This window comes from Ptychodera flava, chromosome 16, assembly GCF_041260155.1.
Source record: "Ptychodera flava strain L36383 chromosome 16, AS_Pfla_20210202, whole genome shotgun sequence".
NCBI lineage: Eukaryota > Metazoa > Hemichordata > Enteropneusta > Ptychoderidae > Ptychodera > Ptychodera flava.
Genome location: NC_091943.1, coordinates 41051 through 329408, shown reverse-complemented (window position 1 = coordinate 329408; position 288358 = coordinate 41051). Strand labels below are relative to the sequence as shown.

Genomic DNA, 288358 nt, shown 5'->3' with positions numbered 1-288358 from the left:
ATGTTCCATTACATCGGAAGGCTATTTCACAAATAAAAGTTTTAATCCATATCCTAAACATGTTATATTGACAGAGGGGACGGTTGACGTAAACACATTGAAAACGAAAATATATCAGTAAGGGGCGATAGTTTTTAAGTCGGATAAACCCTCGTACTCGGGCTCTTCTGGTATATTAAGTCCAACCCTACGATAAAATGTCTCGGCCTGCGGCCTCGACATTTTATCGTTGGGTTGGACTTTATATACTAGAAGAGCCCTCGTAGTCGGGCTTTATCCTATACAAAAACACCAACCACAATTGTAATAAATGGCAACCATAAATGTAATAAAAAAATCACCCATAAATGTAATACTTGTCAACCATAAATGTAATATATCTATTTTGTAGTTGATTTTGAGGAATTAGCCCTTCAATATTTATCTCTGTAATAAGGAAAGCAACTCCACACATTATTCATATCTTAATTGTTTGCGTTTAGTGTGTTTTGTATATTTGAAAGTGTATTTTACGTTTCCCTATTTTGTGTACAAAACTGATCGGCCATGGCGAGACACAGCTGTAATCTGAGTGTCAGTGCAGTCTCTACTCCAGAGTGGAGGAGACTGTATAACACTACGATCCTTTAATGCTGTTTTTTCAAAATTTTGCGCACTTTCATAATCAGTCGCCTTGAATTCAGCGGATAAATTGTGTGGAAAAATCGATAGATTTTCGGTATTCCTATGTTGTCCCTTTTGAAGTTTGTTCCTTTGCTGGGATGTTAGGATGTCTAATTTTGTTCTACTGTGTCCAATATAGATATATGTTCTCGTCAACATGTTTTGTGTCGTAAATTTCTGTTATAAGGTTGTATATTTCTCTGTTATTTGTTCTGACTCATCTGTCATAAACTTTGTGTGGTATCACTGGTTGACAAGTTCTTTTGACGCTTCCTTATAATGTAATTATCAGTGTCTAGAACTGCTATTCCCCTTCCATTATCTAACGGTTTGATCGGTACCTCGCCGTTTTCTGACAGTGTTCTCAAAGTACTCTATTCTGTGTTTCAGAAAGGAAACCTAGTTTCAGGAAAGTATGTTATAACTTTACACTAGTCTTAATACATTTATTATTTACTCAGGGCATTGATAAACAAATGGTCACATATGCAAGTTCAAGTTTATTACATTTATGGTTGAGTTTTATTACATTTATGGTTAATTTGTTTTGGTTGCGGGTTGTTACATTAATGGTTGACTGTTTATTACATTTGTGGTTGATTTTATTACAATTGTGGTTGATATTACATTTGTGGAGATTATTACATTTGTGGAGGTTACAGACCACTGGGAATCTATCTGCCCATTCTATTCGTCTTTAGACTTCTATTGTTGTGTAATATATGCCTCCGGGTGAATTGTGACGTATCCCAGTTTATTTCAAAATAGTTGCCCTACCGTGTGTCCACTCTCTGTTGAATGTCACATGTTTTCACAAAACCACAACGGTGAAAAGTGTATTTTCTCAACAGGCTTCAAACTGAGTTCAAACAAGAAGCAGAGCAGAAACTTAAATAAGTAAAATTTCGTATGTCCAAAAAATGTCCCGATGCGTTTTTTACCTAAAGATATCGTGATATATATATATATAGTGCGTACTGTTAAAATGGTTTATTTGCACTCCCAGTGCTAGAATTACCCGTGTTGTCTACAATATTGCTGTTAAATCTAGTTTTCTTTATTCAATTGGACCTTGAAAGACACAAACGCCCCAATCGATTGATCAAGCAAGGACTACGGATTTCGTGTATGTAAAGATACCGAAACGTAGGCCTACTGTAAATTCACGGGGAAATCTGACTGCTGGGGGAGTAGAACAAATTACGCTGTCAACATTGGAGCCTAGAACATCTAGCACAGAAACATCCACTAAAGCTTCGCCAACAACGAGCACGTCACCGACTTTGCAATCTCCAAGTGTTGAGCTACCTGTTACCAGGACAACATCATCCAACGCTTCATCCGTAACTAGCTCTCCAGTTCGGACGCATTCTTCACTGCAGACTGTAAGAATAACTGTGAACGGTTCAACCACGCGAGCAAATCAAACTCAGAGAACGACACGATTGGTGAGTTGTTCTCAAAGCTGACGCAGAGTGTATTTTTGTCAACCAAAGAGCCCCTTTACATAGTTAGTACTAACCATCATGATAATGATAACAGTTGATGTTGCCGTAGGCGAACATCGCTGCATCATTGTTGTGGAAAATATTGACGTCTCGTAAATAAACATTGATATCCTTATTATTGGTAATATATAGCTTATTACAAATATTGTTTTCTAATTACTTTATGTAAATAATCTTAGTATAATATTCTCCAAATTTTAAAGCACGCCTAAATTGCATGTCTAAACGCCGGGGTCACGTCGACCTTGGGACCTATTTGTGCCCTGACAACTATAGGCCTGCATCGAGGTCGATGTGTGAACAAGAGGCGGGACATTCAAATACAGGGTGCACGCGTACCACAATTGTCATCACAATCTTGCGCCAGAGGCGGCCCTGGACCGAAGTGCACAGTGCCTATGGTTTATTTTGCACTGCCAGTGCTGGTGTTGTCCACAATATTGCTGTTAAATCTAGTTTTCTTTATTCAATTTGAAAGACACAAACGCCCACGCCACTTGATCCAACAACGTCCACGGAGGTAAGACAGAACAGTACTGTAAATTCACATAGAAATATATCTGCTGAGGGAACAGAGCAAACTACACTGTCGACATTGGAACCTAGTACATCCGAAGAAACATCGACTGAAGCTTCACCAACAGTGAGAACGTCACCGACACGAATGGTGAGTTGTCTCAAAGCTGCCGCTGTTTTTTGTACACTATAAATGAACATTGTTAGTACTAAATTGAAATGATACTATTGTGGTAGTGATAACAGTATATAGCTGTTACCGACGGCGAACATTGCTGCACCATTGTTGTAGAAAATATTGAAATCTCGTACATACTCAAGAGTATTCTTTTTACCACTGGTAATACAGCTTATTGCTGCCGTTGTCTTTCTTGTACTTTATTTAAACTATGTTAGTGTAATATTCTACAAATTTTAGACTAGACCCAAATTGCACGTGTGAAGGGGTCAGGTTGGCCTTGGGCCGTATCTCTGCCCCAGCAATTAGACCTGTAGCAAGGTCGGTATGTGATAGAGAGGCGGGAGATTTAAATTTAGTGTGCACTCGTAGCAAAGTTGTTATCAATATCACAATCTTTAGCCAGAGGCGGCCATGCAGGGTGGAGTTTGAACCTAGCATCTTTCATGCAATAAATTTTCGACGCACAGGCATTTGTGAATGTAATCGCCTTTTGATCATCCGTCAACATTGATGCTTCTCTGTACTAGCAACCAATTATGGTTTATTTTTACTCGGATGGCAACGCAATAAAATAAAACAAAAAAACAAACGAGCTGCTAGAGTAAGTGTAGTGCAACTGTCGTAACGGTTCATGAGCAAAAAGTAGCCGATATGCCTCTTCTATGTATTCATACATGCACATTTGACCAACAACTTTAGACTCCGTCAGCAATGTACTGCAAAGTCCATGCACTCACCTATACAAGCAGATATTCCTGCTACGTCTCTCTACTAATCTTCACTGCTGTCCCTACTAATGTAGAGAGTTATCTGTTACAGGTCCGGGAAATTATTTCAATCACTCCCTCTGTTGGCCCTGTATCAGGGGGCACCGAGATCATTATTGAAGGGCCAAATGTAAATGTGGATGTCCTGTCTGTCTTCATTGCAGGCCGTCCATGTAACATCAGGTAAGAATTCTTCTTGTTTTGAAAGTTGATTTCTTCAGGTAAACTTTGACTTGGCAACCATTAACGATGCATTGTTATAATCCGGGTATTGCTAACCATTTTATCTCGGTATTGTCCTGACATAATATTTTCTACAGTAATTGGGAACTCACGCACGGTAAGAATTGTTTTGTTGTGTAGCACGTATTGGCGCCCTCAGCGGCCACTCTGGAGGACAGCATTAATTCGTGAACAGACAAGAAATTAGCCTTGCCATAAACTATTGTTTAGTTTGCTCATGATGGGCCCTTGATTTAAAGAATCTAAATACCTTTTAGACACTTTCAGATTTTTATTTTTTTCTAAATTGAACACGTCCCAAACCCCAATAAAGTATACATTTTCTGAAAGCCCTGATATAGAGCTATCCGACCAAGCACAGTACACGGTCATTATTTGCATAAGAGTCACGTGACAAGCGTTTTGCTGAACCTTCCAAAAACCGGTTTTTCCCGCCTTATGCGAACACGCTGCAAGATTTCCGGTTGGAATTTCTTCATTGACAAGCCTTGACAATATCCTTCAAAACCGTGTCTGGGATTTTCTTTATATGCCTTTGTTTTTTAATGCGCTCTTAAAGGTGTTAGATGAAGGTGCTTTTCAAGGAATTTTCATTATCACGCCATATAATTTGAATGGAGCCTCCGGGAAAAAATCGCAGACACGGTTTTGAAGGATATTGTCAAGCTTTTCAATGAAGAACTTCTAATCACATTAATTTATCTTTTAATGCCATTAATTTTGTCACAGCTGATTGTTGTTAATATGCAAGAACCGTGCTCAAGATAGGCGGACAGTTGAATTTTGAAGTCAACTAATACGTTAAATATTAAGGGGGCCCTGCATCCAACACAGCGTTTTTTTTCTCCAAAATCACTTTTTTTTTGAAATATCCATTCAATTATAATTAATTTGTTGACCCAAGATTAAAATATTGTTTTTGAGTTCACCTTTTAGCTTGTAAAGCAGTCTTAAGTTACGTGATAAAGAAGTGTTAATTTATGCAAATGTATGCAAATCACCTGATTTTTTCCCAGCTCTTTCCTCCCAATTTCAAGATTTCCAAAGAATTCAACTCCACTCTGGCTGGGTCATATTTTCTGAAATTTTCACATTATGTTCTTTAAATGCTATATAAGGAAACGACTATGTTTTTGGCAATAAAGTTCCTACATTTTGAACAAGAGGCATGTAAATTTTGCTAATCATGTTTTTAATAACTTAATCTATGCCATTTTAGAATTAGAATAGATAATGGAAAACAAAATAGTCGTTTTTTCTACATATACTCTTCTTTCAAGTGAAATATAACATTTCAGAAAATACTGTCAAGTTTTTGACTTAAATTAATTTTCAGTAATACCAAAATTGAGGTTTTTACCCCAAATGTACACCCACTTCATTCTTCAAGTAAACTATTACTACCATACTAAACTTTAGATTCTACGCTTTTTGAAAATATATACTATGGGGTTTCCCTGTCATCTTAGATGAGAAATATTCCTTTGAAAAAACTGTGTTGGTAACATGCCGTTGGCTTACTTCGTGCGACCTCCTACTGCTTTCAGTGTGATATAAAGATAATCTATCTTAGATATTCATCAATGCAGAGTGTATAGATGAATATTATTGAGGCCAGCAAATTCGATAATGGTGATGCCATATTTTACCAAAGTCAGGTTCAAAGGGTCAATCAGTAAATTGTTGCAATGTTTTAAATACCCCTTTATTTGGGATTTTTAAAAGTAAAACGATATCGTACAATGGGTTATATTAGAGAAAAATCAACCAGACAACACCCTCTTATTTGTAAAATCTAGAAGTTGCTGAGATAAATGTAATTGCAAACAGAGTTACATGCTTGTCAATGCTGTAGAAAGCATTGGGACTGTCTCTACACATTGCAGTCTATTGTTGGTGTCTATACCAGGTCACGTGACCTCAATGACAGTCTGAAGCAACATGATAAGGCCAAAAAAATAAATTGCTGTTCCCCATAACATGGTTTTCAAAAATAGGGTAGGTATGTCTGCAGGAATTTTTTCCCCAAATATTTTTATTTATATTTTATTTACATTTTTTTATTTATACTTTTATTCTCAAGTATGCATTTTTAGGGGTTCAGGGCGATCAAACACTGGCTACAAAATTTAACGGAAAATGTACCATACATATAAAAGGAAAAAAAACCATAAATGACATTCTCGTTCAAGCAAAAATTAGATGCCAAGTAACGAACGTGTGACTTTACGGGTTTTTTCTTTCTTTCTTTTTTACTTCCGTGTTTACGTAGCTCTAAAACGTTTAGGGTCGGCAGGTAAAAAGTAGGGTAGGTCGGGTTATCGGAACAGCACAATTTTTTTTGTTCGGCCTAACGTTTGGGAAAAGAGTGTGCATGATGACGTCAGCACTTACATGGCTGTGCATTATTTACCAGTTTTCAAAGGCTTATTCTGAACATTTAACGGATTGGCTTTTGCAAAACATTACCCCGTTTTGGTGTTAGCAAGGCAATATCAGTCAGTGTGCCCGGGGCACTTGCTCTGGTTCTTTCGATCATTACATGAAACTAGAACATAGTTTTAGTAGCGACGTTATAATTAGCATTCAAGTGCAGTTGGGTACTTTTTTGCAAGTATACCATAATGACAGAAATATTAAAATTTTATCAACAATATTCATAATCATAAATTTGTCAATAAGAGGGTTCATACTACAAAAGCGGGAATTTGGCGTGAATATTTATCATCATGCAAGTGTCCAGTACAGTTTGGTACATCTTAAAATATACAATAATGACAGAAATATTAAATTGTATCAATAAATTTCATAATCATAATTTATTAATACTTTTTTACACTTTTGTTAGCTCCCCTATCAGCAACGCGGAGCTTATCAAATAGATTGATTTTCCATCATCATCATCGTCGTCCGTCCGTCCGTCGTCCATCGTCCGTCAACAATTGCCTTCTCCTCTGAAACCGCAAGTCCAATTGCTTTTAGTTTTGATATGCAGTTTACCTAGGGTAACTTCAGTTAAATTTGTTCAAATCGTAGTGAGATTTGCATATTTTTATTTCTAAGGCAATTTTTGTCGTTTTTGGTCAAAAAATCTTAAAAAATCTTCTTCTTCAAAACCACTGGTCAGATAGCTTTGATATTTGGTAGATAGGTCCCCGGGGATTATATATTTCAGATTTGTTCAAATTGTGCAGAAATATGCAAATTTGCATTTTAAAGGCAATTTTTGCCATTTTTGGTCCAAAAATGTGTGTTTCTCAAAATGTACTGGTCGGATAGCTTTGAAATTCGGTATACAGGTTTCTACAGATGAACTTAGTAATATGTATTGAATTTCTGATGAAATCTGTAATTTTGTATTTTTGGGGCAATTTTTGCCAATTTTTGGTCAAAAAATGTGTGTTACCAAAAGTACTTATCTGATAGTTTTGAAATTTGGTATACAGGTTCCTCCAGATGAACTAAATGATATTTATTGAAATTATGATGAAATCTGCAATTTTGAATTTTTGTGGCAATTTTTGCCATTTTTGGTCAAAACATTAAATTTTGTTTCTCAAAAACTGCAAGTCTGATAACTTTGATATGTGGTAAACAAGTTCTAAGGGATTACTTTAATATGTGATTGAAATTATGCTCAAATCTGCAATTTTTATTGTTTTATTTATTTGGGGGCAATTTTTGCCATTTTTGTTCAGAAAATTTCATTCTCAAAAAACTACTTGTAAGATACCTTTGGTTGACATGTTCTTAGGGGTGATCCAATGTTATACATTCAAATTATGATGCGACTGGCGAAGTTCCAACGCAAGACTGTTCCACAAATCGGGAGCACATCTTGAGAAGGAGCGTTATAACAGTCGATAGTCGAAATATCATAGATTTGTAATCATGAATATTAATTAACAATATTCTAGCAGGTTCGGATATACAACCAATTGCGTTTATTCTCCTTTAATTGTTGTCATTAGTGGATCTTCACGTAGGGACTTTTAAAGTGGAAAGTCAGAAAAAAGCATGCTGTATTTTTTCAGAGATAACGAAACGAAGAACTGGACTATATGTTACACATCTAGAGTAGACGAGCCAATTGAATCAGCTATTACGATGGTATATAAGAATAGAAACTTGACGAGTGACAGAGTGTTTTCTTATAAGCCAGATCCAGAGATATCTGCTATTACACCTCTCAAGCAATTTCAGACGTAAGTACACTCTTTGCTATCTGTTCATACCCATAGTAAGCCAGAGAGGAGTCAGTAATTACGCATGCGTCTAATGTAGAAGGTAGCGCTGTTAGCAAAAGCATTACACATTATAATCTGCACTGTGAAATGTATAAGTAGCTTATGTTATATATTGTTTTCAGGGGCGGCCAAAAGCAGACGATCAGAGGAGAGAACTTAAACATTATCGGACGTCCTGTGTTTGTTGTTACGGCGATAAAAAATGCAACCTCTTTGGAGTTCAATTCGGTAAAGTTCAAATGCACGGACATTCTTTTGCAACATTATTTTCTATGAGATTTTTAATAATAGTAATTTTTTTATTCTCATGTCAACTGAATACAAATTATTGCGAAGGATACACTGCCATTATAATACAAAATTTCACGTGAGAAAAAGACTGAAAAATAGTTGCCATAGGCACTAACGGAGTTCAGCCTCATACTCAGAAATATATATTAATTTACAGTCAGTATATGAAATGGCGACTATTCAATGATATCACAATAAATGACATTACACAATGAGAAATAGCTGAAAATTATAGCTACGAACAGCAAAATTACAAATCTAACAGGTCATTTTTCAATTCTCTTTTAAATCTGTGTCTCGGGGAAATGTTTTTATGTCTTCTGGAATATTGTTCCATACCGAAGTACCAGTGAATTTAATACATGTTTGCCCTAAACTTGTTCTGCATTTCAGTGGAAGGAAAATATTTTATCTCTTGATCGAGTACCATAGGTATGATCAATTTGGGAAAAGTATGATTTGAAGTGCGTGGGAAGATTACCATGAAGTACATCATAAACGAAAATGGCGACCTGGAGCTTACATTTTTTATATACATCAAGAATTAAGTTTTTACGCTCCCATATATGCATATGTATATATGCAAATGGGAGGTATTCGTATAAGGTGGCAAAATGGCGTCTGTGTGTATGTATGTAAGTATGTATGTATGTCTGTTAGTCCGTCCACATCAAAAACTCGTAAACCGTAGCACCTACTGTCTTAGTGTTTGGTGTACAGGTGCAACTAGCGATGGAAATGTGAATTTGTTCAAATGAACATGTCAGTGCCAAAAGTATGCAAATGAGGGGGGAAAAGGAAAAATCCTGCAAATGGCTAAAACTCAGTAAGCATTGATCAGATTTCGTTGAAACTTGGTATGCAGATTTCTTTAGGTATTCAATATTGTGTGTGCAAAAATTGGGATGAAATTTGCATGTTTGTATTTTTAGGGTATTTTTGTTTTTAGTCAAAAAATCTTGTTCTCTGAAATCGCTCGTCTGATTGCTATGAAACTTCATATTCATGTTCCTCAGAATGACCTCAGTCATGCTTGTACAAATTGTATTGATATTGTAATATTTGTAATTTTGGGGCAATTTTCCCAATTTTTGATAAAAATTTCTTAATCCAAAAACTGCTGATTTGATAGCTTTGATACATGTATTTGGTATACAGGTATCTAAGATTAATCTCAATATAATGTATTGAAGGTATGTTGAAACTGGCAATTTTTTTATTTTTGGGGCAATTTTTGCCTTTTTGGTCAAAAAATTTTGCTCTTAAACCTTCTGATCTGGTAGCTTTGATATCTAGTGTACAGGTTCCTAGGGTTTATGTTAATTAGATATATTTAAAATTAGGATGAAATCTGCAATTTTGTATTTTGGGGGGCAATTTTTCTCATTTTTGGTCAAAAAATTTGTTTCTCAAATTTTACCTGTCTGATTGCTTTGATATTTAGTAAACCGGTCCTTAGGGTTTTAGTTAATAAGATATATTGAAATTAAGTTGAAATCCGGAATTTTGAATTTTTTGAGCAACTTTGCGAAACTTTCAGTTTTACTGGGATATCTTTCATTTTGTATTTTTAAGATTTTTTGGGGGTAATTTTATACCTACTGGAACTAAGAGTATATAATGTGGTGATTTAGTAAGCATTTGATATGGTAAACTGTATTTGGTGTTGAAATGCGGTAAAAAAATCCTGGCAGATTTTGAAAAAATTCCAAACAAATGCCAATAAAAAATTCAGCCAGAGAAGGTTTGACAAAAGAAAAGGTGGGAGAGTGGGGAAAAAAGAATGTACAATGGATCGGATAAAAAAGATAATGTACCTCATCGATCTTCCAGACACCATCCCTTATCAAATGGTCCACCCCGATATATTTTTGTGCACAATTAACCATGCAGTGTATTTTAGTTTAAGATGTCAAGTTAGGTAAGGATTTGAAAGGAATAGTCAAGTTCACCACAGTTTAACTTTATCTCTTGTGTCATCATCCTTGTGTAATTGGTTAAGTTTGTAAGTTGTTCCAGATGTGGATGTACCAGCTGTTCTGGAAGAAAACAATGTTTACTTTTTCCTGTAGGGTTTCTGAGTTGATGATTGTATGTTGAAATTTCTCCATGTATCTAGTGTATGGGCAAAGTGTAAACATTGGTTGCATGTTATGTATTTCTGTCTATGTCAAATATTGTAAGTGAAAAATCAAGAACAGTTTGCTGTGTGCTTGTAAAAGATAACATATTTGTCAATACATAAACTGCATTGCAGATTGATTATCTTAAAAATTATCACAGAAATAGAAATGGAAAAGAAACTTATCAAATTGCTGTAACATATTCACTCTCAGTGCCTGTATAGGCCTATACTTAACTATTTTATCATTACATTCAGCTGTTTATTATATCTTTATCACTCTCCAAGGGCCAAGGCACACTTGGGGTCAATGTCATCACTCTGTGCCAGTCTGTGTATGTCAGTCTGTCTATATGTATGTCGATGTTTCATACAATTGTTGACTTGTTTTGATAACTATATGGGAGCGAACAGTGATGTTGTCACTATTTTTTAAATGAAGGGGCACTATGAGCATCATACTACTTCCTGATATAATACGCACAATTATTTTTTGAATGACCAGAATATCTGAAAAAGGTGATTTGAACATACTACCCCATACCTCTAGACCAAAAGAAATGTGCGGTAAAATGAAAGCATTATACGGCATAACTAAAATTGTTTGCGGAACTATAAAACTCAATTTATAAAATATACCAGTTAATCTACAGATCTTTTTTTTCACATCAATAACATGCTGTTTCCAACGCAGTTTGTTATCCATTTCGACCCCAACAAAAGATGTACAATCAATTTCATTTAAGGCAATACCCTTCAGATAAAGTGAACCTTCGATTTTTCTTCGATTTTTCTTGCCTCCAATTGTTATATAAACTGTCTTGTCAGCATTTATGGTTAATTTGTTATAGTCACACCACTTTACAACCTTCTGAAATTCTACATTTACATCAGTAAGAGGAATTATTTGAATTGTTGTGGAAAGAATGGAACAGATTGGAATCATGTACAAAAAGTCTAGGTTGAAAAAGAGAGAAGAGTTTTGTGTGTCGTTAATATAAATTAGGACATTTTATGTGTGTATACTTTTAGGGGAAGGAGTTTTCTGTCATTTTTGTATGTATCGATATAGAAAGAAACTTTCGGTACAGTTTCCAACAAGAGGACATGGGGGCAGTGTCTCCTGACTTCTGACCTGTCACTTTGTGTCATCTCAAACGTATCTTAAATGAATTTTGTCTATCCAATAGTCTTGTAAAGCGGAGAATTCGACCACAATGATCTGCCTTTCGCCAAACATCTCCTTTAGTGACCAAAACAATTCCAACGCTGTGAGTGGGGTGAAAGATATGCAGACAAAGAAAGATCGACAAAATACAACTGCGAGGGTGAAGAGGGGTGCTGAAGATGACTGCATAGCCATTACGTCATCATACGTCAGCGGCGAATACGTTGAATTCACAGTCGGGTTTTACCTCGACGGTGTCGAAAAGTGGCGCCCCCAAAATATCGGTCGATACCTGGATAAGAAATACACCACATATGCCGTCATGGAAGACCCCGTGATCAACAAGTTTCCCGGGGAAAATAATATTTACAGTATCGGAGAAGACACTCAGTATCTTGTCATAACGGTAGGTATTACATAAAAATCAAGAACATGCATACAATTTACGGCATGTCAACTCAGAAAGATATGTTTTGTGAATAGTAGGAAAGGGTAATGCGAGAAGGTCGCCACATCATCTAAAGTTGTACAGTGTCAGTTGTGTGTATTCATTGACTTCTTATTTCATTCTCGTTTATTTGAACGCCTAGTATTATATATTATACTCCAAACATGGGACTGTGTGCTCGAGGGTAGGTGACCATTTGCCAAACGTAGGGAGGGCAAATTGTCTCCTGGCCCGAGAGTAATATCTGGTTCCTTGTTTGGGCAATAATGTTTTTATTACATACTTCTCTTACACAGTTTTCACTCAAAATATTAAGGATTATTGGCCAATGATAATCAAATGCTTTATTTCCATCTCAGACGAAAATCTGTAAAAATGGAACGATTTTCATCATCGAATGGCGAAATGATGTATTTATTTAAACTACTGTTATGCGGTTTATCAATTTGTTTTCTGCGAATTTTTCGAAAAACCAGATTTCCTATGCAAAACATGAAATTTCAACATTTTTACTTCAAAAAGTTGTCAAGTTCAAAATAGTTCAGGTTCGCTTTCAGTTCAATGGTGACGACGCGGCCCGCGACGTCATCGACGAGTTACCATTGAATCCTATGGAGCGCGACGTTCAATATACGAGGCATGTAATAATCACAGTTGGTCGAAGCCATGTTGATATAAAACATACGTTGAGCGTGTTGTTGGCTACTGGTGCTCAATTGGGACTTATTCTTGTATCGGGAAAAGGGAATGGCTATATTAAGACAAGAAACAATAAATATCGTCATAAAAAGCAAGAAAAATAAAATATATGATTATCCAAACAAACAGGATTTTGTTCGGTTGGTTTTAACAGCATTTTATGTATAAGGAATTATATTATTGTTTATTTTTTTCAAATTATTACTAAAGAATACAGTTTTACGTTACTTTAGAGTTTGTGTATTTGTGCCTCCGTGTCGCCCCGTAAGTCTGCAAATCCCTTCAAATGTCCCCAACATACCCTTGATATTTTCAAATCCTTCCGTCAATTCTCCCGTCCTCTCCAGATGTGTTCATGACTGCAGTCTAACGTGCCCCTATGATTAAACTAAAAAATTTATTCATTTTCCTGTCAAAATAATTTTCCCTTCAACAGGTTTCATATTATTTTTTCACGGCCCTTTTAACCTAATGGTTTTCACCTATTTTCTTCAACGTCAATGCAGGGGGAACGCCTCAACTGCGGTGCACAAAAGGAGGACTTCACAGTAGAGGTTGGCGTGGATTACTGTCATCCAATTATTTCGTTGCATTCACGTCAGCTGACTTGCAAACCGCCGGGAAAGAAACCGCCATTAAAATTTGACAACGAGGCTAATTATGGCCATCCTCATGTAAGGGTAAGTGTCAAGGCCATTTATGCTTTTTCCAGCAATTTTAATACATCTTTTTTACCCAAATTCACGGAAAAGTCTTTCTTAGAACATCTATAACCCTTGCAAAAAATTTTGTCGTTATGGCAATAAAGAAGCAATATTTTTCGTCCAAATGTTTCTATGACTAGATGTGTCTCGAACGATTCTTATCAATTTCGACACATGTTAGCCGTTAATATCATACATTACAGCCAGATGTCTTCAAGCCTTTCTATAAGCGTGACCGATTTTGGGAAACGTTGTTAATTTGCATCTCACATGGCCCAACAAAATAATGGCAATGAAAAGGAGTAGAGTTTCACCTCCATAAGTTATTGCTTCAGAAAAATACACGCTTTTTATACGTGGGTAACGCGTTCATAATTTTGTTGTGCAATTGTTAAATTAATCTTTTCTTGCCCCGGAAAATTAAATCAAGAGAAGTAATTTGTTGATGGCGAGATGGTTTCTTCGAAGAACTGGTTGATCGTACCGCAAGTACAAAGCTGTCTCTATCATTCTCATTAGCTGCCCTCTTGTGTTCATTTTTCATTATAATGCCATTTTTATGTCAACCGGAAAGAGGTTAAATGTCAATCGATCAAATCTGCTCAAACTTTAAAAATCGTGCTGATATTGTTTTGCTCTCAGGTAAAGATTGGCAATGTAAGGCAAGACATCGGGTATCTTCGGTATGTCGTCGTTCAACCATGGATGCTTGCTCTGGCAGTAATAGCAGCTTTTTTGCTGATTGTTGCAGTAACGTTAACGGTGGTGTACTTGTTCAGGAGAAACTCAAGACACAGAAGCTACAAAACTGAAGAACGGTATATTGGTTTACGGCCAATAGGGGATGAAACAATAGGTTTGTGTACCTGAGTGTTTATATATGGGCCCTTTTTCTTGTCTAGCTATTTGTCTTATTTGTTCATCGATTTAATGACCCATCCATCGATACATCCTTCTATAAATAAACCAATCAATGAATGAATGAATGTATGTATGTACGTACTTGTTTGGGTACAAATAAGTCTGTCTGTCTGTCTGTCTGTCTGTCTGTCTGTCTGTCTGTCTGTCTGTCTGTCTGTCTGTCTGTCTGCCTGTCTGCCTGCCTGCCTGCCTGCCTGCCTGCCTGCATGCATGCATGCATGCATGCATGCATGCATGCATGTATGTATGTATGTATGTATGTATGTATGTATGTATGTATGTATGTATGTATGTATGTATGTATGTATGTATGTATGTATGTATGTATGTATGCATGCATGCATGCATGCATGCATGCATGCATGCATGCATGCATGTATGCATGCATGCATGCATGCATGCATGTATGTATGTATGTATGTATGTGTGTGTGTGTATGTGTGTGTGTATGTATGTATGTATGTATGTATGTATGTATGTATGTATGTATGTATGTATGTATGTATGTATGTATGTATGTATGTGTGTATGTGTGTATGTAAGTATGTATGTATGTATGTATGCTTGCATGCATGCATGCACGCACATGCATACGTACGTTAGGACGAATGGATGGATGGATGGATGTATGTATGTTTATATGGGTGTATCTATATGGTGTATCGTTTTACCAATCTATCTATCTATCTATCTATCTATCTATCTATCTATCTATCTATCTATCTATCTATCTATCTGTCATCCCATACCAACTTACCGACTCTCCTATCAACACCATGATTTGCGATGTAGTTGGCTGGCTAATTAGCTATCCTGCTTATTAGCCAACTAACTTGCTTTCCAGTTGCCCAACTGCTTCCCTTTCCATCAAATGATAACTTTATTTTTAGCACAAAAGTTTACTTTACAAAATCACATTTCAGAAAACTGTCAAAAGGCCACGCCTTGTGTCTATGCAAATGATATATCTGCCCAATGTCCAGTTTATGCTCAATATAATTGAAAGCATCTCGTTGCAGAATCGACAAAGAGGAAGGGAAAGGACACTACCTTTCATACACTGGATCTTGACCTACAATTGAGAGTCAAAGACGTCATAATTGAAAGCGAGAGGTTGTTTCTGCCTAATGATAACATACTTGGAAGAGGTTAGTGGAATGTCAGAAAGGGAACGAGTTGAAGTGCGTTGTTGTAAAAAAGATTGAGAAAGATCGAACTTGTCAGCTTTCTAATTTCTGTGATGAAATCCCAACATAAAGTACATTTCGTTGAAGTCGATACGCACCAAAACTTAAGAAAGTGTGTTTTGGTCTTCACGTGTATCGGTCAGAGTCGTGATTGGCTCCGATATAAGGATCTAATGGTCGACATTATTTTTTATAATGTGGATTGTACCAATGTTTGATAGGGTTCTCCATTATCTGTCTCAAATTAACGAATGAGAACATCACCATCGTTTGTGCTATCCATGTCCTCTCAGGCTACTTCGGAGTCGTCATGTCAGGGAGTCTGCAAACAACACAATCCAGTGAGTGTACACCTGGTTATGAGGGTCTTCGACAAGAGGTTGCAGTCAAACTGCTGAAACGTAAGTCGTACGTTGTGACAGTTGAGGGACCTTACGCCACAGACGAGGCCAAGTATGGAAAAAAACACCGCTAATAACATTATGGATTTTGGCGATAATGTGACTCCCAATTTTTGGATAAGTAGTTTTCTTATATATTGCAGGCCGAGGTAGATCCTAATAAAATTATTCAGGAACAAGAAGCCAATCTCTCGTCAAGCAAAACGAGAAGACATAAGGATGGCAATAGGCAACCGAGACTACCAAGTGTACTCTGATTTTATTCGAAATGCTTTAAGGTAGAACGCGCCCCGGGGACAGATATTCGGATTCTCCAAATTTTACAATTCTATTCTGATATATCACTTATGAGGGTTTCATTTTAAAGCTCTTGTGTGAGAAAACTTTTCATCGGCTTATTTTTTCGAAAATCGAAAACTTTATCTTTTCTCCATAGAGTTAACACAGGGATGGCGGCCATTTTGAATTTCAAATATCTGTAAAAAATCTTTGGTTATTTGTTTCTCTAGTGCCAAAATTTGCACGGTGAGCCGCGATTTTTATTCTTGATTTAGTAAGAGAATGGCTGAAAGTTTCATCGAGGAAAGTTTGAGCAAAAGATTAAGTCTTTCACTCTCGAGGCGCATACTATCTTAAACAGAGAGTGAAATCTGTGACCTGACATAATCGACCTATTCAACTTAAAAATTAATTTATCTATATTTATCATGTCACTGCATTCAACGAACAAGTGTGTCGGCATTTGCGTGTGATAAAGGTCACAGAAATCCTGTTTTTTGTTCGCCAGATAATGCAGACCAAGACGAATTAGTGAATTTCCTTGAGGAAGGGCTGATGATGAAAGACTTGCAACATTCCAATGTGCTGACACTGATCGGCATATGTATCGATGGTCGTGGTGTTTCCGATGATCATCCTTCCTTACATGAAATACGGTAACTTAAAGACCTTCATCCAAGATGAGGACAGGGTGAGCTGAGTCACATATTGAACTATTTTTACTTTTTGACTGGTTACGATAACAATATGTCAAATACTTTGCATGAATAAAGTGAATTAGCGAAGACAGAGTCATTTGAACGGCGATGCGATCCAGCTAGAAGAGAATTATTCATTCATTTTATTTATAGTTATTTAGTGCCTATTCATCTATCCATCTGTCTATCTATCCATATATGCAGCCATATATTCATCTATCTACCTACCTATCTATCTATTATCTATCTATCGAATTATATCTATCTGTTTATCTCTGTATCTTGCTATCAGTCTATATATATCCATCTGTCTATCTGTCTCTTTATCGAGTCTAACGAACTATTTATAAGTTATTGAGATGTAGTTATAAATTATAAGTATTGATAATTACATGTTTCCATATATAACTACTGTCAAGTAAATGTAAATATATCATTTTACATTTTTATATATCGATTGATTATTTATTTCTATGTTGCTTTGCTTCTGTCAAGTATACCCTATGCTGTTTTATTTCATAGTCAGGGAAAAAAACAAGGTATCTGTGCGAAAGTTGGATTAAAAAGGCGAATTATCTACAATGTATACCCTTTGAACTTCCCTTCACTCTTTATTTTCGGTCTTAACACTGCTGGGACAAAAATATAACGTGTCTTTTGTTCCAGCAAAGGCAAGACAACGAATTTACATGAAATATACTCACTGAATGTGAAGTCACAAAGGAATTATGAAAAAAATTGAATACATATCTAAGAAAAGTCCACACATGCCGTGGATAAGATGAAACTGCAAGATTTTTTGAGTCTAAATACTTGTTTCCGGGACCGATTTTATTTTAAGTTTATTTCCCCAAAACACTATCGTTTTAGGTGTTTACAGTGAAGGATTTGGTTATGTTTGGACACCAAGTGGCCAGTGGTATGTGCTACCTGTCAGAGATCCATCGAATGGTCCATCGAGATCTTGCTGCAAGAAACTGCATGTATGTATAAACCCTTTAACAGTTCGTCTTCTGCAAGTGTATGATAACTTAAAAATACCCGAAAAACCTAAGGTTTTGATGTTTTTTGAGTGAAAAAACACACTCTGACAGGAGGTTTGTGTCAATACTGAAGAGTTCTTGCGTGCAATCTCTAAAAATTTGGTTGTATCACATTAGAAGGCAAATGTCTTTGATTGAGCTGAAGGTAGTATGCACCTCGAAATTCAAAGACTTAAACTTTTGCTCAAACTTTCCTCGATAAAACTCTGCAGCCATTCTCTTACTAAATTAAGAATAAAAGTTAGGGGTCACCGTACATATTTTGGTACTAGAGAAACAAATACCCAAGATTTACCGAACGGATATTTGAAATTCAAAATGGCCGCCATATGAGTTAACTCTATATGGAGCAAATAATTCGATTTTCGAAAAACTAAGCCAATGGAAAGTTTTCTTACACCAAGAGCTTTAAAATGAACCTCCACAACTGGTATATCAGAAAAGAATTGTTAAAGGTTGAGAGTCCCAGTGTCTGTCCCTGAGGCGCGTTCTACTTTAACAGAAACCTATGAACTGTCTATCGCGTTCTCGGCTCTATCGTTTCATACATGGCATTAGAAAGAACCGTTAATCGCGACGAAATTAAACGCACGACTTTGACACTTCAATCTATCATCTCAAGGGTTGACGAGACGAAGACTGTAAAAGTTGGAGACTTCGGACTGTCACGTGACGTCTACGAGACAGACTACTACGTAGGAAAAGACAACAACGCCAAATTGCCCGCTAAATGGATGGCGCCAGAATGCTTCATAAAACAACATTACGATACCAAAACTGACGTGGTGAGTACTTTACAGTTTCAAGCATATTTTGCAAAAGTGGATATTGGTCCTTAAAGTCGACGAATACATATTCAGGGACGAGGAAACTTTCAATCGATCAGTATGATATTTTTGTGTAAATCGTGATGCAAACACCATAAAACTCCTCATCGTTCAGTTCTGACCAAAATACTTTGCGATATAGCTATACCAATTTTTTTCTAAATCGAAGTTGTTTCCCAAAGTGTAACTTTAAACGTTAATTTGACACTATCAAGGTTACCATGTTATAGATGGGACAACTAAGTGAGTCTGTCTCTGACTCTGTCTGTCTTTCTATCTGCTTGTCTCCCTCTATCTCTCCCCTTCCTCCCTCCCTCTTCCCCTTTCTCTCTTCTCTATCTTCATCCCTTCCCCTCCCTCTCTCCCCCTCCCTCAGTGGGCATATGGAGTGTTGCTATGGGAATTAATGACAAGAGGACAGACTCCATATCCAGCCATCGACAACTGGGATCTGGTTGATTATCTACAAATGGGAAAACGACTTCAAAAACCGCCTTACACTCCAGATGAACTGTAAGTCTGCGTATTTTGTGACAAAATTTCGTCAGATGGCCTTTAATTACTCTTAAAACCACGTCGACATTGCATAATTTAATCAAGACAATAATGCACAACACAGGGCCGACAGTATACACCTTGACGTATCAAAACCAAAGTTGCAAACACTTAGTTTGTGCCTCAGATTTCTTATTTTGATGAAATAAGCTGTCTGAATATATCGACCTAACAGACACACGTGCTCACGCATAGAAAGGAAGACGGACATCGGTATGACAATAATTTCCATGAGTGAAGAAAGGAGAGGAAAGCGGCTTACAATCTCTAAGTGCGTGCATGCATCCTGATCTGTTGCATTGTAGATGGGTTTTAAAACCAAACGGTGCAGTCTATTAATCAATCAAAATATCATGAAAGTTGCATGTTGTACGGAATTTGGAGATCTGAAGGACTTTCAGCTTCGTGAAAATCTCTCATTGAAGTATAATCTACGTCCGCAAAGTCCAAGTTTTGCTCGATGTTTGGCATGGAAACATTACTTGTGATGAGCTACGGTCTTTGACCAGTAATCGTTACTGTGTGCTATGTTGAGCCATAGAGAGTTCATTTTGTATTATTTCCAAATTGTCGATCCCGTACAATTTGATAAGAAACTGTTCTCTTTTAGATAATGAATATTGAGTCCAAAACTGTTGTCAGTTTATGCAGCCTTTGAGCACGATACATCAGCACAGCACAGAGAAGCCGGGGAACACATCATTCATCCACATGTTTGCCTCTTGAACAGGTTTCAAGGGGTACAGTGATGTAAATATCATGGTGTACACGGGAAAAAAGACAACTTCATGAAAAGGGTGGATCGCCAAATGCAAACCTTATGGCAATATATTATGCTTAAGTAGCATGAAAGATATTCATTCGAGGTCGATTGAGGCATTCAGAACGGTTATATTGAAAATGTTATGCTATCGTTGATATCCATTTTCGCTGTCATAAACACATTTTTCCGAACGATCCTTGCATTTGTACCTCGCACGTGTGTACTTTGTATGTTAATTTTGTATAAACGTAGTGAAATTTAGGATGATAATGGGGGATAGTTAAAATCATCGGTCGGTTTTACCTTTTCTTCAGGTATGACGTCATGCACGCGTGCTGGCGATTGGATCCGGACCTGCGACCAGACTTCAAGGGTATAGTTGCAATGTTGGACGATATCATCAAATCTGCTGCTAAAGAATCGGAATCTGATGATTACATGACACTTATACAGTCTACGTATGACTACGTATACTCACACTGGCAGGGGGCTCCGAGGTGAACGAAGTCATACATACCTATCAGCAGAGGAAGAAGAGATTTTTCAGCTTATACAAGTGGAAGTGCCATGTGGATTAAACATTTTAAAAGTTACCAGCGTAGAATTTAAAGCACATAATGCCGTAATTGCACAACCAGTACCGTTTCACTTTCACACGCCATCCATGATGTTGTTTCCAGGATACCATGCTCATTATCACCTCTCATGGTGGTAGCGCTCTTCATGAAAGACTTGCTCTATTGTCGAAAGTTTTAAAGAAAGTGACACTATTATTGGTGCTTTCTGACATTTCTCGTAGCAAGTCCATGGAATGCACAGGCATACGCTTAGATTAGGTAGTCTACGTGACCTTGAGTTCATGTTATATAGGCTGGCCGAGCATTCAACACCCTGCAAGACTAGAGGATAATTCGCCAACAATTTCACAAATTAAAATGTAAACCTATTGATCAATTCTTTGAATTATTAGAGGCTACTATTCCAAAGAAAAGGAAGGGAAGTGGAGATCTCTGTTTTGCCATTCTTTCCATATGAAGAATGTAGTATTTCTCAATATGCATCAAATCAATTATCATGAAGTATCAGTATATATAATGGATTTAATATTATAGAGACAGAAATTTATATTGAAAATTTGAGTATTTATTTTTAATAGAATATAATATGACTTAACAATAGAATATAATAGAATAGAGTACAGTATAATGCCATACAGTGGAATATTTATGGAATAGACAATAAGTTAGAACCATGACACCATTGAATAGTAGAGATTACTAGCTCAGAAATGGTCTACTTGGTCTTTGCGAATTACACAGTTGGAATACATAAGTATTAAAAAGAGGTTATTCGAATATACATGTGTCAGGACTATTCACAATTCAATTTCTCAGGTTTTAATATTTTATTTGTCAGAAATACTAAAAATCTGTCACATGCTAAATGCTGGGACGTGTTGTTTGTATTGTCATAAGATACTTTTGCAGCTCTCGGGCGAACAGAAAAGCACAATAGTTGTGATATGCAAATTAGACCCACTCTTCACAACTTAAGGTAGTCCCTACCTCGAAATAGAAATAAGACATTAAACTTTTGTTCATACTTTCCTCAGGGAAACTTTAAACCACCTTTCGAATAAAGCAATGAAAATCAGGGGATGCCTCGCAAAATTTTGTACAGCACAAACAAATTACCCAATATTTAATGACGCTTGAAATTCAAAATCTCTGCCATCCCTGTTTTAACTCCGTGGGGTAATTAAATTATCGATTTTGCAAGCCTATACCGATGAAAACTTTATTTAGTTCACGAGTTTCAAAATGAGCTCGCACAAGTGGTAGACCAAGATAGAATAGTAAAAGTATGAGAGTCCAAATATCTATCCGATGCACATCTACTATAATGCATCCTTCTCTTTTGATTTTTAGTCCCCTCGGATGAATCCGGAGACTTAAAGACGTAGGTGTGCATGTGTCCGTCTGTCCATACACACATATATCTAAGACATGCTCTGGCCAGTTTCATTGAAACTTGGTACAAGGCTAATACACTATGGTATACATATGCACATTGATTTGTTTTGTGATACGATCCAATATATATGGCTACCAGGCGGCCATCTTGTTTCCATATTTCTTGCAAAAAGCTATTATGTAGATATGCCTTTACCGATTTCATCCAAAGTTGGTACGAGGACAACACACTGACTGACACATGTATGTCAAATTAAGATGCGATACGATCCAATTTTGCATACGATCCAATATGGCAGCCACGTAGCCATTTTGTTGATTTTTACTTCCACGAGCTGTCGTCAGACATTTCTTGATCGATTTCTTTTCAACTAGGCACAAAGACAACATAATATGACTTACTTATGCACGTGAAATTATTGTATCATACGATCAAATATATCGGAGAATTTCTCGGAATTCGGTGATAAAGCACGAATCAGTTCACGAATCTGAATCCGTTCTTATAAGCCAATGCTATACACAGCGCATGATCACATGTATATCCTTGTGCTCACCGCCTCTTGTTCTGTTTACCAAATTGTCATTATTTATATCACCTCAACAAAACTGAATAAATGTTTTAAATTAATTTCAGTTTCAGCTGACCAAGTGAATTATAGCTTTTATGACATTGCACATTTCCCCCTCAACATATGATATCTACAAGTGTTACTATTTCACCTGTTCCATACAGTCACAAAACAATTCCCACATATAACCTTAATCAGGTGTGTGCATACATGACCTGAATAAAATATGATGTACTTAATTCTCCTAGACAACAGATTCTCCCAATCTACGGCCCTATAACCTTTTTGCCTTTCTGGTGCAACCACTTTTCTAACGCGCAGGGACTGTGCCATCAACGATGGCTTTTTTAATTTACAGCATCCTTCTGAAACTTCGTAATGTGAATTATAATTCTTTTGATAATGCTGGTTTAAATCATTGGTATTACAGCTCTGTTATTGTCTTTGAATTAGATAAACTATTTACTTTTTCCATGAATTAATAAAAAACAGTCAATGAAAATCGAGGCTTTGTTGTGTTTATTCGTTCTAAAGTAAGCAGAAACAAGACAGTGGAATTGCAGCCTGACATTTCTTCAAGTCGTCTTGCTTGGAATTAGTTACGGAGTCATCTACCTGCGATTATCTTATCTCCTGCTTTTACATTGTTATGTAGGTCATTTACCCCACACTCATCATGACCAGAGTTCAATTAGTCTAGAACATTCTCAAGGTCACTGCCCTTAATGACCTCACAACCTTGAATTCAATTAGTCATGTTTGGAATGTTCTGGAAAGTTGATTAGTTGTGTAAGAGAGATAATTTTAGAACAGTAATTAGCATGTCAATAAAAGTTCTAGATTGTTCTTATATGCCTTTATAAAAGGGACGTGCACAGCTTCCAGTCAGACTTTTGGGATCGTGTCTCTTGTGTGTTACTAAACTCCAGCAGTAGTCATTCTCAAGACTTTTCAAGACCTTCACTGTCAACGCTGGATTTATACTGTGGACTTTGTGCAGCTTCAAGCCTGCAAGCCAAAGGACTGTTCATTCATCCGACTGACTGTTACAAACTCTGAGACTGGAGCTTTGCCGTCCCAGCTGAGATAAGTAGTCTGTACACTTTTAAAGCTTGTACTCTGTCCCTAACTTAGCAATTAGTTTTGTTTTCGTAATAATTTTGTTTAAACGGAAACTGCTGAGTTCACCCTTTTGTTCGTTTTCTCTGCACGTAACAAATTGGGGGCTTGTCCGGGATACGAATATTTTGAGCCGTTTGACAACATTTTGACAGCCTTTTCAAAACTACTGTATACTGTGAACTCAGCGAAATTCAATCATGGCGGAATTCAAGCCAGACGAATTTATGGATGACCTTGATCAGGACACATTTAATTCCCTCAGAAAAGACAACCTCATAGCACTGGCAATTTCCTTAAAGTAGATGTCAAAAGATCTATGCGCAAGCGAGAAATACAGTTCAAGATTGCAAAACATTTAGTTAATTCTGGCCATTTTGAGGAGTCTGCCTTAAAAGATTATGAGCCTGAGTCTTCCTCTGAACTCAGAAAATTAGAATTAGAATTGCAGACAAATTTGGAGATTAAGAAACTAGAATTACAAATGGAAGAAAGACAGAAAGAAAAAGAATTACAAATGGAAAAAGAGAGACAGGCATTAGAAAAAGAAAAAATACGAATGCAGTTAGAAATGGAAGAAAGACAGAAAGAAAAAGAAAGGCAGGAAAGATTAGAAATGGAAGAAAGACAGAGAGAAAAAGAATTGCGATTAGAAGAACAGCGATTACAGGTAGAAATAAAACGTTTAGAGCTTGGACAGTCAGGAAAATTCTTCCCTTCAGACAAGTTTGACATCACTAAGCATTTCAGGTTAGTTCCCCCTTTCCAAGAAAAGGATGTTGATAAATATTTCCTTCATTTTGAGAAATTGCTCAGAGTCTGAACTGGCCTAAGGAGTCCTGGTCTATGCTTTTGCAGAGTGCTTTGGTGGGTAAAGCCAGAGAAATTTACATTCAGTTGTCAGTAGAGCAGGCTTCGGATTATGATTCTGTGAAGGAATTAATTCTCAAGGGCTATGAGTTGGTGCCTGAAGCTTACCGTCAGAAATTTAGGGATTCTGAGAAGGTGAAGGATCAAACTTATGTTGAATTTGCTCGAACAAAAGAACAACTGTTTGATCGTTGGTGCTCTTCTGAAAAGGTCAGTCAGAATTATGACAAATTACGACAGCTTGTTTTGATTGAAGAATTTAAGAGGTGCATTCGGAGTGACATCAAGACGTTTATCAATGAACAAAAGGCAGATACATTGGAGGTTGCTGCACGTTTGGCCGATGATTATTCATTGACCCACAAATCTTCATTTCTCAGCAAACCATCCCAGTCCTTTTCATACAGAAACAATGCAGGTAAATTTAACTCCTCCTTTTCATCCAAGAATTTCTCAAAGGAGAGTAGGAAATCAAATGACAACAGTTCACAAAATTCAAGTAACACTCCCACATCATCAGATCCCAAGTCTCAATCTCCTTCTGACAAACAGTTCGGTACACTTTCTTGTAATTATTGTAAGAAAGACGGCCATTTAATGTCAGATTGTTTTAATTGAAAAGAAAACGTGAAGGTCAAAGTGGTCAAAGTGGATCTAAGCCCACCGGCTTTATTTCTTCATCAACTCAATTAGAGTCTAATAATGTGTGTAACACATTTTCTGAGGTTAAAGCCCTCTCATCCCCAATTAATGAGGTCAAGGTCAATTCTTCTCAAGATAGCATTATGGGTATTTTCGAACCATTTATTCATGATGGTTTTATATCACTTTCTAGTGATTTTTCTTCAGCTACCCCTGTCAAAATTTTAAGAGATACCGGGGCTTCCCAGTCTCTTTTGTTGGCAGATACCCTGCCGTTTTCTGAAAAGTCATTTTCAGGTTCTAAAGTTCTTATTAAGGGGGTAGATTGCAATGACTTTATTCCTGTTCCTCTCCATAATGTCTATTTGTCTTCGGACTTTGTTTCTGGACCTGTGACTTTAGGTATTAGGCCTTTTTTGCCTTTTGAAGGGATTCACCTTCTTCTTGGAAACGACCTTGCTGGGGACAAGGTCATTACTAATCCACTTGTGACTGATAATCCTAGTTTAGATCAGGATCCAGAGCCAATTGAACAAGAGATACCCGATTTATTTCCTTCATGTGCTATTACTCGAGCCATGTCAAAGAAAACTTCCGAGAATCAAAATACTCTCAAAATAATGTCACAGATGTTGACTTAAATGACACCTTTCTCAGTCAGGTGTTTGACACGGATCATTCCGTTATCCCTCGTGGATTTGAAACTTCCAGTAAAACTTCTGCTGACCAAAGTCAGACATTTTCTAGATCAAATCTCATTGCAGAACAACACAAGGACCCAGATATTTTGTCTTTGTTTGACAGGGTAGATGATGAAGGTAAAACTTCAGATAGCTCTGTTTCCTATTATACAAAATCTGGTATTCTCATGCGTAAATGGAGACCTCCAGATGTTTTGGTTGATGACGACTGGGCTATAAAACATCAAATTGTGGTTCCAAAGCCCTACCGTGCTGAAATATTGCGCCTGGCCCATGAAACGCCCTGGGCTGGTCATTTGGGAGTAAGGAAAACTTATCACAAAATTCTCAGTCACTTTTATTGGCCTAATCTCAGGCAGGATGTAGCACATTTCTGTAAAACTTGTCACACATGTCAAATGGTAGGAAAGCCAAATCAGACCATTCCAAAGGCCCCTTTACAGCCAATTCCTGCGTTTCAAGAACCATTTAGTAGGATTCTAATAGACTGTGTTGGGCCCCTACCAAAACAAGATCAGAAATGAGTACATGCTGACAATAATGTGTACATCAACTCGGTTCCCCGAAGCCATACCACTGAGAAATATAAAGACAAAGACTATAGTGAGAGCTTTAGTCAGATTTTTCACTTTATTTGGCCTCCCTAAATGTGTCCAGTCCGATCAAGGCTCCAACTTTATGTCTGGTATTTTTCAACAAGTAATGGATCAGCTAGGCATTAAACAGTATAGGTCCTCCGCCTATCATCCAGAAAGTCAGGGTGCTCTTGAGCGATTTCATCAAACTTTGAAAACATGATTAGGACCTACTGTTTTGACACAGAGAAGCAGTGGGATGAAGGAATTCATTTTCTGCTCTTTGCTGTTAGAGAGTCAATTCAAGAGTCTCTTGGTTTTAGCCCATTTGAGCTTGTATTTGGACATACAGTCCGTGGCCCACTCAAGCTCGTAAACAGAAATTCCTATCAGACGATGATGATTGTCTGAATATTTTGCAATATGTGTCAGATTTTCGTACAAAACTCTCTAAAGCATGTGAATTAGCCAGAGAAAATCTTGAGTCATCTCAGCAGTCAATGAAAACCAAATATGATAAAAGCACCTCAAAACGGAAGTTTGAACCAGGTCAAAAAGTTCTTGTTCTACTTCCAATTCCTGGCAAACCACTCCATGCTCGTTACTTTGGGCCATACCTAATTGATAAGAAATTGAGTGATTTAAATTACATCATAATAACACCTGACAGGCGAAAACAAAAACAGCTATGTCACATAAATATGCTTAAGCCATATTTTGATAGGGATAATCCTACTATAACTCAGCCTGTCAGTGCAGTCAGTTCAAACCATTATGAAGATAGTGATACTGAAACTGACTGAGTGAAAATACTCTAAACTCAAAGCTGGGCTCGGTCAAGCTTCAGAACTCAGAAATCCTGGAGAAGCTGGAGTCTACAAAGTTGGCACACCTCCAGCCAGAACAACAACAACAGGTGAAAGAACTGCTCCATGAATATAAACACCTGTTTCAAGATGTTCCAACGAGGACAAACGTCATCTATCACGACGTTGATGTTGGGGACAGTAAGCCTGTAAAACAACATCCATACAGACTGAATCCAACAAAAGCGAAATATCTCCAGGAAGAAGTCAAATACCTGCTGGACAATGACTTTATTGAACCCAGTAAAAGTAACTGGAGTTCGCCGTGCATACTTGTTCCCAAATCAGACCACAGTTATCGTATGTGCACGGACTTTAGGAAGGTCAACACTTTAACAAAGACAGACACTTTCCCAATCCCGAGGATTGATGACTGCATCGACCGAGTGGGAAAAGCCAAGTATGTGACAAAATTTGACCTACTGAAGGGATTTTGGCAAGTCCCTCTGACGGATCGTGCTCGTGAAATATCCGCCTTTGTTACACCAGACGGATTGTTCCAGTACAAGGTGATGCCATTCGAATGAAGAACTCCCCGGCAACGTTCCAACGGATGATCAACGACGTCATATCCGGGCTAGACGGGTGTGCAGCCTATGTTGACGACGTCGTCCTGTATAGTGACACCTGGGAGGAACACATCAAGCTCATGCGGAAGTTCTTTGAGAGACTGAGTAAAGCAATGTTGACTGTCAACCTTGCCAAATCTGAGTTTGGTTGGGCGAGGGTAACTTACCTCGGACATACTGTAGGACAGGGTGAGGTAAAACCTGTTGATGCCAAAATCAGTGCCATTTCAAGTTTTCCCATACCAAACTGCAAACGACAACTGATGCGCTTTCTTGGTATGGCTGGTTACTACAGAAAATTCTGTCCAAATTTCTCCACAATTACTGAGCCTTTGACTAACTTACTTAAAAAGAAAGTAAAGTTTGTTTGGTCAGAGCAATGCCAACAGGCATTTGACACACTTAAAGCCATACTGCAAAGTGCCCCAGTGTTGTCTGCACCAGATTTCACTTTGCCATTCAAATTAGCTGTGGATGCTAGTGATACGGCTGCTGGTGCTGTTTTATTGCAAGAGGATAGTCATGGTGTAGATCATCCTGTTTGCTATTTTTCACGCAATTTAACAAATCCCAGAGAAACTACTCCACAATTGAAAAAGAGTGTTTATCTTTGATATTAGCTTTACAGCATTTTGAAGTTTATGTTACTTCTTCAAATCAGCCAATAGTGGTTTATATTGATCACAACCCTCTTGTTTTTCTGCAGAAATTTAAAGGCAAAAATCAGAGATTGCTAAGGTGGAGTTTAATGTTACAGGAGTTTAATCTTGACATTACACATATCAAAGGCAGAGACAATTTAATTGCAGACTGTCTCTCTCGTATTTAGAGTTTATTGTTGTTCACTTTCAAGAAATTTTATTGTTGTTCACTTTCAAGGAATTTTACTTTAGAGTAAAACAAAATTTGAGTACTTAAATCCTTTTCAAGATTACATTTGTAAAAGAAAGATTTTTCTTTGAAAATTTTCTTTTTTGAAGAGGGGGTGTGTTATGTAGGTCATTTACCCCACACTCATCATGACCAGAGTTCAATTAGTCTAGAACATTCTCAAGGTCACTGCCCTTAATGACCTCACAACCTTGAATTCAATTAGTCATGTTTGGAATGTTCTGGAAAGTTGATTAGTTGTGTAAGAGAGATAATTTTAGAACAGTAATTAGCATGTCAATAAAAGTTCTAGATTGTTCTTATATGCCTTTATAAAAGGGACGTGCACAGCTTCCAGTCAGACTTTTGGGATCGTGTCTCTTGTGTGTTACTAAACTCCAGCAGTAGTCATTCTCAAGACTTTTCAAGACCTTCACTGTCAACGCTGGATTTATACTGTGGACTTTGTGCAGCTTCAAGCCTGCAAGCCAAAGGACTGTTCATTCATCCGACTGACTGTTACAACTCTGAGACTGGAGCTTTGCCGTCCCAGCTGAGATAAGTAGTCTGTACACTTTTAAAGCTTGTACTCTGTCCCTAACTTAGCAATTAGTTTTGTTTTCGTAATAAATTTTGTTTAAACGGAAACTGCTGAGTTCACCCTTTTGTTCGTTTTCTCTGCACTTACATTAACAAAGTCACAGATTATATTACATCCTTGCTGTGTTCGTCTATTATAATGAGCTGCGTACATTACTTGAAGCAATGTCTCTGCCGACAGGGTGTCGCAGGAAGGTCGCATTTCATTGTTGCATGAAATGGCTAAGAATGTTTTAAGATTGTTTTTTTTTCTTCGCTTAGTTTTGTCTACACTTTTCAATATGCCGTTTGTTAGACAGGCCCAATGTTGCAAATTTTGAGACGTGTTTACCCATAAAGTGACCTTACAGGGATCGCACTTTTACTGAGAATGTGAGGGAATATCAGGAACTTCCCCCTGATTTTTTGTTTGTCTTACTTTTTACCAATCGACATTATAAAAAGGCTCGATAAGTGGAAACAGTTGAAATAGACACAATATGACATCAAAACAGGTCCAATGATAAGTATCACTCAGTGTACATAAATGCTAAATCACAAGGTTCAAGAAATAAACAGAAATCACCAATTGGATAGTGTAGTAATGTTGATTCAATCTGCAAATTTAAGCTCATATGATGTTTTATTTGTGCAATACACCTGTTTTTATGGGTAATTTACAATATTGCAACTTTCAGATATAGGGCACCTCACATATTTCCTAAATTTGAAAAATTATGAGATCCAGTTAGCCCAAATTAGTTCCGATCGTGTTAATAACAATAGGGTCATCTCGAACCACTGCTTAGAAGTGGTTCTGGGTATCCGAAATGGGTAAGCGTATATAATCTGATTAAAGCCAGATGGCAAGGATGTAGAGATGACGGCGTCTCCACCTTTGCATGTTCTTTGCCTTTCTAGTTAGTTGATAGTCGCCTCACTAATAGTTGATGGCAACAAGTAGCTATTATATCAAATTGGCAGACGTTTGTCAAATATGCAAATCACCAGTTACCTCATGTAAAAACGCAGATATTGTTCTCTTTTACTATATCACCGTCTCATCACCACCATCATCATCATCATCATAATACATACCGAGTTTCATCAAATTAGGTTGAATCTTTCTGGTAATGCGCCAAATTTGAAAAGTTATACAAATTGGTAATTAGCCGATGTAAAAGCTTATACTAAAAGACCTAAATTCCTATTAAATCATAGTATCTTCAATTAACATTAGCTAATTACTAATACACATTTTAACGAACTTCCCTCATTCGGGATACATACCTGGAATAGTTCTATTGAAAACACGTGTTGCGTACATTAATAATCATACTAGCTTTTCCATATCGGCTTATTACTAATTTACAAGTTGAACACACTTTATCTATTAGGGGAATAAAACCGGAAGGACCTTGCCAAAGCTGATGAAATGTTCTATCTATATTGCTGATATTTAATGATATAACAGTAATAGAACACATTAGAATTATCACGTCAGCTAGTAAGTAATTTGCATGTTCAATATTTTCCCAATTTGGATGGATGGATGGATGGATGGAAGAAATAAATGAATGATGGATGATGGAGAAAGAAAGAAAGAGAAGAAAGAAAGAAAGAAAGAAAGAAGCTGTCAGGTCTTTGACCCCATCACAGTTTTTATTTTTTGGCTCTCGCGATAGGTTAAAGGAGATGAGAGGCAGGTTTCCCCTCTTCTTTTGAGGTTACTTTGACTGGTCCACTTGTCGCCTGGCTTTTCTCAGGCATACGAGGTATAGCTCCTGGCACGTGAGGTTTGCAAACGACATCTAGTATTAAAAGAGGTATGGCAGTTGGTTGAAATATGCATACATGCAATACGCGACAGTCTGCTGAAGTTTATTCCTTCAATTTACTCTATTTTGATATTACATGTAATATGCCCACAGACTTGGGTCAAGTGTTGGGGTCTCTCGTGTTGACTTATCTTGTTGGCTTGCTGAAAGAACTCGGGATCTTTTACAAAATATTGAGTACACGAGACGTTAGATCTTTAGAAGTTAAAAATTCATTTTGGGAGCGCTACACAATCATCTTGACGCATTTCCGCTTTAACGCGTGTGAACGTGTGTCAACGAGCTCATAACCTACCTACAATTTATGACCCGCCTGTGCGGGACGTATGAGCCAAAACTGGCATACGTAGGAAAGTTTTGTGTATACACAAAATACCAGCGTGCCTCAGCGTGCTCTTAACTTATACAAACTTACCCATAACGTATTCGACGTACGCCCAGCGTATTCGCCAAATTTTTCATACGTTGGCAATCGTCAAGATGTGAGAAGGCCGTTATGAATACCCTATGTATACGCCTAAAATTGAAAAATACATAGTTAACCAGCGTTTTAGAGAAATTTTGATACGTCGGCATACCCTGGCTAGATCGTCAAGATGTGACAGGGACCTTACACAGAGACTTTATTTAATTCTAGAATGTCCATAAAGCTTAACTACCTTCATTTTCCTCAATTCAAACACATGTTGTTTTCGCCAGCGTTCTCAAAACAAGCTTGTAAAACACAATAAGGGTCTTTGTGTCTGCTTTGTGCACAGATCGACTTATAATTGAGATCATGTACTCTGATCAATACTATTGGTTTCAATAAACACTCTGATGCATTATCCTGTGTTTGAAATATTGAGAATATCTTGGAGAACTAAGCTACCTTCATAACACTTTCGATTCCGTAATTACACCGGTTAAGAAACATTAGAGACATGAGTGACAGAATGTCCCCCTCTAGTGACCCCACAGCTCATTAAACATCTAGCGATTTCTAATTTTGCCCCAAAATCACTGTCATAACAAGTACCATGCAATAAGTTCGTAGAAATGTTCAGAACAATAAGGGACTGGTCAGTTTCTTCGGCGGGGGGGGGGGACGGTGGATTCATTTGGGGGGTCACCCTGTTTTTGTCTTTGGTGATGGGGGGTTTCAACATGTTTTTGAAATGCCCAATAGGGGGGTCAGTCTGTCAGTGTGTTTATTAATTTCGACATGGCCCATACTTGCGAAAAATGCCTTGCCACAAATTTCATCATTCAGTTGCACTTTTTTCGGCGCGTCCTTCGGGCGCGTAACTTTAATAATGATAAGACATATTTTTCAGAGCCCCGTCCTAGTGCAAAACTTTAATATATCAGACAAATATATATCTAAGATACCTGTATGTTTAAAAGTTTTCAGCGTGCCCTTCGGGCACATTTCTTTAAAATATCAAACAATATTTTTCAGCATGCCTTTCAGCTGCATGACTTTCATATATCAGATATGTATATATATCAGAGATATCTGGATGTTTAATATTTTTCAGCGTGCCCTTCGGGTGCAGTAAATCAATATATCAAAGATATATGCCAGATATATCTTGATGTCTGTAAATTGAAAAGTCTGTTTTGCAAAGTGTACTAATCATTATGAAATCTACAGTTCATATGAAAAGCATTACAAGTTCCTGATACTTTTCTGTTTTCTCTATGAGAATTCAGTAATCAAAATTTAGAATTAACACTTTTAAGTTCCTATCTTACGACTGACATGACAACAATTTCATTAAAACACAGAATGACCAAATGTTTAAATTATACCCCAAAAATTATATATGTATATATATGTATATATATATATATATATATATATATATATATGTGTGTGTGTGTGTGTGTCTGTGTGTGTGTGTATATATATATATATATATATATATATATATATATATATATATATATATATATATATATATATATATATACACACACACACTGAATTATTCAATTTATATTCCACCTTTTGTTTTACCTTTGTCGCGCACGGGGGGGGGGGGTTCACCCTGTTTTCGAAAGTCGGAATAGGGGGTCAGCCATTTTTGACGTCTGCAAAAAATAATCCACCGCCCCCCTCCCCAAGGCCGAAGAAACTGACCAGTCCATAAGGTACTTTTGTTTGCCGCAATGTAAGAGTCTATCACTCTAATGGCTTTTTCTATTTTCTCTTCTCTCCATGGCAACTTCTATTGAATTGTTCATTGGCGTCATAATTCAGTCTGCATCTTGAGACATCGACAAGATTCATAAAGTAGTCTATTGAGTCCTCAAGGGTTTGCCACTGTCAAGGTCACGGTGAAAATAAGGTAATAATATGTGGCATTATTCACTTGAGAAATCGCAAATTCCAGGCAATTTATCAGTTACTTTGTAAACATTTAGACACAATTACATCAGTAAACACAATCTGCAAACGAGTCAAGTTCCATGGCTTTGAGACGTAGGTGCACTGACTGCTACTAGCGCCCTCAAGCACGTGTCAAGCTGTTGTATGTGCAATGACTGCTGTGGACAGGTGCTCCTAGCGCCCTCAAGCTCGTGTCAAGTTGTTGTCGCCTTCGACTCTGAACATATACAGTTAATTTCGCTTCTACTGTCAATGCACTAAATTGTCTCGTTATACGAAAAACTGTAACCGACATAGCTGAGACGGTTATTTACGGCACAGACAAACACAGACAGACTTGTAACGGGTATTGTGTAAGGCGTGAAGCGGTTATGTAACCCATCCATGTTCGCCTCGCCTCAGGTTGCTCTCGCCTCTCTTTTCCGAAGAGTGCCGACCATGCATCCTTCGGTAATTTTCGGATTTTCGCCAATTGTTAAGCAAAAGTATGTTCGGCAAAGTTTGTGTTGTTGTTGTCGTGTGGCGCTGAGCGGAATTGACGTGCTGGCGAAAAGGGGAGTGTTTTTAGCTTCAGGAAAGTGAGTTTTACCGTTTTAAAAATTCCTCTCATATTTTTATGAATATATAATGAGTGTGTTTAAACCAAACTTGAAAGTCTTTTATCGATACTGTCTGGTTTTACTCAATGGTTTGCGGTCAGTCATACCGTCTTTTACACGTGCGTCAAGGAAGGACATGTTTATGAAACTGCTGGTGTGTTATGTTTGATTGGCGTGAAGCAGTGTTTCTGGCCTGAGAGCTCACAAAGTAACTATGGTTGCTACGCGACTGGCAGTACGATGCCATCTCGTCGTATTTTTCGCATAATCTCGTGCAATTATCAACCACAAACAAAGCCTCCAAAAAGTTTAACACCTTTGAAGCTCATTTTAATATGAAAAGCCAATAGTCTACCGAGACGACCATGGAACGAAAGGCATGCCGCGTTACAAGTCTGGCTATATTTGTCTGTGTTTACGGACAGCGCCCTCAGGTACTTTTCACATTGTCCAGTAGCTGTCGATATGTTATCGAGTACATGACATGTAAGTCACGTTTAGAAATTCAACAACTTGTGTAGAGGAAATACGTCCACGATTTCACACTCCTCCTGGAAACAACACTTTTGCCATGAAATCTGTGCACATATATCGTCGCTTGTTTATCACGTCTAATTCATGGACACTGTATATACCCGTTTATTTTCAAAGAAGTCCGTAAGAACATTTCTCGCGATAATCTACAAGCATAACCGAAAGCTTCTAAAGGACTCAGGCAAATTGTTCTTGAAATCATTTAATTCATTCTGGTATTGAATTTACTTTAAATGTGAGACATCTTGGTCTAAAAGACTGACGGTTAGTTTGCATCTGACAAGAAAACATAGCTCATTTGATCTCGACCCTGTAAAATGACCGTGACAATTTCCGCGTTCAATGTTTAATTTTCCCTCATCCTATTCCAGCATCCACGGTTCTGTTGCCAATTCAACATCTATAATCTCTGCATTCGTTGTAAAAAACCAGTCAAAGGAAGCAATAGCGTGATGTCTGCCGGTGCCTCCTTCAAATCAACTTGAAATCTCTTCATAGCGGCTATTCATGCAAAATATGGTGACTAAATACTAAAGGCTAGTGCTCATGGCAAAACATGCGTAGGTACCGTGTACATATAAACGCCTAACCCTTGAATCCATATATTGCGCATCTGCATCTCAGAATAGCAATTAAGCTTACCAATGAGGCTGTTACTTCAAATGATGTTGTCATGACTACAAAGGGACATGCGTGGACAGCTGCGCTCAATCCAATTTGCAGCCAATCTAGGCGAAATCCGACGTTTATTAATTTATCGTTAAACATCTTATCGAAAATTGTCTATTGCAAAGCTCGCATGGGCCAATCAATTCTTTGAATTGCCGGGTCAAGTGTATTATCGGCAGCCGCATAGGTTGTCTCTCAGATATGAGTTCTGTGGGTATAGGGTCTCCTAGGATTGGACGATTGAATGGAAAACTGGCATTCGGTGGTTAGAGTCACTTCAGAGCCATCGCTACGGCTTCTATTACCGATACAGGGACTTTCGAGATTAATTAATCTTGAAGATCAAACTGTGTTGGGTAGATAAAAAAAAGGCACAGTGCATTAATTGAAATCCTCTTGGATATGCATGTGTTATACATTTTTTAACCGTTGAGTGTCATTTAACCAAGGGTGTCAGCGTTTCCTTACACGGTATACATGGTTTCTGAAACTCAAAACGTCGACATCTTTGACCAACGTGAAAAAGAAGGTAACACTATACATTTCAAAATGTAATAGCAATTCTATGGGCGACGGGGCAAAGTTACGTGGCGAAATAGACAGCGTATCAGAAAGGAATACTTTTTACACGCGTGTTGGCTGGGCTTGCACATGCACCAATCTTAGAGATATGTTTACGGAAGAACCCTTTAAGATTTTTGCAACGTAAATGATCATTCTTAAAGGTGAAATGAAAGGAAAAAAAATCCAAAAAATTACCCTGGTCTATGTATTAAGTTTGTACAAGAAGATTTGAGACAAAAAAGTTCAAAGAAAACGTCTAAAAAACAGCATTTCGTTTCGCCAAAACTCTCGATCTCCAAGACTTACCCAGAATTAGTTTGCCAATCGATTTCTCAAATTTGCTACCAGAGGGCGTTTAGTGACGTCATGTGAGTCAAACATTATGTCGCTCAGTGATGCGAGAACGGTTCAGACTATTCAGACCTCGAAGACTTAGCCAGAGAACAACGTTATTCTGGCCTAATACTCTCAATATTTCATTCTTTTCTATTAATTCAATAGCATGAAAGACCAGGTTTGAAAATAAAAAGCGCAAAACTCTGTAAATGACTCTGTACACACGCGCACACGATCAAAATTACAAAATACCATTCGCTATTGTGTCGAGGCTACAACACTCCGCACTAGCGCTACTCCTGGTACATTATGCTGGAAAATCTTTACTACCAGCGATGCCGGCTGATGATCGACACGGCCGAAGTATTCCAACCCCGTTCCCGGTAAGGAGACTGCATTCGCGGATGCAGGAACTTCTTGACTCCCTGAACTAAGACATCAATGTCATTAATCATCCACGGGATGTTGGTGATACTCCCGGGTGATACTTCGCCTGATACTGAAGCAGTATACTGATCATTAGATGATCAAAAACCAAACGGTCCTTTTCAGGGCCACAACATTCAAAAAAAGAGATCATCCGTTTAATAACATTAAGATTATCACTGACACTCACAGAAAACTGTACTTGTTCATTTGTCCTACACACAGTACATGCAAGCGTTCTCAAAAATTGGCGCATTCATGTCACACATTTAGCTACTTTTTGCGGTCAGTGTTCTAAACCGCAGCATGCTGTGCTGCGACGTTGAAGTGGCGACGATGCCAAACGAGCCGAATTTTACACGATTGTGGGGCTCTAAACTTATTAATATTTTCATCACTTTGTGTTTGAAAACATAATGGTCTAAACCACTGAAAATATGAAAAATACAATCATTATTTCTGTCACAGGAAGGACTGTCTTTTCGTACAATTCACTTGACTGTAAACAAACAACTTGCAGTTCTAAATGCTATAAAACATGACTGAGGTAGTATTTTTTTCGCCTACATTTCAATTTTACTTTAAAATTATGACTGATTTTGCCGCCCCCCCCCGGCCGTAAAAGCTGAACGGTCCCTAACAGTTACCATGGATTTTTGAATTCTGGCATATGAGAACAGTCAAATATTAGAGAAAAAAGATGGGGTCACCATTCTTGATCTTATACAAATGTACGCTGAAAAGTCAGTTTTTTTTCTAAAATCACTTAAAATCAATATAAGAAACCATTCATTTCAAGTTCATGCAGTGAATGAAATTTTCACATCTCATTGTACCAATAACACAAAAGTAAAACTTTGAACAGTAAAGACTCTAATTTAAATGAAAAAATGTGTGACTAAATGGAATCATTTATTTATTATCAAATTTGCCATTATTACATCCAAAATTTCTGAGATCAAAACATTTATTTCATGGAATATTTTAACTTTCAATATATGTCAATTTTGTAAAACATTTATAAGTGGCATCTAAGTTATATATGTCGCGTACTTTGAAAAAAAAATTCGGTAGTTCACTGTGCTCATTTTTTAACAATTTGGTTAAACGTAGCTAGGAATACACAATTTTCATACTCTCTCATGATTGCCATTTTGTGTGCTTTTCAGCTTGCGCCATTGAACTGGCCAGAGTCGGCTTACACTGAGAAATCCAAAAAGTCCACTGATGCATTTAAAAATGAACCAATTTAAGAACTTGCCCTAGGTATATGGCTCTACAACCTGCTCATAAGAGGTAGTTTTGAACATCTGCGTGCAGAACGACACATGTTTGTTTTTACTCTGCGTGCATTCCTAATACATATGCGGCTATATGGTAATTTGGAGGGGGGACTTGAAAATTTTTGAGGGTATTGAGGGGGACTTGAAAATTTTGAGGGTAATGAGGGGGATCTGAAAAAAATAAGATTTCAATCGCGATTCCTGCAGCCCCCCCCCGTTTTTTTTGAACGCGGCCTAACGTTCTCGGCCAGTCTTACAACGTATCCAGGAGTATGAAGAAGAGCCAATCAAATTTTTCGCCGTTCAAAATGTTCAACACGTGAGGGCACTAACCGGTGACCCGCCGCTTATTCATTGACGTCACGTGCAAATTCGCATACGATGCATAAATATCATGCATGGCATAGCACGAAAGTTCTTTGCAACCTCATATCTGAAAGCATAGGGTTGATTCTCTCTAGAAAAACAAGTAAACACGTCGTCATAGTTCAGTTATAGGGTTAGCAGACTGTTTCCGATAGACACCTTTCAATTTCTCAAAACTGATATAAACGTTGTCCGATGTTCTAGACTGTCACGTCGACTGCTCTTACGAAAGCTATTTTAAGGGGTAGGTTTGTCGACTAGCCGGCGGCCGTCGAACTACCTATTTCGACCTCGGTCTAATGTGCTTTCGCATGTGCAAAATACGAAGTTTATCAAGGTCCAGTACAAGTAATTCCGAAGGATAATCACTGTCTATACGTCAGTCCCAGGCGGCAGCAGAGCCTTCGCCCGCGAGCTGAGATTTGTACCAAATCAAACAGGCATAGAGTGACGGCCTGAACCACTACACTTGTGCAACAGAGAGAGAGATGAACTACCTGCTACATCAGTTCTCGACTCCTCAGGGCTAGACAGGGAGACGTCTTCAACCCACAAACATGTGCACCATACCCCAGACTTCGCTTGAGGCACAACACAGCGCACATCGCGTGACAGGATGCGGGCAGGGTCGGCGTTTGGTGTAGCGTCTCTGAAACAGTCATTTGCACCGTTAGGCTTCGAGACTGCAACGGAAACACATTCCTACAAACCTTGAGGTGAAACCACACAAATCTCTTTCTGAATATCTCATTAAAGCATTCATTTGTGTGCCTGACCCACCACAGCGTTGTCAGAAATATCCTCTCTGCGCACAACAGGGAAACGATCGATCGACATCAAATGCTTCCCTTTGAGGGCGGACACCTTATTCCTATAACAGATACACTGTGGGTGAAGGAAGATTACGGTTTCATGTAACATTCGCATATTCTCAGCAATTTCTGGCACCTATGGTGATGTAGTCATCCTTCAAACTTTTGGAATCATTGGAGTTGAATTATTTACGCCGAACGAGAACAAGATAACAACAGTTGTCATCTTGAAGATGGAATTATACTTAGGAATTGCCTTATTTATTTCGCTGTGCACGATGTTGCCACATTACGGTAAGATACTATTCTTTCGGTATATTGCTCCGGTACCCAATTTTATTGAATGCGCGACTTAGAATGTATAGTACCATTCGGTTTCGGGTTCAATGACCATGACAGATGCTATAGATGGATAAAACTTAATGGCTGAGAAGGAAACATAGTACACACGACACATTACCCTAAGGAATCACTTGAAGACACAATGTTATCATCGGGTAGACTTTCAAAGGAAAGGAATCATACCGAGACAATTCGAAGAATCTTCAACGGATATTTTCTAAAAAGTATTTTGTTCTAAGATTGATGATCAACTTTGGTTAGGCAACAATCATGTACCAATAAAGCGGCTTCGAATATTCATTTGGTATAAAATTTTGATGGCAGACAAACACATCAGTAAGAATCATTTAGTACCTGCTTGTATGTACGGTGTTTTCCCAATGTATGCACGTACGCGTAAATACGTACACTCGAATACGTCTAGTACATGTACGTACGTATCTGCCTGCTTGCATGCATGCATGCACGCATGCATGCATGTATGCATGCATGTATGTATGTATGTATGTATGTATGTATGTATGTATGTATGTATGTATGTATGTATGTATGTATGTATGTATGTATGTATGTATGTATGTATGTATGTATGTATGTATGTATGTATGTATGTATGTATGTATGTATGTATGTATGTATGTATGTATGTATGTATGTATGTATGTATGTATGTATGTATGTTTTTAACCGAAGAGACTTTGCTTCGAGGTGCTATACAGTCTTTCGACATTGAACCAAATATGTGAAGGATAAAACTGAAAGTAACAAGTAAAGGATAGCGTCCTAAGGGATTTCGCATCCTTTCAAAAAATAATTGACTTGTTTGTACAGAACCTTCCCCCGAGACTTACCCTTATGGCAGTAAATGTGACAGACTTTAAAAAGTCAAAGAATGAACAACATGCACGGTCATGAGCATATGCTGCATTAAACGGAAATGTAAAATGATTCCACTGTTTGCGGTAATGAAGCGGATTTCTTTTGAAATCTTTACAGCCAGCTGAATCATGTTGCACACCATTGTGGTCGATGTCAGTCAGTAATTATGAAATCGCAGATCTGAAAAAGTGGCGAGTCGATTTACAAATGAGGTCATGGATTTATGGCGCCGTCGCTTCACAACGTTTCCTTGGCTTCTACAAATAATCGCAAACACTAGTTTACAAAAACTATGCGCATGACGTCTCGATCAACACTGATTTCACGAAACGTTTTGAAAGGCAGTCTGTACGATGGCGCAAACCTGTGTAGTTCCCCAACCGATGTAGAAAATACCTTTCAAACATTGCGTATGGTACTGGGACATGGAAATCCCCGTTGATATTGATTTTGATTTTCGTAAACTACCTCTCCGTATTTGAATTGATTTCAACTTCGGCGCCTCACGGTGCGCTGCACATTTGCATATCAAAGTTTTGGTACACCATTTCAATTACATAAAGTGTATACCTAATAAACTTATCAACTGGCGGATTTTATCTCGGATATTATCCACTGCGAACAAACTGTGCCCGTAGAATGTCAAGGGTAACAACGTAGTTGGAAGTTAGAAGAACTTTTCGTACACATATGTATGAAATTGATCGAATATTCTTCCGAGAGGAGAGTAAAAGTTTGACTTTTCGGTCACCCCCTCAAATTGTAACTTTCCAATTATTGATCGCTTTCTGGTGATAACAGTAGAAGTGCCTAATCGCTATATAGGCTGCCTGGTCTGATATGAAAATTTGGCGATGCGCCTTTGTATCAGTATCCGAGTCAATCGGTCTTTTTACATTAACGAGAATAGTTATTTAAAAAAGCTGTCTTGGCTTTTCAGATTGATAACTAAAGTAATAAATCTATTAAAACGGAAACAATTTTAAGAATGTATTCTAGGTAACACTAAAATCACTGTCTCCTTCTAGTAAAACCAAAGACACGAATGAAAATGCCGACAGGTTTCGTGTTTCGAGTAAATAACTTGATAATCTCCCTGTCGATGTAAAGAAACTGCGTAAATGGAGATCTGCGGCAACGCTCGTGATGTAAATTAAAATATACCCACTTCATCAATATGTCGCTATTATTAGAAAAAATGACGACAGTTTCAATTCGCATTCTTTCATTGTATATCATGGATGGTGAACTTATACGTAGATGTGTATCTTCGTTACGTGACAAGTACATCAGGATAGAGTAAAGCTCTCTCGGATAGTGTCGTGTTCTAATAGACAGGTAAATCTATGCCTTCTTAACAAAAGACTGCCTCTTTTAATATTTCCTCGAAGATTACTGGGCTCGGTTTTCCGCGGGAAATGCTGTTATCTGCCGACAGCTTATGGGATTTCGATTGCTCTGTAAAGAGACCATTATTGAAAAATATAAATTGACACGAAGCATTGCAAAAGTGTCCAAAAACAGCTTTAATGTAGAAATAGGAACATGGATAAAATCAGTGTTAATCACTTTTCGGGAATTATGATTCATCGCTGAATGGTGCTTGTATCCAATCACTTCTGTAAATTATCAATTAGTAACAAATGGAAGCTTGCAAATACGTTGCTATCAGCAAAATAATTATTGTCTTGTACATTCTATGTTTTTTTCCTAAATATCCATAGACACATGCGACCAAAATGATGCAAAGTGGTTCGATGTGGGTTTACGTATAGGCTGACGTCAAACGCAAAGGTTTGTCTCGATTAGTTTACATAGTACAAACAGCTGGGTTCGCATTTGTTGACAGATTTTATTTTACAGTTCTCCCAACATGAAAACGTTCTTCAGGAATCCGCATATTTGCTTATTGATATGAAACATATTGTAGATAAATCCGTCTTAGCCTTTAGCCTTTATTGAAATGTTTTGTAATAATAAAAGTTACACGCTGCCCTTAATGACAAGATGATAAGATCATACGTCCTCAATAGGCTACAAAATTCTTTCACGTAGCCCTGTACTCCTGCTAATAAACACGGTTCCTACACGCCTCCGACAATCTACAGAAAATTAATGCCATTTATTGACCTTCAAATACCATGCCATCTTGCATAGTTTTCATGTCACTGTCGATAAATCGTGAACACAAAGAAATCTTCACAATTTTCCCTTTGAAAGATGACCGCAAAACTACCCCGGATGTATCTGCGGAAATTAGTTTTTGCAGCCGCGAAACCAATGTTCTCTTCATCACCATTGCTCATGGCTATCTCACTGATGAATTGTACCCATTGATGTATTTTTGATTTTCAAAGGTCTTGGCACATGCCAGATACTATAACTCATATCGTTGAGTAATAAACAATAAAAGAAGTACTGTACAGTTATCGATTAGTATAGCTACCCAAATCAATAGTTGTTTTCATCTATTTGATTCGGTTGATTTAGTCTAAGTTGTGGAAATTTTCGGTGGTAAGTTTTCAAAGATAGTACACAGTGTTGAAAAAATCTTGTCTGCTCGAGTTGACTATGTAAACTAAAGGCACAATTATCACTTAACGGATTTTACTAGCGTGTTTCCAGCCATTTGGTGAGTTTCTAAAGTTGATGCAAAACACTAAATTTGTCAACATTTTCCTCGCAGATTCGACTGCTAATGCACAGCAGACGAAGCAGAACTCGACTGACCAAACCGCAACCATTGCATCTGTCAGACGACAATCTAACGGCACCTCAACCGCGACGCCGATAACGTTTAGCAAAACCACGGAAACGACTTGGAATGCAACATCCGGGTACGCTTCAGCCTCGACCAACCAAATAACCAAGCCAGTGACGCAAGCCAATACGTCTCCAGTAATAGAAGCGTTAACAACAACGCAGTCGCCTGTGGCGGAGATAAATGTTACAGTTCAGAGCCAAACATTGTTGACAGCCGAAATGACCGAAAACATTTCGATAAAGGTCACAGGGTCCCAATTGAATGACTCCACTTATCACACGCAGCCGAGCACAACACAGCATCCATACACTAACAGAAGTACTCTGCCTAGTATAGGTACACACATTATTTCGCTTTATCATTCATTCATTCATTCATTCATTCATTCATTCATTCATTCATTCATTCATTCATTCATTCATTCATTCATTCATTCATTCATTCACTCTCTAACCATGTTATTGGTGAGATCGTTGTAGGGTTTGCTGATTTGTATTTAAAGGATTTTAACATCATTGCTGGACTCTGTGCATAGCACTTACTGGGAAAACTACACGTACCTCTAATTACAAGCTGACCTTGGATAAATCTTTTAAGCACTATGCGTTTGACTTTTTTAATACGTGATTTGTATACAGGGTACCAGAATACGGTAATAGGCACCGCCGCAATTGCCTTGCAACAGTTTTCAAGGTGAATTGTTTGTGAACCCTTTGTCCAACGGAGACTTAAAATATAATTTCGAGTTTAACAAAGATAATACGTCGCAAAAATTTAATTTACTTCAAGAGCTTCAAAATGAGCTCCACAAATTCTAGACCAGAAAGTAACCTTGAGTTGGAAAATCTCTCCCGAGCGCATTCTACATTGAATGCACTGAGGTTTTAAAGGACCATGATTCAATCATAGGGAAAACGTATCAACATATCAACCTTGTTTAATGCTTGAGACCAAGATGCACACTAGAAGGATTGCCAAACAATTTTGTCAAGTCAGTCCATTTCACATAGCGCAAAGTATTAGGAATTTTCACAAGACGCCCTTAGGTCATAATCCTCTTCAGTGTGCAAACATACACATGCTCCTGAAGGGTGCTTTGTCGAGTATATCTTAGCAACAATCGTGCAGCATCCCGTGGCAGTGCTGTCTTAATTCGTAGAGCTTCGGCGAGCAAGGTCCCAGGTGTAAAATACGCATCTAATCCTCTGTATAAAGCATTGCTTCACAAAGAACATGGCCCAGAACAGATAGTATAGGTAGTGCCAATTTAGATAAGTTGTGAAGTTGAAGTGGATACGCATGAGTACTAATCATCTGATAAAGAGATGAATTGAGGCATGAATCTAAAGGAGCCTTATCCTTATATTCTCTTGAAACAGTTTTAGTGTCCTAAAGTTGAACACAATTTCCTAGTGCTCTAAGTAGAGGTAACAGAACTCATGCTGTACCTTTGCGACTTTCATTAAGAACTTGCTTGTACACTAAAATAAAACTTAATCGTATAAAAGAGTTCAAACAGTTTGATACAAATTGTATCAGAACACAATTAGAACTAATTTGGGATAATTTGATCTTAAAATTTTTAAAATTTTTCAAAAGTGTTACAATGTTACTAGAACCTCTTCGACATGCAAAAGTAGCTATATCGATCCATTGATTGATAGTCTGATTGGCAGATAGACAGACGGATAGACAGGCAACTAGAAATAGATAGATAGATAGATAGATAGATAGATAGATAGATAGATAGATAGATAGATAGATAGATAGATAGATGGATTGACAGACAACATATATGATCGATGAAAATATATCTTGAAAGATAGCTAGCTAGTTAGATTACAGACAGGCAGACATGAAGATACATATATAGGAAGACAGATTAATGGGTAGTTTGTTGGATTGCAGGCCAGATGGAAGGACAAACATGCCCATATTGATATTTTCTGACATTTAATATACGTACGAAAAACTGCCTTGGACATGATGTCTTTACTGAACAGCCACGTAATTGAAAATGGAGTACATGCTTGACTCTATGCCAGATTTCCTTCAGAACATCCGCCGAGTGGCTTCACTTCATTATTATTGTCCCTCTCCTGAAAGATTGATCGGCTACCTCGGCGAGCACGGCAGGGTCCCCTTACGCCCCGGAACGTGCCCTCGATGGGAGAGGTATCAAACAGATTTTAGAAAGCATTGTACGAGCAAATAGAGACTGCTCTCTCGCTTTAACGAGAATACATGCTATAGGATTATCAAAATGAGTGTAATTTTCAGCTATGCAATTTCCACAGGGTTTACTACAATTATCCTACGGTGAATAGCTTCGTTTAAGGGCATTCGCCCCGCGAGGGACAAATTAACGGCAAGGGTTCAAATAATAATACTCAAAGTTGCTTTCTGGAAATATCTTTGTACACAAGACATCGCCTTTGGTTTTTCGCTGGTAACTATGCCTTGACGGGAAACCTTAGTAGTCATGACTATTTCGTTGTAATCCTTGACGACCCTGAGAATAACTGGACAACAAAACGATTCATTTATATACACGCAATTTGCAGTGAACTGCAATAGTTCCTGACTTGCCAGGTCTTTACTGATAAACCCTGACGTAATAATACCAATGAGAACGCAGAATAACGCCGCTATATTTATTGCACAGGCCCTTTCCGAGCTAAGAATTTTCGTAACCTCAGATAGATGACGTATAGCCTTTATGGTAATTTTCAGAAGAAGCCATGAGCGTTTATTGAAAGTACTCCATTTGGAGTCTTCAGCTTTAACATTTAATTCATAAACCAACAGATATGCAAGATCTTGGGTGACACAAAATCAATCTATCGATCGATCAATTAATAAATCAATCGCCCTTTCTCCCTATAGCTGTCTGCCTGTCTCTAAGACTTAACTGTCTATCTGTCCGCCTACAGTCCACCTAACCATCTTCTCTCCCTCAAATTCATTTATTCCGCCCACCTACAAACATTCTCTTTTCTCCGTTGTCTTCTCTACTACACAAATTTGCAAGTTGTGCATAAAGGGAACATTTAGAAACTGTCTTCAACGAAAACGTTACTTTTACCGGACCACAAGCGATCAGTATTTAGATGCTATCATTTTGTCACCCATATTCCAAATTCTTAGACTGTAAAGTTAAGTGTTCAAGGATAGAACACCAATTAAACGCCTTTTTGTAACACTTTTTGAACGCCTCCAGACGTTCAGAAATTTAACACTACGTGTTCAACCAACGTTCAATTTTTGAACACACGTGTGCAGATTTTGAACGCTACGTGTTCATCAGACATGATATTGAACACCATGGTGTTCCATATCTGAACACACGTTGCACAGGAAATGTGTTCAAAAAATTGAACGCTTTTACGCGTTCAAAGGGCTGTAACACTTTTTGAACGCATGGACGCCGTTCAACGATAAGTGTGTTAAAGGCTAGAACACATGATGCGCGCTTGTTGAACACCTTTAATTTTGGGCGTTCACGGGATGTTCAAGCCTTGAAATAACATTACGACCATTGATTTCCTGTAAAAATATTTTATTCTAAAAATACACGAAACATTTCTAGAGTAAAATACAATAATTTACTGTGAAATGGGTAAATAAACATTGCAACTTTGTATGTAAAGTTTGTCAGAGGAAAAAACCAACAGTGTTAACACCTTCCTATCAAAAACATAAGCAATAAAAATCACCATATTGTGGATTACGTTTTATGTTCATACTTGTTTAAAACGTACAAAAATCATCTGAAAAAGCTCAAAATTTGGCATACTTCTTGTCTTGAAAAGACGTATATGTATGAAATGCATACTCCATTTTTGTAAGATGGTTTCTTAAAGACATTTCATCCTATATGGACAATAGTAAATTTTGAAGAAAAAAGAAGTTAGTCAAGGCTTCTCTGGTGCACATGGTATATAGTTGTCTACACTAAAGTAAACACAACATGTCAAGTTGTCAAAGTGTCACAGTAAAGCACAACATGCAGAAAGTGGGGAAAGTGGGTCCTTGGCAGGGTAAAACCTATTTCCTTGTCCAACAAAGTCCTTCATAAAAAGGTTTGTTTGTTTGTAATATCTTTAAATAAACCCTGAAATAAATGGGTGACATTTCAAAAATATACTTCTCAGAAATTTAAAACATATTCGTAAAAACTTTTCAAATTCTGGTTTACCCTGCTATTAATTTTTATACAATTTTGTTTTACTAAAAATGGTAAAAATCACCCTTAAAATGAAAAAATGTACATTTCATCATAACTTGAATATATCACATTTTGGTAATTCCCAATGTCTTAAAAATGTCTGAAATGTCTTTAATGTCCTAAAAACACAAAGTTGCAAATTTCTGCATAATTTGAACAATCTGAAAAAGACTACCAGTAGAGAGATCTATGTCCTAAATATCAAAGCTGTTCGATTAGCAGTTTTGAAAAAGATTTATTTAAAGATTGTTTGACCAAAAATGACAAAAATTGCCATGAAATATAAAAATTTGAATATTTCATCACAACTAGCACAAATTTGACGATGGTCATTTTTAGGGACATGTTTACAAAATATTGAAGACGTCAGTAAAAGAGAAGAAGATTTTTTCCAAAAAAATAGCAAAATTAGCATCAAAAATATAAATTTGCATATTTCATCATAATTTGAACATATCTGATTAGGGTAATCCTTTGGGACCTGTAGTCCAAATATTAAAGGATTCGCACAGGCTGTTTTGAAGAAAAACCTTTGGAAGTACAAATTTGAGGACAATGCTACACATCTACCTATTTAGCTGACAGCAAAGCTAAAAACCAGTTGCTAAGTACAAGAGACGTGTTGAGCTACAATACAAAATAATTTACGGTTTGGTAGCAGGCTATGATCAGCTAAATGTTACAAGGGCATAAGCTTTCAAAGAACGTGAAGTCTCCTTCATCAGATGCAGGGGGGATGTAAAATTGAAGCAGAAAGTGACAGAAAATTCAGAGTGAAAATTTCAGAAAAATCAGTAATTCAGAGTGGACATTTTTACCCTGAATGGTCTGTCGCTTTCAGCTTTAATTTAAATAAGGGAGACTACACGTCTGTGAAAGCTTATTCTCCGACAATAGTTGGTTGATCATAGCATGCTACCAAAGCTTAGATTAATTCAGAACAAAATACAGAAATTTATCAAAATTCAGTTACTGACCCTTGGAAGTTTAAATCTACATTAGAGATGAGCTGAGTTTCTCAAGCTTGTTTCCAGACAGCTACATGTACACTCATCTTCTTCGTTATCTGTACCACCAGCTTCTATAACAACTCTTCGATTTTCAGTTAAATCCAACTTTTTACATCCTGAAAAAATGCAACAATAGGTAATATGGCGAGATGAAACTTTAAATGTAAGACAAGGGGCTGATTATTATAAGGAAAAGTGGAGACTTTCATATACAGTGCCTCTCTTCAATACTGTTACAAAATATTTGCTGCTTCTTGTCATCAACTGATTAAAATTAAAAAGCCAAACTCTCATATGCTGAAACAATACATTGTATACTCTACGATGTTAACTGATGTTTTACATGCGATTGTGTTTACTAAAAGACATATGTTAGCTGTGATTACGCAGCGGCACTATGCAAGGCGTATCGATCGCGCTCAGGTCAAAGGTTATCACTACAGTTGTATTGCGATGACCCTTGACCCGAGTGAGATCGATCGATACGCCATGGTCAAAAGTACCACTGCATAGTCACAGCTAGTTGTTGGTATAGCAGCCACTGAAAGAAAAAAGTTTCTTCACGTAGTTAACTATTTAAAGGTACAATACAATTAAATTCAAAGGACGATAATATAGATGCTTCAAAAATCTAATACCTTTTACTATTTTGGAGAGGAAACTTACCCTTTCTGGTCTTGCTTCCACACGATCACGACTTCAGGGTGCGCTTACAAGAAAATGTCGCAACTTCCGTTTTGATGCATCATGGGATAGGAAAGACACCAAACTTGAACACCAAGTGTTTAGAAGTAGAACGCCTCTTGCACGCCGATGTTAAAATTAAAACGTTCATGGTGGTTTTCTGATTTTCTTTTCTAATTTTTAAACTTTCAACCCGTAATAAACGTGTAAAATTATTTTGTATACTTCCTTTTTTAGAAAAAACATGCTTTCAGCAATTGTAGGCCGGATATACTTTTCGCTTATTGTGAAATTCGTTACACCAAAATCCGTGTACTTTTGCCGGACAGTGAAGCAATAGTAAATTTAATATAGCCATTGTAAGAAAAAACACACAAAAGACTGTTAATTGTTTCACAGTATTGTAAAATTTCTGTGATGCTGAGTTTTTGAACACTTGAAGGAGATCGTTGTTAACACATAGTGTTCAGGTTTAGAACATCATTGTTAATATTATGAACGCTAGTGTTAACAATATGAACACTAGCCGTTCAAATTTGAACACCGACATGTACATTTTGAACGCGTAAAGACGCGTCTAGCGTCCGCTATTTTTACAGTGTAGAATTCTCATTAAATGTCATGTTCGAAGTCTCTGACCGATTCTTTTGCGTTTTATGGATTGGGATTTCCCTACTGTATCGGTAATCTAATTTTGTTTTCCCCACACAGTTGACCCATGGGCAAACGTCCAACCAACCGACTGGACCTACATACGCATGGCCGTTATCTTTGCCATGGCGGGAACACCTCTACTGACCTTCTTACTTTTGGCGATCTGTCGTGTGCGAGTTATTTTGGTCACCAAGCATAGATACAATAACATTCGAAAATCTGCTCATTATGGGTGATTATTCATTTGGCACCTTTTGCTATAGGATAAGATTGTAATTCTTAAAATATATCCCAGCGTTTCCTTTCTTATTTCGTTTCTTCAGCCTATTCTTGCTTTCCTTTTGTGCCCGTCAAAGGATATTAGATCGTTAATTTAAACTTGAAAGAAATAAAACCTGTTTACTATGCAGATTTTAGACTATTAATTGTACTTTTCATTGTAATCCATATTTAAGCCAAGCTGTCACCATGCTACTTAATGTTATATAAAGCCGCAAACCTGGAGGATATATTCTAACAAAATACAATATCTCAGCCAAACTTTCCCTTGCGATAGTTTTCCTATAGGCCAACTTATGTAATGATGTTTCTGTCAAAATCAAGCATGAGACCGTTGGATTTTAATTTCCTTTAATATTGATAAAGTTCTGCGCAAAATTTCAAAAATATGACTGATTGATTATCCAAGAATTTCCATTTTAATCCTCTGACAAGAGTCGAAATCGCCGGTTTAGTTGTGAAAGAACTTTCTTGTGACAATACATAAGGATTCAGCCGTAGAATAGCAGTATATAAAGGAGCCTAACCCAACCCTTAGAATTACCTCTTTTTTGCATTTTAAGGCTGTCAACGATAACTCTAGCGTCGGAGGTTTCGTCGGAGGCGAACGGCGGACTGGGTCCTTCCGATCGAAGTGTAGATGTCCACTCGATGGCACATCATTCAGCAAGCGAAGTAAACGACCAAAAGGAGGCACAGGTCAGTGGAAGTAAATGAACAGCATGGAAAATACAAGTCTAGAAAAATTACGTCACTGGCCTTAAAGTCCACCACTAAATGTCTCACTCTAGTAATTGGCTATGCATGCGAAAGGAATTACCTTAAGTTATTCTTATATACTACTAGTATGTTCATTTATGGCATACTGTTCAATCTCAGGGATGCTGATCGTATGTTCACTATGTGGCTCTGCCCGAGTGATTGGGAGTGATCGGCAGTCACGCTGAGACAAAAGCTACGTATTTTTTTAGGCTTGAGTCCTTTCACAGTCAAATGAGCAGTTTAATGGCTTTGACGAATACCTTGTCCACGGCGCTAGACCTAAGTTTTGCGTTATCGTATCCAAACTGAGGAAAGGTTATAAACAAGAAAAATATCACAGTCTGTGCTACAAAGCGCACCAGACTACGTGCATTTACGTCGAAGTAAATACACCGCAGCCGAGCCAGTCAACCTCGGCGAGGAAGATAAACTCGTCTGACGAATTTCCGCTCCTTGAACATGTTCATCCAGGGATGATGACCCATTAGAGCGCTGTTTCAGGTCGATGCATGCCGGTAAATGGAAACACGATCACCATAATCCCATCGCCTTCGTAGAAATTTTCCAATGCTATAACATATATAGAATATAAGGGAGTTACGAAAAGATGCGCGTATCAAATAGTTGTTATAATTAATTGCAAATGATAGACAAATGCAATCGCTTCACATGCGCAAGCCTACTGGACTAAGGGTTGCAAAACTGAACTTGAAGCAATGTGTTAAATCGTTATAACAGTAATATTCTTTACTATCTGGCTTACGTTTTCTTCTTCAAACAGTTTGTCAACCAGATAACAACTCGTGACACACTGTAAAAGTATTAATGACTCTCTCTCTCTCTCTCTCTCTCTCTCTCTCTCTCTCTCTCTCTCTCTCTCTCTCAGGTCGAAGTTGAACCATGCTAAATGTCTTTTCCACGTGCAAAAGGGACGTCACCGTTGAATTCTCCGAACGGATACCCCCAAAAAGGGGGTGATGGTGGAGTGGTACTTCTAACATTTTCCTACGGGGGTGTGCTGCCCAAATTGAAAACATCCACCAATATGTATTTCAAGAAATGACTCATTATGTTGAGAAATTTGGGATTTTTATCCTTGTTCTATTGCATATGAAGGTTTTCCAAAAGTATGGGCACATTTAACGTTTTTTTGGGGATTAGAAGTCGATCCATGTTGTGTGATTTTCGTGAAAAACAGACACCCTTTCGGGCAGCACATGCCTATACACCTTTCAATTGGATTATCCCGGGGGAGAAGGACTGTGGCTTTCCTTTGTTTTCAAAATGTAGTTCCACGAACGTAATAGCCTCAGCAAAAGTAATTTCCTATTCTTGTAATATGACTGATGTATTTCATTTATAAAATTCAAATAGCACTGAGTGGACTGACACCTACGCAGGTAGATAATTTGGTCAATTTTTCTGCCCTCTGGAAGTGAAATCAAACCTCAACTAGTTGACATGCGATGTATCCTTTGAAATCCAATATGGCTGACATTTTTAAGGGAGAAAACTTGAAATTTTCAAACACAAAAAAATCAGTATTTTTACAAACCTGATTAATGAATATGTGAAATACGTGAGTTCCTAATGTAACATAACTTCTTCAAGTTCTTATGACAGACAAACATGTATATAATATATTACTTGATAGTACGAAGGCTAAATGTCTGCTGAGTTTTGACCTTCCCAATTTTTCTTGCATACCAATACAGAAGATAGAGCCCTTCCTAACGCCAAAATCTTCCAACAGCACGTCGAATACAGGCTCATCATTTCCCTTTCAATTTTCACATCCGATTTCTAAATCTTCTACTTAGCTCTTTTTGAATGGAAGGAATTAGTGTTCGCATTGAGGGTATTTGAAGAAATAATTGTTCTTTGAGTTCATAAAGCCTATAGTAAATAACTAACGACACCAATTTCCGTTGCGTCTTTTCAGCGCGTCCATGGTTTACCCTGAAAAATTTAAAGCTGCTGTGTTTTCCTCTGAAAATTTGATCATGGCAAAATCGTTCCCGGATAATCAAGCTTTGGACTAACCCTAGGGCTTCAAGCTGTTGCCATGCAACAGAAATAACTTGAGAAACACAATTATATGTTTACAATCAAATCATTCTCGTTCACTTTCCATGTAGTAATCGCCTTGATGTGAATTCAAAAACTTACTCCGATGTCCACTTTGATTGTGTTCGAGTGCAAAATGTGGAACCTCTCAGTGGCACAGTCAAAAATAGCAACTTACAACGTGTTGGACAGGCTTATAGACGTCACATCCCCTTTGAGAAATATCTCACGAAAGAAAATCACAGTGCGAGCTGCAATGACAAGTTTCAAAGCAAATGGTAAAGTGATTTAGCAATAGTGCAAAATCCATGGCAGAAAAAATATTTTTTTTTTAAAGGAAAGTCATCTTTTACGGCAAACAGCATCGTCTTCCAGTAAAACTTGCATAATCTTTCAACCCCAATCATCCAACACGATAGGTGAACCTGTACTACTTCTTTGATGCAGTGTATACCTTCAATCATTAGGGCCGGCTCGTTTGTTTCAATGCCTGTATTTACTGGATCCTGAAGGAAGAAATGCTTATAATGTCGTCTAATGCCGCAATTGCCGGTCGTTACCTCAAAATCCGGTCATTGACTGGCCACATGAAACGTAATATGATCGATTAATGCAGCACTATCTGGTCGTTACCTATAATCCGGCGGCCATTGACTAGTCCCTTGTAAACGCAGTTTTACACGAACTGGAAAACTACAGACGGATAACCTTGATTGTATTGGGTACGCTATTTATCTGTCGCATGCAGTGACAATGAAGCTGTTAACAGCTTTCTTTGAAAGAATATTTTGTACATGTATTTAAAACAAAGTACTTGCCCGTATAAAAGTTTGTCGAATACATAGACTTGATTCAAGATGGTGAATTTTTACAGATTAAATCATTTATTTTCTGCCGGATTCACCTTGTGATTTCGGGTGAAACTCCCGTGTATCGCGTTCAGCCCACTCACACATTCACAAATCACAGACTTGAACCAAATCTATTGAGTGCATTATATTCCTTGTGAACAAAATGCTCCCGTGTCGAGTACGACTGTGCATGGACATAAAAGGACCGTTCACCTGAATACGGTTCAAAACCGACTCGTATAACACATAACCCACCACCGAATGTTCATGAAAAGTCACGCTAAGAACAAATGCCATTTGTTCAAAAACGCGCCCCCACAAAAGCATGTTTCCCTGAAAATTTTGATCGTATCGTATACTGTTATAATTGTCGTCGACATTCAGCACAATTGAGTCACAAAGTATTTTTACAACACATATCGTTGACATTTCTCTCAGAGAAACAGTGTATTGTTAATCCATAGATGAGTGTCATGGTGTGGAGCCGTGAGGCATATTGGACGACTTCCAAGAAGGACACATATTTTGTCATATGCACCGAATCACATATCGATATTTACAGAGCACACCGTCTTACAGTTGCAGTTTTTATCAAGAAAAGTAGGAGGATCTTCAGGCCAGTGACTTCAATTACGTCACTAGCTAAAATACGATGGCCGAGAGAGTTCTTCACAATTCAGACTTGAAAATACTTGAAAACGAGGCTTAACAAGCGCCATCTATGTCGGATATTTATGATGGCTAGTTTTTCGTAACTGTTTTTAGATATTCATCAAAAATTGCTTGCTAATTTCATAGGAGCATTTGTTTGTGAACTGAGTTGTGAAAGTATTAATCTGACTACCACATAATTACAGCGGCATTGTTATTTTGTAATGTGATAACCAAAACCGCAAGGGCTCTTTTTGGTTGCCTATAATGGGTAAAAACATTCGTTTTAGTCAATATTACGATCTTCTTGGAATACAAGTGCTAGGGATATGGCAAGCCATCGTAACCCTCACAGCGAATCTGGGTGAACTAGTTTAGTTTATATTCTTTGGTTTTGGGGAAAGATATGCAAATGGAATGTGCTGTAAAATTAACTTTCGAACTCTAGGCATTACAGTATTATTGAGCTAAAATTCAATTGCCGACCACTCACAATTTAGCAGAGATTAGAAGAATGCAGGCAGTATAAATAACTTGTGATAATATTACTTGTTAAAAACAGGCTCTATGAAACCTTATTCTCCGGTCATTAGGTTTACATATACAATATTAGGTCGAAACGGTCAAGTGGAAAAATATCCCCTTTTTTCCTTGAGGGTTACGATGGCTTGTCATATCCCTAGCACTTGTATTCCAAGAAGATCGTAATTTTGACTAAAAGGAAGTATTTTACCCATTATAGGCAACGAAAAAAGCCCCTGTGCCTTTTTAACACATGCCGATGTAATTATTTGGTCGCCAAATTAATTAATACTTTTCACAGCCCAGATTACAAACAAATCCTAGAGATCGAAACTATGAAATGAGGAAGCAATCTTTGATGAAGACCTCTGAACAGTTACGAAAACCTAGCCATCATAAATATCCGACCAAAATGGCGCTTGTTAAGCCTCGTTTTTAAGTATGTAATTTTGAATTTTGAAGAACTCTCTCGGCCGTCGTGGGTATTACATAGTTTTACTTTTTCACTCTTTCAATGGAAGTGGATTCTAGTCTGAGCTCTCATTTGAACGGACAACTTCGTATATTTTATGTCAAAATTTACAGGAGATGAAACTGTTCTTAACAAACAAACTCTTTCGAATCAAATAATGTATTGTTTTACTCAGTTTGATGTAAATTCTATTATTCTTCATTTCTATGGTAACATTATTTGTAATAGTCTTATAATGATAAGTAAGACAGCTTTGTTTACTTGATGTACGACAAACTGTAATGTGTCACGTTGTACGACTAAATCTATCACCTGAAGGGCTGTAATGGAAATTACAATTAGTGTATTGTAATCAGATTACCCTCTTTAAATAGAATGCAATGATAAAATAATAAAATTATAATAATGTCCCATACCGCTGTGTCAAACCGAATACCTTTATCAAATCCTGACTACATGGTGCGGCGAGGTTCAGTTTACCTAGTCTTATGTGGTTGTCTTAAAGGTACAAGTTGCTTGAGCAGAACTTTGTATTATGGTTCATGACGGCAAGAATTGCTTTGACTGAATCGTTCTCCTTTTTCGTGATTATTAATTTCTTTTCTCAGCGGTATATCTAGGGTGACCGTCACTGGACTTCGTACGGCCGCGGGGTGTTTGTATTTCTGCTTACACCGCAAAATGACTAACCGTGTCGATGAACGTTAGTAAAAAGACCGACGTTAAACCCTAGCCTTGTCCCAAGTCTGTGGGCATATAAATATCAAAACAGAGTAAACTGAGAGCGAATTGAAGCAATATGCTATTGTCAGGCTGTTGCATAGATCGTGAGGTCAGCACGATGGCCAGCCAGTCTGTCGAGAAAAGCCGACTGGGGCCCAGTCTACCTTAACCCGGTACCAATTTAGCAGTATCTTACATTTTATAAACTTACACTGAAAATGCACATCAGCATCGACGTTGACTGCGTTAAGACAATCCCACAAAGCGCAACGGTACAAGGAATAATCAAACGTGATTCATCGTTATTAAACGTCTCTCTATTACCGTTGAGGCTGAATTTTCATTCTGAATGAGGCAAACGAAATACATCGGCCATCAAACTTAGACAAAGAAAGTATTAAGCAACAAAAGTCAGGTCCTTCGATTTGATTACCGAGTTGTTTGAGAAATTGATTCTTGCAGAGAATTTGTCGTTAGACTTGAAATTCTGAACTTTTAACCAAGATCAAAACAAAATGTCATTTTGGTGTATACGGTCCTGCCCTACTTTTATTACAATGTGCGTCAACAACCCCAGACGAAGACTTCCCAACTTTCTATCTATACAGACTACAATTATAGCATTGTTATTGTGAAGGCAAAGACCCAATATTCCCTCGAATCCGATTGTTTTGAAGACAGTGTTATTATGTCATAACTTAAATCAGTGCTGCTCTCATTCCGAGGAAATTTAATATTATGAACGTTGCGTCAAGATGCCCTGTGTCTCGTCTTTACAAATTTATCAAACTTCAAGAACTTCTGTTCAAATGGTAAGAAACGTTCTTAACCTCCTCTTTCCCTAAATGTCAAACGGATACCTCTGGGAAGTTGACAAGTACCCTGTCGGTAGCTTATAGTCCGGCAGCCAAATCCACTTTTTGTCCTGAACCTTGTGTTAGGGTCTTAAGTTTTTTTTAAACCGGATTTTGCTAGTCAAGATAACCAAAGTGAAAAAAATAATTACTGGATCTCTGTCAGTATTGAGCAATTTTAGATAATTAGCATAAACAAAATGGCCGCCAAATTATCACAAATTACCATTGGAAGCAGTAGAAGTAGGCTTTATATTGTTAAAGTCTGCCAGTAAAAGCCCATTTCTATTAGTGCTTGAACTAAAAAAGGTTAGTAATCATAGATGAATAAATTTAAATACTAATTTGCATAAATTATTACAAAATTATCACAAATTACCATTGGAAGCAGTAGACGTAGGCTTTATATTGTTAAAGTCTGCCAGTAAAAGCACATTTCTATTAGTGTTTCAACTAATAAAAGGTAAGTAATCATAGATGAATAAATTTAAATGCTAATTTGCATAAATTAACACAAAATTATTACAAATTACCATTGGAAGCAGTAGAAGTAGGCTTTATATTGTTAAAGTCTGCTAGTAAAAGCACATTTCTATTAGTGCTTCAACTAAAAAAAGGTTAGTAATCATAGATGAATAAATTTAAATACTCATTTTTAAAAACACATTTGCATAAATTAACACATAAACCAAATTTTATAGGAAAGCTTGAACTGTACCAAAGTAGATTATAAACAATGCTACAATGAATGCTAAATGAATTGGTGCGGAAAAGGGGAAGGCAGCTCTACACACCATACTACTTTTGCGGATATTCAGTGTTTTCCTATGTTACTCGTAATATGTTTAATATTTTCGTCTTCTATAATTTTGGACACAGTGTTGGGACACTATGGCGAAACAAAAAGTCTACAACGAGGTAAAAGTAGGCTCCGTGTTTCATACAGCTCTCTCAACATTATACACGTGCCCGAACACAAATATAACCGGTCCAATAACTGGCAAACGAAAATACCACAACAGTCTTACAAGGAATACAATCTCTAACAGAAAGAGACCAAATACAACAAGCAAAGAAGCTCCTCGGACGTTTCGAAGAAGAAGTCAAATAACAACTTACACATAAACTCAAAATATAAGTTGTTACGTACAAAAAACTACTTCCCCAAACCAAACCAAAGGGCTCTTTTTCAGGGCCACCAAATTTTTCAGCCAAAGAACTACCATTGAAATACGATGGCCAGGCTGCCATCATATTCAAAATACACACAGAGAAAATTTAACAGTTTGAGGAAATCTTCTCTGATAATGGAAGCAAAAGAAAAGAATTAATAAAAGAAACAAAAAAAAATGAGACGCAAACAGGCGTACCAAATACAAATCCCTAAGAACACTAAATGTATTAAAATATCTCTCGGAATATAAACAGCACGATTGGAACTAATTTGAGATAATTGGATTTTCATATTTTGCGAATTTCTGAAAAGTGTACATGTTCAGAGCCATATAGCTGAATGTTGTAGTATCGCAAATTACTCATAAAAACAAGTGTGTAATATAAAAGAAAATAAGATTAGATTACATTTGAAGATTAAATCGACATTACGTCACCATCCAATTATCCCAAATTAGTTCCAATTGTGTTAACTCCTGAAATAACATTGAATAGAGGCTTAAAATTTATTCCTGGAAAATTCCGAAATTCATTTCAATACAACCAAATCTAACATAATATAGGCAGAAAAATGCCATTAAACACTATCAAATTGAACAATAACATTGCCATAAAACCATTCGATAAAGACAGGGGAAATGGAATAGCAATATCAAATTAAACAGATTACATTGAAGAAAGTCACAGACTTTTAAGCCAAAAGAGATTACGATACAAAAGTGCATGTAAATGACAGCGACAACACAACCAGAAAACTACACGGACATGTACTAAAATAAACAAATAGACAAATGATACGTTCAAATATCATGATCCCTTGAATACACATAATATGCACACCAACGCAGTATCCACTCCAAAAATTCAAAAAAGTCACCAGCATCAGCAAAATTCATTTGTCGTCACGGTCCAAATTATTTATGGCTGCTCTAGCCCAACACACAAAATATCGGAATACATAAGATAGACTATTTCTTAAAACTGATTGTACAAAACCAGCCAATGTACCGTACATTAAAGACGCATCGGACTTTACCAACAAGCTAAGCAAGATAACAATACAACATAATGCATTACTAGTCACTCTGGATGTAATCTCGATGTACACTAATACTCCACAAACTGAAGCAAGCTGTCACAAACGCACTTGATTCAGTATCAACTATAAATTACAGCTGTAAAATATAAAGAAAAGATCGAAGCGTTCCACAAAAGAATGACTAACAATATTTCTGCAACATAACACGGTTGAATTTAACAGAAACGTCTATCAACAGATTTGTGGATGTAGCCTGGGTTCACCAGTTTCGCCGGAAATCGCTGATACAACATTCTACAACCTCGAAACTGAGGTCATTAAACTACACAGAAGCAGACTTTTCTTTTGGAAACGATTCAGAGATGATGTTTTCATGATCTATACGGGAACAGAAACTGAGCTGAATGTGAATTTATGGCTAACATCAAGAAGTTACACTGAACTTTCAAATTTACAATAGAGTATTCTCCTCAAAGTGTCATTAATGATTTACAAAGTCAACGATACAATAAAGGGAGAATTCTCGACAAAAAACAACATATAATAATAACCAAGACTTTGACAAGAAAGTTGAATTTTCAACAAAAAACAAAAACAAAACAAAAACAAGGTTATTAGACCACATAAATCGCAAAATCAGAAAAAAGAAGTTGGACACACAAAGTGCGAATCGTACCTCAAACTAGGGAAAATCAATAATAACAAAACTAATATACCGGTACATACGCAACCAAATACAGTCCACAAATTAGAACAAACGATATAATAGCACTAACAATGAAATGGAAAATAATTGAAAGCGATGAACGTCTTCAGCTTGTCTTCCATGAAAAACCAATAATAGCATACAAGAGAAACAAAACTTAAAAGATGAATTACTTGTAGTAGGAGCCAAAATCAACGCAAAGGATCAACGAAAAAGAGAAAAAAAACCAAATAAACACATAAGTAAAGAAGAAGAGAGTTCAACAACATCCAAAGGAAAACAGGCCATACACAGACAATACAAATATACAATCTCACACTGGATGGTATTCAGATCCTCGTTACTAAATGAACAAATGTAATTCTAGAGGTCATACACAGACAATACAAATATACAATCTCACACTGGATGGGATTCAGATCCAAATATATCAGTAATAGTTTCGTTACTAAATGCACAAATGTAATTCTAGAGGTCATACACGAACAAAATAAGGATAACAATATTATGAGACTGAAGAAGAACTCACATTTAAGAGTTTCGAAATGCACGTTAAAATGGATCACAAATGATTTTTGACACCACAGACCGAACGACGAATCGTCATAGTACATCCAAAAATAAATTAAACCCCCCAAAAATACACATATTAAGAGTAACATACGAAAAAATTGAACATCCTCAAATATAGTATGGTGTGTTGAGCCGCCTTCCCCTTTTTACCTTTAGAGAACCCGAGTAACTTTGGAAATATCTTCTATAAGTTATTGTACTCCAAACCCATAGTCTTTTTCTGATACACAAAGTGTGGCTAATCATGGATTCAATGTGACGTCAGAAGATTCCATATCAACCTCGAAAATAGTGTAAATCACAACGTTTTTTCTTAAATGTACATGAAATGCATTGATAGTCGAGCTAGGAAAAAGTTCCCACCTTACTTAATCATTGTTTCGGTTAGAAAATCACAACTCAGGTTGGTTTTAGCCAAGGCATAGGCCTAAAGATCACTAACTTACTTAGAAACATAACAGAGGCTCGTGGGAGAGTGAAACACAATTACCAGAACACTGTCCGTATCAGTTTATATCTTTTTACAAGTAAACAGACAAGTACTCGACAATGGACGAAGGCTAAACTAGTCAGTTGCTTATATGTCTGATTATCAACATTAAATTTGCAACAGAAAAAGAAGTTTATATACGTGCAACTATTAAAACTGATGTAAAAGCTACAGTGTTAAAATAACTGCACAAAGTATAGTAAATGATAATAATGTAGAGTTACGCTTAACAAAGAATTGTTTACAGCTGGCCGCCATCTTGAAATTATGCAAATTAGCATGTCATTCAAATAATATATGCCAACATTTATGTTCCAGTTTGCCGTTAGCAACTGCTTGGTGATTAAACGAGAAAAACAAAGTTACAGTATGTATAAAGCCATTTGAGTCTTCTTTCTCATACAAAGTGCAATAAGCTGGCGGCCATTTTGATTATGCTAATTTTCTCAAATTGCTCAATGCTGACAGAGGGCCAGTAGTGATACTTCTTTTTGTGGTGCTCTTGGCAAACGAAAGCAACCAAGAAAAAAACTTAAGACCACAAAGCAAGGTTTACCCCACTGGCTGCTGGCTGCTGGCTGCCGGACATGTTTACAGCTAGCCGCCATCTTGAAATTATGCAAATTAGCATGTCATTCAAATAATATATGCCAAAATTTACGTTCCAGTTTGCCGTTAGCAACTGCTTGGTGATTAATCGAGAAAAACAAAGTTACAATATATATAAAGCCATTTGAGTCTTCTTTCTCATACAAAGTGCAATAAGCTGGCGGCCATTTTGATTATGCTAATTTTCTCAAATTGCTCAATGCTGACAGAGAGCCAGTAATTAAATTCTCTTTTGTGCTGGTCTTGACAAACGAAATCCACCAAGAAAAAAACTTAAGACCACAAAGCAAGGTTTACCCCACTGGCTGCCGGACTAATTATGATACCCTAAGTTATTCCGTCATCGCAAGTTGGCATATTTTCATTTAAAGTTAATAAAAAAACATGTAAAATGTTTTATAACAGAACTGCATTAGCACTGTAGAGTAATGGCGGCACACTTTTTCACACGAAAATCTGTGATTTGTAACTATATATGATACAGGTTATAGAATTTCTTCAATAAAAAGTACTAAGAGAGAGGCTTAAAGCAGAGTTGTCAGGGAAAAAAACATTTGGCCGCCGAGTTCTCATATATATATATATATATATATATATATATATATATATATATATATATATATATATATATATTATATATATATATATATATATATATATATATATATATATATATACAATGTGCCCTCCCGGTATCACCATAATGGCTTTATGGCAACCTCTGAACTTGGGCACAGAGAGTACGGTTATATATATATATATATATATATATATATATATATATATATATATATATATATATATATATATATATATATATATATATATATATATATATATATATATTATATATTATTTATTTATTATTTATTTTTTATTTTTTTTTTTTTTTCGTCACGGACACTTAAAACTTATGGTACCTAATCATTTGCACAAAGCGTAGCCTTCATCAGCTGACGTCACGTGAGAGAGAGAATGAGAGAGAGAGAGAGAGAGAGAGAGAGAGAGAGAGAGAGAGAGAGAGAGAGAGAGAGAGAGAGAGAGAGAGAGAGAGAGTTAAACATTGATATATGCTTAGCAACATCTTGCAAGCGGATTGCCAGCAAAAAGGAGACTCATTTCTGTTTCTTTACAACTTTGCAATTCCTTGCCTTCCCCCTTTAAATGAGATTATTGCTACAATAATTTTTTAGTCCGATTGCAAACGCTCTCCCTTTCTGTCCAGCATCCAGAGATATAAAGAGGTAGCTCCGCACATGGAGTCTAATAACTCTACTCAGGTATATGTTGTGATTCATTGGGCTGTGCGCTTGTTTTAGAGCACCATAGTCAGGATTTCATTGACACATATAAGTGCAGACGGTTTAAAGCAATGCGAGCAATCATAAAAAAGATCTAGTTTATCGGGAAACAACAAAATGAATCTTCACATGTGTTCTGTAGAATAGTCGTCAATCGAAGGGATCTGAAACAATATGCATAACACAACGAGATGTAACAGCTAACCAGCAAAAACACGTTAGCCACTGGATATGTCTACCATCGAACGAGAGCTAGAACGTTGAGATAGATAGATAGATAGATAGATAGATAGATAGATAGATAGATAGATAGATAGATAGATAGATAGATAGATAGATAGATAGATAGATAGATAGATAGATAGATAGATAGATAGATAGATAGATAGATAGATAGATAGATAACAGACAGACAGAAAGGCATCACAGCCGGTCCTTACTAGAGCAATTGACGTTGACATTGAATTCGCATCAGTTCCGTTGTACTACTTAGTATGTGATGTGAAAATGCATGATATGTGAACGAAAATAACATTTTCTACACTGTAGTTCACCAGATATTCTTTCGTGACATTACAGTAAGTGTCATTTTGATAATTTCATCAAATTAAAGTTTCATGTGTACGTTGTTTCCACTGAATGTTTAATGGCTTACATATGAAGCCCAACACGATTTCTGGTTACAAATATTTAAGTCCAGACAGAATGCCGCCAGCCAGAAGCTGGATTGAAAGTAGAAGGAACGGTTTGTACAGTGGGGAGTGTCACTGTCTCAGCCTGAGTTCTAAGTCTGCAGAGCGAGGGAATGAAATACAGTGTCGTGACGTAGAGCGCAGATAAATTAAGAATGTCCAAATATCTCTATATCTGAGCCAAGCAGGAAGTTAATACGGCACACAGGTATGTTTGTCGCTTCGAAATTAACAAAGAAAGCTAGTTGCCAAACCCTCCCTGTGTTTTTTGTATCTCCAATCGTCGGTTGCTTGGCAACATCGCTTTTGTAATTAGTAAATAACATCATCCTTGCCTCTTTTTTCCATTGAGAAGATACAGCACAATAGATTATCCATTTGAGGATATTTGTTACCTGAGATAAATGTAAAAGTATAAGCCTAAGACTTTCGATGTGGAATGAAACGAACGTCTCTGCCCGATCTTACCAAGGGCATGAAATTGACAGTCTCAAAATCTCTTGAAAAACTGCATTTACTGTAAAAATTGTCAGCGTTTATCTAAGACGCCTGAGGCAGTAAGTACAAAACCCCAGGTTGAACGTTCTGTTATTCTGCAAACAGCATTGACAGTCTGAGATCCGAATAACTTTCTTTCAGATTGTAATTGATGGGTCTAAGAACACACATTTTACCATGTATCCATCGGGACGTGGAATTGAAATTTAGCACCCGGTGTAGTTGATCATCATTTCCTTTCGCAGGAAATTCACATAATGAAAATAAGAAAATTATTTTCACTCTTCTAATATCATGAGAAATAAAAACCAAGAGTGATGAACGAATAAATGAATGAATTTAGTTAAATCACTACCGTATTAAAAATTACTAAGAAAGATGTACTCATCTTTTTACTTTATTTGGGAATGGAAAACCCAATGTTTGTCTATTATAATCATTACTCAAACATTCAGTATCTGCCATGAACTTGACAGTTCTATTCAGATGTGCGACACAGAGCTGAGTGAAAGTAACAAAGCTATTACTGAACAGATTGATGAGTTGTTGTGGTTAATCGACATTTGACTCCAAGCTGTCAAATTTATGCTTGTCAATTTTACGGTATTCTCTCCTTTAACATAAGAGGCAATTTGCTTACAAGACCACATGCGAATCTAAGGAATGCACCGATCTTCAATTCTCATGTGATCAATGTATCGGCTGTTGGAACCATCCATTCGCCAAAATATCATGCTATAAAAACCACTGTGGAGGGACCGTGTACAAAGACAGGCAAGAAATTATCCTTTGTATTTCCAGTCGTCTGTTAAAAAATGAATGACTTGTTTATTCGTTTATGCAATCACGCCACCAATGGTAGCGTTTCTAAACAGCAAAAGGTTATTATACACATGATTAAGCGGCATTTGACGTATTAGAGTCTATAGTTTGATAGGGTGCCTTGTGCCGTTGAGAAGCTAAAGATGACTATGTCTCAGTAGAAGAAATAACCTTGAACAACACTGACTGTCCGTATTCCTCTGATATGCTCTGTATTGGAAAACTCGGTTTATTCTCTCAAGTGCAACTACTTATTGCAAGATGACATACTTAGTTTGACATACTGTGTAAAAGAGACTTCTTCTCTACATGTACATGTATCTTGTTCTGACGCAAATTGCAATTAAGACAATTTCGGTCATTTATCTCGAGGTGACAAAAGTATCATGTGAGGTGGGGATGCAGCGATGCGCACTTAATACGTTTGGTGACAATTTTTATAAAGATACTTTTAATCAAATAAGCGTCGATAGAACGATATAGTTCAAGAGCACTAACAAAGGACATACTGCGAATATCATTTGGCGGGCGTCAAGCTGATTTTCGGTTTAATTTCACGTCACTTTGCCAAATCAATTTGTAGATTAATGTAATTTATAAACCCGGGTGAGAACCGCCAAAGGAAGCAAGCGTGAAACAGGCAATGGTACGTTTTATTCGATGCTCTCCACCAGAAATTGCGAAGCATCTAAATAATGTTTTATTTTTGAAATACATTCGATAACCCCCAGGAAAATGTACATAGACGGGTAAAGGAATGGTTGAATGTTTGAATGTTAGGTTGCATTTGAAAACGAGATCAAAGGAAAACCGTTGTACGCGTTTTGCCACGGATTGAGAGAGGTACTCTAATTATCATGTTATATTTTTTTCGGAATGAGTAACAACCTAATGAAAACGGGCTTAAGACCAATTATCTTTTGATGACCGTTTATGAAAAACATAAAAAAGTGTCTATATTCCGTTTTACATTTGAAAACGAGATCAAAGGAAAACCGTTGGACGCGTTTTGCCACGGATTGATTTGTTTGTTCCAGAATAGTTTTAGTCTCTCTGTTTCAAGACTCGAACTCCTTTGTAAAAGCATATGTAGACAATATACATTTGGTTCAGAAAGGCGATTTTTCTTCAATTTTGTGCATTCAATCTTTCTATAGCTAGTTCTGAATAAACCATCTCTTTCTCTTTAGATATGCGGACTAGGCACGAATTCATTAAAAACTGTTTTGATATGCAAACGCACCCTGCATCAAAGATGTTGACTTTTTATCATGTGCGTTCTTAATTCCCATGGCGTGACAGCCCGGAAACAATTCTACAGCGTTGTTTCCTTTGAACTTTTGGCCCATTTTTCAATCAAAATACAACATGCAGCGAAAACTACGTATTTTGGCTATTACAATGATGACATTGCAAACGATATTGATTAGCATTTTTTGATTTGTAGGAAGATATTGTTATCTGTAAAAGTTTTGTTCATTATTTTCAGTACCTCCCCGTAAACAAGTGTTTCTCTTTTTTATTTCACTGAGAATGTTGACTACTTTTATGTTTTACTAGTTTTATTGAAGTTTATAACTGACGCTCTAGCCTTTACCGCCACCTTAAAATAGCCTCTTTTTGTCGGAATAATTTTCGTTAATTTTTCTAACAATTTTATGAGCCGATACAAGCAATGGGCGCCCTCATGGCACTCTTCGGAGACCACGATTTTAGCGTTGTACAGAGCAATTTTAATAGCCTGTCGCTCAAACTTTTTCTTTAACGATGACAAAGACCAGGCAATGGCATCAATGCACGACCTTGGAAAAGAAATCAATACTGTCACGTGCGACACCTACGGCTGAGATGTATGAAATCACAATCGATCTGTGAAACACCTTACTTTCACCTTTCGTACCACTGTTACCTCACATTAGTATCACGGCGCCGAAGTCTACCCCGTCTCCTCATTTGCTCAAAATTAAGACCATTAGGATTCAAAGCATAGATATACTGACAGGTGTACTGCAAACGAGCAACCAAATGAATTACGTACTTTGTCAACGGTATCATTGTAATTCTTTTATTCATACATTTCAATTTCTTTATAACCCGTAATTTGATGTCGACAGATGCCGTAATATCACCGTTACAGAATTTTGCTGTTATTGCTTTGCTCATTACCTAAAATTTTGATAGATGCATGGAAAGTGAGCCGTAAAACACCAATGATATCGATGGGTGACTAGCGTGTATAACTGTTGCAACGAAGAACGATTGCGCCTGCATCATGTATGTCAAAGAATCGCGCCAACCTATAGGCTGTCAATATTCCACCAAAATAAGTCTAAAATATTCCATCAATGATGGATAATGTTCCTTGCACGTAGCACTTATAGTATGACAGGGCACAATCGTTAAACTCATAAAGTTAATGACTGCATACCCATCTCGAAAGCGAACGTTTAAAACCTTTGAAGCATACCTTGCTAAAGAGAACTTTAGACACTCATTTTTCGTCGCGACGACGGAGAATAAAGACAGGTTCATATTTGGGCTTCACAACCAAATTGCAAGAAAATTGCCACTGATTCAAATTTATATGGGCACCATTCTGTGTCTATTGTAGGAAAATGCACCCAATTGGGGAATTGCTGTGGTATATACTTAGGAGCCCCGAATTTAGTGTCCGCCTTTCCCGCCTGATGTAATCACGCCAGATGCCACTTACTTTTGACTGTGACTTTGTACCGTAACCAGTGATCACATGTTTTTAACCCACGAACTTCAACCCTATCCGCCAAGTTCAATGACGCTGGAGCGGTATGGAGCTTGTTGTCAATTCATTCTTTACTTTTCATTAAAGTCTTTCTTGACACGTTTTGCAAGAGTCGTTGACCCAAGAGTTCCGATGGCAGCTCACTAATTATGTAAAATTTTCGAGTTTTTGCAACAGCAAGACATTGAATATTAATTTACTCAACAGGTTTCTCACCGACTCCATGCAAGCCCTTGATGGAAAAGATTCATAAAATATTGAAGGTTTTAAATATTTTAAAGGTACGAAATCTACCCTAAATAGGCCTTAAAGGTTAACATTCATGAAATACAAAATATTGGCAGAAGGAACATTATGTTCATACTCACTCTGAATATTAACAAGCAAGCTTTCTATAGTCATTCTGTTTACTACTACAAACACTCTGTGACTGGAGGTGATTTGTTGGAATTATCTTTAATATGTGAACCTGAAATGTACATATCTGTAGACATCTGCATAAACATAATTCAGTGCCTGCTGAAGTTATCTGACGACGTGCCAAGAAATATAGTATCTTCGATTTTACTATTCGTAGCGATCTGAACACAAAATTCATCAAAGGTATGCAATCACTGCTTCCGAACTGATGCAAAGTTACATTCATTTCAAAGAGATGCTCAATTAACAAAAAATCCACAAAACATTTGTTGGCCATTGCTGTTAGTAGAAAATATCACCGTGTAAATCGTTGTTAGAAAACTACAGATTGGAAAATGAAACCATACGGTTGTAATCGGTCTTAGCTAGTTATTGCAATGTAGAAATACAGACTTGAGAGAGACAGTTATTGAAGCAGTATACACATGTTATCATGTCGTTTTTCCTATTCTTTTTACCGATTAGCCATATAATCCACTAACCGTTCACGTCCAATCATACAGGCTGCTCTATGTGAAATGTTAGTCATTACCTTATGTACTCGTACGACATTTTAAAAATAATCTTTGATAAGTTGTATTGTGAAAAAGAAATGACAAACAGAGTAGAGTGTCAAGGTGAGCTCATAAACATTGAGATAACAAATAGCATACATTTAAACAATATAAGATAAGATAAGGGAGTCTCAGCTTTCAAAAGCGTACATCAATTTTATCGGCAACCGTTCTTGTTATTATGAAAAAAATTGAATGGGGTAGAAAGACTTCGGTTTTGGCATATGTCGGTAAATGCTAACAGGCATCGAATCATTTATAAATATAACAAGCATGTGCGGATGTTGTAACGTACAGTTTCAGTTAAGCTTGATGCCTATTTCTGTTGCTTGTACCTCTTTCAATTGCAATGTACATGTGTCTCCGGGGGGGGGGGGGGGGGGGACGATTCAGTCACAAAGAAACCGGGAATGAAATATACAAGTTAGATAAATCTCAGGTGAATAGGTAAATAGTCGTCAGTTCAAAACCTGTCATCTGCAGTTTTCTGGTACATGACGGAGTGTCATGCTGTATTAGCTGTCTGTTTCCACTGAACTTAGAGTAGAATGGTCGCTTTTGATCTCCTATGACATCGTACTGAAGTCGATGTGTTATGTACGACGACTGCAAAGTTGGCTGTTCGTTATTTTCATTGATGTTTTACGTCTCAAAATATATTATGCTTCAACCCGTCAACAATATCTCTTACTGGAGTCCGGACATTCACTCTAAAAGGAAAGGGGCTGGAAATCGACAAGCGACAGTTCTGGTTCCCGTTCCCTCTTAAAACTCCTACCGAAGTTCTTCTGGGTTTTCAATCTGTACAAAATATCAGAATGGATTAAAGCAGGGCGATAGGTATTCTTAATTCTTTCACGTTACTTGAAATTGTCTAATAATTTCGGACAAACATGCGATTTAAGACAGCTAACTGATGTATATTAAGAAGAATTTAGATTACAAAAGCTTAAAGTTGATTCTCCACCAATGGATTCAAAGCGTCAGCTAAGTTCATGCACCCGACAGAGCATAATGCCAACGACCGCGATGATGGATACTAAATTGCGAACTGAAGCATGTGACTGAAAGAAATGAAGAAGAATTTGGATTACAAAACTTAAAGTGGATTCTCCACCAAAGGATTCAAATCGTCTACTTAGTCCATACACCTGACAGCGAAAATGTCAACATCCGGGTTGTTGGATACTTACAAATTTAAGTATGTAATTGGTAAAAAATGAGAAGAATTTAGATTACAAAAACTGAAATTAGATTGTCCAGTATAGGATTCCCAGCGTTTACTTAAGTTCCTACGCAGCAAAATGTCAACGTCCGAGTTGTTGGATATAAATGCGTGGAGCACAATGGCTTCGCCGAAAGTCTCTTTTTGCAAGACTCTTCTCATGTAGTACTGTCATTTTCAGGAAAAAGCGTGTCATATTCAGCTTCTTCTGGAAAAATATTTCCATAAAACTACAGAATGTTTTACAGGAAAAGGAGGCATGCGTGACTTCAGTATACATTTGCTTTGGCAAAGTCATTTTCACAGAAAAAATAGTTAATCACGAAGCGCCTATTCTTGCTGAATAAATGTTAAGGCCGAGTGTTCCTTTTTGTTTTGTGTCTTTGCAAATCACTATTAAATGTAAGTTCCAAGAAACAAGTAAACAAAGGAACAAATAGATTAAAAAACAAATGACTTAAAAAATGAATAAACCAAACATGCAAACGATACAGCAAACAAAATAGATAAATAAATAAATAAATAAATAAATAAATAAGCCGTAAAAACGTTCACTCGTGGTGTAAAACATATTAATCGGTCAAAGTCGAAAAAAGAGACTGAAAATACCATGGATTTCTGCCACTAAAATGGGTCTCATCGTTTACTTACATCACAATCGTTCATTCTGGCGTCGCTAGCCAAGGAAATTGGAGGTGGCAGCGCCGATGGTGGTGCTAGCGTGTTCCCATACGTCTGACAATGTTTAGGAGATGAACGAGGCACTAGTGTGGTTGCTGAAGTAGCGAGAGAAATCGTTGACAACCTTGAAAGAGAAAAGAGGAGTGGTGCTATCTCAAAATTAACACCAATTTTATTGCTGTGTGCTTGAACTCAACAATCGTTTATCATCATACCTCTATTGTCTGAGTTATCACTGACAGGGACTTATCATGTTTTTGAATGTGAATTTTAATATATCAAGTTTTGGGGCAACTGTTTTCAGGGCAGATTGACGAACTCAAGAAGAACGTATCGTCGAGATACTACCTACTGAGCTATTTTGCATAAAATTTGAGCATTGAAATAATACACTCGTCACAAATAAGTTTATATTGTTTATGAGTAGTGATACACAGTGGACGATCTAAACCACAACACGAAAAATTAAATATTTTGAAATTCAACATAGCCGCCATTCAGCTACGTGGCCTTCAGACTTATGGCGGGATTTTAAGCGTCTCCCTATATCTTTGAAGACGACTCTGCACAGCTGCATATGGCAGAATAAAGTAACTTTGAAAACCAATTAGTGTTCCCGCGAAGCTTTCGTAAAGAAAGATTCAGTCTTTGCGACACAGCAATTGTCTGAAGTTCTTCTTCATTCACTAAAGGCGAATGTACTCTTTGCGTAATTTTTTTTTCGGTGTACATACCTCAAAACGAAAATTTTAAATATCTACATATAGCTTGCATAGTAAAGTTCAAGCCATTCTCTTTCATATAAATTACGTATATAAGTCGAGAGTCACCATGCAATCTTTTGGATCAAGCGATTAACTCAATGTCTGATATTTTAAATCCAACATCACGACCGTTGCTCGCATAAACTCTATGGAAGAAAAATGTTCCGTATTTTTATAATATACAATGCAAGATGCGAGGTACATATATATATCTTAATGCCATTGCATAAAATGTTAATACTGAATCTATGGATATTACGACTATTTGCATAATGTTTATCCACCTGGCATCATGCACGAAGAGTCTCAAAGACCAAAAGAGTCTTCGCAAAGCTTCAACAAAAGGAGAGTTATGATTCTGAGAATTCCAACACATGTGGACAAGGTGCATTCTGCTTAGACGCGCTAGAATGAATTTCTTGTGTACATCTTTAAACCAGTTTGATGTAGAATAATGGCATTGATAATGTAAATTCTCACCCAAGGTTTCCACACTTCTGCATCTGGTTGTAGCGATGTCTGGTCACTAGCACGACTCGGAGTCGACAAAGTATGAATACAGCAAAGGTCAGGAGTGGTATGCCGAGAGTCACGACGAGAACAGCGATGTGAATATGTGACCAATCGGGAGGTGGTATATTAGTGACAGAATTAGAATCTGTAGTTGAAATGAACCATTTTACAATGAATAATGGCGCAAAAAATACTCAAAACTTACAATATATATTATAACGTTTGTGATTTAAGAGACATGAATAATTTGTTACTATGAATGTATTTACATGCAAACAGCATACCTACCTACCTACCTACCTACCTACCTACCTACATACCTACATACACACATACACACACACATACATACATACATACATACACACGTGCATACAGTCAGTAAGACAGAAGAACGGACGTCATATACAGTCGCTTTCAACATTACTATATTGAAGAAAGCGTTTGTTATTTGAACAATACTCTGACTCTGAAGATTTTTGTGCATTCACTTAATTTCATAAACTTTCTTCTAAGAATATCCGCTATATTTGAGGATGATTTGGCACCAAGCATTCCTTATCATACACTTTGTTAAAATATAAATTGAAATAAATTATCATTGTACGGTAAGTTTTGAAAATACTTTGAACACCTTCTCAGAAATGAACACTTACCAGTGTGTCCTGTACCACCGACCGTTGTCACATAGAATTGTGCTGTATCGTTGGAAATCTGTGTCGAGGCATTACCTAGAATTCTTTCTACTTGCGGAGTACTGTAGGCAAATGTATCGCTATCGAAATGTCCCTCTCCGCTGCCAGGGGTAGAGGCTAGACTTGTAACCAAGGAGGGTAGTTGCGTTGTAGATTTGCCCGGGACAAAAGATGATGGTTGGAGGCCGCTTGATGGTGTGTTTGGCACCAGCATCGTCGACGCGCTGATTGTCGTTGATGAATTCCATCCTGGGTGGGTTGCGATGTGAGTGTTCGTGATGTTTGAGAAGGTAAGCATCTCTGTGTCAGCGGTATTGTGGGACCTTGAGTGTACCTCTGTGAAGGTAGAATGCAGTTTTAATAAATGAGTGAATAAATGATGAATGAAACTTAACAAACACACAACAAGAGGCCCCTAATCTTACAAACACAACATCAAAGATGTCATAGCGCAAGTTAGTGCTTTCAAGTTGTGAATTTTAAAAGACGAGTATGTAAACTGCACAGGAACGTCTCAGACTGGAACTCATCTGCATAGAAGCTAACAACAAGATCGAAAACACCAGGCTGAATGATAACCTGTCAGTTTAAAGTCAGAGATAGTCGCCGACCACCCTAAGATGCCATATTAAATTTGTAAAATGCCGGTAGTAATCAATGAATAATTAACAAAACATCAGATTCACTTCAGGGTACGTTTCGCACTCTCACCAAGCTAATTTGACATTCGGTATGCATGCGAGATTGGTGGCTGGAGTTGCTCGTCCGCTGTCAGAGACAAGAAGTAAAGTGAAATATTAAAGTAGTATACATGAATTGAAGAATTTCAAACCGGATAACCAAGTCAATTGTGATAGTATCTGCACTTGAATCCCGATTTCGATAAAAGTGTTATAGCGTTAGTGTGCCGCTGCTTTATGTACAAACGCTTATCGATTTATTGAACACTTACCACAGCAAGTCTCATAATGAGAAATAGAAATTATTTCTCATTTCGTTGAATTTACCGTACCGCAAAACAACCTCCTCCCTCGGGCGCTCACATATACATGCGAAGAGTCCGCAGAGAAACAGGTTCGGCGGAAAACAAATTGAGCCGGTGCTGCATATCATTTCTTCACATATTAGTCAGTCACAAGATTTTCCAGCCCGAAGGACCACAGTCACCCAGATTATACTCATTTGTATTTTCGCCTTCTAAACGTCTGTAATCCGATATCTTAATTCCACATCCTCAAAACCCCGGCTTTGAGAAGCGAAACAGCTCAATTTTAACAATTAGTCTCTCTGTTTTGGCTTTGAAAATGGAAGATGTACATAGGCTTATATATACATTCCTCCTTCCCATATTGTTTAAGTTCAATGGCATATGGCAAGGTCTGATGACTTTTCGTGAGATGAAGGAATTGATTGTCAATCTTGGCAATCGTGCTGTGAATGCATACATCGCTTATTAATAGTGTATCATTACATTGCTCCCATCTGGAGAATGTATTTGGTGAGTCAATTTCCTGCCATGATTATCAACTAAGACCTTTTTGGATGTAGAATATCCCTCATTTGTATATGTACCCTTAACCTCTTCGATCAATTAGACTATACTCTACAGCCCCATTGTTATCGACATTAACGTTTTGAACTTCTCATTCCGAAATAGGATGAGTTAATGCCTTCTTTCCATTGTTTCGTTTTTCTTTCGTGGGATTATGCTTATCAAGGATATTATTAATTCCTGAAGCAATTTCAAACACAGTTGTACGGATAAACTGTTAGTCTCGTCAATCTAACGACTTATTAAAATTTTGACGGGACTCTAATTAATTGTCATCTACAACATTGCACATTGAGACAAAAAGTATACACAATAGCAAGACGCCGTTTTACAAACGTGTAATCATTAACTTAAACATAAACATTAACTTGTATGTAATATTATGTCTACAAGATTATAGTTCAGGTAGTATGCGCCTCGAAACTTAAGATTCAAACATTTGCTCAGACTTTCCTTTATGAAACTTCAAGCAAATGGCCACCACTTCTGTGTTAAATCTTTGCGATGTGACCCCAGATTTTTATTCTTGAATTTGAAAGAGAATGGTTAAGGTTTCCTTGAAGAAAGACTGGTAAAAGTTTAAGGCTCCCGATTTCGAGGTGAGTATTGCTTTAAACAATGTCTAAAAAAGTTGCCAGGTATTCCTTTTCATGACGAATTCATAATGCAGTTTATGTGATTTTGAAACCAAAGTACAGTAGCCTTATTCAGGGAATTTTTGGACGATTCTTTATGAGGCAACTGCACATTCCTGTGACGAATGGGTTTGTGAAACTTCATGATTTTCTTTATTTCCTTGTACACATTGCGAAAGGTAGATAAGATAAAATCCCTGATAAGTCCACGGATTAGCATATTAGTTGTGTTGACAAATTCATAACAAGATGTGTATATATATATATGAGAGATAAACATTCTTGTAATGGGGTGTAAAATGAATAAAGAGTCAAGAGGCTAGGTAAGGTTGTATAATCATTTATTTTATTTACACCGATCAGTCAGAGCATAAAGCAAAGGAGAGGAACTGATAGAGAAAATAGTGAGAAAAACTCATTAATATTAATAACGTCTTGTCCACCTGTGATTAGGTTAGGAGACCGACGGTTTTCAATCAGTCGAGCAATCAGTCAATCTATCCATCAAGTAAGCAAACAAAAGCAAACATGGTGAAGCAAACATGGCGAGCAAACGCTCTGAGATGATCCAAACCACACAAACTATCACCCATACAAACACGATTTTCAGTTAGTTCATGTAATGCTTTGTGAGAAAACGCGGTCGCTCACGGTAATTCTCCGTTCACCAGTTTCTGTCATTCTGATCAACTGTCAAGGAAAGAAGGCGAGGAAAACCTAATAGAAGCAAAGTGAGTTAAAATTTCTTGATATTTCCTGACAACGGTATTTTTGTGTTGAAGACTCGAATGAAAAGCATTGAACTGTGTGAACTTCGCGTATGCATTGACTTACTATATTGACGGTTATAATGGATTATTGCGCTGACTTCAATCACCTATACCCAATTTTTGCCAATACAAAATTCGGAAAAACAGACTGCAGATTGTCATGTGCTTGACCGAACTGAACACATTATAGAGGATTTTTACGCTGCCTATGGATAGGGATATAAGATATTGTTCTGTTAGACTTTTCATATTGGAAAGGAGTATTTGGGCGTTTCAATGAGTATCTCGTCTTCATATAGTTTAGTATTAGGCACTCTATTGATTTTCGATGCAAAAAGAAGTCGAAAATTAAAATCATAACGGCATTTCGCAGGTCTAGTTATTTTTGTATAAGGCAGACCTGAGCAAATGCCACAACAAGCACATTTATTTTATATCGGGTAACCCAAGTTTACTTTTTCTTCAATCTAATACCGTTGACATGAAAAAAAGATAATTAAGGTACCAAATAGAAATGGAAACTCAATCATAGCCATGCATTTCCTTTTTAAATCTTAAAATAGCATGTGAGGAAATCCGGCGAATGATATACCAATCAACGAGGCACCAGTATCCGAAGGCCCTTTTCGGCTGTATAAGATCAAAGATTCAAGATTACAGTGCTGAGCAAATCTGCATCTTCTTTATTATCCCCCAAATGCCGTCATTACTGTGCCATTACGTCTCATTGCTACCACGACTCAAGATGTCTCCCCGATAAAAGCACATGACCTTTCGTCAGGCAGCACGAAATTGACATGATTGGCCATTGTTGGGTGAGGATGTGGCATATCTAGGCATTGTACAAATGATACATTAGCGCAATCATTGCTACACTGATGAGGACCCTGTAACCTTATATCTGTCACGCTCTATTTTAACTGACATCAAGCCTTTAAAGGCTATTTATGTATATTTCAATTCCCTTTCCGTACATTGGCTTTGTTATCAGTTTCAATTAGGTTTGTTTGTGACGGAACGCTTCTAACGGAACTTGTTTCCAGCTCATTTTGCTTTTCCCGATTATCTTGTACATGTTGTGAACAATGCATCATTTGGTTCCTCCATAATTGCTTTACATTATCTAGTGAGATCAAACGAAATGCTGACAATCTGATCGTCAAGGCCAAGAGATAATGTAGGTCATCGAATGCTTTTGACAATTTTACCTCTGTCAGAGGTTTCAAAGTAATATTCACATCGAGAGATGTATATATTTTATGACTTACACAAATTGCTTTTTCGCCAAAATCAAACCTTTCAGGCCAGAATTTCTGCTAACATACCGTATATAACCCTATATATTAGGGGTTCAACCCTATATATTAGGGGTTCAGGCCTCAGAGGGTTAAGTAATATGTAGAAATTTGCAGTTAAAATAATAGTTGATTTTGTTTGGTATATCATTCGATGAAGAAATTGAACTAACAACGTAGGTACACACATAGACATTTGATCGTTACGTTTCCTATAGTGCAATGAAAGATAGGAAAAGCAAAAATATGTAGAGGTCTCACACTAAAAACAGCCATGTTCAAGTACTTTCAAATGCGGATTAAATGTTTGATTTTGGCAAAAAAAGCAAATTAAAGTGAGCAAATAATCTTAGGGTAAAGTGATAATATTATGAAGAGAATGGCTATGAGAAGTTAGAAAAATTATTCGAACAGGAAAAATTATGGAAACGTACTCGGTAGCTTTGTTAGCAGACGGCATACAGTTAGGCTGCATTCAAAAACACTTCTGGCTCTGGAGGGATGGAGAATTAACGGGAGATTTGGAAATATTAAGGTTATGTTAGGGGCATTTAAAAAAAAATTTGGGAACTTAAAGGGGAATCGAGAAAAAAAACTGTCTCTGATTGATATGAAATTTATACGTGTAAAATAATCGCAATCATACCAATCCATAATCCAATGACAGTAGGGCAGAATTCGTGAGACAATAGTTGTAAACATAGACACAAACGTAACGTTTGTAACGTTTGGCTAATTTTGGGGTGGTTTTGTTTTGTGTTTCCATTGCACTTTCTTGTCCTACTTTATGAAGCGTGATTAAAAGTCTAGTTTAACATATCAATAAAGCAATATGTATACAGTCAGCCCACTTATCGTTTGAAACTGAATAGAAGTCCTGACTTGAATTCATACGTCATCAATTACAATGATTATGGTTTTAACACACATACAGAATATTTGCCAAACGGGATATATAGAAATCTGGCATGCTGTGGGGAGTAGAACAAGTAACTGCAGTTAATACACAGAACAAAACATACATGTTTGGCCAAAGGTACAGCTTATGTACTTTTTATACAATTATATTAATTATTTTAGGTTTTCCTGAGTGGTGAGAGAAAGCTTCCTATTTCCAAACCTTTTATATGACCGCAAGAGGGACAATAGCTGTCATGTTAACCTTCATTTATAGTTTGGCTTGTAATCGTATAGAGAGTTTACAAGAAACTTATCACAGCCTAAAAGTCAATACTTAACAACATTTATAAATAAATGCATAGTGTTACGACCACGGAAAGTCGGCAAGGCAAATGGAAATGGCTGTCTAAAATTGTCTTTAGCAAAGTGGTACAATTCCAAGCGGACCCGCTGGCCGCAACAAAAGATGGTCAAATAAAGAAAACTACACGCAAGTTATTGAGAACATTTCCTTATTCTTATTGAAGAACGTCACGTAGTGACAGCAAGAAAATAACTTTACAATATTGAAATTATCTCTACTCTAAGCGTGACCAAATAACAAAACGTATTAATTTTAGCTTTTAAATAAATAACAGAAAGTGTCCACAGGCGCGACGACGAGAGCTCTCTGAACATGAAACACGCTGGTCCACAGTGCCAACTCCGTCCGGACGCATCAGTCCAACGAGAACAGCCACGTAGCAGCTCGACGCTCAAGTACAACCATCTTCGTAGAAAGTCACAGCATGAAACTCCTACCACTAGGACGTTTCCAAATAACTAATTTACTCACAGGAATTCTGGAATCAGAACTTCCTCAGGCGTCAACAGGCACACCAAGTTTCTAGACTGCAGTCACAATTTTGGCACCAGCGGGAAAAAGTCCGTAAAGTCGGCCTCGGTCTTCAAAACTGGGAAACTCAGTGGACGTGGACTTCCGACGATCCCAGCACTTGCGGAAAGTCAAAGTGACGTGGCAATGAACACGTTTATATACGACAAAAATACATTATTCATAAACACCTGGTCACGCAAATAAGCAAAAGAAACAAAAGGATTTCAAACTATGTTACCTGGTCACTAGAAAAATGATAGAGGGCGTTTCTTTCGTAACAATAGATATAGCAAGTTTTGTCAGGGAAAATATTTAATAGTTTACCCAAAGACTACCACGAGAAGTTAATTAATATTTTTGTATGAAATTATCATATTTGTTGTCCACATCTTCATTTTCAAACACCCCATTCGAATAAAGTACATTTCTATGAATTGTCAAACATTTATAATAGCACTAGATTTAGCGAATTTAGTGTTGTGAAAAAATTATTCATAGTTTTCTCATAGCCTGCTATGTATAGTGAATAAAACATTTTTGGTGAAATTCCAAAATCAAATTTCTTTTACACATGTTCACTTGTAACTAATCTATTCTAATCAAGTACATTTATACAAATTATAAAACATCTATACGTACACAGATATTGCTGGTGTTATATTGGAAAAAAATTCAGAGTTCTCTCATAGACTGCAATGTATAATGGATCAAGCGTATATGATTTTGGGTGAAATTCCAAAATCAAATTTCTTGTACACAAACGAGTTGTAACCATCCTATTCTAATCGAGTTCATTTTACAAACATCTATAAATGGACAGATACTGCTAGTTTTATATTGGAAAAATATTGTTCATACTTATCTTATAGAATACCAAAGAATACCATTTTTAGTGAATCAACATCTATGACGAAATCCAAAAATTCAATTTCTTGTACGCACATGCACTTTTTACCTCCCACTTTAAGCAAAGCACATTTGCATAAATTATCAAACATGTATAAATTTACAGATATAGCTTGTATTCAGGCGAAATTGTTAGTTTGCCCAATTGACTTCCATGTCTTATGATTTGATATTTTTGGACGAAGCGCTATATTGGCCACATCTTATCATCTCATAGTTGCGCAAAAAATATTTACTCTCCCCTTAGGCATGTGTGAAATTTCATGACCCTTAAAATATGCTCGAGCAAAGAAAATTGCGACCTCCCAAAAAACCACTGGCCTTCCTTCTATAATTTTTGTTCAGTCTCCTAGAGGGGGTTTCAAAATTATAGCAAGTCAGAAGGGAAGCACTTGAACGCATTTTGAGTTTATTAGGGGCATTTGAAAAAAATCAAACAACATCTTTTGGATTCTCCCGCACCCCCTCCCCAGAAGTGTTTGTTAATGCAGCCTTAGGCAAGTTTTTTATGCTCCAATGTCACTACTTGAGATGTTACTTGAAGTCGATGCTTGTCGGTGGAATGGTAAATAAACCTCTCGATGAGATTGTATTTAAAAGAGTAAACACTTTTTTATTTCACAACTCACACTGCATATCACACCTTAACAAAATCGACGTATTCCTTGGACGACAGCCCAGGAGGTTGATGATCAGTAATAAGAATAGCCACGCACGGACTAAGTGGTTAGGGTACCGGTGTGATACTCATTCTAAGCTTAAAAACTTTTCAGGCGAAAATCAATATATCTCAAGCTTCTTTTAAAATCAATATATTTGAAGGTTTTATTTAGAGTGGTCATAACAGATTGATGTTTGTAGCAGACAAACTTGGCAGTTTCGTCTACCTAAGTAACTATGTTTTTTAGGGATAAGTAGACGTTCTTTCTGTTGTGTTGCACCCTGACCATCGAAATGCTGGCAAACAAGTTCTGAGGTAGGGTTTCAAAGTAAAGCTGACAGAAGAATCTGTCGGTTGTTAGCACGTGTTCGTGGCAGCCGAAGAACTCATCCATTGAGACCATTATATTCTTATCTCCAAGGAGATGGAAATCATTGACGATGCCAATGAGGACAGTCATTGAATTAATCATATAAACAAACCCAACAGCTTTTACGCACACCTTAGTCAGAGAGACTCGTGCTGGCACGCCGTCTAAATAATACATTTCTGGTGTTTTTTGCATTTTGAAAGCTTAATTGTGTAATGCCGCTTGATGACTTCCTTGACAGTTTTTCGCAAAAGATTTACAAATAGTTAAAGGAATATGTTGTTATTAAGCTGATATTTTCTCGTTGATACGGACAACATGTCATAAATTAGACCAATAATGAAGGACCCACATCACATATTAATTCAAATTACAGTCGTACTTTATAACGTTACAAAATTGAGCAAAAAATTGCGTAACATAAAGAATCTTTAAGTGGACGATATGAAGTTAGGAGTTCCCAAACTTATCTCTAAAATGTTATGTCTTTTTTTTAAACTGACTGCATATAACTCAATTAAATGAAACCGTATATTTTACATTGGAATAATGCTTTCAAATTTCATTCTTTTCACTTCTAGACCACGACAGAGGAACGAGACAGATGTTCAGAGACCTTCGTTGTTTCAGAAGTTCTATTAAGATACTGCCCTGCAGCTACCTTAAACGCTATAGTCTGTCATTATCAGTGATTTTACTTCAAATTGGTAATTGCTTCGTATACTCGGTTGTCGTGAAACAGGCATGTTGTTTTGACAATGGGCATTATCGTGAACATTGCTCCTTCAGTCGGTCGAGCACCGTGGATCTGAGGCAGTTCGCCATACGAACAAACAATCAATGCACATTAAGACAGCGAGAAGTAATTGGTCCATTAAGGAAGACTTCCGTGTTTGCTGCTTAATTGGTTGACGGTTGCAATTTCATGAATGGACCCGTCTCACGCCTGACATACCACAAGTATTCGTAACGGTAAACGATGAAGATCAGCCATTGTTACCATTGGAGGACGAAAGCGTCTGTGCTTGGTGCGGAATACACTTCGACAGTTTTCCGAACACTCATGTCATTATTTTACAATTCTTTGTCAGTCTTTTACTCGTATGGTTTCACTTTTAAGCATTTGGAGTAAATAAAGTCTTCATTATCTTGTGTTCATGAAAATCAGAGATTTGATATTGCCCATAGAGTAATATGTTCCTACATAGATGGTTATAGCAGCCATCGGAATTTCAAATATCAGTGAATTTTAGGTAATTTATCTCTTTATATTCCTACATTTGCTAGATGACCCCCATTTTTTTCACTCTTGATTATGAAAGAGAACGGTTTCATGTCTCCTTGGGGCTTGAGCTTGTACAGTTAATGAATAGGATGGATCTGCAAGTTAACTTCATCATAACGCACGCTGGTGAGAGTAGCTGTTGGATAATCGGCAGGTATCTCGGGTAGATACTATGAGAAATTTTCTCATCGTATTCTATATCTCTTCTTTAGCTGAAGGCACCTTTTATCGACCGCTATCGCAGCATATTTAGAGGTTCAAGCCGATATAAATGTTTGCTGGAATACGAGGAAATTGCCAGATAATGACATAAGCCAGCGTCTTGGTGATTCTGATATTGCCCATTGAAATTCCTACCAACGTGACGTCAGAGAACTGCTAATCATGTCTACAGGCTGAGTTGTTAATGGCAAGGAAGATGGTTTAAGTTTGTAACAGTAGGATAACGTATTTACGGACAAAGACATTACATTTTAATTTTCAGAATCAGGAAAGCCTATTAGCATATTTCCATGAGTAAAATAGGATATTACATTATTCCTTACGTCAAAGAAAGAATAACCAATTTGGTCGAATAATGGATACTTATCCACTTGAACTTTTTTTAAAAAGAAATGCATTCATATACTTGGACATTTACTCCCCAGCACGGCCAATGATATCTTACCTGGTGCAATTCCTATAAATTATATTGTCTTATATCAAATTCAGTGAAAAATTAAACCAATAAAATAAACACTGTAATATAACACACAACTTTACTAAAATTAAAAGTAAGTTTACTCCTTTTTAAAGATGTGAATAAAATAAAAGAATAAAAATGGAGTCCCTGAGTCGTAGGCTACACCAGCAAGCATTTACAGGCCCCTTTTCAGCATTATGTGCTCCCTCATGATTCACTTTATGACACTAAGGAAGCTTCTTTTTATACTCGATATGATGCAAAATTGAAGACAATTTCTGGCATTCGTGTGTATTGTACAGTCACAGATGGTATTTACCGTCCTGAATAAATATAAACACATAAACACAAAGCTATGAGTCCTTTCTACTGAAGCTTGGGTTTCAAATGTTGGTATTATTGGAATTAGACTTGGTTCCAGTCTGTGATTTGTGAATTTTGAAGTGGAGTGAACGCAATGATTTGTATTTTGCTTTCATGTGAAACGCGCGCGTGAGTGGACGCGATGAATGAGGTGAACGCTATACAGGGAGTTTCACCCGGAATCACAGAAACTAACTCACTGTACTGCGCAGACTCAAGGGTAACCCATTCATTCGCTGGGAAAACCTGGCCAGCGCTACCAAATTCCGAATAAGTTTGTACGAAATAGGAGAGACACAAGAGAAACTATTATAAATGATTTTATGTTTTAAACATTTGCCGACTTGAACCAAGTCTATATTGGAATAAGTATGTATGCTCTTTAATCAAAATACGATTTACATGTTGGGTATTGTCCACAAACAATTTCTTGGTCTTTACATCAATGTGATAATGCTCAAAATGGGCTGCGTGGGGTGAAATGGTCTGTAGATGCACTTCATACACATATGAAATATATCAACATATAACTCATTCCATTTGCCAAAGTCAAAGCATTCCTTCTGCACAAAAGATCTACCGTACGGCTATATATCCGTACGATTTTTCACATACTTAGATTGTTAAACACACGAAATATTTCACATTTTCTAGTTTGCTTAGAATACTACGTCAATAGTTTCCTTTATGTTCATGTAAATCATGTAATGCAAATGCTAGCCGTGCCACTTCACTGTACACTGACCGAATACTTCGAAAACAAACGGAAGCAGTCACGGTATACGGTAGCGTGACCCTTAATGCACTTTTCAGTATTGTTGTGCCTGGCATTTATTATTTCCATAACATGTTTACTGTTTATTGATTTAAGCAGAAAAACGAACAATCTCTAAAATCATGTATTTTGAAACAGTGCGAACGATTATGTGTCCTAAATTCATTTATCAGCACACAAGATTTGAGATAGGTGCATGTACGCTGGTTATTCGTGTATCTCTTAGCAAGTGCTTTACGGAAATGTTTGTTGAAAAACAAATGTAGAAAAAATTCATAGGTAGAAAATGTTTCTCCCTGAAAGAAGTAATGGGCACTTTAAACATAAAATAGATATGTTGTTATTCAAAACATCGGTAATAAGATGAATCATATATATCAGGGTAGAGTCATAGACAGTAGAAGCAAGATACCGTCTAACTATAGGGGTTAACTATACAGAAATAGCGATCAATTCATCTACTATTGTTTAGTATAAGACTGGGAGCAAGATGAAATGGAATATGAAGGCATTATGAAAACCAGGCAGTCCCCAGGCAGTCTGTATAGCCTCCCGCTGAAAAGGCGGTAACTGGTAATAACACGCTCGGAAGGCTCGTCAGTAGATGCGCATAAAGAGTATATATCCGTTTTCAAGGTATTTGGGAAAGTAACATTAGAAGGAAGGCTTAAATCACCGAATGGATCAGGGTTTTGTTGTTTCCTAATAGATGTTCTTTTTCAAAGTTGGAGATTTTTCAATTTACCTTCGTAAGTCTTAATAGTCCAATGCATCGATGATGATATGACAAGCCTGTTGATAAAGAGATAAATGATCTGCAAACGAGGCAAGGTTTCAGTAATTGGATCTGTCAATTCTTTTCTCGAATATCTCTGCCTATGTTTTAATGAAGCCGTCTGGGAACGTTTTGAGTACAAGGCCCTCAGAACTGTCAGTTCTGTTTCCAATTTAATACCATGAGGCATGGACTGCCGTGGCTAAGATGGCATGAAGATTTTAAAAAAATAGGATGTATGTTAAAACAGCTCTTACCGGTGAGTTGAGGTATTACCCACAACAATGAGACACACACCAAAACTGCACCCTGCTTCATGTCTCTTTTCCGTACAGCTGTAGTTATACCTGCAGGAGCTGGACACGTTTGTAGAGCAGTAATTGACAACACCATGTTCTCAATGGCCCCGCCTTCTTGAAAGAGGACATCCGATAGTGCAAAAATACTATCTGATCTGCATCCGGGTCTTTTAGGCATGTTTTACTAGTTGCAACGTGCCTGCCGATGTTAAATTGAGAAAGCTAGGTGTATAACAATTATGTCTCGGCGAGTTTGTTTCCTCTCCTTTTTGCTTTGCTGTCACGCTGTGCAAGAAGACTTTAGCATGTTAAATTTCCCGTTGAAGCTATAGTGTAAGATTAAAGGGTTTCTTCAGTTCAATAAAATATTAATCACAGTGCAATTGAGAGTCGACTAGGAGAATAAATATCTCCTTATATGACCGTACAACCAATTGAAAAGTCGTATTTGAGTCGCTCGTGAAAGGTTATACGACATTACTGTCACCTATGGCCAAGCCTCACGCTAGCCTCAGCTCTTATCGTCAGTTTTTAAGTATTTTGTTCGTACATTCATTAAAACGTTGCGCAGATCTCCATTTGCAGATAGCTCTTCTTTTCGGATTACTCTTCTTGTATGTAACTTTACCAAAATCGGCAGCTGGCAACATCTGTTCATTATGTTTATAAGGAACGTGTCCCTCCGTTTTGTAAAGCTATATATGCATTATATGATACAATTTGGGATTGCATGCGTTCCCAATGACTGGATTCGTTCCATTTGGACAGGTATCTCTTTTGGCAGTGCGATGCTAGGAATACTCCATACGTGAATCCGAAAATCGCCAAAAAAGATGCATATTTAAAGTCGAAAATCGACTGTCCAGGCCATTCATTTTGACTGAAAATAGTTCACCGCAATTGTGTCGGCGAACGAATGTGACAATGCAGAATCGCTAACCTTGTCATCTCTAATGAGGAAACATTATGTCACTGTATGAGGAAGCTTGTTGCTTCCTGACATATGCAATATAAACAACATACATTAAACATTTATGATCCTAAATTACAATGTTTTCATAGAATGTTTGTAAGATCAATCTATCAATTAGTATTTAATTTAATAAACAAATAAATCAATCACACACACTAGACGAAAACGACAAAACATCCGAATCCATGATAGAAAGATGAGTCTCAAGTGTTTGAAAAGTGCCACAGTGAGTACATACATGTTGCGACCGCTATATATTATATAAGTAAGGCTTTTTGTGGCCGCGTGTGACTAAGCGTTATCGATAAAAAGATTATTCAATGTAATTTAATCAATGTAATATTTTGAAGAAGACCCACAAACAAAATTTATGAAGTTCTTCAAAAATGAATGTGTATAGCAAGCTAATCAAGTACTGCCACATGTGGGGGCTGGATACGGTGACTATTTTCGAAACACCTAACATTACTTCTTGTTGTTTTTACCAGAGGTCCATATATAAGCAATGGTCTCATGATAACTAAATGTGTGCGCGCTCTCCCGGGAAATATTCGCACAACTTTGTTGTGTGTACCGGTGCTTTGCTGTCTGTTCTGTGCTGTTTAGTGTTTGTGTCTAGCAATTGACCATGTAACTAACGAATATTCACCTATTGTTGTTGGATTCTGGATGGGTATGATTGTGATTATTTTACTGAATGAAAATAACTGAAACGTGTTGTATCGACTTTTTAGCTCAAAGTAAAAACATAAACCCTAAAATTTATAGTCTCATTATCACCTTAACATTAACAAAACAGAGAGAATCATGCCTACACTGTAAAGTTAAGTGTTCAAGGATAGAACACCAATTAAACGCCTTTTTGTAACACTTTTTGAACGCGTCTAGACGTTCAGAAATTTAACACTACGTGTTCAACCAACGTTCAATATTTGACACACGTGTTCAAATTTTGAACATCACGTGTTCATCAGACTTATATTGAACACCATAGTGTTCCATGACTGAACACACATTGCACATGAAATGTGTTCAAAAAATTGAACGCATTTACGCGTTCAAAGGGCTGTAACACTTTTTGAACGCATGGACGCCGTTCAACGATGAGTGTGTTAAAGGCTAGAACACATGATATGCACTTGTTGAACACCTTTCATTTTGGGCGTTCAGGGGTGTTCAAGCCTGGCAATAACAAAGCAGACCATTGATATTCAGTAAAACTATTTTATTCTAAAAATACACAAAAAATTTCTTGCAAATGCAATAATTTAGTATAAAATGGGCAAATAAACATGGCCACTTTGTAAAGTTTGTCAGAGGAAAACATAAACGGTGTAAACACCTTCTCATCACAACATTAACAAAAGAAAATCCAAATAACACACTGCAGATTGTTTTCAAACGACATGAACAAAGTAATGACAAAACAGGTTTTACTTAAATATACGTCATATGTTCATAGTTGTAAAACCGTACAAAAATATCTGTTTTGAAAAAGCTCAAAATTTGGCTTATTGTTTTGAAAACACGTAGGCCCTATATGTATGAATTGCATACTCCATTTTTGTAAGACGGTTTCTTACAGAAATTTCCTTTTGTATAAACAATTGTAAATTTGGAAAAACGTTAGCCAAGGCTTCTCTGATGCACATGCTACATAGTTGTCCACACTAAAGTAAACACAACATGTCAAGTTGTCACAGTAAGGCACAACATTAGAAAGTGGGTAAAGTGGGTCCTTGGCAGTGTAAAACCTATTTCCTTGTCCAACAAAGTAATTCATGAACGAAAAGGTTTGTTTGTTTGTAATATCTTTAAATAAAGATTAAAGAAATCGTACTGGCCGTTTTGAAGAAAAAGCTTGGGATGTAAAAATATGAGGACGATACCACACATTCACCTATTAGATAAGCTCTGCGTCGCTAACAGCAAAGCTAAAAAACAGTAACAAATCGAGAACAAAAAACGTGTTGATCTACAATACAAAATAATCTAAGATTTGGTAGGCTATGATCAACTAAATTTAACTGCAGCATAAGCCTTTGTAGACGTGAAGTCTCCTTCATCAGATGCAAGGGTGTAATGAAGAATTGAAGCAGAAAGCGACAGAAAATTCTGAGTGAAAATTTCATAAAATTCATAAATTCAGAGTGTACATTTTTCACTCTGAATTTCTGTCGCTTTCTGCTTTATTTCTTCATTCCATTCTTGCATCTGATAAGGGAGACTACACGTATTTGAAAGCTTATTCTCCAGTTACATTTAGTTCATCATAGCGTTCTACCAAAGCTTAGATACATTCAGAACAAAAATACAGAAACTTATCAAAATTCAGTTACTGACCCTCGAAAGTTTAAATCTACACTAGAGATGAACTGAGGTTCTAAGCTTGTTTCCAGACAACTACCTGTACACTCACCATCGTCAATTTCTGTACCGTCAGCTTCTGTAATAACTCTTCGACAACCAGTATAATCCAACTTTTCACATCCTGAAAATAATTCAATTATAGGTAATATAGTGACATGAGACTTTATAAAAGACAAGGTGGCCTTATTAGGTTAAGGAAAAAAGGTGACTTGGTTGGTATACAGTGCCTCTTTTCGATACTGTTACAAAATATTGGCTTCTTCTTGTCATCAACTGATGAAAAGTAAAAAGCCAACTCTCAAATGCTGAAACAATAGAGTGTACACTCTGCGATGTTTAACTAATGTTTTACATGCGATTGTGATTACCAAAAGACATGTGTTAGCTGTGATTACGCAGCGGCATGACCCTTGACCCGAGTGCGATCGATAAACCACGGCCCAAAACACCGCTGCGTATTCACAGCTAGTGTATGGTATACCAGCCACTGAAAGAAAAAAAGGTTTCTTCTCGTATTTTAACTATTCCAAAGTACTATACAAATAATTTCAAAGCATAATAATACAGGTGCTTCAAAATTTAACACCTTTTACTATTTTGGAGAGAAAACTTACCCTTTCTGGTCTTGCTTCCGCACGATCACGACTTCAGCGTGCGTTTACAAGAAAAATGTCGCAACTTCCGTTTTGATGCATGACGGGATAAGAAACGGCACCAAACTTGAACACCTAGTGTTTGCACGCCGATGTTAAAATTAAAACGTTCATGGTGGTTATCTGATTTTCTTTTCCAAATTTCAAAATTTCAACCCGTAATAAACGTGTAAAATTATTTTGTATACTTCCTTTTTTCGAAAAAACATGCTTTCAGCAATTTTAGACCGGAGATATTTTTCACTTTGTGGCAAATTCGTTACATCAAAATCCGTGTACGTTTGCCGGACAGCGAGGCAGTAGTAAATTTAATATAGCCATAGTAAAGTAAAAAAACACTAAAGATTGTTAATTGTTTTACAGTATTGTAAAATTTCTGTAATGCTAAGTATTTGAACACTTGAAGGAGATGGTTGTTAACACTCCGTGTTCAGCTTTAGAACACCACTGTTAATAATATTAAGAACACTAACGTTAACAATATGAACACTTGGCGTTCAAATTTGAACACCGACATCTACATTTTGAACGCGTAAAGACGCGTCTAGCGTCCGCTATTTTTACAGTGAATCATGCCTAGGAATGTTTAAAGTACATCAATAAGCCATAGCGCTAGTGTTTTAAGAATTATGAGAACAACGTTCTAAACATTTACATATGAATATGTGAAATTCATTTTCTCAAAACAGAATGATATGTCATTCCTAGACTTGGAAAGCTATCACGCTAACGTTTCGAAGAAGCGGGTATTTTGACTGAAAAAAGAAAGAAAATTGTCTCTCAGCATTTGCGTACATAATTTTTATCATATGCTATCATGTAGAAAAATGTTAATTAGTCATCATAAAACATCTTAAGACCCAAATTTTAAACCTGTTGTTAAGTGATTCTGGAGGAAATGTTATTGTAAAAACTTATGAAAAATTATTAAGAAATACAAATGCGCAAATTTCATGCTCATTTTAAAAAATATCGATTAGGTCATCACTAAAAATATTTCTATCAAATATCAAAAAGATAGCTCTGCCATTAATAAAAATTAATAAAAATTCACTTTAAATAATAATTATGCAAAATTTCTCAATCATTCAAGTCACATCCACAAGACTCTACTAAGATACAGGTAATAACCCCACCATGTTTTGTTATCACACTTGGTGCCATATTTTCAAAATACGGGCTCTACAACTTTTTCTGGCGGACAGACAGACAGACAGGCAGAGTGATGACATAAGCCCGTGCAATGCCTTTGCTGCATCTCTACAAAATTAAGCATGCATATGCTTTTGTAGCTGGTGGAATTAGAATGTTGCCGCTAATGTTTTTCAATTGAAAATGATGAAAAAATCATAATCACCCGTTTTGTCACATGAGTGGTACAAATGTGACCAAATTCTTCGAGTTACGGATTCTACCCGAAATAGTCAAGCTCCAAATTGGAAATCTTTACCCTATATGATTGGATAGAAAATATGTTGATGACGTCGACTCACAGTTTAGTGATGATGTGATAACGTTATGACATCTGCACCATTTCTCATTAAATGATTGTACTATTGGATAGTGAAAGATCCCTTCCTGGAAATTTGAGGAAAAAAAGTGGCCTATATGTGAAGCCCATAGCTATTTTCTAACGGATGACGAGAATCGATTGAGTGCATAAAGAGGCCAGTAGTCTCAGGAGGGTTACAAGAAGAGGCATCATGGTACCATTAGACGACAAATCTTGGTTGCCACGCTTAAAATCCTACTTGAGTGCTCCCAGAACTAGACGTAGAGGCAATTAGCGGGAAGTCAATCTGTCCCAAGGGACGGAAACCGCTAAACGAATTAGTCACGATCACGACAAGACCGAGATTATTTGTGGCCTAGATTTGGCTATTACCGAAGCGCAGCCTTAAAAAGGTTGTTTCTTGTCCTTTTTTTCGACTGTGTCATAGAATGCATTTCAGATTTGAAGGAAACAGGCGGACAGACAAGTAAATAAGGTAGATGAATGTATGTTTCAATCGATGGATAGGCGGATGCATGGATGGATGGACTGATCGATGGATAGATAGATGAATAATAAACGAACGAACGAACAAATAAACAGACAATTGAATGACAACAACGAAAGAAAAACAAACACATACATACTTACATACATACATACATGCATACATACATACACACATACATACATACATACATACATACATACATACATACACACACACACACACACACATACATACATACATACATACATACATACATACATACATACATACATACATACATACATACATACATATACAAAGATGCATACATACATACATGATAAGGAAACTAATAAATAAATAAATAAATAAATAAATAAATAAATAAATAAATAAATAAATGAATGAATAAATAAATATATAGAGAGATTGAACTTTACGAAATATTAGAATGCCATACTATGTACAGTTATTTGTCCATGCAGATAGCTTTTGAATCAATGTGTCTAAACTAGCAAACTGTTACGAAACGCTTGAATGACTGACCATCATGACTGAAATTGAACTGTTTGTTCGAATTCTTCGTCGTAACCTCGTCGAATCCCAACATTTCCTGCATCGAATATTGTGTGGATGAACTTCCAGTACAAATAGTTGTCAAAAATGATTCTTTCCCGTCAGTTACACAAATCTTATTTTTACATCGCTTTTAAATATTTGAATTAAATTTCGACTTCGGCAATCATGTGAAGTATCTCAACAGTATCCTTATAAATTGCCTGTTTATACATGTCTGTGATTAGGTTATATTTCCCTTTCAGATAGTATTTGTCGAACCTTTGCATGGCTATTCCAGTACGTTTTATATGATCCCAATGATTAAAGAACGATCTGAAGGGAAATACATGGTTTGGAAGAAATCAACTGTACTGTTTATTTGTGCATGATACATACCATAAATATAGCTGCAGCTCTTCGAAATGCAAAACGTTTACAGGGCTGGTGTTGAGGGTAGAATGTGCCTCAGGGATAGATATTCGGACTCTCAAATTTGTACAATTATTTGGTCTAGCGCTTCTGCAGGCTGATTTTGAAGCTTTTTGAATAACATTGCCATCTTCTCTTGTTTGTGAAATAAAAATAAATGCATCGTATGGCATCGAAGTTTTCTTCGCCAATGAAATTTTCCTTGTCGGATGCGACTGTGGCTGATGAAAGACACAAAGTGGAGTTGACCTCTGCTCTTTGTACTTTCATAACAGTTTTCTCCTTCAGTTGAGTGGGAAACACGATAAAACGACGCTTATGACGTCAGCATTAATTTTACAATTGGAGCACAGAGGAGTTCACGCATGACGTGTATGTATGTATGTATGTATGTATGTATGTATGTATGTATGTATGTATGTATGTTCGTTCCACTACTGTTCTGATGGGTGCAAGTCAACGTAGTTTGGCATTTGTTTTAATTAACGATTATCCTTGTCATGAACTATACATTTCTGTTTACTTTTTCAGCATTAAATCATCGTTAGCATATAGTATAGGTCTGCGATGTGGTAACCTTTTGTGAATTCAATATGATGATAAAATACAAAGGAAAACACAGAGGGCGTTTCTTTGAACTTTTGATTTTATTAGTAGACAATGGGGACAAGCTCATTTGTATGCGTGCTCTAACCCCAAAATTGAGAGTTTCCACTTCAAGGTTGAATCGCGCCTCGGGGACAGATGTTCTGATCCTCAAACTATTAACAATATGGCTGATCTCAGTTCGCTTGTGTTGGCGCCTTTCAAAGCCATTTGTTTTTATAATTGTAAAAGTTTGAAATATATTTATCCCGAGGAAGAAATCACAGGTATGATGGCCATTTTGAGTTTCTAGTGGCAGTGACTCTTTGTTAGTTTGTTTCTTCCTTGCCAAAATTTTACGATGGCTCCTAGTATTTTCATTACTTTGAACTAGCATGGTTTTCTTCCGTTTAAGGTAATGTGCACCTCGAAAGTGAAAGACTTAAACTTTTGCTCAAACTTTCCTCAGTGAAACTTTCAACCATTCTCTTACCGAAGCAAGAATAAAAATCAGGGGTCAACGTGCAAACTTTGGCACTAGAGAGACAAATAACTTGCGATTTCTCGATATTTGAAATTCAAAATGGCCGCCATCCCTGTGTTAACTCTATGGGAAAAAATAAAATTTTCGATTTTCGAAAAACTAAGACGGTGAAAACTTTTCTTTCGCCAAGAGCTTCAAAATGAGCCCCCACAAGTTGTAGGTCAGAAGAAAATTGATAAAATTTGAAGGCCCGAATATCTGTCCCTGAGGTGCGTTCTACCTAGTCTGGTTCCCTGCCCCCTTTCTACCGTTGGCTGCGCTACACTCACGAAAAGGGTCAGGTATGCGGCAGCCATTTTGCCCAGATTTTGGGCAAAATGGCAGATGCGCGAGGGTCGCGAGGGTCCATTGGCGCGTGGAGCGTACAGTTGAGAGTCCCGGATTGCCAAGCACTTGTTCAGGTTGGAATTATTTAAATTTAAATCAAAAATAACATTTTTGCAAATATGCAATCTTAATTAATTTGTTAACCCAAGATTAAAATATCGGTTGGGTTCACCTTTTAGCTTGTCAAGCACTCGTAAGTTGCGTGATAAAGAAGTATTAATTTATGCAAATGTGTGCAAATCACCCGATTTCCTGGTTTCTTTTTTCCTCTGTAATTTAAAATTTCCACTCTGGCGGGGTCAAATTTTCTGAAATTTTCACATTATGTTCTTTAAATACTCTATAAAAAAACAAGTATTCTGTTTGGCAATGAAGTTCTTACATTTTGAATAAAAGGCATTTGAATTTTGCTAATCATGATTTTGATCACTTTTTTTGAGTGTCAGTCTTTCAACCCTTGCCATTTTTGAATGAGAACAGATAATGCAAAATAAAATAGTAAAATATTACATTTTAGAAAATAGTGTCAAGTTTTTTTACTTTATCATTAATACCAATATTGAGTTTTTACCCCAAATATACACCACCTTTGTTTTCTTTTCTTTTTTCAGATTTTTGATAGACTCCAAAAGATTGGTGTCTGCCTGAGTTACGTGCAGAGTAAAAAGATATCCATTGATGTTGCTGGTCACTTCAAAGCTGATCTCATAGATGCAGTCAAAAGTGGAAGTTCTTTTCGCCTCATTGGTGACAACTGTAACTATAGAGTTAATGTTCAAGAAGAACGTATAGACAGGCATGGGAAATTGCATCATGATTTTACGTCAGCTGCTATTGTACAACTTATGGGTTTTGAAGACTTAGACAATACCATACCTCTTAGTGACTATCAGTCTGTGGATCACACCATGTTTCTGCCAAGTGATGTGGATTGTCACGACCTGAAAAAAGAGTACGCCGTCCATATGGCACGTGTTGCTGTGAGAATGCTGCCTTGTTTTCAGTTCCTCAAAGATGTCATACCCAAGTATATACAAGGACAATATAGCAAAGCATTAGCAAGGACAAGTAAAGTGATACCCCTCCCAGTCTTAGTAGACTGCAATGAACAAAATTACAATGATGCAGTTCGCATATTGGACTTCTATGAGGATACAGTGAATGACATTTATGAACAAGCTGGATTATCTGCAAATGACCATGCAAGTGTACACATTGGTGGAGATCAGTTGACAAGGGAGAGATTCTCAGGGGCCAAGCGCCTTAGGATTGGAGGAACTACCATGAAAGAGCGGTTTGATCACTTAACACCTATTACCTTTGAATTGTTCCATATGCAAATAAACTATCTGACCTTAATGTTTAAGGTATTGTATCGTGATGGCAGTGTTCTGGAGCTAGGAACCATGCACTCTGAACAGAAACGAATAATGAGAAGAAATGTCAATGAGGATGTAAAAAATGCCTATGATGCAGATGAAAACTTCACAGTGTCATTCATTGATGCCTACATTGTAGAAGCACTATTGGAGTTTTTCGGGATGGAGAATGTCAACAGTATCCCCACAAAGAATGTACCACCATCTACTCTTTGCTCAAGGGAGGAGTGTCGGGATTGGATGGAGGCGACAATGTTCAAGCTTATTGATAAGTTTGTGTGGCCAAGACAGATGCTAAATACAGATGAAACTGTTGTAGGTGAGTGTCTGTCACTGACAGTATTTTTCACATTTTATGCACTTGTTTTCTGCGCATGTTATGTTCCATGTAACAAAAATTTGCGCAACATTGAACTCAAAAAATTAATTCCATAAGAAATATTTTGAAGTTTGAGAGGTAATTGATCTAGCTTAGTTAGAAGTATGTCAATCTTTGCCTGATGTTTTTAAGGTGTGATAATAGAGGACATGTCACATAGCATTTTCAATTGGATATTCAAACCCATCTTTTGTGGATCCACCGTGGGGCCGGGTAATGGTTAGGGGTCCAGACTCACTATGGGGATGGAGAATTTGAGACCCGGCAGGTCCAGAGTAACGGACTCACTTTCGGAAGATGGTGAGTTTGAGCCTCCAGCAAGGTGTTGTGCCCTTGAGCAAGGCATTTACTCCTCATTGCACCATTTGCATAGTGGGATAAGGGTACCTCATCCTGTAATTGGGCATTTGTCCATCAGATGATGGATAAAAAAAACACTGTGTAATCGCCTTAGGCTTTGTTAGTCGGAGACAGGTGTTGACTGCTGAGAGACCCAACTACTAACTAAAACACTTTCATTTGATTTCAGTTGATGGTGATATCCTTCAAATTAAGCTTGCTGATGGAACTCCTTGTACTCTGTGGAAAAAGCCAGCGCAACCTCATGAGCAACCAATGGATTATGTGAAAAACTATGCACATATGGTTCTGGAACTAGGACTATTGTTTAAGAGCATAAATGATCTGTGCAAAATCCCTGATAGGGATAGAGCTATCTGTATTTTGAAAATGGCTATGATCACTTTTAAGGCCAATAATAATCTATCAAAATATGCATTGGAAATACTTCGTTTCCTCGTTCATCAGCTATGCACGATGACTGAACAACAGGCCCACAGAGAGTTTTATGGATTGTTTGTGAACACAAAAGGTCACATAGATAGTTTCATTCCTGCTGATAGGCAAATGGAGTATATTGTTACGCTGGTGAAAAAAAATATGAAACACATGTGCTCAAACAAAACTGAAACTAACATAAAGAATGTCACTAGCGCTCTCGCTGGGGTGCAGACCATCTCAAATAATTTTGATAATATTAGTGAAGTTATTGTCAGAGCAAAAAAGCACAATGAAATATCAACACATGCAGATGAAATAGCAATGGTTGATGATCTTAGACATGTGAGACCTTTCCGTCATACCCCAGGAAGATTTCATCCTTCATTTCCAAGAATTAGCTCTTCAATACAACATCATCTAAATGTACATCATTTTCATGCCTGGATCCAAGAGCATACCGTAAATTTTGCAACAGAACATGGTAATTGAACAGACAATAGATGCTAAATTGGTACATTTTGCATAGAAAACTGAACAATTATTAGCATCACTATTTCCTGTAGTTTTGCCATAAACATACACGAACAAGGAAATGCATGTTAAGGAGATTATTGCATCTAGGAAAATTGCTCGATTGAGGATCCACGTTGAGAGGGCCATTGGGCGAATGAAAAATTTCCATATGCTTTCACAAATATTACCCTTGTCTATGAAAGTATAACAAATCAAATGGTCCAAGTTGCTGGTGGGATATGTAGTTTTCATCCCCCTCTTTTGCGCAAATAGGGTTGGTATATCAATAGAATAATAATCTTGGAGGGGCAATGGACTTTAATCCACTCTTCAAACAGTCAATGCAGGTGCTCACACTATCATTTCTACTTTAACCATTGCCACAGGTGGTGATTTACATTGATGTTAATTTGTGAGGAATGAAAACTTGTACTTTCCTGTATAGAATGGATGTATTTGCTTCCAATAATTATAATAGTGTAAGAGTATGACTTGACCTAGCCTAACCTTCATGTGCTTTTGTTATGGTAATTCATCTGTGGAAGTGATGAAAGGGGGGATGACAATGCGGATGCCACATCACTTTAGAGTATGATTCCAACCCTTCTACCGTTGAACTGGTTATAGTTAAACTACATTTTATACAGGGTTGGGGGGTGTGATTTTGAGACTTGAAATGACACTTTTCCATTCTGTAGGGGCTTCTGAAATTGTTGTATGCATACAGATAGTTGGTGTACAGATGACTATGCTAAGAGTAATTTGTAGATTAATGTTACTGGGGTTCACAAGTCATTTTACTTTGGTTCTACATGATACCTCATTGCAATCATATCAGGGGACATGAGAAATATCACTAGAATTCCCAAAACTATTTACAAACGTTCCACAAATTGCCATTCATTATTAAATTCATTTAAATTTGTTCACTTTTATTGTAGGAATAATGTGGCTCACTTTTTGCTTCTCTTGTGAAATCAAAGAGGTTATGACTGTACAGAGGTCAATACAAAATGTGTTGTAAGGGAAGAAATCATTTTTTGTGTTTACTTACTAATACTGATTTACTTACTAACCAACTAACCCATGCAAGTATTCCACTGAACTAACCTACTAATTCACTAACTACAGTACAAAATTTCTCTTACAACATATTTTATGTTTGATACCTCTTTACAGCCATTCCCTCTCTGATGTCACAAGTGAAGCAGAAAGGGAGTCATTGTACTCCTACAATAAAAGTGAACAAATCTAGTTGCATTATAATCCTTTCACACCACAATGTAATTAAGCATGTTTTTCATGATGAGAGTGAACCTTTGTACAGAGCAAAAGAAAAGATTAAGACAATAGACAAACAATTCAAGTTTCAATAATGTACATCCTTATACATGGAAAATTCATTCAACCAATAAAATATGACTGTACACTTTCTTTTTGTATTTTTCTTATACAATGTCAAAATAATTAAAGGCTATTGAGTCTATCTCATGATAGATCAACATTTACTCAGCTGGCTTATGTTAGCAAACTGGTTTGCTTCAGAAATTTTCCAATCAGAACTTTAGAACAGTACAAGTATGCTCTGGGTTTGGTCACATCTAATTACCTTTACATATTGTAATGACCAGAACCAATACCTTTATGATATCATCTTTTCACTGAACTAGAAACCGTATGCAGTCTACTAGATTACAAAACATGGGCTTTGGTTTAGAATAAAATTTTAAAACAAGAAACAAACTCTGCCAACTGCTGGACTTTTTTACTGTTTTTTTCCCTCAAGCCTTAGATAGAAGCAAGCCCATCAGCTCTCCCCCCCGATCATTCTCCTCCCCTACCTTTGCTCCTGTTGCACCATGGTTATTTTGCCCCTCCCACCAATTTCAATTTCAAGATTTCCTGATGAAGAAGTGACTGCCTTTACACTGCTTTCACAACTACAATCTTATGTATAACTGAGAACATTAGGTACAATGAAATTCTTATAAAAGGTGGTAAGTTTTACTTCAGTGGTTTTCCAGAAAGTTTCATCAAAATGAATTCTCTCTATTGAAATAGATTTTCTCGTAAACAGTACAAAGTCACACCATTGTAGTTTACATGTAGCAAGCTGCAATTGTACCTGGGTATACCACTTTGATGACTTCCTCAAACATACTTTACCATCTACATCCAAAAATACATGGTATTTCGGATCAATGTTTGGTATATCACATGTAAACATATTTCGATGTTTACTGGAGCATTTGATTTCACACAGACCTGTCCCACAGCATGCACATGACACTCTCGCATCAGGACTTGAACTGAGATATGGCTTGTCAGAACTTATGATTAAACCAACATTTTAAGTTTACTTTTTTGTGCCACGTTTTGTATTGTTCATAGTACAAATGCTTAGCAACAGGCTCATGTTTAGTACCAAAATCAATGTGGGTTGATGGTATAGCCCTGTGACTTCCATACATGATTTTTGGACTATGTAATTATTCAAATCTTGGGTTTCTTTCATGTGAAGAATGTCATGTGCAATGCTAGCTGTAATATAATTCGCCCTTGTCTATACAAAAACCAATCCTCACAATCTCTCTGATCAGATGTCAGTGTTGAAATGAAATCAATATCAGCTTTTGTCACAGATTCACTCAAATAGCTAATGAAATTGCCATCATTGTAAGCATTAAATGAGTTGCCTATCTGAAGGACTGTTTTTGGTTTTTGTACATCAACTGCTGGAAGTGGATCTAGCATCCTCTTCCAGCATGAATCATCTGTTGGGAGTTCAGTGACATTTACCGGTACGATAATATTGAAAGAAACATTTTATTTTATTCAGCCAAATTAAATGTGATTTGTACAGCGCTCAATACAGTTCTAGACTTTTTGACATCTGTTTGTACAAACCAAAACAGATTATTGATCATTTTGTGGGGTACTCTGTACTTGTGAAATTATGGAGATAATATTATCAACATACTTTTTGTCTAAAAATGGAAAATCACTTATAAGTTTATTTTCGGTAAGATATTGTACACACTGCTTAGAAATTCTACCTGCTAGAGTTTCTGTCAAACCTGTAACAAGTGATGGAAAAGGTACATGAGGCTTACACATGTTTTCTGCTCTAAAGTACTGCATGAGTAAATAATGTACTTCTGAAACTTTTTGGTAATAATATTTACCTCCAGTTACACTTTGACATGACAGAATATCAGTTTCTGTAACAACAGATGGTTGACGGCCACTTAAGACAGGACCTGAAGTACACTCGTGTGGGATAAAAATTTTAGGTAAACATGTTGCACACTGACAACTTTTTTCACAGTTGTCACAACATTCATGACTGTATGTAAATTTAGAATGCAAATGCTGACCAAAATTCTGGATTAAATTTTCCCGTCGGCAAGTATTGGTCAGACAAAAATCTCTGATTTGGCAGGTCATTCCCGCTACATTGGATGCAATGTCAGATGCATTGTAATACAAAATGGCTTCAGCAGGCATACCGTCTCTTCCAGCCCGACCAATTTCTTGAACATAAGCTGTTAAGAATTAAAAATAAATGAAAATATTAAACATAGGAAATTTCCTATGCGAACTTTTTAATTTACTCTCATGTACACATGATTAGGTTAGGCCTCAACCACAAGTCAATCTTAGATTTTTCTCTGCTGTCTTTTTCAATAATTTTTTTTATTTCCTTGATCTCAACCACAATTAATACTTATGACACTCATATTTCTGCAGTTTTTATAGGGACATCACAACTTCTGGTTGTTTTTGAGTGGACTTAAAATTCACTATTAGATTAGATAGGAAGTTAAGAACTCTTGCACTGATATTTGTTGCATTTGCATAATATAGACTAAGATACATACTCTCAAGTGTTCTCGGTGGACCTGCATGTATGATCCTTGTCACGTCCACCGCATCAGCACCCATACCATATGCTTCTGTGGCAAATAATAATCTTAGGGAACTGGATGGTGAAGTCATATCCTGAAGAACTGCTGTTTTCATCTGTAAAAAAGATACATGTTCATGATAATATTATTAGGTTGCAAAACCTAATCAATACATCACTAGTTATGTGCATATCCAATACAGCGCTGTATTTCTGTTGATTTCCATCTACTTCACATTGATATTTTGACAATTTTTAAGAAATTTTGTACTATTTGTGAGGTATTGCTATTCTTCAATGTCAATCATGTGATCAGAAAAATGTGTTCCACACTATTGTCGTGAAAAAGTCTGCACAGTGCCGTGCATGGGTTATGAGCAAGTTGTCCATCAGCTGAAAATTTGTATACACACATGACTGGATATGACATCATTTGAAAGAAAGAATGATTTCTCTAAAATTTCATAAAAGGACAAGGCAAAATGTGATATCAAGAATTGCCAGTTTATACAGATAATATAATCTGTTCTAAAAGCTTTGATCAGATATCTTTGCATCAAAGTCTGAGAGCTTTGTACATTCTGCTCATATTTATAGTGCCTATATGCAAACTTTGCTCCATTGTATGCAAGGCAAAGCAAAGTATGCTATGGAGTGCAAAGTTTGCTCAAGTCCACTATGGACTGGGAGGGGTACATAATTGCCATTACTTTATAGTTTTGGGCAATGCAAGTGAATTTGTATATGTAGAAACATCTTTGGCCTTTATGCTGGATATTCTGATACATTTATATCCATAATGATCTGAGGGATGACATCAAAAATTCACTACTATGAACAAAGTTTTACTGTATTTTAATTGCACGTATTTGCAAACATGTGATATCATTGGTAAATTGCACAAAAATACACGTGTGTCATTTGTGTATGACCCCATTTTTCCATTGCAAAGAAATCTGACCACATATTCATTAATTATGGACATTTCCCTTAAAAATCTGTATCTTGCAATTTGAATAATTTAATTACACTTCATGGTTTAAACTTTCGATCTATAATTAGATGATCTATCTGCAAGTTTGATAAAACAACTCAAACTTCAGTAGTTCCTCACCTTGTCAGTGCAAGAGGCGTGGTACTGGGCAACCATATTAGTAATATCTGGAAATGAAAAATCTCCACTCAAGCATGGTCGCAATGCCAGATCATGTGCATAACCACACCAACGAAGATTTGTATACACAATAGTCCTTGCAAATTTATCTCCCTTTGCTCTCAGCTCTTCAATCAGAGGCTGGAATATTGTATTGTATGACCCCTGGACTGTGTTATTACCACCTGAGTTAGGAGGCCTCTTTTTTACTGTTATCTTAATGTTCTGTCTGTCAACACTTTCAGTAACTTTGACTGGTTGCTTTAGCATTAAACATCTTCCGATTTCCTTCATGGTCGCGTTTGTTGCTGTAGCTGTCATAGCCAAGACTTTGGCCGTGTTGAAGATTGCACGAAGATTCTTCAAATTTTTAAACTCGGGACGGAATGCAGTACCCCATTGAACAATGCAGTGTGCCTCGTCAATCAATAATTATGTGGGAAACTTTTCCTTGCCATGCGGGTCTGCGAAATACTTCGAACAGTTCTGATCTTAAAATGTGTTCTGGGTGTGAGAAAACGTACGTAAAACCGGCTTCTAAAAACCTTTTCTTCACAGTGCTGCTGAAGGACCATTCACTTCGTATTCGAACGGCATCTTCACTCAACCTATTACACTGTTCCTCGATGATAGCATTTAGTGGACTTATAACCACTACAGCACTGGTGTTACTCACGGAAGATGATCGTAAACTCATAAATGGGATCGATTCGAATATCAGTGACTTGCCGTATCCCGTCGGCAACAATGCAAGGCAGTCACCGTCAACACAAGCCTTCAAACAATCAATCTGTTTCGGTTTGTAAAACGTATAAGGTGAACTGCGTCGGCGATTGACTTCTGAGAGTGCATACTTTGTCCGAATGACAAAGTCGAGTTTTTTTTCGAACGACATATTGAAAATTCAGCAAATATAGCAGACTACACCCCAATGTAACTTCATCAGCCAATCAACGTGTTCCACAGTGCCCTCCAATCACAGCCATGGATAGAATGCCGCATACCTGACCCTTTTCGTGAGTGTAGCGCAGCCAACGGTAGAAAGGGGGCAGGGAACCAGACTACGTTCTACCTTAATGTAGATGATATTCGAATTACTCTACTCTGGGCGCCGAACAACACGTACAGGAGACGATATTCTTGGAATGCTGATACCTCGCACACATAGTTCGCATCCGTATTTTCCGTAAGGTCAATAAGTTCCTTGAACGTTTAACCTCAATTATGCTTTGACGTATTCCAAACGTTTTCTGTTGGTTTCATGATAAGTCACTCTTTGACCTTTTTGCGGTCATCGATATTAGTGGTTCATTAGCTTGAGGAAATTGGATACCTCGATGAGTCTATATCATCTCTTGCGGTCGAGGTATCTTTTATGGATTTGCGTTTACTCAAAGTAAACTCTGTGACAGGTGGGTCAGATCTTCAGGGTCTTCCAGTTAATGAGGTTTTTCTTTGTTTCCTTGGTAATTGGTCTGTATGATAGACGTACATCTATTTCGCATTCGTTTTGTAGCACGAAAATGCTAATTTTCAAGCTCCTGTCTTTTGCTTCTAAAATTATTCATTTGCCGACTCCCTATATTTTTATATAGTCCATCAAGAAGCCCACTCCGGACACTGATTTCGGACAAACACGGACATAATCTTCCGAACCGCCACAATACAAGGTAATTACATTGAGGGTATGGCCTGACAGTTTTTCTGTGCGTGCCTATCCTGGTTCTGTAAATAATCTACCTGGAGCAAGTCTGTCACATGTTCTAAGCGGTAACGTGAACATTTCGAGACATGAATTTAAGTTTTGCCTTGTCAATTTCCAAACGAATAAAACCAGGATTTTGGCTATTTTTCGGTGGACATTCTATGCATCAGGTGGGTCCATGTAAACTCAAGTCTTCAGCTTCATCGGTGATATCATTCAGGAAAGTTTTAGCTGTTTGTTTGCCTGCTTCTGTGTCGCAAATATATCATAACGGGTCGAGCATCAGTAGCATTCACATACAGAGGCCATATCTTATGGCATGTAATAAAGACATTTATCTGATATACAATGGTTTGTGAGCCTGCGCTGCGGGAGACCGTTTGTCCGACGTGAGGAGGGCTAATGACCCCTCCCGATTGCAGTGGCCACTCTTGGATTTTATGCAAGTCCAAGTACAGCCTGATATTGTTCAGATTTATACTCGCACAGATAACATAGTTTACGTAGTATTGAATCATTTTCAACATCGCTAGGTATTAGAAATAGAGGAAATTTGTCATTTGTCATAAAGGGAACACATGGGGCAAACAATGCATGCTCTAAGCTCGATTGATAAGGCGTTTAAGAATTACTCTCAGACTGATACTGTGCTGTAATCCAGCTAGATGGAGCTGAAGAATTGTCCAGCGAAGCGAATAGTATACTGACAATTACGCATGCAAGCCATGTTAGGCCACAAAAAAGCCAAAAAAAAAAACCAATTTGTTTCTGGTCATCGCGCATCATTTCAAAGTGTGCGCGTCAACTCTTTTTTTCCCCCGTTTTTCATTTGCCCCTATGGAAAAATGGGGAAAATGTATCAAATTCCACCAAAAATAAAAAAAAAAAAAAATTGAAAAAAAATCGCGTCGCCGCATCATTTTTGCCACATGTCAATGACCCATGCAGAAACAATTTTATTTTTATATTTTGGCCTTTTATTGAAACGAGGCCTCGGTATGAGCTGTAATCTGTGAAACTGTTTTAATGCGATTTGAAAGTCTCGAAGCCATCAGTAGGCCACACAAGAACATAGATAATTGAAAGGTAATCCTAGTGCAATCGTACGATAATAAAATTAATTTCTGGATGGGGATAATCTTTGTCGGGGAATAGAGGTAAAACTATCTTGAAAACTGATTTCCATCTATTTTCCCTGTAATAAGTATTTAATTGCTCTTATTGCCGCTCCGCTATAGAGAAGCTAGACTGAACTGTATGGACTTCAGGTCACCGCAGAGTCTCTGTAATTGGCAAATTTTGACGAACGGTTTTCTATCAATCTTGACATTTTTCAGGATTCAATCGTGCAATTAACCGAAGTTTCATTATGCCCTGTCAGATTATCAAATTGTATGGGAGGCCCACGATAAGATTCCGTTTGGAGCTGGAAAACATTAAATTCGGTGGTGCCATTTATGGTCACAATTCCTGGTGAAAATTAACCCAGAAAGGTGCTATCGAGCGCAAAATATGAAATTCGCACTTTTGAGAGTACATAAGGTTTTGAACCTTACATTTATTTTAATGGAGTAGTGATCAACTACCCTTGCCCGTCCGTTAAGTAGTACACACTTCGGGGAAAAATGTCCACAAAATTTGATTTGTGACATATGTAGAGCCAGTGCAATCAAATATTACAATTAGGCCTACAGCTATTTATTCATGCCTCGTTGTGGGCGCCTATTCCTTGCATTGATTGGATTACGTAAACACGGGGATGTGTTTGGGTTGACGGTAAACCCTGTACAGCCCGTTGCTCAAAGTTACCGCGGTCGATGGAACCGGAAGCCGGAAATACTTAAGCCGAAAGAATATGGAGTTATTCACGTCTCTCATGCAGTGCTTTTCGTCGCAAGTTTTCATCCTCACGAATGCATCGTCAGTCATCGTGATTAGTAAGAACTCGTTTCGAAATAAGCTCGTGTTGGATCGTTAGCTTCAAATTTGCATATGCAAATGTCATCCTCCTAAAACAATTTTTGTCACCTTTATAGAAAATAACGCAGACAAATTTTTTCAGGATAAACACTTTTTTCAGATTTTTCCCAAAATTTTGGTTAAAAACTGTAGCGTATGAAAATTACCGTTCATTTGGTCAAAATTATCAAAAGAATTACAGAAAAATTCATAAAAAATGCTGAAATATTTCACTGAAATTTTGCTAGGAAAAATTACAGCACTCAAAGGGTTAAACCAGTCTGAATGTTTCATCTTTGGGAACATAAAATACAAGTCTTATTCAAGTTATTTCAGATAAAAAGAACCTCTGATGGTACCAAAAGTTTACATACGCAAATCCCATCATCATGTTATTCCCACTAACGTGCAGAACTTATTTGACCGCTTGATTTGAGAAAAGACCTTTTTACCGAACTGGAGAAATTTTCTTCGTGAAATTTCGTCATTTATTTGAAGAAGTTTCTTTTAGAGTCTTTAGGAACACGTACACCAGATTTCAAAGCTACAACATAAGTACCTCTGAACAATACGATGTTTCGACCAAAACCAAGAACATTTACCCTAAAATAAATTGCAGCATCCTCTGAATAAATTCAAACTATATTATAACACTCGTACGCCACATGCTCATTCTAAAAGCAAGATAGCGTATGAGTTTGAACAGCTCATCGACGACAAAGGTTCAAGTTCAACTAAGTATGTTGGTCGGTATGCTTATAGAATATTTTTGTGAAGGAAATTGGTAACTACAGTCACTTTACCGCTAGCTGTGGAGAAATCACTGACTTGTCACATCAATGGATCGTTGCAGAGCATAATATCAAAACACATTAGAAAACCATAACATATACAACATGAGCGTGTGACTTGTTATAAAACACCTATAACCTTGTCTTATTGAATTTGTCATTTGCTGCCTTTTTTACAATACGAAAGGTGTGTGCTCCGTTTTAGACACGATACACTTATATAAAAGTGGTTCATCACTCAACATGTATGAAATGCAATATTTCATTGCTATTGTACCGGTAGATGAAAACGTGAACAAGAATTCGTTGGATATGCCACAGAAATAAGATAAAAATTCCACCCATTGACGAAGTGAATTAAGAACAAAAGCAAACGAAATTCGCTGCCAATATAATGATTTAGGGTCCATATACTGTCACTAGCAAGAACTTCGTCTGGTTTGTGCATTCCCAGTGTCACACATCAGCGGCAGTGGCCTCCTGAGTTGTAAACTTATAGGCGTGATATTAGTTTTTAGACCGTCTCAAAACATTAGGTATAATATGATGTTATGTGTAGAGTTGCCGTGAATCGATGAAGGGGACTGTAAGCTTGAAGGATAGTGAATTGAAATATGTTGAACAAGTAAAATCCACGCCTTAGCTTTATCGCTGAAACGCCTCTGCCCTATGAACTCATAAAGATAAGTTGGAAATAAGTCTGAAGATGTGAAGCCAATCCAAGTTCGCATGGCATGCATCCACATGCCTTCAAAGGTGTTAGTGTGGGCGAAGGTTTGAGGATCCACAAAATGAAGACAATGATTAGCGGAGAAATGAGAGAACTGAGGAGACTTGGATAATGAAGACTAAGCCCCCTACCACTCATCGGAATAATATTGGAACCTGTAGGAACAAATCAATAGAGCATTGGCATTACGTACACCGGTCAACAGAAATTAAAAAGCAAGCACAAATATCGCGACCAATGACTCCAGTCACCAACTGTCTGTCACTGTGTCGACTCAAGCTGTATTTAGACTTCCGGAACTTGAATGAATTATAGATTTTTTTTTCACATCCGTGTATTCATAAATTTCCATAATACAGCCTGGCTAAAAATCTATTGGGAGGCATGATCGCAAAGATAAAGGAAACAAATTTGTGGACAAAAAATTAAACCAATCAATAACAGAGTTTGAACTAATGTACAGGTGTGATTTTTGGTCTGCAAATGAAAACATACAAAGATTTATTGGCCGTCATATTGATTATTATTTGCATTTGAATGAACTCTGAATTCTGTTATGTAACTGTGTGCCGTCTTTGGCAACGGCTATATTGAAAAGGTGTCAATATGGCCATTGCCGTCGGGGTCAGTTTGTATATGACAATAATTTGATGAATGAAACGTGAGAGGGGACATATTGTACCCGGAATGAGACGGAATTATTGCCGCGATCACATGAACTAACTAACCCTAACTCTAAAAGGTCTGTGATGGTCTTCATTTGCTTGATTTTATGCGGGTGAAGCACAGTGGGAGCCAGAAATTGGGGTTAGTTGACCAAATTGTCGGAACTCCGCTCGCTTCGCTCGCTCCGTTCCGACAATTTGGTCAGCTAACCCCAATTCCTGGCCCCCACTGTACTTCACCCGATACAAAAACTAAGCAGTCGGAAATTGTGACATTGATTTGAAGAAAGTGCAAATTTATATTATTTTAACCTTATTAGTTAGTCAGTGCCGCAATTACGGGGCGTCTGCGTTTTGTGTACGCCGATGTTGACGTCATCAGTCTGTGGCTATACCACTTGTAAAATGTTGCCCCCGTTTATTAGATTAACCCTCGTACATATGGTTTACTCTTGGAAGCAGGAAAGAAAATTTCAAATATGTCTTATAAACTGCTTCATAAAGATTTTTTGAAGTTATCAAAATCAAACAGAGGAGTAATTCTCTAAAATTTACAATATGAGGTTATCCCTCGATACTCACCTATTGGTGGGGTCGTATTGCTGCGAGTGCGGTTGTGGGCCGACTCGTGTGATGCGGCCCACAACCGCACGAGCAGCAATACGACCCTACCAAGAGGTGATATCGAGGGATAACCTCTTTATCATATACCTATGCCCACGTTATTGAATGAATAAATCTCGTATATTAAAATATGATACGTTTCACTGTGGTTTTTCTTGATGGACTACACTTGTTTCCGTCATCTTGCTACGGCGGATTGATATACTAGCGTCTGACGTAATCTATCAGCTGGCTCATTGACAATTATTTTACGGTTGAGCAGAGAAATGCTTGAACTCTGTCATCAAACATGTAGGATATCTACCGAATCCGTACGGTACATGCAAATGTTGTGTTTGGTATTATTTTCCAGAACGCATTTACCATGAATACATGATATTTTTGAAAGTTGTGCTTTTGAATTTGCCGGTCCTCCGACATGTCCGATAGCACTTTTGCTTGTCGTCTGCGCGTCTGTGCTTATGCACGGACGCGGACGGAACAGCTGGTCTGTCATCGATCTGTCAGTGCCCGTATGGTGTGATGCTCTGCTCTTTAATTTGTTCAAATTGGTAGCTGTAATATATTGGGATATATTACTAAAGATTGGTTCATCCAAGAACTAGACAGACACGATGCTCTGGTAAACTGAATGTTCCCGGGCTAGGAACTGTTTTATTGAACTGTACTGCGCATGCTCGCAGGCTCGTGCAAGAACTCAAAGCAGAATACATCCAATTACATATTCAAAATACTACACTGCTTTCCCCTCAAACATTTGGCTGTTCAGTAGTGTAATACAAAACCTCACAGATCAAGTCTGATGACGGGCTTTCTCACCCTTTGAGATCTCCTAACAGGTACACATTGAAATGGAGACTTTACAACACTTGGACTGACTTGATCTGGTTTGTAACTCTGAATAATGCTTTCTGTCTGCTTTGACTTATCAGCACCTGAGAAGTAACACTTGTCTTTGTTTGTGTTACCTCTTGGTCAATGAACTCAGGTATTACAATTTCTGGTTCAACAACATCTGACACATCATCATGTGCTTTGATCAAATGATCAATATGAACATATCTCTTTGAATGGCCAATTTGCACAATGTAACTCCTTGGACCACATACTTTTACAATAGTACCAGGAATCCACTTTTCCAAATAGGAATTTGGTCTTTTGTTACGTACTCTTACTCTATCATACAACTCAAAAACCCTATCTTTTGTAGACTTATCATGATAGAATTTCTGTTTCTCTTGTTTATGTTCGACAAATTTGGCAAGATCTGGCTTTACCAAACTCAACCTTGTTCGCAATTGTCTTTTCATCATTAACTCAGCTGGTGATACACCCGTAACACTATGTGGTGTTGTACGATATCTCAACAAAAATTTGCCAATCTGTGTTTTACAGACATACACTTGATACCTTGAAAAACCTGTTTGAGCAATGCATTTTTGACTGTTTTCACTGATCTTTCAGCTGCACCATTTGACTGAGGATGGTAAGGAGGAACCAAAGTATGTTTAATACCATTTAACTCCATGAACCTCTTAACTCAGCGGAAGTAAATTGTGGGCCGTTGTCAGAAACGATTTCCTCAGGCAAACCATGGTCAGCAAAAATCAGGCATAATTCATCAATTGTACGTTGACTCGTAGTGGAGGTCATATGCTTTGCCTCAATCCACTTTGAATGACTATCAACTAGTATTAGAAAGAAATCTGTACCCTTCTGACAAAAATCAATATGTACACGCTGAAATGGTCGTGTTGGCCACTTCCATGGTATTAAAGGAGCACTAGATGGGGAATTTCTCACACTCTGACAAACAGTGCATTCATTTACCATTTCCTCTATTTGCTTATCCATGTTGGGCCACCATACACAAGTACGTGCTATAGCTTTGGTACCACACACACCTGGATGCTCCCAGTGCAGTTCCTTCAACATTTTCTGTCTGAAAACAGAAGGAATTATAACTCTGCTTCCCCATAAAATGCAGCCTTGCTCAATAGACTACTCAAATCTACGTGTATGATATGGCTTGAGACTTTCCTCAATACCGCTGTCTGACCATCCGGTCTGTACAAACTGATACACTCTACTCAGAACTGGGTCTGTACTGGTAGCTTTCACTATATCAGTAGCTGTTATTGGGAAATTTTCATCTACAACATTTATGTGGTATATCTTGCTCTCACTTGCTAGATCAGAATTCTCATGTGGTAACCTTGAGAGTGCATCACAATTAGAATGATCTTCAGACTTTCTATACTGTATCTCATAATCATATGCAGACAATATTAATGCCCATCTTTGCATACGAGCTGCTGCCAATGTTGGTATGGCTGATTTTGGACCCAATATTGCCAACAATGGCTTGTGGTCAGTAATTAATGTAAATTTTCGACCATATAAGAATTGGTGAAACTTTCTAACTCCAAACACAATCGACAATGCCTCACGTTCAATTTGTGCATAATTTTTCTCACTTTTGTTTAACGTACGGGACGCATACGCAATCGGTCTCTCTTGACCGTTATCCATGACATGGCTAATGACAGCTCCTACGCCATAGCTACTAGCATCGCATGCTAGTCTAAGCTCACGCTTTGTATCATAATGTACTAACAATGCATCACTGGTAAGAGCAGTCTTACAAGCATTGTATGCTCTTTGGCATTCTGGTGTCCATTTCCACTGAACACCTTTTTTTAACAACTCATGAAGTGGTGCTACCGGTAACATAGTTGCCAACCCTGGCAGAAACGAATGATAATACTGAACCATACCAAGGAAAGACCTTAGTTCCTGAACATTGCTTGGAACTGGTGCCTTTTTGATGGCATCAACCTTTTCATCAACAGGATATAGCCCCTCAGCATTTATCCTAAGTCCAAGGTATACAACCTCTGATTGCAGAATTTGCATTTATCAAGCTTGAGATGAATGTTATGATGATGTAACCTCTCTAGAACCTGATCAAGGATATTTAGATTTTCTTTCCAGTTACTTCCACCAATCAGTATATCATCCTGTTTACAAACACACTTGGGAATACCCTGCAAAATTTGATCCATTTTGGCCTGAAACAATTTTGGCGCAGACTTAACACCATAAGGCAATTTTGTATATTTATACAATCCTTTATGAGTATTTATAGTCAAATACTCTTGACTTTCTTTATCAACACTTAACTGTGCATACGCATGAGACATATCAAGTTTTGTAAAAACTTTAGAACCAGTAAATTCAGTATACAAGTCTTGTGCAGTTGGAAGTGGATATTGCTCATCCTCGACAGCTTGGTTAATAGTTACTTTATAGTCTCCACATATTCTCACAGACTTGTCTGCTTTTGGGACAACCACAATTGGACTGGCCCACTCAGATCTCTCTGTTTTGACAATTACACCATGTCTCTCAAGTTTGTCTAACTCTTTTTCAACTTGATCTTTGAGTGCATATGGAACTCGACGTGGCTTGATGAAAACTGGTTTGGCATCATCACGAATGGTAATGTGCGCTTCAAACCCCTTCATGCCTTCATAACTATCATCAAACAATGATTTATGTTTGGCCAAAAGCTCGTCAAGTTGTTCTTTTGCATTTTGGTTGGTGTAAGTCATAGTATTTCTTGCAGTAACACTGAAAATTTTACCCCAATTTAACTTGACTTTTTGTAACCAATTTCTACCCAAAAGTGTAGGTTTATTGTCATGATTTGCTACTATCATGGGCAATGTCATCTTTTGACCCTGGTACGCCACATTACAGCTCATCTTACCAACAATGTCGAGCATTTCGCCCGTATAAGTTTTCAGTTCCACCCTTGAGGGTGAAAGAGGCACATGTCTAAATTTCTCATTGTACACATTTTTGCTCATGATCGAGAAATCAGCAGCTGTATCTATCTGCATTAGACATGGTATCTTGTTTACACACACTTCCACAGTGTAACCTTTCTCTCTTGTAGGTTTACCTGTGTTCATAGAGTACAATGAATATAAACCAGCATTGTTCTCATCATCACTGTTACCCGTACAATTTTGTACTTTCCCTTTTGGTTTGCTTTTCTCATGTATGTGGGATTTTACATATTTCCCATTTGTATTTGCACGGCTACGACACACAGATGCAATGTGACCAATTTTCTCACATTTGTAACACTTGGACGTTTTAAATTTACATGTATGTGGAGCGTGATTGCCTCCACATCTATAACACACTATTTGTTCATTAGTCTTAGAGTTATTGACCCTTGAAGTTTCCAGCTTGCTGACGGTACCGCTGTCTTTGTCTGGGTTGCCACGTACATTACTGCTGGCAGGACGAAATTCCCTAGTTTTCCTTTCTGCCATCTCCATCGCCGTTGCAATTTGGCAAGCACGGGTAAACGTAAGGTCAACTGTGTTCAACAGCTTGTTTTGAATCCTCTCATCGATTAACCCACAGACGAATCTGTCTCTCGGTGCTCGGTTCAGAAAATCGCCATAGTTGCAATGCAGCGAAAAGTTTTTTCAAGGCAACAATATAGTCGCTTATCGACTCACCCTCTCTCTGGTTGCGTGTACCAAAATGAAAACTCTCAGCTATCTCCAGTGCAGGGTGCTGGGTTATAATGGGTCTCAAGAGCTCGCACATTTCATCAAGTGATTTGTCTTTTGGATTTGACGGCGACAGTAAATTCTTCAACGTGGAACGCACTTCCGGTCCGATTTCTGTGAGGAAGATTGCACGTTTTCTTTCTCTGACAGTCTTATAATTGTCATCGTTACCCTCACCTGGCTTTTTCACGATTCCATTGGCAACAAAAAACTTTCCATTCGTTCGACATACGACTAAATGTCTCTCTCTCTGGCAAAAATTCACCAAGTTTACCAATGAGACCAGTCGCTCCCTCCATTTCTACGTAATGTAAAAAGTTGCTACTGGGAAAATTCACCAAGTCTTTCTCCAACGAAAAATCTAGTGTAACGTCCTGGAATTTCCTCGTGTTACTCACTACACGTAGAAAATTTCCATCCTCGTCGCCAATGTAATATATTGGGATATATTACTAAGGTTTGGTTCATCCATTAACTACTGTACAGACACGATGCTCTGGTAAACAGAACGTTCCCCGAGTAAGAACTGTTGTTTTTATTGAACTGTACTGCGCATGCTCGCAGGCTCGTGCAAGAACTCAAAGCAGAATACATCCAATTACATATTCAAAATACTACAGCAGCACTACTAGCAGGTTAATCCGATATCGACACATGTGTTTTATTTAGTTACCCCGCATTTCCCTATGCTTCAAAACCCTGCCACTTTTGGAGATCGGACATGATAATCGTAGTCAAAGTCAAAATCATAGACTAGACGGTGATTAGGGCGCCACCATGTAAGTAGTCCGGTATGCAAATCAACAGGCCGTATCAGGCTTTGTTATGTAAATCATTAACAGGTGGGTATCACTTTTTCATATGCAAATACTCAATTGAATGAAAGAAAGACGCGCTGATCATTATTTTCATATGCAAATCAGCAAGGCGTATCACTTTATTGACATGCAAATCAATATGATAAATCATGTCACTGAACTCAGTACAGACACAATACAGGGCATAGGTATATGATAAATCTCATTATTTGAACAACCGTGAGTATTGTCATCCCTGGATTCTGCATACCAAATATTAGTACAAATTGGCAAGTGGTTTTGGATTAAAATCTTTTGTAAATGTTATTTCTGTACAAACAAAAATACTAAAAAACTTTTATCCGAAAAATGCTGATACACATTCATTCAAAATTTCGAGGTAAGAAGCATCGTTTTTCGAGTTATCTGGATAGACGGACAGGCGGACATATAATATACAGATATTTGCATACACAAAGACATCAGCACCCGCCCAGCTCTTCAAAATTGTAGGTTACACATGTTCCTGCACTTCTGAATTAATTAATATTAATATTTTCGCAGAATATCAAAAAATGAAAAACACACGATAAATTCCCCGAAAATATTCAGCTACTGATTCAAATCATTGCCTCGTAAAGTTTGAAATAAATATTCATTTTAACGTCTTAGAAAATACTGATATGTTTACAATATTCCATTTGAGTGCTATACACTAAAAGAGGTTTTGATGCATGATGCGGAGATAGTCAGTTTTGTCAGACTTTCGTCTAGGTCGGTACACTTGAAATTGTTTTGAATTCTTACAACAAACGCCATTATGAAAGGTGAGGTGCATATTTCTTCAATGACACTGTGCTATTGCAAGCAAAGCACACATTTTATCCACACACTGGAACCCCAGTTTTGCAATGTTATATTTTCACAAAATATTATGCAAATTTATTTTAAAGTACAAAGTGCAGGACAGATGTTCAGACTCACAAACTTATACCACTTGTGATGGTTATTTTCAAGCTTATTGAGTAAATAAAATTTTCAGACCCATGTTTGTAAAAATTGAGAATACTATTATTCCCTTCAGAGTTCATGCAGGGATGGCAGCTGTTTTAAACCTTAAGTGTTCAGAAATATTGAGCAATTTCTTTCTCCAACACAAAGTTTTGCATAGTGTCTCCTGAGTTTTATTCCTGATTTTGAAAGGGAATGATATTATGATACTTATGGAAAGTTTGAGGAAAGGTTTAACTCTCTCAATTTCGATTTGCATACTACCTTCATTACCTTGTTTCACAAATTGCCCCACCTATGCTCTATGTGATAAACAGCAGCTATGCTAATTTCTGTGTTTTGCCATACATAAAATGAATATGTTCATATGTGATAAATAACATGAAAATGCAGACATGGTAGAGCACTGAGACATAGTATGCAGACTGATTCCAATCGCCCCCATGCCAAAGCAAATGCAAGCTAAAAATAGCAAAAAGTACCGAATGAAACAAAACCAATTTATAAATCGTATACTTTAATAAAAGTGAGTTACTTACATCAAGGGGAGAAAATATACATAGCATTTCAGAAAGACAGATAATGCCACCTGTCATTTATAGAATTGTTAAGCGGTTGCAGGTGGTAGATTATTAGAAATACAACGTTACGTTATTCAAAACCATTGATTGTACACTGTAAGAATGAGAAAAGTGAAACTGTTATTTGTTTCACAATATCGATTTGTAAATACAAACAAGATTTTTTTTGCAATAATTTTTATCAATTTGGAGAAGTTGGACTCAGCAAAGTTTTCACATTCAATTGTACAATAGTACACTATGCACACTAAGTTGAAAAATGCTGAATTTAAGTAGTGTTAGTTACATTACAATGAAATACACTCAAACAAAATTAATTTTTATAGTCTATGCTGGGGGCTCAAGTGTTGTCTGTTTCAACATTGGGGTGGGGAGCCGAGTGACACAAGGAAAGGCTGCTGCTCTATTGTAAAAATTGTATCCTGGACAATATGTAATACATGTTCTTTTGCTAGGCACATATTGAAAGGAAAATACAGTTCTTAACACAAATTTATATTGAATACTTTCATAGGAAATTAAGTCCTGTTTCAAATATTACAGTTGCAAAGTTAAGAACCATATTGGTACTCTTTCATGACAACCACTGTAACTTTTTTTTAGCTCTACCGTTATCAATAAAACATCTTTAAATGCAAAAAATATTATGTGTACAAAACAAAAGGCATGCTGTTGGGACTGTAAAGCTTGTCACATTCTGTATTAGGGAACCTTGTCACAAGACGGACACCGTCACTTGTGTAAGAGAGAACCTCTGGGTGAAATAATTAAATACTTCATTTCCTAATACAAAACAACATGAAAAGTAGCACCATTTTGTTGATACACTCATAGACCCTCAAGAAAAACCTAGCACACTTAGTTTCGGGTTCACACCAGGTGTAGAAGCGTAAGTAACAGAGAAAACCAATAAAACTGGCTTTTACAAATTTTTTTTCACCATCATTTGAGTTTTCTCTTACAAAAATGATGCATTTTCAAATATTTTTCGGTGACAAATCCCTACCATGAGGTACATAATAAGTGATGTCTTCTATGGAGTTTTGAAGGGAATCTGCAAATCATACATTGGTCACTAATGGTTTGATTCACAGGTGTTCTAACAAGTTCAGGATAAGATCATCTATTGCTTCAAGCATGAAATGATATTGTCCTAAAATGTGTTGTTTGGAACACTGGGCCCTTTTTCAATTATGAAAACAATGGTCTTTCCTTGGTGGGAGAGTCTTAGCTTTGTAAAGCAACTGGACCCCTTAGGAATACATTGCATTGTAAATCGTTCTGTGTGGGTTCAGTCTAGTAAATGTGGCCATCATTACGGTATGCAAAACTAACAAAAGTGATGGTAAATATTCATGTATCACTAACTATGACCTCTATGAATACATGATGTAATCGTAGTGGGAAATTTCAACACACTTTGCCCCATCCTATGGGTACCGTAATGTCTGGTGAATCATATTTGGTATGACAATCATCATATTTATATACACATTCACCTTCATCCAGAGAGTTGAGAGTGCAGTACCCATACTGTTAAAAACTTTCAAATTAAAGCTTATGTTATGACCGAGTTGTAGTAGGAGTTGCCATGGCAACATGCACTGTCAGCAGGGCAAGTATGAGTAATCTCTGAAATGTGACAGAGCATGGTAGGTGGATGAAAAAATACAGAAGTTTGCTGAATTGTTATTATATTACATTAATATTATTACAAATATTGTATTTTTATTTCTCATTACACATTAAAAAAATACCGCAATTATTCGGTGTCGCTCAAATTTGATCAGAATTGGTATATACCAGTATGGGTACCAAAGATCAACAATACATATTGTTTCTAACTGTTCAGTGCAGGAAAATTCTACGCTGATGTTATGACAATGATTTCTGCACAGTACAACCAGAAAAACAACAAGAAATATTTAAACCAGCAAAAAAAGAATGGCAAAAGTAAATAAGGTCTGAAACTTTAGGTACTGGAGTTCAACTTTAGCAACATGCATAGCAGAAACGTTTAGTCCCTCTTAGTTGGACCATAGCCAGTCTTCCCCCCTCTACTGTCTATGGTTTGATCTGGTCTGTTAATATGTAACAGTTCATAAACAATGACAGGAAATGACTCAAGCCTGTTTCAGACACTGGCCATCACTCCTGCACATTTGCAGGATTTCGCTTTTTCTCACCTCAAATGCACATTTTTAACACTGACAAGTTCATTTGAACAAATTCACATCTCAACCCCTGCATCTACCTGTACACCAAGTACTGAGATGGTAGCTTTGGCGGTATGGGAGCCTTTGTGTGTGACGGACATACATCCGCACATATCAACAAATATACAGACACAGACGCCACTCAGACTCATCATATAAGCTCTTTTTGGTATTTATATATAAAACCAAATATGAGCTAAAAACATTTTCCTATTCATGAATGTGTGCTGTCACCGACACGATGAAAAAATATGGTTAAGATTGCAGGTTTATTGTTACAAACTGTGTAATCCTATTTTCAAATATTTGATACTATAATGGCCAGTCTTGTCTTCAAATTATTCAGTTTACTATGACCTTACTGTCGATACAATTTACATGCAAGCACTTTTCAAAGTTGAATTTTGATCAAGATCTTTGCTTTGGTCACTGATCAATATCAGTCTGAGGAAAATGAAATATGAATCATATTTGCTATCCTATGGTCCCAATCAGGCTGTAATTTTTAAGCTCTGAAATGTACATGGCAAGCACTTGTCAAGATTTAATTTTGATCAAGATCTTTGCTTTGTTCATATCAGTCTATGGAAAACTTAAAACATAGGGCCAAAGTCCCTGAAGCTACTATAGACATGGATATAAAATTAAGTATTTCCTGACTGTATGAAATTATCTCACTAAGGTCATCCTAGGGACATGTAAACCAAATATTAAAGCTGTCTGACCAGCGGTTTTGAAAAAACAAGCGACTCAACAGTTGACAGAGCTCTGCTGTGTTATGTAGAGAATAACCTTTTGTGACACATGTATTGATGAAGAAGGTGAATATCTTTGATAGCTCATTTCAGGATGGCCTGACCAAAAATGGAAAAAAATTCCGTAAAAATACAGATTTGCATATTTCGTCAGACTATATTAGTCTGTAATAGCAAATAAACGAGAGTTAATTACATTCTAATTAAAGTAAACTGGACTTGCTTAAATCAAGATTTACATCATAATAAAACAGCATATCTGTCAGGTTATAAAGAATCTTGAGCTGGTTATCTTTTAATATCAGTATTTTCATCCTATTAACCAAGCACATTTTAACTTTCAAATTAACATGGTAAGTAAGTTCTGTTGAATAAGTTGAGACTGTACGTACTCAGAGAAAGCACACTGAAGAGACAAATGTTTGTAACTTAAGAAGTTCAAGGTCATCAAAAGCATTATAAGGAATCATGTTACACTTTCATTGCACTGTTTACACAGATTGCATGATTGCTATAATATATATAGCACGAGGAATCTTACAGCCCAGCTTTACCATAAAAACCCTATCACTTCGACCACTCTTTTAATTGACCACTCTATTTTTTTCCTCAAAAAGTAATCTTATTTTATCTTTACCAAGTCAACCATAAATGGAAATTAGAACTTTCTCTATCTCTATTTATTTGACCACCCTATCATGACAAACTATTATGAGCATTTTCTTTTAGATAACATAAATGGTAGTTCAGAATATATCAAAGTTGGGATTCAGGAAAGTTGACTTTACATGTTTTAATCCTCCAAGATGGTAAGCATTTTACTATGAAGTGTCAAAAAAGTTGAACTTTCCGATAATTCCACACTAAAATTATTTTGGCTTTGATGATTTTCTAATTAATTCAATTATTTAAAATCATATTAATTATTTTTTTCTGGGTGAATTGATAGGGTTTATACAGTACAAGAATTACATACAATGTAAGTCAAATTTTGACCAAAAATGACAAAAAAATTCCTTAAAAATACACATTTGCATATTTCATCACAATTTGAACAAATCTAAGTTGGGTTATCCCTAGGGACCTGTATACCAAATAACAAAGCTGTCTGACTAGTGGTTAAGAAGAAGAAGATTTTTTACCAAAAACACCTTTTTTGGCATTAATTTGCCTATTTTCAACAATATCAAAAAATTAAAAAAAGCAGTTTCTCAAAATCATATTTTTCATCTACGCAACAAATATCAAATCAGTAAGTACTGCGGTTCTCAAGATATTTGAGTGGACGGACGCCTCACAAACGGACATACATACATACATACATACATACATACATAATACATACATACATACAGACTGACGCCGGACGGATACCCATCCCAATAGCTTCTATAGACTATAGTCTATAGTAGCTAAAAAATGAACCAACTTGGTCATCCATAAGTTGGTATGTTGATTATTTTGTGTCAGTAATTCAACTCTGCAATAACTTTGTTATTCTACCCTCCAACATATTAAGCTGTTCAATTTTCTCAAGCCGTGCTTCAAAACCTTACATCCGAGCAATTTTCACCGTTGTTGTACTGTGCAGGTTAAACACATCAATACAATTTTCTTAATCTTACAGAATTATCAATATATATGTGTATTCAAAGCCTGGGCCTAGGTCACATCAAACACCCAGCTTGATCAGTTTTGAACAACGACGGTAGCGATGCTCTCACAAAAAAACAGCGATACACAAAATACCTGAATTAAGAAGCTAAGTTCAGTGTCATTTTGACTAATCCTTCCCAACTCATCAGCTTCAATATTTCGACAGTTTGAATATTAAGTAAATGAAAAGAACAGCATGACTTCAGCACAAATTTTACAACACTTCGCTCAGATTACGCTGCAGTCATAAGTTGTCCAGGAATTAAGTACGAATGATAAAACAATAAAGATTTGTATTGCAAAACAGAAGGTAAATATGTATCTGCAAGATAAAAACCAAGTTTGAAAAATGTCATCGTTGATGACACAGTCCCCGCTTGTCCATTTTGTTATAATCTTTGGTGTCTAGGTAGCTGTGGAATGACATTGATGCAACGGGTGCATCAGGCCTGTGACTTGCATAATAAAGTAATCTGAGGAACGTTCAATAAAAGACTCATCTCTGCGGGTGTTGACCACTAAAGGAACTTTTGATTACATCACACATAACGATGCCCTCACTTATCTTGTTCACATTGGCAACCCAACTGAAATTTGGGCCGACGCAAAATAATTGTCCTTTTGGGATTAAATTTGGTCCGTGTCCACACTTACCGGTACCAGAATTAGGGCCGACGTAACTTTACCTTCCTTTGTGACCTCTGACCTGTCAAAGTTCAAAATGGCGCATTTGAATATGGCACACTGTTTCTACTGTTCATGATTTTCCTGTGTTTTTACGCACAAGAAGGGCAAATATGACTACCACTCACCCTTTTAATCATCGGAGAGATCTTCACCATTTATTGGATGAGCATATGGTATATATAAGACCGCGGTGGAGAAATAACCAGTGCGCGGCATTTTTGACATGCCTCTCTAGTCTATTACGTGCACTGTGGAATCGAATGACATGGTCTCGTTTGCGGAACAAAGGTTGGTGGGAAGTTCAGCGTACATGGGATGATATTAAAATGTAAAGACTGGATTGAAAACTTTCGATAGGTGTAAACTTTAGTTTCAAACGTCGTTTGTTTTGTGCGAATAGTGTGACTAGTTCAACTTCGATCCATAGCGGAGGCCTGGTCAACTGGGACCAGGGCCGACGTAACGTGTCCACACTGGCGATTTGCGTCGGACCAAATTTTGCGTCGGCCCTGAACCCCCCCTTCTAACCGGGACCAAACTGAGTCGGCCCAGGGCCGACTCAGCGTGTCCACATTGGTTTTTTACGTCGGCCCCGGCCCTGGTCGGGACCTGGGCCGACGCAAAGTCGTCAGTCTGAACGTACTTACTGCCTCTAGTGTCATGACAGCACATACTATACACATGGTTTGGTGGAATTTTCGAAATGGTATGGATCGGGTATGTTGTTGTAATCAGCCATTTTGGATCATATAATGAAACAAATTAATGTGCACAAGAATGCAGCCATATCACGTTTAAACAAAATCAGTCCACTGAAGGACAGTGACCTATGTTTATAAAATTGAAATCAAATGGCTGTCTATTGACCATATGGATCGTAGCACAAAATTAGTAGACATGCATAAGTATGCCATAGTACTTTATCTTTGTACCAAGTCTCAACAACATTGGATAAGGAATATTTGCATATGATTAAGCCTAAAAGACATGAAAAAATCCAAAAATGACAATCTGGCAGCCATATTGGAACATGTCACGAAGTAAATTGACATGTATACATGTATGTGTGCCATAGTGCTTGATCTTTGTGCCAAGTTTGGACAAAATGGGTTTAATGACCTTTGAATTATGCTTCAAAGACATGCAAAATTCCAACAAAATGGCAGTTCTGCAGCCATATTGGACCCTATTGCAAGGGTAATTGATACATGCATATGTATGCCATAGTGCTTTGCTTTTGTGCCAAGTTTGAACAAAATCAGTTCAAGGAAGTTTGAGTTATGGTTCAGAGACATGAGAAAATCGCAAAAAATGGACGCCTGTCGGCCATATTGGATCATATCATGAAATTAAGTGGCGTTCATATGAAGGGCATAATGTTTTGCTTTTGTGCAAAGTTTGAACAGACTCGGTTCAAGGATGTCTGAGTTATGGTCCAAAGACATGAAAAATCGCAACAAAATGGCTGCCTCACGCCCATATTGGATCGTATTGCAAAATAATTTTACATGCACATGAAGGCCATAGTGTTATGCCTTTGTGCCAAGTTTAACAGAATCTGTTCAAGGATGTCTGAGTTATGATCCAAAAACATGAAAGATCCCAACAAAATGGCTGCCTCACGCCCATATTGGATCGTATCGCAATATAGTTTGACAAGCATATGTATGCCATAGTGCTTTGCCTTTGTGCAAAGTTTGAACAGACTCGGTTCAAGGATATTTGAGTTATGGTTCAAAGACATGAAAAATCGCAAACAAAATGGCCGCCTCGCGGCCATATTGGATCGTATCGCAAAATAATTTGACATGCACATGTAGGCCATAGTGTTATGCCTTTGTGCCAAGGTTGAACAGAATATGTTCAAGGATGTCTGAGTTATGGTCCAAAGACATGAAAAATCGCAACAAAATGGCCGCCTCGCGCCCATATTGGATCGTATCGTGATATAATTTAACATGGATATAAAAGCCATAGTGTTATGCCTTTGTGCCAAGTTTGAACAGAATCGGTTCAAGGATGTCTGAGTTATGGTCCAAAGACATGAAAAATCGCAACAAAATGGCTGCCTCACGCCCATATTGGATCGTATTGCAAAATAATTTTACATGCACATGAAGGCCATAGTGTTATGCCTTTGTGCCAAGTTTTAACAGAATCTGTTCAAGGATGTCTGAGTTATGATCCAAAAACATGAAAGATCCCAACAAAATGGCTGCCTCACGCCCATATTGGATCGTATCGCAATATAATTTGACAAGCATATGTATGCCATAGTGCTTTGCCTTTGTGCAAAGTTTGAACAGACTCGGTTCAAGGATATTTGAGTTATGGTTCAAAGACATGAAAAAATCGCAAACAAAATGGCCACCTCGCGGCCATGTTGGATCGTATCGCAAAATAATTTGACATGCACATGTAGGCCATAGTGTTATGCCTTTGTGCCAAGTTGAACAGAATATGTTCAAGGATGTTTGAGTTATGGTCCAAAGACATGAAAAATCGCAACAAAATGGCCGCCTCGCAGCCATATTGGATCGTATCACAAAATAAATCGACGTGCATCTGTAGGTCATAGTGCTATGCCTTTGTGCCGAGTTTGAACGAAATTGGTTCAGCAGTGTCTGAGAAACTGTTGATGACGGACGGACGGACGCACAGACGGGACCCAATCTATAAGTCCCCGCCGGACTTCGTCCGCGGGGACTAAAATGTCAGGTTTTGCCTAACCCTTTCATCACCATGGTTTGGCCCAAACCCATTGTTATCAATGGTGAGTGTGGACCTGTGTACAGGGAATGGGGATGAACAGGTTAATATCTATGCAGATGACAATGGGTGAGATATGTTTGCAAATTGTGTGACCAATGTCAAAGCAAATGCTCTTTCTCATTTTTTCAAAGCCCTTCTGAGAATTGAAATTTCAAATCAAGTACTCTCCAGTAAAATATTCCCAGCATGACAGCGTGAAACCGTATCATCGCAAAACACTTACTTTTTTCAAAGTTAAGAAAAGTAACCACAGCAATACCCAGTACGGTACAGATTCTCTCTCATTCACCAGACTAAGTGCTGTTTTGACTCACCTTACCTCTGCTCTACCAAATGGAGAAATGTATTTAAAAATTAAATGACACGAAAAGTCCATGAAAATGAAATTTGGTTTTACAATATTAAGTACGTGGAAATACATCGGTGAAATTGAGCTCAGAGCTTTGTTTCTACAATCCAGTATTTAAATTAAAAGGTTTATGTCCTTGGAAGCTCATTTGAGGGAACAAACTATGAAAAATATTCAAATATTTTTGAACTTAGATCTCACAATTTCATAAAGGTTTTGAAACCCGGTTGTACTTGAAAAAATTTGCAGACCTAACTAAGCCGGGACATTTCTTGGCTTCGATGGCTACAAAAAGTGAGGTATGGGAGTGTTATCATTACAGAGGGCGCCCTGTAAAACTACATCTTCCGAGGTGGTGAGATAAACCAGAAAGTACATGTTCTAGTATTCAAACTTGTTGGCTCAAACTGACTGTCTGATGTTGCTTAGTCTCAGAGTGCTACACAAGATAGATGACTATTCTGTTCAAAATTATGACAGCATAAAAAAATGATTTTTGAAAAGTTTGATTCCCTTAATTAAATCATTGGTTTGTACTCTTATGTTTTGTCCATCCACTTGGCAGTGTAATGTGTATCGATATTAACCCTCAATTTCATCTTCCAAACGTAAAGCTATCGACTAAGACACGGCTTCTTCCATTCTTTTCAAAGCACTTGGTCATTTCAGACATCACACCGCGGAGTCGCCTATCCATGGCCTCATAATGTAACTCATTGATGACCGGGTTGATAGGATCTTGTGCCAGGGCCTGACGCATCAACTCACTTAGCTTTCCATTGGTTTCACTTACCAATTTCTGCCATGTTGATGTACGGACTCTGCAGTGAAGGAGAGAGAGAGAGAGAGAGAGAGAGAGAGAGAGAGAGAGAGAGAGAGAGAGAGATTGATTGATTCAAGTTGGCTCTGTGGATGAAAGTCTGATGCTGGTCACTTCAAAACTAAGCCTGAATAGCTATGTTATTATTTTATGTAATAGTTATAGATACATTCTTGGTATTCTTCCTACAGCATGTTTAAACACCAAGTCTTTGGCTTGCCAATATCACATACTTGTGAGTGATGTGCAGTTTTAGTGTTGCCACTTGAATTCACGTCAAAAACACCAAGCCACTTTTCATCAACTGTCCCTATATAGGATTCACACATGAACAAGTTATGACAAGTTATTATGATATGTTCTGCTATGTATATAGAACAGAATGTGATACCTGTCGTAAAAGTCCCTCCACAAAACGGTCAAGAAACGCTTTTGTTCAAAGGTGCTAATCACCTACGCAGTTGCAACAGTCCGCGTTGCGGTGGACGCAGGAAGCGAATGACGTCATAGGCAATTAGCGTCTGTGTTTCAGTGGCGTCTTGTGACACGGTCCCGCTCCGGTATCCTACGATTTTCAGTCAATCAAGCTACTTTGTTTTCATCTTTCTGCACTGTTTCGCATGTATTTGAAGACTGGTGAGAAGATGAGTAAAACAGTTTCTTAAAGATCTAGGTCACTATCGAGAAATCTTGGATGATATTTTATGGCTGAGTTCAGCCATGAGGTGATCTTGACCGACGCCATGCATTTCGGAAACACTGTGAATTTTACTCCCCCGTTTGTTTTTTCACCTTTCATCAAACAAGTCATCGTTGATGACACAGTCCCCACTTGTTAATGGGTACTTTGATTACATGTCCTCAGAGAGGATAGAGTCCTCTTCATTAATTAGGTCTGTGATAAAATACTTTGATACAGATAGCGCTCAATGGCCAAGAATGACCTACATACAAAAAAGACCTACATATGTATGACATAGGTTAATGTCCTTGTACCAACTTTGAATAAAATCGTTTGAGATATGCCTGAGTATTATGGCTCTGTACATGAAAAAATCGTAACAAAATGGCCGCACGGCAGCCATATTGGATCGTATCACATAACAAATTGACATGCATATGTATGACAGTAGTCAATCTCCTTGTACCAACTTTGAATAAATTCGCTTGATACATGTCTGAGTATTACGGCTCTGTACATGAAAACATCGTAATAAAATGGCTGCCTAGCGGCCATATTGGATCGTATCACAAACCAAATAGACGTACATATGTATGACATAGGTCAATGTCCTTGTACCAACTTTGAATAAAATCGGTTGAGATATGCCTGAGTTTTGGCTCTATACATGAAAAATTGTAATAAAATGGCCGCCAGGCGGCCATATTGGATCGTATCACAAAACAAATCGACATGCATATCTATGACATTGGTCAATGTCCTTGTACCAACTTTGAATAAAATTGGTTGAAACATGTCTGAGTTATGGCTCTGTACATGAAAAATTGTAATAAAATGGCCGCCTGGTGGCCATATTGGATCGTATCACAAAACAAATTGACATGCATATCTATGACATTGGTCAATGTCCTTGTACCAACTTTGAATAAAATCGGTTGAAACATGTCAGAGGTATGGCTCTGTACATGAAAAATCGTAATAAAATGGCCGCCAGGCGGCCATATTGGATCGTATCACAAACAAATAGACTTGCATATCTATGACATTGGTCAATGTCCTTGTACCAACTTTGAATAAAATCGGTTGAACATGTCAGAGTTATGGCTCTGTACATGAAAAATCATAATAAAATGGCCGCCAGGCGGCCATATTGGATCGTATCACAAAACAAATAGACTTGCATATCTATGACATTGGTCAATGTCCTTGTACCAACTTTGAATAAAATTGGTTGAAACATGTCTGAGTTATGGCTCTGTACATGAAAAAATTGTAATAAAATGGCCGCCAGGCGGCCATATTGGATCGTATCACAAAACAAATACACTTGCATATCTATGACATTGGTCAATGTCCTTGTACCAACTTTGAATAAAATTGGTTGAAACATGTCTGAGTTATGGCTCTGTACATGAAAAAATTGTAATAAAATGGCCGCCTGGCGGCCATATTGGATCGTATCACAAAACAAATCGACATGCATATCTATGACACTGGTCAATGTCCTTGTACCAACTTTGAATAAAATCGGTTGAAACATGTCTGAGTTATGGCTCTGTACATGAAATATCGTATAAAATGGCCGCCTGGCGGCCATATTGGATCGTATCACAAAACAAATCGACGTGCATCTGTATGACATATGAAGTAATCCTTGTACCAAGTTTGAATGAAATCGCTCCTTGCATCTCTGAGATATCTGCGTGAACGGACGGACGCACGGACGGACGCACGCACGCACGCACGGACATGACCAAACCTATAAGTCCCCCCGGACGGTGTCCGTGGGGACTAAAAAGTAAGTCATGCACCTCCTAACAAGGCAAAGACTTCGAAAAAATAGGGAATCGTGTTGTGTTGTTATTTTGAAACCTAATTCGACAAGAAAACTAGTCTTTTTTGCCGCGTTAATATTTTCAACAAAAACAAAATGGCGTCGCTTGGGATCGACGAGTCGTATCTGCATTACATGGGAAAATCCTAAAATGTCTTCCTTAACTCCCCTTTGATATCGATTTAACATGATAATTCCTCAGTTCCAAACTTTGAGAGTTCGATTTGAAATTTTTAATCGCTTTCAACAAAATTCAATACATGAAATCAAGGAACTCTTACGATGACCTTGTTTTTGCAAGGTGCTCCCGTCGACCGTGCGTCGACCCATTGAGAGTTGGCGTTATGGTAATAGTGCAACGTTTTTTCCCCCTTTTTTTCTCCTTTATCGATCGTTCAGAGGTGTCAAGTGCGTCCCTACCGATCGTTCAGTCTTCTCAAAAGTAGGCAACCAGGTTCATGACGGAATCTGTTCTTTCTTAAAGACATAAGTTACTGCCGAACCCAATGTTTTGATTTTGTCGACCTTTCTAATTCTCAGACCGCCAAATTTAGAGAATCTAGAAACCCTACAAGTGTCGCGACATTTTGGTGACATGACCTCCCCAAGCCTGGGTGCCAAACTCTCTGCCATGGATTTTCCTGATTGAGGATCAAGTGAGATACAAATCATGTCGTGTATGGGTTTTCGTATGTTACCCACGAGAGACCGTGGTCAGCCCATCGATGGTATTTATATACAAACTGATTGTATCGGTTGCTACACTGTGGACATTGGAAGACCACGCAAGGCTTGGGTTTCGCAGCAGTACGTATCGACGCAGGATTTTTATCTTCCAAATGAAGTCCCAATCAACATGGGAGTCGTCAAAATTGACGAAATCGTCTCCGAACTTGTACATAGTTCACGCTGCGTGACTCCACGGCAGGCAGATGTAAACAAACTTTGGCCTTTAGACGCATGCGCAGACAATAATCAGAATGCATTCTGGGAGAATTAAGTTTCTGCTTACGATAATTTTATGCACGTAACTGTTAACACCTCCCGCCGCACGCGTGATAATCCGGGATTATCCCCATCAGTAAAATCAACAGAAAGCCCAATCGAAACCCGGACTATAACAAAAGAAACTGGTGGCGTTTCTTGACCGTTTTGTGGAGGGACCGTGCTGTCGTAAAAGTTTATTTTCAGGCACAATTGAGACTTGGATCATGCATTGGAATGCAGGCGAGCTACCATAACCGCCATTTTGTTTTACGGAAATCAAAAGAACAAAACCAAATGACCGATTTCTCAAAAACCTAATGGATTGTTCATTTTTTGAAATGGTTGACGCAGGCTCCACATATTAGAGTAAATATCAGTGATTCTGGGTAACAAATATTTGAAAGAAAAATGTGACGAAAATTGGCGTGAAATACGGATGCCAAGCCATAATACGCATACAATTCCTAATCTGGTACTTCATACGTTAAAACAATAGACGTTTGCCAACCGGTGTGTGGAGGGACTGTGATAATGGCAAGGCAAATGCTTTGAAGTACTTTCATATATAAAAAAATATCATGCAACTCTGTGGCTCAAAGCTTGTATCCTATGACGGATGACACTTGTGTAAGAGATGATGTAATGTTTTAGGAATTTTTACTTGGAATACAGTACATTATTTATCAGTAAATAAGACTGAGCACGTGTATCTAACAAAATGTTAAAGTATCCCTTTTGAGCTGGAGTCATTTGTCTGAGCCTTTAAGAATGGGAACTAACGTAGATGTAAAAAAATCCTTCACAGAAGTAAAATTGCTTTCTCTTTTAGTAGGAATATCACATATTTCTTGGCTGGAAAATGTCTGCAAATCTGCAATAACAGTAAATATTGATCCTACAAAACAAAAGATTATATCATGGGATGATTTCAACTCTACACACTCTTTTTTTCACATTTCCTTTTATAGCACCCAGTGCATGTCAAAAGATTCTTGATATTAAATCACTCTCTTTACATGGAAACATACAAGCAAAAGACCCCATCTACTAAACATCACATCTGATATACAGATGATCTTGGCACATAGGTGGAGATTTGATGATTGAAATGTTGCAAAAATGGGGAGATCAAAATAAAGTTGTCACAAAATTTTTGAAGTAAAGATAATTCACCAACTCACTTGCAACACTGGTACAATGGAGCTAGGATACTTCTTTCGTCATGGAAGGGATTTCCAAAGCTGCAAGAAAAATAGGACAAATTTACAATTGGTCTAGAATTTTCAATCAACTTTGGCAGATTTGCTACACACATTTTATGTAAAGCGGGCCTTGCCTTGACATGTTTCAGATATCTGTATATTTCATGATAAAACTCTACTGGTATTTCTGCAGCTGGGCACAAAATTAAAGAAACTTTTTCCGTTTGAACTGACTCTGTTTGATTTAATATACCATGTAACAGTGGTTGAGACCATTGATACCTTTAGGTGAATAGAAGACATGATGATTAAGACAACAAAGTACCAATACATGTAGTTTATGAAAATGATTAAATGGTGTAAAATTTGTCAGACGGGAGAATAAAGCTAGAAAATGGTCAACCAATGATCAATAAAGTCTTATCAATGTTTCTGTTTGCAACATCCTTGGCTACATATGGCCAAAAAGATGCTAGACGAATTACACTGGTTACTGGTACACAACAGAATCCAATAAGATCCTCCTCATCACCTATAATGCTCTAAACAACTATACTCTTGCCTGCATATCAGATCTGATCCATCTCACAGATTCATCTAGGGTTCTGCAATCTACTGACAAAATTCTTCTTTACGTACAACTGAGTAACTGCAAAACCTATGGCACTCATGCTTTCTCACACACTGCTCCCCTCATCTGGAACAATGTCCCATTAGAAGTGAGCCAGTCACCCACTCTTGATACTTTTAACCCTTTGAGTGGTGTAATTATTTCCCGCCAAAATTTAAATGCAACATTTTACCAATTTTTATGAAATTTTCTGTAATGTTTTTGATAATTTTGGAATAAATGGCCATCACATTTCATTGGCTACAGTTTTTTCTCAAAATTTTGGCGAAAATCTGAGAAAAATTGACAGGGGTTTGTTTTATAAAGGGGACAAAAACAGACTTTGGTGCTCAAAGGGTTGAGAAGAACATCAAAACTATTCTGTGTAGTAGAGCATACTGAACAACTCTACTGCATTTTGTAGTTTGGTGCTATGGAAATCCATTTGATTGATTGATTGATTGGTCATCAGCATTCATCAGTTAAATAAAATATGTTAAAATATCATCATTACATTTACTGTACTCTGCAACAAGAGTTCTGGAATATAGTGTCTGTAACATGATCAGAAGTAAAATATTATCAACAACCAGCTTTCGCAGGATTTCGCACTCATTCAGGTCACTGCATGTGAAATTTCTGGCTGTGAATTGAAAATTATTTTGCTTGATAAATATATATACCTTTTAGCATTATCCATGTTCAGAAGCATTCCTTCATTGCCATCTTGCTGGAATGTCTCATAATGATGTCTGTCTGCATTGCCGATGATGTAATCCATGATACAAGTGTCAACAACATCCAAAAGACGTGGTCCGCCATTGTATGGTACTTTCTGTATGACGTCTTGGCAATATGTCTGGTCATATTCCCATCTAGAAAGCAAAGTACCGTATTATAAGGTCTTTTCTTTCAACTTTGAAAGGAAAGTTATATTTATTTTTAAATTGCAGTTTGACCACTGGAGGCACTACAACATCAAAATCACACACCTGGTATTAGACTTGCCTCAAGTCTGAGGGTATATAAATAACAAAACAGTAAAAGCAATATACTCTGGTAGACTGTTGCGTAGATTGTGGGATGAATATGATGGCCATTAGGTCAGCCAGTGACTGCTACAGAGAAAAGCCAAGTGGCTGGGATCAGTCAAACACCACATACAAGCTCGATCACACCTTAAGTACCAGTGCTGAGTATCTCATGATGCCTAAAAGCAGCCAAAGTGAATTCATTTAGAAACTTGTAAACAACATTTAAGTTCTCTCCACATTGTCTTATGAAAATCAAAATTTAATTTCCCTCCATTGAGGAAACTAAGATACTATTTTGAATTTCAAGCATTGATAGATTGAAGCTTTTGAATTAAAAACTTTGTATCGCCACTCCTTATGATAATGAAAAAGCAACTTTTGAGTTTACCTTGACTGAATTAGGAGCACATTTTGTTGTTCTTGATTTTGAAAGTGAATGGTAAACAGATTCCTCAAGGAAAGTTTGAGCAACGGTGCATACTACATAAGGAGCATGTTTCTGAAATTTGAACTCCATGAGTAACCCTTACTTACCTTGCCTTCTTTCCATCTTTATAGGTTCGTGACCAAGGGTGCTTCCATTTCTGCAAAGGCCATGAGTTGGGTATCCACAAGGTGACAGAACCTTCCATGTAACTGCCCTTAGCACAAGCCGGCTCATTTTTGTTGCAGTAGTAGCATTCACCGTAAAAGCATGTGTTGTTCTCTGTAAAGAAATTCAACAACCTTTTTAGTGAAAGGGATAAATAAAATTGAGCAACAAAAGAGCAGTGGAGCTGGATTGTCTTGGTTTGGGAATATCAAACAAAAATGACAAAAAAGTCTACAATTTAAGAAGAGTACAGAAATGCCACATTATGAATTTGAAGACTTTTGGCTGGTATCATATAACTTGACTAATGATCCTTTTAGGGTTACCAGTTAACATTAAATTACATAGAAACATTTTGAAAGCAATAGCTCCATTTATCAGCACCTTTATAAACCAAATTTAGCATACCTGGGGAAGTAGGAAATTTGCTACAAGAACAGCGCCACCAGTGTCGACATTCATCCTCCATGCCACGTAGTCAGTATACTTAACTATTCATTCAAAATAAATCTGTACATTGGCAAGTATATTGACAGAAAACACAGGCAAGACAATTGTGGTGCAAATTCTCTCTACCAAGTTACACAAGACAATAGACAAACAACCTTTGTATCCATAGACAGCCATTGTATACTTTTTCCTGGGGGCCGTATCCGCTCTATGGCACCAAGATTTTCATCAATTGTGACAAACAAAAGTCAAGGTTATGTAATTACACCATTGCAGCCTCCACTGATCTCTTTACACCACAAGGTGCCATAGCCAGACAGACAGTAATTCTGGACATCAAAACAAACTTTCCAGGCAGGAACAAATGTAGCCTAGAATTCTATTCGTCCGCTTGCCTCCGTACCTCCTGCCCACTACCTAGAATTCTATTCGTCCGCTTGCCTCCGTACCTCCGGAGGTACGGAGGCAAGCGGACGAATAGAATTCTAGGCTAGAACAAATGTACCTCCCACTGAGGAATTAAGACATGGCAGTCACCCATCCTCTTATCAGTTCATGTGTGCATCTGAGTTTCATGAAATGGATGTCACTTTACAAATCACACCATTCAATTGAAGTTTTAAACAAACACTGAAATGTAAAATTGTTTACATTACAAGAACATTATGTAACTTTTTGTACCTGTATAACCAAAGACCTTGCACTTTTAACTATATATCTTCGGTTTTGACCTTTTTAAATGGAAATTAACAAGTTCAGTGTCCCAGCTTAGCCCTTTATACATGTCATTATCGTCAAAAACCACATGCCCCTTTCCCGTAACAGCTTTGTGTTACCTTGAATTTTGCATTGGTCAGCGCAGAGTGGAAATCATGCTCAGGCTCGCGAAAAATGACGTGTCATGTGTAGGTTTGAGTGTTCAAGTATTGACTACACCACAGCTCAGTAGAGAGGCAGTGTAGCCCATAATTGATCTTTCCCAACATATGAGTATTGCCGTCTTTGGTTAGAGCATGCAACTTTTATTTTTATTTACCTAAGGAGCAGATTGGCCTTGTTGTAACAGTTCAAAAATTGAAGCTATATAGAATATGTTAGTTTCACAATGCTAATGGGAGATCCCAGTATCCATGGCAACAATGAGAGATATGTTGCCAGCACACATTATGCTGGACTGTTGAATATGACCTCTGACAGTGGTTGTATATTAAATACTTAAAAAGAATGCAAAGTGGGCAGTGAGGGTCTCTAAGTTCTGTGTTTACATGTTGAAACTGAGCAGTTCAAGCATAGCAAGGTAATCCCTTTAATTTAAATGTCTTTAAGACAAAAGCCTTGATTGAGTCACTTGACCCATGCCAGTTTTGAATAGCCTGCAGCTGTATAGGTTGTCGTCATTCATGACTTCAGTGAAGTGAAGTGGTGACCACACTGCAAAGATAATTAGCAGGAGTCTGTGATGTTTGTATGGACTGGGGCACATCTGACAGATATCCCCCAAAATCACCAAGCAATGGTGACACTCTGAGAAAAGCCTTACAACTACCATGGGTGCATCAGCATAACAAACACAGCATTTGAACATTTCTGCCACTAAAAGAGTCACACTTTTTAACATTGAGTTCACAATCTTTACACCAAATTATGATGTATATCATGCTAAAATCATATCATTTTGCAAAATTCTTCGATTTGGAACACAAGCATGTGCTTATCATGTAAATAAAATTACTGTGGACAGTGCCTTCTCAACAATGTTCTTTGATTTAACATATTCACCCCTGATTCCATGTAAGCAGGTCCACACTCACAATTCATAACAATGGGTCTGGGCCAAACCATGTTAATTAAAGGGTGAAGCACCACTTTTTGGACATTTGTGACAGTGGTACTTTCTCAGAGCACCTCTGCTGCTTGGAGTGTGACTGTCATGATGACATGTCTTATGTCCGTAAATAAAATGATATACAGTGACCCTCCCCCCCCCCCCAAGAAAAGTGTAACCATCTCTGCACCACAAGGAGTTAGTATATATTGACTTTGTAAGCTTACTGTAAAATGTGTATGATTAGTTTTCAAATCATCAACATCAATTATCTCTTATTGCATTTCATATAATCACCGAATGTTCTAATCAACATCATTTGCATCCTAGCTCATTATCACCACCACCACCATCACCACTATACCAACCTCCATGACTATCCCCACCACTATCCTCACCACTATCCCTACCACCACCACCATCACCACCTCCATGACTATCCCCACCACTATCCCCACCACCACCACTATCACCACCTCCATGACTATCCCCACCACTTTAAACATCACTTTCCACTTCTCAAATGTTCTACAAATTGTTGAAATTAATACTTTACCTGAATTGACAAAAAATGTCTTCTTGAGTTTCTCTGTTGCAACAGGCAGGATTTCTGTCTGTAAATCAATGATGCGACCGACCACCAACGGTGCTCTTCTAAAGCTAAGTATTCTGAAATCAAGAGGACAGAAAGACAGAAGTTTCATATTTTGAACTTGCATTCATGAGCTCTTTTACATGTAGTTTCGATGGTAGAGTAAAAAGTTCTGTTAAATGGTATGCAGTGATATCTGTAAGATAGAAGCTTTTTCAGTTTAACAATATCTTGTATCCCATGATATGATAGAAACAGGAGCAGATTCATAGTAATCAGTTTGTTTATCAGTATGAATAATTCTTTGATTGTTACCAAGTTATTATCATCGTTATTGTTCAATTTTGAGGCTTTTAGGGTGCAATATAGTATACATTTACGATATCACCCTTTGCTGTGCCTTGGAAGAAGTTTTGGCAAAGGCAATGGGATATTACAGGACATGACAGGATGGGATGCTGGAAGTTCTCAGTGTACCTTAAGTAGAGAAGTAAGTATATTGTAATATTGGCTGATTCAACTGAAGTAGAATTGTGACATGCTGATGTTCCATACATGTACATGTATATTGTTTTAGCAATGAACTTGTAAAAAATCCTTCTGGATAGGTTCTTTATAAGCTACAATTTGATCTCCAACAGCTCCTTATGAGCAATTTAGATTTTACTCCCTCTGCCAATACTTATGCCCTTGGGTGTTGGCAGAAACTTTCACTTGACAACGTTGGGCCTGCTGTGCTCACTTTGAAGTCATTAACATTGGGCAGACATCTGTTTTATAGGGCACAGAATTAGAGGAACTGCACAGCAAATGACAGAGAGAGTTTAAAATGTATGAACATTAACCCCGTTATCTTTGGATGATAGTTGTGAGGTACGGTATATATTAGAGAGTCAGCAACACAGTAGTATGGAATCTATGTACTTTCTTTAAGGTGGAATGCACCTCGGGGATAGATATCCACACACTCGACTTTTACAATTCTTTTCTGACCTACCACTTGTGGGGACTCATTTTAAAGCTCTTGGTATAAAAATAATGCTAACCACCGCAGTTTTTGAAAATTTTATGTTTCTCCATAGAGTAAACATAGAGGTGGCAGCCATTTAAATCTTAAATTGGTAAATGTTACGTAATTTGCTTCCAAAATCAAAACTTTGCACTGTGACCCCTGAATTGTAAAAGAATGGTTGAAAGTTACACTGAGGAAATTTGAAGCAATAGTTGACATCTTTCACTTTCGAGATGCACACTACCTTAATGGCATGGCCAGATTCTAGACTGCAGCAATAATCCTGAGAAGCTTAGCACTCATACACTTTACAAGTTTACCCTGTCAGCATGATGGTTGTGTCCAAAGTCATTGTTACCTAGAATGATTTTGACTTGTTTGCAAGGAATTGGAGGTGATCAGGCTGACTCTTACATCCCCGTTTCCGCTTTCAGAAGTCTACAAATGGTGGTTGAAAACAATATGGATTTTACCAAAATTCAGTATTGAAAGGGGTAATGCTGTAAAACTGCCAATGTTAATTGTTTCACAACTGTTTTCTCCCAGTGGATACTGGTTCGAAAAAAGTGTATATTATTTAGATTGTGAAGGTTTAACATATACATGCAAGCCTTTACTCTAGAAGAGGGCTATTTCTAAAGCTACACTTGTAGGGGGTCGCATACTTTGCAATGATCTACCCGGTAAGTTTGCACCAAATGATGCTGACTGATGTCTTATATGCTACATCTGCATCACGCAGGGAATAAAAGTTGGTGACTTCAACATGCAGGTCAAGTCACTTCAACAATTTTCTGGGTCATGCTATGTATGTCGCGACAGAGCCAAGTCATCAGGCTAAAATGGCACGAGCAGCTGTCAATAGTCTAGTTAACCTTCACAATAGTCAGTCTTTCTGATGGCTTGCTTTCTTTAAACACAGAAGCCTGGTTGCCTTGCTGTACTTTTCTGATTATCATTAAGGTAGGACGTGCCTCGGGGACAGATATTCAGACTCTCTTATTTTCTCAGTACTTTTCTGGTCTACTGCTTGGATGGTTTCCTTTTGGAAGGTCCTTTGACGTATTAAAAGAAACTTTCAGAGTCTTAATTTTTCAAAACTCGAAAATTTATTTTTTTCCTATGGAGTTAACAACACAGGGGTGGCAGCCATTTTGAATTTATGGTTGTCAGTAAATTCGTTTCACCAGTATCAAAATTTGCAAGGAGACCCCCAATTTTTATTCTTGATTTTGAAAGAGAATGGTTGAAAGTTTCCTTGTGGAAAGTTCGAGTAAAAGTTGAAGTCTTACTGTTTCAAGGTTTGTTCTACCTTAATGGTACCATGCCTAATCTTGTTCATCATTTCACCTTCTCACCACCATGGTTCAGCCTGAATCCATTGTTGTTGATAGTGAGAGTGGACTTTTTTACAGAGAACTGGGGTGAACAGGTTAACAGTCATTATCATTTGACTTGCATACAGTACTTGAACGATACTCACACAATGTGCATACAGTTATATAAATATTGTGTCAGTTTCAAGCATTTATACACTCTCATAGGCATCATTACATACTGCACAGATTTATGGGCATGGTATGAGGCCTTAAAAATGCCACAATATCAATTAAAGCTGCTGATCTGTGGCGATGCATGACCAAGTTATCTTAGCCTGCCAAACAAAGTGCTTTTTACGGTGTGTGAACACATGTTATATGCTCTGCATTCATTACATGCATGGCTGCGTTAAATTTGCAGGGCACTTGTAGGGCTTTTTTAAATTAGTTTAAAATGGCCAATCAAATTGAAGCATGAGTTGAATGACCGTACTCAAACGTGACAAGGAGATAGAGATGTACAGATGTCTTATTTGGCATCTTTGTCTCATTCAATTCCCAGGTCTATCCTGTGAATAGTTATGTAATAGTAGTATGTGCTATTTTCAATGCTGTGCCCCGTCTTCTTGCCGACTGAGCAGATGCCTGTCAAAAATACTTGTCTTTGGAAGAATGCACTGCATGACATTTGAACCTTGGAGACATTGCATGTGACATCTGGACAATATTTCACAGTGGCGAGCTTCAGAGGGGTGTCATTTCAACCTTTGCTATTCACCGTGTTCATTGTCAGTCAGAAGCCTGACAAACTAACGCTCTATTCACTGACTTTGGCTGCATGGCCATTTTCCCATTTAAAGTTTCCTCTTCAATGGACAGATGTACAAACTTCAATGAAAACTTCATCCCCTTCCATGGCCACCTGATGATGATGACTTAATCCCTGTTCGAAAAAAAATTGACCACAGGGTGCCTATTCATAACACTTATCTGCACACTATTCTCAAAACTTGGCATATATGCTGGTAATTTTGATTGCTTATAATGTGCAGTATACACCCTCTTTACATTGATCTCATTAATCTATACAAAGGTCAGATCAACCAACTAAAAGCAACAGCGATGAACCTATGCCTGGTGAGTGTTACTGGGCACCTCTGAAGAACGGTCTCTCTTTATTCATGTACTGTATTGCTAATTAATACTTTTCTGCGGGTACATGCCTTTACAAACACTCATACCCTGTAGGATTGTGTTTAAATTATGGCTAAGCCTGGGCCAAGTGATCTTCAGTTTTATTGGGCTACCTCAGTGAGATCTTTTGAAATATGATTATAGATGTATGCATTTACAAATGTGACTGATAGAAGTCCAGAAGGTTTGATGGAAAAGTCATCTACACTAGGATTTCAGTGAGTAAAACATTCAAGCTCGATCATAATATTGGAGAACACACCAAAGCATATGAGAAATGCCATCCTCATGATGCGACACATACATTATACAAAGAATTTGATAGTCGTCCTATTGAAAGAAGTGATAGATTTAGAGTGCCCTTTGCATGAATGCAGCATTTTAAACAAAAGAGCTAATTTTCGATTAAAATGTTAAATCAAGCAGGACAGATTTTTAAGCAAGTTTGTTTTTTTCACATTTCATATTTGTGTTTAAATGCACTTGACTACTTTGTTAGTTGCTGGATTATTTTGAAGCAGACATTGTAATTTCTCGGTGGAGATTAATAAATTAAAGTATTGTATTGTATTGTATTGTATTGTTACACCTACATGTATTACATTCTTATTTGCAGTACATTCTATCATGATTTATTCATGGTCTGTATCTGTATTAGGATACTTCTTATATTTCTGCTACATGATACAATTATACCAGAAATTTCTTATGTTTTGTATCTACTGATGGCAGTAGGGTCCTGTCAACTTCTTGTAATGTCAAAACTTAACTTTTACGAGGTCATTTTGTTCCATCTCTTTCACAGGTCACTGATAGCAATTTAGTAGTATGGTATGTTTGCTTTTACTAAGACAGCATGGGAAAGACCTTTCACAGAGGAAAGCTTTGCTTTGCTAGCATATTGACTCAAAGGCAACTTAAACATGTTTAGTGGCCTCACAGACCAGATGTCCTGATTTGACAAAGTGATAGATCTGTCAATTAATGTGGATATCATACGGAGACTGTTTTGTAAACATTCTCCTCATCTCCTGACCAAACCGAAGGATATACATGTTCCCCTGTGTGGGACAACCTATTTTACCAGGACTATCAACAAATATAGTTTATTCATGGAGGGTCCTGAACTACACATATTGTACCTTTGACTTCTGAGTGGGCATATTGGGTAGATACACGATCATTGACAACCCATCACCAATAGTATGTCTCTGTTTAATGGCTACATCACAATCAAATTGTTCAACATGAAGTGGTTGGTCATTTCTGTGTAAGAAAAGTATGTGGGTTCAACCAATGATAGCATTGTTCCAAAGTTTGGGTGGTGTGGAGTTGTTCCATCACCAGTCTCCCTTTGAAGCATAGATATGTAAGCTGTTGTTGTTTCTGAACTGAAACTTGTAAGATGTTTTGGATGTCTTCAGCACAGACATGATTGCATAATGATCAACTAGTACTTGTCGTATCAAAGAATGGAGAAATGTCCAGAGCAATGTTTGCACATAATTACAGTAGGCAGACTTAAAGGGGCTACATGTAGTTGCCATAAATTTGATGATATTTTGACTATATTTTTTTGTAAGTCAGTTGCACCTTCTTTGTTCTACTCCCTAAAGCATAGTGATTTGCATACTTGATAACACTACTTAATTTATTTTGCGTTTAAGTAAATAAATGCTATACTGGTGCCCTTGAAGTCTTAGTTGGCAATCTTGGAAGCACTGGCAGAGTTCCTCTAGGGTATGTGGTTTTATCTGTGTAAGCCCCTTGAGAAGCTGCATAATGCCAGGCTGTGTATGACGTCAATTTGTCAGATACAGTTGGTATTTAGAGCACTTTTGGCAGAACAAACCTCTTTCAGATAACGTCAGAGGAATTCCATGCATGTTACACATGTACTAGAGACACAAATGGACTTGTACCAGAATGTGTGCAAGTGTATGTGAAGATGAATAAACCATATGGACATACACCACTCTATACTGGTATCCAATCAAAACTGATGGTATCAAAAGGTCTATCAGTCCTACTGAACAAAGCAAGAAGCTCAATCTTTGCTTACAGATGCCACTGTGCTGTGTGTTAATTCCCACTGTACTTACCTACCGGTATATACACATGGTCAACATACTTTGCAAAATGGGTGGCGAAACTTGGTTTCACAGTTGCGCAAATAGGTTGATAAAAGGTTTGTGAAAAAGGTGCATGGGTCAACATTGTCACCTGGTAGAGTGCTTGGATGAGAAGCATGCTGTAGTAACACTGATGGAAGGAGTTCTTTTAATTGATAACCCCGATTTGTGATGTGACTATTTGTATCTGTGTCTCTGCACTTATCTGTACCGGTAGTTGTGAAATTTAGATATCAACATGCTACTACTACACACACACATTTGGTGACTGGCCAACTACAGTCTTTTGACTTGAATATGTCAAAACACTGGATCACAGTCTGTTTTTCTTCTGTCAAGACTATTTTAAATATTTACAATCCCAGGGTAGTGGTGAAGTGGCCAATGCACTACTTGCAGAAAGATCTGCCTGGAATTGTTGTTACCCTGTTGCTTGACAAAGTAACAATAGATAACATAGGAACCTTGCCACATGCTTTTAATTGTAAAAACCCTTATACTTTGGCCATAAAAAAATAATTTCAATTTGAAATTGTCAAATTGTATGAAGTACACTAATGTCAAATTCACATTGCATGGAAAACTGCCAGTTGGCTCTTATGAAACAGTGTGTAAGTGTGTCATTTTATTACAATAGGACTGCATTATCTGCAATTATACTACACTAAGTAATAACTAGCTGTCGTGGAGATTTGTCACACTCTGCTGGGATATTTGACCATTTTATGTACAATAATATGCCACTTTTATCATCTCTGTTTTTACTGTGCATTTGCACAGTGTGACTAAATGCACCATGCTATATACATTTAAAATTTAGCTATTCAACCTAAGCGTGCCCTTTTGTAAGTTACAACACTTGCTTTATGAAGTGACACAACTACCATATATTCTAATGGTAGCTGCATCTCTGACAGAAATATGGGGTTTGTACATAATTTACAACACTATTACAGCTCACCATTGTGTCAATGAAGATGAAATTAGGCAATAACCCTCAGAGCAGGTTGATATACAGCTTTGGGGACAGATGCACAATATATCTAGAATGAGTCACAAGGCAAGCTAAATATGGAGCAAATTGACCCAAATGGAGTGTATAGTGTACCTGCCTGTACAGAAAGGTATTACAATAGCATGGAAATAACTTGTATTGTGACAGTGTCTTTTACTTTTTTGGTCATGCACAAAGGCAAAAGAAGATTTTAGAATTGAGTGACAGTACTGCGACTCATTGAACTCGAAAAGGAAATTCAGTTCCAAGAAATGAGTATTGACACAGCCAAAGAGATATGCAACGCACATACTCTGCTATGACAGTGGAACTCAAGACAACAAAAAGTGCCAATACTGGTCATGTGAAGTGCGAGCCAAATTTTCTAAAGAAACCGCTCTAAAAACAAAATTTCAATACATGCAATATTTGCTGTACCACATAGCCTCAATGTAAAACTACAGAAATTTGTTTTGCTGTTTTACAGACAGATCTCGACAGATAGCAGATTGGTGCATTCACATGATTCATTAGCATCATCAAATTACGGCACATTTTATACCGGTATATGAAGAATAACAGAGCAGATGGCCTACAATGTGTCAAAACAAGCATTATTTGTATATGCATAATTTCTTATTTTGTTCCTGGTAGTAGTACCATTACATAAACTGCATCAGATAGGAGAACATGAACATATACTATTTTTAATTTTTATGGCCATTTTCTGTTTCTCAAATTTTCAGGAACAACTTTTCTTAAATTTAGAGAATCTTAGGCCAGCCTGCATACTGTATACACACAGTGCACTGAAAGGTGAAGTTGCAACTTGTGATGTATTTTTCAGTATTTCCGTGCTGTCTGCTTTCTTTTTCCAATCTGCAAATCATTTTAAAATGTCCATTGGTCAACTTGTCAGCATGGCCTTCATGGTATCTGTGTAATATCCTATGCAATTGATGATGAGTGAATTTTAGTTCAGATTTCAATTCATTGGTCAACAATAACACTACACATTGAACACAATGCAAAGTGTTGCCAAGGCAATTACATTGTATGTTTATCATATTTGTAAGGGAACGAATAAGATAAACTTTTAAAAAAAACTTGTGAAAAATATTGTCAATAGCGATAGCATTATATTTCCTTTAAGCAGTATTCAAACAGCGACCAATAATTGTGAAGAGTGTTCAACTGGATGAAAACGTACATCCACCAGCTCTGCTCAATATTTGGAACAGTATATAAGTTTCAAGTTGCAACAGTTTTCTTGGCTTGGTATTTTGCATTCTACAAAGTTTGCAGAAAATCAAAAGTTGGGAAGTGAAGGACAAAAATCTTTTACGCATTAAACCAAATTACGCTCTAGCTGTGAATACACTAGCAGTACGTGCTACAGCATAGAGATTGTGCTCCAGTAAGGGGTCATTGGCACAGGAATGCTGTGAGCAACCACGCTAGCTTTCTGGTCTGGCGTCACTGCCTTAGCTCACAAAACAATGAAACACGTTAATCTTTGAATAAATCAACCTGTACCGGTACTTGCTTTATCACTATTGATGACTCGTCTTCTAATCCTGCTAATATTTTCTGTGAGCTGTCTACGGTTTCCTCTTAAATTGAGAACTTGTGCCCTCAAATGTAATTCAGCGTAATACGTAAATTCAAAGACACTGATCAGTGTTGCAATGAACTACCAATAACGCTATTTTTTGGCTTGCAGCGGTCCTGTAGCAATGACCCCTGATCAAAGCATGGTGGTTGCGCCAGGGTACCTCGCCTCTTCACAGCTAATAGTGTTCAAGATGCTTTTCAATGGCCTTCTTCTGCAAAGACTTGCCATGAAATTGGACATGCATGCATGCATGCTGTAAAGCCTACGAATAGATTTCACAGTGTGTGATTGATTTCTGTCAGTCACATAACATTTTCTGTTTCTGAAGAGAGTGCAAAAATCTCAACCTTGTGGTTAGACCTTTGTATCTTAGATAGTTACTATGTATGGCTTTTCAGCCAAAGGCAAGAATTTGAGACTACCCAAGGGATCTATTGGGCTACATGTATTTGTAATGCAATCAAAGTAGAGCTTAAGTAACAGCCTTGTGTACCACAGACATGCTTCTGTTTCAGCCTTTATCAAATAAGTTTGATGTACACGGAGTAAATCAGTGTGTCATATGTACAATGTATTTCAGACTGACTATATATGTGTGCATTATCAGTGATCAAAATTACATTTATGCACACTTGCTGAACAACTCTCTTTCAACCAAAAAGTTTAATAGTCAGGCAGACCAATCTTTGCCATCTACAACAATTTAACAACCTACAGTTGCAAAATGTTAACTACTGCACATCTTTACTCCATAATTTTTCTAACAAAGTCTTTATGGAAGTATTATGTATTGTAAATAAAAGAGACAGTAGCTGAAAGTTTCAATTTTTCCTAATTTTTGTTTTATCTGTCAACTTCACATTCTTATTCTCATTCCACTCCCTAAAGTATGTTGAAACATCCACTATCCAGCTTGTCAACACAACGTGTATACAGTATCTGGAAAGTGCAAGCCTAGAATCCTATTCCGTCCACTTGCCTCCGTACCTCCGTCCCACTACCGACGGTAGTGGGACGGAGGTACGGAGGCAAGCGGACGGAATAGGATTCTAGGCTAGGAAAGTGCATGAATGTAATTGTTGATATTGCAGTCATGACTAGCATTCACATTTAAACAATAACAGTTAATGCAGTCTACGTGTATACACAGGCTGAGTTGACAAACTAAATACTGTATACATATATGTCAACATGCTTTTGGGAATAGACCAAAAACCTGTGGTTTACATAAAAAAAAAAATTATCAAGAGTTCCAGCAACTGACCCTCGAAGTATATCACTATACAGCACAAATAACGGATAAACAAAAAATAGACACACAACTTGCAGAAATGAACTTGTCCTCGAACAGACTTTTAGTGCTATCTTAGTACAGCACAGCAATGGTCAACTGGCCTTGTTGATATTTGCTAATGGTGTGAAAGTCATGGCATTGACAGTTGAGACATGTCTGGTTGCATTTACTGTCGATGGCATTCATGTTTTGCTACAGGCTGGAGTGCACAGGCAGACAGCCAAGTGAAAAGGATACCCTTCAAGTTCAACTGACATGTCGAGGGTTTGCAATTTGCTTTGTTTTCATCCTCTGGGAAAAGTTCAGAGAGAGCAAGAAAGCTTTACTGGATATTTTTTGGAATTGTGATGAAGTATTAACCTCTGCAATACAGAAGGTACATTTGCAGTGTTGTGATGGATGGCAATGGCAAAGCACGCATTTGATATCAACAAATACCAAGTATAGGGCAGGAATTCAAAGGATACGAATTCAAAGGAACTTGTATCTACTGGTATATCAGAAATTTATCATATTTTAAGCAAAATGAAATTCAGCAAAATGACACAAAATAAGTCATCGTTGATGACACAGTCCCCACTTGTTAATGGGTACTTTGATTACATGTCCTCAGAGAGGATAGAGTCCTCTTCATTAATTAGGTCTGTGATAAAAATACTTTGATACAGATAGCGCTCAATGGCCAAGAATGACCTACATACAAGAAAGACCTACATATGTATGACATAGGTTAATGTCCTTGTACCAACTTTGAATAAAATCGGTTGAGACATGCCTGAGTATTATGGCTCTGTACCTGAAAAAATCGTAACAAAATGGCCGCCTGCAGCCATATTGGCTCGTATCACATAACAACTGACATAGCATATTAGACATCTCATGTATGACAGTATCATCTCCTTGTACCAACTTTGAATAAATTCGCTTGATACATGTCTGAGTATTATGGCTCTGTACATGAAAACATTGTAATAAAATGGCTGCCTAGCGGCAATATTGGATCGTATCACATAACAAATAGACATACATATGTGTGACATAGGTCAATGTCCTTGTACCAACTTGGAATAAAATCGGTTGAGATATGCCTGAGTTTTGGCTCTATACATGAAAAAATTGTAATAAAATGGCCCCCTGGCGGCCATATTGGATCGTATCACAAAACAAATCGACGTGCATATCTATGACATTGGTCAATGTCCTTGTACCAACTTTGAATAAAATTGGTTGAAACATGTCTGAGTTATGGCTCTGTACATGAAAAAATTGTAACAAAATGGCCGCCTGGCGGCCATACTGGATCGTATCACAAAACAAATTGACATGCATATCTATGATATCGGTCAATGTCCTTGTACCAACTTTGAATAAAATCGGTTCAAACATGTCTGAGTTATGGCTCTGTACATGAAAAAATCGTAATAAAATGGCCGCCAGGCGGCCATACTGGATCGTATCACAAAACAAATAGACTTGCATATCTATGACATTGGTCAATGTCTTTGTACCAACTTTGAATAAAATTGGTTGAAACATGTCTGAGTTATGGCTCTGTACATGAAAAAATTGTAATAAAATGGCCGCCTGGCGGCCATATTGGATTGTGTCACAAAACAAATCAACGTGCATATCTATGACATTGGTCAATGTCCTTGTACCAACTTTGAATAAAATCGGTTGAAACATGTCTGAGTTATGGCTCTGTATATGAAAAAATTGTAATAAAATGGCCGCCTGGCGGCCATATTGGATCGTATCACAAAACAAATCGACATGCATATCTATGATATTGGTCAATGTCCTTGTACCAACTTGAAAATTGAATAAAATCGGTTGAAACATGTCTGAGTTATGGCTCTGTACATGAAAATATCGTAATAAAATGGCCGCCTGGCGGCCATATTGGATCTTATCACAAAACAAATCGACGTGCATCTGTATGACATATGAAGTAATCCTTGTACCAAGTTTGAATGAAATCGCTCCTTGCATCTCTGAGATATCTGCGTGAACGGACGGACGCACGACGGACGCACATACGCACGCACGCACGCACACACGGACGCACGCACGGACATGATCAAACCTATAAGTCCCCCCGGACGGTGTCCGTGGGACTAATAAGAGGAACACTCAAATTTTTTCTTCTGTTTGACATAATTTTTTTGTTTATATATAACTTAAAAGGTGGTTTAAGCAAGGACACTTAATTGACACCATAAGTTACAGCAAGTATGCATTTTCTATATAAACCACTATCATTGGGTAGGATAGACTGCTGTGCAGTTATCGCTTTGGAATTCAAACTCCCATTGCCGTCCTTGTTGAACAGCAAATTACGGATAAGATTATGCCACTGAATGCTACATTCCCAGATATACCAGTGCACCAAACAACATTATATACGGTACATGTAAGCTACATGAAGGACGTTCTCATTATAATAAACTATTATTGAATTGACGTAGAGCCTTAAAATTCGTAATATGATAATATGGAACTCTGCATCACTGACAGATCACAATACAGAGATAGTAATTACAAAAATTGTGTTACCAGCAACATCAAGATACATACCAGTACATGTATGGTTGCAAATGAAATGATTCAACTAGCAAGGCATGTACAAGTACAGTGTCCGACTGAGTGCATGCAACCAACACACACCAATATTTCTTATCTTAGGTGACATGAAATCCCCTCATACAGTGTTTCCTAATAGCACAGAGTCTTGTATGGCAGTAATAGTTTGCTTGAAGGATGAAGAGTGTACCAGTACATTTGGGGTAAAATCCTCAATTCTGGTTTTAATAATAAAACTTACGGCAAAAACTTGACATTACTTTATGAAATTTCATAAATCAGTGGATTCTTTTGAAACTAGAGTTTATGTCGAAATAGAATGCAATAATTTATGCTTTATCTATTCTCATTCTTAAATGACAGGAATTGAAAGACTGACATTCAAAAAATGTGATTAAAATCACAATGCAAAACTGAAATTATACTTATTCTGAATGTAATTGTAAGAACTTTGCCAAATAAAATTGGAATTTTGCTTTATAGTATTTCAAGAATGAAATCTAAAAACTTCACAAAATTTAAGCTAGCCACTGAGAGTAGCACTATATTCTTTTGAAATGTTGAAAAGGGAGAAAAAAGGAGCCAGACAATTGAGTGATTTGCATAAATTTGCCCAAATATACACTCACTTTCTGACCAAACTTACAACTGTTCATCATGCTAAAGAGTAAACTGTACCAATATTTCAATCTTTGATTAACAAATTACAGAAGTAATTTTTGCAAAAAATGATATGGGATGAAAAACATTGCATGGAGTGTAATACCCCCTTATGTTGACAAAAACTCCCATGTCCGTTGGAAATATGATTGATGTAACAGCACTAACACATGTACATGCATAGGATACATTGACACTGATATACCCTCTGGTATCTGTATTCAACAGTGTATTCAACGCCATACATCGCTTTTGGCAGAATTCATTCTGAGACACTACTAGAAGCAAATAAATAACTCAAAAAATTCTTTATAGAAATATAATCCCTTTGAATTTTGTATTCTATGCTCAATGACAAATTTTACCTTTACAGGCAAAAGAGCAGTACTCAGTGCTCATATGAGTTCCCGAACGAAACTGTACACAATGCAGATGAAGAACTTTATGAAGCAGTAAAACTTGAATGTAGAAGCAATGCTTACTGTCTGATGTATAATTTAATTGTTGGAGATCTGTGAAGAAATGTTTCGTACTCAGACTTGATCAATATGATTTGTGGCATTCTGAATTTTCGAAACAAAACGACAGGTTCTATATATACATATACATGTATTTACATGTAGGTGTATTGATACTTTCAATGAGTAATTATCTGTTTTGAGAAGCCCTAGTTGAGGAGTAGTCTTGGTTACCAAGACTGCTCTGTGGGGCTCTCATCCGGCTGCCCCTACACAGTCTGGGGAAATCCAATCCAAAAATCTCCGAGGAAGATGGTGTGACACAAACAAGACAAGGGTGATGCATCCTGGGAGCAACTGATCTATGATGTAATTAGATGTTTTTAAAACAAAGTTGTAGAAAATATAGCTTCAAGCACAGTCCCTGCACACAAATCATGCACATGTGTGGATCAAGGGACTGTGCTTTACAGTTATGTTGAAGTACGTGTAGCTTTTAAAGTAAATTTTCAGTAACGAGTGTGGATATATGACTTTTACGTCTTGGATCAGCTTACAGACAAGTAGGATAAAACTGATCCAGGATATAAAAGTCTTAATTCACACTCATTACTGAGAATTAACGGTGAAGAGTGGCCCGATGAGAGTCCCGCAGAGCAACCGAAACTACCGTACATGTACCGGTACATATATGGAGGGGAGCAATGATACCGGTATATGTAGATTTGCTAAACATGCTGTCTTTCCAGTATTAACTGCAGTATGTGTTCGTTTTTAAAATGCAAAGCTTTCAGTAGACTGTGGTACGTCAACATTGCTTTCAACAAAGGTGGGTGAAACTGCACGTGGGGAAATGGGTGTAAAGCTGATATCAAATACACTGTGCATGAACTGGTAAGTATTAGCAATAGTCCAGATTTAGGGTATTTTGGTATATGCAAGGCCTGAAACACAAATTCAGCTGTATTCTGGAGTGTGCCAATAACATGTTTGCTACAATTCTTTAAAATAGCGATATCACATGCCCAACTAACGTTACTGGTACCATACCTGTATATATGTACATGTATGTACAAATATAACACAAACGCAGGTACCGAACGTGAACATGCCATACCAGCAATTAATTTTAAAACTTGCCCACTGACTGGAGAACACAAGCTGGTTCTGTTATAGGCTCTGGCTTCAGGAGTGGTTGTTTGAGTCGCCGTACCGTGTAATTCAAGGCATTGTGAACTGTTATTTCATCACGTCAACCATTAGTAACTCAATCCATTGCCCACTTGTCGGGAGTTCTTGTCATTCAGATGAGGGGGATGAAGTGAAGTAATACTGTTTAGTCTGGACTATTAAGAGAGCAAATTAACATTGAAATATCTACCCCTGTCACTACTGGTAGCATATTTTTGAGGACTCTCTTGGACCCTTGAAGGTGCCAGTGCCCTGATTCAGGTGTTAGCCTGTCCATTACTGAATAATGGTATGTGTAGATCACATACCAGTATCTGATGTAAATGCCAAAAAAATTGAATCAAATCAAGCTGTTTGTTGGAATATGCAAGTTCAAATTGGAACTTCAATTTTTCCACCATTAACATGTACATACCTTTGAGCCTTTAAAAACTCATAGACAACACATCAATACAGCATTACCCTGTGCATGTGCGTGATTGAAAATGGCAAAACTCCTAAAACAATTGTACATTAGGTCAAAAGACATTTTTTTACAACCAATTTGACAATTTTCAAGAATCAGGTACGTAAAACTTTAGATCAATGCCCAAACTGACAAAATGTTTACATTCAACATCCGGAAAAGCTGAAAATGTGCAGTGAAAGGGATCATGCCTTGAGTTGTCAATCAGATTCTGAAGTGCTTTGTGTAACTGACTGACCACTTGTCATCATATACATGCTATATTTCCTTCCGAATTCCTCAAAAAAAGGCCAAGAGTGTTCTGGTCAGGTGAAATGGCAGGTTATAGGGCACATCATGGAAAACAAACTCGGTGAGTCTGTGAAAGGAAGTCTTCCGGCTCTGGTTACATCCGATGTATTGAGACAATTCTTGTGGCTGTTAGCTCAGAGCCATTTGGGAGACTTTCCAAGATTGGCAATTTGTTTAGTCTGAACAATATACATGCATATATTATAAGTCTGTGAACAGTGAGGGGGTCATTGACCATACTTTTTGGAGAAAGGCACAAGATACTGTTAAAGTGATCAAACTGTACAATTGAGTGTAAAAGTGTCATCAAGGTAGCATGTGCGCCTTGGGGACAGATATTTTAAACATAGCAGGAATGCATTCTGGGAAAAAGTTCTGGGGGGGGGGGGATACATCCTAAGCAAAATTCTTCTATGTAAACTTTAACTCTCAAATTTACTACCTGGTAAAGTTTGGACATACATACATACATACATACATACATACATACATACATACATACATACATACATACATACATACATACATACATACATACAAAAAAACGAACATGTCAATCTATAATGTATCCTTGCATTTTAAAGCTTTGGGATCTGTAGAATCTGAAGCTTGAAGGATAGGTTTTGGGCTGCATTGTATGCTGGAGAAGTTTGTGTTCGAGAAAACACAAAAATCAGATCACCACATTTATTTATATTTTCTTGACTGCAAACTTTTTCCTGAAGTCATAAATACAAGCAAAATTTGGCAACAATTCAGGATTAACATTATTATGTACCAGTGCATATGATCCCTGAGTGTAAATTGTTTGAAATTTCTGCATGGGAATGCACAAGAATATAGTTCTAGGTGAATTTAAATGTGTTGAATATGCAAGTACTAAAGTTGAAAACATCTTTGTTAACATTCTGCCCAGTTACTTGAGGTATTTGTTCTTAATAAGCAATTAACTGTTGTGATTTGTCTGTTTCTGTTCTTCTAGACAAGCTGAGGTCATTAACCTTACCTTGGAAACATTTCTGAAAATTTTTAAGATTACGTAACAACGTAGATATCAATTCTCGGTCAGTGACCATGTTTCTTTTCATGAAGCAGGGTCATTTCATCTGTCAATACTAATAAGTGGGGTAGAGGTATTCCTATACCATGGGTCAAATCAACTACTTTGTCCTTGGTATACTTGATCGCACACACAAAATAAATAAAGAGCACAGCAGTTTTCTGAATATTCACACAAAAATCAGTTATGGTGATTATTTAAGGTAGCTACATACCTTTTAGACACTTTCAGATTTTTATTTTTTTCTCAATTGAACACGTCCCAAACCCCAATAAAGTATACATTTTCTGAAAGCCCTGATATAGAGCTATCCGACCAAGCACAGTACACGGTCATTATTTGCATAAGAGTCACGTGACAAGCGTTTTGCTGAACCTTCCAAAAACCGGTTTTTCCCGCCTTATGCGAACACGCTGCAAGATTTCCGGTTGGAATTTCTTCATTGACAAGCCTTGACAATATCCTTCAAAACCATGTCTGGGATTTTCTTTATATGGCTTTGTTTTTTTTTAATGTGCTCTTAAAGGTGTTAGATGAAGGTGCTTTTCAAGGAATTTTAATTATCACGCCATATAATTTGAATGGAGCCTCCGGGAAAAAATCGCAGACATGGTTTTGAAGGATATTGTCAAGGCTTGTCAATGAAGAAATTCTAACCGAAAATCTTGCAGCGTGTTTGCATAAGGCGGGAATAACCGTTTTTTGGAAGGTTCAGCAAAACGCTTGTCACGTGACTCTTATGCAAATAATGAACGTGTATGTACTTGGTCGGATAGCTCTATATCAGGGCTTTCAGAAAATGTATACTTTATTGGGGTTTGGGATGTGTTCAATTGAGAAAAAAATAAAAATCTGAAAGTGTCTAAAAGGTATGTAGTTACCTTAAACCTTTGAGCAAACCTGACAATTGACATCACGTGAACATTGGGGAGGGTAAATTTTTACAAACCTACCCTTGGGGAGGGTGACTCTTGGCCTTAGGGAGGGCTACATTTTACATTGTGCATTTACTAAATTTTGATTGCTAGAACATTTGAGGAAACCAAATTGCAGCAATACACATGTAACACTGACTTTGGAGACTACGTTTCTCTCATAAAAAAGGCACCACAAATTCATTCAGTATACCAGTATCTGACTTCCACTCTGTGTCTAAATTAATACCTGCTATCCTCAATCCTCTTTGCAGCAAAATCGATCTTCTATACATGTTGGGATGCGATTTCTGACGGCACCTACACGCTTAACAAAAATCATATGCTTTCTGGCCACAGCTGCTATACGCACTTGACAGTAGCGATGCTGTGATTAGCTATCTACTGCAGTGCAAGATTGGTTGAAACATTTAAATTAAGGAATGTGAGGGGGTGGCTGATTGAGTGAGCATCCGCTGAGGCCGGAAAGCACTTCATATGTTTTCCGAGTCCCTAAATAACTAGGCTATCAAGGAGTGTTGATAGCTTGTAAATAGGATGTGAATTGTTGTAAAATTATGTGCACAAGCAACTTGTGCACCAATCAGGTGGTGATGGGGCATAAAAGACAGGCCAGAAAACCATCACACTCAGCTATGGACTTACAGCAATGTTTGTACTACCTTTTTGCACTTTATTTCAGTTTTCAGCGATTCAATAGAACTCCTCGAAAACAAGGACAAAGTATTCAGGTCTATGGGATAAAAGGAAAACGCTGAAAAACACACGGAATCTTGAATGTGTCCTGAGAAGAACACAATATGTAAATGTGTTGTTTGCCAGCCATGATATGTGAGGTTACTTACCTGTCTAAGTGAAATGCCGCAATTTCTGCATTGTGTCTGTCATAACCTCCGTACGGAGAACCACTGACTATGTAGTCTCTGGAATATCTGGAAAAAAGTGAATACGATGAGAAAATATGAGATTGTAAATCAGTTGATGATGAGGCTCCACATAGCTTGTGATTTACTTTTCAGCTTTTTTACTGTGTATGTGTAAAAGTTAATTTGCTGTAAAAATCATGTCAAAATTTAAAGTTCATCTAGTAAACATACCCCGTATTTGTACAGCATCCAATGTTCTTGTTGACAACTGAATTCCAGTCTGGATTACATTTCAGATGTCAAAAATAACATCACAATAAACTGTACAAAATGAGTTGTGCTTGCATGGTTAATGCAATTTGACAATGTACTGTGTATTTCAACAAACTCTATACAGAGAACAAATGTACTTGTTTTGTCGAACCATTATCTCCATGATCGAACAAAAAGTTATTCAATTTATGTGAATTTAAACCTGTTCACCTTAATTGCATAGCTGCAAACAAATCCACACTCAATATTGACAACATTGGGTTCGGGCTGAAGCATGGTGGTGAAATTAAGGACTCGAGGTTGTTCTACAAGTGGCATACTGGTACTGTATGGAAGATGTCATGTAAGGAGCAAAGAAGAGCAGATTGTTTAATTTTTTTTTAATTACACTTCAAAATCATTGTAAAGCTATACGGTACATTTTGCATGGTCTTGCTTTACTGGTAATACATACTGTATCTGTGTATGTATAAGTTTCTACAAAAGAATTCGCTTATAATGAAATGTTTCATGCAGTTTGCATGCATGTGTACACATATCTCTTCACTTTAGTCAATCAAACTACAGTATTGTCGCTAATAAAGCCAAAAGCTATATATAATTTGCCAATCTGTATACATGAAAGGTGTGTGCTATGTGTACAAAGACAATTTAAGGTGCATTTAAACTTGTGGTAGGTTACAACATGTTTTCAGGGATGCAATTAGTGAAATACCAAAGCCATTTGTGCATGACAGTGTGGATAGAATCAAAATTGCATGTATGATTACTGTACATTTCACTCATATGGGTAAACCAATATTAGATATTAGTACATGTGTATGCCATCTTAATGCTTATGTGCCATGCATAGATGTACACTGTACTGTAATCTTTTACAGTATGTGCAAGTATAGCTTGAGCTATTATTAATAAAGTTTATAATTTTCACTTAACATATTCCAAAAATTCCCTGTAATTAGCTTGGTAAAAGTCTTTTACACAGACTTTAATAGCAGCAATTGTAGCTGCACTGCTTCAATAAGCTGATGGAAAGCATGAATACACGATGCCGACACATGCATGAATGATATCATACTTAGGGACCAAAATGACCAGTTAAAAAAGGTCAAATAGTTAACATGGGTAAAATCTGTGAATTTGAAAATCATCATACGCCACCCTGGGAGGTCCTCATGAAACATGCAACAGTTGAAATAATATCTTCGAGAGGGCAGTTCTAAAGATAGTGTGCTAAAAAGAAAGAACCCAAAAGAATCAGTTTGTAGGTCACCTGGTGTGGCTTGACCTCTGGAGTTCATGTAGGTCAAAGTGTGATGACCGTGTGAAATCCAAGGTTTCATTTGCTTGTGATGACTGTGAACTACATATCAGTATACCAATACACACGTGCATGGATATAACCTTTACCAAGGTCACTCCAATTGAAGAGCCAAAGGTCATACAACACTGGCCATTTCCAGTCCAGACAGACTTTTTTCTACTTTGGCCTCTGATTGCATAATTTTTATCGTTGACAAGGAATTCGCAACATTTACCATCTATGAACTGCTTCAAATATTCACTCTCCTGGATTTCACATATGATATAAATTTGTATCAGTCTCAGACAGATCAATGTTGACAAATGCTTCTGTTCATGCAACTTTCTCCCTGGTGTAACAATAAACACATCACATACGACAGTGACTTGCTGAAAAGCTGAAGGAGCATGGTTCATGTTTTGCTAGAGCCATTTCATTGTGTGCATTTCACTTATTTCTACAGAAACCCTTGTGATTCAAGAAGCAGTTCTATATAGATAATATGGATCTGCATGAATAGATACATGTAGCTGGGCAAGTGTGGCTAATACCTGGTATTTCAACAAAGTCAGGGAGAAGAACAAAAATATTCTCATTTAATTTTTTGCCCCATAATTGATGGGAATTACATGTATTATCAACAGCTACAGCTGTTGTCCCCTGAAGGGGCAGTGGCTATATACTTTTGATAAAGGACCCAGCACTCCTCTGAAGTGCAGATGGCAGGTATATTAACAAAATAGGTATATTCAGAGGTGTGATTTCTCAACTTATATTATACTAAGGTACATGTACACAGTCACAGTTACTTGATTGGTTCAGTATATACCGGTACCGGTATGTGAGCGTACAAGAGCACATTAGCCCTACAGTATTGTTATTAAAATGAAACTAACTGTAACTTTTTATAATACTGCCATTATTTTATTCATTTTTCTTGTAGTACATGTTTGGTGAAATACAAAGTACTAAATTGTAGCTCTGTCAATGCAATGCATTGTGTAGATGAGAAAGCTATTAGAGAGCCAACAATGTATACTGAGGTCAAAATATTTAAGTGATTGATTTTTTCCGGAAATCAGTTACCAGAATTCAGTTCATAGTGCGAGTGCTGAAATTAAAAAAGTTCATTGTCTATAATTAGTTGGTTCATTTCTGAAGAAGAATCATTGGCAATGGACATCTGAGCTTTGTATGATTTTTCAACCATTACCGGAAGGCCGGAATACAAGGATTATATCTGGTTGATGTGTACTGTGCATGTATAAATGTATGTTTACCGTGTACCATTACAAAAGCCCCTTGAGAAAGTAGCGTTAACTAATGCACTCATGTAAGTTCAATGTATTACACTACATCAAGCAACTGCCAGTGGATTTTTAAATGCATTCATCCTAAAACAGTTTATTTAAACTTTTAACTCCCGTTTTGTTTTCTTTGCCAGGAACTTTCTGACTGCTGAGCAAGATTTGCGTAAACATTTCGATTCTGCTGTCCATACACATACCACATGTTGGTGAAACATGTTGGCTTGGATATTGTGTTTGTTAGCCAGGTAACTGTATGTGCATTGGAAAGGCACCGACTCCAGGGTGTTAATTTCTGTTGTGTGCATATTGCATCTCCGTTAGTACAAATGAATCCTAGTGTAGTGCAATTGTACAACTTCAAGCCATTGACTTGCCCTATAGAGTGTCAGTTTGCATGGTTGCAACTGTTTAAACCCTTTTCAAAACCATATTTTAGACCGAAATGCTGCTTACCAACCATAAGACCATATCCGATCCATTCATAAGAAAAATGGAATGAATGAACTCCAGTATGGTATTCAGTTGGAGAACTTGCAAGTGATGCGAAAGTCATTGGTAAAAAAATAGCAACTGAAGTTATGTCTAAAATAAAACAAGCGACCTAGCGGCCGATATAGCTCCGCTGTGTTTATGTAGAGAATAACTATTTTTGACACTTGTTGATGAAGAAGGTGGAAATCTTTGATGGCTCAATGCAGTGGCCAGAAAAAAGTGGCTAAAATAGCTGCAAAAATACACAATCGAAGATTTCATCATACTTTGAATATATCACATCGGATCATCCCTAAGAACATGTCAACCAAAGCTATCTGATGAGTAGTTTTTTGGAGAATAAAATTTTCTGACCAAAAATGGCAACAATTGCCCCAAAAAATAAAATTTGCAGATTTCATCATAATTTCAAATGATCAAATTTTATTCATCTATAGAAATCTGTATACCCAGTTTCAAAGCTGTTAGACCAGTACTTTTTGAGAAATACATTTTTCAACCAAAAATGGAAATAATTGACCCAAAAATTCAAAATTACAGATTTCATCATAATTTCAATAAATATTATTTAGTTCATCTATGGAAACCTATATACCAAATTTCAAAGCTATCAGATGAGTAGTTTTGGAAATACACATTTCTGACCAAAAATGGCAAATATTTCCCCAAAAATACAAAATTACAGATTTCATCAGAAATTCAATATATATTACTTAGCTCATCCCTAGAAACCTGTATACCAAATTTCAAAGCTATCAGATGAGTACTTTTTGAGAAACACATTTTTTGACCAAAAATGGCAAAAATTGCCCCAAAATTACAAAATTGCAGATTTCATCATAATTTCATTAAGGTGATCTGTAGGAACCTGTATATCAAATTGCACAGCTATCAGATGAGTACTTTTGGAAATACACATTTTTTGACCAAAAGTGGCAAAAATTGCCCCAAAAATACAAAATTGCAGATTTCATCATAATTTCAATAAATATCATTGAGTTCATCTGTAGGAACCTGTATACCAAGTTTCAAAGCTATCAGATGAGTACTTTTGAAAATACACTTTTTTTGACCAAAAGTGGCAAAAATTGCCCCAAAAAATACAAAATTACAGATTTCATCAGAAATTCAATATATATTACTTAGTTCATCTATAGAAACCTGTATACCAAATTTCAAAACTATCAGACCAGCACTTTTAGAGAAATACATTTTTTGACCAAAACTGGCAAAAATTGCTTTAAAAATGCAAATTTGCATATTTCTGCACAATTTGAACAAATCTGAAATAGATCATCCCTAGGGACATATGTACCAAATATCAAAGCTATCTGACTGGTAGTTTTGAAGTTGAAGATTTTTAAAGATTTTTTTACCAAAAATGACAAAAATTGCCTTAAAAATACAAATATGCAAATTTCACCACGATTTGAACAAATCTGACTGAAGTCACCCTAAGTAAAATGCTTATCAAATTTCAAAGCAATCGGACAAGCAGTTTCAGAGAAGAGGATTTTTTTACCAAAAACACCAAAAAATGCCCCCAAAATACAAATATGCAAATTTCACCATGATTTAAACAAACTGAAGTGAGGTCATCCCAAGTGAGCTGCATATAAAATTTCAAAGCAATTGGACTTGCGGTTTCAGAGGAGAAGGCAATTATTGACGGACGACAGACGACGAAGGACGACGACGGAAAATCAACCTATTTGATAAGCTCTGTGTCGCTGACAGCGGAGTTAAAAAAAGGGAAGATAAAGAGTCCATTGACATTGTGCAAAGGCAATTGTTGTGTTTGGAGAATGACACCCCCACCCCTCTTAGCAATGGTACGTTCAGGTACACTGCATCTGTGATTTGTTGTTTTGACACCTGTATCACCGCGAAAACCAAGACTTGACATTTCACACAACAGCCCCTTCATACGGTGAAACCATGACCACTTTAAATGATACAGGACTTTTTTTGTCTAGGGCAAAAATTTTCTTCAAGGGTAGTGTCAGTTACAGTGTAAAATCTCCCCCCCCCCCCCCACCTCAGAGCTTTCTGTAAGAACGTGAGCACAGTTCCACCTACACTATTGCAGGATGCATGTAAATATATGCATATGTGAATTTGCGAAACTAAACATGAACAGCCCCGAGTCAAAAGTTCTAACAAAGTTTCGTAGTCATTTGCACATGGTACACACATAGCAGTATTGTATTTCCTTTCAAAAGCTGACTTCTGGTTGTTGATTCTACTAACACAGACTTTTGGCTAGACAAGTTGTGTAATGGCTTGTCTGAGTGTTATTTGCCCTAACTTAAAAAAAAAAAAAAAAAGGTGAAAAATGGACCATGTGATTAAAATGCGGAATCAGCATTAGTTAACTCACAGAGCCTAGAGTTTTCTCAAAGGTTTATGGTTTACTGCAGGATTTTTTCGTCAGTTGATCGACATGTACTTCCCTTGATCTGATATTGGTACACTGTACAGTCAAATTTTCTCTTTATTATTGAAATACATGTATTGTTATCAGAGACAATACTTTACTATGCTTTTTGGATTAAATCTTGGTCGTTTGATTAATAATTGATGGTGTATTTAATACACATTAGATGCACATACAGTACCCTCTAAGATTACCCATAATGCTAGAGTGACCTGTTACCCCTACACTCAAGGCTCCACTTACCTCATTGGTTTAAATGCCACGTACTGACCACCTTGCAACGTCAGCATAAGTTTCAGCTGTGTGCCTTTGTATCCAACATCTGCATGGATGACCTTAGCAGTGGACATCGCATGCAACACTGTGCCCAAATCTGGTGCTATTGGTGGATAGATCTCCCGCGACTTCACCCAGTCGCCTGCCAACGTCCAGATTTCATCCAGATTTGCAAATCCACGCTTCTTGTCGACTGTGGGAACCTCTTTGAAGAGAGCGTCATTTCGATCTGCGATGATGACGGGGTGTTTGTTCTTCATTCCGGGTATAAACTCCGTGCCCTCATCATTATCCTCATCCAGGTGTTTGTAGTTCGATAAGAAGTCCCTCTGCTGACCTGAAAGCCGAACATTGTTCCTGGGGCGTGGGGCATCAAAGTCCGTCTCTCCAATGCTCACCAACATCCAAACGAGGGACATCAGGCAGATGAAGAAGACGAGCGAAAGTCTCCTGAATCTAATGCACCGAAGCATCATGAAGTCTTTGATGGAACTATCACAATACATGTAAATAGCACATTACTACGGTATACAAGGTAAATTTCAAGATGATCTAGTGCCAAGCAGTTACAGTCAGTCTAGAGATTGCGTGCCTGCTCCGTATTCCGCGGAGATGTCATGTCAACCAGCCTGACAGAAATGACCGGAACTGAAACTGTGTTTCAGAATAGGTTTTGAGTTTCTCGTTTTTTGTGCTCTGCCTTCTGATAGGGCCTTACAGAGTTACCAACTTGATTTCAGAATGAGACCTGAGAGCTGGGAACGTTTGACTACCGTGAGCATAAGCCTACTACGCTTGCCTATATAAACGCACTTAATGATATCATATACCGGGGATAGAGTATCTCACGCAGTATTTTATGCCTTAATCTGCAGCATTACTAGGGCCTAGGGAAACTAAATGCCTGACTGTTCCAATCATGCCAGATCACGTGCATCAAACCGGATAGGAGCTGGGTACAGGATGTTTTCCCTTGCCCTCCTTTGACAGTGCCTCTAAGCAGTACCTGTTGTCCAAGTCAACTGACACAAGCGTGTGTGGCTTACAAAATACCAAGCTATGAGTAAGCATAGCTCGTCTGCATAAGCGTCAGCTGACACACTCCATGCTCTGAAGAAAAGAAAAAAAAAAAACAGAAAGAAGGAAATCACATCTTTGTAGTCAATCTGGCAATTACAAGAACAGTTGGTAAAGCCCTCCTCAGGAAGGGATGTTACATTAACCCTTTGCCCCCCCCCCCATGGTTTGGCCCAAATTCATGGTTTGAATACCTGTTGTGGAGATGTTTTTACAGGGTATGGGAGTGAACAGAATAACCCTTACTGCGATTTGTAGCTGTGAAATTCATCATCATATGGTGACTGCATGTATGTGACATTAACCTAAATGCTTGACTTCAGTTATTTTAACTATGTAACCATTCATCCTAGTAGAAGGATAATTTATTATCAATCTATATCGCTATATTGGATGCACTCGATATAATTGAATGTACTAAATGACATCTCTTTTTTCAATTCAATTTTGCACTTGCACTTGCTTTTACCCAGTTTGGGGAGCATTGTCATTGACATTTGCATCAGTGACATTTCTCTTTTCCCCTGATCTGATTGCATTGATATACATTTACAAAGGGCAACCCTGGTACCCTGAAATGACTGGGAAACACCAGGAGAATATTTACTTGCTTCCCGCCTTAAATAAAATCCCTGAATTGAATATCGCTCATTTGTAATTATAATACTCATCAAGCAATAAAGTAATAAGGGAGGTGACTTGTGGTAAAGGAACGACATGACAAAATACTTGGTATAAGCGGTAATGTTATTTGCTGTGGATCCATAGCCCTATTACTCAAATGGCTGTTTGTGTTGGGAAGTGAGAGGGATGTGGATCGCCAACAAACATATCATTTGTAAGTTGTTTTTACTGTGATAAAGTGATGTAAACAGTACATCTATGTTGTAAAAGACTCTGGTATGTTGCTCTTTTAGTGTTTTTGAATCACAGATCCTAGTTGAAAGTGCTATGCTCCTACAAATAGTAAACTTAGTCTAGCTGTGGCAAAGATCACTGCTCCTTACTGCATACAGACAATGCACTAATTTCCCCCTTTTCTATCAGAGTTAATTGATACCTGTCTGTTACACAACAGTAAATGGAAGATATTTACATAGAATGGGTCCTGTAAGAAACTGATAGAAAATGCTAAGAGAAAGGCGAGTGGCTTTTCTCAAAGACAAGGGATCTAATGTTAATGGATGCATGGATTATACGCTTGCCAGGGGTTCTGGAATGAGCAACTCCTCATTAGACATTCATCATTATGAAAGAGAACAGTTTGTTCATTCCTTGGGAAAGTACTCTAGCCTTTTTGACTTTTCAACATCTTGCCCTGTGCATTTATAACACTGAACTGCAGAATAAAGACCTTCTCAAACCATGGATAGCTGTCTCGCCCACATGCTTTTTTCGACCTCCATGTCTAGCCATAGTCCAAAGTCATAGTAAAGGTCAGGATAATTATAGGCTTCATTGTTATACTGAACTCTTTTGTGACATTGAGTTTTAAAAGACCTGGTCTTTGAACTAAAGTAGAAAAGAGAAAAAGACGAAAATAGACCTATAAGTTTGACAATTTGATTTATCTGTGTCTGATTGATGACAAATGGTTCTACGAAGGAAGCGAAGGAAGCGGCTCGCTCACTCACTCATTTCACCATTGAGGGAACTTCCTATTGTTTTCAATGCATCAGTTTATGCACAGACAGTGGTGTCCATCATTTGTAATAGGAGGTGGGTGTTATAGGGTAAGTACACTCATAAAATGTAAATGTACTCAGTGGGTGTGATGGTACCAGCATATCGAATCTAGCATACACACTGTGTTTCGTTACCACTAATAAGTCGATAGTAGGGGATGTACCATTAAATCGCAAGAGGGGAGGTCAAAAACGGCAGGAAATCTGTAGAATGAATGTATTTTAGAACAAATTTCAGCATGGCTTCTTTTGTGAAAAATATAACTCGGGAAAGTGGAACACATATGGAATTTTTAGGGAGTATGCATGCTCTGCCTAATATAGGAAAAACATGAATTAAATCTTGGTTGGTGTAAAAGATTACATGTCCTTGTCGTAACTACCTCCCTTCTAATATTAAAATGTTGCATCCCTATAAGTTTCATAATCCTATTCACCCATGGTCTTATTAAGTAAACCATTGGCTTCTTTACAGCAACAGATACATGTGTTACCATCTATGATCAAGATTTCTGCGTAGATTTATGAAGCAGAAATAAATGTCTGTATTAACCAGGTCTTTATACCTGGGGGACAGCAGAAAGTTACAAGGGTTCCTTAAACATTTACCTACAATGTGCTTGAATCCCTATTCTCTGCTCACAACATGTACCCAATAAACTAAGCTACAAATAAGTGTGTTCATGTAATCCATTCTGACTTCTCAAATCTACTCGACCACACACAAACATTTCACAATGTCTGAAAGAAGGGTCACACTGTTGGGCTCCAGGGTCATGGAGTGGATCACTTTAAAGATGTCCAATGTTTGATGAAAGGCTGAATTTCAAGAAACAGCACCCAATCTATGCCAGTCCATTACAGCACTTGAAGGAGCAAATGGCGCGGTATTCATTGCTTTCATGCTAAGAATTCAATACCAGTCGTAGCCTTGGAGTCCCTGGTAATTTAGTCATGAGAGAGATTTGGCCATGTGAGCTATTCAAGAAAAGCAAGATTCTCACTTTGAGAGACAAGAGGTGCCGCAATAATGTCAAAGAGCATAATTAGTAATGACCAGGGCGCTTACATGTTACAGATACTGAGTACAAGCCCCGCGTACAAGCCGCCACAAGTACACTGATGCCTACATTCTAACTGTACCCCCTCTCCCCCCACCTCCCAGCCCACGAGCTGTAACTATGATAATAACAACAACCAGGGTTTATTCTGAAAGAGTTAATTTGGGCTCCATCATGATACCTCACTCTTGATGCCCTGGCCCTGTTCAAGAACCGTCAAGAGCTGAAGATATGTTTAAAGCTAGTTTAAAGTGATTTCTACCTTGGATTGACGTCACAATGATGAATGAGTCTGTCACCATGTGACAGATTTGAACATTAAAGGCCATAGCGTCAAGTACAGTTTCTTGTTCTACTCCCCAAGTATGTGTGGACTGCATTGTTATTTTTAAAAACTTTCAAACAAGTATGTTCTGGTCAAGACTAGAATTCAAACACGAACAGTTACACTAACAACTTCCATTTTACATGTATGACACTGTGTTGACGGGCTACATCAAGTGTTCACACATGCTTTGGAGAGTATAAGAACAAGAACTTGCAATCGACATACAAAACAAAATTTGTACAAGAATCATCACAGAAAGCAAGAAGGAAAGAAGGGAAGAAAAGAAAGGTAGAAAGAAAGACCTCCCCGTTTTAAATTACATGTAAGTACAAAGTAGCTGGACCGTGGCGTTACATTAATTTCTTGCATCAAATTTAAAAATATACAGACATTAGACTCATCATATAAGCTCTTTTTGGTATTTTTACGTGCAGAGAAAACGAACAAAAGGGTGAACTCAGCAGTTAACGTTTAAACAAAATTTATTACGAAAATAAAACTAATTGCTAAGTCAGGGATAGAGTACAAGCTTTAAAAGTGTACAGACTACTTATCTCAGCTGGGACGGCAAAGCTCCAGTCTCAGAGTTGTAACAGTCAGTCGGATGAATGAACAGTCCTTTGGCTTGCAGGCTTGAAGCTGCACAAAGTCCACAGTATAAATCCAGCGTTGACAGTGAAGGTCTTGAAAAGTCTTGAGAATGACTACTGCTGGAGTTTAGTAACACACAAGAGACACGATCCCCAAAAGTCTGACTGGAAGCTGAGCACGTCCCTTTTATAAAGGCATATAAGAACAATCTAGAACTTTTATTGACATGCTAATTACTGTTCTAAAATTATCTCCCTTACACAACTAATCAACTTTCCAGAACATTCCAAACATGACTAATTGAATTCAAGGTTGTGAGGTCATCAAGGGCAGTGACCTTGAGAATGTTCTAGACTAATTGAACTCAGGTCATGATGAGTGTGGGGGAAATGACCTACATAACACACCCCCTCTTCAAAAAAAGAAAATTTTTCAATGAAAAATCTTCTTTTACAAATGTAATCTTAAAAGTGTGAACAACAATAAGTTCTAAATACGAGAGAGACAGTCTGCAATTAAATTGTCTCTGCCTTTGATATGTCTAATGTCAAGATTAAACTCCTGTAACATTAAACTCCATCTTAGCAATCTCTGATTTTTGCCTTTGAATTTCTGCAGAAAAACAAGAGGGTTGTGATCAATATAAACCACTATTGGCTGATTTGAAGAAGTAACATAAACTTCAAAATGCTGTAAAGCTAATATCAAAGATAAACACTCTTTTTCAATTGTAGAGTAGTTTCTCTGGGATTTGTTAAATTTGCGTGAAAAATAGCAAACAGGATGATCTATACCATGACTATCCTCTTGCAATAAAACAGCACCAGCAGCCGTATCACTAGCATCCACAGCTAATTTGAATGGCAAAGTGAAATCTGGTGCAGACAACACTGGGCACTTTGCAGTATGGCTTTAAGTGTGTCAAATGCCTGTTGGCATTGCTCTGACCAAACAAACTTTACTTTCTTTTTAAGTAAGTTAGTCAAAGGCTCAGTAATTGTGGAGAAATTTGGACAGAATTTTCTGTAGTAACCAGCCATACCAAGAAAGCGCATCAGTTGTCGTTTGCAGTTTGGTATGGGAAAACTTGAAATGGCACTGATTTTGGCATCAACAGGTTTTACTCACCCTGTCCTACAGTATGTCCGAGGTAAGTTACCCTCGCCCAACCAAACTCAGATTTGGCAAGGTTGACAGTCAACATTGCTTTACTCAGTCTCTCAAAGAACTTCCGCATGAGCTTGATGTGTTCCTCCCAGGTGTCACTATACAGGACGACGTCGTCAACATAGGCTGCACACCCGTCTAGCCCGGATATGACGTCGTTGATCATCCGTTGGAACGTTGCCGGAGAGTTCTTCATTCCGAATGGCATCACCTTGTACTGGAACAATCCGTCTGGTGTAACAAAGGCGGATATTTCACGAGCACGAGCCGTCAGAGGGACTTGCAAAATCCCTTCAGTAGGTCAAATTTTGTCACATACTTGGCTTTTCCCACTCGGTCGATGCAGTCATCAATCCTCGGGATTGGGAAAGTGTCTGTCTTTGTTAAAGTGTTGACCTTCCTAAAGTCCGTGCACATACGATAACTGTGGTCTGATTTGGGAACAAGTATGCACGGCGAACTCCAGTTACTTTTACTGGGTTCAATAAAGTCATTGTCCAGCAGGTATTTGACTTCTTCCTGGAGATATTTCGCTTTTGTTGGATTCAGTCTGTATGGATGTTGTTTTACAGGCTTACTGTCCCCAACATCAACGTCGTGATAGATGACGTTCGTCCTCGTTGGAACATCTTGAAACAGGTGTTTATATTCGTGGAGCAGTTCTTTCACCTGTTGTTGTTGTTCTGGCTGGAGGTGTGCCAACTTTGTAGACTCCAGCTTCTCCAGGATTTCTGAGTTCTGAAGCTTGACCGAGCCCAGCTTTGAGTTTAGAGTATTTTCACTCAAGTCAGTTTCAGTATCACTATCTTCATAATGGTTGAACTGACTGCACTGACAGGCTGAGTTATAGTAGGATTATCCCTATCCAAATATGGCTTAAGCATATTTACGTGACATAGCTGTTTTTGTTTACGCCTGTCAGGTGTTATTATGATGTAATTTAAATCACTCAATTTCTTATCAATTAGATATGGCCCAAAGTAACGAGCATGGAGTGGTTTTCCAGGAATTGGAAGTAGAACAAGAACCTTTTGACCGGGTTCAAACTTCCGTTTTGAGGTGCTTTTATATATTTGGTTTTCATTGACTGCTGAGATGACTCAAGATTTTCTCTGGCTAATTCACATGCTTTAGAGAGTTTTGTACGAAAATCTGACACATATTGCAAAATATTCAGACAATCATCATCGTCTGATAGGAATTTCTCTTTAACGAGCTTAAGTGGGCCACGGACTGTATGTCCAAATACAAGCTCAAATGGGCTAAAACCAAGAGACTCCTGAATTGACTCTCTAACAGCAAAGAGCAGAAAATGAATTCCTTCATCCCACTGCTTCTCTGTGTCAAAACAGTAGGTCCTAACCATGTTTTTCAAAGTTTGATGAAATCGCTCAAGAGCACCCTGACTTTCTGGATGATAGGCGGACGACCTATACTGTTTAATGCCTAGCTGATCCATTACTTGTTGAAAAATACCAGACATAAAGTTGGAGCCTTGATCGGACTGGACACATTTAGGGAGGCCAAATAAAGTGAAAAATTTGACTAAAGCTTTCACTATAGTCTTTGTCTTTATATTTCTCAGTGGTATGGCTTCGGGGAACCGAGTTGATGTACACATTATTGTCAACATGTACTCATTTCCTGATCTTGTTTTTGGTAGGGGCCCAACACAGTCTATTAGTATCCTACTAAATGGTTCTTGAAATGCAGGAATTGGCTGTAAAGGGGCCTTTGGAATGGTCTGATTTGGCTTTCCTACCATTTGACAAGTGTGACAAGTTTTACAGAAATGTGCTACATCCTGCCTGAGATTAGGCCAATAAAAGTGACTGAGAATTTTATGATAAGTTTTCCTGACTCCTAAGTGACCAGCCCAGGGGGTTTCATGGGCCAGGCGCAATATTTCAGCATGGTAGGGCTTTGGAACCACAATTTGATGTTTTATAGCCCAATCGTCATCAACCAAAACATCTGGAGGTCTCCATTTACGCATGAGAATACCAGACTTTGTATAATAGGAAACAGAGCTATCTGAAGTTTTACCTTCATCATCTACCCTGTCAAACAAAGACAAAATATCTGGGTCTTTGTGTTGTTCTGCAATGAGATTTGATCTAGAAAATGTCTGACTTTGGTCAGCAGTTTTACTGGAAGTTTCAAATCCACGAGGGATAACGGAATGATCCGTGTCAAACACCTGACTGAGAAAGGTGTCATTTAAGTCAACATCTGTGACATTATTTTTGAGAGTATTTTGATTCTCGGAAGTTTTCTTTGACATGGCTCGAGTAATAGCACATGAAGGAAATAAATCGGGTATCTCTTGTTCAATTGGCTCTGGATCCTGATCTAAACTAGGATTATCAGTCACAAGTGGATTAGTGATGACCTTGTCCCCAGCAAGGTCGTTTCCAAGAAGAAGGTGAATCCCTTCGAAAGGCAAAAAAGGCCTAATACCTAAAGTCACAGGTCCAGAAACAAAGTCCGAAGACAAATAGACATTATGGAGAGGAACAGGAATAAAGTCATTGCAATCTACCCCCTTAATAAGAACTTTAGAACCTGAAAATGACTTTTCAGAAAACGGCAGGGTATCTGCCAACAAAAGAGACTGGAAGCCCCGGTATCTCTTAAAATTTTGACAGGGGTAGCGGAAGAGAAATCACTAGAAAGTGATATAAAACCATCATGAATAAATGGTTCGAAAATACCCATAATGCTATCTTGAGAAGATTGACCTTGACCTCATTAATTGGGTTGAGAGGGATTTAACCTCAGAAAATGTGTTACACACATTATTAGACTCTAATTGAGTTGATGAAGAAATAAAGCCGGTTGGCTTAGATCCACTTTGACCACTTTGACCTTCACGTTTTCTTTTCAATTTGAAACAATCTGACATTAAATGGCCGTCTTTCTTACAATAATTACAAGAAAGTGTACCGAACTGTTTGTCAGAAGGAGATTGAGACTTGGGATCTGATGATGTGGGAGTGTTACTTGAATTTTGTGAACTGTTGTCATTTGATTTTCTACTGTCCTTTGAAAAATTCTTGGATGAAAAGGAGGAGTTAAATTTACCTGCATTGTTTCTGTAGGAAAAAGACTGGGATGGTTTGCTGAGAAATGAAGATTTGTGGGTCAATGAATAATCATCGGCCAAACGTGCAGCAACCTCCAATGTATCTGCCTTTTGTTCATTGATAAACGTCTTGATGTCACTCCGGATGCACCTTTTAAATTCTTCAATCAAAACAAGCTGTCGTAATTTGTCATAATTCTGACTGACCTTTTCAGAGAACACCAACGATCAAACAGTTGTTCTTTTGTTCGAGCAAATTCAACATAAGTTTGATCCTTCACCTTCTCAGAATCCCTAAATTTCTGACGGTAAGCTTCAGGCACCAACTCATAACCCTTGAGAATTAATTCCTTCACAGAATCATAATCTGAAGCCTGCTCTACTGACAACTGAATGTAAATTTCTCTGGCTTTACCCACCAAAGCACTCTGCAAAAGCATAGACCAGGACTCCTTAGGCCAATTCAGACTCTGAGCAATTTTCTCAAATGAAGGAAATATTTATCAACATCCTTTTCTTGGAAAGGGGGAACTAACCTGAAATGCTTAGTGATGTCAAACTTGTCTGAAGGGAAGAATTTTCCTGACTGTCCAAGCTCTAAACGTTTTATTTCTACCTGTAATCGCTGTTCTTCTAATCGCAATTCTTTTTCTCTCTGTCTTTCTTCCATTTCTAATCTTCCTGCCTTTCTTTTTCTTTCTGTCTTTCTTCCATTTCTAACTGCATTCGTATTTTTTCTTTTCTAATGCCTGTCTCTCTTTTTCCATTTGTAATTCTTTTTCTTTCTGTCTTTCTTCCATTTGTAATTCTAGTTTCTTAATCTCCAAATTTGTCTGCAATTCTAATTCTAATTTTCTGAGTTCAGAGGAAGACTCAGGCTCATAATCTTTTAAGGCAGACTCCTCAAAATGGCCAGAATTAACTAAATGTTTTGCAATCTTGAACTGTATTTCTCGCTTGCGCATAGATCTTTTGACATCTACTTTAAGGAAATTTGCCAGTGCTATGAGGTTGTCTTTTCTGAGGGAATTAAATGTGTCCTGATCAAGGTCATCCATAAATTCGTCTGGCTTGAATTCCGCCATGATTGAATTTCGCTGAGTTCACAGTATACAGTAGTTTTGAAAAGGCTGTCAAAATGTTGTCAAACGGCTCAAATATTCGTATCCCGGACAAGCCCCCAATTTGTTACGTGCAGAGAAAACGAACAAAAGGGTGAACTCAGCAGTTAACGTTTAAACAAAATTTATTACGAAAATAAAACTAATTGCTAAGTCAGGGATAGAGTACAAGCTTTAAAAGTGTACAGACTACTTATCTCAGCTGGGACGGCAAAGCTCCAGTCTCAGAGTTGTAACAGTCAGTCGGATGAATGAACAGTCCTTTGGCTTGCAGGCTTGAAGCTGCACAAAGTCCACAGTATAAATCCAGCGTTGACAGTGAAGGTCTTGAAAAGTCTTGAGAATGACTACTGCTGGAGTTTAGTAACACACAAGAGACACGATCCCCAAAAGTCTGACTGGAAGCTGAGCACGTCCCTTTTATAAAGGCATATAAGAACAATCTAGAACTTTTATTGACATGCTAATTACTGTTCTAAAATTATCTCCCTTACACAACTAATCAACTTTCCAGAACATTCCAAACATGACTAATTGAATTCAAGGTTGTGAGGTCATCAAGGGCAGTGACCTTGAGAATGTTCTAGACTAATTGAACTCAGGTCATGATGAGTGTGGGGGAAATGACCTACATAACATAAGCTCTTTTTGGTATTTATATATAAAACCAAATATGAGCTAAAAATATTGCAAACAATTTCCTTTGACAGACTTACATATGAATAAAAATTGTTGTGCAGCAATGACAAGCAAGGACAACGACCTATACTCGTAAATTTAACAATGATTGTGATAACAACTTAAAGCTGGTGATAACAATCACAGTAATTATATTTGATTGCGTCTATGAAACTGTTTACAATATGAAACCAAATTGCAAATCGTCTTTTTTTTTACGTCCACGATTCTTACGTACTTGTACTTTGGCACCAATTTATGTCTCTGTTCATACTGAGAGCTGTACACGTGTGTGAAAACAATGGCATATTGGTTATTTCACCGATAACTTGTCACGCTAGCGTTACCGGACTCGGACCTGACGAGAGTCGGTGACTGCGGCGGAGGCCGGCTGGGCGACTTGTGCAACTGTCAACAGAATTACGTTTGTAAACCGGAAGCAACGTGTAAAGTCGATAACGATATGTTATGCGCAAAGCGATATGCAACCCTACATTTTACATCGGTTTATGCCACCCTGTTGCCGTCGCACGTAGTAATTGTCTAGTGTAAAGCCGGACAAGTTCAATCAACATTTCAAGGGTTACTTACCTAGTTCGGGGACGATTTGTTCGTGCAACTCATCTGTTGTTCGTGTCTCCTACCATTTTAACAGACACCTTAGCTATCATTAAAATGGCCGCCTATAAATACTCCTTAGGTTATCCCTTTTAGTTTCATAGAAAAGAGGAAAGTATTTATCTTTCTATTTATGAGGGCGCTTGCTTTAAAGTGAAGGAGAAGTGACACCCCGGTGCGATTTCAAGGTATGGTACTCACCTTGAACTCATTCCTACATAATAAATGAAAATGTTTTCATCGTTCACGATCATGTGTGAGTTTTTTTCAGACATATTCTCTTTAATTTTATTTATTTGCTATACTTATGTACAGGTAAGTAGACTTTTCGTGTCGATGGTAGACATATCTAGTGTCATCAAAGTTTTATTTGAAAAAACAAACAAAAAACCAAACAAAGACGGGGAACACCTAAATGACAAATTATTTTTGTAGTGCATTACTATACGCAATAGTAAAAAGATGGCCATCATCTTATGATTGCATATGTTGTTGTAGCAGGCAGTAGACAAGAAATCTACATAAAAAAACCCGACGTTCTCTTCTATAACATTTTGAAATACATCGCATAGAAATACAGCATGTATACCTTATGATATTTTGCAACTCACAATGTTCAAGAAGAAGCTAAGAGGAAACCCTTTTAATTGTGACTTGGGAGGAAATGGGTATAGCAAAATTTTATTCGTCACTGTAACAGCCTTTCTTTTTCACAGTCTTTATTTTTCTCAGAAAAGGTATAAATATCCAAAAGTAACGAGTCATGAAAAAATTCACATGACTTTTTGCAAAATGTCAATTTTTGAGCTTGAGCTCTTTGATACAATACGTTTCTCATAACTATGACAGAGGGAAATGTCTCTTCAAGATTATAGGCATGGTATTTATGTATAGGCCATTGTGCTATGATAATAACAAGATTTTCTACTTTCTCCAATTAGGCCTACCTCGAACCAAAATGAAATTTAATTCAACTGGCATTTGCAGCATGTAACCTATTACTTTATCATAAAATATTCCATTGTGCTTGTAAGTATCATGGACTTTGCGACGGTTGTTCACAGGAGAGTTGATTCTTTCCAGCAAAAGAGCTTTACAAAATTTGGCAATCTACGAATGCGAAATTTCCCGCCCGGAGAAAGCTGAGAAGCTCTGTTCTTGTGTAATCTTTTTTGGCAAGTAATCATACATATTTTTCCTGTTGGAAGTTACACTCTCTGCCCAAACATTCAATGGCATTTCAAGGTTTTATATAAAAAACAACTTAAATTTTGTACACCATTTTTTTGAAATTTTAGAAATGTATATAGCGTTACTGACATAGTCGAAAACAAACAAGTTCCTATCACCCATTCCGATAGATACTAATGTTTCATCATATAACACGATTGGCACTAATTTGGGATAATTGGATGGTGAAGTAATGTCTGTTTAATCTGCAAATGGAAGCTCATCTGCTTTTCTTCAGACCTTTAAGTAATACATTTTTTTGTAAGTAATTTGTAATATTGCTACATTCAGCTATGTGGCGCCTAACATTTTTGAGAAATCTGAAAAATATGACAATCCAATTCTCCCAAATTCATTCCATTCGTGTTATATATAGAATTTCACATCAGTCTATTACTTGTACTTAGTTTTCGGTGTGATAGAAAGCCAGACTTTTAGACAGTTCCATAGAAATGTGGTAAATCACTTGAAATCTGAAAAGGTACACGGGTCAATGTTTGATCTGAGAATGCGATGCCCAACACCTGTTAGAAGCAAATAAGAGAAAATCGCTCTTTGCTTTGCATTACTTTAATTTGATTATTTTTTGAAATTTGGAGGCCATTAACAATTCATAAAAAAATAGTTACAATTAAACCCTGTCCTATCGGTGCTGATAGTTAATGTAATATTTCATGCAATCAAGAAATTCATACAAATTAGTTAATCAACAGTTTTACAACTTCTACAGGTACACTTTAAAGAGACGCTAAGGACAATAAATTCATCCAACCCCAACACGTTATAATTATAACTTTTCCAGTCCTGCATAAAATAATTTGTTTCCGTATGCACAAGCAGTGAAAATCTGCTGGAACGTTTTGTTCTAAAGCCCTCACAGATCAATTTTGTTTCACCTGTCGACAATTTTCTCGAGGGGTATATGGGTGCCGGACAGCGATATTACCTCCGTGGTAGCACCCTCTATCATAAACAGAGACATTTGTTTTTATCCGTGTTCTCTCCCTATCCTTTCGTACAAACTGACTTGGTGAAACGAAGCTAGCCATAGGAAAGGCATTTTAACTTATTCTAGATACTTCTAAAGCATAACATCATATGAAAAACCACCGTCGGTGCTAAAATTATCATGTAGAAGTCAGAACTCAGGTTCTGCTGGCCGCGGCTGCTGGTGCAGCTTGTTTGCAGCGTGTAGTGTAAAGAGGGCGCTGTCTCAAGCGGCGTTCGGTTGCCGTAGCAATCGTGATGTAATGATTCAACATGGCGATTATCGATGAGCCGTACAGTTCCTGACTTTCTGCGTTCAAATGCGTAGTTTTTTCGCCACATACGTGTGTTGTCAGGGTTTTTAGAAATGACCACTGACTTTTCGCGGATGTAGAGTGTTTTTACAGCACAGTAAGTACATTTTACCGGTGTTTATGTTTGTGAAAAGCCACCTTTTATGAAATGGCCCACGGTCAGTCGAGAGAATACTGCGAGCTCCGGCTCCTACAGTGTGTGTGGTGTTTACGTCCACCAACAATAGTGGCGGTAAAATAGTGTCTGTCGATGCATAGACAGTGTCTTCTCTACTCCGCTGTCTGTGGTTCAGCGACGATAAGTCTACCATTCTCTCTTTCCAGGCCAACGTTCAGTAAAATTGATATTTTTATTTGATATCAGTACTGTCACGTTGACAGATATTGCAAGTGAGTCAGCTCAGCTCGGATAAAATGCAGCTCAGTGCTGTTGTGTAGGTCGAGGTTTTGTCTTGCTATGTGGATCGGACGGCAAAACCAGTTTTGCCGTCCGGCGTGTCCGACCTACATACCCATGCTAAACCTCGAGCTACAGAACTGCAGCTACACTGCGCTGTACTGACTTGTATTGTAATGAGCTCGTCAGTTCATTTTCTTCGCATGTCATGTTTACCAATCGCGTACAGGTGTACGCGTTACCTGGTAAACTTAGCTATTACCGTTACAACGCCTCGGTCTCTATGCCAAGTTACACTGCGACGTATTTACGTTGCCACTGTCCCGGTTCAGCTGCTACTGTTTGGTAAAATAACTTTGTTTTTGCATGATTTTCGAACCTTACACCGTCCCGACTTGCAGTATTCACTCTGTCAATAAAGGTAAATAGATAAATAAAAAAGAAAGAAAGAAAACTTCATGTATAGGATCAGATACACATATGTCCAAACCAGGTCCAAAGTCCATGACACTCTTGTAAAATTTCCGTCTGCAAGCTTTCTAAAACTATATGCCACTTCAGACAGGAATTGCTGGGATCTTGAATTCGTGTAGTGGTTTGTTACTAATTTTAATATTGCAATATTGCAATATTTATTGTATATACTAAGTTTTTCTCCTGTGATTTGATGTATTGTACTATAATCTCGCTAATCCCGAGATTCTCTCTCTCTCTCTCTGTAAGGAATGACTTTGTCGTAGAGAATCGTAGATAATTTATCAACCATGCCGGCAGGGTTAGATGAGACATCTTGTGGGCCTGCATGCCAACATCCACAATGCTGGGCCTCCAACAGAAGAATTCAAAAGCGGATACCAAGAGTGCTGTCCCCGGTGAGACAGAGAAAGGATGCTTTAAATGATACTAGTGATGGTAAGTACTGTTTCAGTGGGAGTGCTCTACTACTGGTCAAGATTAAAATGTTCAAGTGTATAGCCCAAAGAATGGCGAATGAATTTTAAAAAGTGTTTGCTGTTGCATTATTGATGTGTATTAAAATAACATGCAGGTTCATGTACCCTAAAGAAATGGATGGAAAAGTGGTACAGTTTTAAATTTTCTTTTGCGTTATCCTCACAATATATTATTACATGAATTGATTAATTTGTGTGAAAATGGACATTGTTGAATGGAAAAAAAAATTATCAAGAAAAACTAAAAACCTGCTGAAAGTGAAAATGTTTTTGACTCATATATTGTGTCTACAGTATGTTAATTGCAGTATTTATCCACAGAGAACAGAAATTGATTTGCTTGGTTTTTTTTCTATATAAATCCTCAAACTTGAGAAGTATGAAAATTGATTGATAATTTCTCTGTCAATAGATTTTGAACTGCCAACACTGAAGGTAATGAACATGCTGGATGATTATGGCTTTGACGCAAACGACAGATTTCCATCTCCCGATCCATATTTATTTGCACATGTTGGACATCGACGCAGCAGTTCATTGCCAGGCATTCCGCAGGCTGAAAGGTAACTATTTGTACTACGTATTATAAGTCCCACAAATTTCAACAAAGTGTATATATTGTTCGTAAATTTTGAGTAACAAACAAAAAGGTAAAACAAAAACTTTTCGAAATTAAAAGGGCCAATAGCTGTAACTATGATGAATTGGTCACTTTCTGTGTTTTTATGTCGACTCTTGCACTTGCAATTGTTCTTGCACTTCTCCCCAAAGCTGTTTGAAACATCAACTATTTATATTTAGCTCGTCAACACACTGTCTGTATTAAGTGCATTGTTATTGTTTACATTTGAATGCTTGACTAGTCTAATTCTAGACCAGAATTCACTTGTCGGCAATAAAAACTCAGTCTACACATGCTGAAGCTGTGTTGACAAGCTGAATACAGTGTATCACAACTTGTTTCAGGGAGTATAACAAGAAACTAGTGGACATTAAAAACAAATTTAGTGAGTTATAGTAACTGACCCTTTAATACTTTGATCTATTTGACCAAAATAGTCAAAGGAAATATATGGTAGCTCTAAATTCAATTCTCAATTAATGATCCTAATGCAACACATAAGTGGGATCAAGTGGGGGCACCTGAAAACACTGGCACCATTGTTCTTTATAAAAATCATTACGTTTTGTCAAGGGGTCCTCCCTGGCTTTATGAAGCAACTTGACCCTCTAGGATTGTGATGATTTGTATCATTTTGCAATGTGGGCCACTGGGCCTAGTAGTCGTCAGTCTTGCTCCTGACTCTAATTATATTTGTCTGTATTGCTCAGGGACTGAGTGTGGCAATACATCTCTGTGTACAAATTTAAAATATTCAAGAATTGCCTTGTGTCCTGAACAAGATGATAGCAAAGAGTTCTCCAGGTGTATACAAGATGCCATTTGATTCTATCCGTGGTATTTGATAATTATTTTTATCATATACCTATGCCCTGTATTGTGTCTGTACTGAGTTCAGTGACATGATTTATCATGTTGATTTGCATGTCAATACAGTGATACGCCTTGTTGATTTGCATATGAAAGGAATGATCAGCGCGTCTTTCTTTCATTCAATTGAATATTTGCATATGAAAAAGTGATACGACCTGTTGATTTACATAACAAAGCCTGATACGGCCTGTTGATTTGCATACCGGACTACTTACATGGTGGCGCCCTAATCAAAACAAACTATGGTGCCCGTCTATGATTTTGACTACGATATCATGTCCGATCTCCAAAAGTGGCAGGGTTTTGAAGCATAGGGAAATGCGGGGTAACTAAATAAAACAAATGTGTCTATATCGGATTAACCTGCTAGTAGTGCTACCAATTTGAACAAATTAAAGAGCAGAGCATGCATCACACCGTACGGGCACTGACAGATTGATGACAGACCAGCTGTTCCGTCCGTGCATAAGCACAGACGCGCAGACGACAAGCAAATCGGACATGTCGGAGGACCGTCAAATTCAAAAGCACAACTTTGAAAAATATCGTGTATTCATGGTAAATGCGTTCTGAAAAATAATACCAAACACAACACTTGCATGTACTGTACCGATTCGGTAGATATCCTACATGTTTGATGACAGAGTTCAAGCATTTCTCTGCTCAACCGTAAAATAATTGTCAATGAGCCAGCTGATAGATTACGTCAGACGCTAGTATATCAACCCGCCTTAGCAAGATGACGGAAACAAATGTAGTCCATCAAGAAAAACCACAGTGAAACGTATCATATTTTAATATACGAGATTTATTCATTCAATAACATGGGCATAGGTATATGATAAAGAGGTTATCCCTCGATATCACCTCTTGGTAGGGTCGTATTGCTGCTCGTGCGGTTGTGGGCCGCATCACACTCGTCTTGGACTCGTGTGATGCGGCCCACAACCGCACTCGCAGCAATACGACCCCACCAAGAGGTGATATCGAGGGATAACCTCATACAATATGACTGTGACACCTCTAACTTTTTATGATATTTATTCTCTAAAACAAGTTCTTTTTTCAATTTCCCTAACGTGTGTTAATTGATATAGACAGTATCAGCCTTGCCAGTGCAATGCATTTTGCACAATAAATATCAATGCAATGCTCTAGATTCACATGTCAACAGTAACATTCAATTTCAACAATTGCACTCATACAGGTTGTACAATAGGCATTTCAACATGATTTGGGGAGTAGCACAAAAAATGACTTGGAAATACATCTGATCAACAGTCATAAATTACCAACCTTTACACAGCACCAGTAAAGTATGGGTGGTTGTCATGTACTAACCATATAGAATTAAATACACATTACGATCACCATCTGCAAGCAGCACTATTACAGAACACTACATCTATTATCTTCACAGCAGTGCTATTCTCCCCAGTCCCCCGCCACCGACCACTTCCCCCAATAGCAGTGATCCGTCTATCAGACAAGGCAGCCGTCAAATTGTTCACAGCGCGCCGCAGATCGTCAAACCCATTCCACGCATCAAGAAGGTGGAGGTCCATGAAGTGTTTGACTGGGAAGATCTGAAAAAGGACTGGACTGACACCTTTGTGGCCTCAAACTACTACATCTGGTGTCCCTCGCAGAAATCCATGCAGAAGAAGAGCTTGAAGAGAGAGGAGAGAAAAAAGTGAGCAGTTGATGTTTTGGTGTTTTTTCCCTAGTATCTCATTTTACTATTTGGGATGCGATTTTCTGTTGTATGATGAAGCGCCCTCAATGGTGTAAATGACCATAGTGTTTGTATGCACTTTTAGCATGACAAGAGTGACTTTGAAGCCTGTACTTGGTTGTCAATAGTTGTTTCTCGGCCCTTGTTTCAGTTGTAAAATTCATGAAGGATACATAATGTTTACTCTGCAAGCCATGCAGGATATTGTCTGTCTTTCCCACTGTCTATTGTGACAAGACTTTCACTGACCCAATGAGGCCCAAGTCTGCAGCGTCAACTGCACAACCGTATTTGAAATATCTTGTTGACTATTTTGACTATTGAAAACTATAGAACATGTCTAAAATGATCGGTTTCTTACCAAAATCTTCAATTTATTTGACGGTGTCATTAAAATTCAAGTTTTTGATTGATCAAAGCAAAGGTGACACCAGGTATGAAAGCTTTGATACAAATTGTTCCATAGTACAGACAATTTGTCTGACCTCCATGTGTGGATTTTTTTTTACAGATCTGAAAGAGATTCAAATCGTGTGAAAGAAAAGACCATCAGTGGTGACGTACTTCCGTCTGAGCTTCAGCATTCTCTGAAACCACAGAAAGTAAGTACACACAGCAGTGTTTTTTGAGAATTTGCCTGATTTGATAGAATTATTTTCAACCGTGAGATGTTATGAAATCATAGCCCAGGAAATTTCAATCAACAGCTGTCAATGCCAAGGACCTTACCGTGAAAATTTCATGGTTGTTTTTTGCAATATCACAAAATAACAGTACTAAGTGCTGTGAAAAAGACATTGGTAAATTCACTGGTCTGGGTGAAAAATAAGTGATCGCGGCATGAACATTCCTCGATCACTGAATTTGTTGCACTTTTTAAGCATTAATATTTTCTGTTAGAAAATCAGTGCTGGACGCACCAAAGAATGCCTCAGAAATAGCGCCTATGCATGCATATGTTTGACCTTTTTCTAGTCATAAAGGACCCATGATCTGCAGAATTTTGCATTTTTTTAATGAATTTACTTCAAAACTAAAATGCATTGATATTGTTGCACCTACCGAAGAACGTGTATTATTAGCTACAGATTTCATCAGGATGTAGAAATTTGAACTTGATAAATGTATACTGTGTGTCCCACTCAAGCTGGGGTGTCTCAATGCAAATACAGCATGTGGGGGGGGGGGGAAGGTTACAAGGTGCAAATAGGCTATTGAATCTTTGCAGTAACTAAATGTTGCCATCCACTGCAACACATATATGGCAAAGAATCACCTCCATGTGATCCATGTGAGGTGTGTGTTAAAAGCTATATATTACTTGTTACACTAATTTCTCTGTTGGACTTGTGGTCTGACCAATTGTGAATATGGAGGGACATTTACACTAAAGTGAAAATTGTTACATACCGGTATACCGACCTGCCCATTCCTTTACAAATGAGTGTCTCTATGGATGTGCTTTTTCATTTGATGCATATCTTACAGAAAATTGCAAAACATATTGACATCATCAAATTATTATATTGAACCATCTTGGGCAGATGTCCAAGTAGCAATTATTGTGCTTATAAGCGGTGTTTGTCAAATTCATATCAGAAAGATTTGGATATCCTTCTTGCAAAGTGATTGAGCAAGTGTACCACGTTTTAACTTACTTCAGGCATAGTCATCGATAGCAAATACCCTGCTGTGAAAATATACTATAACACTACAGGTGCTCTCAGGTGTACTGAAACTTGAAATTCAAAATGGCCACCATTGCTATTAGGAATAATAAATCATTTTGATTTTCACAAACTAAGCCAGCAAAAATTCATAATTCTATCAGCTTCAAAATGAGCTCCCACAAGTGGTAAACCAAAAAAGTATATTGTAAAAGTATAGATCAAATATCTGTCCTTTAGGTGCATTCTATGGTAAAATTACCAAGCCATGTTTGCCTATATCTATGCGCCTTGGATATAAAGAAGTACATCTTTTACACATGTCTTCAAAGTACGAGATTTTAACCTTGAAATTGAATAAGAAACAAACTAGAAAAAAGTGACTGTCTTTTTAAGTGGTAGAGAATTAATATTGACATAAAATATCAGCTTCTTGTAATTTTTCTGATCTTCAAATTTTAGAAATATTGGGGACTTATCCACAGATTTCACTTCCCTCTTCAATTTCTGACTACCTCTGTTGTATAAATAACCAACAACAATTTATACAATATTCTTGTTGCTCATTTCTATGTAACTTTTGATCTTAACAGAGTTTTATTCCGAGAACAGCCAACAGTGTTGTAAGTGACACACTTGTCTGTCAGATAGAAAAATCACCATTTCACTCCATCACCCAACCCATCCATGTTTCATCAATCTATGGACTAATCCTGTATTTTTCATACTCATTGTTGTTCACATCAATTTTTTTGGAAGATAGGGGTCGAAAAATACTTAGTGTAATTTTTCATAGCAAATTTTATTTTTGTAAAAGTTTTGTTGGAATTTTTTTTCAAACCAATCATGTAACATTGTACTTCTGTCTCTTTCTTCTTCAGTAATGGGAATTTAAACGTTCTGTCACCTCACTCATCTATCATGTCATCTTTTAAGGTTAAAGGTCAATTAAAAAGCTATATGTTCTTACCATTAACACCTATGAAATATTTTTATGTTCTTCTAAATGAAAATTTAACAAATTTTACAATATTATATACACATATAGACGTTACCTTTATAAATGTTTCTGATTGGGTGTGATTTTTTTTGACTCCTCAACAGAGAAGCAGAAGGTCACGGAAGACGCCCTCTGGTGGCCAGCCCTACACACCTCGGCGTAGGACTCATACTGAACAAGTGCAGATGGTGGAGATAGGGCCAGTAGAAAACATAGAGCCTGATGGGTAAGTTTTAGTGAACTTGATCTGTGTGATGAATAAATGGCATTGTGTCTTTGTAATACCTGTAGTGTATAATATGATATTTTAATACCAACAATCAATATTATCTTTGCAAGAAATGTATGTGCAGATTGTGCAAAATCTATGGAAAATGAGATACGTTTAACACTTTCAGTAATGTAATGGCCAAGTGAATTTAAGTTCCAAAGATTGTATATGTGTAACAGGCACTGTCACAAACTGAGCTAGTATGTGTTCAGATATATTCAAAATGATCATAATCTTCAGTGGCAAAGTCTGCTCATAATCTGAAATAGTAGTTGCTAGTGTGATTCTTAGGGTTGTGCAAAGAAACCATCCTCTTTTTGCCAGTTTTGTCATTTCCATTCATTGTAACTTACGTGATGAGATATTGACCATTTGTGTAACAATGTTCAGTAATGTGTAGAAAATCGTTGAGTTTACTTTACACGGTGTAAAATGCTTTAGTGAATGGAAGATTACAAATATTCAATACACGACTTGAAAGTTTCTCTTTTAAGCACTCTTGAAATTGTTGTTTGACTTAAGATGCCAAAGAGATGCATCTCTTTGGCATCTTTAAGTCAAACAACAATTTCAGGAAAATTAGTTTTACACTGTCGTTTCTTGTGCATGTGTTTTTTAAAGCATTACTGCCGCAGCACATTACTTTTCAGTTTTTTCTTTTCCTTCAATTTGGCAAATAGAGTATTATTATCATATTGTGAAGTTTGACACAATGAATGGAATTCGAATAATAAACCCAAATTCTGTTTTGCAACAAGTACAAGTTCATGGTGAAGAGGTCATTGTCCTTTCAATCACTGACATGCTCCATATCTCGTGGGAAAAAAGCAAATACTGATAGTGATTCCTCAATGGTCAATTATGTTTCTGCTGGTGTGAGATTTTGTTTGGGATTTTTCATGTGAAGTTTAATGTTTTTTCCCCTGTAGACTGAATGAATTGCTTAATTTGCCAAGAGATATACTGCTTGAAGTATTGCGCCACACAAAGCAAAGGTAAGTTCAGAGGTAATATATGCTCAGTGGAATGCATACAAATTTTACATTAGCTGACAAATATACAGGGGAATGAATACAAAACTCATATAATTAGAGTTGATGTATAAATTGTAACACTTCAACTGCCTTTAACACGAGTCTCCCCTTATATACTGATGAGATGATGCCTGATTTAAATGTTTGATCCTGCATATTTTAATTGTACTTCATTTTTAGCAAAATGAGTTAATTTCATCATGGTAACAGACATTATCTCCCAGGTTTTCATTTCTGGAGAAATCTGTGAGTTTTTTGGAAGACCTCATTTGTATTGACAAAAGACAAACATGAAAGATAAAACAAAATACACATAGAAAATGTTCATGTATTTTTTTTGCTTGTATTTCCTAATTTTTGAAACTTGCAGTATGAACAATGCACATGTTCAATTTTGTTCATATTGTTTCATCGGAGTACATAATAATCTGGTGTCTGCCACTGTAATACAAGGCAATTCAGCTCTGCCTTTCTATTATCAGTACTCAAAAAAGTTTCAATTTTTTGATTATTTTCTCCCCAGTGATTTGTTGTCCAAGGAGAAAATCCATTCCATACTCCGGAAGATCCTTCCACAGCTTCAGTTCCACCAGGATCTGCAGGTGTATCGAGGCTCACCGGCCGTCAGGGATGGACAACTGCTCCTGAACAAGAAACTCAAGCTTCTTGACGGCCGCACCAAGCACGACCAGCCGCTGGACTTGTATCACCCAATGGCACTCTACTACATGGATGACCAGGTGCTGAGCCGTGTCAGCACGGCCAATGAATCAGATGATATGGAGATGAAGAAGGAACTTGAAGTACAGTCAATAGAATATGCGTCTGTCTCTCCAGTTGCCACGGAAACATCTCCGAGAAAGACTGCTGGAATTGCAGGTAAGGTTCACAAATACTGTATTATGTTAAAATTAACTCAAGTATACTGTAATTTTATAATGGGACCTTCAAATTTTATTTTTTGAAAAATATTTTCTAAGCACAGTTTTGTTAATCAATGCTTGCTGTGCTGCGCACCACTTTAGGCAGGTTTAGATACATGTATGTCTACATAATAAAATACCTAGCTCAGCATCAGTTAGACCAGGGGAAAAAGTTTGTGAAATCTAATGAACCACAATATGCATGCCATGTTTCGAACTTGACTTCTGGTCTTATAAATCAGCCATTCTCCCATTCAAAATGAATAACGGTTATGTTAGAAATTTCCCAGTGTCCTCAAACCTCTATGCTTGAGGACCCTTGCACTCTGACCCTATAACCTTTCGCAAATCTCCTGCATCACCCTGTAGGTCTGTTACCCATATACCGGTACATGTACCTGTCACACATCACCAAATAATCCTATATCCCTTACAGGAGGTAACTCAATACTTGAATCATTGACACTCTTCACGCCCACACACATGACAGATAGTTCAAGATAAACTAAGAAGTATTGTACATTGTGTATATACATACATGTATGTGTGTATTTTATTTCTTCCAAGTGTAACAGCCTATGACTGTTCAGCAAAGTCTACTTTAATAGAAATTTGATTTAATGTCTTTTTTGTGAAAGTGAGATTGCTGTTTTTCTGTTTGCAGTTCCATCGATGGATTCGATAAATGCTCGTGCCAAGATCACATCTATTTCAACACAGAGTCTTCCTCCACTAGAGCCAGGGATCAGACCGACCAAGCCATTCATGTACAAAGGAAATGTCCTTGACCTTGCTCTCGGTAAGTGTGACAGATTTTAACCAGCATTTGTGACATGCAGTTCAAGTCCAAATGAAATCAATTTCATGTATATGTGGTTGTATGCTCTGAGTGCCAAGAGACATCAAAGTTTGCAAGTTCTCTGTAATCAAATGCAGGGAATAAAAAGAAAAGAAAATAGGGGAGTCACAAAAATTTCTTCACCTTGATACAGTTAAATTAATCAGTTGATTACATTCATTATTTATTTTGATGCCAGATTTAAATATTCAATGGACAAGACTTCATTCAAATAATGATGACTGTGTACAAAAATTATGATATATGTCGAACCTAATTTTCATTGATAATTTAAAGCTTGTGATGGTAAAATACAGAAACCAAATGTTTCCATGAGATTAATTTGTAAAACATAAACTTTCAATGAATGTATTAGGTTACAATTAGAACTCAAACTTTACTGTCATTAAAAAAAATTGGCCTTTTAGCGATACCAAGGAGATGATAAAAATGTTATTTGAATTTTTAATTTATTTAACCCCAGTTCCCCATTGATAACAATGGGTTTGGGCCAAAGTATAGCGGTGAAAGGGCAGCATAAAGGGGTTAATTAAACTCCATTATTGTATATAATGTCACTAAAGGAACATTGTTTATACATGTTTATTCTAGGTCCTGTCCCAAGCCCAGAGAAACTTGCAATGTCCATGGGAATTCGTTCAGAAAGCCCTATATCCGAGAAAGATGCTTCGTCCATTCATGTCACCATGCCAACCATGGGATCCACTGATCGCAGCGGACTGGCAACACCAGTTGGCTTCTATTACAGGAGTCCAATGACTGGGCCCGGAGGGACATCAGGTCTTACTTCTTCTAGAATGCCGTCTTCTCCGTATCCCAGTGAGGACATTGTAAGTGAACTTTTGTTTACACGGTACCTACAGTAGTGTGCAAAAAGTTCTTGCATTTGATTGGTCTGTGTGAGGGCCGGTTCGATTTTCCATTGAACTAAAACAGTAATCCTTGCTTTCTGATCTTAAAGGCCAGGGACGTGATCCCGGGGATCAAGTTTGTTCTAGTCTGTAAGAGGATTATGGAGGTGTCATAGCCTTTTGTTTTCCATTGAAATTGTAATATAGTAAGTAAATTTCCTTGCAAGACAATCTGACGTCGACACAGGCCTTTAAAATTTATGGACATCAGAATCCCATTGGCAATGTGGAAAAACCATCAGGGAATCTAGGCAGCTTTTTGCAGCATTTCAAATTTGTCGACAATGTTTGACCACTGATTCGCTGAAGTTTTTGCCTTTGGGGAAAAACAGTCACTGTGAAAATGCATAGACAGCTTTTAGCTAGAGATTTATTAAGCTTTCCACCACCAGACATTGGATGAAACCAATCATTCCACATACCCCAGTACTGTGGTTTGACTTGTACATTTACATGTATGTCTTAAAATTGGTGAAAAGGGTTTACTTGTACCCATTGACAGCTGTAATTACATCTATTTAGATGTCCAAGTTTCCTTTGGTAGACACACTTGTGTCATAATTTTGCAGTTATATTTTCAAGTTTACAAAGTCTTGTACACAGAACATATATAATATCCCAGGTAATGAAATTCAATACTTGTAAATGTAATCCTATTGTAGTTAATGTATAGCCTTTGTCAAAAACTGCAGTGGAAACTAAAAATGACTAAGGAAAGAAAAAAATGTCAGTTGTGAAAATATTAAGTGATCATTGATGGAATTCAGACAATTTGACAAATGTTCTAGCTTTTTTGAGGCAATATTACATTATTGTATACTAACTCCAATGAATTACATTTACATTTCTCAAAGAGTTCAGAAATAATAAAAGTCAGATACTCTCATAGAAGTACTGTATGGCACTCTTTTAAGGTTCAAGTCCATACATGACTCAGGAAAACAAACTGTAATTCACCTCCTCATAACTGTCAATCAAACTTCCATTTTTTTAGCGCCTAATGCATAGAAACCCCCAGGGTACACATTAAACAATACCACTCCATAACTGCAGCACATTTCCCTGTGCACCAAGGAATTTTTAAACATGTACATGTCAATGTTTCAAGTCAATCTATCAGTGAAATAGTCAAAGTTTTGTGTAACTAACTTGACATGTTGACATGAATCTTAAATACACTTCCCATTGCTGAATACAGAAATGTCATGCACATGATAGATACATGTGGATTTTAGGGACAGTCAGTCTGTACTAACAAGGCCCTCACTTCTTTGTTCACAGTCTATTTACTTTCTCTCTGAGGTATAAATATAATTATCATTCAGTTTGGTTGATTACCAGAGCATGTCCCTTGCATGTGTGCATGATAACAGTTCTGTTGAACACTGAGTGAGAAAATATTCAAGTTTCTGTCTGCCTCATGCAGTGATTTTTGATACCAACCCGCCAGCCTACCAGTGTTAAACCATATACTGTATCTAATTTATGATAGCCAGTGGATTTCATTCAGTAGTGTGTTTTGTAATCAACTGGTTTTTTTTTGTAAAATGAATGTTTTTGCAATGTGACTGCATTTTACCTTTTCTGGGTGATTTTTGATTACCCATCATTCATCTTCCCATACCAATATTTGTGCTGTGATATTACTTTTCTTCTAATACACAGACTACGGTATCTCCATGAATTAAATAGTTAATTAAAATTGTCAAAAATTCAAAATTTCTATTTGCAAAAGTGAACTAAAAGTAAATGCACAGTGCTGTTGATGTGAAAGAGCAGAAAAAAGACAAACGAGGAAAATTACGTTTTCTCCCCAGCATCAATTTTATATTATATACCATGTCACTATTTTTAATTTTTGACCTACATTTGTACTGCATCTGAATGAACTGAACTAATAAGAACTATAAAATATTTAAAATTTCCTGTTACAAAACATTTCCATTTTTATTGACTGAAACAGAAAGTGAATGAACAATAATATCCTCCAGGCGGAGCATAAAAACTTGGTTTTTATCGGTATTTCTTATGTTGATATTTTTCATTGCTTTTTATTCGCTTTAACAATGTTAGTGACAAAAAATTTAATTCAATTTCATCGCAGAATTGATTTCTGGTTTTTTAAGCTATGGGGGGAAAAAGGGCGAATTTACAAAGTTTGGGAAGTTAAATAGAGAGTTTACTTTAAGTGTTCAATCTATAAATACAAGGGCACTGATAGCTTAATAGTAGTGAAGGTATGGTATGTCCGTACTACTGAATTATTTAACACAGAACTGATGAAATATATTTTCTTGGTTTACAGGATGGAACTGATGATTACCCATTGCATGCTCTGTCACCCTCGCTATCAACCCACGTACCCAAGCCACCCATTGGTACACCAAATACAGCCCACGCTAAGGCAGGGTACAACATGGCTGCCAAGCAAGAGGAGAGTTGGTCACCCGGGGCACCCTTCACCCCAGCCAACACCCCAATGGCGGTCGGGAATTCGATGCCCAATGCCAGCCCATCCAGCCCAGAGAAGATCCAACTGAGAACGATCACTGAAGCCAACAGTGAAATATCAGCCTCGGTGGACAGGGAGAGATTTGCCGAAGCTTTGATGTATTCACCGTCGCCACCACCAAGCCTGTCAGTCCTGCCACCAAAATCGGAAGGCACCACTGTGAGCTGGTCACCAGCTCTGGCCAATTCCAACACTCACAGCATCATTCCACAGGTGTCCGACAAGTCCAAGCCCTCTCCCATCCAGTCATTCCACACGATTGTGCCTGAGGCTCCATCACCGGAACCATGGCCACAAGTGGATGAGAGGGACTACTACAACATTGTGCAGAGCCCAGAGAGCAGTAAGAAATCAGGACAGTCAGATTTAGCCGCTCAGAAGCTAGCTGAGCAACAAAATCTTGAGGACAATGCACCAGCTCCGCCTCCGCCATCTCCAGAGCCGAGGGAGGCACAGGCAAAAGATCAGGATGAAAATATACCACAGTTCGTCAATGAGAATGTAGATGTTGGGAAAACTTCATCCAAGTCATCTCTTGCCCCTCTCCAAGAGGAAGGCGAGGAGGAAGAGGAAGAAGAAGAGGAGGAAGATTATGATGAGCATGATATGGAATTGCGGATTGCAGGTTTGGAAATTGCTGGTGACAGGGATTATGATGGAGAACAGGACATTCCGGGCAGAGACACTGGTGGGAAAGGCATGGCTGTTTCCATGACAACAGCACAAACCCACAGTGATGATAAAAGAGACAGCAGTGATGCGGTTCAGGAAAGTGAAACAGTGGAGCAGAGTGTCAAACCAACTATTATAACTGGAAAACCTCTGTACGAAATGGACGAACAAAGTGCTGAATTTGAAAGAAAGGAATTACTCGAAAAAAATCAGCAGCTTACAGGGGAAACTACAACAAAACAGACGTCAGAGGAACAAACTGTTGAAGGGCCAACAGAGGAAAGTGGGCAGGCTGAAGCTGAGCAAAAGTGACTCATCAGAAACTTAGGTGTCGGAAAGATAAAAAATTCATGAGATTCTACATGTGGTGGTGGTTCAAGTGATCTTTCTATCACGTTGTGGAGAAGTGCAGTTGTGTTTACAATGCATGCAGTGCTACAGATTACATGAGTAGATTAAAGTTTGTGAGACTTTGTCCGTCATTTTCATGGAATACATGTACACAGACTATTAACTGTCATAGCAATAGAAAACAGTGCCGTCCAGTGAAGACAAATGTTGGCAATATGCATTCCATTTTTTTTGAATGGAAGATACTAGTATTTCATGCAATTTGTACTGGTAGTTCATTTATCTATGCTACATGACTTGCAAATCTACACTTCCAAAGTTCCACTGTGGATGTTTCTCTTTTTCCCTCATTTTTATGTTCAGCATGTCCGTTGAAGGGACTGTATGTAGATGCACGCGTATGAATTGTTTTTGGGGAAGATGTCATCAGTAATTTTGTCACAGAGTTTCAGTACCATACGTTGTGTCTGTTCTTTGTATGTGATCAGTAAAACAAAGTAATTACACTACCAGTTGTGTTGGTGGTTCTCTGTGACTTTTGTCAACTTTTAACCTTTCACTGTAATGGTTTTGCCCAACCCTATTGTTATCGATTGTCATTGTGGATCTGTTCACTTGGAATTGAAGTGAACAGGTTAAAGTGCCTAGGCAACCCTATATCTCATTAATAAAACACTTCCAGTACAGGGGGCCTATACAATTACATTGGCTTACTGCCCAATGTATGCACGTTATGAGTAAAAGTAAGAATTTGTGTCAAATTTTCATTTCTTGTTTCGGCTTGATATGTCATGTGTAAAAGACAGGAAGCAAAGAAATTCATGGGTGCACTCAATCCCCAGGATTGAGTGTTTTGCAATGGTGGTCAAAAGGTTAAACAAAATGAGGTACTGTACATTTACAATATTGCTGCTACGTAATCATTCTGCAAAGAGTTCCCTTCTCTTTCTAAAATGGTAGATTTGCCTTTGCATAATTGTTTATTCTGAATTGTTCAGAATCATAATTCCAGTAAATTCTTGCATTTTGCTTTATCAGTGTAATCTCAAAAATAAAAACTGACTGGGTATAAAAACATTTGAGAGACACTCATTTTCTTTACAAGTTGTTCCAATTTTATTTTTCTGCATGACAAAAATCTGACATGACATTCACCAATTTTCTAATTGTAAGAGCTACATTGAAAAATAGTATACATCCATCCATAGTAACATTGAAAAAACAACTTCTGAGTTCCATACAACACAAGAGTTACAACACTGAATTGTAGTTTCAACAGCTTTAAAAATGAGATACATAAGGAAAACATTTATCAACAGTGACAATGCATACCATACAATATACAACATAAAACATTTTTGAAACTTTGCTCCAATGTAGAGTAATCAACAGTTCGCTTCACATTCTGGCAAATACTCTGTATAAAGCAATGTATCATAACATAGAGTCAAACCCTCACATCCATCCACAGGGAACTGCTCAAATGTCACAGAGAATCTTTCAGAAGTCTACTGTTAGATGCGGGCTTGTCCCTGTGATGGGTCTTCTTAAATACCTTCAATGAGAGGGTGACAGAATTTCAGACAAGCGACCTAGCGGCCGATATAGCTCCGCTGTGTTTCTGTACATAATAACTATTTTTGACACATGTTGATGAAGAAGGTGGAAATCTTTGGTAACTCAATGCAGTGGCCAGAAAAAAGTGGCTAAAACAAGCTGCAAAAATACAAAATTGAAGATTTCATCATACTTTGAATATATCACATTCGATCATCCCTAAGAACATGTCAACCAAAGCTATCTGATGAGTAGTTTTTTGAGAATAAAACATTCTGACCAAAAATGGCAACAATTGCCCCCAAAAATAAAAATTGCAGATTTCATCATAATTTCAAAATATCACACTTAGTTCATATATAGAAACCTGTATACCAAATTTCAAAGCTGTTAGACCAGTACTTTTTGAGAAACGCATTTTTTGACCAAAAATGAGAAAAATTGCCCTAAAATTCAAAATTGCAGATGTCATCATTATTTCAATAAATATCATTTACTTCATCTATGGAAACCTGTATACCAAATTTCAAAGCTATCAGATAAGTAGTTTTGGAAATACACATTTTTTGACCAAAAATGGCAAAAATTGCCCAAAAAATACAAAATTACAGATTTCATCAGAAATTCAATATGTATTACTAAGCTTATCTGTAGAAACCTGTACACCAAATTTCAAAGCTATCAGACCAATACTTTTTGAGGAACACATTTTTGGACCAAAAATGGCAAAAATTGCCCCAAAATTACAAAATTGCAGATTTCATCATTGTTTCCATAAATATCAGTTAGTTCATCTGTAGGAACCTGTATACCGAATTTCAAAGCTATCAGGTGAGTAGTTTTGGAAATACACATTGTTTGACCAAAAATGGCAAAAATTGCCCAAAAAATACAAAATTACACATTTCATCAGAAATTCAATATATATTACTTAGTTCATCTATAGAAACCTGTATACCAAATTTCAAAACTGTCAGACCAGTACTTTTTGAGAAATACATTTTTTGACCAAAAATCGCAAAAATTGCCTTAAAAATGCAAATTTGCATATTTCTGCACAATTTGAACAAATCTGAAATAGATCATCCCTAGGGACATATGTACCAAATATAAAAGCTATCTGACTGGTAGTTTTGAAGAAGATTTTTAAAGATTTTTTTACCAAAAATGACAAAAATTGCCTTAAAAATACAAATATGCAAATTTCACCACCATTTTAACAAATCTGATTTAAGTCACCCTAAGCAAACTGCATATCAAATTTCAAAGCAATCGGACAAGCGGTTTCAGAGAAGAAGATTTTTTTACCAAAAACACCAAAAAATGCCCCAAAAATACAAATATGCAAATTTCACCATGATTTGAACAAACTGAAGTGAGGTCACCCCAAGTGAACTGCATATAAAATTTCAAAGCAATTCGACTTGTGGTTTCAGAGGAGAAGGCAATTGTTGACGGACGACGACGGACGACGGACGGACGACGGACGATGACGGATAATCAACCTATTTGATAAGCTCCGCGTCGCTGACAGCGGAGCTAAAAACTAAGAACCAGCTGAACCAGCCAAATACCAACATATCGGTGGGTGGCCATAATCAGTCAGTGTTTTGTGTCATCACAGCTCTTCAACATCTTCATGGGCTTCAATGTTTGAACTACATACGTATATCAGACACATGCACAGTACTGAAGATTTCCCATAATTCATCATGATTTGTACACACGGAAACTCCTCAGTGAAATCTACTGTGTCTCCCATGTGTAGCCAAATTCACAGACTAGTTTTTTAAATTCTGAAATCGTACTTTTGAGGACACCATTCTTCTCAATTCCCATTTTAAATGATTTAGAAAAGTATGCTTGATTGAGAGAGGAGGTAGCATTTTTGTAAAATTTTCCACTGATTGTGTCTTCAGCCATACAGCATAAAGTAATGGAAAGTAGGGAGACTAGTTGCACCTATTTTATGAAACAAAAGGATATTGATTTTTTCCAAACAGAAAGACAACAGAAATTTGCATGCTAAGTTTCCTCAGAGAATGACCCCTTCAGTTTGTCATAACTTGCTGCCTAAAAGTATGGCATTTGTAGTACCTGCAGAATGTGACTTTTACCGTTATTTAATGGTTTCTTTGAAATTTATACTGAAATATCTGATCGTACTTCCAATAGATATAATTAATCAAGTATCTAGAGGTTTTATATTATTGCTTTCAGGCAGAACTGAAAAAGTTATAAAAATTTTAATGTCGTGTGTACATATCAATTTGAATTGTGGGTAATTTATTGTACTGTGACATGTATATCATAAAACAGATAAGTAAACATTTGACTGCACTTTTGCCCATCAAAACAGTTAAAAACATTTTGTTTGTTCAAAGACAAGAAAACATTGGAAAATGTCTCACGGTACACACAAAAACAAGCCACACCCCCATCTTTACTGGGTGGAGGCAGTTATATGAACACTTAAGGCAAAGATGAGTTTCAAGCAGCATACTCAGGTCAAAGGTCAAACATTGGTAAGTTTCACTCCACTATCAAAAGCAGTAGTATACATACTGGCATAACAAGTACATCACAAGTAAGTGTCTAACGGGTTTGGGTTACAAAATACCACAATCAGCTGCAAATAATTTTGCTGCAAGAAGATTGAGCTCAGCGACTGTAATCCCTCTGTCAAACAGTATTTAGCCAAAGTAGATAGGTGAAAAACCTAATTAATATAAAAGCATTTGTACAAATTGGTGACAGCACTGACAAATACATGAATTTATTATTGCTAAATAATCAAGTCAACCATGGCAAGACATACCTATGCTGCATAAAAGAGGATGTACATTCGATTGGCCAAAGATCAATTGAAAGGAAATTTTTTTATTGGCTGCTGGCAAGGTACAAGAGTTGAATTAGCCAACCATTGAGTTTTTTTCCTTGTTGTGATTTTTGATACAGTGGGAAAAGAAGTAGTAAAGATTAGCTTTCATTTTGATTTTTGTATACTTACTAAATAAATTAACCCCTGTGATTTATTAAGAAATGTACGGTATTTCTTGCTTTATCTAAAGTTAATTATTATTGATCTAAATGTTAAATCTACGCTACATCCAAAGTTGATCATTATTGACTTCAATGTTAAATCTCCATTAGCTGTAATTTCCATGTACCGGCATTTTCCATTATTTAAATTGTGTTTGTAAAATACACTTTCTTGATCTACCCCTATGATCATGTTGAAATGTCTAGGGTACATTTTGTCAATGCAGCCTGTATGTGAGCAATTTGTCATGTTGCCTCTGACAACTGAATTTTAAGTCCTGACCAGAATTCATTTGCAAATTATGACATTGTATATTTTACACAAAGTGATGTGTTTGCAAGGCTGATATTTTGTATTTAAAAAAGCTTTTAAGCTTTTTGGATTGGAAGTTCTAGTTTTCCACTACAAAAGAATGAAAACATGACCTAAAGTTACAGCTACTGTCCCTTTACAAAGCACGTCACAGGCAGACTTTAAGGACAGGGATTATCAAAGTTGGTGAAACAGACTGTCTAGTCAATTCCAAAGACATTTTAAGTACAAAATACAGTCAGCCCTTCATATCGATACCAGTTCTCAGACCAGCTTTATTGCTGATGCAAGGGCGGTATTCTGACAGTTTTGAAATCATGCTCACACATGTACAGACACAAATATCTTGACTCCTAAAATTATGTTTTGTACGCGCTGATACTGTAAAGAACAAATTGGGGATTTTAATCTATCATTAACTAGTAGATGTTGTTGACTTCTCACATTTGTGTTCCAGATTTTCTGACAATTTTTTGATTTGTAAGGGTCGACATTATAGTACTTTGCGTTTATTTAAACTTTACAGCAGCATTTTCAGAGAAGCATTCCAATTCAAATGGTTTGAGGTTTTTTTAATTTTCAAATGCAATTCTCCTGCATGTACGATCATAGACCCTCGAGCGTCTATGGTACGATACATCAATCAAAGCAATAAAAATATCCCTCTGTCTTCCGTATATACACAATACAGATTAAACATTTAATTGGAATGCAGCCAGGTTCTTATGAACTTTGTACTTGTACAGAGAAAGGAAAGAAAATGCAACATTACATATGCATTATTATAATACTCAAAATTTCAATATAAATGCAAGTGAAAGTACAGTATGATATCATAGTAAGTAGCAAATATATATTTCCATATAAATGTATGGTTGCGTATTGCTTTTGGGAATGGTGCCACTCATTAAGTAGCTTTTTACAAAGTTCTACATGTAGGATTGTTACATCCTGGACAAGATCTCACCTCACACTGACCCTAACCCTACCCCTAACCAAAACTCCAAATGGTACATAGAAAGTACTAGTGTCTGTGGTGTTAATATATAACACTCTGGAAAGCTTTTCAACAAATTTAAAAAATACAGTGTAACCAATTTGTTGCAAAGACTCTCATCTACTTTAAGTAGGCCAACAGCTGCCAAGGTGGGTCACCAATTAACATTTCACATACCAAAAATATTTGTCACCAAGTTGACATACACCTTTGCAAGTCTATGTGTACCGTGGGCAATGAATTATGACAAGAATATTACTAATTAGCGACACAACCTAATGAAAGATACGACTGAAAACTTGTTGAAATTTAGAAACTGACACATCACAATGATAATAACTGGTAACAATGTAACAACATGGTCAAACACAACAACATCACAATACTTGTAGTTGACTGTGCTACACGAGGCATCTTTACCGTATCTACGCAAATTTTACACACAATATTTCTCTCAGATCTTCTAAGGTATATCGTTACACATCATCTGAAGTTCTCAAAGTTAAATAATTAATCTTGTTTCGGAGACTAACAGTTACAAAGCTTTCCATTGCACATATTTTGTTACATATACCTTGGACAATTTGAAATATTGCAGCTTACAAACTTTTTACTTTCGTCAATTTGGCCTGAAACAATGACACGACACATAGACACAATCACTTTAAATTGACAGGAAATCTAATGAACATGAACTGGAAACAACTGTCATTCTATCATGTACACAAATTAAAACCTCAGCATTCATAAACACTTTGGAAAATCAAGTGTGCTGTTAATGTCATTGCAAATCATTGACAGTTGATAAGATTTGCAAATCAATAAATCGGTCATTAAAACAAAGAATTAACAAGAGCTGACAAGCCACTCGACGTCAATTCATTCTAACTTTTTGCACTCATGTATTGTGTATCTATCCATGCAAATACTGGTAATCTATGGAATTAGTCTGATAAGTACATATTTAAATTAATTAATTAGTCTTTTGAGAGCAAATATATATGTATGTACCGGTATCTTTCCTGTCCAGGTTTTTGGGAGGAATGAAAGTAAAACTAAATCTGTTCACTTTAACAAGGCTACTGTTTATAATTAAGACACTGCGGAATAAGACTGCAAAATTGTTTGTAAAAATGTCAAAGGTCATGCATTACCATAAATTTACATAAAATCGCCTGGAATGATAATCTTTCAAATTACTGGTAAATATTGCCACTGGTGTTTCAAGATCAGAAGATGTACTTCTAGTCTTGAATCTAACCAGTTGGTGGACAAAAATCTGCTTTATGAAAATAATCAGGTTTTCTAAGGGGTCCTCCAGTGGTGAATGAAAATGGAGCCCCCTTGGATTATGCTGATGAACAAAATTGTTTATTGTGACACTGCATTATTCCTTAGTCTTGGCAAAACAGTAAAACCTGCATAAGCAAGAACTCCAATTGTGAAATCACAGTGATATGTTGGGGTCAGAACCATTTTGTAAATGGTTGCAAATAAAATTGTGCTTTCATTTTGTGCAACTAATATTGACAAAATTCAAATGATAAAGAAAGTCAGTCCTGTTATTAAAATTTGAAATCTGTGATTGATTTTCATGGAAACACTCAGAATATTGGTTCAACATATCTTCATTGGTGTTCTTCCTTTGCAATTGCACCATTTCTTCTCAACTTTTTCAAGCAAATAATACAAAGATGGTGTTCAGGGCTTTGCAAAGACACAAAATGACAGGCTAGATTTTAGGCTGATCCCTTTGAGATGTTCTTCTGTAGTGCACAGGAGTCTCTGTCCAGCAACCAATTGACCTCACAAGTGTCAGGTGAAAGACCGATCACCCCTGCTTTATCTTCATGGAATGTACCTTACCACTGGAGACACATGAACTAAACCATCTTGCAGTTGTACAAAGGGTGAATGGTGGGGATGCGTCTATTTTGAAAAATGGACTTAAGGAATCACAACTGTTGCTTTTGATTTGCATATTTTCCAACTTGCAAGTATTTTGTGATCTTCGAGTATAATTATGATTCTCTGGAACATTCTTTGTACATTGTAGAATGGAATGTGGGTGCATTGGAATAAAGGAGAGGCTTGGTATAGGAAAAATAATGTCAGAAACTGGTATATATGCATCACACCATAAGTAAACGGTGGATTGCATCTGCCAAGATATGTAGAATCTGTCGTGAGGGATTCATTAGTATGCAATTATGCAAATATTTCACCCTAACCACCACCTAGATTTGATTCTCCTCCAGCTAGCTGTCTCAGCCTTGACGAATACAACACACAATATAGTAATGTTATCTTTTCATACCGGAAAACAATCTAGTAGCAGCTTCTTTCATATCACAGCCTTGCCATGTAATAAAGTCTATAAAAGCCATGCGACACCTCTCCTGTCAAGACACTTGCAAACATTATTCATAAGGACAAATCTGCTATCAAGATGTTGAATCAATTATGTTACTATGGAAACAGAATTGAACAAGCTTTTCAGTCCCTACCTGAAGATTTCAGAGGTTATCATTTACTACCCACAGTTACTAACCTTGTGTTTATATTTGGATAACAAGAAAGAATAACCTAAAATTCAACAAAACTATCAGTTTAAAAAAATTAACATAATCATAAAATATGACTCTTTCAAAATATAAATATATAACGCTATGATACATGTACATCTCACAATCTCAATTAATTGGCAGTTATTTATATCCAAAGTACACTTCAATCAAACTATTCCGTATATTTATGAGGATTCCAGGATATATGCTCTATTCTAGAAAATATTTCACCATAACCAGATGATGTCCCAGGATATCAAGAAACAAAAAATATACATTTTACAAAATCCACTGAGATTACAGAAATAAAAAAAATTGGACCTTCTTTAAAATATGAAAAATAAGCAAATCGTTAGGAAAGTAAACACTGGTAATATGATACTCAGTATTATAATGATAAATAACCTTATTAACATTTTCCATGTTAATTCTAGTAAATCTTTCCTATGTCAGCTGTTACTATAAAATCAATCTGATGAAAACCTGATGCAGAGATGGAGACTTTCCACCTTTGCTCGTTCTTTGCAGTTGTTGTCAGCTGATATTCACCCCATACATTACATCCGAGCCACTATCATAGAAGATTGCTTTCAAATCTTGCATTTTGCAAGAGCCAATCAGGTTGTGTTTCTGAGTATAATCCTACAAACTGTAACAAGTGGTGGTTGTAAACCTCTTACCCATTGGTTGGCTAATCTGGCCAATGAGCGAGATTTGAACGTGATCTTCTGTGGCAGGGGGTCGGATGTAGTGAGGCAACTAGCGTCAAACAGAGAATGGCATAGGACAAGCAAAGCCATAAATGTCACCATCTCTATATCTGATTTTAATGAGATTGCTATTACATGTACTTGTAAGTAGTCCTAAAAGATCCAGTAATAAGGCAAGTTTTTGACGCTCTTCCCTTTTTGTGCGGTTTTTGTAATCATACAGAGAGAGCACTTATAAATGTTAAACGAGATGATCTCCTTTAATTTCAGTATCCTGCGCACAGTTTCCCCAAAGGAGGAATTGTACTCAGCATCAGCTCAAAGTGCCCTTGGATAAATAAATGTTTAAGTATAAAGCTCTATGTTGTTACAATAATACGCATGCATTGAAAGTCGCCTGGATAGTGCAGGGTATATCTGCTCTTGAAATAAAACAGATGACTTTGAACCAAATACACTATACACAGACCACTGTGATTTCAGAAGTGCAATAAACAGAAAAGTTGTCGATGGAAACCAAGCAATATTATCATAAACTGATGAAAGATTCCACATCTTAAAAGTGAAAAGAATCCACATCATATTGAGTTGCTTATGTTTGAATCAATCTTTACCATTTCTTAAACATACAAATAGTGTCTGGCTGAACATTGGAGTAAAAAAAAAATTTTGCATATCTGTTCCTTGGCCAGCTATAAACTCAAAATATATTGATATGCACAAAGGGAGCACATACAATTTGCATAAAACATCATTTACCCACAATGCAACATTTTATCAGTCATAATATACCCATAATGCACTGGAGAGCAGAAATGGAAAGCAAACGAATTTGCATATACATTACCCATAGTGCAAATGGATGAACGATGTGAATTCTTTTGCTAGCAGGTATGTGTCCTGTGTCCTTTGACAGTTGAATCATGTTTGGTGTTTGACAATATTTCATGAAATGTTTATGCAATTAATTACAGTCACTGTACATTTCATTCAAAAAGGCAATGACCATAAAACACGTTTCTTGCATGTCTTGTCTTCTGTGCCGTTAGCTCGGGGGAACCACGTAGTCCCTTTTGTGACAAGGAAGTTGCGTATCTTCAAGTTCAATGTTTTGACTTCCAGTATCATTGATGGTTAAAAGATGCAGATCTTTTCCACTTCGCATGTCTGCACATGATATGATGTTCATCCATGCTGACATCAGGAAAAATCAGTAAATATACGTCAAACCCTCTCCCAGAAAGTGGCATTTTTGCCTTCAAATGGCACCAGACATCTCTTTTAAGTACAGGGTAGTTTCTCATTTAAAATGTCAACCATACATGTAGTACGCAGCAGTGGTCTAGTTGTGAGTAACCGCTTGGTTCTAATAATTGGTTGTGACTTCATAAGTTAGTATTTCATTTCAGGTTTTGTATAGCAGAACATAAATAAGTAGAGAACATGTCACTGTATCTGTTTGATGTAGTCATTCAGCTTGTCATGGCTGAAAGCCTTGGTGACCAGAAAGGCTTTGTGTCCAAACTCCCTGGCAGAGTCCACGTTGGTGTTGTCGTCATCCAGGAGGAATACCTCTTCTGGGTCTATTGACACGCCGTACGTGACAGTCAGTTCAGCAACCACTGAGGCTATGTGTTGAAGTTTTCCCGCGTCCGGAATATCTTCCACGGGCAACCAGTCTGACGTGCTTCCGCGGATCAGTATTTTGGATATGTCACTGAAAATGACCAGATAAAAGATGTCTCAGAGAGGAAGGTACTTAAACTTGTTTATCCCACTGTAAAAAGATCCACACTGGCCTTTAAGTACAATAGGTTTGGGTAAAACCATAGCAGTAAAAGTGCTAAACATACTACACATGAGATGCACATAAATGCTTTTCACCACCTTTTCATGGAACTACCACAATGCTTGCAATGGTACACCTTAACCTGTACTCCAGAAAAGTGAGGTGAAAGAGTTTTGCAACAGGTAGGTCAACTTGACCTTGATGCAGAAGATAGGTCAATCTGACCTTGATTTCCAAACATTTTTAAACACTATTGATGAGAATATCACTACGGTACTTCACTTTATTTCTGACCATGGCTGGCCAAAAAACTTTAGTAATGGAATGGAAACCTAGATGACACATGGGTAACATTAGAATTTGACTTCTGAAGGTGTTGACTAAAATTAAAATAATGATAATTTTACAATCATAGCTGTAACTTTTGATAATGTTTCCATAATGTTTTTGATAATGATATGTAGAACAAATATATTTCCTTATTCTTTTCCACAGGGTAGAATGTGCCTTGGGGACAGATATTTGGACTCTAAAACTTTACAACATTATTCAGGCCTACCACTTGTAGTGGCTCATTTTGAAGCTTAAGGAATAAATAGTTTTCACCAGCTTAGTTTTGTGAAAATATTGAATATTTTCCCCCAATAAAGATAACACAGGGATGGCGGCCATTTTGAACTTCAAATATCTGTAAATATTGGGTGATTTGTTTCTCTAGTACCAAAATTTACACGATGACCCCTGATTTTTATTCTGGATTTTGAAAGGCAATGGTTGAAAGTTTGCTTGGTGGAAAGTTTCAGCAAGAGTTTAAATCATTCATTTCCAAGGCACAAATATGAAATATACATTAAAACTTCTGCTGTTTACTTTAACAATTATTATTTTACATATTGTGCACAAAAATAAAGATTCTGTTGTTTACAAAAACATTTTATACTGCATGGAAACAAGCTGTGTTGACAAGATGAACATTAGAAATATTAATGAGTTTCGGGAGTGGACGAAGAAGTTGTGTTTGGCAAACATAAAATAATGGTGGAAAATACATAAAACTCCAGGATGGCTGCTATAATCAAATGGCTGCTTATTTTAATTCTAATTTTTAATATCATCATGTGTTTTATGCCAAAACAAGGAATCAATCTCTGATACCTTTATTTACATCAGGCAGTTTGCAATGACTTGTACAAGCAAAATTGATCAAAGACTGCGTGTGACATCAGTGAATCATTTACATATGTCACATAATATGCCCTGTAAGGGGGAAAAAATAATCCATGAATATAGTGACCGACAGGCCCTAATACACTTCTGCAATGTAACAGGATATCACACTGGTACTGATCAGCCTAGATTTTTTTACCCTTTCATCACAATGGTTTGGCCCCAACCCATTGTTATCCATGGCGAGTTTGGACCCGTTTACAGTGAATTGGGTTGAACCATAGACAGTAGAGGGGGACTATCTACTGTCTATGGTTGAACAGGGTTAATGCTTTAAGCCCTTTCATCATCACATGTTGGGACAACCCTATAATGCTCTACGGAAAAATTTGACCTCTGTCAGTTGAAACAGGGTAACGGGGATTTAAAGATGCCAGTGCTGTGCAGTGCTATCACTAAGCTACGTGTATGCTATTTTAAGAGCAACAGCAGTGAATATACAAGCCACTTCCTGTAGGTAAATAAAGAAGTTAAAATATGTAATGTAATTTTAACTTTTGTGCTTTCACTCTTGTCAGATGTCATAGCGTCTTATCACCAATTGTCATGAGGCGGAAGTACATTGTAAGCCTGGTGGCCAGCTGATGCCTGATTTGTTGCTGGTCGGTGGACAGTGTATTTCTAGTTTGCATACAACTTCCCACGGCAGTTTTTGCTGCCATTCAAGGAAGTTAATGAAATAGCTGAAAACGGCAATGAATGGCAACGAGCGTATCTCGTAAGCGAACACTTTAATATGAAGGATCGTAATATTAACAATTTTACAATGTTTGGAATCTGCAAAATATCATCAACACAAACAAAAATCAGAAAAAAAATGGAAACATTTTTTGTTTGTTCCTTTTTACAGTTAGTCACATTTCTACCATAGACTTTGCATGCTACCGTAACATTTCTACAGTGCATAATATACGCTAAATATCTGCGTATTTGTTATCGTATTCATTGTCTGAGTAGAACAAAATGTAATTTTCGTTCCCTTTTTTCCACTGTGTCTGTACAGCCTCTGATGAAGGTCGTCTGTGTATGTCCGAAACGTTAGGAAGAATAAACATCTATTGTATAGTAGCAGATTGGTCTTGTCAACTATTTTTCACACCTCATGTATCCATTATCTACAAGTACCCGCTGCAAACTTCACATATGGACTTTGGTCGGACTGACCCACTTGATATTCACCACTATAAGTCCCCCCGGACAGTGTCCGTGGGGACAAAACAGAATAGGCACAGGTATATCTTAGATATCTGCATTCATGAGCCCCTATGAATGGACACAGCATTAACATTAATTTCATCCTGGAACACCTGTTGATCATACCTGGGGAGCCTGTGGATGGATATCAAATACAGGATAGAAAACGGCCGTCACACAGCCATTTTTGATCGAATCATTACAAAAATTGGCATGCATAGGGATTAATATATGTACCAACTTTCAATGCAATCGCGCCTGGCATCGCTGAGAAATTTACGTGAACGAACGCATAGTTGTCAAATATAGGAAACAAAATGGCCGCCAGGCAGCCATTTTAGACAGGATCAAAACAAAAATCAATGTGCATATGTATAACATATAGAGTAATCTATGTACCAAATTTGAATGGAATCACTCCTAGCATCACTGAGAAATTTGCATTAGTGGAACATACAAACCGACATCAAATACAGGTAACAAAATGGCTGCCAGACGGCCATATTGGATCGGATCGTAAAACAAATCAACATGCATATGTATGGCATAGGTAAAAATCCTTGTACCAAGTTTGAACAAAATTACTCCAGGCATCTCTTAGGTGGCAGCCATTTTAGACAGGATCAAAACAAAAATCAATGTGCATATGTATAACATATAGAGTAATCTATGTACCAAATTTGAATGGAATCACTCCTAGCATCACTGAGAAATTTGCATTAGTGGAACATACAAACCGACATCAAATACAGGTAACAAAATGGCTGCCAGACGGCCATATTGGATCGGATCGTAAAACAAATCAACATGCATATGTATGGCATAGGTAAAAATCCTTGTACCAAGTTTGAACAAAATTACTCCAGGCATCTCTTAGATATCTGCGTGAATGGACGGACGGACGCACACACACACGCACGCACGGACATGACCAAACCTATAAGTCCCACGGCCTAAAAACTGTAGCCGATGAAATGTGATATCCATCTGGTCCAAAATTATGAAAAAAATTACAGAAAAATTCACAAAAATTGGTAAAATATTGCATAAAAATTTTGGTGGGAAAAATTACAGTACTCAAAGGGTTAAGTATTACAGATGTGTACAGAAAAACAAAACAAGAGAATGGAGTTAATGATTATGCTAGTTTCGATTTGGAGGGCATTGAACAGTGTAAGTCTCAGTATTATTATCACAGCAAAACTCAGTACTTTAATGGCCACCCGCAGCGAATTAAAGACAGATTTGACTTCAAAATCTTGCTACTAACCAGCAATTAAACAAACCTCTCAATGGCTTAGCCTCAGTACACCATGGATTAAAATAATTCATTTGTGGCGCAACTTTGGAATTTCCTACTATGTAGCATATGACAAGCATCCACTGCAAACAGCTTCATGCATCTAAAGTTCTTGTTGTTCATATGATGTGCATGATGGCCTTTTCACACCTCTGAGATTGAAGGGAGGGTGTCATCGGAACTCTGCTCAATGGTTGCCAGGGACCCCTACGACCAATGTAAATACTGTATCCAGCATTTGGTGGCGATTGATGAAATTTAAAACATGCTTGTTAACAATGAGTATCATAAGATTAAATGTAGCAGCTATGTTGACGTGATGCATCTAGATATCATGCATAAAATACATTGTTTGTAAACAAGAAAGTCGCACACGCACAGTTCCCTACAACATAGCTAACATTGCTTATTAATTTCAGCAATATGGATTTAGTTATGGTCTGGGACTCCTTGACAACATTTACAAAAGGGTCAAAGAGATATCATGATTTCAATTTGCACATTCCAGTGAGCATCTCATACACACAACACAAAGAGAACTTTCTTGCTCACCAATCAAAATATAATGTGAAATAAAAACACACTAAGCAAGGTAGTGATGAGCACCGAAATAAACATGGGGCAGAGCCATCGCAAAATTTACGGCTTACTTTCCTATAGTCAGTTTCTTTATACAAAGAAATCCTCAGGCAAAATATTTTTAAATTGTTTGATGTACAAAATTGTGAACCTTATTCTGCTTTGTAAAACGGGCTGAAATATGTTTACAGAGCAAAGCTGACACCCTACAGATAGGAAACAGTGCATGACCCTTTCATTTTAGAAGGCATTAACATTTCTTTGCAGACATATTACTCACAAATGCTGATAGTGCTCAACTAAAAATATCCATGACTTTCTATTAACAATTCTAAGCATCATTGTTTCATACAAATTGGATGCCATACTGATCATGGTTGGATAAGGTGCTGTATGTCACTGGCTGTGAAAAAAGTCAATTACAAAACTTCATAGAGTTGAAGTCTAGACCATAGGCTTTCCTTGAGAACTTCCATAACACCTAAGCAATTACAGTGATTATGAATATGAAATAATACGGGAAATTCATGTTGTCCTAAACTAGAAGGGGTGGCAAGAGTTCAAGGCTTTACCCCAACAGTAACTCATGGTTTACTGGAAAATGGATGCATTAGTTCCTTGAAACAGACAGAAAAAGATTAATGCTGTCGGCTATCCTGATGTGGACAGTTAGTTCCTTGAAATTGACAAAAAAAAACTAGCGCTACTTCTCTAAATGCATATTTCATAATCAACAAACATAGCTTCAATGACACTTGGTTCAGATTTGGTAAAAGGTCACAGTCAGTATACTTAACTAAGTTTAACCCTGGGAACATGCATACCAAGTTTCAAAGCAATCAGATGAGTGATTTCAAAGAAAAAAAAAATTTGGCCAAAAATAGGAAAAATACCGTCAAGGACAGTGTGCTCACATTTGGTTTGTATTGGTCCATTCGAGAAATATTTAAACCAGGAAAAACAAGAATGACAAAAGCAAATAAGGTCTCCAACTTAGGTACTGGAGGTCATCTTTAGGAACATGCATACCAACTTCTATAGCAATGGGACAGGCAGATCCTAAATACATAAGCAAATGTCACCAACAAAAAATAGACAGAGAAGGTTTGATAAGAAGAAAAGGTGGGAGTGGGTAAAAAAATGTACAAGGGATCTGGTACAAAAGTAATGCTACCTCATCAATCTTCTAGACCCTACCCCCTCCTGAATATCAAATGTTCCATCCCTTGGTATTACATAATGCAAGATGACAGGAAATATATTTACAACCTTGGGGAGTTTTTAATTAATGCCATCAGTGATATCATTCTAATGTAAACAGCACTTAAGTTAGTTACAGATGGTGAAATGCCTTCCACTGTGGATGGTGATTACAACATCTGGAATTATCCCGGATCCAAATTGCTCATCAGTTCTTGTATGTCTTACATAGAAAAGTTGCAAAAATTGGTCCGCAATGAAAAAATTCAACTAAGCTTTGTTTTCTGGATCAAATTTTCCTACAAATTGATACCAAATATGACAAAATTATGTTCACAGCCTTCAAAACTGTCTCACAACATATCCTGGGTTGGTGTAGGTCATTTAAGGTCACAAACTGAGAAAATTACCTAAAATATACAAATTTGGGGGTTTCCCAACACTTTGAGCAGAAAATTTATCTAATAACATCCCTCGGGACTTTATACCAAATTACAAAGCTATCAAACAAGTAATGTTGAGATCAAGTTTTCTTGACCAAAAATGACAATATTGTCTTAAAATACAAATTTGTATATTTCAGGACAATTTTCACATATCTAACTATTGTCATCTCTGTACGTCTGTGTACCAAATACAAAAGCTGTCTGTCCAGGGGTTTTAAAAAGAAAATACTGTTTAAGATTTTTTGACCAAAAATGACAAAATTGCTCCAAAATTGTAATATTCCCAATTTTGTCATAATTTCAACAAATTAGAAGCTTAACACCCTCGGGAAGATCAAACCCAAATTTGAGAGCAATTGGGCTGGCGGTTTCAGAGAAGAAGAATTTTTACTGAAAATGAGAAAAATCACCAAAAAATTCAGTAAAAATACAAAATTAAGGATATCTTCACAATATTCATAAAACTGTATAAGGTTCACCTAAGGTACTTGCACACAAATTTTCAAAGCAATCAAAACAGCGGTTCTCGAGATATTAATTCTTGACCATTTTCACATTTTGTAAGCTCATTTGCATAATTTTGGCAATGCAGACTTCATTTGAACAAAATCCCATCTATAGCCCAGGATGAATCCACACACCAAATACCAAGCTGAAATGTGCAGCGGTTTGCGTGTTTTTGATGTTGACGGACATACTGTACATACATACATACATACATACATACATACATACATACATACATACATACATACATAAAGACGCCATCGACTTCAGCTTATACGATAATCTCACATTGGTATAACCAAATGTGAGCTAAAAATTGCCAAAAAAAATACAAATATGAAAATTTCACCACAATTTGAAGATACTCGACTAAGGTTGCCTCTGTAGGTAAATGCATATGAAGTTTCAAAGCAATCAGAACAGTTAATTCTGAGAAATTGATTTTTGATCAAAAATGTGAAAAATTGCCTAAAAATTCAAATATTAAATTTCACCAAAATTTTTAACAAATCCGACAGAAGACAACCCTAGAATCAAGAGTTTGAAGTTTCAAAGCGATCCAAAAAGAACTTTGGGAGAAAATGATTTTTGGCTAAAAATGGGAAAAAGTGCCCCAAAATACAAATACCATATATACCAAATGTGAGCTGTTACAGTTGTCTGATGCACAATGGGAAGAATATTGTATACACAGCAAATTAATCAACCATTTATTAGGTAAAATCATTCCAATCAGCGTAAGTTTGAATCACCAAGAATATCACCATGAAACACAACTCTGAGACACTGTGATACTGTATCACATAACTGCAACTCATTTCAAGGCATATCTTACAAAGTCTATATAAAACTTGCTTTATAAATGTCACATGAGAATCAAGTGTTATTTTTGATATATTACACAGTAATGCTTTCAAAGCAGCCATCCTCAATCCCTGGTTGTCACAATTATTAGAGATTGTTGGCATGATATTGTTGTTTATGTGATATTAATCTTTTGTTCTCCTTTGAAAGTTGTACTTACTCAATTTATTTAGAGAACTGACTTGAGTTGACTAAGACTCACCAACTAGGCAGAACATTATTTAGGGCCATTATTTATGTAGAACTACATCTATACATAAATCTCAAGCCACATATTTGGGTGAGCACAATCTAGGAATTCTCCTCAGTCATGGTGTATGCTTTGCATAAGCCGTGTTTGAGGAGAGGTCCTCGACATAGCCCTACGAGTATGGCGAGAGTGTCCGGCTTTGGCTACGCCGCCTCCCACCTCGACGTAGGGAGGCAGCGTAGCCAAAGCCGGACACTCTCGCCATACTCATAGGGCTATCCTCGACATAGCTGTAACAATTTTGATGAAACAAGGATGTGATGATGACCGCAGGTCTTTTACATATCATGATATCTTCACTTCTTGGAAAATGACACTTAATCACAGACTTCAAGGAAATATGACATCTATAGCAAAAAAGTGACAGACATTCTTGGAAATGACAGTTCCCATGCACTTCCGATTTCCCAAGGCATTCAAGTGACAGACGCACGCAGACAGTCAGGCCAGAATTGAAACTTTTTCACAATATGGGAAACAATTTGCTGGAGTTCAATTACATCACCAATTTATGGTCGATTTACAAAAACGTAAAGACTGCGAGGTACAGGTCCGGAACAGTGGACGTGTAATATCCAGCCTAGACGACAATATTAACATTAATATTACGTTGTTATTTTTATCGAAGTTACATAGAAACTAATACGAGAGAATTTACACTACTCAAAGTCCGATTCATCATCTTTATCTGATACATATATGCCAAGTTTTGTCAGTGCCGACGGCTCTACTCTACTCTGTTTCTGAGACTACTCTATTGTTGCTGCGGTGGCCCTTAGACCACCACTCATCCGAGTTGCATCGTGTTGGGAAGTCCTCGCCGGCAAAGCCGTTTATAGTATACGGTCACGCATCGCTGCAACCGCAAATACCGTGACGTATACTATAGTGCGCGTGCAGTACGTACGCCAGCCAGATATTTTACTTGCAAAACAATGACATTATACCACGGGAGGAAGTTGGAGGTACTGCCATCATACATACAGTATGAACACAGTCTCTCTGTGGAGGGTCCGTGGTATCATAGACAGTCTATGTCTATGGTGGTATGTACAGTTTAATACTGAGTAGAACATGCGTTCACTGTAGCTGCAAAATTGTAGTGCTACGGTGAGGCGGTCGGTGATTTTTGGTTTTTGCGACTTCGCTCACCAGTAGCTGAGCGAAGTCGCAAAAACCAAAAATCACTGACCGCCTCACCGTAGCGCTACAATTTTGCAGCTAGCGTTCACTGTAAAGTTGACTTACCACGATTTCGGAAGACTTTGCTCCAGTACGTGCCGAATCAGCGACACCTGGCCTGAAAATGTAACAACGCAGACATGAAGGCCAGACTCCATGCCTGGCTGTATAAGAGAAACCATCGATGGTCGTACATGCGGCAACAGCAGATTGGGATCTCGAGTCCAAAATCCGCCAGTGTGAATGTTCAGTATCGTCTCGTCAAAATCAAAAGCAAGCACTTTCACTCCCTTGCTTTTCAGCTGTCTTACGATGTGACGGGCTGTGTTGCTCATAGTGCAGTCCTCTTCATGTTCAATGCATTAAAAACTGAATTATTTCACCAAATGTGTTGCTTAACGACGACTGTAGTTCTCGGAAATGTGCAGCAAAGGAAACTGCAACGCACAGGAAGTGCACACAGAAAACATGGTTCCCCGCCGGTCAAAGGTTATAGGTTACACATGTTACAGGTGGGTTTGATATATTGACTGGGCGCGGGCGTAACGTGGTAGCTCTAATGGTTTGTTGCTATGATAAGCTGATATCGGTCTGTCACTTGTCGCTAAGTGTATCTTGCATATGATCACAAGCGTTAGCTAAACCACAGAGGGACCGTGTTTAAAGACAAAACTTCTATACAGGATCGTTCACGAGCGAACTTTGCAGAAACCAGAGCAGAGCTCAGAGCAAGCGCTCAAATTAGCTTGGAGGAGGCCTAGTAGGTGTTGGGTGACATCGACAAAGTATGTGGTTTCATCACTTCAACTGCATCGAATTAACGCCCAAGTCGTTCTCTATTCAGTATATCCCAGTATACCTCCAGCACCATTTTACTACTGGTATAGCCACAAACTGATGACGTCAAAATCGCCGTACACAAAACACAGACGCCCCGTATTTGCGGCACTGACTAACTAATAAGATTAAAATAATATAAATGTGCACTTTCTTCAAATCACTGTCACAATTTCGACTGCTTAGTTTTTGTATCGGGTGAAGTACAGTGGGGGCCAGGAATTGGGGTTAGCTGACCAAATTGTCGGAACGGAGCGAGCGAAGCGAGCGGAGTTCCGACAATTTGGTCAGCTAACCCCAATTCCTGGCTCCCACTGTGCTTCACCCGACACAAAATCAAGCAAATGAAGACCATCACAGACTTTTTAGGGTTAGGGTAAGTTAGTTCATGTGATCGCGGCAATAATTCCGTCTCATTCCAGGTACAATATGTCCTCTCTCACGTTTTATTCAGCAAATTTCTTATCATGTACAAACTGACCCCGACGGCAATGGCCATATTGACCCCTTTTCAATACCGCACTTGCCAAAGACGGCATCATCTTACGTAACAGAAACCAGCGTACATTGAAATGCAAATAGCAATCGATATGACGGCCCCAAAAAACTTTCTCTGCTTTCATTTGCATACTTTTCTGACACACTAAAATTCACACCTGCATGGTTTCACCGTACACTATAAAAGCCGGCATAGGCTGCACACTGTCTCTTGCTGGCTGCTTTGCTGCTATCAGAATATTAGACGAACCTGATAGCTTTCACTATTTTTTCACTATAATTTCAAAGGCATACAATATACGTAAGTCAAACAGTAATAATATTCGTCACCAGGATTTCGGTTTTATACTCAATAATGCACTCCTGGCGCTGTAATGTTTCATGCATTCCTATCTTTTCTCTTTTAGATACACCATGGCACAGCGTGCAGTGTTGGGAGCAATCGGTTGTTCTTTTCCGTTATTCGTGATTTATTTCTTCAAGTCACGCCGGATGAACAAACCGCTGTAGAATGGTGTCAAAAGAATGGCCTGTTACACAAGAGGCGCAACTGTCAGTGCGGCAGAGATATGAGGTTGCGTCGCCGGAGTGGCCGGGATACATGCCATTGGTGCTGTCCCGACCGCTCTTGCGGCGCGGCTATTTCAGTCAGCACTGACAGTTGGTTTCATTTATGCCATTTACCTTTTGTCACCATTCTACAGTTGATGTATTTTTGGTGTTTTAAGTTTTCAGTTACTGATACTTCTTTTCAGTTGTCCATCTCTTCAAAATCTGTTGTGGATTGGTTTAATTTCTGTCGTGAGATTTGTTTTCTTTATCTTCGCGATCATGCCTCCGAACAGGTTGGTGGCCCCGGCTGTATTGTGGAAATTGATGAATCTAAGTTCGGAAAGTCCAAATACAGTCGGGGTCGACACCGTGATGGACACTGGGTCTTTGGAGGCATCGATCGCGATTCTTCAGCTTGCTTTCTCATTTCTGTTGACCGGCGTGATGCGAATACCTTAATTCCTTTGATTTATCGATTTGTTCGTCCAGGTTCTACTATTATTTCTGATGAATGGAGGGCTTATTCTTCGTTGTCCAGGTCTCCTCAGTTCTCTCATTTGACCGTTAATCATTCTCTTCATTTTGTGGATCCTCAAACCTTCGCCCACACCAACACCGTGGAAGGCATGTGGATGCATGCCAAGCGAAGGGTGGGGTACACATCTTCAGATTTATTTCCAACTTATCTTTATGAGTTTATGTGGCGGAAGCGTTTCGGCGATAAAGCTCACGCGTGGATGTCACTTGTTCAACATATTTCAGTTCTTTATCCTTTCAGTTAACAGCCCCTTCATCGACCCTACACTGCACTTTAAACAGCTAGCGTATTGTGCCAAAGTTTTCAGATGGTGTCAAAACTAAAACGACAAAGTCAACAGTTCAGGAGGCCACTAACGTCGATGTGATGTGTGACACTGGTAATGCACAAACCACATGAAGAAATGAGTTCATACTACTGACAATATGGACGCTACATCATATTGGTAGCGGATTTTGTCTACTTCTGTACTTCATGCACTTCGTCAATTGGTAGAAAACCGAAGTAACAAGCCCCTGATAGTGACTGTATGGACCGTGCATTGTGACATTGACAGCCAATTTATTTTTCGCTTCAGTACTGAATTGACTTCGTCACTTGGCGGAATTTTATAATGTAATTGTCGTAGTATGTTTCACGAATTGTTCTTCACATTTTCATCCACAATAGGAATGAAACATTGCATTTCACATATGCTAACTGATGAACATCTTTTATATGAAGTATATTATGTCAAAATGGAACACATATCTTTTATATTGTAAAAAAAAGGCAGCAAACAATTCAACAATAAATATCAAACACACATGTAACAATAAATAAAGTATCTTAAAGAAGCTACAGTTTTTCAATAACTGTGTGAATACACCAAATAATATGGGAAAAAAATCACAAAATTATGTGCACAACAAAGACGAAAATAAAAAAAAATCAACACAAACAATAAAGAAACGAATACACTACCATGAATTCAATAAAAGAAAGAAAATACGTAAATGAATTTAAATGTGCATTAAATGTGAACATTATAAATTAACCAGTTCCTGTTCACCATTATCATACTAATGTTTATATTAAACATTGCATCCCCTTCCTGCAACTTGTTCTCGTGGAGTACAGGTTATAGGTATAGTGGTTCACATGCTGAAGGTCCTGGGTTCGAGTCCCGGCGGTAGCATAAGATGTTATAAAAATATACTAACTTTATAATTAATGCTTTCTCTCTCTCGCTAAACAACTGTTTCTTCCACATAGGTGTATAGATGGCTGAAGAAGATATAGACATAGACATAGATAGACTTGAGATAGTAGTAGAATTAGAGAGAGCATAGACAGCAATAGTGAAAATTGGGACCCTTCTTTTCAATCATTTCCCCCTAAGTTTCCAAGCCCCATTCCTAACTCTTCCCCCCCAAAATAATTTATCGCCCCTTTTAGAACGTAACCTTTGACCTCATTTCCATAAGTACGCACATCTTTGACGTCATCAGTTTGTGGCTATACCAGTTGTAAATGGTGCCTACCTCCATGATCCCAGAACCTTAATAAATAGTCCTCTTCAATGTTCCGTCACTTTTTAAAAATAAACTATGATGACGCTGATGTGTACTAGGTCACTCACACGTAAAACCTGGAAATGAACAATCGTAAAAGTCTGTTCATGTCACTTGGTGTTACGTGGAATGTTACACAGTGTCATGTTGACCGTTTGAATCACGTTTTATCAATTCATCGTCCCATACAACAGACGTTTAGATTATAACAGCATCACCAGGCCTTGGATTATTTTTTTATACTTTTTTGGAGCGCCGAGTTAGTACTTTTAGGCCTATAGAATGTTTTCATCGGGGCTCCTACCACGGGGAAGCCAGAATAAACAAATAAACACAAATGGAAAAACAAATAAAAACAATAAACAATGCGACCGAACAACGCAGCATATTCAAGATGCGACGTAGAGGGAGTAGTGCGGATATTGACGTCGCATCTTGGATATATTGTATATGTTGTTCAGTCAATTGTTTCAATTCTTGTGCAATTGTACGTTCTCTCTATATTTATTTTATTTGTTCGCTTATTTATTTACTTATTGTTTTTCTTTGCTTTCATGTTTATTGTTTGTTTGTTTGTCTGTTTGTCCTGGTTTCCCTGTGCTTACACAGGAAAAATACGAAAATTACAAAAAGGAATGGGAAAAATAAATGTACGGGGGGGGGGGGGGGAGAACATACAGACTTGTTGTTGCGTGTATTTCCTACTTTATTAGCGGTGAAGACTTTGGAAACACATACACAAGCTTTTGAAGTTGTACACCATGTGTCCACACATGTACACGATCGCTTGTGGTTATGGCCGTGTATCTAACAAATAGGGTATTGCAAACAATATTCTTCTGGAAGTTATGATCAAGATATGTCATGTATGAAACGTGTTTTTTTAAAATTATTATTATACAAGCCTTTTCTGTGTCGTGTGTGTCCCTATTACTTTACCATCGCTATCTCTGCATAGTATTTCGAGGGAAACACTTTTAACTTTTAATTACCCTTCCTGATCCCCTTTATTAATTTGTTTTACCGATATCACCAATACGAAGGCTTATAGCCTCGACGTGGACCAAATAACTTGTTGCTATTACACAAACATCGATATCTCCGTAGGATATACAAATATCTACATTGTTAGCCCATCCGACACAGATAACTTTGTCTCAAAAGATAGTTCGGCTAAATATGTCAAGAAATACGTGACATGTGTTTCCGGTAACATGCCTCTGAAAATTAGGCCAGGTAGGTCGGAGGAAAATCTTTTTTATTCTTATTTTAATTTTTCCCGGCTCAGACCCATAAAATACCGTAAAATTTAGACTATGAACTCGATTTTTTTTTTGAAATCGCGGAAAAATGTCTAGGGTCGGCGATCTTCTCCGGGGTAGGTCGGGTTACCGCAAAACGTTAACACATATTTTTTTTTATTTGGCCTTATAAATGAGGTCAAAAGCCTTTGATGATCACGTCAAAATACAGAGTACTTTAGGCAGTGGGCTAGAGGGGGTCTACGTGCACCCCCACAGGATAACAAACCTGTATTTTTCAGAAGCCTTGGGATCCCTAGAATACGAAATGGAATTTTAACAGAAAAAATATAGGGACGCAATAGCTGTTATGGTCATGTTTTGAAGGGTAACGCAAAATCACCATTTTTAACCCAAATGCATTTTCGTCAAATTTGTCTTCTTATAAGTCATGTGCTGAGCTTATTTTTTAACATAACCTCACTTGTTTGGTATCATTAGAAAAACAATTTATTCCTCTTAAAGATGACATATTGTACTGTGCAATATCTTCTACACTTTTTGTGAAATATGACCAAAACTTACCCCATATCCCAAAATTTAACATTGCAAATTACAGTAAATCTCAAATTCTACCATTTTTTTAGCTTGGCATAATAAAAAATGCAATCCTTTGTATGAAATCTGTTTCATTTGATACAGGGACATGTCAGAAATATGAAATAGACTTTTAACAGAATTGAAACAGCTGATCAGACTAAACTATTTAGCATCGTTGACGATTTAATAGGTGAAAAGAAATCCTCTGCTTCAGTGTTACCAATTCATGATGATAAAACTCAATTGGCTCAGTCTTTTTCAGACTTCTTTTCAAACAAAATTTCTAAGCTTAGGGACCAATTTCCAAAGTCCTTGGCCTTAGAAAAGGTTAATGAGTCACTACCGTATTCTTTTAACGAGTTCACTCCTGTTACTAAAGCCAGTCTTATTAAAATCATTGATGCCATGAATTCTAAGTCATGTGCACTAGACCCTATTCCGACTAAACTGTTGAAACTGTGTCTTCCTAATGTAATACATGATTTACTCAAAATAGTGAATGCCTCATTTCATTCGAGTACAGTTCCTAAAATGTACAAGCAAGCTCTAGTTCGTCCTTTATTGAAAAAGCCCAGTCTTGACTCAAATGTTTTATCTAATTATAGGCCTGTTTCTAATCTGTTATTTGAGCATAAATTTCTGGAGAGAGTTGGTTTAATCCAACTTGATGTGTATTTTAGTCAGTTTTTTTTGTATTCTAAATACCAGTCGGCCTACAGACATAATCATAGCACAGAAAGTGCCTTACTGAGAGTTCAAAATGACGTTTTACGTGCACTTGATAGTCATACAGAAGTTATTCTTTCACTACTTGATTTGACCACTGCGTTCGACACTATCAATCACAAGGTATTGTTGTATCGCTTAGAGCACAGGTTTGGCATTAAGGGCAAGGCACTTGCTTGGTTTCAGTCCTACCTACGTGATAGAACTCAGACTGTGTGTATTGATGGTATACTGTCAACCCCAAGTGATCTTGATTGTGGTGTCCCTCAGGGAAGTGGGCTGGGCCCAATACTTTTCACGCTGTATGCGGCACCATTAGAAGACATAATTATCAAACATGCACTGGATTTGATGTTATTTGCAGATGATACTCAGTTGTATCTGACATGTGAGCTTGCTGTCGACTCGGCATTCATAGTTGAACATTGTATTGATGATATTCGTCAATGGATGATTGAAAATCGTTTGGTTTTGAATGATGCTCACTTCTGTTCAAAGGTTAAGAAATCAGTTAATCTGTCATCTCTTCGAGTAGGGACCACTGATGTTACTACGTCTAAATCTGTCCGTGATCTTGGTGTTTATTTAAATTGCTGTGCAGATATGAGTACTCAAATTTTGAAATTATGTCAGTGTGCATCGTTCACTCTACATAGAATTGGTCGTATTAGAAATGTTTTAGATCGTACAAACACTGAAAGACTTGTGCATGCTTTTGTAACATCACGTCTCGATTACTGCAACAGCTTGCTGTTCGGTATCGAAGACAAATACCTCTGTAAACTTCAGTTACTTCAAAATTCTGCTGCTCGTCTAGTTACACGCACAAAAATGCATGAACACATCACACCAGTGAGGCGTTAGCTTCACTGGTTGCCTATCCATGCTAGAATTAATTTCAAAATTCTTCTTTTTGTGTATAAAATTTTGCACGATCAAGCACCTGCTTATCTTTCTGATCTTATCACAGTTCACGTTCCTAAACGGTTTACACGCTCAGCGTTCGCACCAATTTTGAAGCCGGTGAACTGGGAACAGAAACACTTTGGTTATCGTTCTTTTTCTAATGCTGCTCCCACTTTATGGAATGCCTTACCAAAAGAAATTAGATTGTCACCATCTGTTGCCTCTTTTAAAACATCTCTGAAAACATATCTCTTCAGAAAGTACTATGATTAAGTCATCGGTTTGATGTTCGTATCATGTTGCATTGTAGAGTTTGTATTTTTAACGGAGTATTTTAATGTACTTGTTGTATTTTAACCAGAGCATTTATGGTACTTTTGTTATTATTGTATTTTCATCTTGTATTTTATTGTAAAGCGGTTTGATATTTTATCGATGGAAATCGCTTTAGAAAAAAAAATTATTATTATTATTATTAACAGAAAAAAAATTGGGACTCTACAGTTGTAATAGTCATATTTTGAAGGATACCGCAAAATCACAGTGTTGTAAATTTGCATGCATTTTTGTTAAAGCTGTCTTCCTATAAGTCATCTGCTGAGCTTGTTTTTGAATATAACCTCATTTGTTAGGTATCATTAGAAAGATAATGTACTAATCTTTAAAGATAATGTACTAATCTTTAAAATGACATATTGTAACATGCAATATTTTGTATAGTATTCATGAAATATGACCAAAACTTACCCCATACCCCAAAGTTGACATTGACAATTGCAGTCATAGCTAAAATCAAATTCTACAAATATTTTAGCTAGACACAAAAGTTCTGGCCGTTTTTGCGATTAAATCTGTTTTATTTGGTACAGGGACATGTTAGAAATATTAAATAGACTTTTAACAGAAAAAATATTGGGACTCTACAGCTGTAACAGTCATATTTTGAAGGCTACCGCAAAATCACAGTGTTGCAGATTTGCATGCTTTTTTGTTAAACCTGTCTTCCTATAGGTCATCTGCTGAGCTTGTTTTTGAATATAACCTCATTTGTTAGGTATCATTAGAAAGATAATGTACTAATCATAAAAATGACATATTGCAACATGCAATATCTTGTATAGTATTCATGATATATGACCAAAACTTACCCCATACCCAAAGTTTACATTGAAAATTGCAGTCATAGCTAAAATCAAATTCTACAAATTTTTTAGATAGACACAAAAAATATGGCCGTTTTTGCGATTAAATCTGTTTTGCTATTAAATCTGTTTTATTTGGTACAGGGACATGTCAGAAATATGAAATAGACTTCTAACAGAAACAATATAGGTATTCTATGGCTGTAACCGGCATATTCTGCTGGGTACTGCAAAATCACAGCAGTGCAGACTCAAATGCTTTTTTGTTAATTTTTGTCATCTGCTGAGCTTATCTTATTACATAACCATGTTTATTGGTACCACTGAAAAGGTAATTTAGTAGTTTTTTTAAAATGGTATATTGTTATATGCCATACCTTTTATAGTTTTCATCGAATATGACGAAAACTTACCCCATACCACAAAGTTTATATCGAAAATTACTTTCGTAGCTATCGTCAAATTCTACCAATTTTCTAGCTAGACATAACAAATAAGGCAATGATTCATATGAAATCTTTTTATTTGCTACTGGGGAATGTCAGAAATATAAAATAGACTTTTAACAGAAAATATATTGGGACTCTACAGCTGTAACAGTCATATTTTGAAGGGTATTGCAAAATCACAGTTATGCCAACTCGCATGCTTTTTTGTTAAATGTGTCTTCTTATAAGTCATCTGCTGAGCTTGACTTTTGTCATAACCTGGCTTGTTAGGTATCAATAAAAACGTAATTTACTAGTTTTTTAAAATGACATGTTGTAATATGCAATATCTTGTTTAGGTTTCATGAAATAGGACCAAAGCTTACCCCATACCCCAAGGTTTACACAGCAAATTACTGCAAATCTGAAACTCTACCATTTTTACAATTTATTAACTTTGTATACAAAAGGCCATGCTTGTATGCAATCTATGAAATCTGTGTTTTTGTTAAAAAAGTATGTCACAAATATGAAATTAACTTTTAACAGGAAGATAATATGATTTGATAGCCTTTTGGATCATATGTGGAAGGGTACCCAGGTATCAGGGCAAATTTGCCGAAACACATACATTTGACATATATTGGTTTCCCCTCCAAAAATGATCCAAATGGCTACTAAATTGTATCATCTTCCCGTTAAAAGTTAATTTTATACTTGTGACATACTTTTGTAACAAATAAATCAGATTTCATACAAGAATTGCCTTTTGTATTATGTGTAGCGAAAAATGGTAGAATTTAAGATAAGCTGTACTTTGCGATTTGAACTTTTGGGGTATGGGGTAAAGTTTGACCATATTTCAGAAAAGTATGAAAAACATTGCATATTACAATATGTCATCTGCCCTACTAATGATACCTCACAAGCCAGGCAGTGTTACAAAATAAGCTCAGCAGATGACTTACAAGAAGAAGAATTTACCAAAAAAGATGCCAGTCTGTGGTACTGCGATTTTGCATTTCCCTTCAAAATATGGCTGTTAGAACTATACAATCCAAATATTTTTCTGTTAAAAGTCTATTTCACATATCTGACATGACCCAGTACCAAATACAACAGATTTAATACCAAAACAGAGGTCATTTTATCATGTCTAGCTAAAAGTTCGCGGAATTTGATCACGTTAGCTTTGACGGTACTTTCTCTATAAACATTGGGGTATTGGGTAAGTTTTGGTCATATTCCATGAAAACTATACAAGATATTGCCTGTTACAATATGTCATTGTAAATACCAGTTAATTGCCTTTCCAATGATACTAAACAAGCCAGGTTATAGGAGTGCGTTTTAGTCATATTTCAGGGGAGGCATCATGGGCCAGTGGCTAGAGCAGTGGACTCACGATCACACGATGGTGAGTTCAAGCCCCGGCATGGCCATGTTGTGCTGTGTCCTTGAGCAAGGCACTTTATTCCTTATTGCTTCTCCCCACCCAGGAGTGATGGGTACCTGGTAGGACAGTGGTTGTAATGTATGTGTTTAGCTCTGCTGCGCTTATTGGCTGCACATGTGAGCTGTAGTTTGCTCCCCAGGGAGTTGAGTGGTATCATATTAGGTCCAGTGACCAGGGGTAATAATAATTGTAAATTTAAAGCGCCGTGAACGCATGTACTTGTGGATATGTGCGCTACATAAGAACCCAATATTATTATTAATATTATTTCATGAATACTATACAAGATATTGCATGTTACAATATGTCATTTTAATGATTAGTGAATTATCTTTCTAATGATACCTAACAAGTGAGGTTATATTCAAAAAACAAGCTTAGCAGATGACTTATAAGAAGACAGATATAACAAAAATGCATGCAAATCTGCAACACTGTGGTTTTGCGGTAGCCTTCAAAATATGACTGTAGAGTCCAAATATTTTTTCTGTTAAAAGTTTATTTCATATTTCTTACATGTCCCTGTACCACATAAAACAGATTAAATAGCAAAAACGGACGGATTTTATATGTCTAGGTTAAAAAATTCGTAGACTTTGATTTTAGCTATGACTGTAATGTTCAATGTCAACTTTGGGGTATGGGATAAGTTTTGGTCATATATACAATTGTCAATGTAAACTTTGGGGTATGGGGTAAGTTTTGGTCATATTTCATGAATACTATACAAGATATTGCATGTTACAATATGTCATTTTAAAGATTAGTACATTATCTTTCCAATGATACCTAACAAATGAGGTTATGTATAGGATAAAGCCCGAGTACGAGGGCTCTTCTGGTATATAAAGTCCAACCCAACGATAAAATGTCGAGGCCGCAGGCCGAGACATTTTATCGTAGGGTCGGACTTTATATACCAGAAGAGCCCGAGTATGAGGGTTTTATCCGACTTAAAAACTATCGCCCCTAACTGATATATTTTCGTTTTCAATGTCTTTATGCCAACCGTCCCCTTTGTAATGTAACATGTTTAGGATATGAATTAAAACTTTTATTTGTGAAATAGCCTTCCAATGTAATGGAACATCCTATAAATGCCCTAGGGCACATTATATAAATGCCCTAGGGCACAGCAGATTTTGTGTTGCAGCTGGTTTCCGCTGTGTTACTAAATTTGAATATTAAAACGTACCAGATGTCTACAGAATATGACATGTTCACTTTTGATTGGACAGTTCTTTACTACGGTGCTGTCATTCATTTCTGGAATTTGGTGACCAAGGCTTTACGAGTAGATAAAACACCCTGAATTGAGCACTCTGATTGGTCAATCAACAGTAGATAGTTTTTAAATTCAAAAACAAGCTTAGCAGATGACTTATAGGAAGACAGCTTTAACAGAAATGCATGCAAATCTGCATTACTGTGATTTTGCGGTATCCTTCAAAATATGACTATTACAACTGTCGAGTCCCAATATTTTTTCTGTTAAAAGTCTATTTCATATTTCTGACATGTCCCTGTATCAAATAAAACAGATTTCATACAAAGGATTACATTTTTTATTATGCCAAGCTAAAAAAATGGTAGAATTGAGATTTACTGTAATTTGCAATGTTAAATTTTGGGATATGGGGTAAGTTTTGGTCATATTTCACAAAAAGTGTAGAAGATATTGCATAGTACAATATGTCATCTTTAAGAGGAATAAATTGTTTTTCTAATGATACCAAACAAGTGAGGTTTTGTTAAAAAATAAGCTCAGCACATGACTTATAAGAAGACAAATTTGACGAAAATGCATTTGGGTTGGAAAATGGTGATTTTGCGGTACCCTTCAAAACATGACCATAACAGCTATTGCGTCCCTATATTTTTTCTGTTAAAATTCCATTTCGTATTCTAGGGATCCCAAGGCTTCTGAAAAACACAGGTTTGTTATCCTGGGGGGGGGGGGGTTGCACGTAGACCCCCTCTAGCCCACGGACTACTTAGGTAAACATTGATCTACAGTAAACGGTAGTTTATGTTAAACGGATTAAAGTTATATGTGTAATGGGAAATTCTTTCGGAAACCACGCTGCGTACAAAAAAGAGAAGAGAGGACGAAGATGAACGTTAAAAAACGTATTAATTATACGCACGACAATTACAACTTGATTTTTGAGGGAGTTTGTAGAATATAAACGAGTCGGTAATTACAAATATCAAAAACGTCAGCAAAACAAAGTTGTAGGAACTATTGTAGTCCACTTCAAGACTGCATGAAAATCAAAATCTGTACACTTAACTTGCACTGCATTTTCCGGTGAGAGTAAGGCTTGGTTCAAGTCTCTGATTTGTGAACGTGTACGTGGGGTGAACGCGATAATTTTTGTTCTGTTTTCATCACTCGGAACGTCACGCAGTAAGTGGGGTAAAGGCGACACAGTAAGTACAGGGGAGTTTTAATCAGCAGAAACTAACTTACTACTGCACACACTCAAAGTATCTCGTTCGATCGCTAGGAAAACCTGATCTAGGCTACCAAATTTCAAACAATTAGGTATAAAAAAAGAAAAGACACGAGAGAAACTGTCGCAAACAATTTTATTTTTTTCTTAATTCGTGGATTTAGTCTGTAAACACTGGTTTTATTTTTTATTAAAATTGAAACAACATGTAAAAAAGTAAGGACTTATAAAAGTCATGAATGGTTAAAATAGATCAACATATAAAACTTATGCATAAAATGACTTAAAAATGGTAAGTTTTTAAACAGACTTCAACTTCAAGTGCATGTCTGATCATGAAGTGCGCAAAGGGTATGACGGTATAATGCATTCTAAAAACGAAGCACACAAATTGAAAAAGCTCCATCCTTAATATTGTCACGGTAAGCTGTGCGACCGATGGATTGATGTTAACTTAATTTCCTCATTGGAATAAGAACACAAGGGACTAGGTGTGGCCAGTACTCGGTCTGACTAAGAGTCCGTCAAGAGATGGTACACGACTGTAGAGAACTTTAAAACTAATGCGAAGAATTTTGAATTGTATATATTGTTGAATAGGGAGACAATGGAGGTCGCAAAGCAAGGGACACGAGAGGCTGATTTACAAACATTCACAACATGTGCTGACATAATACTGCCACTAGAATCCATGGTTACACCATGGAAAGTGTAAGTATCAGGCAGCACTGTTTTTATAAAACATTGTATCATAAAGATTCAAAGAGCTGGTGGATTTTCCTATAGGCTTACTGACAGATAGCTGTGCAACAAAATGTCAATTGGATGCATCTGCAGTAGCCGGAACAAACGTCATGAGATGTACTTGCTGCGAATCCGTAGCCTCTGCCACTCGGGTAGCTTGGTCATTGGAGTCATTCCCAGCAGAACACGTCAAGGAGTGGCAGGGCTCGTTTTCGCAGCAAGAGATGTACATACCGGATTTTTCAAACTGTTACACAAGAGCGGACTGCTGTGAACTCGTCGGGTAGCGATATAATTTGTATACTGATTGTGTCATGGAGGGTACAGTATCTCTGCCCATAAGCTGGTGTTTTTTTCGCCCTTCTTACATTCCACGGATACTAATAACGGGGCATAGGCATAGCTGTATAGAACTCGCAGAACTCGGAACTAGGGACAGATTCATTTCAAACAGAACTTGGTACAACACTGACGCCCTCAACGGAGCAACGATTAAGCGTATATGGATCGAAACGGGATCAAAAACAAACCCAGTGTATAAGGCGGGATAGCCCTATTTTGATTATTTTGCGCACATCCATGGTAATTTTTCCTGGTGTGATTTTTGAATATATCTAAATAACCTAATTTTTTTCTTCTTTTACACTATTTTTTTTCTTTTGTACTTTCGCTCAGGCTGTGTACATTTATAGTAAATTGCTGTGTGCTTTTTTTCTTACTCACAGTTACTCACAGTTGAGTATGATGTTTCATGTTGATGATGGACATATCCACATTCAAAATTTGATCCAATGAATACATTTCAACTTTCTGAGAAAAGCGCAAGTCGGCGGTAACCATCAGATGCCACTGTTACGCGGGATAATATAACAACGTTCCATTTTTTGTTGTTAGAAAAAATCGTCACCGAGAATTTTAAACAAACTTCCTTCTTCCACTGTGAATTAGAAAAATACATGTTTCGAACAAATCACTTGTCCTTCATCAGTGGACAAAGGAAGTCAGACTATTAGAGGCCATATACATTAACGTAAACCATCCACCACTCGACGCTAATTTTGGAAAATATATGAGATACCAGCTATCTATCATGGTGATCATGGGCGTTTGTAAATGTCAAGACGGCCCAAACCGCCCCAAGCCGAGCAAAAGCGACCCAAAACGACCCCAATTGTGGGAACAACCTGAAACGAGCCAAATTAGGGTCGAAAAGCTGCGATCCGCCGTAAGATCGACTGAAACTGGCCAAGAAACTTACTTCCGTACTTTTTGTATCAAGCGAAGATACATCCAGATAAAATGCCCAAATTTAACAAATAGATACCATACAATAAACAAGGAGGAAATTTTAAGTAATTCCCCAGATAATGTTTCAATGCAAAACTTCCCGAACGCAAGTAAATTCGTTCATTTCCTAGATGCATCTTTGAAGTTAAGGTTACAGGTGATATTGAGTTTCTTCCTTGATGGCAAAAATATTTAGCATGATATGTTTCAAGTCCTCGCATACTTTAATTTTTTTCACTCTCTGATTACTGGCATTTTTTTCTCTCGCACTCCTCATTTGGATACTTTTTTCCAACAACAATGTACAGTCCTCCACTGTGTGCGGAGTAAATGTTACACATTAGATAATCAGTTGGAATACAATTCTTGTACATGTATTCAAATGTTATAGTATGCCTCTGGGAACTGATGTAGTTCAGGTGATAAAATAAATGCACATGATCTAAGGAAAGATGACATCCCTGCATGGACCAACAATTTAGCTCAGTCAGTTGCCCAGAATATAAAGGAGATGACTGATGGAATATCCTTCATCAGGGAAGATTTTCACAATGCAGATTTACAATACAGATTCTGTATTGTGAAAATCTTCCTCCATAAGACCACTTCCTGGACTTTGTTTTCCCTTCAAGCCATCATACTTGAACCACTTGTCTTCAACAAGAAACTTTCCAACATAATGCCCTCCATTCAATAAAGTTCTAGTGGCAGCAATTAATTTATTTCTACAAAATATAAAAAAACAAGACATTGATGTCTAGGCATAACAGTACAGACGACATATTTTTTGTCTTGTGAGCAATGCTGTATCTTCAGTAAATAATGATACTTTCATCTGGTTAAAGATATTTCAGATACACTTTTGGTAAATTCCAAATACATAGTCAGAACTGTTATGTGTACTTTCTAAACAGTTCACTTTTATGTGAAATGTTATTTGCACTTGAGTGATGACACCCAAGGAAATAAACTGTGAAGAATGACATCCTACAGACTTATCTTTACTCTTTAATGCTTTGTGGAGGTTTAAACACGCAGTTAATTTCTCATGACTGTACCTGTTATTACTGAATTCGACTTGCATTGGTATGTCTTTAGATGTCATTTTTCCATTTCTTGTATGGTAGTCTATTTCTAAGGGCTAAATATGTGGAGGATCCTGATGAAATTGTCTTCTGTAAGATTTTCTGGTACCAGTACAATACCATGATTCTCTAAGAAAAGTGAAAATATCAATGTAACATACACATGGAACTGTGTGGGAAAACTAATATAAGATTCTATTTTTTTCAAATTTCTCAGTGTTTTGGTTTCTAGTCTGCACTCAATTTTCAACAATAAGACAATGTCAACTTTATACATGTGGGTTGTGTTGAAATTAAACACATAGTTTTTGATCAAGTTCCACAGATTCAAACAAGAAACTGCAGTTTGATACACAAAAAATGCCAACAAATGGCCAAAGTTACAAGGTAGCGGAGATTTCACATGATATCTACAAAACAGCTTTCATTCACATATAACCTGCTGGTTCTATTAAATAAAGTTTAGAATTTTTTTTCAATTAATTAAATACTAGCACCAAGCACCTGTGTTTTTTTAAATAAGCTTTTTATTCCGTTGTTGTTCTGGAAAGTTTGTACATAACCACATCCTTTTCAAGTGACACCAGATATGAATTGAATATGCTCGAGTGTTTTACAACAGGTTCATTAATAGTAGTACCCTTCACAGAACAATAAGATATCTGTCATAACTCTATATGTAGCAGGTTTCATCAACTTTGCACAGTACTCTCAGAGTTTAATCACTAATTACAAAACTTTATTTAATATGCGAATGAGCTATTAATTAACTTGACACTGCTCAATGCTTAATGGGACAATTAGATATCCATCAACATTTGTAGCACGTTCTATTTAATTTAGTGCTGTAATTTTAGAGTAATGTCACTAATTACAAAGTTCATTAAATATGCAAATAAACCCTAAATTAACTTGACACTGTTCAATGATTCACAGCACAATTAAATATTTATCAAATCAATTTCTGTAGCAAGTTTCACAAAATTTGGTGCCGTAATTTCAGAGTTATATACCTAATTACAAAGTTTATTAAATACGCAGATGAACCCCTTAATTAACTTTACACTACTAAATGCTTTACAACACAGTTAGATATCTGTCAGATCAGTACATGCAGCAGTTTTCATGACGTTTGAGCAGTTATTTCGGAGTCATATGACTAATTATAAAACTTCATGAAATATGCAATGAGAGTAGTAAAGTAAACGTGGACAACTGGGATGAAGTAAGAATTTTACACTCCATTTTATTCATTTATCTACATGAAGCGAAGGAAAAATTAACCATCCATGTAACTAAAGTATGACCCTGACCTATATACGAACTCACTCACGCGCAACAGTGCATTGTCCTGAACTAAGCGGGGAAATTCCCTGCTGAGCATGTTTATACATGTACGGGAAATTCCGTGTGAGTCATCACCATCAAACTAGCCTATATAAAGGAGCCCGTTGTCAGTCCGGCCGGCCGGTCGCGGAGTCTAGCTGATGTTGAACACGAAGTTCCTATCGGGGCGAACTTGTTCACCCGATAGATAAAATTTTAGTAATTTCCTCTGAACTTAAAATATGACGGAAGACCATTACTTCAAATAATATGAGACGTTTCAGATGAATGGTACTGATATCTAAAGTGTTCACTCTTTTATCTCTACGTACAAATGTAGTTCCTAAGTCGTTCTCTATTCTATTCCCACCAACAAAACATTCAATACTCATTTCCCCTCCCCGATCTTTATCGATACTTATGATAATATCACAAGTTGTTCTGTTATCTGTTTTCATAGCATAATATCCAACCAAATCGTCAAATTCATCTCCAGTAGCTAACTTTACACATCTAATGAGAACTGTACCATGTTGAAGTATTTTCATATTATCAGTCATCTGTTGATTTACAGTCTGTAAAGTGAGAACAGCTGCCTCATCACCGACACTTTTAAGACCCAGTTTCTTTAAAGTTGTGTCCCAAAATAATCTAACTGGAACTCCGCTAGCTGTATACGAGCAATAATTCTCCCCCTCGTTTATCCACCTTCTTAGTGTATTATCTGCCTTCATTATTGTATTAAGAGGACTAATTTTAAGGTGAATCGGTATACCAAGAAGTGCAATGTATGGATTCGTAGGAGTAAGCCAACTACGAAAATCTAGCAACTTATATTTGTTTACATTGCTATCAAAATAAATCACATTCGGAGTTCCTGGTGGTTCAGCAACACCTCCTGCAATTTCACTACCCAATATATCTAAGATGTTACGCGGCACATTATAAGGCATGAATTTCTGACTAGCCGAATCCCATGTCAGAGCAAAAGGAGTAGAATCATTCGAAGCCTTTGTGGCGTCAATTACAGTTTCATCAATGTCTTTAAGTTCGGAAAATTCTACAGCATGTTCGTGGGGTGGCGCCGCGGCGCATTGGCTAAAACGAAATATTTTTCGCGGTCTTTATAACGAAGGACGTAATCCTTATTATGATTAGCAGCCATCTTAGTATTATTGTTAACTTTAACATCACTCAGTCTTCAAGCTCAAGATTTTGCATACGAATTGTACCTAGACCGAAGCCACTTGGATCAGACATACTCCGTAGGGACCTATATACAGTGAAAATTAAAATAATACCTTGTAATATACACAACCATGGCTTCAGCTATAGGAATGACAGTTCTCGGTGCTGTATTAAATGCAACGGCATTCACAGGAGGAAATATTATCGGACAAAAGCTTTCCGGTAATGGTGATGCTCTTATTGAAGAGAAGGTCCGACATGATAAAGCATTAGAAAAATTTGAACATGATCGCAACGTCTGGTCAGAAAAAAGATTACTACAGGCTGACTGGGAAAGAGAAAATCAGGCAAAGGACGCACATGCTGCGGCAGAATTAAGAGATACAGATGCAGAAATCCTGGAAGAAGCAGAAGCGGTGCAAAGCAACTCTACGTCAGGCAAAGAAGTTCAATTCTCAGATTATTATCAGCCCAGTCCTGAGCAAAAGAAATATGAGATGATCTATATTGCTGGAGGATTGGTCGTGGGATGGTTTATCTTCCGATAGGGTTACACCGGCCCCGCTTCGGGACTACAATAATTCAATACAAAAGCTAATTGGCCAGTTATTGAAATCGATCATGTTCCCATCCTGATCTGTTATCCAGATACGCATTGAATTCATGTAATCTCCCCCTTTTCTCAATGGCATAGAAATTGCTCCGTTTTTAAAATCGTAAGTAACCTTTTCACTTATTTCTCTCGTATCCCGGATGGGAAGTATTTGTAAACAGTTCGATACTTTCCCCTGTATGTATCCTCCGGAGACACCCGAACCAAATGAAACATAATTTCCAGTAACATCGACTACATCTGAATGAACTATATATTTAGTGACTGTTAAGAAATCCACTTTCTTCGGACTCATAGTACTTTTTATAACTGGGTTGTTCTCAGGTTTATCTGAAAAGCCGACGACGTTGGCGAAGCTACCTGTGGCATTGAAATAGACTTTAATATCTTTAGCCAAAGTTAGATAAACATGGTTTGTCGGCAGATGTTTTTCAAAATTAATTTTTTGCTTCAACCCGATTGCTTTGTTTAACGTATCGATATTGTAGTTACCTGGACGTATTGATTTAGTCTTCTTCGGTTGGTCACCTTCTTGATATTTTATTACATTATTCGTCGATGTTATGTTATGCCATGAATTATATAGTCCGCACTCTAGCAGTCTTATCTTCGTAAACTGTGTCGTGTCAATACAAGGGTAAAAATTAACAGTAACAGGTTCACCTGTTTTGCTTTCAATCCAAATGATCATCGTTGTACGTTGTATGTATATATTACTAAGTATAAATGTTCGATGAATATATTATTACGAAGTATAAGGTTCTGCAGGAATAATATTTTTCTGTTCAAGGAGATCTTTGGTCGCAACCGCAGCAGCAGTAGCACCACCTAATTTGCCAATCGAGTCAAATTTGGTCGACTTGGATCGCCAACCTCTATTTTCAGAAATTTGCTGGAGATCATTAGATATCCCATCGCAAGTCCTGCGATTACAATACCATCGTACATTGTGTTTACAACTGTTTTAATATCCATGATTGCTGACTAGTATATAAAATAAAAAATAAAAATAAAAAATATGGGGAGTTAATCCATCTCATACAATGTAGAGGAGCTGGGTCCTCCCTCCCCCTCCCCCTCCCCTGTCGGAACTGTTCCGGATGGAGCTGCTACGTGCTCTGTTTTTTTCGCTTTCTGTGGAGGATCTTTCCGGACGGAACAGGGGGTATGTCGAGCACGCCCCCAATATAGCCCTAATGCAGTCAATGAAACTCCCACAATTCCTAAAACAAGATAACATTTATTATACCAGCGTGAATTATTATCACACTGTTCTTTCATTGTAGGCGGTAGGTCTGCTACCGCATCGATCCCCTCCCCCCCTCCCTCTCCATTGCTTTTAGTTTCTTCTCCCTGTTTTGCCTGTTCCATTCCGCTAATTTCTTGCCCGCAGCAACTCTCCCTGGATGCTTCGTCGGTAACGTCATTTTCTCTATGTTGCGCTGTGTCGGAGTCGTTTCCGTTTGCGGTGTGGGGGTCGTCGGCGGGGCTTCTGACGGAGTCCCTGGCGGAGCCGTTTGCTGAGTCGGCGAAGTTGAATCCATTTATTTCAGGTACTATATTAAACCCGATTTTTTTAAAATTTAAATGTTTACCCGTAATTAAACCGGTGGAAATTAGAGCAATCACAGGCCCCCACGTGTACGCTATCCGCCCTGATAATCGTTTTATTTCACTGTTTAGAATAAAATCCTTTTTAAGATCAGTGGCATAGTTATCTCGATCATCGATTGGAACTACCTGACTGATTGCACGGGCTCCTAGATCTATGAAACTTTGAGTGATGGTATCACTTATAAGAGAACTGTATTTCGCTTCGTACATTTTGAAGGCTTTAACCACCGTTTCATCTTTCCATTTTTCTACGTCAGCAACTGAAATCTCCTTACCAAAAAATAACTTACTTTGACCACTTGCGATGACACAGAGTATTTTTTCACGTTTTGTCTCTATTATGGATTGATTATTGTCCGAAGGCGCCGAAGGTGCCGAAGCCCCTTCGGAATGCGCTGCCATATTTGCCGCTGCCGATGACTTTATAAATTCTCCATTGTTTGCAGTATGTTATCTATTCTTAGTAAAAAATAAAAAATTCGTTTAAACCTGAATCCGAAATAAAGTATTAACATAGTCTGGAATGTTAGTACCCCTAACGTTCCGACAGGGATTCCGAGAAAATTCTCCTCCATTTAAATCTATCTGTATATAGAAACACGAATAATGAGTACAGACCTATTCCCAGTTGCTTTTCAATTGAATAAGACGAGCGTACCGACAGTACAGCATGCTGATACCCCCCCTTCCAAACCGGACGGGGGAATAAAACCTATTCTCATGGACTTAGAAATATATGTAACGCCGACAGATAAATTTACTTTCCATCCTCGGGATGTGTTCAAAGATAACGTAATCACTCATCGATCAGCGAAAGAAAGTAATGTCTGGCTGGGCAGCCCAAAGATGAAATACTGGGACCAGCAACTGAATTTCGCTGTATGGTGTAGCACTACTGTTGTGGTATATCATTCGCCCATCTCTTTGGTTCCGAAGGGGGGGATTTTCCGCCCCAAATACGATCATTCTGCCGTTTCCATGTATATTTTACAATACGTCGGATCCTTCACGAAATGGGCGTTGCACTTCCAGACGATACCCCCACCTTCAAAGCGGGCGACAATCCGTACAATCTCGTCCAATATGAACTTCTCTGTACAGAATTTGGAAATATAAGTCCAACGAAGTCCGACTTTCGATATCGAAAAGGTCAAAATAAAGGTCTTGGTTATGGTTATGAATATTACACTAATCGTGGGCCCGTTCGACAGCCTGCCGCTGTATACAACGGTCATGACTTTTTCCTCTCCTCTGACGGAGGTGTTTTCTATACACATACAATTTTTGGAAAGAAAAAACATGTACTGTCCGACAAAGAACGACCGCACTACTATTTCTTCCGAAATGATGGATCGGAGGGACAATATAATAGTTTCATTCCTCTGACAGGAGACTCGGGACTAACAAAGGCTGGCCTAGCCCGCCTCAATGAAAGCCTTGAAGCCTACGTATATTGCATACTCGGCGCACAAGCAAATATTCGTAGTACCATAGTGGGCGATACTGGCAGCGCAGAGCAAGTAAGAAAAGAATTCGGCGTTCTCCTCGAAGATGAAATTCGTAATACAGACAAAGTAATCAGTTATAGGCGATATCAAGACACAATAATGAATACTGGCGTCAAACTTGATATGGCAGTCTCACCAAATTTACTTCTCTTACCGTCTGAGATGGTCATTCTTTCGGGCCCGGCAATCTCGGGTTATAATAATGAATTGCAATACGCTACAGAATCTATGTCCTTCGGGGTGAACGGTGATATAAACACGGAAGTTCGAGAAAGTGCTGTACACGAGATGGAGGGGGGGAGGATCCTGTGAAGTGGCAGGACGAGCCCGGAGAGTCACCTCACAATGACACGACTCGGGGACCCCCTCCCCTCCCCTCCCCGGAACGGGCAGCATCTGCAGACCCTATTCACGAATATGGTAAAATTGGTTTGTTATCTTTAGCAATATTCATTACTATTGTAGGTACTGGAATAAAGTCACTAACTATATAGTTCATTCAGATGCTGTCGATGTGACTGGGTTTCATCTAACTCGAACCAGTAACTTAAAAGAACTAGAAGAGATTCATTAATTTACAGTATATAGATCCAGAGGAAATGTCAATATACGTAACCCCACCATTCAACATGATTATAACTGGACCGACATATTCTGGCAAAACAGAATTATGTTGGACCTCCTCACCGGTCCGTACTTAAGGAAATTCGAATATGTGATATTCATTTGCCCAACATTCATGAATAATAAAGCGTATAATAGAAGATTCATTTTCACCGATGATAATGTGTTTATATTTCCAGTCGGACTCGATGCAGTGGATGATACATTAACCTACGTGCATAAAGAATGGGCCGGCACGAACACTTTAATAATCCTCGACGACTGCGCCTCGTCCAAAGATATGAAGAAGCGCAGTAACGTTTTAGTCCAACTTGGTTTCAGCGCAAGGCACGACGGATTATCTGTCTGGGTTCTGACTCAACAATATACTAGTATTAGTAAACCATTCAGGGAAAACATACAGATGTTAGTACTATTTTACACACCGAACAAGATAGACAACAAAACTATTATAAAAGAATATGGAATGGAGGTGTCAGAACAGGAAGCCGTGGGCCTAATCAAGCAATTGAAAAGTAGACCATTCAGTAAACTAGTATTTCGTTTACGGCAACCGTACGACATAAAATTATTCGTATAATATAACAATTATGGAAGCTGAAGGTACTCTTAGAGAATTATATTACAACCCGAAAACTGGTTTTGGAGGTGTACAAAAATTGTATGACGCAGCACGGGCCAGCGGACTCCACGTCACTAAGAAAGAGGTGAAGGACTGGTTAAAAACTCAGCTAACTTATAATCTACATAAACCGGTACCTCGTTCTCATGCTACGGGCGGCCGACGCGTTTTTGTAACATCGATAGACTCACAGTGGCAAGCAGACCTTGTGGAATTCCCTGCAGCATTCGCAAAAGAGAATCATAACATTCGATACATGCTAACAGTAATCGATGTACTCAGTAAATATGCCTGGGCTAGGCCAATACAGTCAAAAACGGCCGATGACACTCTGAAGGCACTACAAGATGTGATTAAGAAATCTGGGAGAAGACCCGACAAACTTCAGACAGATGAGGGGCGGGAATTTACTAATCAGAAAATGCAGGGGTGGCTCCAGGAGTCAGGCATTCATTGGTTTCACACCTACAGTGACAAAAAAGCTAGCGTCGTTGAACGTTTTAATCGGACCCTCAAGACGATGATGTGGAAATACTTTACATACAGACAGACACGTGAATGGCTTTCTATTCTACCCCACCTTCTCGAGAATTACAATAACACCGTTCACGGAAGTATCAAAATGAAACCCAGGGACGTAACAGAGGAGAACGATTGGCAGGCATTTTATACACTATTCGGTCCTGAGTTGGCAGCCGGGGGAGCCAACCCTGAATTCAAGCCGGGAGAACGTGTCCAAATTACAAAATACAAGACCACTTTCAAGAAAGGATATTTACCAAATTGGACAGAGGAGATTTTCGTAGTTTCAAAAGTTGTGTACGCAGCTGGCTTGGGAACACCACCAGTTTACAAAATAAAAGATCTGAATGGAGAGGAAATACTCGGCACTTTCTATTCTGATGAACTTCAGAGCGCCCGGGGAGCCGACGAGCTGTACAGAGTAGAACGAATTTTGAAGACGAAAAAAATTAGAGGAAAGAAATATTATCTGATAAAATGGAAAGGTTATCCAGAAAGTTTCAATAGTTGGGAGCCGGAGGAAAATGTTATTAGAACTTCGTAAGTTCCTGTCCATGGTACTACGTAAGTACTTCCGAAGTTCCTGTCCATGGTACTTGTCAAGTACTACGTAAGTACTAACGTAAGTATTTACGAAAGTTATTCACTAAGTACCATGGAAAAAGTCTTAATTTCTTGAAAGCCGAAAGTGTCAGTTTACCACCCCACTTCCACCCCCCACCTGGCCAAGTATTTATCATGTACTGTCGTAAGTAATGTTCACTTACTGCATCTTTTTCGGCCGTATGTGGATGAGGTGGTACCCCCTCAGTTCCTGAACATATTAAGTTTGCAAGATCTTCAAAACGACTTCTCATGTTGCCATAGTCCGTTCTTTCGAGTCCCCCTTGTTCAGCTTTATCGATAAGTTCTGGTTGAAGTATAATGTACACAACTGACATGAGCCATAGACAAGTAACTTCAAAGTCCGGTGTTACAGAACCGTAGGGTTTCATAATGTCAAGTGCTCGTAGGTCAAACGAAGCATTATAAGCACACACAGATTCACAAGCGTTAAGAAGTTTGTGTAGGTTCTTTAGTGAGACTCGAGGTTGTTCTAGTTGTTCTTGACCAGGTGGGAAGTACGCTTTTTCAAGTTCCTCCTCCTTGAAACCGTCTATTAAAAATCCCTGGCTGCCGCCGCTCCATGCAATTCCAAAGTCAAAAGCTCGTGGATATTCTACTGGTCCGACTGTCTCGGTATCAATTGTTGGATTAAGTATATTCTTGAGAACGAGGGGGGTAAGAGCGTTCCGAATTACCAAACATGGAAGTCTGTAGTCGTGGCAAATTTCTAAGAAAGTCTGTTTGAACTTATTGTGAATCTCTTCTAGTTCTTCTAAGGCGGCTATTTCGTACGACCTGGCTCGAGTCAACACATTCCGCCTGCAATAATCCCAAGGCATATCTTTGAATATGATAATGAAACTGGGTAAATGGTCAAATGCTCTAGAAACAATCTTTTTTTCTTCCCACTCCGTGGAAACGCCCCGGATTCGAGAAAAAGTCAGATGTTGAATTATGGAAGAGTCACAAATAATGTATTGTTCTGAAGGGAGGGAGGAGGATCTCCTCCTCCTCCCAGCCTGACATTGTAAACTAAGCGTATGTTCTATAAACTGATTCTGAAAATCAGCAATCGAAACGTGGGTGACACGCCCATTATAAAAGTCGGCAATGTTGCTGGAAAACTAGTGTCAAATTCTGGTACGTGATACGGATCCAAATTTATTGCATCGTAACTCTTACCACTTCCAGTTGGTCCATTTATGAATATGTATGACATTTTAGGATACTATATCATAGAAAAAATTTTTTTTAAATTATTTTTATTAAGATATATACGATAAGACAATGACAATCCTTTCTATTTCAACTGCAATAAAAATACTTGAAACCGGAGAAGAGAATATTCAAATCAGTGACGGCAAACTCATATTTGGTGAATCATTGGTAGATCCTATTATATATGTAGACAGTGAGCTAGAAGTGGTTTTCAACATCGGACCTAAATATGGATCCAACGATCCTGCTACATGCGATGAAATGTGTGTTCGTTGGCAACCGAGTCTTCAAAAGTTTACTGATTTAATAATATTCCGTACCCTAGGTGAAAGTTTCGATGCAAGCACTGCTAAAAGTTATGCTGCAAGCCTGGCCGCTCACTCCAAGAATAATTCCTGCGGATTTTACAATCCATCTAAAGTGTATCAGAAGCGAGGGAGCGAGGGGCCTCAGCCAGTGGCGTATTTTAAATTTCAGTTTAAAAGAGGGAGAGGGAGAAATCACGATTTCGCTACATGTATTGATATGGTTCAAGAAATTGACTGCGGTTTTAAAACAGTGAGTCCATTGCCAGTCCGAGAAAATCCTGCTATTGTACCTCGTAATATCCGAAAAGGTAGTAAGATAGAATTCTTAGCATTTAAACCGCGCTTAAGTAAGCGTGCTCTTTCTTTCACTGTTGAGAGATTAATATTTTGTGCTGCGCCTAATAAACCAGAAATTCAAGATGTGGAAGAACTAGTCGACTTAGAAAGATTAGGCGAGATATATAAACAAATAAATGCTGACAAAAATATTATAGTGGATTTTGATGACCTATCATAGAATAATTATTTTTTCATTTTAAAAATTTTAGGATAGTATATATCATAAAGATTATTATGGCCAGTCAATTACATACAGCATTCAAGGGAGCAGTTTTACAAAAAAATTTCCTGAAGTCAAGCGAGTCAAGGATATCGGGGAGCTGGTGGATATTGAAGGTATGGACAAAGAAACGGAACGAAAGATGTACTCTGTTTAACCGAAATGGAAGTCAAATTATCGGATCCGAAAACTGGTAATACACAACCGCGTACATTGTATGTTAAATTAAAAGATACATACACAAAAGATGTAAGAGGGGCGGATGTGGGGCAACAATTAATAGATCGCTACGATCGTATGCTTGATACAATTGAAAATGTTGAGGGTTCTGGTCTCGTTCTCGAGGAGATACTTAATTTTGAAGTAATTCTAGTAGAAGTTTTACTCGGGGCTGGGGCTGGCGCAGTCCAACTTCCCAGATGGTTAAAAAATAAGCATTGTGTTAGCGATCTGGTGCTACCTTCGGGCAGCGAGAACTGTTTTCAATACGCCATCGTAGCAAGTTTAAAGTTGGCCGACCCCGAGTTTCGTGAAAAGAAATGTGGTCAGGTAAGGAGAAAATGGAATACGTACGCCCCATTTATGGCTGACTACTGTTGGGAAGGTATTCCCACGCCCACGCCCGCCGATCTGACTGTATTCAGGCGCTTCGAGCAGCAAAATCCAGGCGTCAAACTTCAAGTATTTCAGATCTACGAAAATGATCCCACTCCCCCGTCCGGCATAAATGTGTTATATAGTAGCTGTAGCGGAGCCCCTGACGGAACGGAAGGCGGAGCCCGTTCCGAAGGTGATAGGAATCAAATAGCAAATATCTTACTGATAGTTGGCGAAGCCCGAAGGTGCCACTTCATACCAATTACTGCGTTAAATCGCCTTCGTAATTCTCGTACTAATCGAAAGAATGAGCGCAGAAGGAAGTGTATTTGCCTGGTTTGTAAAAGAGGTTTTAAGTCAACAGAAGAATTAGAAATACATCAGGTGTAGTACTGTGGAACAGACGACGCCCAGCCAGTTTTTCCTAAGGAAGTGTGTCAATTCGAAGGACATCAGAAGAAGGTCCCCGCCCCCTACGTCGTCTATGCAGATACTGAGGCAATTATTGAGAAGGGGACCGGCCGACACATTCCAATTTGTCTTTCGTATGTTATGGTGGAACGGGGGTGGGGGCTCCTTCGGAACGAGGCCCGGGCCGACCCACTGTTTATGGTAAAAGAACATTCACAGGTCTCTCCTGTGTTACAGAATTTCTGAAGGATATGAAAGAACGGGCCGAGTATTATTCTAAATCGTATTATTGGAAAATAATACCGATGAGGGATCCTTCTAATTACCGGCGCGACGGATGTGATCCAGTCTGTATTGCATGTGGAGAGCCGGCAGGATACCGAGTAGTGAAGGAGGAGGCGACTTTTTATTGCGAGGGTTGTCGCCCGTCGAGAACCATTCCTATCTACTTTCACAACCTCAAGGGATACGATGGTTCTTTTATTTTGAAAAAGTTACATGAAATAGATGATGGTCCCGGACAAGAGCCAAATTTAATAGCTAAGACGAGCAATGGTGGAATTATGGGTCTCTCGAAAACATTTATTTTTAGTGGCTCAATTGTTGTCGATGGGAAGAGGGAGATAAAGAGACGTTTCTTTTCTATAAAGTTTATGGACAGTGCTCAGTTGATGATGGGGTCATTGGCGAAGTTGGCAAAAACTGTGCCGGAGACCCAGGGGTGGACGGCGGCGCCACTTTCGTACCCGGACATTCAAAGGGCGAAAGGTTTCTTCCCCTACGAATATTTAGACTCGGTTGACAGACTGGGAGAGGGTGAGCTCCCGGAGAGGGGGGAATTTTATAGCGAATTGACGGAAGAGGGGATTTCGGAGTCTGATTACGAACATGCATTAAGAGTATGGGACGAAGTTGGATGTAAGACGATTCGTGATTATATGGAATTCTATTGTGAGACTGACGTTCTACTTCTTGCAAATATATTTGAAAATTTCCGTGACACATGTTTAGAAGCGTACAAGTTAGATCCAGCCCACTATATGTCAGCGCCTGGCTTGACATGGGATGCTATGTTACTTTACACGGGTAATAAGTTTAAACTCATTCAAGATGCTGAGCAGATGACTTTCGTACAACGGGGAATTCGAGGAGGTATCAGCCAGTGTAATATTCATTATTTACAGACAAATCATCCGGCTTACGCTGGCCCCGCCGGCGGGAATTACGATCCGGAGAAACCGGTGACCGAAATAAAATATCTCGATGCAAACAATCTCTACGGCTGGGCAATGAGTCAGGCAATGCCTACGGGCGGACTTCATTGGATGACGATGGAAGAGTGGGAGGAATGGGCCGCCGAGGGGGGAGCGGGGGCCCGAGCTGGCGGAGGGTGGGGACCTGGTTCCACCTTTCCACCAAGTTTTCTAGAAGTAGACTTAGAATATCCCCCGAATTACATGAAGAACACAGCGATTTGCCATTAGCACCGCATCACTATGAATTTCCGAGGCAGGGCGGTCGACTGATTACAAGTGTGATGGATAGAGAGTCCTATGTCTTACACTACAAGTTGCTGGAATTCTATCTTCGGATGGGAATGAGATTGAAAAAGATTTATCGGGTGCTTGCTTTCGATGAAGCTCCATGTCTCGCGAAATATATTGACTTTAACACTAAAATGAGGGCAAAGGGGAGGACAGATTTTGAAAAGAATTTCTATAAGCTGATGAATAATGCAATGTTCGGTAAGACAATAGAAGATGTTCGAAAGTACAGAGACTTTAAATTTGTTTCGGACTGGAACGGTACGGATAGTGGTCGTAAAAAGATTCAGAAGTATAATCCAAAGATGAAACATATAACTTTCATAACTTCCGAAGAGGATGGCGATTCCTGCGACAGTGCCCTACTGGAACTGAAAACGGATGAGCATAAATATGTAAAACCAGTTTTCATCGGCGCCGCAGTACTGGAACTTTCTAAGCTGCTTATGTATGAGACGCATTACAATTACTTTCGGGCCCAGTTCCCTGGAATACGATTAGCCTACATGGATACTGACAGTTTTGTTTACAGTGTACCGATACCGGACCCGGACGTAACTTTCAATGATATAGTCCGAGAAGATGTGGAAAAGAATGGTGAGAAGTCTATATATGATACTAGTGGGATGAGTGGGGCCATGGTGGCCCCCAACTTTCCGAAGATTAATAAAAAAGTGATAGGTAAATTTAAAGATGAGTTGAATGGTGAACCTATTCTTGATTTTGTCGGCATACGCTCGAAAGTGTATGCTTTTCGAACTCCAACTTCGGAGACGAAAAAAATAAAGGGGTGAAAGATGTTTGTGTTAGAAAACATTTGAACTTTGAAGATTATAAAGATCTGTTTGAAACTGGGAAGAAGCCGGAGCCGGCACAGTTTGTACAGTTTGTACGGAAAAAGGCTGGAGAAATCCGTAGTGAAAAGCGCAGTAAAATCATGATGGCGCCAAATGATATCAAACGTGTGCAGCTATATAATCCAGACACAGGCGAATGGCTGGCAGAAACATGGCCGATAGGACGGACGACGGGTCATGGTTAAAATTGTAAAGACATTAATCTACTATTTTCAATAGAGACTAGGGCATCACTGATAACATAAATGTGGGCAAATATATTATCATTGTGAGCGTCATCGCCAACCCACGCGGTATCTTTCTTCAGGATCTCAAGTTGAATTCCGTCCTTTGTGTTCATTACTTTTAAACCATTTCCATGAAACTCAATATCTTTAAAACTACGCAGATCGATAAACAGACAGAATTTATTCTTCAAATAATCGGCCTCATCTATATCAATTTCACACCAATCTTTATCTTCAGCAAAATACCGTCGCACCTCTCGCCAAAATTGTCTTGGTATCATCTTCTGAGCGTACACTTTATTTGCAATGCCTTCAATCATTACAGACACAGATTCAATGGAGGGGTTAATGAAAAGTTCACTGTTCAGTTCTGCCTGATTCTGATTTTTAGTGAAGAGTATAGCGATACCTCTAATGCTACGTCGTGGTACATTTATATTTTCATTGATAACCGTGTCCGATTCTTTGAATGGGATTGTTCTAAAATAATGTATATGCTCTAAAGGTAACTTTTTCCACCGTTGTAATAACCAGCAGTTGACCCCGCGAGTTTGAGGTCAGAAATTGTCTCGTATTCCATTTGAATGTTTTTTAATTTATAATTGGTTGTAACAACCTGATTACTGACAAGTAATTGGGGGGCGGGTGCCAACGTAATTTCCCATTCAATATGACTCCCTAACGCTTTTGGATATGCAACTCCATGACCTGTCACGAGGGGATGAGTGAGACGAATAGCATATTTTGTTTTATATGTGTCGAAAAGTAACTTATCGCCCACGACGGCGGCATCTGCATCGGTCGCACCGCTTCTTAATTTTCTTAGATTTTCGTTCTGAATTCCATACAGTGTCATGTTCGTTCTCTCCTTTTTATGTTTGAAGAGATCGCGATAACATTCAATAAGGTTATTTTATTCAAATCGAAAAGTGTCTGGCCCTCAAATGTGAGTTTCATACGCTCCACCAAATTTTTTGCAACATTTTGTACTACACTGGTAGTTCCACCTCCCGTTACTTCGAGATCAAAAACCAGGTCGAAAGTATCTGGAACTAAGAGTACTCCGCTTTCTAACTTCGGACATCGTATGATAAGTGTCTGGCCTGGATCTGCCTCACTTGGATTATGAGCAATCACATGATGAGTTCTTTCTGACTTCGTTCCATTCGGTATTCGGTTGGTGAAAGTCGGTGATAATGTTCTATCGTACCCCATTTTTCGTGTAATGTATATAGTAGAAGAAAAAAAGAAAATAAATCACATCTTACATTTCACTTCGTGTATATAATAACTTAGAAGAAAAAATCACATCTTTACGTAAATATTTCCGTCTGACTGAAAGATAAATCGATTGCCTGTGTCGCGAATCAATCGAAGAACCCAATATTCTTGGAGATGATGAGCCTCTTGGTCATCCTCAGTATCCTGGAATACAGCTATGAATTCTAGTCGCTTAAAGAAGTTAGTCTTTTGACATTCCTTCACGAAAGCTAATATGTTATGATACAGATTATCATCCTTTAGTCGGACACCTGGATTTGCTCGAAGGATATGTCGATTTACCCGCCGGAGTTTGCACCATTCCAATTCGACAGAGAAACCAAACAGGTCTTTATTTTTAGAAAGAAACTTTGCAATATTCTTTTCACCAAACATGTTGATGCCGTAGGGAGTGTCATATATTAATACATAATTTTATTTATAATGACTAATGTTAATCCAGTTAAAAATATCCATAGCTGTTCTCCAACAAACCGACCACCGATCCTGCTGTTTTTAATAGAAAACTGACGAGGGAACCGATTAAACCTGGTATTGCAGCAGCACTTTTTGCAGCCAATGTTTTTAACCCTTCACCAATTGTTTTACATTTTCTTTCGCTTTTGTATATACTTTGGGCGGACCTGAACCAGACCCGCCAGTTCCTGCTCCCCCTCCTCCCCCTCCTCCTCTAGTTACAGCCAGGGCAATTGTTGATATTGTCATTCCAAGGGCAGTCAGTATTGCAGCGATTGTAATACCATTTCGTTTAAATAACTCTGTCAGCTTCAGCCTGAGTGACAATTCTGGATCGGAAATTACATCACGAAGAGACCTAGTCGACGCCAGTCTTTCACGTGCCCCACTGATCATATCATGTTGTACTTCAATTCGATCATCAATTTTAGCTAGTCTTGTTCTGAGTTCGGGTGTAAGTTCTGTCTGCTCTAACAGATTTTCTCTTTCACTGTAAAGCTCATCAAGACGCATATTTGCTATCTTTAATTCATCAACAAAAGCTCTATATTCTGGGTTTAGATTGTTCCATTGTTCGATTTTATTTTCAAAAGCTTGTATTTTGTGTGCATTACCAGAAGCATCTTGCCGTAACTCTGTCAGTTTATCTTGTATATACCATGTCTTTTGGTGACATCTTCTCAGCCGGTATTTTATCGTTTTTCACATCTTCAGAATGCAATGTACGTTTCACATATTCGGGCTCTGCTAATACTTCTCTAATAAATTCATGTCCTCCTTTTAAACTCATTAATGTGGACAGCTTATAAAATCCACCTCCTCTATCTTTAGACAGCTTGAGGTTTTTATAATACAGCTTTCCATCCCTAACCTCAGATTCCATAGCCAATACATTTAGTGCATCCGGATCAGTAATTTTATTCTCATCTAAGAATTTATTAACCATTCTTAATTTTTCATCTGCTTTAAGTTCAGTCAAACGATCAACCTTTGGGCTAGCAAGGAAAGGATCAGCTTCTGCAAGGGCATTATCATCGTCTATAAAGAATGTTTCAGCAGTAGCGTCATCATCATCATTTACATTTGCATCAACTAAATCCTGGAGTGGTATATCTTCTCCTCCTTCTGCCATATTGTATTTCTATATTACTACAATTTTTTTTATCCCCCTTACATATACAGTAAAAATGCACATCTCAGTTGTTGAAAGCGTTGAACAATTGGCTGATTACATAGAAAGAACAAGTGCTGCATATCGACGAAGTTATAAATTAATGGGTCGAATTGATATGGCTCTCAATATTACTAAGGGAATTCTTGTAAGCTCTGCTGTAATAACAGCAATTCCAACAGTTCCGGTACTGTTAGCCTTAACTCCTATACCTGTGTCGTTATTGATGTAATACAAGGAAAAACGGGAGTATCAAAAAGAAGAGAGAAATATAAACATTATTACGTTCAATATAAACAGCTGCTTACACAAATACAAGAAAAAGGTGCAACAACAGAGGCTCCGGGGTCAGAACTTATTCAGGACATATTTCATCAGGTGCTAGAAATTCAAAAACAAGAAGGATTTAGTCCACCTCTGGAGCGATATCTACGATATTATGGATTGAATGGATATGAAAGTTAGTTCGTACCGATAGGAACTTCGTGTTCAACATCAGCTAGACTCCGCGACCGGCCGGCCGGACTGACAACGGGCTCCTTTATATAGGCTAGTTTGATGGTGATGACTCACACGGAATTTCCCGTACATGTATAAACATGCTCAGCAGGGAATTTCCCCGCTTAGTTCAGGACAATGCACTGTTGCGCGTGAGTTCGTATATAGGTCAGGGTTATACTTTAGTTACATGGATGGTTAATTTTTCCTTCGCTTCATGTAGATAAATGAATAAAATGGGGTGTAAAATTCTTACTTCATCCCAGTTGTCCACGTTTACTTTACTACTAATGAGCTAATTATTAACTTGACACTGCTCAATGCTTCTCAGTACAATTGGATATTTATCAGATCAACATCTGTAGCAAGTTTCATCAAATTTAACGCTGTAATTTTGGAGTAATATCACTAATTACAAAGTTCATTAAATATGCAAATGAACCCTTAATTAATGTCACACTACTAAATGCTTTACACTACAGTTAGATATTAGTCAGATCAGTATCTGCAGCAGATTTCATCACATTTGGTGAAGTTATATCGAAGTTATATGACTAATTACAAAACTTCATAAAATATGCAAATGAGCTATTTTTTAACTTGACACTGCCGAATGCTTCTAAGTATAATTAGATATATATCAGATCAATATCTGTTGCAAATATCATCAAGTTTCGTGCAGGAATTTCGGAGTTATCTCACTAATAACAAAAGTTCATTAAATATGCAAATAAGAAGAAAATTGACATGACACTCACAGCATCATCATAATGTCATCTGTGAAAAGTTTCATGAAATTTGATATATGTCTACACTGTCATTACCGTCTCCATAGGGAAACCATTGTATGGAGGAAAAAACAATATTGCATAACTTCATTAATATGCAAGCCACACTAACCAAAATCTAATCAGTTCTTGCAAGTAGCATATGGTACCTGTGTACCAAATCTGACTTGAATCCGTTCAGGCGTTTTTGAGTTATCGTGTAAACAGACAGACGGACAGACAGACAGACACACACACACAGACAGACAGACAGACATCGCTATGACATTAGCACTTGTTTTCACACGTGAGCTAAAAATAGCAGTACATCCTGTAATAAAAAAAATCAGAAATACTTACATGCTATCCCCATCCAAAGTGACTGCAACATCAGGCTGAGCTGCTACCTCATCAGTTGGTTTGCTTGCTCCAGTATTGTCGTATACAAATATTTGTCATTGTCTGTTGCTTTAAACCATACATTTGAAGTTTTTCATTGTGTTACTTTTATGACAACATGACAATAACGGTTTCTTTGTCATATGCATGCTTAGTATTTCCCATTTTTGTGCAAGCTGTCTAAATTATAGAATTCTCATCGATAATTCATAATGTAAAGGACCACATTTCAATCGTGAACAATCACAGATGTAATATGCTTTCATTATCTTGTGTTTACATCCAAAATTACATTGTGATATCAAAATCTAGTGGAAAGGAAAATAAGCTAACAAACAGAAAAAGAAGTTTAAAAAGCCAAAAGTTGCTACATGAACTGACCACAATTATACCCTTGGGATCGAGCTATATGAGGAAGACATTAAAATCTAAATATAGCGCACTCCCAAACTGTATTTGGCCAAAGAACCATTGTGTATCTGACACAGTCTTCAATTTGCGCCCGAAGGGCGCCCTGAAAATAAAAAAATGTTTTCCAGTAAGTAACTTTAGACGGTTATTTTTTCTTTCACCTCAGTGAGCCATCTTTTTTTCCTAAGCCCCCTCTGGCTGAATTTTTTTATTGACATTCGCTGGGAATATTTTTTTTGAAAACCTTCCAGACCCCCTGGATATCAAATGGTCCACCCCTTATCAGTTGCACTGCTGCTGTTTGATGCAAACGGGATGCAAACCTATCTCTCAACCCGATGTAATTGTCATTTGGAACATCAGAATAACAAGCGTTAGGTCATACAAGTCTACCGGTATATTATGAATTATCCTGATAACACTTGTACTTGGATGGGAAAGTGCCACTGTAAAAGTTGCAGTCTCTGTTAATTTCTCTGTTTTGTTTTGTTCTGTTTTGAAATTTTTCGTATATTATTATTATTGTTATATTTTTGAATTTATCTTAAATCGTTTGTCTTTTCTGTTTTTAATTTGTAGGTCTATGTGTAACTTGTAAAATATGTTCCTTTGTGGAGGGTTGCTTTTTTATAGGTGTCAGTCACCTGTGCGACTCATCCTGACTTCATGTCAAAGCTGAATAAATAAAAATAAAATAAAATAAAAATAAAAAATAAATAAAAAATAAATAAAAATTGACGTCGCTGAAGGTGCAGTGTTATCTAATAAATAAATTTTGTCGAAGTAACAAGAAACTTGAGCAGGTTGCTCTCTCCACAGGTACGCGACACGTCGCTTCGCGATCGGTCCAGCTTACTGATTCCCTGCTAACTGTGAATCAGTACCGATCGCAACGCGACGTGTCGCGTACATGTGTCTCTCTCCGGCGCGGCGGCGCGATGCAGGGACGGACGTACGACGCGGCGACTGAATTCATGATTGACGGACTGCGACTTGATTGCGCTTGCGCACAAGGTCAATTCTCACAGTTGACCCGGACATCAAAGCTTGTTTATAGGTCAATTGCTCACGACAAGGGCAGTGCGAGAGACGTTGGGAGATGTCAACTACGTGAAATCTTCATAAGAAATGCTACGGAATACATCGTCCAGGTGAAGAAGTTATTTATAAGCAGTACTGGTAATTTTTAAAGTTGACTCGTGTTATACATGTACAGGCATTCGACTCAATGCAACGTTCAAGCACACCGTCATGCAAAAGCTGCAGGTTGCATCAGTGACCGCTTGCTTGCATTGAGTCGAATGCCTGTAAATCCGTAGATTCCACTGGTAATTTGAGATAACGGCCGCGGCTGTTGAATTTTACATGATTCAGAAGTGACTTAACTTAACAATACTTAAAAGTTTTGTACGAGAATTTTGATATTATTTTTGTGGCAGACAAGGTTGTCAAGGGTCCGTACTGCATGCAAACCTAACATAATTTTTCCCTCAAAGTTCATTTTGAAAAGATCAATGGCTTACAGAGTTGGCCATTCCCATAGGTCACATGAGGTCATGAAGTGAGATACTGTCAAACTCAGTTTCACAGGTACCTATGCAGCCATTGCAGTGTACAAGTTCATCTATTAAACCAAATAATTTTTAGCAAATGAATGATGTATTTTGAATGATTGTCATTTTCAAATTTCAGTGGAATTGGTGAATACCTTTGTCAAAGGGCTGTGACAGTGTGTGTGTATAGAGAAATGTACAGTATTGTCTTAGTAGATTGATGGATATACCAGTATGTACATGGCATAATGTAACAATGCCGATGGTTACATCAGGCAGCACTGAAACCAATTCACTGTGTTACAGATAACTGATATTTTATTATACAAATGGCATAGCTTAAGCTGTTCATATCGATTCCCCATACACAAGTGCACCACTGACAATGATTGGTTTGTGCAAAACCATAGAGGTGAAAGGGTGAATAGCTTGACTTCAGTCCTATATGTCCTCTTGCTTAATTAATAGAACAGGTGTACACCCTGCAAAGATGCTGATTATAGGTCTCACACAAATAAAAAGAGCTGCCATTTTGCAATGTACATGTGTGATTGACAGGGTTTGGTAGGAGCATTATCACATGATAGATTTATTGGAGTTGCATTGCACAAAGTCGCTAACAAAACAAATCCATGAATCTTATAAGATTGAGTCTCACACTTGACACACACAGCATTGGTAAAATGAAATAATTGGTCTTCCCTTTATACTTTAGAGAGATTCGATAAAAATAGTGAGTTGAAGGTCTACATCACTGTGCTGTCGTGCAAAAGAAGAAAAACATGGAAGTTAACCGAGAGGTCAGTATCATCTTCTGTATAGATGTAATAATGGGCATACTATGATTTTACATCAATGAAAGTCATTTAGCATTTCTAGCAGCTAATTAGCAATTTTCATATTTAACAAACTTACATAGTAGGGACATATATCTGCATTGATGTAATCAAAGTTGACGAAAGTTTCTGTGTTCCTTTAAGATACAATGATTTAAAAGTAAAAGTAATTTAGAAGTATTTCTCAAGCTAATTACTCATTTTATATACCTGTATTAAGTGAACTTCCTAATACTGGGACATATATCTTGATTGACTCAACTAAAGCTGATGAAACACGCTATGCTCATTAAAAATACTATAATAAACATGAAAAGAAGTTGGTTAGCCATTTTAGATAAGCTTTTTTCTAATTTGCATATTAAATTAACTTTCCCATTTAGGGACATAAGATCGAAAGGACTTCACCAGAATTGATGAACTTTATGTAACTAGTTGATAATATAATGATGTAACTGAAGTGAAAGACATTTAGTATTTTCACCACTGTTAATCAGTAATTTGCAGGTTTAAAAACATTTACCAATCAGTGAAATTGCCCCGGAAGAACTTTACCTAAGTTGAGGAAATTTACTATGTATATTAATGAGACAATGATATTAAATAAGTGAAGACAGTTTGCATATTCATGTCAGCTAAATTTTATTTGCTGTTTTAATGAACTTTCGCAATTAGGCACATTAACCGCAAGGGCACCCAAAGTTTATCAAACTTGCCATATATGCTGAATATTCAATGATCAAAAAGTAAAGAAAGACTCTTTACATTTTCACGTCAGTTAATTGTTAATTTGCATATCTAATGAACTTTCCTAATAAGGATACTCAATTTCGAAGACATGACCAAAGCTGTTGGAAGTGCTTATACATTGACGATACAATATACTAACAGTGAAATATACTAATAGCAGTGAAAAGCATTTTGCATTTTCATGTCAGCTAATTTGCAATTTGCATATTTAATTGGCCTTCAGAATTTGGTATATATGAGTTGAAGGACTTGACCAAAGGTTACTCCAACCTTGCTACAATAACTCAAAGTGATGATGCAATTATTGCTATGACAGGACAGTGGTGAAAGAAATGTAGCATTTTATGTCAGCTAAATTTGTATTCCTATAAATTTTTTTAATTGAAGCTGGACGTAGTTGCTCAACATAATGAATAATTTATTAGTGATGTAATCATAACAGATTAATGAGTTGCAAACTCATGGCAACAATGTCATTGACATATGCTGATTTACAGACAATTGCAAAATAGAGTTGAACATGGGATCGTTTTCAGATCATATGTGGTTCAGATGATCAAATTTTATTTCAGATTCGTAATTTCTTGCCTGTATACAGGATTTTAACTTTGCATACTCTCCGAGTAGATGGAGTAAACGCCTTCCTGCTGACAAGTACTTGGAACAGCATTTACAACTGGGAAAAGAAGGTAAGCTCTTTGTGTAAAATTTCTAAAGTAGCACCAAGATTTGATGGATTAGTTTCCTCTGTTGGACCAAAATATGTGAAACTGTAGGGAAGTGATTCCTCTATGTAAGAACATCAGCTTCACAGATGCTTTGCTCTGAGATATATATACCTCCATGATGAACAGTACTGGTTTTTGTATCAAACAGAAAACCATAAGAAAACAAGATATGAACTGAAAATGCTCACGTGGTTCATAATATATTGCAGTTAAGTGTGAATTTAAACTTTTGCCACATTTTTGCGACTTCATTGAAAGTGTTGTGATCAACGTCATGAACAATCTTCACCACAGATTAATTCTAAGGGTCATTAGTATCACTAGCAGTATTCGTGTAAGAGATATGTGCCCTGCCAAAATAATTTAGAAGCGCCAGATCCAAAATTGCTGAAGTGACTTGACATGATGGGATAAAAGGCGAAATTCGTCGGCAACATCTATATCCAAAAAGGAAATGTCCCGATTGTAAATTGTAAAGTTGGTTCGCGAGTCAATTTAATCAGCAAAATATCTCATAGAGTGGTTATTCCGCCTGAAATATACAGCTAGTTGACTACAAAGTTGCACATTCCCAAAAGAGCAATTTAATGATAAACTGTTTTACAGAATTGTCTTGGAGACCATGTGTATTGTTATTATTTTTTATTTAATTTTAAGAACTAGATGGGAGTTGGGAATTTTCTCTTGATTCCCTTCCATAGTGATTTTTAAGTAATTGTTAAAAATGAAAAATAGGAAAGATTTAGATGATTTTTTAACAGAAAAACTGAACAAAGAAATTAAAATTTTGTTCCCTGGCATCTTGTGTCTAAATGTGTCTGTGATCATGGGTGGAGCTAATACAAATATGGCTAGAATTCATTAAAGTTTCCGAACCTTTACTTTTATTCATTCATTCTACACCGATTTTGTGAAAAACAGAAGCAACAAATAATTTTTATCAAATATTTAGATCACTTAGGCACCCCTAAATGTTCAAGTAGATGCAAAATTTATTTACACTATATTTGTAAACTTGGTACTTCTGGATACATTAGTATACTTCTGGTATCATTGAAACAGCATTGAACAAAATTTCCTCTCTTGATTTTTGCCTGCATTCATTTGTATTCATTCATGAATTTAGAATTTGAAACAATAAACTATTCTGTTTGCGACATTTTTTTCTCACAGTTGACAACTCCAGTAGTCATATGAAAGCTGACTTGCAAAGAGAAGGATGGTTTATTGCACGATGGCAGAATAATGCGTATACAATGTATCCCCGCCCCGCCCCTTCACATGTCAAAACACTAGAAACATATTACCTCATCAGGTCAACGGGTCAGAGCGCATATACAACTTTCCCTTCATAAATAAACACGAACCCAGGATCTTGTACAGCAGGCTTACCAAGCCATGCATACTTAATAGGCATTTGTAGACATGGAATAAAAAAATTCATTTCTTGGAAGGTGCTTTTTTCTCTCTTTCGTACATGCTGTTTTATCACGGTCCCTGTCCGGACAGATGCAGTGAGGAAGGCACGATTCACACGCATGCTCTTGTGAAAATTTTTTGACCCTAAAAACCGGAGGGAAAACTACCAGCGCAAGTCATGCTGAGGGTATTTCTTCTCTACTTCACAGGAGTATAATAATTTTGGACTAGTATAAGCGACCTTTTAATTATCTAAACCTGGAAGGATCGTGGAGTCATAATTTTCACCGGATTTTCACTGAAAGGTCGTCTTTTATCAAATGAACCCAAAATTTTGGCAAGGATTGAACGACATCAGGGGTGACTCACCTCGCTGACATAGCGTGGTCACTGTTGGCTGTATTTACACTGATTCACATGTATTTCAGATTTTTCATGTCATAGTTAGCATACTAATTAGTATTTTGAGTAAATGAAAATGGCTAGGTGCACTGGATACGCGAAACGAATGGATGGTTGGGTGGATTGATGGATGGATTGATGGATGGACGGACGGATGGACGGATCACCTCATTTCTGTTAAAGTCAAAAATTAAATGTTTTTGCCATGGAGATAACACAGAGGATATGTGTATTCAATTTTAAATTTAAAGTAATTCTCTCCGTCCATTTGAAATTTTGTAAGGAGACCCTGATTCAATATTTGATCGTAAAAAGAGAAGAGAAGTTTCTTTGAGCACTTATTGTGAGTAAGTTTTTGACATTAGATTTTTAGGTACTCATCAAATTGTGGTAATGCTTATGATTATCTTTCACTACTGCTGTGATTTTAGCCTTTGAGAAAGCCAAGTTGCAGTTTGATCATGAACTTGATGTTGTGTACACAGAAGACAATGTCTGCCTCAACATATTCCGTCCTAAAACTGTCATGCCAGGTAAGATACCAATTACAAGATTACAAGTCCCTTATTGCAACAGTCACGTCCTGCCGCATCTGTTATAATAACAATAAAGTGCACTTTAGAAACACGTCGTGGATGCAATACAAATCATTCATTCTTCTATGACATATAAATGTCCTAGCTTGGGCATCAAGCATATAAATTCTTTTTTCATCTTTGTGTATTTTGAGAAGATTGTACTCTACACTCATGTATATTCATATCCACAGAAAATTTTCAGAATTGTACAGTTCCTTGTATCTGACAATGCAGCACGAAGATCAACCTCAGTGGATTTGATATCCAAGTTTTAAGCAGCGATCACCAGACACAGTACCTTGCAGAGTCTAACTACATTGATAAGTTTTCAAAGTTGACCTAACAGCTCTTTCTTTGAATATACTTTCATAAATTTTGCATTGAAGAACACCTTAATTGACTGATATAAGAGACGAGATTTGCTTCTGAATATCATAAAACTGATGTATTTTTAATACATATGAGCATTTAATTCAAAAATGTTGTCTTCTGAAGTTTCCAATTAAGTTTGTATATACTTTGTATTTTCTGTTTTTCCTAATATCTTAAATTTGATTTCTTATAGACACACCTGTTCTCATATATATCCATGGAGGAAACTGGAAACATGTTTGGTTAGTATAAAAGTACACAAGCTGTAACTTTTCATATTATTTTCATTTTTGTTCAAGAAACTAAAGTATATTTTTTGTCAAAGGTCATCTCAAAATATAAAAAGTATTAGCTATTAAAACAGAACACATCATGTAAAATAGGCAATGTTATTGCTGACAAATAAATTCTGGTATACTGGCTAAAGTTCAGTTGTCCACAACATCGAACAGCACATCATAAAGGCTGTGTAAACAAGCTGAACACCTGAGGCATTCATTGTCCTTTAAGAGGAGAACATGAAAGTATACAAAAAGTTATGTGAGGTTGAATTCACAATATACCAGAACTAATTATAATAAGTGTGAGTACAACGAAGGTAATCTGGTGGACACTTCTGGTCAAGGACAAATACACAGTGTCTGATGCATATACGGACAGAGATCCTGATACTTTGTGAATAGCCTTATTATTCGTCTTTAAAATATTACATGCGGAGTACTTTTACAAGTACATACCGAAACATATTGATAACATACTGATCATATTGGACAACTGGGCATGTAATCAACACATTAAACTATAGGCATACAGAACAAAAAATTAACTTTCACAGTGAGTAAGTAGTTTAGCTGCATTATTGAGATGTTATAAATGGCAAGTGAGGGTATTGCTTTGTGGATATAAGACCTCTGGGGTGAAAATTAGCATATTAGGAGGGAAATCACACTGAGCGAAGCAAGGTGATTATTTCACTCAAACATGCTAATTTCACTCCAGAGGTCCTTTATCCGCATTCAAAATACCCAAGTGCACTATTTATAACCGTATTATTATCATTTGAGAAAAAAGTTGGATTCAAGAAGAAAGTGTCAATCAAACTCAAGGGGAGGGGTTAATCATGTGAGTTCAGGGGCCTCATCACTAACTCTTTCAGCCATGTCAGTCAGCGCACTCTTGCACAAACCATCCATTCCAAAATCAAACGACAGAACAAATTCATTATTTAGAATACACATCTTCCAGATTTTTATTCATAAGTATTTTCCATAGGAAATATTACAACATATATAAGATCCGCATTCTGATAACCTCTAATACAAATGGAAGTATCGGTCATATGAATCCATTTGGAAATGAACACAGTTTTTTGGAAATAAACACTACAGTTGCAAATAAACACCAGTCTTCAACTTCAATTTTACAATTTCAATTCTAAACATACACATCACCCCTGAAGTTGCAGTTATTGAAAAGATTTGATGTGGAAGCAGCGTTTTATAGGAAGGACAGTTTTGTACCCCGTTACATTTCTATCATCTGTGCAAGCAGGGAAGTTCTAACATTCCTGGCCGCTGGGAGTGCGGGATCGACAGTGTGGGAAAAATCGATCCCACACTCTCAGAAACCGTCCCACACTCTGCAGTAAATATATCACGAGCTCTGATTGGATGATAAACAGTCTGTTTTGTTCCACGCGCAAAATGTTATCCAATGGCACGACACGTAACACACAGACCAGAACTACAAAGTAAGCAGGTCAAAGTACAGTGGCAGACGATAGACTTGTCACGATTTTGGATAATGTTGTACATGTCCAATGTGAATTTAACGCATTTTGTGGTCATGTGAGAAAAAGAATCTCACACACCAAGGACCTGGGATCAGATTTCTCACACGAGTTGGGGATATTTTGTCTCACACTCGCCACAAAATATCCCCAACTCGTGTGAGAAATCTGATCCCAGGTCCTTGGGGGTGTGAGATTCTATTATTCTCCATGTTTCGAGCAACTGTTGAGAATGGTGTTGGAGTTGGCGTAGGGACAGGCTGAACAGGGACAATTCCGGTAGGATTACTAATTGCTGTCATTAAAATATCACTCCACTGCTGTTTCTGCTCATTGGAACTATCACAACAGTAACTTTGAACACTCCCCTCATTCTGAGACCACTGAGATTCATGATTACCTGAGTAGGTACCCCTGCGTCATTCAATGATTTCATCGTGGTTGCTCGTATGCAATGGTTTGTGTGGACGACACTCAACTCTGCGGCCGTCAATATTTTTTCATCATTTCCCCTGAAGAATTTTGACCCAAGGGGTTGTTCATGTACCAGATACTTTGCTTTCCCATGAATTAGTAATAGGGCGCTGGAAAAAGGCATTTTAGCATTTGAGTGAAGTTTACTGATATATTTCAAAATGGCTGAAACTGAATAAAGAGCGGAACCTGTTTTATACATTTTTTTTTCTGATTCGAAATTGTCTTTTAAATCCCTGGGTGGTTTTTAGTAGCTTTGAAATAGGCTAAAGCGATAAATTCTCTCTCTTTGACGCCTTTCTATAAAATAAAACTTCCCGTGACTAAATCTCTGAGACCCTCCTGTCCTTTGGCAAAAGAAAAACTTTACATAAAACCAAACCAGACGCAATAAAGAAACTGGATCAGAGTCTGAGAGAATCCCGCTAGCAAACATCTTCTGCAGGCCGCCCGCACTTATTTGTGTTTTGTGACGGGTTGTGTCTTTTCCCTCTCATTTCATTTGAGACTCTTTACCTTTGTTAGCCGTCTGAAACACTCTATCCCTCAGGATGTTGGTGGTACGGTTGAAGGGCACGTTAGTTATGTGTTGATGGATGGCTGCCAAGATATCAGTGTAGTTCTATTGCTGTATTCTTTTCCCTCTTGCATTCAAACTCCTGCATAAAATAGCTTCAAAAGACCAGCTAGGGCTTCTACTTGAAGCATTTCAAAATCTGCAGACAAAGATCGTTCTGCACTCCATGCTGCAACGTAAAAAAAATAAGCATGGCTTCATTGTAAAAGTCAAACAGTCAACACAACGTTTACAAACGTGAAAATGGCAGCATTCACTACACGCGATCGAAGTGTTGGACAAGATGATATACCTGTATATCCTTTTAAATTTTGTTATTGAATACTAACTTTTCAGCAATTCTACACCAAATTCTATGCCCCATTTATTTACGCATCCATACTTACTTCGTTTTTTGGGGGCTGCTAACTGCTCAGCCATTTTGTGGTACAATTCAGGAAATCTTTTTTTGAGTTTTGAAAAAGAGAAAAATCATGAAAATATTAAAAAAACAACAAAATGGAACTAGCAGAAACATAACATCTGCATGTGAATTCATATTATGGATCAGTTGATGTGTTCAATAAATGTTCTGAAATGTTCCTCAGGTTTGTTTCTTTCAGTAGCAGCCATTTTACTTTTTGCGTAGCCATCTGTGAATTCCCAAAAAAGGGGTTGGCCATTTTTTATAAAAAAAAAAATCAAGAAGAAGAAAGAAAAAGAACTTTGCATAACAGCATCATTTTTTATTCCACCCAAGGACAAAAAACATTTTATTTTTTTGGCCCTATTACTCAATAATTGAACTTAATTATGTCAGGTTTTCACAGTGTTTATATAAAGCAGCAGAGGTCAAAGGTCAAAGGTCATATCTAATAATGCCCCAGCTAGGTTATTTGACTCTGCATCCAAGGTTACTAAAATGATGCTGGAACTTAATATACCATGAGAAATTAACCTATGATATTTTTGGTCCAATTAACACTTCCTTTCCTGTATTTACAGTGAAGGTGATGGAGCACATTTAGCCTTGGGGCTGCAAAATAATGGCATAATTGTAGTGTGTCCAAAGTATAGTATTGCACCCAAAGGTTTGTATACTGAGACTATTTTGTTCCAAATCATCTTGTAAAAAAATTGCAATTACGATTTGTTCAGAATAAGAAAATTTATTTGTTTTGGAACAAGTGAAAGTATCATGAAAAGATATCATTTCTAGGAACTGCTGACTAAATAAATGTAGACCACAATGTATAATACCTTTGTTTGTCGCTAAATTTTGCTTTTTTTTACCGAAAATGTTCCAAGCATTTTGTTAATAAATTAAAGTGAGCCATTAAGAACGCATAATATGCTATATGTAAGCTTCACAATCCTATCAAATTTAATTCTGGGAGAAATTTGTTTCTTTTGTATTTGCTAAAACACAGGCACTCTGCAGCAGATGGTTAATGAAATAAGGCAGGCTGTGGTATTTGTTGCAAAAAAGTACCCCAACACAAGGTATGTCAAAAAAATCAATGAGAAAATATACAATAAAAATGTGTTTTAGTATTTTTTAATTAATGTATACCTTTTCTGGGCAGTGAATGATCAATACATGGCATGCTTCTCAGAATTCTGAGAGCTCTTTGCATTGTGGAAAATGCACACACTAAAAATAGATCTTGCATTGGCATACAATAATGATTCATCATCGAATATGTAAAGTATTTAATTAAAACTTTATATGAAAACAGATTTTTTATCAATAAAACCAAAAGTGTAAAAAATCAATTTCTGTACAAGTTTCAAAATAACTTGCACATGCTGTTACCATCAAAGAATTGTAACATTTGAGAGTTTGAATTCTGTCTGCAAGATGCATTCTGCCCTAATGACGTACATGTATTTCTACAAGATCACAATTAATTCATATCAATACAATCGGGTATTTAAGTTCTCTTTTTTGTGTTCAGGTTTATTGTAATCCTTTAATATTGAATGCTCCGTTTGTACTCTGCGTCCTTTCAATTCTTTCCTGGTCTATCTATTGTAGGGGCAAATTTATAAGAGCTCTAAGAATAAGAAAAAATTTTCTCTGCCTTAGTTTGAAAGGTTTGAAAATCAAAAGTGACATTTTCCCCTTCGATTTATAATAGGGGTGGCGGCCATTTTGAATTTCAAATATATTTGGTAAATATAATGTAATTTTAGTTTCCAATCTCTTGTTTCAAACACTGCATGGTAATTGAGCCCTGATATTTACTTGTGATTTGGTAAGAGAATGGTTGAAAACTCTATTGAGGAAAGTTTAAGCAAAAGTTTTATGTCTTTCAATTTCATAGCCATATATACATAACTTCATCAGATTCCACTCGGAGCTGATGACCATAATTTATGTGACAAACTATTTTTGGTTGAAGGCCAGTGAAAGATATTTCACGCATGCATCTCTGATTATTTCTATTTTTCAGGGGTATTTTTGTAAGTGGTTCTTCAGCTGGTGGCCACCTTGCAGCCATGTGCCTGCCTGTTGATTGGACTGCGTTTGGTCTCAAACAAGATATCATTAAAGGTACAACATCAGGTCATTTTCGTAAAGTGTCAATATTTGCCTGCATGTATCTATGCCAAAGACTGGTTGTCCTTGTACACCTTCTCTGTAAAATCTTTCTAGCAGTTTGTGTTTGTTCAACATAATAATTTGACTGACTTTCTTTTATTTGACATGTTCTTAGGGATGATGTTAATTTGATATGTCCAAATTATGATGAAATCTTCAATTGTATATTTTTGCAGCTATTTTTGTCATTTTTTGTCAAGCCATTGAAATGAGCTATCAAGGATTTCGATCTTCTTCATCAACACATGTGTCATAAGTAGTTATTCTCTACATAACACAGCAGGGCTATATCGGCTGCTAGGTCGCTTGTTTTTCTATTTCAGATATTTGTATTGTGTTGCTGCCTTTTGTTCTTATAAATCTGTCGGCATTTGGGCATACTTGATGACCCGATTGAGGAGGCAAATAGGTCTCATTAAAGGCAAAGTTCATTTTCTGTGAGACATCTGTAATGCATGAGCATGTTCTTTAAGTATGATGTAGTGATTTGCTGCAATTGCCGTTTACATGTAACGGTGAGGCATTGTAGTATGTGATCCACAACGAAGATCTTCGAGTTCAGAGAACATGGTCATATAAATCAAATGGGAAGAACCATCCCATTACATCCCATCCCCGACCATATAGTTTCTTTCTACTTTATCCATGCACCCTCCTCCAAGAGTTACACTTACCATGCATGCTCTTTTTATATGACAGTCATGACAATGAGAAAATGATCGCAAACCATTTGTTGGCTTACTTGAATATAAAGAGACATAGCATCTTTATTACAAAGAACCTTATTTGAATTCTATGTTGAACTACTGTAACAGTGAGTACAGGAACAGTTGCAAGTTCAAGTGTTTTGGGCCTGGTTTGTAAAGACTTGCGTTGATTGGCCCATACATAAGGTTAAATTGAGCATAAAGTTCAATATTACATGATCGCGCATAAAATTCAATATTACATGATTAGTACAGAGAAGTTAACACCCTTTTATATTCTTATTTAAGGTAGTGTTTTCCTTGAAATTAAAAGACTTAAATTTTGCTCAATGAAACATTCATTCAACCGTTCTCTTACCAAATGAAACATAAAAATCAAGGGTCACCACAAGAGAGACAAGTTGCCCATCATTTATCGATATTTGAAATTAAAAATGGTCGCCATCCCTGTTAACTCTATAGGAAAAAATAGAATTTTCTATTTTCGAAAAACTAAGACTGAATTTGATCACTCCAAGAGCTTTAAAATGAGCACCCACAAATGGTAGATCAGAGAAGAAATATAAAAAAATTTTAGAGCTTGAGTATCTGTCCCGAGGTGCATTCTACCTTAAACTAAAAGAAAGATAGGAACAGGAACAGCAAATTGAGTGTGCTCCTCCAGGTCGGTAATGAAGGGTCTCTTTGAATTTTAGCTCTTGCAATATAGAAACTTGTTTTGGCCTAGGACACCCCCCTGCGATTAAACTTTTATCCACCATTGAACTTTTGATGTTGTCCCTCTGAGGGATACCTCACAAAAATTTATTTTCCTTCCTAGGCATGTTATTATTCAGTGGTATTTTTGATGTGACACCCATGATCCATACATCCGTAAACAAGCTACTGAAAATGACAGAGTAAGTTTACAAGTTTGCTTTAAAAAATTATCCAACCTGAGCATGCTTAACCCCTACCAAAAATTGCAGTTCGAAACAAACTTTGCACATGTGGAGGATCTAGCTGGAATTTTCCAGTGCTCTAGGTGTATCATAAATTCATCATGAAGCCAGAAATTTCTGACTTTCAAGGTATACTTAAAGTCAATGCTTAAAGGGCATTAATATGCCATTGTTCAGTATTTGCAAGATGACGTGCATCTTTCACGACTATTTGCAAACTGATCTTGATGGCTAAAAATGTTTGATTTGACAAAAGGTGTAGTGCAATATTTAAAGGTCAGCGCTTCGACAGATGTTTTCCCACACGTTCACAGTGCAAATGAGAAACTTCACTGTTTGGTCCAACCATCCTTCAAACAGCTGGGAGTTTGACAATAAGTAAATTGTCAAATCAGATCAGGAAATGGTAGATGTGCTTGGACACAATCTTCCTGGCATTAAAAAGAGCTAGATTGTCTGATATCTTATCAACAGTGAGCAAGCTAAGTAACTGGATACTCACCAAGGTCAAAGGTCACTGTCACACTCTCCGATGGAATGGTCTTTTTGTACAGAACATTTGAGACTAACATACTGGTATATAGGCAATTAAGTTACAGTTGTCCTTGTAAATTATCAAGTGACATTTCTCTTTATTTGAAAACATTCTCTGAAGGAAATAATAGTCAACATGTATAGATCAACCTTCACAAGTGAAAACAGAGAGCCTATAGCATTCAAACACAGAGTCACAGTATGCAATATATAATCTTTTTGCACCATAGTGTTTACTCAATGATGTTGTTGATTCCATGGTATGAAGTTGAGTTCTTTAATGTTTTTCAGAGACGAAGCCAAAGCTGCAAGTCCTGTTCAATACATCGACGAAAGTTGCCGACTTTCCAAACATTGTAAAATTATAGCAGCTGTTGGGGAGCATGACCCTCCTGCTTTCCAACAGCAGTCTGAGGATTACTGCCAAGTAAGGAGAACACTGTATCATGTACTACCAGATTTAGAATTATTAGCATTGCATCCCGATAATAATTTTGCTTTGTTTGTTGTAAACAACTATTTTGTCCAGTATTTCTCTTAGTTTCAGGTCCCAGATCTAGCACACTTCCAGCACCATGACCTCAATATTTGATTCTTTCTGTTGAATGTAATAAATTCTACACATATAAACTTTTGCAGGCTCTAAAACCAGGCTAGGCTGTCAGCGAAGATCATTTAAATACCAATATTTGTCAATACCAATGTACTATGTCCCAAGTGCACAAATATTTTTTCTCTGTTGTATGTTTAAAAAGTGCAATGAGCAAACTCAGGTTTTATGTACGGCTTATTTCTTTGAAACCTTGACAGTATTGGTAAGATTCTTATAAATTTGTTTTGTTTTTTTCCTTGCATGTAAATAATAAATTCAGCTTGAGATTATCCTGAGTTTGTGCTTCTTGACGAATACCATATACATAAATTCAGTATAATCATTAGCTTGTATTACATTTTGTCTTTCAGCAACTAGAAAATGGTGGGATATCAGCCAAGTACATCGTTGTGCCAGGAAGAGATCATTTTGACATTGTACACTCAATGTCTTTGGGTAACAAGAACATGTTGACTCAGGTACAGTAACCTTTGACCCTTTGACTAAATTCAAATATGGCAGAGCTACAATTTCTGCCAGCCTGAAGTCTTACCTTACAATCCAGTGGGAGTCCAATAGTAGGACATAGCTAGATTCTGAGGCTGAATTTCCTTGATTATATTGTAGCACATAGTAACATGTTTAGGAATCTGCTCTCAATAAACTCTGTGGTAGCCTATCATTTAATTTACTTTAAGGTTCGTGAGGGCATAACATTGAACGGGAAGTTACAGGACCTTGGGCACACAATAGGGAGATTACTGATGACGCAGCTATTTGCATACACTGGGCGGGAGTTTTTGAATTCTCACAGCATCGCTTTGACCGTATGATAAATTTGATAATCATGAAGGACACTTTTGTGACATTTGTAAAGAGGGATCAAATTGTCGTACAGGGAACACATTTTGAAACATTGCGTTCTTCGATGAAAAACAGAGCATTGTTTCAGTTTATTTTCGTCTCAAGTTTAGCCGCTATATATTCACAGACATCATATGCAATATTCATTGACAGTGAATGTCTGAAACACAGCAAAATTATGGGATTCTGGGACCAACATGAAACGTCCGATCAGTAGCGCGGCTTTTTAACATTTGCATAGATTTATGATAATCTGGCTTTTATAGGGGAAGTTTCTGTTTAAAGGGATAGTAGCTGTAACTTTTGAGAATATTTTCACTATTTTTGTTGTATGTCGCGAACTATTCACATGAATAAGCATAGTTTATCATGAAGAATCACCTACTAATTGACCTCAGTACGTAACGTGTATCAATTCCTCGTGATAAAGAATATTGACGAAGTGAATTTCTTAACGGACAGAAATTCAATGATGTTGACACATGGAATGCAATGTAATCGACTTTGTACGCATGTGCAAGAGAAGTACCGCACAGTTCAACTATGGTTCAACATTGCGTCCACACTACAGCGCGCAGCGCAAGCGACCAGTACAGTACGTGGGTCGACCGAACAATGTACCGGTATCTGTCATTCACATTGACAGCTGGAAATATAACTGACAGTTTGGCAATATCCGATCCTTATCATGTCTAAACAAGGATGCATATTCACATGTCCACCACTTGTGGCTATGCGATGTAAAATGTTTATGTTAGCCTTCACAGTCATGACCCTTGAACATTATGAAAATCACTGAAAATTTACAAACGTGAGAGACCAAATTGAGTTGCGGGTAACTGGGTAAAATTTGGTCACTTATATGTTGATAAATTCTTCGCATGACTTATAGTTTGCAGTTATGTTGTCTTTCTTTCATTTGCGAAATAATCTTATTTCTGTAACCATGCATGTACACTTGTGTTGAATGTTGTCATATTCAGTGGTGGTGCTCACGACGGAAGTAAATTTTTATAAGAATGCCCCCCATAAAAACAAACAAACAATAAACATGCATTTAAAAATAGACTGAAATGGGCAGTACTGACGATGGAAATGTCTAAAGTACGAATGCGCCTTTCAGAGTGATTAGCCAAAATGCAAACACTCTTTCAGGAAAATAAGCAGATAAAACAGCCCGTATACATCGCGGACGTCAACGGCTGTAGGCTACACTGAACGATCATTGATGGTGTGACCCGGGCCCGCGTCCGAGCTCGCTCACTGTACTTGTTGTGGTCACTGTAGAAGAAACAACATGGCATGTTAAAATTTATTGGTTTGATATTTAGGAAACGTAACCAGAGTTAGCAAATGTAATGACTCAACTACAAGTACCACCAAAATTTTGCTCAAAAAATACTGCTGAAATCACTGATAGGTTCAAAACGTCACGTCAAAACAAAGGCCCAGCCGCGAGCGCGTCTTATCGCAAGATATTCCCAGCTGTCGCTCAACTTGTCAAGTGAAAACATCAACCCGCCAAACTCAAAAGATTGTGGCGCGAAATAGCGAAGTTCACCGCCAAAGTAATTCCAATTTTGACCTCAAAATTTCAAGATCAACCCATTTCTCAGGCGTTGATCAGACATTGTGGTCCTGTCGACTGGCCTGGCCGTCGGCCATCCTGTGGTTCATCTTTGGAAAATTGTAAAATTGTGCGACGATGAACAGCTAGGATTTACCCGAACAGAATATCGACACGCCGCGGGAGAAATAACTAGAAGCATGGCTCGAAAACATTGACTAGGACTTTGTGAAATATGCAAGAACTGGAAGTCAAAGAACCGGATTTTGTGTGTGTTGTTCAGAAAAAAAATCACATATTCATCACAATAAGCAATAATCTCATCGGTGAATTTTTCGCTGGCTACTGGCGTTAGTTTTTTAAAAGTCCATTCCCCAACTGACCATGGGCTTCTCACACCTCGTGTCACCCCACTGAATGCGTTCACATAATCCTACTCACACGTTGCACATGAAAACAGAACACAAATCATCGCATTCCAAGCGTTCACCCAACTCACACGTTTACAAATCACGCACTTGAACCAAGTCTAGTAAACCAGTAAGTAAATCCAGAGAATCAGACGTGCTGGTGGTAGGGTCTTTGTTTTTACGTTTTGAATGCATTTGTGATTTCAGCAGTAATTCCTGCGGATCATGTAGGTCAACGTCAAACGTACCTACACAACTGGTGTCCGCGGGCCCGAGTGTAAGTGAAGCCGTTCCCAATCCCATTAACTTGAAGTATAGCATCGCATCGACACCTTTACATTGAACTAGTTGACTTGTTTGCCGATAAATGACAAAGCAAACTGACCGAATTATGAATGCACTACTTTTAAACTTTGGTAATGAATAGTTGGTGGAAAAATGCTCGACGTTTCAGGTTTTCTGATGCGGTGACAGTCGTTTTGGGCCCTGGCGCTGGCTCGGGCAATGCACTGACTGCCGATGCCGGGTCGGGCTAATGCACCGGGCTTAAATTACCACTTTTTTACTCTGACCTAATGCATCACCACTTGAAACGTAAAAAGCATTCTCATACTCAAGCAACAGAAAAAAAGAGTGGACAAATAGCACTCCAGATTCAAACGAACAGTGGACGTACATCACAATCAAAACACATGTGCGTAAGTTTGATATAAATATGCATTAATTACGACGCTCTCCGTCTCCATTGTCACAGTGATCACGTTTAAAATCCCGCTCTTGCGTGGCTAGTGATATCACTCCTTGTGCTCCATACCACGTGATCGCCTAACATTTTGTAAACACAAGCGCAGGCCAGCAACAGTTTTATTACCGTTCGTTATTCACAATCAGGTGTTAGTTTCGACTTATTTCCTTGTCAATCGACAATTAGGGTGGGATAGATATAATCTAGCTTGGTTTTTATCATGTGGTCGGGCGGAAAAAATGGTCAAAAGTTACAGCTACTATCCCTTTAAGTCACTGTGCCACTAAACATAGGCTGTTCACAATTGACATCATTGTTCTCTCATCCATATCCAAAAATAAACGTTGTTCCACATTTTTACATAACACTTTTGGAACATACAAGAATGATGAAAATACCACTCAGTAGGTGACTGCTAGAGTAACAACCATTATAATATGCTAGCTGGAATCCGGCAATCTTATTTGGTTTATATTTTTAACAAGAACATCTGCGCACGCGCACTGCGTGACAATTTTGAGCTCGCGCAATTTCTAACTCCAGCTTGAGAGCTCAACATACCATAATGTCAAACAAGTCTACAGGCTTTAAATTGATTTTGATCATTATATTTCAGTCTACCGTGCATCTTGTTGAACCAACAAATGAACAGTTTGTATAAGCAGTGACACAATGTAACAACTACATAATTTTTAAGTTCTTTTTGAGCGTTTTTAGTCCCTACCGACACTGTCTGGGGGACTTAAAGGTTTGGTCATGTCCGTGCATCCTTGCATGTGTCCGTCCGTGCATCCATTAACGCAGATGTCTCAGTGATGCCTTGAGTGACTTCATTCAAACTTGGTACAAGGATTACTCCCTTTGTCATTATGCAGGTCAATTTGTTTTGTGATCCAATCCAGTGTGGCTGCTTGACGGCCATTTTGTTTCCTATATTTGATTCAATGCCTCCATTCAAGCAAATTTCTCAGCGATACTATGGGCGATTCCATCCAAACTTGGCACATAGATTACTCGGTATATCATACATATGCAAGTAAATTTATATTTTGATCTGATCCAAAATGACTGTTTGGCGGCCATTTTGTTTCCTGTATTTGATGACTGTGTGTCCGTTCATGTAAATTTCCCAGCCATGCCAGGAGCAATTTTATTCAAAGTTGGTACATGGATTAATCCCTATGTCATACATGTGCACATTCATTTTTTAGCTCATATTTGGTTTTATATATAAATACCAAAAAGAGCTTATATGATGAGTCTGTATGTCTGTATATTTGTGGGTATGTATGTGCGGATGTATGTCCGTCACACACAAAGACTTCCATACCGCCAAAGCTACCGTCTCAGTATTTGGTGTACAGGTAGATGTAGGGGTTGAGATGTGAATTTGTTCAAATGAACACATCAGTGTCAAAAATGTGCAAATGAGGTAAGAAAAAGGGAAATACTGCAAGTGTGCAGGAGTGGTGGCAGTGAACTGAATCAGCCCACACATCTGAATAAGAGGATTTTGACCTTCAATCTATTTGTATGCAGGGTACCTATTATGTTTGGGAGTGCTAGCAGTTAACTGAAACAGCTAAATTGGTCATTTACTGTCATTGTTTATGAACTGTGACATATTAACAGATCTGCTGAAACCATGGCTGTCTATTTTTGTACATCCATGGTTGAAAGATTCTCTGCTATGCATGTTGCTAAAGTTGACCTTCAGTACCTAAAGTTTCAGACCTTATTTACTTTTGTCATTCTTAATTTTCTGGTTTAAATATTTCTTGTTGTTTTTCTGGTTGTACTGTGAAGAAATTGTCATAACATCAACATATAATTTTCCTGCACTGAACAGATAGAAATAACACTTATTTTTGATCTTTGGTATGTACCAATTCTGATCAAATTTGAGCGACACCGTATAATTGCGGTATTTTTTAATCATCAGATTGAAAATGGCCGTGTGACAGCCACATATTTGATGTCCATCCACAGGGTCTCAAGGAATGCCAATTAAAGCCGCACTTTTCAATCCCAGGTTCTCGCATTAGTGGAGTTCTCCTCCCAGTCAAACACATTGCCAGTATGATGTTTGATTTCTATAACATTAATTACACAAACTGATTTCAACCTTTTTGTCACATTTTGCTAATCCTACAAACAGAGTTTATGCAAGCTTTTGATTGATGGTCGGTTCAAATCGCCAACGGTCATTGATTCCCCACCACAAACGCTCGAATTTCCTAAAACATTGCCTTCCAGTCGCGTTAAACTTTGAATATAGCCACAGAGTTCGATCGGCAGCAACTTCACGCTGACCGCTTGGCACTCTGTCTGTGGTATTTGCGACTGGGGAAAACTAAAAAGTGGCATTTTCTGGAGCGTGTGCCCACGTGTTGCCTGTTTGGTGTCCACTCACACAATGAACGCCGCCATACCTTGGCGTCCTTTTAAAGGGAGGCTCCGCCTTTAAGAGATAACAAAGAATAATGCTATGTCCATGCAAAGGGGCTCATGAATGCAGATATCTCCGACATGCTTGAGCCAATTCTTTTCAAACTTAGTACAAGGATAATACACTGTGGCATACGTATATGCAGGTCTATTCATTAATTTTCACCCCAAGGTCTTATATCCGCAACCAAATACCCACGCTTGCAATTCATAACCTTTAAATACTAAATGGCATATTTACAGCTCAGACTGCAAGCTGACAAAATTTGTCAGCATTTCAAGCTGCATGCAGTGTTCTATGTTGCACACAAGTATTGGGAGCTATATTCAGTAATACACTTGCAACTGTGAACAGCGCTGTCTTGTAAGTACTGACGTTCAACAAGCGAATTGTTGGTACTCTTTTATTGTAATGTACCTATTAGTGTTTTACTCTGGGGGAGGGATTTTGGCCACAAATGGTGTCCTTGGACAGGGGCTTTTGATCATCATGATACGCCTGGCAGGGAGAATTTGACAATACTGCAAAATGGTACTTTTAATTTTGACTGATATTAATTCCTAAATCATGTACAGAAGGCGAGATTCGATATCATGTGTTCGTTTCTTTGTTTTTCTGCATCACAGGAATTACTGAAACTGATTGCAATGTGTGCAATGGACAGGCGATTGGATGAAGTAACTCAAGGCTAATTATGAATACTTCTCTTCTCTCTGACATTATTTAGTCAGGTCAGTCAAACCCATCATCTTGTATGCAAGGAGGTCTTTAGTTTCTCTGCGATGTGTGAAAGGGACAATAGCTGAAATTGTTGATAATATCTTTAGTGTTTGTGTTCTAGAAAACAAGCATATTTTGCCCTCTCTGGAAAGTATGAATTACAGAAGTCTTGGTCTTTCCAGCACAATGCATTGTGTACAATGTGCAAGTTGTTATTGGTTACAAAGATTTTCTAGTTCACACTAAATTACACACATAGTCTATGTTGACCAGTTGTACACTGGGCAATTCCACGTAATTCTGTGAATAGAAGAGGAAACTTTATAAACAGAAAAAATAATGAAAAAGCTGATGGAGCAATAATGCTACACTCTGACCTGATATTTTGTCTTATTGTTACTGTGTATAGTACTCTTCAAGGGAGTAATGTTCCCTCAAATTCTTTTGAGCCGGGAAGAAACACCTCAAGCAGCTTTAAAACTTATTTTTCCCCAAAGAACACTGCTTTCATCCACTGCTGACAAGCTTCTTACAAGACTGATTTCCCCACCTTCTGATAGTATGTAAAAGAAGCCCGGTGTGACATTCACCAAGACAATGCTTGGAAAAACTGTTCTACTTGAACATGTTAATGATTCATAACTTATCAGACATGGATGATGCAAGTTTATAGCCAGCCAAAGTTGTTCATTGAAGCTTCTACAGAAGCACTATATATGAATAGATAACATGCCACCCGAATGTCTGAACATGTGTCTATGAATCCTTCCAGGTAATTGCCTAAAATTAGACCTACTTTTATGAAGCTTCTACTCATTGATATTACACTTTTACCTGCAATAATGATCAGCAAATGACGTACCATCAGAACTGATTAGAGTTGGTGCATGTTCCGAATATAGTTAGTCATGCAAAATTTCGCAATTGAGACGAGTAACCTGTGCAGTCTGTTTGAACACATGGTGATCAACATAGCTTTCAGTGGAGAATTATTCTCTGCCAGCCAAAATGATCAAAACCTTAGTCAATCAGTGGAGAGAAATGTACATGAATTAATTATTTTCCTCAAATTTTAAGTTATGATATCGATAAAAAACTTTTTTCATGAAATTTGTGTAACAATTGTCTTATTATACCAACTGTATGGTTCTATGTTGAGTGTATGATGTCAGAAATGCTGTGTCGACATTTATATATATTTATTTGTAGTGTAGACCTTTCAATTAACCCCTTGACTACCAAGGCCAATGTATTCCTATATACCAAGCCCCTTATGTTAATATTGATAAAATCTGGGGTGTGGTCATTGCAACAACACTACTTAGAGTAAAAATTAAGTAAGTACCAATAAACCATATATTTTCTGAATCAGCATGAAATTTCCCACTTTCTCATACATAAGTTGTGTATTTTCAGGTCACGTGACTGGTCACATGACTCATCATGTGACCAGAGTTGGCAAAGAATATGCTGGGAAAGAATATTTGAAGCATCAGGACGTGTTTTGAATCCATAAAATGACTCAAATTTGAATACAGTTGCAATTTTCATGGCATTGTCTTTACATATATGTAATAATAACTACACTTTACTTTATTTATAGGTGTACCTGTTTCAGAATTTTCTCATAAAAGGCAGAGTAAATGAACCACAAACATCAGTATCTGACATAATTCTGTATTTGAAAATCAACACATCTTATTTGTAAATACCTCCTTTATGTCTTCCTTTCAGAAACATGCATCTAAAATGGTTATGATTTATCAAAAAATAAATTGACAATATTTAAAATACATTTTAGGGAACAACATATCACATGACCAATTATATGACCAGTCATGTGGCCAGTCATGTTGACAGTATGGCTACTATAAAATTTCACTGGGTTATAGTTTAAAATTTATTTTTCCTCCAGTTTCATCAACAGAATATCGCTATTAATAGAACATATTTACATATTAATCATTTGTTTTTAATAAATAAACATTTCATTTCATTAAAAAACAAATCATAAAAATCTTGCAAGTAAATGACATTAACCAGCTTCTTGAAAACTGTAAACAATCAGCGCGACATTTCTGTGATCAGCTCGACCTTTTAGGGTTGAGGTCATGGGTCACAACCTTTGCTTCCGGATATTGGCCGTACTCGGACATACAGGGGCGCAATCACATTCAGGCCAGGTCGGAATACATTTATCTTAGTCGTGCTGCGTGAAGATGCCAAAATTACGGGATTTTTAAGGACTAGCATGAAGCAAATATGCCTATTTAACTGTGCCGGATATTTCCGGCACTAAAGGTATATGGTAATTCAAAATGGCGCCGGATATATCCGGCGTTCAAGGTAGTCAAGGGGTTAAAGGGAAAAGACACCATGGATTATTTTAATGTATGCAAATTGATTGCAAATTTATTTTCATTAAGTCTTTATGGATCTCTGCCCAAAAACCTCATTACTGTTTACTGTTTTGATGTTAATGAGTTAGATATAATCTCTTGATAACTGACAATACTTGGCATATCTGTTGCATGGCAACTAATGCATTGACACTATGAGTTTCAACAGTTCAAGTGTACAGCAAGAATTTACCATAACATAACTAGCTGAATTACCATACAACTACTTTGTCATTTCAGTTCAGTCTTGACGGGTGTAGCATTGCTAGCAGGGTACGCTTACTTATTCCAGACTCCTGGTACCACCACTCAAGTAGTGGTTCAAGATTACACTTCTGACCTGGTGATTTATTTGCCTTGAATGATAACAATTGCCAGAATTGATTTGATGTCATATTTGCAAAGGCAGATGGTTCTTTCAGCCTGATTAACTAATAAAATTAGAGATAATTATTTCAACCATTTTGAGTCAACCACACGCATACACACAGAGCAACATCATACAGACTCTCTGTCTCTCTCTCTCTCCACATTATTCGAGAGACAAAAGAGGAGAACATTTCACACATTTCGTCTCCTCTGTCAAATCTGTCGTCATGAAGAAACACCATCAGATGCGAATGAAAGAAGACTTGTTCATGTTGAAGCAGTACCATGTTAAAGCAGTAAAGCATGTTACTTACTTTCCTACTCCCCCCTCTCTTGTACAAAGAAGATGAATTATGGGGCCACATTATGAAGGAAATGTAGTGTATTAACCCAAAATGGTTTTATACTGTGTTAATTAGGCACACCCTTGTATGTGACCCTTGACCAGGAGTTGAATAAAGGTCATGTGGTGTTGAGACCCATATGGCGGCACTGTGTTAAATCAGAGTGTTGTGGTTCAATCTGGGCCATCCTCTGTCTCGCAGGAGACAGAACTGTTCAACTGGCGACGAGGATGAACTATAAGTAATAGTCCTTCCATCGGTGAAGCTGGAAATGGCTGTCAATATTGAATTAGGCGGGATTGCTGCATTCAATTGCAAGAGCGACCCGAGCAGCCAGGCACCACGTTGGAAGAGATGGAAAAAGTCGTTCAAATTTTTCGTGGTAGGAAAGGGAGTAAAAGATGATGCTCAAAAGAAAGCCCTACTCATGCATTGCGCTGGACTGGACATTCTGATATCCATGACAGCACAGCTTCCTATAGCAAGGTGACTTCATTTTTAAAATAGCATAAAACGACTGCTGATTTGTCACCGTAAATTTTAAATAAATGTCGTCAGCGGACATTTTCATGTCAGGCATGTAATAAAATACAACTATCGCAAAACAAATCTGTCATTCACTCTCTCCATATACTTTGAGATCAACAGGTTATTTTGCATATAAAGACTTAGCATATTTCATAAAACGACTGCTGATTGAGATTGAGCGCCACATATGCATTTGCGCTGTAAATTTTCAAATCCATTAATATATCCTTAGCATAGGCTGTCCTTTTTTCAATCATATAGCCACTCCCCAAGGATGAACCATCATAGATGATGCTGTGTGAGGATGTTTCAAAAAATTTCAGCATTGCTGACTTTTGCCGACATTTAAGTGGAAAAAAGATTTTTTTGAGAAGTAGGACATATACTATGCCTTAAGCTTATCTTGGAAGAAAAAGAAATTATGTAACTAAAGTTGTACTGATCAAAACAACAAAGGTAATATGAGATACTAAGATAACCGGATGCGTGGCAAGCCAAACCTTGGGAAAATAGACTTACAGTAATGGAAAGCTGTAGAAACTGATCGCGCTATGGGTGAACTGAGGCGGATGACAAAACTGAATATAATTACATAAGCGGAGAAAACAACTCAACAGAAAGCTTCGTAGTTGTATGAAAAAATACAGACGGAATTACAAACCACATTGTATGCTAAGTGACCATTGTTGCCAAATCTGGCATAGACGTTCGTTGTGACATGTAATATTTATACAATAAATTACCTAAAATTTACCAATATTTGGAATCCAAAATGGCCAGCTTCCCTTTTTTACTCTATGGGAATTAAAAAAATTTCAAAAAAAATGAGACGGTGGAAAGTTTTCTCACTTCAAAAGCTTTACCAGATATGAACTGAAAATGCTCACGTTTCAATATATATTGCAGCTGTGCATAAATTTAAACTTTAGTCACATGTTTTCAACTTCATTGAAAGTGTTATGATCAACATCATGAACAATGTTCATCACAGATTAATTATAAAAAGTCATTAAGAATGCAAACATGTAATTAATGGAAATAAAAATACAAAATTTCATTTACCGCCGTCATTGTATCACCACTGTATGTAGCAAGTATAATTGCCTTTGGTCAAGTCCTTCAAGCTATATATGCCAAACTGTAAAGGTCATTATATATGCAAATTATAAATTAGCTGAGATGAAAATGCGAAATCATTTTCAATATTGTTTTACCTGGTATCATCAATGTACATAGCAAGTTTCAAGTCAATCCAGATATGTATGCCAAATTAGGAAAGATCATTTAATATGCAAATTAGGAATATTAAGCTGAGGTAAAAATGCTTAATGACTTTCAATAATGTTGTATCATAGTATCTTCAATATATATACCAAGTTTTGTCAATTTTAGTCTAGTCAATTCAGATATATCCCCCCTAATTAGGAAAGCTCAGTAAATATGCAAATTAGCAATTATCCTTCCTGTCATTCCTTAATACCTTTCATGGCTGATATATCTTGGTGTGATCAACATTTGTAGCAAATCTCATCCAATTGTTTGCAGTCGTTTTCAATGTATATCAGTTTTTACTAAAATCATTAACTGAGAAAAAAGTAAGCAATCCACACCCACCAAAAAGTAATCAGTTCTTACCATTAGCAAACCGAATCTGTGAACCAAATTTGATAATGATCTGATGAGCTGTTTTTGAGATTTCAGGCCAACTGACAGACAGACAGAGAGACACCGCTGTGACATAAGCTCACGTGTTTGAACACATGAGCTAAAAAGTGTTTCATTATAATTTTTGTCGTTGTTGCAAGGTTCTGATGACTTGCCCCAAAGCATCCACAAAGTCGAAAGCAGCAAGGAGCTGTACCTTGAATGTTGAATTCTGATCGTGCTCCAACTGATGCATACAATTCAACGCTGCAAAAGCAGCTGATAGGAACTGACACATAATTCAGTTTGTCATACAGCTTGTCTGCACCTTGTAACCACCGGGTAGTTTCTTTGGATCGCCAAACTTGGAGAGAGAAGCTCCTGAAAAGCAAAAAACCAGATGTGAACTGATGATGCACCTGTGAAACTGATGTTTCAGAGAAAAAAGTTCAATCAAAAAATGAAAAAAAATTGTCAAAAAATGTACATGAATTGTATGCTTAGAAGCCCACAAACTACAAACAAACCTGTCAGACAAATTCTTTCAGAGAAATTGATGTTTCGACCGAAAATGAGAAAATTAAGTTACCCTTAGGCTAAATATTTATACCCTAGTTTTGTCGAAATATGATCATCCCTTGAGAAATATAAAATAAATTTAAAAAGTAGTTGTCCAGAACAAAGGTTCTGCTCCAGAATGACAAGCAGGTTATGTGTTGTACATGACAAAGTATGCCCAAAAGATCATGTTATGGCGGTAAAAACAAATGTATATGTTCAATTGCCTATGGAACTACATGTATATCTATGCGCGTTTGCACATGGGTTTGTTTGTAATTTGGTCCATTTGGAGTTCAACTGATTGATGTATGGTCCAAAAATGAAAAGAAACTGGCCCGAAAAATAAACATATAAGTAAATTTTATCATCAGCTGTTAAAATTCAACTTCACACCTGATTGGAGTCATCCCTATAAAACATCACACCAAATTTGAAAACTATCAGACTAGCACTTTTCTCAAAAGTGATGTTTTTATAAACAAGGAAAAAATGGGCAATAAAAATTTAGTATGCAAATTTCATCATCATTTGAAGAAACCAGATTTAAGTCATCCTTATGGACCTATGGAAACCAAATTTGAAAGCTATCCAATAAATAATTTCAGAGAATATTGTAAAAAAAGCACAAATATCCAAGTTTCATTATCATTTTAATAAACATAAGTGAGGCCATTGATCATTATACAAGGTTCACTTACCAAACTCTTTTCAGGCCTTGCTTGGTTACGCACACCTTTATATTAAATTTCAGTTTAATCTGATAAACAGTTTCTGAGAAAATGTGTTCACAGAGAGACAGCAGTATGACATACTGAAAGCCTCACTAGCTGTAACTCTTGAAATTTGTTGACCTAAATATATTTCTCTTGGTTCTCTTCTGGTTTTCCCTGAATTCCACTCTCTGAAGGGACATGAGGCTTTACTGCTTTACGAAACCATTCCTTTGTGAAACATTTGACAATTCAAATTTTAACGGTCATAATGATTTCCCGCCAATTTCAAAAATTGGTAATATTACAAAGGAAACAGAACATACAATGTCACATATGAAAACATTCACCCCTATGCATTACATTGGACTATACTCTGTGCAGTTTATGTGAAGATTTCAGTGCAGATACGCACATGAGATTTAATATTTTGGCAAACATCTTATAATCTCAGTGTAAAAAATTGCACGAACAGTCCCAGCGAGTAATGAATTATAAGTGTATACACATACCTAAATTAGTACATACTCACAAACTTATGTCAACTATAATGCTAAAAGATACAGCTAGTGGCCAGTGTGTAGATATGGGAAATAAAAATTAAATCTATGTAAAAGTAACGTGTTCTATAGTTTATGCTCGATCAGGTCATGTGACCACATTTTCTGGTCTATGATAAATGATGAATGGTGATAAGCATAATGCCTGGTGATAATTATGGGAGTTTCACAGTCAAAGAATAATAAATAATAGACTGTTTGATTAACTAATGTTTAGTTTCTTTAATTGAGGCTTCAGTTACACTTTAATGATAATTAATTTAATAAAAAAGTGTTGATACAAATACTCTTTTGCAGTGTGGTCTATACTACCGGTAATATCATACAGTAAGCTATACAACCAAAAACTTGTACTTTTTAAAGTTATAAATCAACACATATTGAAGGAAATACAATGGATACAATGAACTACCTGCAGTGTTCTCAGCTGATAAGAGGAGTAGTCTCCGAGTAGTTAGAAAGGCACGTCCCAGTCTCATTGGCGGTTTCTCGGTTGGTTTGCCAAACTCATCCAGAAAAGAAACAAAACTGTAGTAAAAACACGATTGGAAGTAATTTGGGATAATTGGATTTTCATAATTTTCAAATTTCCCATAAAACGTTAACTGCAATTTAGCTGAATGTTGCAATACTGCAAATTACTCATAAAAACAAGTGTGTAATGTAAAAAGAAAAGCAGATGAGATTACATTTGTAGATTAAATCGGCATAACTTCACCATCCAATTATCCCAAATTAGTTCCAATCGTGTTTAAATGTACTGGTTATTTACTAGGAGACTCTCACCATCAAAGAGCAAATCTACAGTACATTGAGGAGTTGATGAAGACAGAGAGAAAAAGACAAGTTTAAGTGTGATTCTCTATTATTATCAGCAAAATTGAAACTTTGCCCCTAAATGTCTCTTTTAATCCAATTCTTTTAAGTAAGGCAAATATGGTTTTGGAAATAATTCTAGAATAGTTGCACAAGGTTTGAAACTTTTGAAGTAATGTGGATATATTTTCTTAGTAATAATTGTCATCGAATTTGCTAAGAAATATCATTCTCGAAGGAAAACAAATATTATGAGGTTGTCCAATTCAAAACTTCAGAGACCAAAAAAGTGAACTTTCATAGAACAGCCATAACATTACGTGCTGACATTTGAGCAAGCAAGGAGTTACCCGAGGTGGCTAACCTTTCACTAGCATGCACAGCTGTGGGAGGGAAAAGAATTTGCTTGTATTGACTTACTAGCAAGAAGGTCTTCATAAGACAGATTATCATGCTTTCCAGAAAAAGTTCTGAATGTTTCTTGGTACATCTGACTGGTTCTTTCTGAGATCAGAGACTGCAGTCTGGCTCGACTCATGTGGATATTAGTTTCACTTAATACCATACTTGATGCTGGGTCATACTGTACATTGTATGGTTGAATATTCTTGGTACATTTGGACATGCCACTCGTTGGCTGGTGCAACTAGGTCCCATTGTAGCCACATCGGTAACCTGCCTAAAGTGACCAGTATTTGCAATGGCTAAAAAATAATTTGGAAATAAAATTTCATAATTTCCAACAAGGAAAGAAAACACTTTTGTTGAAGAGTATCTAACACGTGATGTCTGACTGAGAAAGAGAAACGTCTCTGACTTAGAAAGAGAAACGTCTCTGAGCCTCAGGGACAGATATTTGGACTCTTAAACTTTCACATACTTTATTAGTCCCCACGGACACCGTCCGGGGGGGACTTATAGGTTTGGTCATGTCCGTGTGTGCGTCCGTGCGTGCGTGCGTGCGTCCGTCCGTGCGTCCGTCCGTTCACGCAGATATCTCAGAGATGCCTGGACCGATTTCATTCAAACTCGGTACAAGGATTACTTCATATGTCATACAGATGCACGTTGATTTGTTTTGTGATACGATCCAATATGGCTGCCAGGCGGCAATTTTATTACGATTTTTTCATGTACAGAGCCATAACTCAGGCATGTTTCAACTGATTTTATTCAAAGTTGGTACAAGGACATTGACCAATGTCATAGATATGCACGTCAATTTATTCTGTGATACAATCCAATATGGCCGCCGTGCGGCCATTTTGTTACGATTTTTTCATGTACAGAGCCATTACTCAGGCATGTTTCAACAGATTTTATTCAAAGTTGGTACAAGGACATTGACCAATGTCATAGCTATACATATCAATTTGTTTTGTGATAAGATCCAATATGGCCGCTGTGTGGCCATTTTATTACGATTTTTTCATGTCTTTAGTCAAAACTCAGGCATAACTCAACCGATTTTATTCAAACTTGGTAAAAGGACATTGACCTGTGTCATGCACATGCACATTGATTTGTTTTGTGATACGATCCAATATGGCCGCCATGTGGCCATTTTATTACATTTTTTCATGTCCAGAACCATAACTCCATGTATCAAGCGAATTTATTCAAAGTTGGTACAAGGAGATTGACCAATGTCATACATATGTACATTAATTTGTTTTGTGATACGATCCAATATGGCTGCTGTGCGGCCATTTTGTTATGATTTTTTCATGTACAAGCCATAGCTCAGGCATATCTCAACCAATTTTAATCAAATTTGCTACAAGGACATTGACCTATGTCATACATATGCACATTTATTTGTTTTGTGATACGATCCAATCCGGCCACCGTGTGGCCATTTTATTACGATTTTTTCATGTCCTGAACTACAACTCAGACATGTATCAAGCGAATTTATTCAAAAGTATTTTTATCACAGACCTAATGAAGAGGACTTTATCCTCTCTGAGGACCTGTAATCAAAGTACCCATTAACAAGTGGGGACTGTGTCATCAACGATGACTTGTTTGGTCCATAACATGTGCGGCTCATTTTGAAGCTCACGAGTAAACATAATTTTCACCAGCTTACTTTTGTGAAAATCGAAAATTTTATTTTGCCCCATGAAATCAACATAGGAAACGCGGCCACTTTTAATTACAAGCGTCGATCTGTAGAAAAATATGGGTAAATGTGTTTCTTTAGTACCTAATATTGCATGATGACTCCTGATTTTCATTGTCCTTCAAAATTTCATACAGAAAGTTTAACAAAGTTTACGACTTTCAGTTTTGAGGCGTGTCTAAGTGAAACCTTCACATAAGACTCTTTTCACACTTGTTGAAGTGAATAGTAGTAGTTCTGACCAAAATAATTTTTCAAAGTATTTTGACCTAAAAAGTCCATTTTCTACTTTATACCTAATTTTTCTGAGTATTTCAAAAAAGAAATGATGCAGATGTAGCCAATAACAACACTGAAGTGCAATAATTTCAATATCGAAGCATTCTTAAAGGTATACTGTCACCTGTTCAAATTTTGTCATAGTTATCATAGAAAGAGAAAGTCTAACCAATTACAGATTTTAAGCGGATGGCCGCTTTTTAAAAACAGCGCCCTCACATAGGCATTTTGAATACCAAGGAACGCCCCTTTGACCATATATGGGCATATTTAGATTATAGGTGACTGTATACCTTTAAGGTATAGCCAGTGTCTTAAAACTACATTTGACACCGTCGAACAGATTGCATTTGCCACCAACTTCCCATCAAAATACTCATTGTAGATTGTCCTCCCCGCCATCAGTGTGTGGCAAATATGTCATAGTACACCTTATTTTCAACCTTCTGACAATCCCTAGACGATGGTGAGATTGTTAGTTTGAGGACATGCAAGCTGTTCTTCAGAAATAGCCCAATGAGTCTTGAATAACATGTTCAACCTCAGTAATGCTGTGTTTACATCAAGAATGGTAAACTAATGAAACCTGAATGATCTATATAGATATTAACCTAATCTTAAATTTGACTAACAGATGTGTTGTGCTACATTGATTAACGATGGATTTTTAGTTTGCATGCAAACAGGCAATGCATAAGTTTACTTTAGTATACAAAGCCTAAATAAATGGCTTGAAAAGTCACTCACTTGATCACTGATTTCGTCAAATTTTGATTATCTTAAAGTGAGTTATTTAAGTCAGAACGTTGATAAATACTAAATTTACGGTGGGCAAAATTCTTCAATAATTTTGAATTCCACGCATAGACAGAACAAGCGATTCTGTCTGAAAATTGTCTGAAATATGTGCCCAACAATAGCTCTTATAAACCGAAAATCTTACTATCCTGTAAAGCAAATTATTCTTTGACATTCAGATCATGTATGATCAATATGATTTAAATTCATGGCTTAATTGATTCTTGAAAGCAGTTATTTTGTCCCTCTATAATAACAGTGAAAATCATTCAAATTACGATTCAATCACTGCATGCTGTGCCATTTATACCCAGGGGGGTACTTGCTCTGAAAAGTGGTAGGGGTGTGCGGCTGCACATAAAAAACCCGGGGCCCATTTTAGACCTAAGATCTCGTTATTTAGGGACCCCATTTTAGACCTTATGACCTTTGACCCAGATCAAAAGTCATAGTGTCAAAATTTGCAAAAACGTAATCTGGTAAAAAGCAGGCATTTGCATGACCGAGTTATCGGCAGAGCCTACCACTATACTGTATTTACGGCTATGTTGTTGCTGGCCAAGCCATGATTTCCGCAAAACATTTTTTGAAATACTAAAAAATTTGAGTGAAAGAAACTATCTTTCACCCTCACCAAAGTTTTGTCCAGCTTCTGAAATTATCAGTTATCTGCAGTTACAGTCTGACAGGTGATTTTTAAAATTCCAAACTACACATTGAAGCCTCGCCGTTCGTCCATAAGGCACTGCTAGTTTTACCATGGTCAACCTGTTATGATAGTAGTATAGTAGAGCCACTTTGTTTCGATATTTTCTATTGGGCAAAATTCTTCCATATATGGAGTTCTGACCAATTTGTGACAGTGTTTTAAGACAAAGTCTATATTTACTTTGGCTAAAGCCAGGGGGTCTCTTTAATGGTTCCCCTGCCACACAAAAAAATATCGATGCTTATTGAGTGCAGCTCAAAACCCTGCAAGGAAGACGGGAACTGACAGTTCGAATTTGTTCTTGTGTGGCACTCAAAAATCGACCCCATTTTAGACCCTGGTTTACTGTGAATTGATACTCCCATTTTAGACCAAGTTGCTGAAATACCCACCCCATTGGGCGGCACGTATACATATTGGCAAGTAATGGAAGTACCCCCCGGGTATTTATATTCAAAGGTGATTGGTTTCCTCCAATGCTAACCAAAATTTCTTCAAGCCTGGTTAACTAAATAGAAATATCATTTTTAGGAAAATGCTCGAGAGATCATGTTCCTTTTTATCAAAAATATTGGCAAAAATTGGAGCCATCATTGACAATTGCGTTTTTCAGAACTACCTTGTGTAGTTCAACTGAAATAATCTCCATGTATATTTAGGCAGCATTTTAACAATGCAGGCTGTCTTCTCCAAAATGAATAACTATAATGACCTGAAGATAAAACAAACATAGGGCCAATGTCCCTGAAACTACTATAGACGTCGATGGTAGAGAGAGCACACATAGCATGATACAAGATATAGTGAATGCGGTGGTCCTTTGGCAATACAAGTGTATATTCTCATGGCAGAAGAATCGTTTCAATTTGGCTCATACTTACAGACGACCCCTTTATACACAGACATTCATCAATAGCAAGCAGAGAAAGCTGCCATTTACGCCTATAGTGTCTTAGCTACCTGTCTCTCATACTAGGTGTACACTTACAGGCAGTAAACATTTCATCACAATTTCAATATATCACAATAAAATAAACCCTAGGAACCCGGATGCCAAGTATCAAAGCTGTTAAACGGGTAGTTTTTGAGAAACATATTTTTCCATCAAAAATGGCAAAAATTGCCCAAAAATTACAAAATTGTAGATTTCATCATAGTTTCAAGATATCACATTTAGTTTATCCGTAGGAACCTGTATACAAAACTGTTGATATCAAAGCTATCAGACGAGTAGTTTTTTTAAGAAACAAATCTGTTAACCAAAATGGCAAAAACTACCTCAAAAATACAAAATTCTAGATTTTATCTACATCTGAATATATCATATTTCGATCATCCCTATGAACCTGTATACCTACATCAAAGTTATCAGACGAATATTTTTGAGAAACAAATTTTTGACCCAAAATGGCAAAAATTGCCCCCAAAATAAAAAAAATTGTACATTTATTCTTATTTAAATATGTCATATTTGATTATCCCAGGACATGCTGGACAGATAGCAATCCAAATAGCTTCTATAAACTATAGTCTATAGAAGCTAAAAATGAAGGTAGATCATTTAAATTTCCATACACACATGTTAGCAAATGCATTTTCGACTTCTAAACTACCTTTTTACTTCAGAATCTAAAGTTAGGCAATAACCATGCCGTTATTTTCGTCTCCCATCAGAATCTTCGACAGTTTTTAGAAGACATAAATCTAATGGTTGAACTGACAACTTTCTTTAAGATACAACATGCACTGAATGTTATGTTGGCTTTGCTACAGTTTTGCTCACAATGTCGAGACAATCAGTCTTGCATAATGAGTGAACCATTGATGGAGCTATAACAGACAATAGGTTGCATTTAATTGGCATTACCTTTGACAGCAAACGTAAAATCTATCCTGCATGTCGCATTTTTGCATCTACAGATTGTAAAACCAGCATGAAGATGCCATCATTGTGCACATCCACATTATTACTTTTTTGTTTCCTGTGTTAAACAAAAGCATTCTCATTATCCTATAAATTGCACGCATGTATATGCTGCATTTGAACTTATAAACTTACACTCAGTCAGTCTATCAGAATGAAAGTACCTGCTGATGCTGGGACATACTTGACAACAAAAGTTCTTCTGGCTGCAAGAAGAATGGACCAATAAACATATTAAAGTGTATAGTAAAAGGCTAGTAGCTGTAACTTTTGTTTTGTTTTGCTTTTTTTTCAGTTGTTGACTTTACATGTAATGTCAACTGCAGTTTCTTCCCAAAGCATGTTGAGAAACACAGTATTCAGTTTGTCAACTCAGGCTTACATGAACATGTGTAGACTGCATTATTATTGTTGAACAGGTGAATTCTTGTCCAGACTGGAATTCAAACAATAACGGTGCATTTTGCACATATAGTTGCACTGATAAACTAAATCATTAGTGGGTGTTAAATATGCTTTGGGGAGTGGACATAAAACTAAAAATAAAGTGGAAAAAATCATCAAAAGTTACAGTTACTGGTCATTTAATGAAACATGGCACAGATTTGCCATTTTCAACATGAAACCCTTAACACCACCTAAAATAGCACAATAAAAAATCAAAATAGATCATAAATAGATCACAATAAATAGATCACTACGTACAGAAATCAAGGTGGCCAAACTGAAATTCAGGAAGAAGGTAGAAAGTGAGTTCAGTAATATGAATTCAAGGAAAAAGAAAAAAAGAAAAAGATGTCCGGTCAAAGCGTTGTACAATGAACGTATCATCTTTATCTGATCCACAATCATTGGCTTCAGATCTTAAAGTGGCACTCCCACTTGGTAACATTTTTAAAACACATTTTGTTAATGCCAACGGTCGATATTGGACGTGGCAACTGCGCGCGGATCACGAGATATCGATAAAAACATATCCTCAAAAAAGTTAAAGTTTGAATTCCGGTGGCCCACCTAAATTCAGCTTCCGAACATCGAATGTTTGGCACTGGGGCCATTGTCAACTAAGCTATGGAGTACGAGTCTACGCTAACGCTGCTGTACGCCATAGTACCACTCGCGTCGGTGATCGGCCATGCCCGTGGGTGAAAGCCTGGTCTTACTGACTCGGAGAAAAAACGGAAAACAAAGTTTGCTGATTCCAACAGAATTCGCATATGTGACCAGCGCAGATACGTGCGGTTGATACATAGCGGCCGCCGCGCGGTATGCGTGTATAATGTCCACTATTGCATGTTTATGAAAGAAAAATGACATCATTTGCGATAAGTGCTCTCGTCCTATGTTGAATTTGCCTTGCACTGAAAGAAAGGTATTTTACAATCGAAGTTTGTGCCTAAATTATGTACCCCATAAAAAAGTATGAAAAGGTGAAAAACACAACTTAAGAATGTCCAATGTGATATTAAAGAAGTCTTAGACATTCCAATACTTACAGTTTTAACTACATATGTTTAATATTAAACACTGGCTAGGGAGAGTGAAGAATGGTGTTTCACAAGTAAAGGTACTATCATTCCTACTTTTCCTTTTCAAAGTATCTTCGCATGGTTCTTCTGAGTAACGTACAACAAAATCTGATAGATTTACACACACTTTTGAAGAGCGCTTGGGTAAAACATTGGCATCATTTCTGTGATTTCATCAGAGGGAAACAAACATTTAGTTCATACACCATTGAAGCCAGGTCAGAACAGAAGCCCTCCTACTCTTTCCCAGATTCCATAAAGAGCCATATAGCTGTAGTCCGGGTCACTTGTCATGATTTCGGCTTCCGTGTGCATTTCGTGAAGACTCTTGTCAACATATATCATTTTGTTCCTTAATATCTGGAGAGTCCAAAAAACATTGTTGGCATTTTTTCTTTCCACTTTGTCAAGGTCAAATTCAAGGTCATTCGTTACTCCACAAATTCCATTGATTAAGCATTGTAGTGCGTACAAAATGGCTATACTCATTGACCAAATTACTTTATAATACCTTCAGTGGTGGAAGGGAACTTCACAGCTCATAAAAGATTTTAAAAACCTTATTGTTTTTGTTTTTTTACCATTTTATATGAATTTATATGCAATTACAAGGATTTGCTTGTATTGCAGTTGTACATCTTTTTCCATGCACTGTGTTAAATAATGACACAGATCGGTTTTTGACATGCACTGTGCTTGACAACTACATCATAAATTTCCCTGCATCTCGGCGTAAGCCATCCGCAGTACTACCAACTCTGGTAGGTTGTAAATTCCAGACCTCTGTGCAAAATTCCACTAGTGTAGACAGGATTGCTGTGCAGCTAGTAGTGTGTACTCTCTGCTTGTAGTGAGAGTAAGTCATCCCTTTTCCTCGCATTTCTCTCCAAGTCATATAAAGCGATTTGTATTTTTTCCTAACAATAGCAGGGATTAGAGACTTGTTGCTATCATAGGCTACATGCTGAAGCCATTTATCAAAACTAAGCCTCTGCGCTGAGAAATATAGGCTATTACCTGTGGCTTTTGAAAATCAACTCCAGTACGCACAATGTTGTACTAACCAAGACACACATTGTTAAAGTATTGATACTGAGTACGAAAGATGATTCATTTACAATTGGTTGAACCTTTATTGTTAGACACTGGAAGTCCGTAGATTATTTAGGGTTAAAAACGACGAGATTAGTCATAATCCGAAACCGTTATCCAAAGGCTATTTACTCGATATTTTATTGTCACGGAATCTTGACATTTAGTGGTTGCATTTCACATATACATATTTCACATAACTGACATTACATGCAAATAACTTCGTCAAAAATTGCAGTAAAAAAGCATTTCAATCCTCCGAAAAAGGACGTTATGCCTGATATGTCAGGAAGCAAGTGGTGAGCTTGTGTCACATATCCCACTGAATATGACACAGTGCTGGAGTTTGTTCACCAGAGAGGTGAATTTTGTGATGATGTCTTTCCAATAATGTTCAAGACTCAAGGATGATGATTCCTCTTCCCTTCGAGATTGTGGTGCTTGCTGGCATATAGGGAATGCTATGCAAATACTTGCCACAAAGGTCTACTCCAGTGAGCAAAATTGCGCTATGAAAAAGCGTTAGAGCAAGGTGATAGCTCTGTATTAATAGGTTTAGCTCGTGGACGACCCTGTACATCAACTTTACTCTCATCTACCATGCAAAGTGCTGGTTCATCTGAACCTAAAGTTGCTTTCACTAGATCATCAGCTAGTACATACGACAAAAGCATGTGTTTTTTTCTGTCAACAATATAAGTTTTCTTTGGGTCCTCTCCATGAGGTTTCTTCATTCAATACTTGGGAAAAACCACAAAGAGCAGTAAACCAAGGAAAATCAGACTTGTTAAAAGTCAGACTCAGTGGTGCAAAAGATCAAAAGGATGCTAGAGCCATTGACATAAAAATATCAATCACAAAAGATGTTGGACCAAAAACATTGAAAATGTATGGCGAAATTTAAACACAAATGCAGACCCATTGTGTGAGACTGGATCTGCAAATGTCGGTAATGATAAATACCACCATGCTTGCTGCAGATATAAATTGTTTCATTGTTGGAAAATTCTTTAGCTGAAGGTTCAGTTTTAAACCTGGGTGAAGTACATGACTCATATTTGGCAATACGTAAGGAACATGGAATTGTGCATCAATTGGAAATAGGAAATCAAGGAAAATTATAACTGATCACTTAAAAGATTGGAATTTGGAAAATCTGCACGACACAGTGAACCAGAATTGTTTTTGCTAAATTCTATTAAAGATGAAGCAATACAGGGAGTTGCTGAGGAAAGTACAGAGGAAAATGTAAGAGTACTGTTCAAAGCTGCCAAAATTTGAGAAAAGCAAGATCATTTTCAAGAAATACACCAACCAAAGGGAGTCTTACCCAAGCAATTCTCAGAGCCCATCATCAAACAATGATATGGAAAATGATATTATTGCCTAACCCGACTTGCGACCTCCAGCAGACTAACAATGGAAGCTGGAGGAAAACACATTCATACCCATAGTAAGCATGCTTCCTCCTTTCCCTGAAGCTGTTGTGCATTTGATCATATATTCTTGTAAACAAAATATATACAAAACAAATATCTGCTCTTGCAAGGCGAATGCAATGACATCACATGTACGGAAATGTGTCACTGTGAGGCTGATGAAAATTATTGTCCGAACTGTTCACCTCCTATAAGTGACACTTTTGTTGATGATTTTGATAATGATTAACAACTAAAGCATGAAAATCTTCTGTTTTTTTAAAAGTCACTCATGCAGAGTCATCAAAGTTTTGAAGTTGCTGTGTGATCGTATTACTTTTATAACAAAACTTTCTTCAGATTAGAGATTATGGCATTAAAAGTCATTGGCCTTTGACAGGAAATGATAGACATCTGACTTCCTGAGAATGTTGTATAAGTTTTACGATTCTGAAATTGTATAGAAGATAATCATTGTGATGTTTTAAGATATGAAAGGCATTTCTACGAAAGTTAAAAAGAAATTTCATACTGCCCTTCAATTGACCTTTGGTAAAGTAGTTCTATATTTTTAATACAATAACCGTTTTTTTCAAAAAACCTCAATGTTAATGATTGTAAGGAATAATTCACATCAAAATGCATGTTTCCAAAGGTAATATGGTTGCAAACTGGCCATAAAATCTTTTTATGGCTAAGAAAAAACGATTTTTGTCGATTTTAAGGAAATGACCTTGAAATGACCTTCAGAGTTGTCAGAAAAAATGCCAACAATTTTTTTTGAAAAACTTGGCCATTAAGTAAATCGATGAGCTAGGTTGGCAAAAATCTTCACTCAAAACACACGGAATGACAATTGACCCCGGACTATAAGAGCCATATAGCTGTTGCTTTGATCCCTTCTTCGCTAATTTTGTTTTTAATGTCAACTACAGTTTCTTTTCTCACTCCAAATAAGCAAGTTGAGACACACAGAATTTAATTTGTCATCTCAGCCTCCACATGTAAGAGCATTACATTGTTGACAAATGAGTTCTGGTCTTGACTTTACTTGACTTCAAATGTGAAAAATAACTATTGACATGCTAAATCCTATGTGTTTCAACAGACTTTGGGAATTAGAACAAACTTGCAATTGACATACAAAGCACAAACTGTGAACAAATCATCAAAAGTTACAGCTGCAGGCACTTCAAAAGTTCAATTTTTTCTTTCTGAAATGTATTTTTTTCTTGCAATACTTTCCCTACTAAAAATGGACCATCCTTTTTCTAACAACCCCCTCAATAGCAAAATGGACTACTCCTCTAACACCATCCCTTGAAGACATGGATTATATCTTACCCCACTCTCCTGAGCATCAATTGTTCGTACATTGATCATTGTCACTTTGGATCTCATTGATGCTCAAGCTCTTACTTTAAAGTAGTTCGCGCCTCGGAAGTGATAGACTGAAATTTTGCCCAAACTTTCCTCTAGAAATCTTTCAACCATTCTCTTTCAAAATCAAGAATTAAAATCAGGAGTCACCATGCAAATTTTAATACTTGAGAAACAAATAACCCAAGATTTACCAATATTTGAAATTGAAAATGGCCTCCATCCCTGTGTTATCTCTATGGAGAAAAATAAACTTTTCGAATTTCGAAAACTAAGCCGGTGTTTTCTTACACCAAGAGCTTTAAAATGAATCCCAACAAGTGATATTTCAGAAAATAATTGTGAAAGTTTGAGAGTCCGAATATGTGTCCCCGAAGAGCATTCTACTTTATACAAAATAACCTGACTACCTATTTCATCAGAGATTTACAGCTGTACACCATACGAAACGCTTTCCTAGAATGTTGTTTACTTCATGTGTCCGGTTATCTCATGATATGAACACTGAAATAACCGAATATACTCAAAAAATAATACTTTTATTTAACTGTATCTAGCACAGGCAGGGAAACACATCCCATTAATAAAGCAGGGTACAAAAAATTTCCAACATCTCGTAAAGGGGGGATAACAACGGCAACCTTTCTGTTCCTTTGAATTTTGCTGTGATAAAAACAAGGTGTTTGATTTGGTTTGGCACTACCAGATACCTGACTTGAAAATGTTTATCAGAATGTATTTCACCTGAACGGAGTAAGCGAAATTAAGATGGCCTGTCACCAAATTGCGTTCATAGTATGAGCGGAGACAAAAAAGATAAAATGTATTTCTTGCCCAAGCGGAAGCAGTAACAGTAACTAAGAATCCCAAACGACCCAACGCTCAACCATGACGTACTTGAAAAGGGTCACATCAGGTCACTACGTAATTCTACAACGATATTATGACAGGTTTAATACATGCCGTACGGAGATAGCCATTGTAATGTAATGGGCAATTTAATGGCGAAACCCGTTGCCTATCAGAAAACACTAACATCTGTATAGTGCATCGCCGACTCCCAAAATCTACAGTGTACTAAATCTAGCTATAAAAATCGGAACACTGCGATACTCATCATACAATAGAGCTGCGAGCCCTGATCCTTGAAAATGAATCACAGTGACTCATTAGTGAGGCATAAAGAAAGCTTCAGTTCCCTTTGTGCTGATACTATTGCAACTAAAAACACTGCTTCAATATATATAAGTTATTTACACCGCATGCTGTTCCGTTTTTAGCATCTATATGGCGGCGCACACGAACGTCTGAACACCACTGGATGGGCTCTGTAGAGGCTAGGCGCTCGACTTCACGTACAGTGCATGGAGACAGTGGTAACTTCACAGGTCGATTAGGCATTATTTGTGATGATTTTTCCTATTATTGTCATCAAAAATTATTATGTATATTAATAAATCATTAATATGAACGTTACAGAATATTAAAACTTTTTATTTACAGAAAATGTCGTCTACTTTGTGTAAATACCGTCTGGAAACCCCATTGTTGTGATAATTATGATTATTAATAAATTATGATTATGATTAATAAAATCATATTTTACACATTGTAATCTGCTTATGTTAACAACCCTCTGGAAACCCTTATATAGTTTCACAATCTATGCCAAAATATATAAGTTACATAAATATCATTCATATTAATAGTTTATTAGTCCCCACGGACACCGTCCGGGGGGACTTATAGGTTTGGTCATGTCCGTGCGTGCGTGTGTGCGTGCGTGCGTGCGTCTGTCCGTTCACACAGATATCTCAGAGATGCCTGGAGCGATTTCATTCAAACTAGGTACAAGGATTACTTCATATGTCATACAGATGCACATCCATTTGTTTTCTGATACGATCCAATATGTCCGCCAGGCGGCCATTTTATTACGATTTTTTCATGTACAGAGCCATAACTCAGGCATGTTCCAACCGATTTTATTCAAAGTTGGTACAAGGACATTGAACAATGTCATAGATATATAGATATGCACGTCAATTTGTTTTGTGATACGATCCAAAATGGTCGCTGTGCGGCCATTTTATTACGATTTTTTTCATGTACATAGCCATAACTCAAGCATATCTCAACCGATTTTATTCAAAGTTGGTACAAGGACATTGACCTATGTCATACATATGCACGTCAATCTGTTTTGTGATACGATCCAATATGGCCGCCAGGCAGTCATTTTATTACGATTTTTTCATGTACAGAGCCATTACTCAGGCATGTTCCAACCGATTTTATTCAAAGTTGGTACAAGGACATTGACCTATGTCATACATATGCACGTCAATTTGTTTTGTGATACGATCCAATATGGCCGCTGTGTGGCCATTTTATTACGATTTTTTCATGTACAGAGCCATAACTCAGGCATGTTTCAACCGATTTTATTCAAAGTTGGTACAAGGTTATTGACAAATGTCATAGCTGTGCACGTCAATTTGTTTTGTGATACGATCCAAAATGGCCACACAGCAGCCATTTTATTACGATTTTTTCATGTACAGAGCCATAACTCAGGCATATCTCAACCGATACTATTCAAAGTTGGTACAAGGACATTGACCTATGTCATACATATGCACGTCAATCTGTTTTGTGATACAATCCAATATGGGTGCCAGGCGGCCATTTTATTATGATTTTTCATGTACAGAGCCATTTCTCAGGCATATCGGCATGTTTCAACCGATTTTATTCAAAGTTGGTACAAGGACATCGACCAATGTCATAGCTATCCACATTAATTTGTTTTGTGATGCGATCCAATATGGCCACTGTGCGACCATTTTGTTACGATTTTTTCATGTCCTGATTCCTGAACCATAACTCAGACATGTATCAAGCGAATTCATTCAAAAGTATTTTTATCGCAGACCTAATGAAGAGGACTCTATCCTCTCTGAGGACCTATAATCAAAATACCCACTAACAAGTGGGGACTGTGTCATCAACGATGACTTGTTTATATTAATAATATTTTTTTGATGATAATAATAGAAACAATCATCACAAATAATGCCTAATAGTCGATTTGACACTCGTATACCTCCAATAGTGAACCTAGAAATGTTCTTTCCTATGGAGTTTTGTTGTCGATTTGCATTCATTTGGATACCTGAAACAATTTTAGCTTGGTTGCCCAAAAATTAGTGTTGGGCAACTCTTGTAATTTGCATAATCCAAGATGACCGCCAAATCATCTCTAAAATCCTACCATGGACCTACAAATGTTCTTTCCAATGAAATTTTTCGTTGATTTGCATTCATATGGGTACCTAAAGCAAATTAGCTTCATTGCTGAAAAATTTATGTTAGACAATGCTCTTAATTTGCATAATCAAAGATGGCCGCCAAATATTATCTGAAATTTAACTTTGACCAACAAATGTTCTTTTCTTTAATTTTTTTTATGATTTGCGTTCACATTGGTACCTGGTGCAATATTAGCTTAGTTGCAAGTTATGTTGAGCAATTCGGGTAATTTGCATTATCCAAAATGGCCGCAAAATCATCTCTGAAATTCAAACTTTTACCTACAAATATTCTTTAAATGAAGTTTTTCTTGATTTGCATTCATATTGGTTCCCGGAGCAATTTTAGCCCAGTCGCCAATAAAATTTTTTTTAAACAATTCTCGTAATTTGCATTATCCAAGATGGCTGCCGAGGTTACAGCTATAATCTAACTTTTGATGACCCACATGTGCTTTAATGACAAGGAATACTTCTCTTCTACGGTATTAATGGGTGTAAAAACCATTGCTGATGTTGTTTTGTTTTTCAAAGGTAAATTCACAGGCTAAACATCAGATACAGGTTAACATTGACTTTTGGCTTGACAACAATAGGAAATAAAAACTCCATGAACATTACATTCGTTATTCACTTTATTCTGATTTTTAGGCGAAAATTGTGTACATGTTACAGTAACTGATACTCGATATTGCATAGGTGTAAAATAAAAGAAATAAACAATAGATGTTATTGTTTGCATTGAATTTTAAACATTTTCTTGCTCCCACTCGTAACTTGGATCAGGAAGACTCTCCCCAACATTGTCCTGGCTGTCACCATCCTCTTCTGCATCCTCATCACTCTCTTCCTCAACATTATGGTTTGCGTCCTCATCACTCTCTTCCTCAACATTATGTTCTAAATCTTCTGGATCATCATCACTAGCTTCCCCAACATCATCCATGTCAACATCATCATCTGTTGCTTGAACAACCTGTCTGTTTGTGTATGGATTGTAGTAGCCATCTTCACCAGAGCAGTTACAGTACGATGTACATGACAGATGTTCTTTGTGGCAGCCACAAGACTCAGTGATACACTTCTTAGCCTGTGCTTTACATTTACATTGGATCACGTCAATTAGCCCAGGCGGTGCTGGGTTACCCTTATCAATGACAGGAACAGGAATACTATCCTGCAACCCCCATCCAAATTTTGTGATATCAGCTGACTCTTCTGGTGGAGCTTGATGACCTCCTGCTTTCCACAACATTACTTGCAAATGAGCTCTCAACACATGCAGCTGCAGATTAGCCGTTGTTGGAGGAAGGGCCATTACTTTAGAGCTTTTCTTCTTTTTGGTGAACCGCATAAAGCGGGCAGATTCCATCGATGTTCCCAGCTGCTGGCCATACATACGAAGAAAGAAGGGTTTTGCTGCCTCTAGCAAATAAGCCTCTGTGGAGCTTACCTCGCTCAGTACATCAGCCAAACCTGGGAAGTTTCCAGCCAGCAAAGTTTTTAGCGCACCTATCTTGCCTTTGCCTCATAGATATGAGAGGTTGTGTCACACCCACTGAGGGCATGCATGCCAAGGGGTTGTAGACATTTTGGTCCGAGGTTAGAACAGGTTGCGTTGATATCTAGGACCGTGCCATCCCAACGTTCCATCTGTACTCTGCACTGTAGATCTGCTCGACACACCCAGTACACCAATAAGACAAACACATCAGTGTCATCACTAAGTACACGTATCACATGTTTTCCAGAGCTGGCTGCCATAAGGACGTAGGAAATCATGGTGACGTCTGCCTCATCATGATCAAATGCACCATCTTCCTGAGTATCCATTGTCACATTGTCATCAACACTAAAGAAGCATAACATACTTGCCAGCCCCCGCTTGTTGTTCTTGCTCTTCATGATGACATGTTGTTTGGGTAAAGGACTTGCTATAGAAAGCTCATAGTCGATGATAATGTCCCAAGCCCTGCGCATTCTCTCATGATCCTTTGCAGAAATATCTTGGTACTTGTCAAAGACAATGATTTTCTGAGTGGCAGTTGGGTATTGACTCTTACGACCCTTGATGGATGCAGTTAAATCTGAGGGACTGCCCCATATGGCCATACAATATGATAGAACAGTTGTGACACATTCACAATAACAATATCAGCTGGTGTTGGCAATGTCTCATGGATACCCAGACGTTTAACCAACCCTTACTTACTACCTTTGCGGAGACAACCACTTTCATCCATGAGTGATGCAGGCACAGCACACAGCTCATAGGCAAATAAAGGCTCAAGCATCATCTGCCTCTGCTGACAAATCACCAATAGCCGGAGAAAAATGTTCTCACGGTCAATTACTGGCCTGACTTTATCACCCTTCATCTTTTTCTCAAGAACAGACATTGTCTTGATTGGGCTACTAATAGGCTTGTAAAACCCATCTGGAAGACTGGCAATGTACTTACGCTCCA

At 37.4% G+C, this 288358-nt stretch overlaps 9 protein-coding genes and 1 long non-coding RNA gene across 17 annotated transcripts in view; 6 read left to right on the top strand and 4 right to left on the bottom strand.

Annotated features, from left to right (window-relative positions):
* LOC139152440 (plexin-2-like) overlaps window positions 1-23274 on the top strand; it is a 44320-nt gene extending 21046 nt beyond the window's left edge. For 2 of the 4 annotated variants that reach the window (XM_070725545.1, XM_070725546.1), the window contains exons 5-19: window positions 1743-2111; window positions 2650-2838; window positions 3688-3818; window positions 7913-8083; window positions 8248-8353; window positions 11729-12112; window positions 13360-13533; window positions 14200-14413; window positions 15498-15626; window positions 15959-16066; window positions 16854-17036; window positions 17914-18026; window positions 18709-18871; window positions 19290-19426; window positions 20546-22679. In XM_070725545.1, the coding sequence (XP_070581646.1) occupies window positions 1743-2111; window positions 2650-2838; window positions 3688-3818; window positions 7913-8083; window positions 8248-8353; window positions 11729-12112; window positions 13360-13533; window positions 14200-14413; window positions 15498-15626; window positions 15959-16066; window positions 16854-17005 (2127 nt within the window). In that variant the 3' untranslated portion in view covers window positions 17006-17036; window positions 17914-18026; window positions 18709-18871; window positions 19290-19426; window positions 20546-22679. Of the gene's footprint in view, window positions 1-1742; window positions 2112-2649; window positions 2839-3687; window positions 3819-7912; window positions 8084-8247; window positions 8354-11728; window positions 12113-13359; window positions 13534-14199; window positions 14414-15497; window positions 15627-15958; window positions 16067-16853; window positions 17037-17913; window positions 18027-18708; window positions 18872-19289; window positions 19427-20545 lie in introns of all 4 variants that reach the window. The other 2 variants (XM_070725544.1, XM_070725548.1) reach the window with 2 other exon arrangements.
* LOC139114882 (hepatocyte growth factor receptor-like) lies at window positions 18635-20732 on the top strand. Its single transcript, XM_070676813.1, has 3 exons — window positions 18635-18871; window positions 19290-19426; window positions 20546-20732. The coding sequence occupies exons 1-3, from the start codon at window positions 18635-18637 to the stop codon at window positions 20730-20732; spliced, it is 561 nt and encodes a 186-aa protein (XP_070532914.1).
* A 20007-nt stretch (window positions 23275-43281) lies between the features above and the next one.
* On the top strand, window positions 43282-55232 carry LOC139152439 (uncharacterized). The gene is made up of 4 exons (XR_011556632.1): window positions 43282-43689; window positions 49987-50161; window positions 50772-50907; window positions 51857-55232. It is a non-coding gene; the product is annotated as an uncharacterized lncRNA (long non-coding RNA).
* A 12981-nt stretch (window positions 55233-68213) lies between these two features.
* LOC139114849 (uncharacterized) lies at window positions 68214-73199 on the bottom strand. Its single transcript, XM_070676794.1, has 4 exons — window positions 72588-73199; window positions 71899-72076; window positions 70625-70778; window positions 68214-69549 (listed from the first exon to the last, which is right to left on the bottom strand). The coding sequence occupies exons 1-4, from the start codon at window positions 72922-72924 to the stop codon at window positions 69523-69525; spliced, it is 696 nt and encodes a 231-aa protein (XP_070532895.1). The 5' UTR covers window positions 72925-73199; the 3' UTR covers window positions 68214-69522.
* Window positions 73200-93089: 19890 nt separating this feature from the next.
* LOC139152437 (uncharacterized) lies at window positions 93090-97745 on the top strand. The gene is made up of 3 exons (XM_070725543.1): window positions 93090-93266; window positions 93804-94890; window positions 95480-97745. Exons 1-3 carry the CDS (start codon window positions 93183-93185, stop codon window positions 96217-96219), a joined length of 1911 nt encoding a protein of 636 aa, XP_070581644.1. The 5' UTR covers window positions 93090-93182; the 3' UTR covers window positions 96220-97745.
* A 959-nt stretch (window positions 97746-98704) lies between these two features.
* Window positions 98705-103299, bottom strand: LOC139152436 (ATP-dependent DNA helicase RecQ-like). Its single transcript, XM_070725542.1, has 3 exons — window positions 101265-103299; window positions 100125-100266; window positions 98705-99788 (listed from the first exon to the last, which is right to left on the bottom strand). Exons 1-3 carry the CDS (start codon window positions 101622-101624, stop codon window positions 99160-99162), a joined length of 1131 nt encoding a protein of 376 aa, XP_070581643.1. The 5' UTR covers window positions 101625-103299; the 3' UTR covers window positions 98705-99159.
* Window positions 103300-114674: 11375 nt separating this feature from the next.
* Window positions 114675-169454, bottom strand: LOC139152434 (glycosaminoglycan xylosylkinase-like). The gene is made up of 8 exons (XM_070725540.1): window positions 169367-169454; window positions 157950-159092; window positions 151871-151957; window positions 133786-133898; window positions 130897-131068; window positions 130012-130203; window positions 128698-128757; window positions 114675-124014 (listed from the first exon to the last, which is right to left on the bottom strand). Exons 2-8 carry the CDS (start codon window positions 158486-158488, stop codon window positions 123789-123791), a joined length of 1389 nt encoding a protein of 462 aa, XP_070581641.1. The 5' UTR covers window positions 158489-159092; window positions 169367-169454; the 3' UTR covers window positions 114675-123788.
* LOC139152433 (uncharacterized) lies at window positions 160664-187213 on the top strand. Of its 5 annotated transcripts, none has more exons than XM_070725536.1 (12): window positions 160664-160792; window positions 173045-173233; window positions 173687-173837; window positions 176190-176462; window positions 177016-177106; window positions 178765-178794; window positions 179276-179397; window positions 180372-180437; window positions 181000-181355; window positions 182064-182198; window positions 182850-183088; window positions 185475-187213. In XM_070725536.1, the coding sequence occupies exons 2-12, from the start codon at window positions 173086-173088 to the stop codon at window positions 186663-186665; spliced, it is 2802 nt and encodes a 933-aa protein (XP_070581637.1). In that variant the 5' UTR covers window positions 160664-160792; window positions 173045-173085; the 3' UTR covers window positions 186666-187213. The 5 variants fall into 5 exon arrangements, with proteins under 5 accessions (XP_070581637.1, XP_070581636.1, XP_070581638.1 ...); XM_070725535.1 differs by lacking the exon at window positions 160664-160792 and adding an exon at window positions 171854-172021; XM_070725537.1 differs by lacking the exon at window positions 160664-160792 and adding an exon at window positions 171873-172021 and having other exon boundaries at window positions 176193-176462.
* A 583-nt stretch (window positions 187214-187796) lies between these two features.
* Window positions 187797-206921, bottom strand: LOC139152435 (uncharacterized). The gene is made up of 2 exons (XM_070725541.1): window positions 206495-206921; window positions 187797-197607 (listed from the first exon to the last, which is right to left on the bottom strand). Exons 1-2 carry the CDS (start codon window positions 206761-206763, stop codon window positions 197337-197339), a joined length of 540 nt encoding a protein of 179 aa, XP_070581642.1. The 5' UTR covers window positions 206764-206921; the 3' UTR covers window positions 187797-197336.
* Window positions 206922-242843: 35922 nt separating this feature from the next.
* LOC139152441 (kynurenine formamidase-like) lies at window positions 242844-264505 on the top strand. Its single transcript, XM_070725549.1, has 12 exons — window positions 242844-242983; window positions 244073-244157; window positions 245571-245632; window positions 247924-248025; window positions 248636-248684; window positions 252267-252352; window positions 252692-252764; window positions 253718-253818; window positions 255394-255472; window positions 256340-256475; window positions 257012-257119; window positions 263302-264505. The coding sequence occupies exons 4-12, from the start codon at window positions 248019-248021 to the stop codon at window positions 263365-263367; spliced, it is 705 nt and encodes a 234-aa protein (XP_070581650.1). The 5' UTR covers window positions 242844-242983; window positions 244073-244157; window positions 245571-245632; window positions 247924-248018; the 3' UTR covers window positions 263368-264505.
* The last annotated feature ends 23853 nt before the right edge of the window (window positions 264506-288358 follow it).

Coding starts and splice junctions, on each gene's coding strand:
- LOC139114882 (XM_070676813.1), top strand. CDS start 18,635: ATGGCATTAGAAAGAACCGTTAATCGCGACGAAATTAAACGCACGACT. Junction 18,872..19,289: donor ACGATACCAAAACTGACGTG/GTGAGTACTTTA, acceptor CCCCTCCCTCAG/TGGGCATATGGAGTGTTGCT. Junction 19,427..20,545: donor CCTTACACTCCAGATGAACT/GTAAGTCTGCGT, acceptor CCTTTTCTTCAG/GTATGACGTCATGCACGCGT.
- LOC139114849 (XM_070676794.1), bottom strand. CDS start 72,924: ATGCTTACCTTCTCAAACATCACGAACACTCACATCGCAACCCACCCA. Junction 72,077..72,587: donor CGGTGGTACAGGACACACTG/GTAAGTGTTCAT, acceptor TTTCAACTACAG/ATTCTAATTCTGTCACTAAT. Junction 69,550..70,624: donor CCAGAATGAACGATTGTGAT/GTAAGTAAACGA, acceptor TATTTTGTACAG/ATTGAAAACCCAGAAGAACT.
- LOC139152437 (XM_070725543.1), top strand. CDS start 93,183: ATGGCAGATGCGCGAGGGTCGCGAGGGTCCATTGGCGCGTGGAGCGTA. Junction 93,267..93,803: donor ATTGCCAAGCACTTGTTCAG/GTTGGAATTATT, acceptor TTCTTTTTTCAG/ATTTTTGATAGACTCCAAAA. Junction 94,891..95,479: donor TACAGATGAAACTGTTGTAG/GTGAGTGTCTGT, acceptor ATTTGATTTCAG/TTGATGGTGATATCCTTCAA.
- LOC139152436 (XM_070725542.1), bottom strand. CDS start 101,624: ATGACAGCTACAGCAACAAACGCGACCATGAAGGAAATCGGAAGATGT. Junction 100,267..101,264: donor ACGCCTCTTGCACTGACAAG/GTGAGGAACTAC, acceptor TCTTTTTTACAG/ATGAAAACAGCAGTTCTTCA. Junction 99,789..100,124: donor TCCACCGAGAACACTTGAGA/GTATGTATCTTA, acceptor AATTCTTAACAG/CTTATGTTCAAGAAATTGGT.
- LOC139152434 (XM_070725540.1), bottom strand. CDS start 158,488: ATGTATTGTGATAGTTCCATCAAAGACTTCATGATGCTTCGGTGCATT. Junction 130,204..130,896: donor AAAGATGGAAAGAAGGCAAG/GTAAGTAAGGGT, acceptor TTTGCTTTCTAG/ATGGGAATATGACCAGACAT. Junction 128,758..130,011: donor AACATGGATAATGCTAAAAG/GTATATATATTT, acceptor TTTTTCTTGCAG/CTTTGGAAATCCCTTCCATG.
- LOC139152433 (XM_070725536.1), top strand. CDS start 173,086: ATGCCGGCAGGGTTAGATGAGACATCTTGTGGGCCTGCATGCCAACAT. Junction 173,838..176,189: donor GGCATTCCGCAGGCTGAAAG/GTAACTATTTGT, acceptor TTATCTTCACAG/CAGTGCTATTCTCCCCAGTC. Junction 181,356..182,063: donor AAAGACTGCTGGAATTGCAG/GTAAGGTTCACA, acceptor TTCTGTTTGCAG/TTCCATCGATGGATTCGATA.
- LOC139152435 (XM_070725541.1), bottom strand. CDS start 206,763: ATGAGCAACACAGCCCGTCACATCGTAAGACAGCTGAAAAGCAAGGGA. Junction 197,608..206,494: donor CAAAGTCTTCCGAAATCGTG/GTAAGTCAACTT, acceptor GGTCATTTTCAG/TGACATATCCAAAATACTGA.
- LOC139152441 (XM_070725549.1), top strand. Junction 252,765..253,717: donor AAAAAGTACCCCAACACAAG/GTATGTCAAAAA, acceptor TCTATTTTTCAG/GGGTATTTTTGTAAGTGGTT. Junction 255,473..256,339: donor AAGCTACTGAAAATGACAGA/GTAAGTTTACAA, acceptor AATGTTTTTCAG/AGACGAAGCCAAAGCTGCAA.